The sequence below is a fragment of the Trichoplusia ni genome, chromosome 25, assembly GCF_003590095.1.
Source record: "Trichoplusia ni isolate ovarian cell line Hi5 chromosome 25, tn1, whole genome shotgun sequence".
In the NCBI taxonomy this organism is placed as follows: domain Eukaryota; kingdom Metazoa; phylum Arthropoda; class Insecta; order Lepidoptera; family Noctuidae; genus Trichoplusia; species Trichoplusia ni.
The window spans coordinates 3,722,340-4,010,697 of NC_039502.1; the positions used below are offsets into that span (position 1 = coordinate 3,722,340).

General features: G+C 34.0%; 5 protein-coding genes across 5 annotated transcripts; 2 read left to right on the plus strand and 3 right to left on the minus strand.

Annotated features, from left to right (window-relative positions):
* The first annotated feature begins 1,341 nt into the window (after positions 1-1,341).
* On the plus strand, positions 1,342-146,655 carry LOC113505414 (serine proteinase stubble). Its single transcript, XM_026888086.1, has 10 exons — positions 1,342-1,925; positions 21,552-21,630; positions 93,839-93,937; positions 137,989-138,153; positions 138,610-139,026; positions 139,809-140,066; positions 141,969-142,161; positions 143,883-144,180; positions 144,436-144,585; positions 145,629-146,655. Exons 2-10 carry the CDS (start codon positions 21,609-21,611, stop codon positions 145,764-145,766), a joined length of 1,740 nt encoding a protein of 579 aa, XP_026743887.1. The 5' UTR covers positions 1,342-1,925; positions 21,552-21,608; the 3' UTR covers positions 145,767-146,655.
* A 2,407-nt stretch (positions 146,656-149,062) lies between these two features.
* LOC113505348 lies at positions 149,063-150,616 on the minus strand. Its single transcript, XM_026887989.1, has 2 exons — positions 150,495-150,616; positions 149,063-150,201 (listed from the first exon to the last, which is right to left on the minus strand). Exon 2 carries the CDS (start codon positions 150,188-150,190, stop codon positions 149,162-149,164), a length of 1,029 nt encoding a protein of 342 aa, XP_026743790.1. The 5' UTR covers positions 150,191-150,201; positions 150,495-150,616; the 3' UTR covers positions 149,063-149,161.
* A 24,034-nt stretch (positions 150,617-174,650) lies between these two features.
* LOC113505391 lies at positions 174,651-179,515 on the minus strand. The gene is made up of 2 exons (XM_026888065.1): positions 179,388-179,515; positions 174,651-175,653 (listed from the first exon to the last, which is right to left on the minus strand). The coding sequence occupies exon 2, from the start codon at positions 175,644-175,646 to the stop codon at positions 174,738-174,740; it is 909 nt and encodes a 302-aa protein (XP_026743866.1). The 5' UTR covers positions 175,647-175,653; positions 179,388-179,515; the 3' UTR covers positions 174,651-174,737.
* A 36,313-nt stretch (positions 179,516-215,828) lies between these two features.
* Positions 215,829-224,451, minus strand: LOC113505415 (phosphoglycolate phosphatase 2-like). Its single transcript, XM_026888087.1, is given in 6 exon segments — positions 215,829-217,902; positions 218,410-218,554; positions 218,905-219,112; positions 219,403-219,537; positions 222,286-222,443; positions 224,251-224,451. Coding segments are annotated over 6 exon segments (897 nt in total). The 5' UTR covers positions 224,345-224,451; the 3' UTR covers positions 215,829-217,745.
* Positions 224,452-255,148: 30,697 nt separating this feature from the next.
* LOC113505416 lies at positions 255,149-256,010 on the plus strand. The gene is made up of 2 exons (XM_026888088.1): positions 255,149-255,256; positions 255,539-256,010. Exons 1-2 carry the CDS (start codon positions 255,205-255,207, stop codon positions 255,901-255,903), a joined length of 417 nt encoding a protein of 138 aa, XP_026743889.1. The 5' UTR covers positions 255,149-255,204; the 3' UTR covers positions 255,904-256,010.
* The last annotated feature ends 32,348 nt before the right edge of the window (positions 256,011-288,358 follow it).

A 288,358-nucleotide genomic window follows, 5' to 3' on the forward strand; every position in this document is an offset into this window, starting at 1 on the left:
ACATTTTATGTACGAAAGATGTTGTTTATAGCCGATAATCTGGTGAAGTTTTTTCAAATCAACTCTAGGGATATTGCATGCTGTATAACGACAGATCGCGTAGCCAAGTGGTAATGTCGTGAGTTCGATCCCCACCTAGGACAAGTGTTTTTGTGATTTACGAATGCCTATTTTGACCTGGCTGGTATGGTCTGTGAAATCCCCTCATACAATTAGTCGTTTTTAAAAGAAGTACGTCGTTCATTATTATTATTATTTTTATTTTTAACTCTGATTTATGATCCTTGAATTATTTCTTAAATGACCTTGCCCTTATTGTAGCCAAGAAACATTTTCCATTTTATTACCACACAATATCATAATATGGAGCAACAAAGACTATCTATTAGGGCAAATTTGTATTAACTACCTACTAAACGGACCTGGACCTTGGCAACACAGGTAACTAGTGGACTAGCTGAAACGTCGAATGTAGGTAAGATAGGTAAACTCGTTGTGTGGCCAGTGGTTAGTGGGTCAGCAGATGTAAGCCGTGATTGAATACTACCCAACCTAACTACTCCATGCAGACTTGCTTTATTTCCAATTCACGGACTTTCATTGTTAGAGTTTTTCTTTGGAATACTTTTTTAGTGAACGTTTCTTTTTGTACAACGACTGCTTTTTTTTGTTTCCATTTTAGTCGATAAACACCTTAAAACACCACACATAATAATATAAGCATTATAATTCCTCTCGAAATTTTAACATATTATTATTGTAAATACACGTCACAGTCAAAGACTTCTATAACAACTTTTAAGCATGAAAACATAGCTGTCTATCCTTAATTTCTTTAAAATTCGAAGCAATTAAAAAATATTAAATTTATATTTTGTAAAAACAAAAGTAAGTGTTGGATAAGATGCGCACGCGCATGATGCGCGCGTTGAAGTCTTTAATAGGAAAATTGAACTAAAGAAATAAAGTCGAGGATTTATGCTTTTTGTCAAGGTGTATGCTAGTTGCATATTAAATTAAGTAGCATAAACGGTTAAACAGTTCTGCAGTTTTACCGTAAAAGTGACAAACACATACATGAATGTACTTAAATACGTATTTACGTACATTTTACGACAGATGTACATAATGTCGTAGTGCCTTTTACTCGTTTGAAAGTTTTCACCATACAGAATAATTTGTTCCTTTGTAGGATTCATTAAAAGACATACAGCCAATTTTCCGCATCGTAAAAAATGGATATGCTGATTACGCACCATTTACGCACGAGCTTTACTGGTCAATAATTATATAGCGATGAGGTATAACGATGCAAATGCATTTTCGCTAAATGTAAATTTAAACTAACTTGATTAATGTTTGACCCATTATAATACCATCATGATTGGTATTTAAATATTAAGTAATAATAATTTTACTTCTTATTTATCTATGCACACTCATGAATTATATGCTCCCATTAACCAAAGTCAATAAAGACGGCTGGCGACGCAATGTCCAAGCGTGCGTCGTTTTAAAGATTTACGATATTAATTATATCAGCTATTCTTTAAAAATCCTTATTTATTATATTTAATCCGATGACTTAACTAGCCTTCCGTGCGATTTATTACGTCGCTCCGCATAATCCGTGCGGTGTAATTATTTACACACGATTAGTACCACTTTTACGTTTACAACAACCTGTCCTTAATAAAAGTGCAACAATTTTACTTATGCGATTTCGAGTCGGGCCCGCGTCTGATCATTTCTCCGGCGCTCAGTTGCGCCCGCGCATCCGTACCGCACGCACGCGCCACGCTCCCGCGCACCTCGCCGCGAACACGTCGCCGCTCGCGCATCAAGTGCTATCTCGACTAAACACATCTGTGACAGTGACATGGTTTTGTGCTTTAATTGGATTCTGTGACGGTGTCATTAGAACCGTAAGTTTCCCATTCAACTTTTACTTAAAATTATAAGATGCTGATCGATTCAATCGAGTTCGTGCAGCACACGTCATAAATAAAACTAAGCAACGAATTAGCACGCGACTCGGTACACACAAACCCAATTCATTGAATAGCAATTAATACGCGATCTGCGTTAGTGCGCTTCTGACTTCGTGCACGTATTTAAATTATTTAGAAATCCGAGTCATCACTTGCAAAAAAATGCACGAAATCGGCGGAGCGTCGCGTCGGCGCCGGCGACGGACACGATATGTGGCCGACGCCGATGCTCTGATCCGTATTTTAAGATACTGCGGCTATTTCTCAGTTATTTCTCCATTAAGAATTAAATTTTGCGAGAAATGTGAACGATACGGATTGTGCGGTTTCCTCTCCGCACTTATCGAGCGTGATTTCGTCTTGATTTAAAATCAGCTGTCAAATCGATTTTGCGGAATTGTGCTGGCGCACGTATGCGAGATAGTTTTGTAATTATCGAGACTTTAAATCAAATTTCAAAGATGCGGTTTGTTATCTTGTAACAAAGACAATTTATTGCTGTGTTGTGTTTCTAGGAAAAGATTTTTGTTACATTTCACCAGCAAAATGTGCAGTGAAAAATTTAAAGCGGAAGATATGCGAAGCTGCAGAATTAAGTGCTTTGAGATACTTTCGAAATTCATCGCTAAGATAAAACAAATCTTACACGAATTAAATAATTTAATACACCACAATAAGATCTTAAAATCCACATCCCGAATAACACATATTCCAATAAAAAATACAATTTGACAGCCAACTGAATAATTTGCATAAAATTACACACGCATTAAAATCTTCAACACTATGAAAAACTGGAAAATGTATTCATCTAAAAAGTGCAATACCATCCGATAGCATTGCATTTTGAATAACGAATACAAAATATTCAAATCTAGAGCAACGTTCTTTTTGCTTATGCAAATGTACAATAATGAAAAAGATTTTTTTTATTACATTCGTGGCAAAGTAATTACATTGTTATTCATATCTGCCGAATTTTCCTCTTCATTTAAGTGTTCGCGTGTTATGATTAATCGATTCATATTTTGCACATCCGATTGAATCGAGTTGATTAAATTCAAACAAACGCCGTTTTATCGTGAGCTTTACTGGAAAATTGGGCTTGTTACTTAACATGAAATATATTTGTGATATTTTAGTGACTCACGCGTGTTTATCGATCGTAATGTAAAATAATCAGTTAGTCGATTTGAAGTAAAAAAATATTTTGCTGACATCAAAGGTTTCAAAAAATGACAAGTAGATGATAAACACTGAAGACGAAGAGTAGGTAGTGCTTTGAAAGTTAGAAACTCAAATTTGAATAAGGTTATCAAGTTATTGTGATTTTGTAATATTTTGAAATAAACAATTCATGTCGCTCTTTATTCATAGCTCAGAAATCAACATATGCCATGTTGATTTCTGATTGTTGGGTTAAATAACTAAAGCGAAATACTTTATTCTTTAGAAAATCTCTCATTGATTATCTCAAACCATCACAGTAAAACGTCACCATACACCACGTAATTATCACGCTAATATGTATTATAAATCCGAAAGTTTGTGAGCTTTTTTTTACGTGTTTGTTTGTTGCCTCTTTACGCCTAAACGGCTGAACCGTAATCGATGAAATTTGTCAAGAAGGTAGCTCATAGCTTGTATTAATCAGGCTTCTTTTGGGATTGCATTGAAGGTGAGTAGTCATTTCGCAGCTATAACCGACATCTACGCATACGAAGCGAGCAAAAGCTAGTTGCACTAATAAACGTATTAAGCCCATTTTCGTTTAATTAAGATATCAGCAGAAGGCCAATAAATTATGGAGTCTAAAGGTCAGTGTACCGCTTGAACCTTGTGTTCAAGTAATGGTATCATTTGCTTGGGAGAATTCGCGGGTGCATTTACTTGGACCTATTTATGTAAACTGGCAATGTTAACTGTTATAAAGTGATGTTTTTGTCATTAATATGTGAGGTGTTTGGGTAGTAATGTTTGATTAAGTAGGTGGGGTATAATGTTAGTAGTCTAGAGGTATTGATGTTTTATTCAAAGAAAATAAGAGCAGTGAAAAAAATTGCAGTTTTTCATTGGCCACTCATTGATTTCTTCTTCTTTGTTTTTTTTGTAATGTTTTTATTGAATAAAATATTTCGATGTTATAAATAAAGGCACAAAATAACACGTTGTGTGTAGTTGGCCGTAATAAGATTAGTTAAGAATTATTTTAGCATGAATGACTATTTTGGAACAAACTTTTTCATTATACTGACTAATAGTTTTGAAAACCTTTTTCTATAATCGAATAGAATATTGTTTCACTATGATACCGTGAATAAAAATAATAGTGATTGTTGTCAATTTTTGCGATAACAATATGTGTTTTCAAATAACAATTACTTACATCGTTTATGTGAAATTTGAATACCACATTATCAATGGATACAAAACTACTTTCATACACAAAAAGTTTATATAACGCAAAAGTTATATTGATTTTGATTGTCAAACTGGTGATCCTAAGTCGAACTACATATCTAACCAACAAATTAGTATGGAAATCAGCCACTGACTAAGGGTTCTGTACAAATATGCTAAAGGAAAACCAATTTAAAAAATTAATGATACCAAATCAAACTTGTGATCCTAGTAGTTGTTGCTTAACTTCGTCATCACGGTTCTTGAGTCACAGCCTGGTGATAGACGGACGGACATACAGGCAGCGAATCCTCAGTATTAGAGTTCTAATGTACGTTTCGTCTGCAGAACCCCGACAAACATATTGGTATAGATTCAAAAGTTTAATCTCACCTGTCTAATTGCTAATTTGTTCCTTTTACCATCGATTAGTGCTTTCGGTTTGATCATTTTACGATTATGCCAAGACCATCCTTCTTTTAGTATGGCAATTAAAAGTGACTCATCTAACTTTCTATGTTCAAATATTTATATAACATGTACTTTCTTAATAATTCTGAGACGTCATTAGCGTTAGGGAAAAGAAATACGATCCCTGGTTTTTCCAAAAGTGTTACCGGTGTTAAGCTTGTGTGCTGGGTTTACTGCAACCGACCTTTAAAACGTTTTCTTTGAAAGGTTCTCAATTTGACTGCTTTTTTTTTCTGCTTGATTCTTCAAGCATGATTTTGTTATATAAATGAGAATTTCTGAGTTATTAGAAAAGAAAAGGACAAAAAAAGAAAATATTAGTGATCACTTAGGGGTATAAAAATATTTAATAACCAATTTTCAGACCATCTAAATAAGCACATGAAATTTTGTAAAATTTGGTGAAGCCGTTTCGGAAGAGGAGAAGAATAAGATTATATTTCCAAAGTTATAAATAACTAATCAGGCTTAATATTACGCTATTCCAATATGATATTGAACTGACATATAATTACATAAGTAACACGTTACATATCTTCTTACAAATTCACATTGACTAATAAAAATGAGACTCGTACCTACACTCCATATGCTGTATTCCTCTACTTTCATGTTTGTTTCCCAATGATTTTAGACAAGGGGGAAATTCGTAGCCTTTTTTACCAGACAATTTGTAGGAAGGTAAAGGTTATAGTGTAATTTGTTCTCTTTCAACGGGAAGTTAATAAAATAATTATCTTATTTTTATTCTTATCTTTTTGCATATCGTAAAACCGAACTTTCTGCAAATGTATTAAATGTCACGTTAACAAACACATTCATATTCTTGTCAATTCAAAAGTCAATATAAAGACTTTTTGAATAGATCAAGACATACAGTTACCTTTACATACAATCTGCAATACGAGAAACGTAACAAAAAAAATGCAAAAAACAACCTTACGTTATTGACATAAAGATGCTTTCAATATCAAAGACTGCAAAACATGTGTGGCATCCTGTACGCTATATTCACATATTCACCAATATGTGATAATTTTTGCACCGTTATACGCGGTTTACAAACTTTTTGCGAAGAAACTCAATTTTCTTTTGTTGCCTACGAGATGTTTCGTTTGTTTCAGAGTTCAGTCAACTCAGTTGAATGGTGACTGCATGTTTACTGCTAATGTTCCTTATTTGAGTTTTTAGTGGTGAAGTTTTTTTGAGGCTGTATAAGCGACTAAAAATGTTATATTAAAAAAAAAACATGATGTATTTTTCTTACGCAACAATATGCAATATTGATGTAAGTGTAAATTATTTTGGCGTTCACCGTTAATTGGAACAAGTAGCTAATTTTCACTAATTATTTAACGTTCGTAACTTTATTACAAATTGATTCAAAATTATGTACTTTCTTAAATACTAATAAATGTGAAAGTTTTATTTTCATTGCCAATATTTTTATGACTGTAAACATAACATGTGTAATAGGCATTACTAATATTCATATTACCATAAAATATTCAATTTAATTGATATTATATAGAGTTTTATTTTATTACGATCTAATAAATGAAAATTGTCTTCCTTCTTACTTCCGTTGCCGTACCTAATATAATATTTATTATCAAATTAAATTTCACATCCACTTATATAATTACGTATTATTAATAAAATATTCATTACCAAAATGATTAACTCGAGGTATAAACAAGGACACACAACTTATGTAAATAATAATAATATTTCAATCAACTAATTAATTTTTTGTATAGAACGACCATTTTATTATTAGATTATAACTCGACTGAAGCAAGCTGTTTATATCCAAGTACAGAAACAAGATAATTCAATACAATATCAAAGAATTGAAACATTGTATTAAAAAAAGGTTCTATTTCAATTCAGTACATCATAATCGTTTCAAACTATTTACCACATTAATTACCATAGATTTTCACTCATACGTCTCACTCGTGTGTAACTAGGCGGTCTGCGCGCGCGACTGTGTTAGTAGCTCGCTCAGTGAGAGTTAGTGCGACCCAGTGCGCGGGCGCAGACGTTAGGAAATCAAACGCTTCTTATAATGCGATGCTCGAATACAATGTTTGTGTCTGTTGTTCTATGGATTAAATATAATGGTGATAGATTTTTTGTAGTTTAAATCATGCCCTTGAAAACATTATCTAGTATTTCAGTTTCAGGTGATATATTCTTTTAGCGTTTTTAGCAATTGATAGTTATTTAATACGCAAATGAATTTAACAACATATTCGTGTGTGCCGGGACTAAATCTACAACTTTTTATTTCTCAGTCTAATTTATCATTAAAATATTTAACACTTTCCTCTTTATAAGACCTTTACCTTTGAATAGCAGGGCAACAATAATAAGGTGCTATTATTATTATCAACTATTTTATAATACTGAATTATGTCATGTCTATTATTTAAAGTTATTAAAATTAATGTTGATTTATTCAACTTGAATATGTGTAATACGTGTATGTTATTGACACTGAATTGTGAAGAAAAATATGGTGATACATATTTATTTTCTGATGAGGAATATTAAATGCCTTAAGCAGAGGAGTCTTCATTCCTTTATTAAAAAGTTTTTGCAAAGCCCTAGGTCGGACAAACTAATGTAATATTATTAGCCGTGTTAGCCGGGTGACGATCACTCACTATGTCATACTCATTTTGCGCAATGTGTCGCGAGTTCGATCTCTGCGTACGACAAGCATTTGTGTGATCCTTGCACGTGCCTAATTGAAGTTTGTGTCTTTACGTATTTGACTTGAATTTTTGGGAAACAAAAATAATTTTTTTCATGTGGGATAAGTTCATAAAAAATAACGTTTAGAGACCTCTTTTTGAAACCAACAAAATATTGGGTACAACAATAGACATTTTTATACAACCTAACACGGCAGTGCAAATTGCTAGAAAGTTCTCACAGTATTTTTGTTGATCAGATGAAACAATATTTATTATTATAAAAATAAATTGAGATAAGCATGGAAGCTGTATAAAAGTAGTAATAAATCTCAAATACTCAAAGATCTTATTTAAATGTTTATAACCTTTTAAATTTTATTATATTTAAGGATTATTTGAATGCATTAAAGAAAAATAGCCTTTAATAAAATATGAATACGAATTGCAAAACTGTTTGTTTCTAAAATGATAGATCCTTCTTATTTTTATTTAAGTAGGTACCCGGGGATAGTTGTTTCTTTTTCATTAGGAGGAAAATTTCGATGTATTTAATTAATGTTAAAGAAATGATGTCCCTACAAAATATTTTTCGAGTTTATTAAATTATACATCGTACCACTGACTCTCAACAGGTGACTACAAGCGTAACGCCATCAATAATAATTATAAATGTATCAAAAGACATTAAGTTATTTTTAAACAAACATACAATTACGACAAACACTTAATTCGAGCTTTCTCCATTCAAGACTAAAAACCAGAACAATTAAATAATTTCATTAAAATCTTCAGTTTTTATGACAGTGAAAAATGTTACGGATAAACTTTAAATGAAACTCTTTTATATTTTAAAGAAAGTTATTGTTAAGCCTTTCATAATTATTCATTGTTAATTTTATTTGGGAGCACAGAGATCTTAATGGCTATTAAAATTCATTGCCGAAACTTTGTTAAAAATGTTCTGCTAAATTACAGGTAAATTAAATTAGGTGGTGGCTGTCAACCTTATGTAAGAATTAAAGTAATTTTAGAGATAATTTCCCCAGCAAAGTTTTAACCTATGAAATGGGAACAGAATTGATCATCTCAAAAATTCATTAGCGAATTGGTGATTTCAAAATTTTCGGAATTTATATTTTTTAAGAGGTTTTTTCTTACAGATATTGAATTAGAAAGCAACAATAATAACTACAGTATATACTATTATTACTGACTTACCAAGCAACAGTTTGCTTACGCTTGTTTATCAGGATTACGGGACTAGTCGAAACCTCACGAAAACTACTATAAATTATAGGGTTTATTTACGATTCGGATGCGGAACCCTAAAAAAGATAGTACTTAAGTAGTAACTAGTTTGAGAAAAAATCATTCTGTCCAACGATCTTAAATTCCGCAGGAGCAAAGAAATGTTATGTATATCGAAAGTTGAAATACTTTCACTTATCCTACAGTCTGCTATATAAAGCCTAAATTAATATTTTATTTTTAAACCCGTTTGAGAAAACAAACAGGATCCCCGTTTATACGCATAATTTAATTTAATAAGCATATTATTATTAAGGTTTTTATCGGTCAACGCGAATTTGATTGCATAGACAATTTAACATAACATAACATAACATAACATAAAACAGAACGAAGTGCCATTCAGTTTGAGCAGCTCCTCTATAAAAGTTGGTCAATCTTTGTCATAATTATACCTATGTTATACACGAGCTTATTCTGAGTCTGGGTTGCTTGGTGCATATGACTTGAGCGTTTGTGAATCTCCCGTGACACAAGGATTAGAAAAAAAGAATAAGAGAGACACCAATAATTAAAATCCGACTGCAAGTAGTGGTTAAATCGCAAAAAAGAAGCAGTGACCTGGCTCTTTGTTAAAACCTCTAATTGAAACTGGGGAAATCCTAATCTAGAAATTTCTCAGAACACCTTAAGAGAACACATTCTCTTTGAGATTAGCATTGAAACAATAAAATCAAAAGAACATTTCAACAAACATTTTATACAGGAAATTGTTGCGTCGACCCGATTATCTCACATCTTAGAATGCATAAAATTAATTAACGAGTTCAACGACCTGCCAAGTTCAATGTTTTTTTGTTACATCACCAATTATTTATATCGATGCTGCCGGTATTGTATGTAATTCGTCAGTACGTGTTATTTCTAGGATAGTGTTTATATATTGGCACGATATTTTTATGCATTTATTGTTGGATAGGTTCGAGAGTAATTAAAAAAGACCCCTCTCCGTGCCGAATTTTATCATTCTATAAATATTCAAAATCGTCACTATGAAAAGAGCTCCAAGATTTCAGATTTTTGTGGAAGACGCAAGGATTGACCATGCGGTGCTTCGCCGCATCCTAATACCGCGGTAATCAGCATTCTGACCTATATAACAGCCTAATGTCCGCTATAACAATAACATACAAATTTTAATAATTAAAAGCTGATAAGCCATTTCTTCTTTCGCGGGTCTGCTGGTAGAGATTTCTTAATTAATAAGTTTCATACCTTCCGGCAACATCGAAACCATCACCAAAAAAAGTTATGAACATAATAGTAGACTTCGTAATTATCAATATTTTGCCAATTTATTATTACGTGGCTGTACGAAAGGCAGTCGTTGACTTTCGACTGTTTTCGACTTATTATGTGGAGATGAAAGTTAACAATCATTGTGGGCGTAACTTGGCTTAATTGAGTTCCTATAGTGAGCTGTGTTGGTGTTTTTGAGTGTTTATTTTCAGTAAGTTGCGTTTGTGATTATGTTGTTGCGAAAAATTAATTCTTATATAAACAAAACACTGATTATTTGTTATTTCTATTACGTTTCCATAAGATAATTTTGGCAGAACTGTATTTTTTTCATACATAGTACGGAGCAAATTGACTATGCAAAAGCAAATGTTTTGATTTAACATAGGCAAATCTTATTAAGCATATGGAAATTCCTTGTAATTTTAAAACTTTTTGAAGGGGACGACTAAGGAAACAATGGATGGATTGTGTGAAAGATGATATGGCTGCAAAGAATGTTTCTTGTGAGATGACGTCAGACAGAAAGGTATTGAAGGAGAAGACATGTTGCGCCGACCCCAAATAATAATTGGGATAAGGGCAGGGGAATGATGATGATGACGATGATGATGATCATGATTTAAATCTTTTAGCGTTAGCGACTTTAGAAGTCTTACTTATCCGCAACGTCTGCTTAACTTTAATATCGTTTAATTTATGACCTTAAAATGTAGGTGAGCTTAACAGAGTATTGTTACATTCTAATCTTTAATGTGCTATTTTTATCCCTGCATGAATATACCAAACTCGACCTAGAAAGGCACACACCGTTTCTACCACAAATTTCTACTCTATCCTCTTTACAATTAATTCAAATAGTATTGACAGATTAAAGGATTTTGTCGCGAAATTGATCTCAGAATCCCACACCAGGGCCGTTAATAGCCTTATTAAGGCAGTCGTTGCGTGTTCAATTGATGTATATCTTAATGTCATTTCGCAGGTTTGCGTTTGCTATATCAAGTGATTGGCATATAAATGTGTTTGCCTTTTGAATTATTGAATGGTGAAGTTAAGGTTAGGTTTGTTGTTTCTGTTCTTAATTATGTGTAATTTTGAGGCTGTGGGAGTGTGGAAAAGGTTGTGGGAAATCTGTTAGTTTATTTTCTCTAGGACATAATATACAGAGCCTGATTTAGTTGGTGAATTTATTTATGTGTGGTACTAGATAAGATTAGATGTACTATTTTCGTTTATACCAAAAGTAGATTGTTAAAATTTTAGTTTACCTTTAATACATGGATTTTTTTGTTGCAGAAAATAATGATTTTGATTTTGTACCTACTGCGATTTTTTATTGGAATTTGTAAATTTATTATTGACTTTAGAAGGGACCATTGCTTCTGGTTGTTAGTTAATCATATTTATATTAACAACAACTTGAGAATTTTAAGGGTTTCATAGTGGGTACAAAACAAACAAAGCCTGTAGATTGTGAGACAGGCTCGCGCTATTGAAGTCCTTATAAATAGATTATAGAAAACAAATTTGTAAAGAAGATTCTAATCCCCAAATGTAAACTAATCTAGATATAAAGTTTTATTATTGTTTTTAGAGGTCCATTCAGAGTGCGGAGTTATTGGGTTCCGTTTATAATACCTCTATGTTCCCCTAAAATTGAAAAAGTTCTCGAAATCATTTTGATAAAGTCTACAATAATTAAAGACCATTTGATGGCAAAAAAATCTCAGCCTATGGCGATTCACGGCTCTGGATCTTCCACATCCCAATTAAATATTAGTTCTCATAAACCGTATAGCAACTGACAATATGAGAAACTAAAACTAAAGCATTTATTTTATTACCGTTAGTTTATTGCAACCGACACAAGTTATCATTAGCCGGGTGTCAGCTCATATTGCGGTTATGCCCAAACAATGGTTTACGATCAACCGTATACGACTCATTGGCCATAAACTATTTCAAATTAACAGAGCAGCATAACACACATATCATAGTACGAAAGTTGTTAATATTGGGAGTGATAAAAAAGTACTTAGCAAAAATAACTTATAACACACAAAAGAAAATATATAAATTCTTCTTCTATAAATGGTCAAGTAGCATATGCTCCAAATGATGGCGCACTATTCAGCTATTGTTTTCTTTCTCTATTCGTTGCAAACTAGATGAATTAAGATGCGATAGTATTTACAAGCATTGCCAAATAGTCAAGTGACATTTTATCGATTTAAAAATCCTCAAATGTAAAGGAATGACTGGTTAAAGTCACGTGATGAGTTGAAATGTAATTTCCATACATTTTAGAGTCCCCTATAAACTTTTCAAGCAATTTCTCTTTTAAAACGCTTGTAAATATATCACTTGTTACTCGCCCGGGGTAATTTCAACCACCAGCTCAAACTTATTAGACAACTTAGCTTTATTTTGATTTAATATGCAAGACGATTGATTTAGTGTAAAGGCAGATTGGAGGAAACCTTAATTGCCATAGATAGCCAGAAAGGTGAAAGCCTCGGTAGGACGCTAAACGCTGGTATTCATAACGGATGGGAAGCAATTACAATAATTAAGGATACAAGTGCGTACCGCCTCCTCTTAAAGTGAGACTACAGCAGCTGTGTAAGCAAGACAGCACTATGTCACGTGGAGTGCTATCCCGCTTACACGACTGCAATAGTTTTATGTTATGAGGAAGTGGTAGGCTTTAAGGCGTACTGCTATATTTTAGTACCGATACGATCGAATCTACCTTTTATATGTTGCTGTACAACTAATTTCGACTTGCTACATTTCTTAATTAAGTGCGTTCATCACTTGTTTCTGAACACATTTTCTATCTTGCCGCAACTGAGTTCATTCTTCTATCAGCGAAGTGGAAATTTAAGGGAGGAAGTTCGGTGCTCGAGTTTTTACACCGGTAATGCTTCATAGCAAGAGTCTGAGCTTCAGATAAAGAGGGTAAACGTTAGTACGGTTATTTTTGTCGTTTCTTAATTGTTAAAGCCAAATTCCCAAACGCGACTTTTGGCTCGTAACCTCTTTTAACCAACTTTAGTTGTAATACTGACTTTGTTTTCTTGATTAGGATAAGTGAAATAAAGAAAAGGATGATCTAGATTAAAGTAAAATAAATGTTAAAATCGGTAATATGATATCGAAGTGCACTTAAAAGCTTTTCTCAACGATTTGAACGCTATCTACTGGTAACCAAATCCCCCGTAAGAGTCGATCGATCCTAATGGAACGTTTATTGTTACTCAAAAATCAAAGTGCTCGAAATTGGCGTTGAAACGTGATCAGAATAAACACTTCTTACGATTTACGAAACGTTCTAAACATTACGAACAGTCAACCACACATTAGACAACAATTTGTTGTTAGAATCACCCTTATTATTGTGTTAGTAAGGCCTTTATTTAGAAGACGATGTTACGAAAGTCCTATGGGGGATTGTACAAGGAATATTCCATGAGTAATTTCAAGAGATTTTAGTATCAATTGTGGAACATTCAACGCTCGCCTCACACCGTGATCTCTACACTTACAATATTAGCAAACATAGGTTTTATAATGTGAAGCACTATTCTGAACCGTACGAAATGTAGACCAGAAAATTTACGTCAATTTATTTCTATCACGAATTTATATTTTACTTTAGTCGACATTAATAATGATTTACAAAGAAAAAAATACTCAACCGTAAAATTATTGTAACGGTAAATTTGAATAATCAATAAATAAATCTTATTATTCCAATAAATTTGTCAGAGCGTCCTAAACGAAGCATAGATAAAGAAACGAATACATTTTCACATAATCATTTAACGTAACGACTGAAAATTAACATAAAATTTGAAATTCAAATTTCGAATCTGAAATCTGCGAAATAACCGTTACTTTTGCTATAGGCGTGCAGAGAGGGATGTGAATTAAGTGCGCAAGCGCCGAGCTGAACTAAATGGAAATTTTGAACAATTAATGATCGCAACGAAAGTTAATGTGAAAAGTTTAAATAGTGTTCACACGATAATGCTACAATTATGCTATGATTAAAAGGATCCCGCTGCATGCATTATAGAGTTATTGCCGACTTGCTTTGCACAATCGCAAAACTTCTGTTTTAAGAGTTGATGGCAAAGGCACTTTTAATGCAGTTTTTTTTTTAACAAATTTAGTAATAAGACCTACTTGGTATTACTCTTTTGCTGATGCATATAGCAATGACCTTTTTTCGGAATATGTTGTGAAGTCCACAAAACAACAAAAGCCCAATAAATATAAAACCAAAGATAGTATCTCATAAATACTCAGCCATTAACAGCAGCAATTTCAGAAATCCCAGTACAATTATCGCCACTGCTATTGTAATTTAATATTGCCGTTTGTTATAAATCAGAATAGTGTATCTGGCCGAGAGCGGGAGCAAGAATCCAACTAATGGTTGCACTGATGCGTTATTGATACACGACGCGACTCGCAACGGTACCGGCAGAGCGCATCACGCCGAGTGCATGCCGTGTTCAGGGCTGGCACGCGTTATTAAAATTATTTCTTTTAATTGTAATGGGATTTTGTTTTGTTTGCTAACTCATTAAGAAGGCTGTAAAGTCTATTTTTGTAATGGCATGGCTTACTTTACGTGTTAATATTGTTTTTTTAAACAACTCGAGCATAAAGGAATAAGGCATTTAATCCTTGTATCGCGGGGGTTTTCACAAACATTCAAGTCACATGCACAAAGACACCCAAACTTAGGACAAGCATTCGTCGATCACACAAATGTTTGTCCTACGCTCAGTGGGTTTGGCGTGGTGACCTCAACTACTTGGCAATTCGTTTATTAGAATAGAATATAATATTTTTTACTGTACCTCATAGAATTATATCAGTGATTCTTAGAACATATAGTGTAAGGGTACAATGGCGGTATGTTGATCAATCTTGTAGAAACGTGAGATGAGGCTGTATTCCACAGTTGGGCAAATCCTTTTGCCCAGTTGCTGGGATCCAAGAGTTCAGCACAAATAGACCCTTGAATCTTAAAACCATTTTAGCAACTGCTTTTAGTTTCATGAAACCTCGTTAATTCAATTACATCCTATCTTGTCAACAGTGCTTTGTGTTACTAAAGTCGTTGTAACGTAATTCGAAACGAAATTTGTTTGTTCTACGTCTAATAACTAAACCTAATACAATCTAATTCTATAAATACAACGGGGTGAAACAATAAGCTGTAAATCGAATTAACGTGAAACTAATTCTGTTGTTTTCAGATAAGGTTGCTTTTACGATAATTTTCTTTTTAAATAAGCAACAATATCTTAATTGATTTACTCGTAATTTGGAGATTTCGCCTTGTATTTGTAGGGTGAAAATCATTACGGATATTACTTGATCATCTGTCACCCACACACCACATGTCAAGTGCTGTCTTTGGTTTTGTGGTCAACCAATAACTGTTGGATCGGCAGATAAGGGGCTGTTGGTCTAGTGGTTAGTGACCCTGACTGCTATACCGGAGGTCGTGGGTTCGATTCCCGCCCAGGACAAATGTTGTGTGATGAGCATGATCATTTGTTCTGGTGTCTGGGTGTAATTTATCTATAATATGTATGTATTTAGAAATATTTAAGTAAGTTTATCAGTTGTCTGGTTACCATAACACAAGCTCTGCTTAGCTTGGGATCAGATAACCGTGTGTGAGTTGTCCCAGGATATATTATAAATAAATTATTATAAATAAGATTGAATTGAACAGCGTTTATATAATCTCCCACCATAAGTCGGTGTTAATACAATGGACAAATTTGAACTCTAGGTTAGTGACCTTGGTAGCTTAACTGGTAAAACGACTGGTGTGTTTAACTTGGAGTTGTATAAGTCCTTACTGGGATTCAAAAAATAATTATTATTTTATTGTAATCGCAAAATTTGTGGATAGTACCATAAGGTTGTTTAAATGTTGGTAAATGTAAAATAGTTTAAAAATGTAAGACAGCTGTATTTGTAATATATTTTATCAAAAGTTACAAAGGAATTCGAGCTAGATTTAAATTACACAAAAACAAAATTGTAACCACATATTGTCTGTATATCTGCAGGTGACAGCCCTACTCATATCAAAAGCTATTCGTAACCGGCATATTATTTCACTGCGCATATTCATCACTGCGTTTTACAGATACCGCGTTATGATCGATTGTAATAGCGAATTTTTGTTTGTTTTTCATGAACCGTTACTTCGATGAACCATTGAGCTTATTTCAATATATTCTGATAATAACAGGCCGAAAATAAATCACAAAAATAGTCTACTTTATATTCAACTAACTGTTGCCCGCGACGTTGTCCGCGTGGTTAGAAGATATTAGTTAGGAATTTTTGAACGGAAGCCCTCTAAGATGAATATTTTTCCTCGTTTTTGCCATATATTCCATTGTATCTTCGCGCCTATTAGTTGCAGCGTGATGTTATATAGCCTTAAACCTTCCTCGATTAATGGTCTATTGAAAACAAAAATAATTTTTCAATTTGAACCAGTAGTTACTGAGATTAGCGAGTTCTAACAAACAAACTCTTCAGCTTTATATATTAGTATAGATAGAGTATAGATTTAGATCGAATGAATGTTCTAATTTTAACAAAAGAAAAAAGTTTATACAGAATCAGACCTTATTATAAGACTGAATTTTTGAAATAAGAGCAAGTATTATTTTAACCTACTTTCGAAAACAGAAACTTGTTAGCTTTCAGAGCCGTCGTAGCTTTAACTTCGCAGTAAGTTTCAATGCATTCTATTCACATAATGATTAATTCAGAACTTATTTTAAAAACTTCTTAATAATACATGCTTTGTTCTTTTAAAATGCTATCGCTAAATTACGACGATGAAAACACGTCTCAGCGGACTTACTATAAAGAATTACAATCAGGTTTCCGTTTGTGGGAGCGAGACGACATTTAAACCTGCGTATAGCTTCGTCCTGCTTTGACAACAGCAAAACTTCTATTCAATGTATTTATAGTAAATATACGAAGTAACCACACCTGTTTAAAAATTAATACCCTTTTCTGCATCTACCATAAGTGCGTAGTATTAATGACACTTATTAACTTCAAAGTAAATCGCGTATTTATAAGCTTAAATTACAGTTCGATGGGTTGATAACATGCTGTCGAATCTACATACCGATGTAAAAGAACAGCTGTTTAAAAAGAATTACTGTGGGAATGTTTTTGTTAGAGTCTAGAATTCAAGTTGATACGATAATCGGTTGTCTATTTGTGTAATGAGATTGCTGTTTTTAAAAATGTGCGTGTATTTTTCTTGAGGCCTTGGATCGACAAAATAATTGTACAGAAATAAAATGTACCTTAAAATTAGTAAAAAAAATGTGTGATAAATGTCACATCGCAATATATATAAGTATGTATGTTGTTAGTATTTTATAATGAAACAGCTCCTGTTGATGGGACGCAGCTAGTTAACACTAAGGAAGTGGTGAAGGGTAGGCGATACGGTGTGCTTTATATTTGTGTCCTTCTAGACGTTAATAAGTACTACTTTGTAGACTAACTTCACAAATTTCAATTTCGTTTTAGTAAACGAAAGTTAGAAGACGCGCTGCGCAGCCCTATAACAATTTTCGCGAATGTCAAAATATCTAGCGACCAAATTCTGTCAGAAACTTCGAAATGCGAACATCTTAGTATTTCACTAACATACGCTAAGTCGTGACAACTCGTCTGATGGAGCAAAATTCAGCAAAATTTCAAGTCCGTAGGTAGAAGTAGTCTAAACTTATATTCAGATAAAAACTTCAAACTGACTGAATATATTATACTATACTGAAGAGGCTTCCCAAAAAACTCGCCGAAAAAAAAATCTGATACATTTGAAATGTTCTAATTGATTTGTTTCTCAACTTAACGCAACGTATAAAAGTCAAAACACATCAGATCTATAAAAAAAAACAGAACTATTTAAAATTCCACATTCAACATTTTGTTCTTCATAAACACTTTAAATTCTTTTTTCATTTAAAGTATTCAACCTCTACGGTTAATATCTTTATGAAGTCTGAACAGCCAGCATCTGTCGTGAAGCGCGAATGATCGTAATTTGCACACCGCAAGCGACTCGTTACTTCTAAGTGGGCGCACGTATTGTTATAGGACGCCAACGTACTTTTTCTTTCACATTATTCTTCCGTTCCTGAAAGAAAGAGATAGCGATATCTGTACTTATACACTATAGTATGTCTATCTCTCTCTAAAATTGGAAGAATTGCGGTTTTAAAATGAAATACGGCCACAGATTGTTTCTTACCGGATTGTCATCGATTATGCGTCATTTTCAGTTTTTTGTACATTTCTACTTTCTAATGTATGAAGATTGCTTGGGTGGGTATTTAATAGCTGTGGCGAAGATTCTTTTGTTGTTTTAATATTGAGTATACGTGGGTGTGGTTATTAAAAGTTGCATGACCGATTTCGCTTTATGAAAGTGCTTTTTTCAGAAGACAAACTAAAATTATACCTACGTTTTAAAACATAAAATTGCTTAATCCGGCACTCAAACATAATTGTTTAACAATTCTATTTTTATCCATGAATGATCGAAAAGAAAGTTATAATTAATTTCTCGGCTATTTATACACTTAAACTTTTACCTAGACACAAACAAATACGTCACACATAACATCTGAAATGCCCGAATACATCACTCGAGAGTACTCGAAACACGTTTCAATAATGACTAAATTTAAAAAAGCGAACTTTTCTCGAGTGTTACAATTTTTTTTTTAATATTTGACCGGCGTGAATAACTGTACGTGTTGCTCATTAGCCTGCCGTAGCGGTTACGCAGCGATTACGCCGCGATAGCAATCAGTATATTTGAAAATATTTATGTATAATAAAAAACGGAATGAATCAGCTGTTTGCTTGAAATTATTGTTACGGTTTGTATATTGTTGGTAAACTGGATTCGTTTGGTTTTGTTATGAGCTTTTGAATTTGTATTTGATGCTTGTTTTGATGATTTTATTGCGTGATGATTTAGGTATAATGTCATTATAACTACAATGTAATCAAAGTGTATAGGTGTCTTAACAAAGCTTAATCAGTCATTCAATTAACAACCTAGTCTCTTTAATAAACTTAATGTATAAATGTGACCTTTACGAATCCGGCCATTCTCTGTGCATACTATACAGCTAAGTGTTATATCCCACAGAATAAATATACGAAAAGAAAATAGCAATTCCCATTCCTTTGATAAAAACAGATTTTGTTATAATCCAGTATCAAAAAGAATATCGATAAACTAGAAAAAATAGGTTATGTGTGAGTGTGTCATACTTAATTTCTATTAGAATAACTTACAAAATAGCTAAATATTGATATAATAATAACACAAAATAAGTTACAACTTAGTTACTTTCGCGTTCAATTAAAGATCAGGTTTACACCTAAATTATAAAACTAGTTTAAGTAACGATCTCAATTCCCATATAAATTTACTTTCATTTCGTTTATAACTTTCCCGCTTTAATAACATATGTATTTTTAGACAACAAATCGTTTTATGTTCTCAATAATGTGTATTTGTAATGTTTTGTTATTTACGATGTTAAATTTGCATACCTATTAGTAAACTGGTGTTATATCTATACTAATAAATAAAGCTGAAGATTTTGTTTGTTTGTTTGAACGCGCTTATCACTGGAACTACTGGTTCAAATTTAAAAAATATTTTTGTGTTGAATAGACCATTCACCGAGGAAGGTTTTAGGCTATATACCATCACGCTGCGACCAATAGGAGCGTGGATACAATGGAAAATGTGGAAAAAACAGGGTAGAAATAAATTATAACTTATATCATCTAACCACGCGGACGAAGTCGCGGGCAACAGCTAGTTAATAGATAAGATTCCAGTTTTCATCCAATTTCTGCTTCTTTTAAAGTTTAGATCGACATTTAAGACTTGAGCTAGAACTCAATACTTAAGAACCACAACGTCTAGTGGATATAAAGAACTATAAAATTGTTATGTTATGTAATAACCCAGTTTACCGCAGTAAAAAAGAACGAATATTCATGCCGTTCATTATGAGCTAAGACGAGTCTTGACCATAAAAACTATACACATAACACATACCTATTTACTAATACCTATTAGGTTTACGGGCGTTCATATCATAGACCCTCATTGTTGAAGACTAAGATCAGTAACTAGCGTCACAGTATATAGGATGGTACTAGCAGCCTCTCGTGTGAGAACGGTCTTAGCTCACCAAGGCTTAATGAACGGTAATGTAAGATCATTTTCTTCGCCTTTAATAATCAAGTTTCGAGACATACATTTTGTGCATTATTGTTCTTATCAAATGGTAAAGAAAATAAAAGCAGAGTTAGGACAAAACTCAATGATAATTCCCTTTTGTTACTCGAAATCGGTATGCTTGCTATAGTATATTTTCTTGCTGGCTTATCTGGTCTCAGATATACTAATTAAATTGCGCTATTTCATTGTGATTTGATTTTGGGTAACTTATAATCTATGCTACAGAAAATCACACAAATTACTAACTTACGCTAGCGATTTCTTTAATTAATTATTAATTAATTAATTAACCCTTATGTGTTACATTTCAACAAAAATAAAATCATTTTCTACTAAATAAATAATTAATTCCTCATCTTCAGTTTCGATATGAGAATTTGTGCGGTTTCTAATTCAAGTAGATCGGGTTTAATTGAAGCTCGTTAGGCGAAGTTGAAATCTGACCGGTAACCGCATCGTGAGCGTCGCTAGGAATTTCATGGATATCACGTATAATGAACTATGTGAAATGTATTTGGGTATCTATGTAACTTTGGTAACGCCTGATGTTCGTCCAATGTGGTTAAAGTAAAAGGGTGACCGTAGATTTTGTCGCTTGATGCATTAAGTAATAGATTCTTTTCAGACGTCTTCAATTCAAATGCCGAATCTGAATCTATACAGTATTTTTCGACAGCGACTCCAATCGAACGTTCGTTTAGTTACAGAATGACTTTGGAACTGAGTTATGTATATCGAACTACTATCAGTGCGTTAGTGCTAGTGAATAATCAAAGCATAATCGATTGCTATGTTTTTATTAATGCAGAATTGGATAGAATAGCAATAGAGCAAAGCAGGCCATTAATTAGTCATACATTTCTTATATTTTACATCAATGGCAAAAGTATAACAACACTCCCAGGATCGTTTATTAATTCCGACTTCACGTCACTTTTAAGCTGATCAGAATCTTACTACGGATGGTCCCGGATGATCACCTTGTCGCAGGCAGACTACCTTGTTTTGCTTTCTGCCTATGTAATTAAATTATCCTTATATTAATTTGAATACTGATATCATTTATTGTTTGTTTCCAAGGTGTGTGTGCAGCAACTGCAGGTGCGGTGATGCGCCGCGAGCGCCGGCGAACGACACATGCATGCCGCCCGCGCACCCGGTAAGACTGACTAGCTATGACTATAGTGATTACTATACGTTTGCTCTTTGTTGTATGGTGATTAATTGGTGTGGAGTGATTGCGAATGAATAATAGAGGTTACTTGTGGCACTTGTCGTAGGTACTGCCCGCGTATTTCTGACTTTTTTATACTTTTTTTTATAAACGATATAAGTATGAAATCGGCAAAAAACAACAATTCGTACTACAATACTGGTAGAAACAGTAAATGTAGTACTTATTAACATAAAATACTTTTGTTTCCGTATTTCCTATTAACAAATATTTATTTATGACTTACGATAGAATTTATCTAATTTTCACGTATCAACGAAATATATCAAGTTTTCTTGATTGTATAACCTTACGTGTAAGGGCCATCGGTACATGATTGATTTCTACTAGGAAAAATGGAACTATCTGGTTGTATAACTCATCGTTTCGTGTTTGTCGGTATGCGTGTGACTACGATACTAAAGGAATTGCTAATAAACTATGGGGTAGTGATAAAAGCGGGAAATGAAATATGCAATTTATGTTTTGCATACAAAACTGTTGTAATTTGCTCACCCACTTTTTGTACGTCTTAGAAGAAATGTACAGAAATATAACAATACACTAGCTGGATCACCCAAGTGGAAAATTTTCTTAGGAGAACTTTTTTGGATATAAATAAGTCGAAAGCGTGTACAAACGCACCGACAGATGGAAAAAGACAAAACGTATTAAAAGAAAATGGCTTCCATATCATTTGTTGACCATGCAGCAAGTATACATATAGGTATATAATTAAATGGTTAATTATTTTTTTTAGTTTTTTCAGCTAATTATTCATAAATAGTTTAAGAAACCTATTATTAACTGGGTCACATTGAGGCCAAGTATAATTAAACATCTACCTAAAAGTATAAAAGGTAAAACTTGTTTACTTAAAATTACATATTTGTACCTTTTTGACTGTGACAATAAATAAGGGCCTTTATTAAGGTACAGATAAACCTAATTCCCTTATAACCATAATATCCATCTTATACGACGAATAATAAAATAATAAAAATATTACCTTGAGAGCAAGCCCTAATTAATTACACAAGTTTAATTATAACGAACATGGCTGTGTTGATACGTATTATCATAATGAGTGTGTTGCAATTATTTCTGTAACAGTTGTTCGAATTTACTCTCGTGAGCAATTGGATTGGGGTAAAGTAGGTTAGACACACAGTATTGTGGCCATGCGATCGTGATTTCTCGGAATTTAAGGAAAATTTTGTAAATTGGAAATTGTTTTATTTTTGGTTAATTTGTCGTGATTGTTAACGTCATTAAATTAACCTTTATGTTGATCACATCACTTTAACGTTGATATTTTGATTATTTAAGAATTAAAAATAATCAAAATTATTAATTACTCGTAAGGCATGATATATTATGTTTGTTTTTCATGGTTAGGCAAATTAATTGTACCCTAACACTGTATGTATTAAGAATCACTGCTGTAATTCCATGGTGTACAATAAAGAATATTCTAATCTAATCTAATCTAATAAATTGTTTTTGACTTTTAAAAAATGGTGGTAAATCAAGACAAGGTAAATCATTTATATACTTTAAGATCCTGCTTCGACAGTCTGTTTAGGCCTTGAAATTTCAAATGAAAGTGCTTACATAACACAAAGACGGACCAACATAAACACTGACACAAAACATATGCGTGACTAAAGACTGAACGAGGCACAAAATCCGGCATTTCGTAATGAGTTCACAGCACAGCGCACTGTCGTGGGAGCGCGTTTACCTTATATATCTTAGCGTTGGGGATCTTCGTCAGACATTTCATAACATCTAAAAAAATATAAAATTAAAAAATATCTTTGTTAAAACCTACCTGCTTACATATATATATGAATAACTATCTTTACAATTGAGTCACATTCAACATTGCATCTCGAAGGGTCGTAAAATTGACCTAAATGCTACAAAAAACATGTCAGTGATTGGATCTGAAGTTAAATTTGATACAGAAATCCAGACTAGGCCGAGTATGTACATTCTAAATCGAATCGGTGGTGTTCTTGGATCTGTGAAGGTAAAGAACAGTTACCTACGGTCACAAATTTGGTGGATAAGCGAATGTTGTTGCAAATATGTTTTATTTAAGCCCATTTGTACGCTACCTTTAGTCACCGGTTTTAATTTTTCCCTCATGTTACTTAGTGATAATATACCTAAACAAAACGATACCAATCATAGGCATTGTGGTACAGATACCGTCGATATTTTGACAGTTAGAAAATCTTTCGATTATTAAGTAAGTTACAAAAATCACCAATGTATCGCCTACAAAATGTGACAGGACCTGTCTATTTCATCTTTCCTCCGGGAAATTCAGAGTAACACGACACTCACGTACTTTTCCAGCAAATTATGTATGTAGGACTCCATTATAAATATAAATTGTTCCCAAGCATTATTTTGTTGATGTTGGTTAATAAAGTGGGCGCTTGGGAGACCTCGGATTATTTTTACACTGCCGTGACCTACTTGTTGATGAGCCTGTTGATTCGGTGACCTGGACGAGGGATAATAATGAAAAATGTTAGTGTTGAGAATTATGTTGACAGTCACAAGTGCCAGAGGTAAAAAGAGGGCGACACGTGTCACTTGAAAGAAAGCTCCTATTTTAAGATTTGTGACTGTTAATCAGAAATAAATTTTATTGTCATAGCGGTAACAGCAATATATTATCGGTGAAAAAATGAACTGCCTAGCAATAGCGATTCATGAGATTTAACCTGGTGAAGGACTGACACAGAGACAGCCAGCAGATACTTAGTTATAGGGTTCCGTTTTTACCCCTTGGGTACGAAACAACATCTTAAAAAAACATTGAAAACTCAAAAACTTATAATGACAGTATGTATTTGATTTATTTGTAAAGGTGTTGATATCCGCGGCAAAAACAACGTATGGTGACACCACAATTAAATGAATGCCAAAAGAAAACTGTACACCGATGGATGTATCTGTATGTACATTCGATTTAAAACCAATAACAACACTAGCAGGTTCCACATTTCATGTTTACATTGACTTTTTAAGGTTCCCTAACCAAAGGGTAAAAACCCCTTACAACTAAGGTTCCACCTATCCGTCCGTCAACAGGCTATATCTCATAAACTGTGTTAGTTAGACGGCAGTTGAAATTTCAAGACTAACTGTTGTCCGCGGGTCTATCTTCTACAAATTGAAAATGATCCCACGAGAACATAAAATCGGGATAAATACTATCCTATATGATAATCCTGGTTCTAAACTTCCTGTGTATCAAATTTCGTCTAAATCTGTTCGGTTTTTGCGTGAAAGAGGAACAAACATCCATACATCATTACCTACAAACTTTCGCATTTATAATATTAGTAAGATAGTAAGTTGATGTTCATAAATAAATTTGAGGGTACCTACATATTTGTCATCTAACAGATTTATTTGTCTTTAGCCTATTTGCAGAGAACCCTGTGTCGTTAATCTTTCTCGCTCTTGACCGGTTTTTTACACATTTCCACAGAGTAATGTGCTGCATGTATTACAATTTTATATTAAAGCAACATGAACATATTTAATCATAGAAATGTGAGCTTGATTTACTGGAGTTTTTGTAGCTTGTAATCGTTTTGTTTAAATGAATGTTAAATGTATTTACACATAGCGTTGGTAAGTGTTGTATAAATATTTGTATTTTCCGTAATATGCTGTCGAACAAATGTGTTTTTTTTAATACGCAAATGAAAGGTTAAGGTACGGGTTTTCTTCTGCTTATATGTCATATATGTATTACATTATAATTTATGGGATTAATTAAATGCATTATAGTCATATAAAAAGAGGTGTTTTAATAGAGCTGAAATTAATTACCGGTACTATTGACCGACGCCGGAGGTATTCAATAATTAATAAAATCTATTATCATTGTAACTCGTTAACCGTAATAGCTAAAGAGTTAAAATAAATTGCCGCAATAACAAAAAAAAACAAGTTTAAAATTTATTTTTATTTTTTCTTATATTCGTAGGATACGCCCGATGTCGCGTATTTGTCTCTTACTTCACCGGCCTCTTTTCGTATTTTGGGGTTCGTGGCTAAGCTATAACCGCATAATTGAATCGATCACAGGTTAAGCTATGCTTGACGCGGTTGGTCCGTAGATGGGTGACCATCTTTGTCATAACAAGTTCCTCCGTGTTAAATTGTGGGTCCAGGCTGTTATTCCTGCATCTTTGACAGTCGTTACAGGTAGTCAGAAGCTTGAAAAAGTCTGACTACCAGTGGGTTGAGGAGGTCAGATAGGCAGTCGCTCCTTGTAAAACACTGGTACTTAGCTGAAAACGGTTCGACTGGTAGCCGACCCCAACATAGTTGGGAAAAGGCTAGGCCAATAAAATGATGGGTAAAAACAAACCCTAATGAAATCTGTCTATAAATGAACACATCGTATGGACACACAACCGAAAGTTCAAAGGAAAAACGCGTCGCTGAGTGCAGAGTATTGCAGAGCACTGAATCGGAATCCAATACAGGAATTAATTGCTCCGCCAATCCGAAGGATATCGTTTTCGGTACAATTGTGTTTGTTTTACAAATTGCTTTGTTTTATCACGTGTACTGAACAAGATCAAAGGAGATCTGTGTTCTGGTTGTTTTTACATAATTATCTGTACTTTAGGCGATTCTTGTTTAGTGTGTGTGGGTCAGGATAGGTTGACTCTTTTTTGATATATTATTATTTTGTACATGTCAACCCACCCTGACGCGCAACTACTGGCCAATGTAGTTGTGCGCCAGGATGGGTAGACTGCTTTGTAATGCTTTATTATTCAAAATATATTTGGTTGATTTCAGGCTTTGGTACAATTTGTTGTTTGGCTGTTCTGTCTAAAAATGTATTTATAGGGACGTTCTTTGTAGGAATATGGTATATTGATGTTTATTATTAAATGAAAAAGTTGTGTTTTAGATGCCGCTGGCGTATAAATATATTGAGTCCCCCTTTTAAAAACCTTGTGCCCTCACAATACAAACTCAAAGTCTCATGTAACACATACTTCTCATATTAAACTAGAGCTTAACAGATTAAGATAATTAAATGCATACATCTGTTTACACGTGAGATTATTCAAATATTTAAACGATAAACAAAGCTAGAGCACAATCTGACACGCTCCACTTTAAAGCTCCCGATTATCGTGGAAAAGTAAAACATGACATTTTACTAGAGAACGAATCACTTGAACACAACGCTGATGAATTTGATACACACGGGATTTTTCTGCGGCCATTAATTTTACTCCCAGAACATAATACAGTAATAAAAGTTGCATTAAAAAGCTCGGCTATAAAGCAGTTATTACCTTAATTGCTCAAACAAAAAACACTTTCTCTATTCTGTATTAATGTTGGAGTTTTTATACAAATATTTTAATGTCTGACCCGCCATTGTTTTTTGGAATTGGGTAGGAAAGTGACAGTCTAGGTAATTGATGTGCACTTGTTTTTTTATCCGAGTGGCACACTTGTGCCTGGTCACCCTAATGCTTGGTGCGTTGTGTATGACAGTATTGTTAATGAAACTTTTTTGTAGTTTACGGTTTTAATAGAAATTGTGATGTATGGTTTTTTGGTGTATGAGATATTTTGAGACTAAAAAATGATATTTAAACTGGAATGTGTTGACTCCCGACTTTCCGCGACTTTTCGCGTCACGGCTAAAAAGTATAAAATAGTTAAGTTTTTGAATTTCAAAATTTGTTCCTTATTTTGTTGCTCCGAACGAAATAAAGATAAATCCCGAACGTATACTTTGATCTTACACTACAGTAGAAACCATTTATTTGAACAAACTAGGGTCTAATTAAATTTCGTATATAATACTTCAATATTATTCAAATTTCCCCGAAGTGTTAGTGTTCCCACGCCGCGCGCCGGTCCTAGTCGTAAAGGGTCACTGGGCTACTATAAACTAGAAATAATTAATAGTAATTAATAAATTATGCCCAATTGAGATTTATACGATACAGCGGCCATAACATCGACGTATCGATGACTTGTTTACGATATGTCATCGATATCGAATGAAATCGATTTAGTAATCGATTCGTCTCGAGGTTTATGGTTCTGTTCGGCCTATTTGTAAGTTGAAGCGCAACAGAAAATCTTTAATTAATCGGGTTTGTGTGTTGCATTGATTTGTGTCAAATCTTAGTGACGAAAACTTGCCAGATGAATTTATTATAAGTACTATGTCTATTTAAATAAAATATAAATAAATAAATAAATGCGGACAACATCACATACATTGTTCTGAACCCAAAGTAAGTTGCTAAAGCACTTGTGTTATGGAATTCAGATACAACGAAGGTACCACAAACACCCAGACCCGAGACAATGTAGAAATGTGAATTTTTACATTGACCCGACCGGGGATCGAACCCGGGACCTCAGAGATAGCGACACCTTGAAACCGGTGCGTACGCCACTCGACCACGGAGGTCGTCAAAGTCGTATTTTCTGTATTTGGATGAATAATTATTTATAAGTAAGATCTGCAATAATAATTGTTGTATAATCTTTTTTAAATTAATTTTAAATTGTAAATTATAATGGCACTTTTTTGGCGAATTTCGTAATTTTTTAACAATTGAACCTAAAAAGATAGCTGGCGAAGAATGGACCGAGTGTTGTGGCTTTTGACTTTTGGAAGACTTTTGCCGAACATTGGACCCCGATAGGGTGAACATATTCATTGATTAGGAAGATTTCAATTTCATCTACGTTTGACTTTACAGATCTCTAATAGGTATGGTGAAGCCACGCCGTCACACTTTTTACCCGCCTCACATTTTTTATCATTTCGAATTAAAATCCGCAACGAATAACCGTGTAACGCGTATTTAGATCAATAAAACATTGCTTTAGTTTCGGTTACGGTTCAATATTCATCTATTTGTTTGACTTTATAATATCTATGAAATTCGTTTCAAATAATTATAGTTCGAAAACTGGCTTTGAGTTCCCCGAAATTATGGAAACTGGTAAAACTATTACATTATCTCTTGTAAAGCCAATATTGGGATGAAATTAATATTCTGAGAGCCTATTATTTTATAAGCTTAATTATTATTAAAATTTGTTCTTTGAAAGGTTAATTGTGTGGGCATTGTGGGCAGGTAACCTTTATTACGTAAGTACTGAGTTTAACCTTAAAAAATAAATTACCATTTCGATGTAATATAATTTTAAGTAAATGATGCATTAAGGGCACTGTATGCCTGTAGCTTAAGGTTTAAAACAATAAACTTTTTAAATGGACCTTTATGTGTAGAGAAACTAGTCTATACCGAACGTAGAGTTATACTGTAACTTATTTAGGCTCTAACGTTGGACTAGTCAGAGTTTCTACGTTACTAGTTAAAACTTAATTTTATCCTGTAGTTAGAATGTCTTAAAAAATTTACGTAACGAAACTAACAGATGAGTCTAAAAACATCGAAGGTTCATCAGAAATCTCAATCTAAATATAATACTTGATACTTTATCTATCTGACATTAACTTCAATGATGATAAGTAACATGAGTAGCTTAGTTTATCAATACACAACTACAACACAAGCACCACACACCACAATACTTTTAAAAGCACTAACCCCTCACAATAAAACCCACTTTACCAGCTGAACGCATCGACACCCAGTAATTTATCACTCGCTTGTTAATTAAACGTTCAGTTCCATTATTAAAAGCCGCCATTTTGTATTCGATTTATTAAACTAGCTCTTTTATATGCAGACACCTTTCCACGTTTGGGTATCATGATTCTTAATGTATGGAGTGGAAGAGTTATGGTGTGTTTGGACCACCGAAGTGTTGATAGCAAAAATATTTATTCGAAGATAAACTGTTTGGAATTGATGACTAAGGACTACAAGTCGATGTAGGGAAGAGACAAAAAAGGATTGAAGAATGATGTTTTAGCATGGTGCATGATTTTTTTTGGGGTTGCATATTTCAAGGTTAAAAATAGACAACTATTGTTAAGGATCCGCTGTTTGTCCATACCTCCGACTGTCATCAGGCTGTCATCTGATGGATCCTGTTAAATTGATAGTTTGTTGTTAAAGTGCTGACATGATGTAGTTCTGTAGCCGATATGACAAAGGAATAAAACAAAAAAAGTCTAAGCAACGGTAGGCGCGGTCAATAATATCATTAGCGATCATGTCGAATCGTTTTTCTTTATACTATCAGCATGGATCTCTGAGTGTCGTGAAACCGACTTGCGAATTACGTTTGCTTTTTTACACAATGTTTATCCTCTTAATTCGTTTTATTGATAACCGATATTGTTGCACTGCTGAGCAAAGACCATCACGTAGACAATCCTTTTCAACTCCATTCGAACATTATACGACTCCATCATATTTATATTATTACCCTATTATATTCTATTTTACAATGATATACCTAGCCAAATCCTTTGAGAAAGGAAATCAAAAAGAGCGAAAATAAATCTTAAAATGTTGCGAAACCTCACAGACCATTAGTAGTCAACTCTTATCTTAATACAACCTTTTATTTGACAATTATAATAAATTTATTTGACTGATTACTCAAAAACTAGTTTTAAAGTCATTAAGCAGATTAGTATGCTTTCCACTGAAAGGTACCGGCGAGAACAAAATACTTATGTTAATAAGGCGTCAAATTGTTACTAAACTAAATAACTAACGTAAATGCTGATTGACAAAAATTCTCAGAAGAAAAACAACTTTATTTCGATTTTAGATTGTCATCCGTCTATTTATAAATAATTGAATCACGATACCATTTTAAAGCTAAAATAGTAAATGAGGATACTGGTTTAAAAATACCCGAAATTATTTTTATATATAAAGAAATAAATAATTTACATTGTTATTCGCAAATAATATAATTTAAAGAAATAAACAATGAAAAATGTAAATCGTTCGTGACTGTACTCATTAGTGCAGACTAAAAACTTTTTTGTCTAATAATACACGAATTCGGGTGACCTGGTTCGTGTTTATGATATTTGCACGTGCTAACTATAATATCTAGGTTGACTAAAACTAGTGCCTCTTCCGGCCTATGATGGATTTCTTGCTTGTTTAACACGCGACGGTCGGCGTGACAATGTTATGTCATGAATTAAATTTTCTGTTGTAAAATTATGATTGCTACACTTTATACGCTTTATTAGCTATTCTGTGCCATTTATATATCATTTCCAAATAATTTAAGTATTCGTATATAAATTCTTTGGAACATGAAATAATACACAGTCGGTATAAACGACATCGCAGTTTTTTTGTCTCGGTTATTAGTATTTTTTATGACCAACCGAATGCAATGAAACGAGCAAATACTTAGTGAATTTATTTATTTAATTATCACACTAATCTACCATTACAGGTTACTTAACCTAATGCGGTAGCTAGGACCAAACAAAGGTCTAAGTATTTATGTGAACACATAGTTAAGCACATAGTTGAGGTCTAAATAATACGTTAATACGTTACGTAAATATGTTCCCGAAAGTTTTAACTTTTGAAGAAAATAGTTTAGGAATCAACGTCGTAAAACATCTACGATAGCTATTCAACTTTAAAATACCTATCTACCAACCACCACAGAGTTTTAAGCTTAACCACAATTACATACTGAATATAAATGAACACCGTCACAATATGTACGAAAACAAAACGTACAACCACGCTCCATTACTCGCAATTAAAATTCATAACATTCATAACGAAGTCGACAATTATAAAAAACGTGTAACTCACTAAATACACATTAAATTGACCACGTGGGTACGTGCTCGACAGTTATTGAAAAGAGACGGCGTTATACATAATAGAGTAGTTTCTCGCTCACACATTGCAAGTCTTAGTTTATGAGGTGGGTAGTAGTACTCATGTTACATGCATTGACGACAGACAGCAACTGGATTAATTTACTTGTTTCACTTATTGTTGGATGTAGGCATGTTTCTAACTTTCTGTGGTTTAAGGTGTTATGATTTTTTATTTTTTTGCCTGAATGGAATTTTAGATGCCTTCATGGTACCTCCATGGTAATTTTAAGTTTCTGTTTAAAGTTTAAAACTGCATTGATAAATCGGACATTATGTGTGTGTATTGCCTACTTTTGTATAGCATAATGGTATCACTTTTATTTAATACGTTAAACGAATGGAAAAGTATATTTTATTAAAAGGAATATAAATATTTGCTTGGAAAATTTAAACGTTCTTAGCAGAAATCTGTTCGCAATTAACGCCTCTCAATTTTTATTATCTAAAATTAAATAAAACGTAGAGCCTCAAACAAGTGACGGCAATTAAGCTTAATATTGAGCGGAAAATCTGTCTTTGAGTCTTTAGAAACTTTCCTTATTATCCTAATTTCATGCTAACTAGGTTTGGGCAATTTAGAAAAGGCTAAGCGCTGTGTCTGAACGTAATTTATATTTAACTGTATTTCTTATCTGCTGAAAATGATGAAGTTATTAAAACTATAAATAATCTATACTTCTATACTAATATATAAAGCTGAAGAGTTTGTTTGTTTGTTAGAACGCGCTAATCTCAGGAACTACTGGTCCAAATTGAAAAATTCTTTTTGTGTTGAATAGACCATTCATCGAGGAAGGTTTTAGGCTATAAACCATCACGCTGCGACTAATAGGAGCGAAGATACAATGGAAAATGTGAAAAAAACAGGGCATAAATCATAACTTATATCTTCTACCCACGGGGACGACGTCGTGGGCAACAGCTAGTATAATGATAAAATGGTGATGATAAATCGCATTATAGGCCTTAAATTTCAAAACAATTATTTCATTATTTTCAGCAACGTGTCAATTGCAAATCTTTATATATGTTACTATTTTCCAAAGGTTTACCACTTACTGAAAGTAATTTTCTAAAAAATGCTGTAAAAAGTTTTCAAAGATTAGTTAAGCACTATTAAAGCCTAAGAAACTAGGTTAACATTAAAACACTAATGACTGGTTTTCAACCTTGACTGAACTTACTGCTTTTTCATTTAAACATTACTTTGTAAATTAAATAAATTACACCCAGTTTTTATAACAACTTTACGGTTGAAAAGTTGAAAGAAAAAGTAAAGACAATTAAGTTTGAAATACGGATATTTCTTTCACTTTTCAATTTGAATTTTTCTCTTTCCTCCACCATCTTTGAAATTGATATTGTGGAGAAAAATAGGTTCTGGATTTTAATGGTAGTGTGTTTTACTCTACTGGGTGACTGCACACATACATTAGTATTTACCGAATTTAATTAAAAAAAAAATCAGTCTACAAAGAGTAAAAATAAAAAATAAAAAGCGCCTTTATAATATTAGTCCGATATTCATTATCTATATAGTTTTTGGTTTCATTTTGAGTTTGATTTTAAAATATTTGTCAAAAAAACACTGTTTTACTTTGATAAAACGTACCGCTATGTAATCGACAGGTTTGGAAGGAAAAGTGGAAAGCCTCTGCCCAACTGTGGGATGTTTACAGACAGTATATAAAATATCGTTGCGGACCTCTACCTTCTACCTAAGGAAGACTTCAATAATAAATTAAACGGCAATATAATCTAAACTATTTATTCTGAACCCCGATACAGTTTATATTAGCAAACACGCTACCGTATATTCAATAACTCTGAATATATTTAGCTATATCGATAGCTATAAATTAAACATCGACACTTCATGAATATTGATGGAATCCCTTTGCTTTCAAAGCGAATACATTTCTGTAAGATACTCGCAAATTTATGAGCTTACGTTAAATCTTAGATTAGGCACATACATTTTTTAAAAATTAACTTCTAACTTTAAATTAAACACCTTTTAGTAGCTAATGTACTTTTCAATTGTAATTAATTATTTTTCAGTTTTAGTTCTGTAATGATTATTTATTATACTCGTACATCATTCTGACTTTCGTTAATTTACTGTGTGGCTCGTTTTTACGCCAAAAGTAACGAACCGATTATAATGAAATTTTGTACACAGATAGTCTACAGCTTACTATGGGGGGTTCGAGTTCCAAAGCTAAAAGACTTTTATATTTGAATACGTTTAACGAAGATTTGAAATAGATATTGTTTATCTATACTTAATATATAAAGCTGAAGGGTTTGTTTGTTTGTTTGTTTGTTTGTTTGTTTGAACGCGCTAATCTCAGGAACTACTGGTCCAAATTGAAAAATTATTTTTGTGTTGAATAGACCATTTATCGAGGAAAGCTTTAGGCTATAGACCATCACACTGCGACTAATAGGAGCGAAGATACAATGGAAAATGTGAAAAAAACAGGGCATAAATCATAACTTATATCTTCTACCCACGGGGACGAAGTCGTGGGCAACAGCTAGTATAATGATAAAACGGTGATGATAAATCGCATTATAGGCCTTAAATTTCAAAAGAATAATTTCATTATTTTCAGCAACGTGTCAATTGCAAATCTTTATATATGTTACTATTTTCCACTTACTGAAAGTAATTTTCTAAAATATGCTGTAAAAAGTTTTCAAATATTAGTTAAGGTCTATTAAAGCCTAAGAAACTAGGTTAACATTAAAACACTAATGACTGGTTTTCAACCTTGACTGAACTTACTGCCTTTTCATTTAAACATTACTTTGTAAATTAAATAAATTACACCCAGTTTTTATAACAACTTTACGGTTGAAAAGTTGAAAGAAAAAGTAAAGATAATTAATTTTGAAATACGGATATTTCTTTCACTTTTCAATTTGAATTTTTGTCTATCCTCCACCATCTTTGAAATTGATATTGTGGAGGCAAAAAGATTGCGGCTTTTAATGGTAGTGTGTTTTACTCAACTGGGTGACTGCACAAATACATTAGTATTTACCAAATTTAATTTAAAAAAATCAGTCTACAAAGCGTAAACATAAAACAAAAAAAAAGCGCCTTTACTAAAAATATTAGTCTGATATTTATTATCTATATAGTTTTTGGTTTCATTTTGAGTTTGATTTTAAAATATTTGTCAAAAAAACACTGTTTTATTTGATAATACGTACCGCTATGTAATCGGAAAAGGGGAAAGCCTCTGCCCAGCTGTGGGATGTACTACAGACAGTATATAAAATATCGTAGTGGACCTCTACCTTCTACCTAAGGAAGACTTCAATGATAAATTAAACGGCAATATAATCTAAACTATTTATTCTGAACCCCGATACAGTTTATATTAGCAAACACGCTACCGTATATTCAATAACTCTGAATATATTTAGCTATATCGATAGCTATAAATTAAACATCGACACTTCATGAATATTGATGGAATCCCTTTGCTTTCAAAGCGAATACATTTCTGTAAGATACTCGCAAATCTATGAGCTTACGTTAAATCTTAGATTAGGTACATACATTAAAAAAAACTAACTTTCAATTAAACACCTTTTAGTAGCTAATGTACTTTTAAATTGTAATTAATTATTTTTCAGTTTTAGTTCTGTAATGATTATTTATTATACATCATTCTGACTTTCGTTAATTTACTGTGTGGCTCGTTTTCACTCCAAAAGTAACGAACCGATTTTAATGAAATTTTGTACACAGATAGTCTACAGCTTACTATGGGGGGTTCGAGTTCCAAAGCCAAAAGACTTTTATATTTGAATACGTTTAACAAAGATTTGAAATTTGAAATAGATATTGTTTATCTATACTTAATATATAAAGCTGAAGGGTTTGTTTGTTTGTTTATTTGTTTGAACGCGCTAATCTCAGAAACTACTGGTCTGGTACTGGTAAATTCTTTTTGTGTTGAATAGACCATTTATCGAGGAAGGCTTTAGACTATAAAACATCATGCTGCGACTAATAAGAGTGAAGATACAATAGAAAATGTGAAAAAAAACATTGCAGGTATAAATCATAACTTATATCTTCTACCCATGGGGACGAAGTCGCGGGCAACAGCTAGTTTAAAATAAAGCGCCGCCGCACGCTGTAAACTGAAGTCCACGCGGACGGAGCCACAGGCAACAGCTAGTATTACAATAAATATCGTCTGCCTCCTTATCAGTTAGACTAGAATCAAGATAACTCTACATTAAACCACTCCTTGTTATAAAGTAACCACTCAGACTGAATCCTAAATCTGGATTGATATGAATAGCTAATATCTTGAGAATTGCCAGCTTTACGAGTGCAGATAAATTGGATATTTCTGAAATGGACTATTTAAATATTGATTTAAAATGGGATGAGAGTTTATTGCCTTTGTTATCTTGTACAGAAGATTTGTTGGTACTGTGGAAGCGAGACGGCGTTCTACATTGCATCTAACGGTGTCTCGCTTATACAAATACTGCAGGATCTATGTTATATCTCATATTAAAGGCACAGAAAGCAATTTACTAAATATTTTTGTTGCTATTGCAAGTAAAATTGATTAATCCTTAAACTTAAGAATTTGAATAAAATAAAAGGACACGTTACTAAAATCTCATCTATCACTTTACACATATCGGTCTCCATATACAACCTCATGACAACAATTATTTGACAACAAACATTGGCCAAACAATTTTGTAACACATTCACTGCAGTATTTTAATGTTATGCACACCCATCCCGCATACAAATTGTTCTCGAATACATTATGACAAATTTTGTTCGTGCGTTCATATATTTTGAAGTGAAAGTGAATGAAGCAGTAACTAGGCTTTTAAATTTGAATATGACATCCGAGTTATTACGATTGTACGACTCGATGTTACAATCGTTTTGTATTAAATGACTTGCAGCTATTGAATTTGAATTACGTAGAGTAAATAAATTACAGTATAGCTATACAATGTTGGATCGTAATAATGACAAAATTATTTTCGGATACTGCTTTTCAAAAATTGATTTAAGTATTTGTAGTAAATTATTATTTAAGTACTTTAGAAATAATGTATAAACAGACTAAATCTATTTTACCTCATTTTTTTAATATTTATAATGCATGCTGTAAGAACGGTCACCCATCCTCAGAACAACATTAGCGAGCGCTGCTTACCCTCCGTAATACATGAAAATTTAATTAAGATTAGTCTTCCATCTAGAGAACATGAACTAATTAATATCAATACCTAATAGTGGACTTACTGTCTTTTTCACCCTGTGGTTACAAGTAGATAACCGTTGATTTATATCCAAGGTATTACCGCTAAGGATTGTGAGATTAAAATGCCATTAAAATATGCAAGTTACAGTCTAGAGTTAAACGAAGTAAGTCCTTTTCAATTTGCAGTATACCAAGCGGGGATTAGTTTTATAACAAGAGTTGTAAACGTCTGTTAATTAGTGCATTCGTTGGTGCTTTTAAAACAGCTTTTGAAGAGGGTTTTTTTTTCTATCTAAATAAGGCATTCTTTTACCTAAGTCAAATATTACTACGGTAATTTGATTTTGTAAAAAAGTTGCCTACTAAAAATATTTAACAACAAAAAGTTCATGAACTACAGCCTAGTAACAGAGATACAGACAGGGACTTTTAGTAACAGGGTTTCCGATGCGTACGGATCCCTAAAAACTGTATAAATCTTTATTAAACTATGACTAGTGTCTGCATAATTATTTGCATAATATAGTATTTAATTCCACAGACCAGCTTCAGATTGCTGTTAAAGTATTCTTAATACCAAAAACCATTATTAATATCACCAAGATAGTGATATTCGCCTAATTATTGCTAAGAGATAAGACGGGCCATCCAATTTGCATGAGATTAACATTCTTAAGGGAATTTCTTTTCGAGGAATAATCGCCTCACTATTACCGCTCACTCAGGGCTTTTACTGAACCCAATTTAGCTATCTAATTTTCCGTTCTTTGAAATTTATTATATCTGAGAAAAGTTGACTTAGTAAAAAATATTTTTAAAGAAAATTGAGTAGATTTTTCTTGAAGTGGTCTTTGGAATTTAAAAGTACAATTTGGGAGTTTAGTAGCAGATAAACTATCATTCTAAGACTTATTTTTTTAAATAATTACTCTAAATGACCTAAACTTATCTTAATAACAAAGTTAAAGTCATCTCAATACAATTGAACAACGTGAAAGTTTTAGAAACAAGAAAATATAACCACCAATATAAAGACGGAAATATTTACTTTTAATTTCTCTAAATCTTATATTTATTTACAGTTCTAAAATACAGTACCTACCTAGTTTTAGACAAACGCCATATTTTTCCGTTGCTACATGGTCGAGTCGGACTAGTGAGATTTATTTCACTATCTCTACAAAAACAACTGCAAAAACAAGTTGTTTTAAAAAAGCTCGCAACACAACTAATACCAACCCTTTTGCAATGCAAATATAACTGGAAAGTACTGTATGTTTTGCAGCTGGCATACAACAACTTTACTAAGTAAGACATTGTGAAAGACAGAGATGGCGCTCCATGTCATGTAGAGCTCTGTCCCGTAAACTTTTAAAGGGATTGGTAGAACGAAGTATAAAACGAGTAATATGAATCATCATTTTAATGAGTCAACGAATTATAAAATTTACATAATCTCGCAACCAGTGGGTCAGATGCAAGTCCGTGAATGAAGCATACCAACAATGGGAAAACCATACATTTTTAGCATTTGGGTGAGTTAAGCAATGTTTGGTGTTTATATTGTTGTGGTGGACATTTTATTTGTTATTTTTGTTAAAGCTATCGTTGAGGCATGAGCTCCCGATAAAGGGTCGAGTTTAAAAGTTGTTGTGTACTTCTGATGATATCGCGTGAGTACATTTTGTCTTTACTTGTAAAGTAGCTCACTGTTCAAACCTATTAATATAGATTTAAACCAATCAATTTCAATTCTCTGCGCGTATGATGGTGGCAGTCTGTGGAAAGGAGACGAGACACTTTTCGGTGTTTCGCTAGCACATAATCTCACAACTAATTTCAAAAAAACTTCTTTCTTGTCTTGTTTCTACAGATTAGATAATATGCCTGCTTTATCGTGATCATGCTTATTGCTCATATTGCTATTAGTAATACACCATCATTTATTTTGCACCAACTAATCTTTTACTCGAATACCAAAACAATGCTGAATCTATATTCTGGTGAATAGTTTTGATGATAACACAATAAGTAGTCGAAACACAAAGCGACAGTCTCGCCAATCACGTACCCTGCATAATAGATGTTTAGTTATAACATGCTCTGCGACAGTTGCCAACTGCAATTGCAATTTATAATGATAAAATACTGGAAATTTACTCGGTACCTATGTACTGGCTGTTTGAAAGCACCTGAGTTATTTTTTTTCTTTTATGGTATTCGTTGTGCACTTACGTTTAAATGGACCTGTTCATAATTTAAATACAGTTTTTGAGCTGGCTAATTTAAAGTGTAAAAAAATGGGCCTAGCAATAACAATATGATTAAAAATGGTATTTCTACGGGAAAAAACTAGCCTTCAAAATAGTAAATTGCTTCCAATTTTTTTTCTGCTTCCTTGGAGAAAGTATTTTTTGGATATCATGTCTTGTCAAATTTGCACATTCGAAAGTCCCAACTTTTTGCAGTAATTCTTCGAATCCACTTAACCACTTATCCCAATTTTGTAACTTTTCACTTCCTACAATTTAGTTCAATTCTTGATATCATTAATTAAACCATTCTATTCGCTACCAACAAACCTTATTTCTTACTTATCGTTAAATTATCATTCCAAGTTCTCTATTCAAACGCCGAAAGCCTACCACCAACTTTTAAAGACATTTTTTAAAGTTGAGGAAGAGAGACCTCACTACACCATGCAGAGCTCTGATACTATTCTATAAATAAGCAAGGGCTTGTTGGTCTGGTGGTTGGTGACACTGACTGCTATGCCGAAGGTCGCGGGTTCGATTCCCACCCAGGACAATTTTTGTGCTATGAGCACGATCATTTGTTCCGTGTTTGGGAGCAATTTATTTATATTATGTGTGTATTTAGAAGTATATAAGTATGTTTATCAGTTGTCTAGTATTCGATACAAGCTTTGCTTAGTTTGAGACTCGGTGGCGCTGAGTAAAATTTGTGGAATATTTTATTATATTATCACTTTAAATCCTGGTTGAAGGCTCCTCGTGGCCTTGGTAGATTGGAGTCCAGCGATTTTATCTTCGTAATTACGAGACATTATGGACGCACAATTGTTGATATAAACGGGATACCACTCAGAAATTCAACGGGTTAATTTTAATACAAATGAAACGATTAAAATTAAAACGGTTTGCAAATTTATATTTATTGATGATACATTTTGTAAATAGGTTCTACGGGGTTGGTTAATTTTGTTGTTAGGATAAATTTTGCTTTACAATCTTAAATTCTCATCTTTTATCAGAATCTTTTCACCGAAAATTATTACATTCAGATTAATAAAGAAACAAATAAAACATGTAACTTAACGACATTGAAGTGTAATTTCGTCATTGTCATCTTATTTATAATAAACCGTAATATATAAATCTGAACCAGCAAAAAATAAATGTTTCTCCAAGAACACAACACACAAATCTAACCGTAAAATAAATTATTAAGATTCTACAAAAACGCTACCGAGGAAAACATATCAACAGAGCCCTGCTAAACACAGCTATATTTTAAATAACTTAATTGAGGCACATAACAGTAGAAACCAAAATGACACGCAGCTTCGCATGTCACCTTAACAACGTGAACCGTTATGTATCATGAAGCAATTCGCTTCTTGTTTATATAACTTTGTGGCCAAGACAAGCCAAAAACAGCGTCGGTAGTCCGACATAGTAAAGGTCGTGTCTGGATGAGGCTTGCACAGAACCGTAGAAATTGGTACGAGAAAGGGGAGGCCTGTGCCCAGCATTGCAAGGACCAAGGCTGTGGATGATAATGATGATGATAATTAGCTTTATAAAAATTATAAGGGGTGTTTACTGTTCTATGACGTTTCGTTTGGTGTTAAAAGAATACGCTTGAATGTATTGAAATAGGAATGAATGCACGCACTGGTGGCAGTTCAAATTCCCGAGAGTATCTATCAATCAATTAATCCAGACTATTGGGGTTCAGGCCTCCCAAACACCACAACACCCCGTCCTCCGCCTTTCGCATGACTAATCAAAACGAAATATTATTCCCATGATTTGACGCTAACGATTGTAAAAATGCCTCTTGTCTCGGGGGCTGATATAAATGAGTTGCAATGATAGACAAAGCAAGCTTGTCCCATTAAACAGGGCTACCGTTAGAGTGCTTTACTGCTTCAGTATTTAGTACCGAATGCCCCAACAATAGCCCAACAGTTATTATAAACATCTAGAAATTTTCCTTAAGAGGCCGGTGTAAGCAGCGCGCAACTGCAATTCGACGCGAGCCAAAAATCGGACGAAGCATTGCTATCTCTATCGGACTTCTCGCGGCGCAGCGCGTAGCTGTGTGCGTGCGTGTAGTACGTTTGTAGCGAGTCATTCATAATGACTGATAACCACTGCATTGTACTAATTTTGTTCAGTAAATGCTTTATTTTTGTTATTTAATTTTCGGAACCGTTAGTGAACACAAAAACCAGTAATGCTTTTTTTGGAAATTATTGTACGATGGCTATATCAGAAGATTTAATGATATTAGGTATCTTAAATCTAAAAATCTAATAAAATAAAACGTGAACGAAAACTTTTCAATACAAACGTAATACCAAAAGACGGTATTTAATTTCTCTAGGTTCCTATTAAACTTTTAGTTTAAAACTACTCACTGTTCACTATTACGAAATGCCAGCGAATTGCATTTCGTATATTTTAACACCGCTAACAGCATGTTTTCAACTTATTTTTTCTGTAATTTAATTCTTAATATTAATAATCTTAATATCATTTTAATAGGAACATAGATTATATAGTCTAGTTGCAGATTATCAAGAAATATTAGCGCTCTCGCATGTCTCACCAAAGAAAGATAGGTATACCAACATACCGTAACGCACGCATATCCACTTTATTCAAAACTAGCTGTCGCCCGCGACTTCGTCCGCGTGTTTAGAAGATATAAGTTATAATTTATACCCGCCCTATTTTTTCCACATTTTCCATCGTATCTTCGCTCATATTAGTCGCAGTGTGATGATAAAATAAATATTTTTCAATTTGGACCAGTAGTTTCTGAGATTAGCGCGTTCAAACAAACAAACAAACTCTTCAGCTTTATATATTAGTACCTATAGAAGTATAGATAACATCTATGAGCTTATATATGATTAAAAATACATATATTTTGCTAATATAAAGCGCCTTCTCGTTTATAACCACAACAATATCATAACGGGCCGTGCAGCAGAAATCGTAATATTTTAATTTCGCTATAACTTCAGATCCAAACGTCCAATTTTAATTATTCACAGACCAAATATTATCTACATTAACTGTACATAGTGATGAAATAATTAATTTTGATAAGGATTAACAGCATGAGTAAAATAAAAGCGTTTAAATGTAGTCCAAAAAAAATCAAGATTTTTCAATAAAAAAAATGGTTATTGTACCTCACTCGACATAGATAGGTATAGTGTGTCGCGGACTTTTTTGTAGATATTTATAAGATCTACAATTACTTAGAACATTTTATGGTTCTATCTTTAATGGTTTAGGCAGGGTACGCAAAATAAGTAACTTTTTTGGTTGATTTTTTATACCTTGTGTCCGAAAAACCCTAATATCTTACGGAACCCTATTTTTGTGCAAAATTAAATATAGCCTATATTACTCGTGGATAATGTAGCTTTCGAATGGTGAAATTATTTTTAAAATCGGTCCAGTAGTTTATGAGCTTATTCAATACAATGAAACAAACAAAGTTTTCCTCTTTATAATATTAGTGTAGATAAAAATTCGGTAAATTTAAAATGATCAAGAGTATGTTTTCGTTATGAAACTTATTTTTTGGTACCTAATAGGTAACAAATATTACGTAAGTAATCCAACCCAAGTTTCATTTTTTTTTTTGCAATAAGAAAGAGTTATTGTTGTTTTACAATTGTTTTAAATTATGCCATTTTTCCATTAAATCTTTTTCAGAATATTTCACTCCCACCACATCCATGTATTGGCTAGAGGCCTCCGTCGACTCCGTCGTAACTCGCCTATACCTACGCGATAATCACCTACAGCGAGCGACAACTGTTACCAAGTTCCGTTTAAAATTTTAAAGTAGGTATGCTAGAGGCGGTTTATTTAAAAATTATATTAAACAGTAGATACATTAAGGTTAGGTAATATTTCGTAAGTAAATAGTTAGTTAATAAAAAATATATTTATTACTAGCTCTTCGCCCGCGGCTTCGTCCGCGTCGATGTCGGTTATATCGCCCAAGAAAGAGAACTCTTCAAAAGTCCGGGATAAAAACTATCCTATGTTCTTTCTCAAGGTCAACTCTATCTCTATACAAAATTTCATTAAAATCAGTTCGGTGGTTTAGACGTGAAAGCGTAACAGACAGACAGACAGAGTTACTTTCGAATTTATAATATTAGGTATAGTAGGGAATATTAGTAGGGATTAAAACGTTTTTTTTAACACCTTGTTAAAATTTTACCTTGCTTGTAGGTACGTAATACGTAGTAGGTACTGTGCCAAATTTCATTAAAATCAGTTCTTCGTCTTCTTAAAGTGCTACAGATTTTTTTTCTTTCTTTTTTGATAAAAAGCTACTCCCGCACTAAGGAAAGGAATTTAATCCATGTGTTGCGGGGCTTTCACAAACATACAATTCACATGCACAAAGACACCTAGCCTCAGAACAAGCATTCGTGAATCACACAAACGCTTGTCCTACACGGGGATCGAACCCGCGACACGTCGCGCCTAGTGGTTTAGGCGGGATGACCTCAACCGCTCGGCTATCCGTGTAGTCAAATTGAATGAAAGTGTCAAAAAACCTTGACAAATATATTTTTTTGCTATTTAGTTTTGAAACCATAATTTCAAATTCAAATGCTACAACAAATACATTATAACACTCAAATTTAAAGTAAAGGAGAAATCCAATTAACATTGACAGAGTAGGTATTAATCTAGGCGCGTTATACCAGAGTAAAGCAGACAAAAAGTAAACAAAACCTATGTGCTCGCCCTCGCTCTACCCCGTCCAAATTATTAAATTTATTTAACTATTAATTTTGTCGTCGTCAAAAAGGAATACTTTATTTAACTATAAACAACAAAACAATCTTTTACATCGGTAAACTACCTAATAGTTATAATGTCGAACCCAACGCCAGCGCATGCCACAAGCAGTGCGTACACGCACACAAACATAGCGTGTTGGACGTTGGTGAGACATGCGACAGCGATAATATGGTTCCAGATTTGTGATAAATTTGGTTGTGTTCCGTAATACCAAAAATTATGAATGAAAACTTATTATATGTCCACTTTTTTTTTGATAAATTGCAACTAGACTATATAATCTGTGTTCCTATTAAAAGGATATTAAGAATATTAATGTTTTAAGTACAGAAATATTAAGTTCAAAACATGCTGTTAGCAGTGTTAAAATATACGAAATGCAATTCGCTCGCATTTCGTAAATAGTAAATGTTTTAAACTAAAAGTTTAATAGGAACCTAGATAAATACCGTCTGTATCCGAATAACATAACTTTAAGTCGGTGATATGTTCGTAGCGACAATGATTTTGGTATTACGTTTGTATGGAAAAGTTTTCGTTCACCGCACCCTTAAGTTATTAAGCTAACAATAGTAGGTTTAGATAATAAATCTTGTAAGGCACCGGTGGTAGGCACTAGCTATTCTATACAGGAGCTGTGACCTACATTCTGAACATTTTTGAACGGGCAACACCGCAGTATTCAGCCTAGTTCAGCTTAATTAACTGAGCACAATGCGTTATAGAAATATTTCAAATTAATTATGGATATTTCGTTCAGTGCCTTTGTGTGGGGTTCGGGAGGGTTAACTATTATGATTGGGACAAAAGCGTTATTGTTTTCTGAACGTATTTTAGGGTTAAATTTATTGTTTCGACGGGTTTCGTTGGCCGTATGTCTACTATTTTGCATATTTCATAAATTCATACATAATATATTATATATATTACATACATATACATTTTGCATATTGTATAAATCAACAAACCCTTAAGGCTCCTCATACATGGCGAATGTTATCCAGATTTTTTTTCTTATTTGGAGAATAAAGTTCTCAGACATTGGATTCTTCTACTGCTTTGTAACTGAAGAGTTTAAAAGGAAAAAAAATAATTACTACTTCTTTGTCTTTAAATTAATAAAAAAGTGCTTACGCTTTTGTATAACCATAAAATAATAAAATAAAGGCAAATATTCAATCTTCAGATTAATTCGTCTGAGTAAAATACGATCATTAAAGTCAGAAAAACATGAAATAATAATAATAATAATAATAAAAAATGTTTATTTTTCTCATTATCACATAATGTTACAGTACTTATTTTGTGTACTAAAATAGAGACTGGTGTCTGTGATAGGTAAGACCTGTGTTACAGATCACCAGGCTACCCTCCGAGGAGACAATGTCGTTTATTCCTACGTCTTATTAATAAAATTATTAAACAAAATGTGAAATAGCCTAATTTATAACTTATTATGAGATCAACAATTTAAACATAAAACTTAAAATTAAACTCTATATAAAGTAATAGTAGAATTATAATAAAATTAAAGTATAAAAGTAATTTATATGGACGAATAACTGGAAGTTTCAATTGGTTTGGGTGTGTGTGTGTGTGTGTGTGTGTGTATATGACTGTGTGAATGCGTGAGTTTCCGCGTGATTGTGAGTGTAATGTTGTGGGTGTTGGTACAAGTTGTTCCTTATTTTTATGATATATTTTTTCTTACTCTTAGTTAATAGGTTTTAACAATTGCTCAGTGGTATTATAGTCTAATTCATGCAGCCAAGAACTTACTCTTTCTTTACATTTCGCCCTTGTAAGTGGATAAATTTGTAAATCTTTATTTATTTTATTGTATAAGTACGGACCCAGAAACATGTAGAAGTTTTGTGAGAGACTATTGTTGCAACGCATTCTTTCACAAACCGTAGAGTTTATTCTTTTAGTTGACATTTGTTTTTTATCAAATTGAATTTCAGAATGTTGCTTGAGAATTGTGGCCAAAATAAATATTTGACGCACTGTTAGAATTTTTAGGTTTTGGTATAAGTCATGAGTTGGGTACCGAATAGGTAAAAATTGGCTTACCTTGAGGATGGCTCTTTGAGCCCGCTCAAGGTTAATCATAAAAGATTTTGCAGCACCACCCCAAGAAGTTATGCAATACGCCAATAGTGACTGGCATAGCGCAAGATAGACTGATTTAATGATCATCTGATCAGCTACATGGCGTAGTGCCTTAAAAATATATATGAGTTTACGCGTTCTACCAATTAACGCTTCTAAATGTGGTTGGAAAGAAAGTTTCTCATCTATAATGATACCTAGATATTTTATTGAACTTGTCTTCGTTAATTTAGGGCAGGTACATGAGGTAGTGGTAGATAGTAAGCGGCAAGAGTGCGCTATGATATGGAGATCAGGATGATTAAGGTTTTTATTGCTGTAAGTAATAAATTTTGTTTTATCAACGTTTAAAGTTAAAATGTTTTCTTTTAGCCAATGTGTCACTTGGTTGAATCCTATTTGGGCCAACTGACTGACCTCTTCCCATGTATTAGCATGGAAGAGCAGGGCAGTGTCATCAGCGAAAGAGATGAGTTTACCATTTTTGATGTTTATTTGACATAGTTCGTTTATGTAAACTAGAAATAGGGTAGGGCCGAGGATACTGCCCTGCGGTACGCCATATTCAACCGGTAGCTCGTCACTCGTCCAATCACCCACCCTAACAACCTGTCTTCTTCCCTGAAGGTAGTCCTTAAAAAGTTTCAGTGGAAGGCCTCTGACGCCGAGACTTTCGAGTTTACATAATAAATTAGGTACCAATACGGTGTCGAAGGCTTTAGCTAAATCTAAAAATATTGTAATGACTTTTTGTTTATTGTCTAAGTTTGTAGCAATAAAATCAGTTAGTTGATGTACAGCCTCCGACGTCGACCGACCTACGCGGAATCCAAATTGTGTCGATGATAACAAATTGTTTTTTTCTAAGAAGTCTACAAGTCTGGAGTTCATAATTCGTTCTAATACCTTTGATAATGTTGGAAGAATAGCTATAGGACGATAGTTATTTACACATGACCTATCTCCGTTTTTAAATACCGGCGTAATTCTGGCTTTTTTAAAAGCTTTCGGAAAGACTCCCGTAGAAAGAGACAGGTTGCAAATATAAGTTAGTGGTGGTGTGATTATCTCTATGTATTTTTTAAGAATGTAATCTGAAATGCTATCTAAACCTACAGCACATTTATTTTTTAAGTTTTGTATTAGTAGTTTAATTTCCTGTTCGGTTGCTGGCAGAAGTACTATTGATTTACTAAATGAGTTGATTGGTTTTGAGGTGTTAGGACGGCAATCGTGTTTCTCGGCCAATTTTTTTCCTATGCTTGCAAAGAACGTGTTTATATTGTTAACAGAGGTCTTGGGGTCATTTTTAGAAAGAAGCTGAGATGAATTATCGTTTGATTTTTTAGTATATGTTATTGTTTTGATAGCATCCCAAAGTTGTTTGTTATTTCGTCCTGCTGTCTTAATTAAATCGCGTTCATAATTTAATTTAACATTTTTAAGAACATTATTACAGAATAATTTGTAACGTCTATATGTAGTCTGCGCTACATCACAGTCCGGTGTTTTCTTAGCCTTAATATATAATTTATCTCGGTTTCGCATACATCTTAATAATCCGGGTGTAATCCATGGTTTTATTATTATTTTTCGTCTATTTGTAGTTATGGTTTTTGTGTTATGGGCTATGGCTTGGGAAATGGAATTTATAAATAAGTCTGTGGCTACGTTTACATCAGTAATATTAAATAATGGCTTAAAATCAATTTTCGATATACTGTCGTTTAGCCCGTCTATGTTGACTCGCTGTTGTGTCCTAATATTTTGAGTTTTTACTTTAGCTTCTAAGAACAATAGTACACAGTTATGATCTGTAATAGTTGTTTGAGCAACAAAACAATGAGCGGGTAATTTAGTCTTTAGCATTACGTGATCTAGGGAAGTCTTACTGTGAGTAGGGAGTATATGTGCTGGCAATAAACCGTGAGATGACATTAAATTAAGATATGAATGTGATCTCTGATCTTGTGTACCAAAAGCAATATCGATATTTATATCACCAGTTACAATTATATTTTTGACAGATGCGTTATTTTGAATGCATTCATCAAGCGTGTTTAAAAAATTGTCTATGTTTTTGTAACTGGGAGGACGATAAATAGCAATTATTAATGTATCTTGATTTAATTTAAGTAGCAGGCAATTTGCATCTAATACCTCTGGCTCTGATGTTATGAAGTTAAGATTATTTTTATAAAATATCACTACACCTTCATTTTGAGTCTTGTTTTTGGTCGTAGCAAAAGAATCATAACCTTGCATCGATGGAATGATAGAGTTATTGTTTAGCCAACATTCTGTAAGGATAATAATATCCCAGTGAGTTTTAGATCTCACTAATAATGTTTGAAAATTATCGAGATTACGGTTTATACTGCGTATGTTTTGTACGATAATCTTGAGGGGTTTTGACATTTTTCGGGCCAGTGAGGGGCAATCATCAATTTCACATAATCCGGAGCGCGCGACTGACACCGAGTCTAAGTCGTTATTCAAGTTAAGTGTAAAGTTATCCATATTTTTTTGCGATAATGACCAATATGCGCTTATTTTTGCAAATGTACCTTTTCAAATAGAGCTTCCTCACAATAAAATGTTTTGATGAGTAAGAAGTAGTGAATATTTGTGTTTTTATTATATATGTGTGTGTATATGTGTTTGTAAATGTGTTATAAAAGTGTTTAGTAGTAAGAATCAGTTGTGTATTAATTAAAAATAGATAGTCTAAAGTAATAATAAAAAATAATGCAAAATCAAAATTTAACGCAAGTAATATAAACATATTAAAAAGCAAACTTATGTATAGTCAAATTTGTGTTTTCAAACCATGAAAATCTTGTTCTTCACTAATACGGATAATTAAAGCTCCTTGTTTCTTGCGCATAAAAATCTTTCCGCCTGCTGTCCAACAATATTTATAGTCGTTAGTCTTCGCAAAGTCGCGTGCCAGGAAAAATAGTCTCCGACTTTTTGCAGTAAGGTTTTCTGACACATAAATATTCTTTGAAGGTCCAGTTATTCTTAAGTGCGAGGTGTTGAGCTTGTTATCTATGTGCTGATTGTTAAATTTTTTACAGTGTTCTAGAGTTTCCTCCTTCATAATAGTAGTAGTAAAATCAACAATAATGGGTTTGTTTTCGGGTGTCTTACTATTTATTCTAAATATGTCTTTTATGTCGTTTTTTTGTATAGGTAGGTTTATAGTATTCCCAATGTTTTGAATAAGTGTAATGAGGTCTTGTTTGGACTCCGAGGTTTTAGGCGGGATATTCTTTATTTCTATGCTGGTCTGTTTCTGACCCTTTTCTAAAGTGTCAATCTTTGTTTCCAGGGTTTTAATATACTCTATGCTATTTTTTCTATCATTCTCCAAACTCTCAAATTTCTTCTTGAGGTCAATGTACTCATTCGACAGGTGTTCTACGGTGTCAACAATTCCTTCATTTTGTCTCCGAATGTCATTTATAGAGTTTTGCAGGGCGTCGAGTTTATTATTTTGTTCAATTTTAAATTCAGTTACAATTTTTCTTAATTCTGCAAGTGAATTCATGAACTCCTCATCACTACCTCGCTTTCGCGATCGACTTCGGGTAGTTATCTTAGGTTCATTACCGGTTTCTGAATCATTCTTCATAGTAGAGGTCTTGTTGTTAGTTTTGGTGTTCGGGGAAGCAGGTGGCGTTCTATTAAGCGGCATGATATTATTATTCTCGAACAATAATTTCAATTTCAACAATTTTTTGGATTTTTTTGTGTATTTTTTGACTCAAAGTCCTTTAAATTCCAAATAACATTCAAAAAGAATTCGTGATCAATGCTGAATCCGAACTCGGGACCTCGAGGGAACGAAAATTTAATGCAAGCGTTATTGCCACTTAGCTGCGAGCTATATGAAAAAATTATCGAAATAGTACTTCAGGTTAATATTTTCTTGTTATAGCTTTTGAAAGAGCCAATAGCAGAGTTGACCTTGAGTGACACTCAACGCGGCTCTCGCGACACTCGCGACTCACTGCACAATTTTTTACAAAATGGCGATTTAAAGTTTTTGTTTTGTATCACTTTTTTTTATGAACTGGTTTGTATTTATATCACTGAGTTAAGTTATATATCACTAAAGTTGTTATCACTATGTATATTGTTATTTTACTATTTATTTATTTGTTTTATTTCATAAAACTATTTATTTTGTTTTTTTTACGCGGAGAGTTAAAAATAAATACTAAGTTAAGTAGATATCGAATAACTGCAATAACAATTTCAATAAATTATTCTAACACGAAAGTTATACGAATAATAAAATATTAAAGACTTGACGACAACATTTTATGTCACTTTAAATACGACCCGCAGGGTCAGAGGTCAAATATTCGGTCATTATGGATACTTAACCTATTATTTTGTGACGTATATTATTAAATGCGATGTAAGAAATGAACCGGTTGGTCTGATTCCCATGGGTACTGAGGCTAGATGGTCAGGTGCAGATGCTTGATAATCAGGTAGGTATAAAAACAAAATCTGTTTATTAAAATAGAGAAGGTTTTTAGTTGTTTTCCGAAATAAAAAATTAAGTAACGAAAGTATAAACTGATTACTGAATCTGAATATCAGTAAAATCTTTGTGCTAGACAACTACTCGTATTAGATAAAATAGGTGCCAACATAAAGGATTGTTAAAAATATTTATGATTGAAATTATTAATGAATTAAAAACAATATGTTTATGGTATTAAAATCCATTCGTTGACAAATGCACACGGTGCTAGAATAATTCAAGTAAAGCCGCGGGACTTAGCTAGTTTATACGTATTTATAAAAAGAAACTATGATGCCAGTTGTGTAACGAAAAATAGGTTATATAAAGTAAAAAAAAAAAAAAAACAAAATAGTAAGGAGATTAATTAAATTGAATAGTTCTGGAAAGGTTCTTGATGTCATGTTCTGACACAAAATGCAGAAAATAATTTACAGAACGTACGTGACTTTGAAATACACCGAACGACATAAATTTAATTTTATAAGTAATAACTATAAAATAAGCTCAAAGACATTTCCCATGATCACAATCGATTCTTAAAACCATTTCTAACAGTACCGATGCCGCGATGCTGAGAAACGATGAATCGATAACATTCAATTATATCGAGCGACAAAGGCTTTATCGATAATATCTATTAACACACCGTTGTGTAGTAATGAGTACGAAAAGAAACTACCAATTGTGAGTAACAATGAGGTTTTATTAATTTGGTCAATATCGGAGAATAACGTTTTTTTGGGTATTTAGCTGTGATGGCCAGGATGGAACATAGGACTACTGAATCAAAGCTCTTCAGTTTGATCCTATTAGAAATAGATGTCACAGTTTACGTAAACGTTTACAAAAGCAAAATGCAAAACTTATTCGAATCGGTCCAGCCGTTTAGAAGGAGCCCGCTGGCATACACACGTGCAGCACATATCCAACAACACATAATATAGATCAATAACACCCAGATTGAGAAAAAATAAGATTTTGTGAGAAATAAAATCTTAAATGACACAATACTTTTCCAGGGTAGTAATTGAACCCACCCTCCGCGTAAAGCAGTCAGTTCCACTAACCACTCGACCAAAAACCAGTCTTCGAAGAAGTAGTCTATAAAGCCGAAACAAAAACGCGATTGATTCTAATACTCGTAAACTGGTACTATGTCTTTCTTTTGTTGATAGTTCATTGAACAGGTCATTCAATACCATCAATGCCTCAAATAGCGTGAAGCTACTTATTTACTTAGAAAATAAAAAGACTATTAACTCCGGTACATTTAAGGGCAAATCAAATATTAAAAAAATAATAGACGATTTACTTGGCCCGTTTTTCTATAGACACGGTACAGTTGATAACTAAAGCGATTATAGACAAGAAGTTTAATGATTAACTAATTTTGGTACCAAATACAGGTTTGCAATTAATTTGAACCTGCTTAGATTTTTTTCTTCGAAACTCGACAAATAATGTAATTTGTGATGTTCGAAACTAGATCTCAAATCTAGTTATAAATCGTTTCCGATAAATATCTAAATTGCACAATATTGACATTTTACCTTCAGCCTTATACAAAATGCGGTAAGGGTTCGACCAATCTAATACACCCCGAAACATAACATAACTTCAGCACCAGAATCAAAATCACCTGCCGTTCGTAACACATTTAAATTGTAAATACTTGTGCGCCCGACTACACTCGCCCACAATACAGATGAAAGTGAAAATGACCTTAAAACGTGTACAAACATTCGTGGTACCGTCTGGTTTTAGTTGACAAAAAACAAACAACATCCAGGCACAATAAGACTATAGAAAGTGGTCTGACAAATAAAGAATAAACACTTTTTTCTCCACCATTCTTTCTTTCGTAATTTCGTTTATAGCTGAGCGGGAAAATTGGCTGATAATGGGCAAGCCACAGAAGAGAATGGGAAATGAGTTTGGTGCTAAGTAGCTCGATCGCTTCACTGCTTCCGCCCGGCCATGTCCATACAATTTTCAGTAGCCCCACGTTTTTTAGCGAGCGTATATCGCACCTGTTTTAAATTGGCATTTCGTTGTATCACATTTACGACGTCAGGTTGGCTGAACCGGCTCAAACGTTGGTGCCAACGTTTTGGCAAATGTTTGAGCGACGATTTTGTAGTTCATTTACACGTACTGCTGGAGTATGTGTTAAGCTGTGTCAATATAGCCGTGATAATTATAATGACATAGTTTATTCGGTCTTAAAAGTTATATTGTAACTCATAAGTAAAAGTAATTTGTAGTAAAAATTCATTTCATAAAGTGTATGCTATTTCCTTTCTTAGATTTCTAAATATAGTAATTATTGTGCTATTCACAATTTACAATGTCTGTTTTAGAATACCAATTTGCAAGATACTTTAATTAAATATTATTTGACAGCTGTGATGTATTGAAAACATTTCTTTCTCCGTTTGTAAATCAATTTACACGATAATATGATCAATTTTCTCAACAAAGAACCCAATTTATTTCTTTGTGTCAATAAAATTACTTTTTCATTTAAACTAGAAACCCATTTATAAGTTTTATTAAACCAATAAATCAGTTTTTGTATGAAATAAAATTTGATTGAGACAGTTCTAGCTTAATGTTGATACGAGTAGATTTCAATTTCAAAAATACTTTGATGTTCGCCGCCTTGTTACAACACTATTTAGACGCTTATAAGGCAGATGTGTTTGCTGCAGCTGTGCCTGTATTTCATTTTTTTTAAGTATCTATTCAGTGACTCTATTTTTGTTATAAATATCCGCTTAATAACATGGTTGCGCTGTTGTACGTAGATGTATATACACGCACGGAGCCTTTACGAAAATACAAAAATGTACCCTCTCATAATATCCAATCCACAAATACAGGCATCGCTATTATCAGATAATCATTCAACGAAAATCAATTTCCAGTATCCATACATTGTGATATCGGACAATATATTATTATTCTCCTAAAATTGACCCTTACACCGCATCGTCCCTATTTAATTGACGTTTCGATCGGCGACTTTCATTTACCGACAGACATCTTACCTAGGAACTGAAAGCCTACCACCATCTTAATAAGTAATACTATATTATATTATAGATGTTGCAAGAGAGATGCGCTATATATTGTATAGCGTGCTATCTCTTTCCCACAAATCCAAGTTTCTTAGTCTAAGACACGGTCGCAGGCCTCCTGTACTACGTATCGTAAAATCTACTGTTTGGTATTAATATAATGGTATAAGGCTAAGAAGCCTAGTTTCACCAGGGTCAAGGGGAGATAGGAATCGTAGTTTCCATGCCATGCGGTAAATTTACTTACCTAAAACAAACGTGTAAGTAAGAAATAATGTTGTATCTAATCTGTGAACAGATACATGCTTGCTTGTATGTATGGATTGGTGTGAAATGGAAACCGGTCAATTGAGAGTTGGACTCGTGACAATATGGTTAAAAATACAAATTAGAAAAATAATTGGATATCCGTAAAATTAATGATTGTGCCAACGACACTAAACCTCGATTTTTTAATCGTCATTATGATTTCATAATCGGTGTAAATTTTAACGTTTAGCTCGGTTCATGAGGTGCAACCTAGTGACAGACAAATGAACAGACGGTCTTACAGTCACGGTGGAGCCTTGTTTTTAAGAAGCGGTTTTTTCCTTAAGCTTAAGGAAAATGTAAAATAAAATAATTTTTTTTATCTAAAATAGCATTAAATCTATATCAGAGTAATAAAACAACTAACCTCATCCGACTTAATTTTAAAACTAACAGAAAGTATGACGATAACCTCGTAATAATAAAAATCGATCGTAATCGAAATTCGAGAAAACAATCGACGTGAGGACGTACCGGAATCGATACGAAACGAATCGAATCGATTCTTATCGATTTTTTATTACGATCATCTTTGGTGTTACCGTTTTGTAAGTTATATTATACAATGATCAGTAACGATTATGGTCTTACGCTGACATTTCCTCTTACGGGGTTTGCTCCTGCAGTTTATGTTCATGAATTTTAACCTTATTACAGTTGTAATTGAAGTGAATTTGATTTGATGAAAAATTATATTGATTAAAACTGTATCAACAAAACCCGGTCATTCACGAGTCGGACTCGCGTCACTGATTGCTCAGTAGCAGGAAGTGGTTAAGAAAAACAAAGAGGTTGGGTGACAATAAGTTGGTAAATTTAAGTACTATTTTAATATCAACACATCTGTGAAAATATCAACAGTGTAGCTAGCACGGTTCCTGATATACAGGCTGCAGACAGTCAGCAAGACAGATAGCGGAGCTTCAGTAAAGCGTGGGGTGCTTTTTAATATATTATCGAAATGATAATCACTCTACTCATATCTGTCAATAGATTATCTATATCCATTGACACCATGCACCCCACGCTTTTTTTTTATTTTTTTTTTTTTATTCACACTATTATTAATTTATATTCATTGAAATGTTTAACACTATTTTCTTAATTTAAATTTATTTTCTATTTTTTAGTTCAGTTTTCTATAAAAAGCGTGTTGTTTAGTTTTTTTAAACTATTATTTATTTATTTCAGTATCTACGTACGAGTAAAAGCAATATCCTTTGCAAATATTCGTTTTTAAATCCTCGTCACGCGATGGAGAAAAGTACAAGGAAAAATTTAAATATCTAAAACTTTTTTAAAAATCTAAAACAGATGAAAACTTTCCTAACATTACGTCAAACCTTTTTTGTGAAATCCCAACTAAAGAATCTGAATCATTAATTACATCTGTTCTCAAATGACCGTCATATTTTTTCTTTAATTGTTACCACGTTTTCACTTTCACTGGTCAATGTCTCAAACCGAGTTTTTATCAAATTACGTACTATAAAAAATTACGAGACAGAATTAACACTTTTCATTTCACTCGCAGACAAGTCACGTAGCTTTTAAAATTCACGTCTATCAGTATTCAAGGAGTGAGGAACATTAGGTATTCTACTTGCAACGCTTTACGTAACATCACTAAAACGCTACTTTGATATCCATCGCTGTAATAAAACATGACACTTTACTCAAATTGTACAGAAACCCGTCAATGTACAATAAACACAATGAAAACTTTTTACAGGCTTTAAATTTTTTATCGTTTTTATTTTGTTCTTGCCGACTTTGTTGTTCATTGCGCTCTTGGTAGTTGATACTTTGAAAGGCTTACGAGTGTAGGCGTCGATGTATTTTGAATGTTTAAATTTTACTGCTATTATGTTTTTTTTTAAACTCGTTGTTTAATACTTTCACTCGTTTTTAGATAATTGTTGGTTGTAATTACGGGATGGTACCTCCGGATTGCAAATATCTTAAGGTGTTTTTCTCTTGTTTTTACATGTTTACGTTAGTAATTTTTTTACTTGCGTTGTGGGCAGTGAAATTTAGTTTAGACTGAGTTATATAGAGTTTATAATTAGTTTTAAGTTGGGCTTTTGAGAACTTTTTAAAGCTGTAGTTTTAAGAAGTTTTATATTAGATACATAATAAATGTGTGAGGAATTGCATTTTAGGTAGGTAGGTACTAAGATTAAAAGTTGGGTAAGGAAATACGTCGGTCAGTTATTTTTTTTTTCTTTGGTTTTCGAACTAAAGCAATGACACAAATACACTACTACTAACTACACATCTTACTAAGAAAAAGAAACAGCTGCTACTCGTTGAATCACATAAATTGAATAAATAGTTCATTGAAGTATAACAAATACCATATGTTTTTCAATTCGTTAATTTGCATAAAACAAATTAAACACGTCTTCCCTCAGATATGTACCATTACGTTAACTTAACGCAACTTAAACAGACAATTTAATCCACAAACATTACTCTAAAGACAAAATCTAATCTCTCCAACACTTAGAGCATTGTTTAAACTACAATTGTCACCTTTATTTTATTTATCACTAGGCTTAATTCAATCGTGCGACATTCCATCTGATAGTGCGGTCTAAAAACGCGTTTGTGCTATAAACAAATCGTCGGTGTGTAGGCGGCCTAAGATCAATTCGGTGCAACTTATCGATTCGATTAAGCATTGAATTATCAGTGTCTCGATGTTTTAAATTACTTGTGATTATAGTAAGTGCTTACGACAGGTTTGGGTATGGTACTGGCCTTTGTTGTGTTCTACTTGAAGTGAGGTTTGTTTCTAACCCTGGATGTTTAAAGGGTCGAGCTATCGGTACTTCGTTTTTGTGTGTGTGTGTGTGTGGAACATAAGGAACCATGTGAAACTTAAGCTAGTGAATCGATTTGAATGTCGTTTTTTTATATGAAAGAGGGTTTTCCAGCGATGTGTCATAAACATGTTCCGCCGAAATCGGTCCGGCCACTTCAACAGCCTGAGTTCTTTTCCAGAATTTTATTTGTTGGGGGTTTCTTAAATTCTGAATTTTATCTTATTGATATTTAAGTATATTGTTTACTTTGTTTATATTTATTTGTGATAAGAAGTGAAGGGAAAGATCAGAACTTTTGCACAGCGATCAAAACACTAGTTCCATTTCTATACGGCAAGGAGTTTAAGCACAGGTTTTAGATTACTGTTATTCAGTATTATTGAGCTTTAGTGCAAGTTTTTTAAATGTTGCTTCGTTAAGACACTACTACAACTAGTAAGACAAAGGCTGCAAGGTCAGCAGAAGGTCCTGTTTCATATTAATTTACGAAATAATTTTAATTTCCGTTTAAAAAAGATTTTTTGGATTTTAAACGACATAATTTTTACTTTTGATCTCAAGTGTTTTATCGCTTGAAAACATTTACAAGCATATAACTTTTGAGTCTCATATGCATCACATCACATCACAATCAACAACGGACTTCGTGCTTTATTTACACACATAGTCTTTAACTAGAATATAATCGTGCCGAGTATAATCGCGTCGACCAGTCGCCTACGTGTACCCAACCTAAAAGTTAAGGCGTGTTCACCAAACACGCGTTCCATTGCGTTTTCACTTTTTATTAAGGCTATTTTACACTCGACGATTAAACTAAACGCTTGCGACCGGTCGACGGTCGCCGGTCGCACATAATTGCTAACACATTATTATTTATAGGTATTCATTACTAAGATTGGGTAGTATGAGAGTGAAATGGTGTTATAACTTTCGTAAGATGATTTTGTTAATGAGATGCGAGATTGTTTTCGTGTTAAAGGATTTTGAGGCTTTTTTGTAGGGTAGTAAGCTTTCTTTTTGTATACATTAGGATATTTTGTGTTGTTTAAATTTTATGTTGCATATACTAAAGTGAAGTGAAGTGGTTTTTCATTGTATTGAAGCTACAAGCAAATAAAGTACATGAGGTTAAAATTTAAGAAATATAACACGATGCAAAGAATTATGACGCTTTTGAGAAGAAAATAAAGTCGGTTTTTCTAACAATAAATGCTAACTCACTTTAGTTTTTCATTTGGTGTGAAATTTACTGGAGTGAAGAAAATTTTGTAAAAATTTAGGATACAGGTAACAAAAGTTGTAGACGCTAAACAAGTTAAAAGAAATATGAAAAAAATATTAAAAATCATAACTTTCATAGTTTATATTATCTACTTTAATCCGGAAATTACTTCTATAAGTAAATACCAACTGACATTGAGTACTAAAGGAAAGTAATAATAAGAAAGGGCTTACGATCGCTGAAATGGGTACAACATGAAACGAATCTTCTCTACCAGTAATAATTTGATTCATTTAATAAGATTATTGTTAAGCAGAGCCGCGGGCGTAAACCATTGCGGATTGAGGTCGTATAGCTTACTGAGAAATATTCAAGAAATATCCAATTCTATTATAATAAACTAAATTTACTACCTTACTGAGCTCAGCAGAAAGTATACTTTGCAGGACCTTTTCGTGCTACAGTAAGAAGCAATTAATATTTGCATTGTTGTAAATAACACTAATATAAGTTTGAACTATTATATAATCATTTACAAAAAATAAATAGACTTAAATACTAAGAATAGATATTTGAATTAATTATCATTTAATTTTACAACTGAAAACAGTTTCTATTTGCAATTAATTGAACGTTGTTTTTCTTAATAAAGTTAAGGTGTTTTTGTGTAGTAATGTTTAATTTTTATTTAATAATTACAAAACGCACATAAATTTAAAGAATCACCCGACTAGTTTAGCTTCTAATCTAATCCACCGCCGCGTCAGCTCATGATTAACACCGGTTGGGTCCTCAACTAGTAGAGCAATCCCGATAAAAGAGCTATGTTAACATTGACGTCCCTAAAAAAATAGAGTTATGTCATGATTAAGCACTCTCATTAAGCCTGAAACTAGTCGAACAATTTAAAAAAAGCACGTTATCAATTCCTTTCACACTACGTTTATACTCACATATTGTATTTTATTTAAACTCCTAAAACGAAGAAGTTTACCTCAATAAAGCTATAAATGGAGGGGAAACTGATATGTTAATCACGTATTTGACGCCTAACTGGCCTCCAGGTTAATTCGCCTGTTAAGTAGACTCAAACTAATTAGTTAGCATATCTTCATTTTAACCGCTTCAGTGAAAATCTTGCTTCAACTAAACAGGTTAAAATGAAGATTAATTTTGTGCCCGCTTTCAACACAACGTGCAGGGTTGGTAATTAACTGTGAAACATATATGATAGTTTTAAACATACCTTTTTAATCTGTGTTGGTTCAATTGTCAATTGACATTAGGCTCCCACTGAAGTATGTAAAACAGCTATTTATTTTTCTCAACGATTTTTCGTGTATTCTCGAAAATGCTTTAATATTTTTATAGCGTACCGTATCTACTTTAAAGGTAAAGCGAAACCCTGTTACAGATTGGTCGCTTCTCTTTGACTTTCGTATACCACAGCAATCTCTGGAGCCGAGATAACTAGATACATAGTTGAAATTTTCACAGATGATGTAAAAACAAATATCAAGGTAAAGAAACAGTTGTTGAGTATCATACATATATTAAAATGTTATTTAGTACCCAAAATTTCGACTAATTATTTTAACCTATTTGTATGGAACCCTCAATATCGCGAGTCCGACTCGTAATTGACCGGTTTTTAATTCCTTTTATAGCTTTAGAAAATTGCATTCCAGAGGCAGATACTAATCTGTGCGATCGATACTATTATACAAATATTTAAAGCAAGTATTGGAATTTATTGAAAACTAAAGAGATACTGAATTCTAGATACTATCGCAACACGAAAGAACGCAACTACCATTTGTATGACGCACGACAACCCGCCATTTCCAACATAACATTTTTTGATTAAAATCAATCCGTGACATACCGTTCCATTACTTTCACTATTTAATTTTGAAAGTGACAAACTATTGACAATTAATAGATGAGAAAACGGAATAGTAGACAATGATTGAAGCTTCATTTTACCAAACAATAGATAAAATAAACAAATAAGATTATCCGTCACGGTCCGAGAGAACGGGACAAAAAATCGTGTTGTAATGAGAGTGAGTGAAATGGACGATAGAAAAAAGCTTCGTTCGCCGGTAGCGGAAACGTTATTTTCACCTGATTTCAATAACATTTCTTTGTGTGGCCGTCATATCGGGCACGCTGTGTAATGTGTGATTTCTCTGTTTGCCAGTCACATTTCTAATGCGTGTGATTAAGGCCAATAGATCGGTGTCTTATTTTACTACATTGTAATAGTTTTTATGTTCGGATCAGATAAATGATGCTGGATGGTAAATGTGTGGATTGTCATCGATATCCGCTGGTAATACGTCGTTTCTTGCGTTTGTTCAAACAGGTCGGTAGATGTGTAATCTGGTATAATATTCGCTGTTTATGCTTTGTAATATACTTATTTAAAAAATAATTTAATCATCTCGTATTAAGTTTCGTAGACCATGGACTGTCACTATGTGTTGTTGGTTTTTAGTTAGTCACTTTGCTTTCTACGAAAAAAATCCATACGAAGCACCTTAGCTGTTTAAAATTCTTAACATGTAAAATAATAGAAATAGCCAAGGTAATGATTAAAAACCTGTTTAGCAGTGAGGCATTGTCTATTTAAAATGAATACCATTAATTAACAAAAATATTGTGATCAAAAATTTGACAAGACAATGCACAGGTGAAACCGACTCCTCCAAAAATAACCACTTGTAGCAACCCACTCAAAAAACGATTGTGAAACAAGAAAACCCGGATCAAACGGACCCATCTACTTTCTATTGTAATATTACCAGACGGTATGTCTGTGTGTCTGTGTATAGCGGCCATTATTCATTTTGCATGTGCTTGACATGAAGTGTTGCGATTGTGATCTATGAGGCTTGAAGATGCTGTTATCTGATTTGCGTTCGTCAGGAGTCGGGTGTCGCACAAGGCGGCTGTGGTTGGGGCAACAAGTTGGGTGGTTGCGTTCTTTCTTTTTCTATCAAGTCTTTGATTATATGTAAGTCGTTTGTTACAGCCATTTGTAGCCAATTTTGGTTAAGCTTAAAGGTTCCGATACTATAAATGTAAGTTTTAATTATGTTTTTATGTAATGAAAATATTGATTGCAGTATCAAAATTCGATTTCTTCTAGAGCCACCTCTCTTATCAGTAGCGTGGCCCAAAAGATCGTCTACGCTAGCTGTCCCAGTCCACTTTCTGATGCTTTTTAACCAAGACTAAAAACTTTGGTTAAGACCAAGAGTGTTGTTATACGTGAGTGTTGAAAAACCCATATATCAGTGAGTAAATTTTCATTTCGATTTGATGATCATCTTTTTCTTTATTTCAACGGAACTAAAAGTTAGGAGAATTTTCCTTTTGCTTTATCTATTTTCTTTTCTTTTCATAACTTATTGTTTTTGTTGAACATCCTTGTAAACCGTATGTGCGATTCACGTCGGTAGCAAGGTGCGCCCGCGTCGGCACATTTGCTTACTTACAGACCCCCACTGTGACAGCTAACAACAACACTGTGTAATGTAGCTTCTGGAATATTACTTTTATTTCAATACAAGTTTAGTAAGAAAAAGCCAGATATGTTTTGTAGTCTCAAAACTTTTAATCATATATTATGTAATTTACAAAAAAAAGACCTGGACTGAACTCTTCTGTATTATATGATACTTATTCTTTTTCACACGTCAATTTTTGGTCATGTTTGTCAGGGTCCCCAAACTATATGAAAATCTATAAATCAAAGTGAAAATTTTTTGAAACCTTTTAATTTTGATATCCCCAGATTTTCTGCCGGTCAAAAACGATAACAAATCCAAAGTAGATTATAATTATTCACTTAGATCTTAGTTAATGAGCTCTGAGTATAATAAAACAAATATCAGTCAATTTAATAAAGATTTATGACTATAAACTACAGTACACTTCACAGAAAATCGCACCTTTTACAGTAAAAGTTATAAATTCTGTGATGACGACTTTCTTTTGAAGATAAATCTTATTTTATGCAACCTCAGTCATTCTCACACGGGTCCCTAGTTATAATAACTATTATGATCAATGTTATCAACATAATAATTGGATTAGCCTCAATCGCCGATCATTATAACTGTCCGGCGACCATTCCGATCGTTGACTATTAAATGTCAAATGCTGGGAGAGCGTACGCTTTGAAGGTTGACTACATACTGGTGGGCTTTTTAAATTGGTTTTTCTTGTAGTAATATCTTCAATATCTATCTCATAATTAAAAATACCTGTTCTAGTAGACATTGAATTGTCGAAACTCCTGAGCTGGGGTTGTCTATCCTAAGCTTAGAAAGAATTAAGACAAAAAACGTCTTAAGGTGCTTGGTAAAAACAAATATTGAACAAGCATCGGATAGGTTATCTAGGAAGTAAATAGTATTGTGTCACTTTTTGGTGTTAATAGGAAACGAAAAATGGCCTTTTTTTATATGCTTTTATATGAGAAAATTCTTTTGTAATTAAAAATGTAGCATTTGCATATTCATCAATTTAAAGTTATTTCCTTATTCTTTCCTTAATGTATTCGTTCAGTGTAAAATCTTCTTCAAACGTGATAAAGTGAGTGACTGATCCAGAGATTGATAATATGCAAGTCTTAAGACTTACTGTCCCATCAATTTTATCTCGTGATTTCGTTTCGGATTTATCTTTTAAAATATGGCTCTTGTGAACGGGAAAGCGAAATTGTTTAAGCTTAAATTTGTTTTTCGTTTTTAGGTCAAATGGATAATAATTTTAGTTAGACTAGTTATTTGAAAGTAAGTTTGTCTGGAAGAAATTGTGTCTGGTTCATGATTAACAATAAATAGTGGTTTGCACACAAAAGCATACATAAACAAAAAGATAAAAAAGATCTAAAATGAGTAAAACATTTAACTCTACAAGAAGTGAAACATGAGTTTTGAAAACTGATATCAAAGTTATGATGGAAATTTAGCCGCTTTACGCATGCATTTAAATAAAATTTGGAGTGTCGGGAAGCCAACCTCAAGGTATCTTAGAGGTGGTAGAATATACCTACTAGTAGTGATCATTTGCGAATATTGCATTGGCCAAAACGTTCGAGACATAACACGGTGGTTCAGGCTTAGTCATGGTCAGGTCAGCAAGCCTACACCACCCACTTCTTCCCTTGAGCATACCGGTCCATAAAGATTTCCGCGTTTTACCAAAAAAGGGTAGAAAATATGTAATACCCTAAACTACAAAAGCTCCAATCGCCATTAAATTACAATCACAATTCCTTTTATTTCTTGAGGTAACATAATACATCTTTATATAAACGGCCTTGGTAACTATAAATCCAATCCTCCTAAGATAAACCAGTATGTATCCAATGAATCCCTATGTCATTGACTTCACACAATTTATCTTAATTAAGGAGATTTCTTTTCTCCATACATTTTTCTTTAGCTTTTGTATTAAGAAACGTATATTCCCATGATAGGGCGTTTGTAATTTATTTACTTCTTATCTTTAGGGTTCCTGACGACAAAGGAAAAAAACTGTTTTTAGGCAAAACAGTCACAGACCAATATACATTTCCATAAAAAGAAACAAAACCTCTTTTGGTTTAAAATAACTTATTAATTTTACAAGTCACATTCACAAAGACACCGAGACTCAACAAATAATCTTATGTCGGGATGGAACTCCACGTTAAGCGGGTTTGGCGAAATTCCACACAAGAACTGCAACAGAATCGAAAAGAAAATAATGAAACGTATGCATTCGAGATGTCTATAGGAAGCTCTAAAATGACCTTGGTTTTAAAAAAACTATTTTTTCTCTTTGCAAAAGTTTGAACTAGTAGGAGATATATCCAGTAAGGACCTAATGTTTGAGAAATAACACTAACACATCCATTCAAATAATATTGTAAGTTACAAACATTGAAAAGCAAAATGAACTGCAGAACCTATAATGAGTTCAATTCGCACTTGTCAAGTTTTTTCGATCTTATTACGTATAGAGAAAAGAAATCTCGTTGTATTTTACGTACCTATCTAATGAATGTCGTGTCTCCTAAATTAAATCGACCTGGTGTCTGCCGCACTCATGTAGACTTATTAGGTTTCTGCCTTTTCTATATAAAATGTAATTCTTTTTATGTTACTGATTCAAGTAGCGTATTTCGTTACTTTTTCTCAATGTAGTCTTGTCTTAAAAATCAGTTGAGGTGAAAAAGTTGACGTGATATACAATTGATGTAATATTTTAAGTGATATGAATTATACTTTTATACTTGTACGAGGAATTCTCCTTTGTATTCTTTCAATATATAAACATATAGATACCTGCCTGTTTGGCAGTTTACGTTTATAATCCTGTCCTGGGCCTTATATATGTGTGAGTTTCGTTAGCGTTTCAAAGTACTTGAGCAAAACCAAATACAATTTGCTATTTTCCGCATTTGTTGTTTTTTGTTTCATAAATTAAACACATTAAAAAGGATTTTTTGTTTTCGAAAAGCTTTGGCTATAAAACCGCAGCGTAATTTAACTTCAGACAGCAAAAACTGCAAGATAACAGAAAATAACCGCAATCTCAGTAATTAAACAGCAAAAAATGGCGGATTGTAAAAGAAAACTGATTTGTAATCGTCTTCGGGACTTTATGGGCCGTATGTACGAGAGCCCGAACATAAATTTCGCTTACCAAGCCTACTCACAACCACTACCACGATATCTCACAAGATAATCACCTCGCTAAACTCGACGTACATTTATTTCTCGATGCACGATTAATATAGCCCACTACAATGTAAACAGCAATGGATATGAAACGAGTAGAGGTTCACGAAGATTACAATATTGACAAATCGCCGTTCGAATATATGGAAAGTAAAATGAAAGTAGGAATTGTGATCTTGTTTGTGGAGATATAAGCCGTGACTGTCTGAAGACCTAGATGCAAGCAATTATTTATGTTCCGTGATAAATGTTTGGATATTCTTTTAGATCTAATTACTGTTATTTGCATTTGTAATAGACGTAAATATTTGAATTTTACAAGTTAGATATTGGCATTTGTGTATTGTTCATACTGTTAAAGCATTTTGGTTAGTTTTTGAATGGGTGGTAGCTGATGCATTGAACTGATGACATTAAATTCTGTTTGACAGTAGTTTTGACACTAACATCAATAATACTTGTGGTGCTGAATAGGCGGATGTTCCATGTAATATCGTCGTAATTTCGGTTACTTAATTTTGATTATGCCAGTTATTCATATAAGGCTACAAACCAATATAAATCCTTTTAAGTAAAGGCGAAAATATGAAACTACTCCGTCTTATGAAATGCTACCCAACTGCTACAAATTTTAAAAATCAGTCAATTTACGAAGTTAAAGCGAGTGGCTCTACGTTTATGACCGCATTTATTATCAGTAATACCGCAACTTGTGTACCAATCCCAAAGTCCATAAAATCTCGAATAAATATGCCACTGTAAATTCGAGTTCAAATAGTAGGGGGTTCCTACTAAATTGTAAAGAGATTTCGATTTACGACAGAAAGTTGTGGTTTCCAGAATTTCGGTGGGTAATAAAGAGGTTTCGCGGAAGCATTGGTTTTTGGGTTACGATGTTACAATCGCCTCATAAAAGTTCGGCCACCGATATATCTTCGAAAAGGACTGGGCTTAAGATGGCTCGCTCATAAAAGTCTGACGTAAAATGTCTTGGAATTTTGATTAAAATGCGTCTGGAGTTTTTTTTATTTTTTTGCTGAGCAACAGCATCAGATGGAGACACGCTGTCTAGCTAGCATTACACTCAACTACAATCTAAAATGAACCTTATAACTTACGATTAGATATTCTATTTGCTTCTGTAATCTAGTCTGATGGGTCCATAGTGACGCAAAATAGATTTAAGTCTGAATTCGGATTAATCCTTTGCTTTGAAATCTCGTTTAAAGGATTGGATTTAGTTAAGTTTCATTAGTCTGAAGTTTAGTGGAAAAGTAACTCTGGTTTTATTTCTTGTGTTTGAAGCTATTCATTAAAAAAATCTTTACGTTAGTATACGTGTGTATGTATGCCCTCAGTATAGTAGATTGAATTCTGTCAAATTATGGAAGCGTTTGAAATGTCCTTAGTCACATGTTACAAGTCTACCAGTATTTTTTTTGTACCCTATTTTGACTATACTAAGATGAAAGTTTCTCTCGTTCTCTTCAAGTATGTCTTTAACACGATATATTTAAACATTACATAAATTTTCTTTGTCTATATCATGTCAGAACATTGTAGTATTAGCAGGAATATTTCAACACATTGACCAATCTATCTAGACCTCTCTGCCCCTCCCCTGCATCCTTCCCCACCCCCTCTCTCGCCTATTTTATACCCTATTTCAGTATACAATGTCTCACCTTACTTGACAGGTCCATACATAAATGTGTATATTTTCTTAGCCTGGAATAAAGTAACGGCTTCCAGAGGCTATAAATACTGATTTTATTGAAAGTTTAACGATCATATGCCACCCGTTCAATACTGTAAAGTTTAGATTTTCTTTTGTGAACTAAGTTGCTTTAAATGGAAGAATATACTATAATACTTCTTCTTTTTTGCAATCGTTTTGAAATGAATGCTGAATTGAATGGAATACGTCACCATGCCAAACCCGATCGTTTGATACCGTGCATGTATTAAAGATTTACGTGTGATCCATGAATGCTTGTTCTGAGTCTGGGGGCCTTGGCTATGGTTTCAATATTTGTAAAAACCCCCTGCGACACTAGAATTAAAGTCTTTGGTACAGGAGTCTTTCAAAAACCCTTTTAAATGTTCTAGTGTGGGAGTCGATTTTATAATCATAAAAATGCAAAACTGTAAAACAAAGGAATGTCTGACAAAATCACAAAAAAACAAGATCAATTAAGATGTCAACTAGCTTGCCGGACTAAATAGAATACGGTAGTATGCAAATGTGCGTTCTGTTCGTGACGTCATCATTACGACTACGTAACACGTAATTGTATTCAACTGCATTGTTCGCGTTAACGATCAACGTCATATAGTGTTCTGGGTACATTTTAGGTATGGATATACATTTCTAATTTTGTAATACATAGGCATATAGGTCAGAATAACAACGGCATGGAGATACGATTCGGACAAAATCAAACGTGGAAAAAGGAGTTGAATAAGATTCCAACTTTAAAGTCATTTTTTTTTGCCGTGCTATCTTGCTTTAAGTATTCTTTAACATTCTTGATGTCTCAATCAAATATTCCTGTACTAGTCAGACAAAGCTTTATGGTACCGCGAATACCTATATTAAAAGTCCTATTTTCGAATACTCGTAACACCCGGTAAGTAAGACATTTCAGCATAAATAAATGATGTAAGAATGTGCTATAGTTTCAAAAAGCCAAGGAAGCTTTGACCTTTGTCTGCAAGCAATAGAGTTCACTTTGTAATGCATTGTCAACAGCACTTAATATTTATATTATTTTCAAGTGCTCCTGTCGCCAGGTATCCAACAAATAATATTAGATGTGAGCAATAAAACGTGAAACAACTGTGGGAGAGTTTAATGTTAAATATCGTATAATTTTATTGTTATTGTTTTGTATAATATTGTTTTAGCGTCAGGCCTTTGTGACGGCGAGAGGAGAAATAACTGCTGAAAAAGGGATTCGTTTCATATTAGACTTTTTTTTAAAATTATACAACCTTTTGCGGGAATTAAATGGTGTAATGCTCTTTTTAACAATATTTCATTCAATTATAATGTGAGTAAAGGTCCACTGTTTTGTGTGCCTACATAAACGTGCGACTTGAGCGCAAACTCGGGCCAAAAAATTAAATGTTTTTTTTTTACATTTTATCCCATTTCATATAATTTATATTTATTGCCTGTATTTTGAGCAAATAATTATATAATTCTATTTGTAATACATGTACGGACTAAGATAAAGAAATTCACAAAAAAAAAATCCAGACACGCTGCATTTGAGTTGACGAATATATTTAGGTAAACACAGAAGTTGATATATTTCTTATCAATAGTCAAGTTTATCAAGCTTTGTCATGTTGAAACAATCGCACGTGGCCATCGTCTAAATAATGCACGCCGCGCAATATAATATAGACATACCTTTACGTATCTGACGTGTTTCTAAAACATTTTTATATTTGACTACAATTTAGTTCTCACTCACAAATACTTTATACACATGTTTCTTACACAATATTATGTATGTCCCCATACAAACAACAAGTTAGAGCCATTCTTTAATTCCCGCTATCTTTGTGACCGAAACTTTTCGACCGATAATGCACACATTTATAGCCCTTTATTCGATTCATATGTTAATTTATTGAAGGTTTTCCGTGTTGAGAATTGTATTAGAACCATGGAAGCGCGCTTTTTGTATATTTAGATACGCGTAATGGGTAATCAATTGATACAGCTGTAGCCATCACGAATCGTAAATGTTTAAAATTCTTTGTTCGTTTTCAAAAGAGTTCTGGTTTATATGGTGTACACTTGGGAAAGCTTTGATTTATTAAAGTTCTAATTAGTTGCTTTGAATAAGTCTAACTAGTCGTTAATTAATCATTTATTTGGTGTAATACACTGTGAAGATTTTATGTGCAGACATTTAATTCATTATCTGTCATCTTAGTACTTTTGATGAACTATTTCCCTGCCCGATTAGTCATATGTGAACATTTCTATTGTTTAATTATTATGCCTCTTGGCTGGACAGCAAAGTCGAAAAAGTTAAGAAAATCAAGTAAAAAAATAAGTACTACATACTTAGATTTACATATATTTCTATAACTAAATCAAATTCACTAAAAAATGTTCGGTTAGACTAATCTAATTAACACATTGACTGCCAAGCAATAAAACATGTATTCTCGGTAACCGGACCGTGTCATTCAAATATTTAAACATTCCTAAGCCATTAAAAGCAATTTATTCAGCATCAGTCATAATTTCGAATCAAAGACACAATACCAGCAGCGATAAATTGAAAAATGCATAGTAGTCAGTAAACACAACTTGCAAAGCGTTCGGCAAATAAGTAGTATTGCCGGCTTTAACCCACGGCTACGAACATGCAATAACGTTCTTATTTGCATTCACTTGTTTATCACCCGAATACCATTTATATTGTGACTACTGTTTCTTTATGAAGGCTCTGTTTTTGGGTAGTGTTTTGTCATGGAAAGTAAGAGTATTTTTTTATATAACGCGTCTACAGAAATATGTTAATACATCACTTGTGATAATTGCTACTGTCTAGCTATTAAATGTCAATACCTAATAGGGTTGCGTTTTTACCCTCTGGGCAAAAAATACATTTTTAAACTCCGGTAACATTGCTATTTCCCTATGGTTCTTATAAGGGAGCGCAATACGTGGCAAATAAGTGGTTTTCAAACATAGGCTAACAAAATTATATACAAAGATAATAAAAAAAAGTTACTAAGAATATAGCATCATGGTTTTACTTTACAGTATAAATCCTAAAACAGTGTCAACATCAAATAAGGTTCATTACCCTGGCAACATTATAGTTTAGCTCCCCAGTGTTGCCAGCGCTGTCATAAAATTTCACGAGAGTTCACTAGACTAGAACTACTAACCCTATCTTAGAAATTATCTTCATAGTAACTGTCACGGAATGATAAATAGTGGGTTGGTGTTGGCAGTGGTTGCTCAGCTTTCTACGTTAGGGGTCGTTGATTCGATGTCCGCACGAAGTAAATTGGAAAACACTTTTTTTTAATCCATCAGAAAATTATTTAAATTAGTATTAAATTTAAAATTTCTTATTATGACTTTAATTTAACGGAATTCAGTACGTATCTTTGTAGCATGAATATTTTATCTGCCTTTCTTACTGGAGGCATAACTTGTAGAGTCGTAAGGTTTTTTTTTTAGAAAATTGAAAGAATTGGAACTCCATGGAAAAAGGGTGGTCCATTTAATTTGTTGATCAGTATAGGTGGGTTTCCTTGTTTCAAATCTTATTAAGCTACAAAAAAGATTGCTACACAAAAGTTTTTTATAAATAAAAGTATTAGTTTTTGTATTTGTGACCAAGACCCAGCAAATCTTAAGCTAAATCGTCTGCAGTCAGAACACGACCAATATTCGACGCCAAGCATTCTCTAGCGTATAAACTCACACAGCTATCGTTAATTAGGTCATAAAAATATTTTACTAGACCATCAAACTTTAGTATCTAATTAAGGTATTTGTTTTATTAGAAAAGCTGGGTTTAATGGCTACACACATTAATTAATATTATAAGCAACGAACGTACCGACTATAGGTATTTGGTAGCCAGTGTTCATATCACAATACTCTGGAGTAAGGCAGTTGTAGAAGGGAGACAACACTACATGATGTAGAGCACCGTCTCTTTTCCACACCTGCCTTACTTTTTACTTTAAGACATGGTGGTAGAACCCCAGAGCAGTGGTGTTGAAAGATTTTAATCTACTGCACAATCTCAAGAGTAAGTGCCAATTTATGCGAATCTTGACATGGTGAAGTTTATCACGTTAAACGTGGCGATTTTATGGTCATTTCTTGTTAGAAACAGTGTTATTTATAGCACCTATATATTTATGACGCGCTCATCTCTATTATCAAATTTAAGTTAGAAATTGACATCGTCGAGGAACATATTCAAGACAAACATTAAATGTGATAGATTAATTTTAAGATGTATTGCTACTAGAAGGTAATCGGAGTTTTTGGTCCTTTGTACAATGCGCCACTGTGGGGCTGAGAAGAGCTCCTTTAATTTTTCCCTTGATTACTTACAATACTTACCCCTATGAAATGTTTATAACTATTAAGACACAAGGATTAATTACATAATCCAGAGTAATTCTAAGTAAAAACGGTTTACTCACGTCGAACTGTCGACCAGTTCGGTTTGCGATCCCGCCGCGTCTGCTCATGATTAAGGTTGGGTCCGAAACTAGTCGGGCACCCCCGATAAATATGCGTTAGTAAACCGCTACATCATTTAATAATGAATCAGTCTCACGATAGCTATTATAAAAAAAATCCAGAGTCGTTTCTTTTTTTTTAAATAGCACTAAAATTATTGTCTTACTCAGGAATCTAACCCACGGTACGTCACTCAGTGGTTAAGAGATAGGTAAAAAAAGGAAAACAAATAAAAAATAAATTAAACTCCAGGAAAACCGTTATCCGAAGCTGCCTACCGTCTCTACCAAGATACATGTCCTTCGGGAAACACGCTTAATGTTATACCCTGTTAATGTCGGGCATAAAACTGTGCTCGTATAAGATATGTCAACGAAAAGACAGCCTGAGAGAAACGGGCCACCGTGTTGCGTTTTATTGGTCCCAGAACATCGCACATAAATTCCATGCTCTCCTTACGATAACCAACGTAATTCTACGTATTGGCACTTTATAAGTTCTGCTTCCTTATTCAAGTTTTTATGAGGATCTGACTGTTAATGCCATCTTGTAGTATAAACCGATAACAGCTTCTAAATTAAATACTTAGTTTAATGCCGGCGGTACGATTTGATACAGAAAGTGGTGACTTGGCTGATGTGGGAGAGAGACAGCGCTCTATGTCGTGTCGTTCGGTGTCACGCTTACACAATTTATCTTACTTTATGACGCAATGGAAGTTTGCGATAAATCAATTTTTAGTTTTCCTGGATGTAATAGAATAACTGCTTTTAATATAAGTATCCATCCAATCTCAACCAGACCAGCGTCCACATATCGTAAAAATTTTAAATGACTTTTACCATCGGAAGCAGATGCTCTTAGGTATTCAATAATATATAGATAAAATATTTGTCATCTCACAGTCTTTCACTCTAAGATGAACTGATATGAAAGAAAGGAGTTGCAATTTTATTGTTCTTAAAATTTGCTTTCTCTGATTATCTGATAAAAACTTGATTAGCGAAATGTCTAACATTACTGACCATTCTTTATTGTAACAATTTTTATCATTACTTACATTTTTCACATCTTGAATCTTCCGTTTGCCATTAAATTGTGAATTCGTGATATTCATTTTCGCTCTCGGTTTACGGTTTGCATTTCTGCATTCGATCATCTCCAAAATGGATTTGCAAATATTTCGATATGCGCTGAATATTTTTGGCTCGATACTGTTAAATCGTATTTCCTCAATTTCCAGTCAGTGACGGTATTCGGAGATCAAAACTTAATGCACTATTTGCTAAACTGTATGGTGAAAATAGATGTCTATGGCGTGCGATTGGAGAGGTCTATGTCCAGCTGTGGACGAATATGGGATGAAGATGATGATGATAGCAAAAATAACTTCTTATATACACAGTTCGGACTTTATTGTGGATGTATTTATATTGTTCTGATTTTGTCAAATACTCCACAAAATAAAATAAAATAGATACTATATTAATTTTTTTAATAGCTTTATCCTCAACAGAGATTTGTCCATCGAGACAAATAAACATCAGATCATAAAGCCGCAATATCTTAAATTATTATGTAATTTCAAAAACAACTAGCGGTATACCATTCTCTCTTACACAGACACATCTAAACACTAGGTAGTATGAAAGCGCCTTGATTTATAAGAACTGTAACCTCGACTCGTCGACTAGAAAATTCATGTAGCAATTACAAAGATCAAATGAAATTCCGCATGAACCACTAATTTAGCTCTACATACATACATTTTACGGTTGTTTTAGCATCCAGTTTAGTGCTTTGATTGGTAGCCGGTGCGTCCCACCTTACAGAGCTTGGGCGGGGTAAAAGATGAAATATTGGAAGCGATACTAGAAATTTATAACGCTCATAAGTTAAATGAATGTGCGTGATTCATCGGTAACTGTGTAAAGGAAATGTAATCTTTATGAGTCTCATTAGAGTGTGGTAGTAAAACTGCGTTCTCGGTTAAATGTGTTTCATGTTTGCTAGGAAACCAGCATTCAATCAAGGGTTTTTCATTAAGAGAATTAATTATAGTGTTTCGTGGTGGGTTCCTAACCCAATTTAAATAATGATTAGTATTACTTGCTGGTTTTCCATACCTTATGCTATATGCATACCTTACGGAGTGCTTTTTATTAAATAATTTTAAGAATGAAATGTTGTCAATGAAAATTGAAATGTTGACCCTTAACCTCATAATTTCATATTATAGTCACAACTCTTATTAAGTTATAGATAGCAATCAATCAATTAGCTTGATAATGCCAAATAGAAACGGTGTCTTAATGGACTCTGATAAAGATGAAAAAAGTTAAACTAACTACTGCAAATTAAAGACGTAAAAAGCAAGATAGCATTTGTTTTAGTCTCTCGACGCTCGAGGTCGCTAGTAAAATAAGAAAAGTTCTCTACAACTTGGTATTGGATGTTCAAGTTTTATTAGATCAATTAAAACTAAAAGATAAGAAAACAGTCACAGTTCAGAAGTAGTGTCTAATAATTGTTTCGAACGAGGAAAGTTACGAGAGGTTGTTAAAAAGTTCAACGGGAAAGACCCTTTTACTAAAAACTTTTGCTTAACCGAAGCCGTGGTACAAAGAAAATGTCTTTGATACCAGTTTTCAGGGAACCAAACAGAAAATGAAATTTGTTACGAAATTTTTGAACAGATCTCGATGTCATCTGTGACTGGAATTTTAAATTCGAATCACTTGAAAAGTTTTTTGATCAGAATTTTTGGTCGTTTTTTCGATTTCAGGAAATTAGAATTTCGGACGGAAGTTAGAGAAACGATGTTTCAAAGTTACAATAATCCTGATTAGGACGTGCACGACAACTGTAAATTAATGTTTTTATACCATAAAACAAATTTGGTATAGCCATCGAAAATGTGTAAATATAACAGCCGAGTTGCCAAGACCACTGAGCACGAGGAGCCCCGGGTTTGGTCCCCGCTCAGGACAAGCATTTCTGTGATCCACATATGCTTGTTCCGAGTCTGAGTTTCTTTGTATAACTTGAATAATTTGAAACCCCCGTGACAAAAGGATTGTTTTTTTTTTTTACGGTGGGAGTCATTGTTTGTAAAGAAAGAAATTACGTTATTCACATACAGTGGAATAATAAAAATAATAAAGGTAAAAGATATATAAAAGCCGAACACCACATTATCGACCATAACAATAAATAAAAACGAGACAAGAACCCGCTTAAAAGAGACATCACAATCAGACAAACACAAGTATTCGCAGCTCACAACCGCATACCGGTAGATCTTGGAAAAGTAGCGTCCACCGCGCATTGAACAATAATTCTTTACACGATTTCCAACGAGTATATACTAGTTGCGTTTTCACTCATCACGACAACCGGTAACACGTACTTGTGAGCCAGGAATTATACCACAAATGGTTCTCAAATGACCTATCTAGATCTCGTATTTTTTTCTAGTAGGGACGATGATTTTTTTAAATGTCCATTCCCTTTTTATAATGAATAGTTATAGATACGTATTTTTTCTTCTTCCGCAAACGCAAATTGATCAAATTACGGTGGTTGGTAGTCACGCGTGACGCCATTTTTGGTATGAATTTTGCGAAGTCTTTACGCCACAGGCCCAGTCTTAAACTTCTAAGCAGTATATATAAATTAATAATTATTATAAAATATATAATAATAATCAATATCATAATTTTTAATTATTTATCTGACGGATTAAAAAGATTTATTATTTATAACTAGTCGTCATCCCTATTAGGTGATGGGATGAATTTGTTTCTCACGTCTGTAATGTGATTTTTGAATTTTTGAGAGTTATATCTTGTTTCATGAGACAGGGTTTTGCGATATGTAACACGAGAAACCTTATGTATCCTTTTCAGATACAAAAGTCGCTTGGGAGTATGAATGCCAAGATATAGAAAGGAAGTTCTATGTTCATTTTATATATGTCGTTTCTCACCCCGTTTTCTGCCCAGACGTGATGATGAGTAAATGCAAAATAAAAGAAAATCTCTTAAATTTTCCTGTCACCAGATGAAAATAACAAATTGTTTCACATCAACATGGTGTTAACCTACTAGCGTAGGAAAAAAGTGTAAATGGTGTACTCTATGTGGGTCACTCGTGCCATTTGAGCTCTGTTTACATTCTTCGAGAAGGGTCAGAGTTTCAGGGGCTATACACATATTTGTGTTCTTATTTGCTGTGTAGTGAAAAGCGAATTGGAAATGCGAGTTTTTGTTTTCGTAACGAGGTGATTGGAAGAAGGCCAATATGTTTGATTAATAAGTGTAGAAATGGAAATGTTGAGTTTATATGTTTTAGAAGAAAATTCTCTTCGACTTAATTAAAATTGCGTTGGCAGTTACTAGGTAAGATTTTTTAGGGATGGGAGTAAAAATGAAAGGATTGCTTATTGGTACATATAAATCTTTTTACCTAATATTGAATGACATTATATTTAGATCCTTAATTGGAGAAGCTTGCAGTGGCAACCGAACTTTTTCTGTACAACTTTTTTTGTATTTCGCAGTAAATTTTTCATTATAATGCCTTTAAACAAACCAGTTTGTTTACCATCAATATAATTCCACCTAAAGACGTATGTTAACACTAAACACGCGTTCAGGGGTTCCCAATTCGTATAAATTTGGATAATGTCGACAGTTTTTCGCGTGTATTGGATCGGGAACATTTTTCCCGCTCTTTACGATTTCCATCCTTGGTATCGACGATAACTATCAAAGGGACCTTTTGTAGACCTTAAGAATAAAATGCTGGTAAGGAAAATTACATTTGGTTTGGGACTTGGTCTACATCAGAGGGAGTCTCTACCCTTAGTATTTTATTTTCGGTTTTCGTTTTTTTTAGAATATGTAGGAGTTAGTGATAGTAAGACGAGTGATAGGACAGAATAGAATGAAACAAGGGCGCAACGGCATCAACATGGAAGAAGTTTTCTTTAGAAGGTATTTATTACGATTCTGTCGATCATGTGTGATGGGTAAAAAGATTATTCGGAAAATATCGACTATCTTCTTATTGTGTTTTTTTTTATAGTTACTTTATTTCACCGAAAGCTAATTAAGTCTTTTGCAGAAGTTACTACTTCCATGACAAGGAAATCTAGAACTGGAATGATTAACATTTATTTTAGTTCTACTCAATCATTGACTCTGTGATTTCAGTTTAGACGTCATCGCATCTTCAAACTACCTATTTAGACTTGTATTAATAGAATTACTCCAATACTTAAAATTCCCTGTATCCCTATAGTCTACTCTTTTCATTTATACTACCTACCCTATGACACATAGTACCTATCTAGCAAATCCTTCGCCCTTCACAATCAATTTACTTGAGCCCTTATCTCCCCCTTTTTCGTGTTATTTTCGTTTTCGTTTGTGTCCTTATTCAATTATTTAGCCCTTCGACTCTTTTTTATCTTGTTGAGCTACTGTGGAATGCTTTATGTAGTTTATTTAGTTAAAGATCTACTGTTGTGCGGTCAATAATTAAGAATAGTCAACAGAAGTATTAAAAACATTACAATGAGGTTCCTTTTCATAAACTGAAACGATATTTTTAGACGTTATTCTTGATAAATTTACAACTGCAGAAATCCACCGAGTTTGCAAAAAATATAATTAATTTCATAATTCGTCATACATGTACCTACATAAAAAATACATACATTGATCTTTGCCAAATACTACAATTACAAAAGAAAAAGTGAAAACAATTGAATGCAATTTTCTAAATAACTCATAGCAATAGGCAAATTGAATAATAGTCTATTATTATCCGGTTAAAGGCTGTGTGTCGGTGTATCATTAAATAATCTTGTTCCTTTCAATTTAGTTGGAAAATCGTGCGTGGTGGATGCTAGGTCAAGTAACATATTTCACATAGAGTAAAATGTACTTAGTGTAGAGTGGCCACTCAACATATCTACTTGGTATACTGATTATTAAGCTCTGCAGCAGCATAGCACATTAATTATTAGTAACTGAAGAATATATGCTTGAAACACCAAGACACTGGCTCGAAAACCATATACATATTTCTATAGACTGTGACAGATGTCACAGTCTATAGAAATAGACTGAAGTGACTGAGTGAATAGTTTGAAGGTTTTAAATAATTCCAAAAATATCAGATTGATATTATATAGTGTAAAGGTCAGACAAGACATTGTTGACAGTCTGTCACATCAACCCCTTTTCATGAAACCCTAAAGAAATAAACCGATTTCTTGAGGTAAATATAATTCATATGAAAAAGACAAGAAACTATTTTTCAATGCGATTAACTAACAATCAACCCAAGTAAAAGTAAAACTCATTAAATCTAGATAATTCCAATTTAAACTATCTTAAATGAAATTCTCCAAACTTTGGGTATCATATTCTAGTACTTTTTTTTTGTTAGAAGTAATCAATACACAGCCAAATCCAATGAACATTCGATATTCAAAATCGACATTCTCAAATCACGAGACATGATGTTCTGACAAGCGATTTACTTTTCCATTCTCTCCAGCCAATAGCAGTTAAGACTTCAAAGAAACAAATTAAATAATCACCAATCACAACAGAGCGTCAATAATCGCAAATTAATTTAATATTGACGCTATTCAATACTCCCTTGTTACCGACTCGATATGAGCTGTCAATAATTAGGGTTGTCAACTGTTTTGCAAATAGATTATTGGACTTTGGAATAAGATTATTGTATCGTAACGTGATAAGTTTCTACATATGCACGAAGGTTTGATGATCACTAGAAAAAAACAAGAAGACTAACATGTTATTTCAGTTGAATCCAATATGTATCGTTAATTTGAACAGTCTAACACTATATTTATTTTCATACACTGTCTTTATTTTAATTTGATGCTTAGTTTCAGAATTAAAAATTGATCCTTTCTCATGAACTTTTATTTACACCGAAGCTAATTTCTAAAACCAAACCTTGCCAACCCTATCAATAACATCAGTACATCTGTATGTCTGTACGTCAAGCGAAAGTGACAGTTGTGAGCCATTGATACATAGCTGTCAATCAAACGAGAAAGCTCGGTTAAGTACGCCGGCAAATTTACTTGTCAAAACATTATAACGAATTTGAAGAAAGTGGTGTTGTGTGCCCTTAGGTCGCTCGTGACTAGGCAATTTTTGTTGCGATATGTGTAGTACCAGGTAAGCCATGTTGGGTAGTTTTGAGGATAATAATGATTAGTTTCAAGAGGTTAATAGGAGAGAATTGAGAGCAGAGGTTTAACTGCTGCTTATTGCTAACGATTTCTCTGCTTCATACGTTTACGAACATTTCTATTGTTAAACTGTAGACAAACGTGTCTAAGAAGCTAACTATAAACCTGAGATGATCCTTAGAAGCAAGCCTATATTATATTTATTTACTCTAGGTATTTGACATTAATTTTCCACATGCCGTCATCAATATTGCGAATGGCGATAGATGGTTCCTCTTAAAGAATTTATTTGAATTTGACAACATCATCTAACGCATATGTATTTACAATACAACGTTTACCGTACTATCCATACATTATTATAGCAGAGCTTGGAAAATAAATATCCCAGAGTATTTACATTCAAAGATGGATGCTCGCTCCTGCATGTTACCATTCTATCAATAAAGCGACCGTATAAACTAGAATATTTATCTATTCAAATATCAGCATTCTAAATTTAAATTCACCAACTGCATGGAAGTTTCAAAATGGCTTCGACGTTTCTATTCAGCTGGTACTTTCGTTGTTGTTTTGTTTTTTAAAAGGTGACAAATTATATATAGAAACTAAAATAGTTAGTTTCAGTTTTGACTTTTAATTTATTTGCAGTTTCAATAGTAAAATAATTTACAATCATAGACTCTGATTCTCACTCATGACATGTTTTTATTTGTCCAAATATGACAGTGACAGTGAAAGCAACATGAAAATAACGCAATTTATATTGCAAGCATTTTTATAAAAAAACGCAAATAATTAATATCTTTTTTCAGCACAGCACTTGAAAACAACAGTAGCGAGGTTTCATTTATCAACGTCCCGAAACGACGGTAAAAACCTCTTTTGTTGGACAAACTGGCAACACGGACCATAACATATCTTTTTAAAACAAAACCTTACATTGTACGTCAGAAAGCTCGTAAAATATGTCTGACCCACAAACATCGCGTGTATGTAGGGTGCAAAGATATTAAGGTAATGGATGTCTGTCTACAAACACAAGGATTGGTGACCAATATTTGTTGGTGTGTGCTATATTTGGTCCAAAGTAATTAGCCAATGCTTGTGTTGATTGCCAAGAAAGTTATGAAGAAGACGAGATAAAAAAAAAACTGAATTTAGTTTTAGGTATATTTCTGCTTATATAATATCAAGGAAAAATTCAAGTTGAAAAAAATACTTGGATCTTGTTCATCTTGTCTTATGAAAATCTGCAATGCAATGCAATTAAGGTACTTACAACTAATGCTCGTAACAATGCCGCATAGTATTACTTTCTGCCTTAACCGGCATTTGCCAATGTTGGCACAACATTTGCAGCCGGCTTTTCACAATAATATTTACACAGTGTGATCACTTGACCCCAACAACCCAATTAGGCGGCAATAGCTCATCGGTTAAGGTGTTTGACTGACAGGAGGTCTCGGGTTCAAACTTGCGCGTGGAACTGCTGACATGCGCTCATTCTTACCATAAACAGTGTTTATACAATTTACAATAAAAGCTGTAAGTGTTGTTTGGAACTCAACAATATTTGTTCATTAAAATACAACGGGTGTGAAGTTAAGTCTATTTAAACAAAAAGGTCTTTAAAATAGATTTGCAACTACCAAATCATTAATGAATAATTATATTATTTATCCCAAAAAGAATACAGTAGAAAAAGTTTCAATAAATGGGCAGGTACGACTGGTACATACTAAAAAACGTATTAAATCTCCACATACAAAACATTTTCGATATAATTATACGCGGTCACTTAAACTAATGCATGTTTCCTATCATTAAGCCACATAGGGAAATACAAGCACATTGATTAGGCATATAACTCAGTTTAAACTATCATATAAAAATAAATTTCGCCTTAGAAAGCTACGCGGAACGGGTAAACGAGTTTAGGTTCATTTAATTTAATTACACTGCAATGTTCCGTAGAAATTGTACTTCTGGGTACACTGAGTGATTCTCAAGGCAAGGTTAGCAGCAAAAGTATATGATTTCTATCAGATTGACGAAGACTCCTAAGCTTGTGGCTGGCAGCGACGCGAGTCGAACACGAGTAGTTTGACTCGCGACCCCGCTGCCTTGACGGCTCATGATTTAAGGACTTCGGTTGACTCTGAAACTAGTCGAACGATCCTGATAAACATGTGTAACCGATAAACCTATTTTATGGAGTAATTGTATATTTAACGAATAAAAATAAATAAGTATAAAAATTGAGGATGTAAATATAGGAAATATGACTCAAATAATAACACTAGACTTTTTGCGCTTATAGCGGTTTGGTTTTTATCAAATACAACAATCCCTTCTAGACTGATAACTCTTCCTCTGTTGAAGCGCTAGCAGAGTTCAAATCTCTCAAATGCGTTGAAACGACTGGTGACTTATCGATTTGATCCGCACTAAAAACTTCAAAACTGTCATCTGCGTATAGGCTCAAGATATCAGTTCATATGTTATATGTTATAATGTTTAAAAACAGTGTAATAATAGAATAGAAATAATCCTTAACCGATTTCGGCCACAACGCGACCTCTTTAACTCTGTATTCTTTCACCTGTCCTTGGTGTGCTCGTACATGGTTTAAACTTATCTTATCGCTAAATGTTTGCGCAAAAATTGGGCCAGATAAGCACAAAATTACATAAACTATAATTTGAGGCACAATTATGGTATAAATTAAAATAATAAAGAATTATACCACGGCATTACCTTAAACGCTTACGGAAATATTTTTTCCCATCGCTTAGCTAGCAGTATCGCTCTGCCGTAATTGAGTATAAGTATGGTCAATTTAGCATGCTAACGGTATATGTATGACATCTAATTTGTGTGTAAACGTCTGATACGCTTCCTATTTTCAACATTTTCTAATGGTACTTTCATTAGGGATTTCACTTGTTAATGTCTTCTATAATGTTATAATGATATGCCAGTAATTGATAGTTTTCTGATTTCATTTTTGTAATTTTGTCGTTGAGTGGATCTGTATTGTGGAGTATTATTGATTTCTTGCTTTCACCGTTTCGGTGGATGATGAAGTAAAAGCATATGCAATGTTTACATAGACCTGTTTATTGAGAACTGACAGTCTGGTAGTATGGTCGTCGGACTATTATTAATTCAAATGTTACGATTACGTAGGAATCCCGACCTTATCACTTGCTAAACGTTGAAGAAAATCAGCACACCTGAGAATTATCTATGATGAGGCCTGCGGACGGTTGCCGCAGGCTGTTTGACACGTCGTATCAAACAATACGAGAAGAAAAGACCCGATGTCGTTCACTATGAGCTTAATTACAAATCAGATGTCTTAATTTTTTTTTGTAAACATTGATTCAATATCATAACCAAAATTGTTTATTTTAAGAAATATCTTAAAATTGCTTAAATCCCTTTTTAACTTTTGTTTTATTAGTAATCCCTTATTTAATTGCTGACACAAAGGCTAATAAATCCTTTAATCAAAATTGCATAATCCAAACTTTATCACAACATTCTCGTTATTTAATCCAGAACTCAATTATAAACAAATAAAATGCATGGAATAAATATCCGTTAAATACTTAACGAATAGATTAAACGTGACATGTTCTAGTGGCTTTTATAATGGAAATGACCGCAACTGGAAATGGATTTTTGACGTAAACCGCTTAACCGAACTGAATTCTACGAATTTGTTGTGTGCCCAAAATAAAATAGGTGTTTTCCATTGGAATGTTTGTATAAATAAAATGTATGCAGTACTGCATAATGATTAGGCTAAAGGTGGAGGACTTGGTATTGTGGCGAAGCTTGAGGAAGGTCTTAGACCAGCAGTGTTCCGCGATAGACTTAGTTGATGAAATGAATAATAATACTCACTAGTAGTCAGAGTCACTAGTTAGACGCTAGACGTTTGACGCCTATATCGGTGAAGATCTATTGTTGTACTTTTAGTTATAAATAATTCGTAAACACCAGTATCTGCCGGAAAAAATATTTTATTGTGTTCGTAGTGAGAAATACAGTGACTTACATTGAATATATTAACAATAACAGTGTCTAAGTAATACAATTAAACAAAATAGTACTCTCAGTGACTCAGCGTAATTACTGGTTACCCTCAATTTTTCATAAAGTGAATGAACTATTAACGCTTGTTTGTGCTCCTACTGATATTCTCGCAATCATCAGTTGACAGGCCCACATTGACTTATGACACATTGGTGACAGCGGAGTGATATTCTCGACGTTATCTGTCAAAGTCTGATATCGAGTCAGCCGCGCCATCTAGCGACCCAACGCCGAAACACATAAATTTTTACTACAATTTTTACCTCTGCTTACCATTATGCCAGGTGTCAAGTGTGGAGGTTGCGGTCGCTTTACATCGACGCTAGAGAGCGCTAAGTGCGGTAAATGCCATGCGCAATATCACCGAGTTTGCGTGGGCGTTGCTCCCAAAGCAGTTGTTACCGCAAGCTGGCGCTGCCCAGAATGCAAAAAACACCTAGCCAGGGACAACAGGGCTGAAACCCCTGTAAGAGGTGCTGCGGGAAGTCCACTTACTGTAAGCCCTGTAGGGCAAACCAGTGAGGAGACTAGCACGCCCAACACCACGTCTAGCCGCTCCGATCTTGCTCCTATTTTCAACGAGCAGCAATCGCCATCTCCTACTCCTTCTATGCCATTAGATAAGGTTTCTGTCGACGACATCACGGCACGGGAGATGTCCCTAATTGCTGGCTCCAACATGAGCCTTCTCTTCGAAGAACTGAGGGCGATGCGTGCGGAAATCCAGGAGTTTCGCAAGGATATGGAGGTTGAAATGATGGAGATAAAAACCTCTATGCGCAACTGTAACGCGCGCATTGATGGCCTAGAAGCCAGAATCAGCGCGTTAGAGCAGAAGGCTTCTTCGGGTGGCTCATCGTCCGACGGGATCGTGGATGAGTTACGGCGGGAGTTAAATGACAGGGACCAGGAGCTTTTAGCGAATGATCTCGAGATATCCAACATACCGGAGGCAGCGGCTGACAACCCAACACACATCGCCGCGATCATAGGACTCAAGTTGGGGGTGAGTTTGGATGAACGCGATATTGTTAGCGCGGAACGGGTCGGCGGGAAGCAGCTCAACGCTACCAACTCTGCGGGTCCAACAGAAGCTCGGCCGCGCCCCATTGTTGTGCGCCTGGCGCGCCGCGACCTGCGCGACCAGCTGCTGGCGAGCGCGCGCGTGCGCCGTGGAGCGACGACGGCCGACTTGGATTTGCCCGGTCCGCCCCAGCGCTTCTTCCTAAATGAGCGCCTCACCAAAACAAATCGCAGGTTGTTTCGGAAGGCGCGAGATGCAGCTAGCCTCTTCAGCTGGAGATTTGTGTGGACCAAGCGGGGCCGCATCCTTGCTAGGAAGAGTCCAGGTGATACCACGCAGAGAATCCGCACTGACGAGGACATTTCGAGGATATTCGGACCTATTAATGAAACAATGTGATATCTCATTACTTTTATATTTGTTATTTTTTAAGTCTGCATTTTGTGTTGCTAAATCGGAAAATATGCGTTCTGACAACAGTTTGTTTAGGGCGTCTGGTAACACTCAACTGACACTATTTTGCTTACTACTTCTACATAATAATACACTGTATAAACTTTCCATCATAACTTTTTCCTTCCTTGATATTGCACAAAAAATATATACAAACAAGCCAACTATCACTACTTTACTATATTACAATCACAGTACATTTTTACACAAGCAATTATATACACGGCATAAAACATTACACATACTACACAAATATTTACTTTACTATATACAAATAAGCCAATTATTACTACTCTATTATATTATATTCACAGTACATTTACACAATCAATTATATACACGGCATATGACAATATACATACTCCACAAATATTTACTATACTATATACAGCACAAATGACTCCAAGTAAATGTGTTAAGTTAGGTCTACTGAATGCAGGCTCTCTAGGAACTAACCAGGATGAGTTTTTGATAGCAATGGCCAATTACTCAGTGGACTTAATGGCCATCAACGAGACTTGGTTGCGTAAGGGTGAAGAGGACCGCGCGCCTAGTGTGCCTGGGTACAAGCTCAAGCATATTCCGCGACCTACATCTGTGCGTGGGGGGCGTGGCGGGGGGGTCGCATTTTATATTAAGGATGGAATTAAAGCGCGTGTCAGAGCACATCCTGTACAACCCAATGTAGAACAGCTCTGGTTATCTCTCAACGTGAACAGGAATAAAATACTTATTGGCACTGCCTATCGTCCGCCCTGGTTGGACTTGGGGTCTTTCCTGGAGGGATTAACTTCTAGCATTGCTGGGTTGGCTCCCTATGATAATTTAATACTTATGGGGGATTTTAATGTTAATATGTTAGATGGCAACAGCAAGAAAACAAACGAGCTTGTGGATTTTTTTAGGTACCTTAATTTAACACAACTAGTCCAAACACCCACACACTTCGTAGGTAACAGTAGCTCGCTTATTGACTTAGTCTGCACTGATGCAGCGATTCGAAACGTCCAAGTGAATTGCATTAGGGAGCTCAGCCATCACGCGTTCATTACTTGTGAGACAGTTTTTAAAAAACCGAAGCCTAAACCAATTCATGTAGTTTTTCGTCCGCTTCGAGATATACTAGAAGACTACTTTCATAGGGATCTAAATTCCATTCCTTGGTCGCGTATTAGTGACATGATGGATGTCAACGCCATGGTGCAAACATTTAACTCTGCAATGATCCATCTGTTTGACCTCCACGCTCCCATCAAAACGAAGACTTTTAAAACCCGTCCCACTCCGTGGATAACTGACAATATCAGGCTTATTTCTAAACTAAGAGACGAGGCTAGGGATAGGTTTCACAAATCGAAATTGCCAGAACATAAAAAATATTACCTTGATTTAAAACATCAAGCAATTACGGCATTGGCTAGTGAGAAGAAAGCATACTTTGCTAAGAGCATTAATGACAACATCAAGGACCCAAAGCTTCTATGGCGCAATTTAAAAACAGATGTGTTGCCAGACCACAAACAAAGATTGCTACCAGGACATTTTGACAAACCTGACGAAATCAATGCAGCGTTTCTAGATGTGCCGGGTAATTGTCAACACAGCGACTCACAGCTGTCTTATTTTCAATCACACAGGTTTAGTGACACTTCCTTTACACTCACAGCGACCAAGGCCGAAGCAGTCCTCAAAATAATTAAAAGTCTAAAATCGAATGCACAGGGTATCGATGGCATTAGCCTCGAAATGTTATGCCTCACTCTACCAACCACTTTGCAAGTGATCACAGACATTATTAACCGGTCCATAAGCACGCATACTTTCCCTGAACTCTGGCGTTGTGCTATCGTGCGGCCTATACCTAAAACCAATAACCCAGTTAATACTAAGGATCTAAGACCAATCAGTATTCTGCCCTGCCTATCTAAGATCTTGGAGCGAGTAGTCTACTCTCAGGTTGTCGAATATCTTGAGGCCAATAACATTCTTCCTGACTTGCAATCGGGGTTCAGACAGGGTAGGGGTACTGCGACGGCTCTGGCCGACGTGGTGGGTAATATACTAGAGGCACGCGATAGAGGGGAGGGTACAATTCTGGTTTTGCTAGACTTTTCCCGCGCTTTTGATGCAATTAATACCACTCTTCTGCTGTCTAAGTTATCTTTTTATGGCTTTGATAGTGACACTGTGGAGTGGTTTAAAAGCTATCTTTCTGGTCGATCACAACTTGTAGAGCTGCACAGGGATAACGGGTCAACCTTGGCATCCCCCCCTCTCCATGTGTCTAGGGGCGTGCCTCAGGGATCGATTCTCGGGCCCCTGTTGTTCATCTTATATAGTGCGGACATCACTAAATCATTTTTTAACTGTCGTTACCATATGTACGCCGACGATATTCAACTGTACCTATCGCTCAAGGCTGATGAAGCATCTTCGGCGGTGCAAAAAATTAATGACGATCTGTACAGGGTGGTTGAATGGTCAGAGGCGAACTCTTTGGTTCTTAACCCCCTTAAATCCAAATTTATGGTTCTGGGTTCTAGGAAACAAGTACGAGCAATAGTGGCAGCCAATATTGAAATAGTAATCATGGGAGAGAAAATTGAGAGAGTGGAGCAAACATGCAATCTGGGGTTAGTCATGGATCCAGAGCTACGATTTGAGGACCATGTTACCAATGTTCTCCAGAATTGTTTTTATAGGTTGAAGGTCTTATATAGAATACGGAAATATCTGACAGTCCCATTGCGCAAACAGCTTGTTGATGGTCTTATTCTATCCAAATTAAACTACTGCGATACAGTGTATGGACCATGCCTTCTATCAAAAACGGAGCGTGTCATCCAACGTATTCAAAATGCCTGTGTTCGGTTTTGCGTTAATATTCCTCGTAGAAGTCATGTTACTCCATATATTAATGAACTTAAATTACTCAAGATGGCCGCCAGAAGGAAGCTTCATTTAGCCAATTTGCTGTTTGGCACAGTTCGGTTACAAAACCCAGAATATCTTTTTAAAAAATTAACCTGGAAAGATGTTAACTCAAAGCATGGTCTTCGCTCCATGGTGTGCCCGTTGCTGGTACCAATGCACAGAACTACAGCATTCAGAGGGTGTTTTAAGTTCGCAGCCACGCGCTGTTGGAATGATCTCCCACCACCATTGCGATGCCTGAAAACAAAACAATCATTCAAATGTCGACTTAAAAACATACTACTATCACAGCAAATTACACATCATCTTTAACAATGCTGTTTGTTATCTACCTCTGGGTCATGGCATACTGGTAATGGTTTGGAGATCTCCCGTGGCGCTGGTTGTTCTCAATCTCTCTGCTGGGCATTGGAACTGCTGCTGTCTGTATCATGACTCTTCCTCTGTTGCCACATCGTTCTGCAACTGCTATTTACTATTATTTATTTACTTCTTTAAATTGAATATAAAATTTAATGTAATACTTCCTTGTATGTAATACTTCCTTGCACTAATTGAATATTATTATGAAATTGTTATTGTTATTGTCAGTACCAATATTTGAATTTGTTAGGGTGTAGTTTTAATTGAATTTAAGCGTTTTATGTTTATATATTTAATTCATTGAATATCAGATTGTGTATTATGCCTTAGGATTTAATTTATAACTCTAAACTTACCACTTTATTTACAGTCACCAACATATGCACTTGTTCGGTCCTACATCGATCCCACACTGCCTTATACATATATCCACTTAAAACAAATCCACCCAATAACGCACCACATAAACACATACACTATCAAAGCTTTTTTATGGTATAATAATCGCTAATCCACATTACACAATAATTCATAATAACAAGCGCCGCCATCTTACTCATTTGATCACCAGACCATAAATTAAATTTGGCATGACAACTCATGTTATGACAGATAAGTGGTACAGATAAAAAAAAGAAAAAAAATTGATAATTTAGTAAATATTTTGGATTTAGAATGTCACCACTGTTTATTTATTTTTTATTTATTTTTTTTATTTTTTTACACTACAAACATTCTAATTTTATAATTAGTGTGTATATAACTATATTCCAGCTTTTTCTTATTTTTATTAATTAGTGATGTCACCGTTAGCCGGCTATAGCCGTTATACGTCAGCATCGGCTGGTGCTGAAAATCAGCGCTGGGGCTCTGACTTGTGTAGGGTCTCAGCATTATGCTGAGCATCGGCCGTTTTGTGTTAATATGACGCATATTTTCCCCCTTTTATTTTCTATTTTAATTTATTTGTTTTTGTGTGTATGCGTCACTTTTTTAGCACAAATAAATATATTTTCTTTCTTTCTTTCTTTCTTACACAGCCATCAAAAATCAAGGTGTTTCCAAAAATTATTTGAAACTGAAGCTTTCTTATAACATCTGTTTTTGTGACAGCAACTTTTGTACAGCAAATAATTAGGTAGTTACCTAAATTATAAGCAATTCTCAATTTAATATTCAGGATAGTCATGCTTTACATTACAACCAATTATTCGAAAAGGTACCATTACCTTATCCTGAAAAAATATTTTAAAGTTGAAGTTGACAAAAACATGTCCATTTCCAATTCTAAAACCACATAAACTGTCATAGAATTATTCTACATCTACTCGATAAACGTCATATTATTGCAGAATATTCTAACGAGAACATGATAGGAACAAAAAACATGATTAGCATCAGTTTACATCGAGTTCTCACAATGTACTGCAGCATCGAGATTAGTTCGCACGCCTGTCAACACTTCTTGTTCTACCTAGATGAAATGTACGGGGAATTATAGATGCTGGATGAGCTATCGATGTATCAAGTAAAATAGTTTTTTGATGAAAAATGCATGTTACTTTTACCTAGTCTTATGTGGGGATTTGAGCCTACAGTATAATAATGAAAACAATAAATAGTTTCTATCAATCATACAAAAAAGAAACAATATACATAGCTTTGAAAAAATTCAAGTAAAACTGAAAACTAAACTATGCATATTTTTAATTTATCTTAGTATTAAGATTATATTTTTTCTGACAACAAATAAAGGCTAATTTTCGTACAAAACCATACAACCGACTTCAATAAAAACTACTCAGAAAAATTTGATGATTTTTTTCTGAGAAAAATGACTGCTATTTCCCTTTAAATAAAGAAGAGAATCAACATAATCGATACATCCGATCTGAAGTTCTGACGGACGTAACAAAAAAAAAATACAAACGAATTTCGAACCTCTACCTTTTTTAGGTTGATTGAAAATAGAAAAAACAGTACTAGTTACATTTTAAGCCGATGGAAAATAGAAGGAAAATCACAAGTTCGATTATTTTTTCACCGGCCAGCAAGCCTCATTCAGTCGTATATACATCTTGTCATCCACTAGACTGTCAGCTTTTTACCGGAGCGCTTCTATTTAAAACTTCGAGGCTTATTAACTCGGGTGGCCCACATTAACGACAGTAGCTGACTGGTCGACCCAGCCCAGTTTTCTCCACTGATATTTTTATGGAGTACTTACTGGAAAATAATCTTTGATTTTTATGGGTTATGTGTTTTTCGTTTGTGACGTCGGATGGTAGAGTTTTTGGAAGAGTGCCAACTTTGGTGTAAGGGTTTATGTTTGATTTTCTAGAAGTTTTGAGTAATTTATTATTAGAGATGCTGATATATTGAAAGGAACGAAATTGCCACTGATGATGTATTTTTGTTGCTGCTGGGCAACAAAATAATGATCGAGGTAAACCAGAGATTAGCACAGTCAAAAATTTGTAAGGTGTCAAATCTTGCTGTGCATTTATTATTGAATCAATGCAACTGTTTACTGAAAATCCCCATTTTTTAAAAGAAAATTCAACACCGCTACTCAGAGAACGTAAACATTTCGATTCGTTTTGATTATAATCTACAAAATTCCCTTTTATCTGTACCATTTAGGCCATAAGGTATAAAACATCCATAAAGGAGCGTAACTCCAAGGTGATCGTAAGCTCTCATAATATTTCAACAAGCTCGTTTCAAAGGGTCGCTTTTTAATAAAAATTCCGAGGAACTTTATGTCTTTGAAGCGAAGAGGATATTTCTTCGACCCGTTCGACACTCTACCAATAAACGTCTCGTATTGACAGATCTTCGCCTGTGTAGGATTGTAGAGCTTTGAGAACAGCGGTAAATTTCATTTTAAAAAATATTACGAAAATAAATTTTGGAAGCCTTTGACTTTAATCTGTAGAGCTATAAAAGAAGTAGAGATTGTAAGTGACCAGTATTCTGAGTAAAAATAGGTTTTATATTCTTTTATTCTTCTGCTAATTGCTCATGTGTCTATTGCGTGATGAAAAAAACAATTGACGGCAAACAAGCCAACCAATTTCCCAAATGGATTTTATTTATTTAACTTCATTCTAAATTCGAAAAGTTGTTCGGCCATTAACAAAATTGCTTTTTACTTTTAATAATTTTAATGGTTGTTCTTATTCCGTGCCTCCATAAATCTAGTAAAAGTTATATAAGGAGAAAATGTTCTAAGAATCATACTTTTATTTTATATCTCATATTTTATTGCGTGTAAACTTTCACCTTTAAATAGCATTTGACAGGAACACACGACTTTCGCGTTATCTGTAATAGTTTAATAATCGTAAATGCTCTTTGCATCGACACTTTGAACGAGGGCAATATAATTTTATTGTATAGATTAATATTAATAAAATTATCATCTCAAAAATTATCATACTCATATACGTACATATATCGCAATAACGATGTAGTAAAGAACTCTTTTATTAATAAGCAGATGTAATGCAAACACAATAATTAGGAAAGTAGTAACATGTTTTTAAACTTACAATTAAGATAAGATAATTTCAGATATAACGCTATCGAAGAGTTTAGCCGAAAAAAACCACGACACTACATTTTTTAGGTGCGATATTTGAGAAGTCTTGATAATAAGTAGACGAGACAAATTACTGTTGTCAGAATTAAAGGAGAATATTTTATCGCAAATATTTTAACGACACTACCATTAGTGGGTCAGGTATGATAAACGATTCGGGGCACAAAGTTAAGGAGGGAACCTTGAAGGTGAAGGGACCTTCCACTAAGTGTCAATTGATTATTAAAACCTGTCAAGTGCCTGTGTTCAACTAGCGACACTACGTACGGTTTCGTATTTTTTTTTTCAAAATAAAATAGAATTTCGTTAAGATTAAGAGAAATACATCAACATAAAATTTAATGTCACTCAGAAAAAAAATCACCGTCTCGATAATGTGGATAATAGAAATAAAGAGACAGACGGGACTAACTGTAGACGTCTGTAGTATCGAATGTAAATATACGGCGGCAATTGATTTTATACTAAGCAAGAATTACAAAATTCATTAATTACTTAACCTAAATCCAATAAAACGAAATTACGCACAAAACCTTGAACAAAAGCAGGTAAACGAATTTATAAACCAAGCTGTAATTAAACCGAAACGTTTATTTAAATGTATCAAGCAAACCTTTCCGAAACAAACCGCAATCGCAGTAAGAGACTAGAACCCACTTGTTTGTAGAACGACAAAGTTATAATGTAAATTCTCGTTTCACTACATAGTTCTCGGGGTTTTTGAACAATGTCCGTGACAAGGGACAAAACGGCGGGACGTTATGAGATTTCAGAAGCAATTTTTGAAGTTACCTCGTGTCGAGTCGTGTCGCATACCAAACGATGTATTGTTGAGAATTTCTGAATTTCAGAATTCCGCCGGTGTCTTTCCTGGAACTGCGAAATTGAATTTTGGTAGCTCGGTCCTTTGTGACTTATGGGTGATTGCAATGTTAGGCTTATGTGTGAAGTTTAGTGGGGTGATGTTTGTGACAGTATTGTCTTTTTACATGTTGAAATGATCGGCATGATTCCCATTTGGGAATCAAATGCAACTTATTTTGGTTTTGTAGAATATAGAAAAAGGTAGCAGTAATAATGTCGATCTACTTTAAAAAAACTGAAATATAAATGCGGGAAAGAGACTGTACGTGACCAAAAGGTCACGGTCGGTATTTTGTTATTACTTAATTGTTTTTTTGAATTCATCTGTCATGATAGGCTAGTATAGCGATGCCAAAACTTGGAACCATCCCAAACATAATCCGAGTTAAATTCCTGTGATAAGTGCTAAATCACTTTTAAAACCTAAAATATATCGCAGCTTTACTAAAACCTCTTGTACCGCTTGGTAAAAATAGGCCACCTTCTTTCCATTTTCAGCTGCGAAAGTGTCTTGTGAAAAATACGAGTCTCGGAATTCATTGTGTGGGATAGCTCCTAGAAATGAATGCTGACGTAGGTTTTGAAGATAAAACACACGTATACGTTTTTATTTTTATTTTAAGAGACCCGTTTGTTTACTTTTTCTCAGACAAAAACTTGGTGACCTTATTTGCAGTATAATACAACCAGATTATATATATCCAAATATTAGGCATAGGCCTCCTTGCAAAAAGGAATATTTTGATCATTTATCTGCAATACTATTGGAATGATGAGTAACTTTTTTATCTATACATATATACTAATATATAATATATACTAATATATAAAGCTGAAGAGTTTGTTTGTTTGAACGCGCTAATCTCAGGAACTACTGGTCCAAATTGAAGAATTCTTTTTGTGTTGAATAGACCATTCATCGAGGAAGGCTTTAGGCTATAAACCATCACGCTGCGACAAATAGGAGCGAAGATACAATGGAAAATGTGAAAAAAACAGGGCAGGTCTAAATGGTAACTTATATCTTCTACCCACGGGGACGAAGTCGCGGGCAAAAGCTAGTTTGACAATAAAAATACATGGAAATATGTAAAAAATATAATAAATACTTTTTTCGTCAGCCTATATCTAACTAATATTAGTACATACATTTCATGAAGTTCCTTATTTTTTAAGCGTTATTAATGAAACGTCGTAATTCACAAATAGTATAATTTTATTATCCCTTATATACTATGAATGGCAAACGCCTGCTTTATCACGTTATCGCTGTTTTAATAGTCGTATTAAAAAGGTGCCAGAAAGCGACAGCTTTAAAAAAACGGTCGTTTTCCTTATTATTACACTGATAAGGAGAAAATTGCACGTTCTGCTATCTTTTGTTTTACGCAATGTGTTACAAGAATCGTTAGTGACTTGTTAATGTTAAATTTTTTATTGTTATTGTGCAACTGTAAAAATGGGTCGTGTTTTTAGAGTTTACGAATATCTATGCATGTCTGTTGCATAAGTCGACCATATGCTCTGTCTAAATTCGTTTTGCTATACGTCGTATCATTAGAATCCTCAACACAAAGATTTCTTCCGTCTTCTTTATCCTTAGATACATATATTATACTTAGCTTTAGAATACCTACAGACACTTAGGAAACCTACTTAATATTCAATTTACAGTTTATTGTATGAGACCTTTTTCCTTTCAAAAAATTGTCGAAGTATTTTTTTTAATTTTACATGAAATAATACCAGTTAGGATATTAATTATTTTTTTATTTGAGTTATTAATTCAGCGTTAACCGTTTCGTTTCTAACTCCAAATTGCTGTTAAATTATTCATTTTCGGTTTGGATTGTCTGAAAACGTGTTTTCAATTTATTTTGCTTCGCAGATATTTGAGTTTAATTTAATTTTCATTGTTATGTATTTTCTATTTCGATAACGCTGTTTTCATTATAGAAGTTGTTGATGATATTGAAATTATTTTTATATTAGATATGTATCATTAGTAAAATTTGTTTTCAAAGGTGGGGTTTTACTCAAATACTAAATTTAGATTTGTCTCATTCTGTTCACATGGTTGGTTCATTCTGATTTGTAAAGAATTTTGGTTTTTATTTTTATATTTTTATTTAATTGTATTTTATTCAAACCTTTTGATCGCCGCACAGGCTTTTCTACAAATAAATGTTTTAAGATAAATATGAAGATTTTGAGATATTTTCCTAACGTTTTGTTTTGTTTTTTGTCCCCAGGTGTGGTTGTGATGTCATGGTGGTGGGCGCTGGCGCTGCTAGCGCTGTCGGCGCCCGCCCGCCCCGCACCACGGGCGGGCAACGGTGAGCAAATTTACAGTAAGCATCACTTTGCACTATTTCCCGCTTGATTGCGCTCCTGCTGGCAACCGATAGTGTCCTTCAACAACTCTATGGCATCGGAGTCTAGTCGATAGGAAGGGGTGAAATTAAATTTGTTGGAAACTATAAGGAAATATGATTTATTGATGTAATAAATCATTATTTTTTACGTGTATTTGTTATGTAAGGAAATGTTTTCGAAACTGGGAAGCTAATTCATTCAATTTTAGTTTGTTGAGGTTCAAACATAAGTGTGCTGTTGTGGTTTGGCGTGGGAATCCATATGGACTCCCTCAGGTATTATAGTGTCAAAGTCTTACTGACTAAACCTAAACCGCCATGCTACGTCATCCCAGTTTTTGTGTCGGTGTATGGCAATGCGTTGCAATCCTTCATACACAAAACTAACCTCAGCCTAACGGTACATTATCGGTTGCACATGCAATGAGTAGTAAACGCGTAATCAAGCGACTGTTCACTCATTTATCATTTGTGACACCACGTCAGTAAGTACCTAACACTTACTTTCGATCTTCTTTGACATATTGTACTTGTTGTGTCAAATTTTATTTGTCTTGTTTTATGTATACTGTCACAGAACACTACATTTCTTACAGTTAAGTACAAGTTTTTTTTGTATGTTTTTATAAATGTGAATTATTATGTTTTTCATAGTAATGCAACAATTTTTAATCCAAAACTTAAATGATGAAAATTTTGTGTGATATTTTAACTAAGAAGATTGTTTATTTTATAACCAACCTGTAGGTTATTGACAACTTTGTACATTTATTTCATCTTTGTACATTGTAAATCATTAACAACATTACGGAAACACTCAAACAGCTTAGGTTCTATTCATATTTAATTTATTTCAATATATAATTTTCTATTAGCAGTTTACTCAAACTGAAAATATTTTAGGTACCATCTGCAGAACATAAAAATCTATTACTTCTGGCTTCCTACGGCGCCTTATTAAATATTCTTCAAAACTTCGATTATTTTCTTTTCAACCGTACAAAAGAAATGTCAGGAGTTTTAAATTGTTGAAACGAAAGCGAAATTACAGCGTCGATATTTCAATGCTTACCAAAGTTCCTTTTTTCCTTTTTCTTTGTGTAAAAAGAACTTAAGACACTTTGATTATTCGCAGATAAAAACACTTTTATCTAATTCGAGTTTTTGGTGACGATGCTTTTTTGTTTAAGATGTATATCGTTTTAAAAATCTTCTAATGTTGGCAATGTGGTACTCGCAAAGGTCTTAAGAGGTTTAATAGTTTTTTTTTGTGATACATATATTCTCCCTTTATTGAAAACGCAAAAAATCTAAAATATCAGCATTCGGAACGAAACTTTTCATAGGTTTACACATGAAGTCATTCTCAAACACAAGTATTATTATTTGACATCAAGCGTTTGCTGTTATAAGCCACATTCGCACGCCGCAGGGCTTGTTTGTAGGCAAGCATTATAGATAGTAAAAATAAGTTTTTTGTACAAAGGCAAAGGCATTTTTTAAAGTGACACCGCTGTCATGTTCTTTTCTCCCTACCGTTACTTCAAAAAAGTCTTAACACTTAAAAAATAATAAATTATAAAAAAAATATTAAAATACAAAACCTTACTACGGCCTTAAGGATCCCTCTATACGTCTCGTTTTACAACACAAAGTGATCCTACCTAGTACCTACATACGTTCAGTCTTTATATCTCATTAGAGCCTCCGTAAACCATCACAATTAGCTTATAAACTGCAGAAATTGAAAGCAACCTTATTAGTTTTACATACAAGTGCTGCAACTTTGTATTACACATTAACAGAACGCATTAGCGCCATGATTCCTTCTGCTGTTGTGTTTACGAGCGAAACCCATTTGAATATTCACACAAATCTTAGAGCGTATTATTTTAAAATTGTTAGACTGAAAAAGGAATGTAAATGATTTCAAGTTGTTGGAAGGAAGTCTTGTTGTAATTGTGCATTGGAATAGGTATCATAGTCTAGTAATTTATAGACTGACTGCACGGATAGTCGAGTAGTATAGACCACTGCACACTATTCGCGTCATGTCTCGGGTTCGCATTTGTGAGATCCACGAGTGTCATTGTGCTGGTGGTATGAATATTTTTGAAAATACCTGCGATACAAGGATTAAGATCATTACTGTGGACGTCGTTTAAAAAGAATTGAAGAACTACTACGTTATACATTGTAAACAATAAGTGTGTGATCATCATGATCATCAGCCTTTTAAAGCCCACTGCTAAACAGACATATTAATTCGTTGTTTGCTTTATACTGGTACCTTTTTTATATCATCCCATCACATACTTGACCTACTGGAATTTAGCCTTTCAATTTTGATTGATGTTATTTTTACTGTACTTTTATAAAAAAACTAGCTGTTGCCCGCGACTTCGTCCCCGTGGGTAGAAGATATAAGTTACCATTTAGACCTGCCCAGTTTTTTTTCACATTTTCTATTGTATCTTCGCTCCTATTAGTCGCAGCGTGATGGTTTATAGCCTAAAGCCTTCCTCGATAAATGGTCTATTCAACACAGAAATAATTTTTCAATTTGGACCAGTAGTTCCTGAGATTAGCGCGTTCAAACAAACAAAAAAACTCTTCAGCTTTATATATTAGTATAGATATGCTTACGACTATAAACAAAATACGTAATTTTTAAGTATTTTAAGACACAGTTATTGAAGAATGACCATTTTCTTCATAATTGTTGTTCATAAACTTAGCAAGGAAAAACAGAAAAATACCGTTTTTACAAATATAAAAACGTGTGATGAGCTCTAAGTGTTCAAGTTTTTTAACTGTTAACGTATAATTTTGTAGCATTGTTAGCCTATACGTCTTGTAACGTATAACTCTTGTTGGCACATAAAGATTGGGTTTGTATGTAAAATAATGAGTTTCGCCTCGCTTACATCCATAAATTTACGTATTTTTTGCGTAATAACGGTAAATTACGAATAACGGTTGAGAGGTTATGTGATTTACGGTTTTTTCGGTAACAATACGTAAGTATGCTGTAAAAAGATGGAATGGCTATGAATGGAGGTTGATTATAAATATAAAAGTTTTTTTTTTATTGAGACGTGTCGATTTGTCCGTATGATGTATCGTAGGAGCTAATAATAAAATGCCTAAAGATACCTATTCAACACCTTGCATTATCCGCGGTCAAAAAAAAATACTACAAAAATATATTTTCTTTTTAAAGAAACACAAATTAAGTATAACAGTTTAGGCGGTAGTATTTGTCCCCCATCAAATTTATCGCAACATCTGTTACAACATTATAAATTATGATAAAAAAATTCCAAGTCAACCCTAACACAAATTAACCTAAAAACCCAACGAAACAACATAATAAATTATTTCGAGTAATTATCCGTAAAGAAAATTATATATAATAGCGTGACCACAATTTAGTAGTATCCGGAAACACGTCGTTTCGTTTTCTGGGCCCAAACTACGGCGTGCCATGGAAAGTGAGTTGGTTTCACTTTCATTACATTATCGTATGATGGGTACACGCCTTTATTTGTTTGATGCGGCCCTTATTTTAGTGTAGCCATGGTTTTAGGAATTTGGAAGAAAAGTGTGAAGTTGTGATTCTTTGTGAAGTTTGTAGTTTTGTGTGCTTGGTTTTTTTATTTGAATGATAAAATGTTGAAATCGTATGTTACGTTTTTGGTGTGATCTTTATGTTAGTTGTGATAGGTTATTTAACATTGGGAATAACACATGCTCTAAATTATTTTTCGACTATTAATATCAAATCTGTATAAATTCGCGAAAAATACTATTTTTGCTCTTAACATAAATTAATAGCACTATTCTTGTCTCTTCTGTCATTTTTAGTAAAATATTTTTTTATCCAACATTTCCCCAATTTTTTATACCCCCTACAGTCACAGAGCAAAGCTTTCAAGTTGTTTATTTTGTAAACTCTTCACTTTCGATCGCGCTCTCGTCCACTTGACGTCCCGACTGTACCAATAATCTCTTGCCAGTACTTGACTACTCGTCAATATCGTCTTATACGGTCCAGAGCAAAATGATGTACAAGCGATAACAAAAGTTATTGTTGCTGTAACAGCTGACTATTTCCATCAACAAAACTTGCTGCTATTGTAATCTTGATAAAGTATTGAAAAAATCAGGATAAAAGATAATGGAAGTTACAAAAATGATCTTCGAATATATCGACTTTAAATGAAGCTAGACCAAATTCCTTCAAAACCGAATTCTTCAAAATAAGAACAACTACATTCATGTTATAAATCATAAAATAAACTATACAAGTACTAATCTTAAACATCCACAAGCCACATCTTACTTCAGCAACAACTTTTGCTCACAACTGCACACAAAACCAAGCACTTTTCTACTAACCAGTACCGATAATCCCGTTCAATAACACTTAACACATCGCGGCACGATAAGTACTCTCCGGATTGCAATTCGCTAAGTAAACGTATAGCTAAGCGTTATTAGTGTAATGGTCCAGTTAAACTCTTTTAAAGTTTAATAATACCTTCATAGACTTACATGTGAGGTAAAGTTATAAGCCTTTAAGAAGCGAAGTTAGTTTTTATCCCGGTTTATGTTTAAATTTTGCTTATATTTGTGAAAACTAATTCTACTTATTAAAGGATACAGCGGTTTACTCACGCGTATTTATCGGTAGTGCCCGAAATATCTTGAGGGTTATTATCGGTAATAACCTTCAAGTTCAATCTGGCAAGTACAAAAGTGTATTAAATCAAGATTTATTTTCAATAGTTAGAGATAAGATTTTGGTATCAATAAGTAACATGACCTAGATCTATCACCTCTACAAATTCGATTTCCTTCTATCAAAATCAAACATTGAAGAAATGTCGTGAAATTGAAGACGACTACGACAGACGTCGTCAAGGTTACTGACATTCGCGTACCTCCATGTATCTATTACACAAACAGAAAAAAATTAAATATTGGATATTAGAATACAAAATACACAAAAGATGCTGCTCATCCTCAGTCTGAAATTAAACACAAAAAAAGTAAACTCGTCACGAACATTTGTCGTAATCAAAGCAAAGAAAAGAAAGACAAAAAAAATATCTAAAGCTTCGATAAAGCATTCGTTTAACATCAAAGTAACTCCACAAGATACAAGAGTTTACCTACTTGTTTGTTCGTAAGGTTTCCATTAAAACTTCGCCGAGTATATCCTTGCGAATGACAAGACTGCTATGATTGATGGACCAAGGAGTTCTTATGTCGAACCTGTTTTTGTTTACCCCGTATTGAACGATGCTAACACCTTGTAAGCTCTTTAGTATTTACTGGAAAGGATGAAAATAGGTCGTAAGGGTTTGAGCTGTCATCGATTTTTTATAAGATTTTGTAAGTTTGACAGTTTTTATTTTACTATTAATGATGATTTTACCAATGTTTATTTATCTATTTAGGCACATCAACAACATAAAAATAAACATTATACGAATCTTAAAACTAGTGTTTACATCAATTATAGACGTACACAACAATTACAAAAAAAAGAAAGTCTTCACAGTATTCACAGGTAAAATATTGCTATATAAAAAGGAGTAAAATTAAACAACTTTGAAAAGTAGAAGATATTAAGTAGTAACAATAAAAAAAAAAGTACAGTAATAATAATAAAAATAAAATGTTGGTCTACTAATGGTGATTTTTTTTTTCATTCATAAGGTTTTACATAAATTTTGTCTTGTGAACCTGAAAAAAACTAATTGTAAACAAACTTTAAAAAACAAACAAACAAACTTTTTTTTCTTTCGCTTTTTTTTAACAGACTGTCTTAACCGACTTTAATTTTGAATCTATTTTGATCACCAACCGACATAAACAGATCTCTATTCCTGTACAAATAAAACAGTAATTAAGGAAGGAAATAATAGCTCAGAGTGTGAATGGGAGCGGATTGTAAGAAGCGCAACATATACGTCCACTGGACTGGATTGCGAGTGAAATCTACTCGCTTGGACACTTGTGTTGCGAGCCAAGGGAATGGACTAACGAAGATGTGGAATGTTTTATTGACCATTTAATTTATACAGCATGTATTAAAAACATGTCCGAAGAATTAGAGGGTTGTTGTGTGGTGTATAATGATTAAGTACTTGTGATTATTAATGGCAAGATTAAAAAGTGACAAGATTTTTTGCTAGATCAAGTTATCATTAGTAAATTTTGTCGTACAGATTACTTATACTGAAAACTTCTGAATTATCACTATTACATAACTACTTAAAATTAAGCTGTAAGTGTAGGGGTATTTGCTATTCCTTTAGAATATTATTTTATACTCAACACTCAATCATTTATTGCATATGTTGCATATGTTATGTTATATGAATACCTAGACATTTTAAATATTTTTTTAACACCTTTACCATGTCACTTGAAGGAGGATTGGACAGGGTTTTTTTATACATCCTATTAATAGATCATGAAAGTATTCGTTATGAAATAATAACCCATACCATACTATGTATAATATTGTAATCAATTTGTGCCAAAATTAATTAATATAGATCTTTTTGTTAAAGAACGGCCTACAACTAATGTAAATATCCATGCTAGATTGAAATTATTTTTCACAAATGAAAATACTAAAACCATTAGACATGTAACGGTGTTTAAACTCAACTACAAGTAAAGATAGTGTTATTTTTATAGTCGGCAATAATGTTAGAGAAACTGCGACTTATCTAGCTGATGAAAATGTGATTGTGGATGTAATTGCTGGAAGTCCGTGAGATTGGCAAACAGTTTTAGTTGTGGAAAGTGTCGGCAAGGGCCGTGGACAAAGTTTATGGCCCTTCGTTGGTGGTAAAAGTTCCTCTAAGTCAGTTTACCTCTTACGTAATAGGGAGTATATTAGGAAGTAGGTGAAATTGTTGTCTTTAGACTGTGTACCGGTAGTATTTGTTGACAATGAAACTGAATATGATTACGTTGATGAAAGTTGTTGTGTAGTCACAATATGAGGAAACATAGTTTAGGAGCTTAGGAGTTCAATAAGACTGATGGACGGGGAAAATCAGAAACTAATTTGATAAAATCTACCATTTAACAACTCAGTTTTAACAAAATTGTTGTGATCCACATCAGATCCGTACTCCCAATTTACACCACAATATTCGATCCTGTTACACACAAAGACTTGAAAACATATTGATCTAAATACAGGAACAAAATACGAAATAGTTCTAGACATAACTTGTTTTAACTCGAACCTTACTTGTCTTTGTTGATTGAATATTCAATTGATTTGTCCCAACACTCACCCAAGTATTCCTCGATGATTGAAACACCTGTCTGGCAGATCCTACAAAAAATATCAATCAATGCAGTATTGAAGTCGTCGGACGCCTCGGCTATTACCACTTCCATTGTAGGGCGTAATTGTAGGATTTCCGCAAGATGTGCAAACAGTTTCACCGGCACGAAAGTTCTTGTCGGCGAAATGACCGACTGACACCAACGAGGCCCATCAATCCCAGGTGTAAAAGACTTGTTTACTTTATATTTTGTAGTAAATCGAGTACGAAATATGACAGTTACTTACTAATTATATTTTATGGTCGTGAACCTCTCATGCTGTTGGAATTGACGAGCAAGTAATGGTTTTCTTCGTGTCAGCATGTGCATTTTGGATGAAAAAGTCATTACAATGGGAGAAAGAATATTAGATAGAAAGAGTTACTAAAGCGTGTGCTGATTAATATGATCTATTATTTTTTAAGAATCTGCTTCACTCATTGTTCAGTCACCCTTTATTGATCTAATTTGATACAGGCAACCCCAAAAGTCAAATCAATATTTGAAAATTTTCAACCATACTTTTTCATCTAGTATTTTCCTTTATGCTCAGGTTTGACCTGATTTCCTAAGTCAAGTTTCCAGGTTCGAAATCTCGCATACTAACATATTCTTACGATTTACGTGTCTTCACTCAAAGCACTCTCTCTAATGGAATGGTGAGCGTGAAGAAGTCTCACAAAATCTCGTGCCCCATTTGAATGCAGACTTGTCTATTCTGAGTATACTTCAAGACTATGTTTTCCATAATGTTAGTAACATGCTATATTTCAAATGTTTTCACTCCTTTGTGGGGATACAAAGTATTTACTTGAATAATGGACTTGTCTTACAGCTGTCGGTAACGTACGAGTTTCTGTGAAAAGTTGTTTGAAATTTTCCGATTTTCTTCTAGTTTTGGATTTGTTTTCTTTAGCTCTATATTATTGGGAATAGATTGTGATTTAGTGGTATTCTTTATGGATTTACGTCCTTATAAGAAAACTCTAATACTAAACTTGACTGTTTAGAATGTACCTGGAATTAATCAATTAATTCTACAGCGAGAATTGCTTCTTCTATTTATTCCACACTATGTTTAAAATTGCTTCACATCAAACCCGCATCGTTACTAAGATCAATTATTTGAAATACCTCATTACTACCACCTTTGCTACTTAATCTTTCTCTTATATTTACTTTAACTGCTGCAATCTTAATATTACTCAATTCTGCGTTCTGGTCTACGTTCAAACCATCAACGTACAAGCAATGGTTGATATTAAGTTATCGCACAAATGCGTGTCAAATATCGCTTTCGTTGGCTTCGCTGTACTTGTTAGGTCGCTATGGCAGGTGCTGGCATACTTGTATAATGTATAGCTCAAGGCTCTGTTGGTTTTCTTTGTTAACATCTGTTTATACCACGGGAATTGCGGAATTAAGTTTTTGCTTTTATCTTAGTTAGGTGTTATTTTAATTAAGCAGTTTTATGTGATTATAGTGAGGGGATAAATTGATTGCGTTTTCACGAAAAGCTAAGTATATAAGCTCACTTTTCGGTTACATTCGATTACCGCTAATATACCGTCTGTCCGTACATAATTCACAAGGCCGAATCTCAGGATCCCCGGTAACTATACCTATATACTATCTTTACAGATTTAGTCTGTTGCCAATTACAGTAAAGACTAAAAATGAAAGTCGAGGTCAAAAAACCTATTTTTACGGTCATCAATATGTATTTTAGCCTATATGTACAGGACCCTAGTGTCGCGAGTCCGACTCGTAGTTTACAGTTTCATTTTTTTGGCTTTTTATCTCTTTTGATTATTTTCTATTTTACAACCATTTGTGTAACTTAGCAACGTCACAATAAACAGAAGAAAAGATGCACCTCGTAGGTTCCATAAACATTCAAACCAAATTAAAATTTTACATCTAATTCATTAAAAAAGTATTTACATAGATTCATAGTCAGTGTCAGTGCTCTCCTATCGATCGATGTTATTTTGTTTATGAGTAGAAAGGCATATTATTATCGTCTTGAGTTTTCTGATCTTCGTCGAGTTTATCCGCATTGACCGAATTTCATATTTATATCTATTCACTAACGCAACTTGATTAGAATCATAGACGACTATATTTATGGCAGACCTCGTTTCATGAAGTGCCTGTCAATTATTTTAAGTCAGTGGTTGCAAACCTTCGATGATAATTTAAATATTCTTTTGTTTGCTAGCGAATTCTCAACAACGGGTTAAGCGATTTTGGTTACTTCATTTAATGGTAATTTTTATGTCGTCTAGTCTACTTCTTATCGATACTATTTCAAGTTTTACGAGACGACCTTAACGCTTACCATGCGGGCTGGTTCCATGACGGATAGAATAGAGAATCGTGTAAGGATTTGGGGGAGGCCTTTGCCAGTGCACAGTGGGCTAGATAAAAAAAATGTATTTAACAGACCTACAGCATATAATAATGAAACATAAAGGTATAAATCTACGAATAGACCGTTAACCCTGTCTCAATTCTCTACAATTCAAACTGTCGATTATATTCCAACGCAACAAAAGGTTGCGAACCTCTGTACCACCGCAATCAATTTGAAAAACGTTTGTATCCTTCATCTTGCTTATTTATTATCTTCATCAATAAACAGTCACAATTATAATAATACAATCTATTCTAGTTTCCCTATAATATTTGTTATCAAGTGATAACTCATCATGTTTTATGAAGTAATTTTCTTCAATCATTTCTGACGCTTCTGAATAGTATTGTATTTCGTGGAATTGATGTTGACGACTATCATTTGTTTTGTATTCGAATATTTCATTATTAGATGTTATATCTTCTTCCTTTGGTATTTCTTCATTATAAGTCTCCAATACTTGTGTGTAAATTAGCTCTTTCATACATTTATCTTTAATATCGTTTAATTAATTATGTTCCTGTTTTATAATTGGCTCAAAAACAAGCCTTCTGTTCTTTTCTTTCATCTAAAGTTAATTAATTACGTACATTTTAATAACAAACGGGTATAATTTGTCACTTACAGCATCTTTCATTTTAACACATCATTTGTCACACATTATCTGGGCTATATACTCTATGTTACCCGTTTAATCTTCTAGATCACGTCTGCTACAGGCTTCATTAAAAGTTTAACCGTGGAAATGGATCTCTAGTGAGTACATTAAACGCCATGTTCGAAAAGTTTTTCTACATTTAAATCTGGGAACGACAGCTTTCAAAATTTGTTTTATTTGTAAGAAGAGTTCTAATGCTGCGGGAATCAAGTGACTTTAAATATGCCAAAAGTACTTGTGTATGGATGATTAGACAACTGAATCAGATCATAGAGATATTTAAGGACTAAAATTGTATGCCTATATTACTGCTAATGACAATACCTCCCATATAACTAGGGATCATTATTGGAACATTAAAAATATGCTAAAAGTACAGTTTATTAATGTGCCAATTAGTAGCAGTATTAATATAAATTCGATCATCATAAATTCTGGTCCATAAATTTAATTTGCACTAAAACGGTCCTATTCAAATTGGATTTCGATTATAACGTTTCTGTCTTAATTGAGTTCATTTGTGAATATTATACTTACGTCAACGACGATGGTTTATCGGTAATATTGATGAGATCCATTCATCGTTCATTAAGATAAGGTAGTGTTTAAACTATTTATAAATTATTTGTCATTCACCTATATTATGGTCGAATCTTTAACTTTAATATTATTTCTGGGATTAATGTTGGTCTATTTCGAAATTGCCATATTGCATCTTTATAAGTTTTATGTTATTGGTTGGTGATTTCCATTGAAATCTGAAGTTTTTCAACCAACATTCGAAGAGTGACACCGATTTGAGAAATGCCATTTTTAGGCTTTTAATTTAAAAAGTAATCTTCTAGAATCTTAGCATTCATTTAATCGATTTTTTTGTCATATTTTGATGTACCAAAATCTTCAACTACGGTCCATTACACAACAACATCTTGTTCCTAATCATTCCCTAAATCCTCATAATCCAAACATTTTCCCAGTTCATTAAGGTGAAAACGAGAAAATGGGTGAGTTGAGTAGACAGTTCCACACACAGCCAGCTGGATCAGCCAATAACAAACTTTGCATAACGCTAACATAATTGTTTACTTACCAACTCAAACTACTCGGAGTAAGCAAAGTGATCGTTGGTTTAGATAAAACGGCCAATCGCTAGAAACATGAGCATTTAGAAGGAGAAATTGATAAGTTGATACAAACGGGCTTCTTATCTCCAATGGAGTGTTTATGAATTTATCTAAGTTTTCTCTTCTCGAATCGTGTAGTGCATTTGAAAGTCAATTTTGAAGTAAGTGCGAAATGTAACTTGTTTTTGTTTGTTAAGTGTTTGGGTAACTAAAAATGTATTCATCGTGGTTAAGTTCGTTGATTTAGAAATTGTATAAAATAAATAAGACTGAGTCAATAATAACAATCTTGAATGTGGAATCACTTTCGAAAGTACGGCTATATTTGCATTTGTCATCAGCCTTGCAAATATTATTTTTAATTGTTGTTTTATTTTGTAACAATAGATCAACTTACGTTCCAATATAAATTTAACCTAAACCAGCTTTGTTAAGCAACAAATAGTCCAATTGTTGACGGGCGAAAAAAATCTCCAAAATTCTCAATTGTTCCAAAATCCCTCCAGATTTTCAGTCAAAGAGCTCCAATTCTCGCTCTCCGAAACTATTTCGCACGTGAGTCCCTAAGCAATAGACGTACAATTGAAATAGTTCTATTGTACCAAATGAGATTAGATAAACCCCTGGGTTTGCCCGCTATCTGCCATTGTGGGCACCGTGTTTATTCATGGTTATTAAGTAGAATGCACTTATAAATCTGATAAGGGAAACAATTCAGTGTTGATTTTAGTATAAATAAACAAGTGGATTGGATAAATGATATTCGTTGCGAGCTTTCAACTGCTCTTGTTCGATACTTGGTATCTTGTACAAGGTTTATTGGGAAAATACATATTAGAATGGAATTTGTAGAAGCATAGGTATTTAGAAAGATTCTCTTATATGTGATTTGATCTATATGTAAAAATGATAGCTTGAAAGAAATTTTTGGTTTTTGGAACATCAACCTTAGTTCTTATATCCGAAAGCAAGAAGAAAGTGTCTTTTTTACATTTATCAAACATCAACTTTCCATAAATAAATATTAAAGCAATTAACAATACCAACCTGTAATTATCCCACTGCTGGGCTAACTGCTTTTCTGTCCATGCAAAGGAGGCTCATACGTCGTTAACAAAAACTATTATTGTTTTACCAATGACCTTCATATACGAAGAGCGTTTAGACTCCAAAAACAGCTGATGTATACTTAACAGAATTGCTTGCCCGACACATGTCAATCAGATGGCAAGGCAAACAGACACGTCAATGATAACATATATCAATCGACTTTCATGACATTTCTATATCATGGCAATTGCTGATTGCCATTCTGTATAAGGCGGCAGTTATGCGGAGGAAATCAATTTGTTGCCAATTGCTTGGAAAAGGGGTGGTTGTTGGCCAGTCATCGGCAGTTTTTGTTTTTAACTAGGTTGCTGCTAACTAAATTAAAATTTTTGACTTTTTTTTTAGAAAAATATATGTATATATTTACTTTTAAAATATATTAATTTAGAAGAGCATTGTTACTGTAAAAAACGAAATATTCAGTAAACAAAATGTAAACAAAGATTCTAACGATCAAATACTAAAACGGCAATCAGATTCAAACCGCCGTTCAGTCTCGTGCTACTTAAAGGTGTAAAGCAGCTAATTAATTTGTTGTAAACATAATTATAGATACATAACTAGTTTCTGATCACACAAGCAAATATATGTAGGTAAATTAGATTAATATATTATACAATATAGTGTCGTTTCCTAAAAAATAAACTACTTAATTAAAAAATTAATAAAAAACATACTTAAGATTAAAATCCTGACATTTCTTTATGGATATAAATTGAAGATTTTTAATTAAAATATTGAGTTTTAGTTTTGGCAATTAATTACATTCTTAAGCGCAGTTTATATAGGTATTTTGGTACGGTCAGAACCCGTATCCAGCTAAACAAATTTTGAATGTTGACTCAATGACTCAACAATGTTCAGTTTCTCTCGTGTTCAGAGATTCGTCATGGACATCCTTGAGGGAGGTAGGGGGTAGTCTAAGACTCTTACTGACTTAACCTGAACCGATGCATTTGGGTATGTGACAAAGCATAGCATCTCAACACGCATGGCATTTACAGGGTCTGTGATGCGTGACAGTGCTAGTAGTCCAGAAGAATACTTTTAGAAGCGGTTCCGTATCAAAATGTTTTTATTTCTAGAAGTCCTAAAACATGCGCTTAAGAAACGTTAGATTATACAACTAGTGACCTCAAGTGCAATGCTTAATTATAATATAAATACCATCCAATAAATGGATGACTTCTGGACAGAGCCTTCTTTCATTAATGCAAATCAACGAATATATAAGTATATTAATAGTACCTCATTGTATTTGATGGTGTTCAAGTTTTTTGCTGACGATACATCCGTCTTGGCAAGGCTTGCGTGTTAAAACTAAATAAGGATATAAAAAGCATAGATTTAGTGAGGTATTAATAATCTTAATGACTACATCACCTTTACATCAGTTCCTTTACGTTTTTAATAGTTTATCCCATTTTTGCTTTCTTCATATTAACTATAATTTATCAGCTGTTAAAAAGTTTTTTTTAAAGAAACTTAATATTCACCATAAAATAATTCATTCAAAATATGCCTTTACCTGCAATTTAAAATAATAAGCTTTCAATCCGAATCACCAAACCAACGATAAAAATATATTATTTGAAAAAATGTGAACCTACCAAACACAAAGTATACATCAAAACTCTGGTTAAATAATATATCGTAACAGATAAGACCGATTTACATAAGTTGTGTCATTTGGGAGGTCACCATCCATCATTCAGGCATGATCAATCACAACTCTTATCAGCGACAGCTTTGGAACTCCACGTACATTTTTGGATTGTATAATTATACCCATATTTCATTTCTCCTATACAGGTTGTTTTGGGGATACGTTGACAAATGGTAGGTTTGTAGTGGTACTTTTAGACGACGCTTAGAGTCCAATTTATATGTATTTATCTGTAAATCGAATGTTGTCATTGAAGAATGTCGACTGACAAAAATAGGTGTGTATTTAAAAATTGTTGTAGACAAACAATTGACTACAATACTACAACAATTAGAAGGTAAATTGCGTAAATTATCTGATATATTTTCTAGTTATAAAACTAGGTATTAATAAATTTCATTGACAAATGAAACAACAAAAATCATTTGAAAGATACGATAGTAGAGGAAAAAAACAGGAACTTATTTTCGCACAAATTTTCCCTTCAAAAGGGCTGATTGTGATGAATGAAAGTATAACGTGAAACAGAAAACAAATGGGACAGAAACAGGAGAATGATGATCATGATTTTTCACAGCCGAGCCATGGATTTGCATTAGATTTAGAAAGATTTTTTGAGATAAGAGAAGATTTATTGTTCATATTTTCCGTTGTATTTCTAAAGATAAATATATGAGTGGTTTTTTATTTACATTGACTTCCTAAGTACGAATTATCCTTCATCCTTTTCTAGACCATTTATCAAGTCGCGATGAAAAGGTAGGCTTTATATTGTACAAAGATTCCCGGACTAAAAACACGCAAATTTAAAACAATATTTTTCATTGTTTAAGCTATGCTAACCAAAAAATATAAGTAGCCACGTCACGTTTGCTCGATAAAAATGAAAGAATCTCAAACAAAAACTTAAAGCATCTCTAAAAATTAGTCCAAGACGATAACATCGATTGCAATCGCAGCAAACCACATCTAGCATTGGAAAGTACTACAAAAACCTACAATAGGAACCACCTACATAATTTCTAGGTTGTGTCCAGCCGTGATAACGAGTGTCGTGGGAATATCCGCGGCCATAAAACATAAGCATCTTGATCATCATGATATCCTGGTACTCTAGTATCATCGCTATTAAGACAGGACTTTTACTCGCGTGGGAGCAAGACGGCATTATACTGCGTGTCGTTATGTCTCGCTTTCACAACGGTAAATGTTCTGTTTAATAGGTAATACAGGTAGGACGCTTTCGCGACAGTATCTTAATGTTAGATGCTCAGGAAAAGAGATTAGAATAAGATAAATTTGTGAAACTTGTGAATGGACATAAGTTGTATTTATTTATTTAATTAAATTGCTCGTAGTTTCGGTATGCCAAGGTGTCATGAGATGAGGATTTGGTATTTTCAACGTGTTTAAACATTTAATTATAACATTATTTTTACAAAATTAAAAACATACAAACGACTTCAAATAAAAACCACTAAACCAAACTTGATGACATTTTTATGGGACGAAAAGACGAAAATATTGGTTCATCCAATCATCACACATAAAAACAAGACGAATTGAGATCTGTAGACTCTTAGGAGCCGTCTTTCTACTAGACAATATCATACACGTCAGGAAAAGGCGAAATTACAAAACAAAATACTTCTCAGTAGTTTTATTCGTATCTGGCAATGTCATAGTTAAGTATACAATGTTTTACGCAAAGATCTCAATTAACGATTTATAAAGTTCATAATAAATCATTACGAAACATAATTGCAAGTAAAATCCTAGCTCGGAACTACTGCAACCTATAAAACGATATCTCAGTTGCCCCACTTTTTGAAGTCACAATAATATGAGCGATAAACAGCGCGAAAATTGTTTATAAGTCCTTAGCACCATTCTTATGGGTGTTAAGGCTAGTTGCACATTGAATATTTGGTGTTGGATGTCCTTTTTGGAAGCTAAATTTGCTTTAATAATTGTCTGTATTATTTTTCGCTTTCCATTTCGGTCTGATCAGGTGAGCTTGATAAATACGTCGGTATGCCAAATAATTAGATAATGATAATAATAATTAACGATTGGAAGTCGAGAAAAATCCCTACCAACTATAGTTTCTATTCGTTCATATTCCTAACCTCATTGTGAACAATGAGGTTTAGTATTATAATTATTTATTCCTATTTGTAGTAGGTATACGTTCGTATATATGTTCTGTACGAACTTCAAAAGTTCGACCGATATCAATGTCCATATCCATTAAACACTCAAACGCGATGTAATTATTGAATACAGTAAGTGTGAATGTAGACAAGTTAATAACTGCACCTGCTTAGCACAACCTGTTTGGACGAAGTTCTTCATTCTTAAATTAACCGGAAAATTAATTGGTTGGTATATTGAAGAGGATTTAGTTGTTGTGTTCAGATAGTTCTAACAGTAGCTTTTGAGTAGTTTCATACATCTTGTTCTTTAGTTCATTAAAATTATTGTTTTATTAATTGGTATCTGCGGTGGTGAGGTAAGGTAGCATAAAACGGTGCTTACGTTTAAGCAAAGTCACATATTGAAAGTCGCTTGGATGTATGGAAAAGATTTATGTCTTTCTTTGGAAATGTCCTATCGAAACTATCACTTTATTGTCAACAATATATCATCAGATAGAACTGAAAAGCGCAACCCGGTATGTTTTAAAAGCCATCAATATTATTTGCAATATCTACATGAAACAACAGCAAACTCAATTAAAATACTGCATTTATTTCGAATTTTTCACTCGCTTTTCTAAGCGTAGGACTTATTTTCAGTCTAGTTTCTAGATCAAAGAAAAAAACACTTCCGCGGTTTCTGAATCCCGTCAACAAAACCGCAGGCACGTGGCGTGGTCACGGCTATACCTCGACTAATGAGCACTGAGCCTAAGGAACACTTTTCGCTAACATTAAGCTGAATTTGCATTACAAAGTATATTTCTCTGCTTAAGAGATTTGCTTTTAATTTATATCCAGTTCACGTGACGTTGAGAATTTTATTTAGAATAGAATTTTCATGAATAAACATATTTTTATGACCCTTTAAAGATACGCGTTTTTCTTGAATTAAAGTTAAGAACTTTGCTCTAACTTTGCAAACATAGTAGGGTCCTTTATTTTATATGATATATAATATAATAATATATATATATATATATATTATGTCGTGTGTAATTCGTCTCATTTGTCGGCGTTATGAGAAACAACTAATTTAATTCTTGCGCGGTGATTAAATAAAAAGTAGTATATCATTCTAATCTTTGAATCCGTAAGTGTTTATACGAAAACTTAAGTGGTGTTATAAATAATTCGTTGCAATAGTATTCCTAGACCATCCAGTGTTTCTAAAGCTCACGATTCATCACTGTCTATCTCTGGGACTTGAGTGATTTAAGGCTAAATGTTGTGTCTCTAAAATTTAAATTTCGTCGCTAATCTAAAGTTGGACCGGAATTTTAAACCACCAGGGATCGAAACTTGAATCAGAGAACAAAACGCTATCGCAAAAGTTTTCTCAGCTAAATTGTTATAATTTGTACGGAGAGCATTGTTTCTAATTGAAAAACTCTGTCTCTACCTAAGTCATGTTGTCGAAAATTGGGTGTAGTTTAAGACTGAAAATTACTTGAAATACAATGTCCAATTTGTTATACAAAAAGGAAGGAAGGGTTTACCTAGCTATATAACAACAGACGAAAGAAATCTTAGATTCATATAAGAAATAAATGTCACATTTTATGAGACGCCTTGTAAAATACAAGTCTTATAATATAACTATAATGCATTAAGCTTAATTTGGTGACAGATGCAATCAATACTAATGACACTCCAACATAAATTATCGTGATTGGCGTTTTAAAATAAGCATAATTTGTTTTTCTGTTGAACGGTGTGCAGTCAGCCTTATCCAAGTAACTGTTTACAAACGATAGTGAAAACGGACCGTCCGCATGTAAAGTTGTGCCGCTACTGCGTGTAAGGAATTTCTTTTAAATTACGGTTTTTTTACAAAAAATATTTAGGTGTTTATTTTTGTAATTAATTGTCGCAGTCTGTTTGTTATTTAGGTTTGGCATAGTGAAATAAATTATTTTTTAAATGGAATAAATATTTTTTTATTCATATTTTTAGTAGTAAGTTATTTTTATTAATTTATTTGCAAGGTAGGTTAGGTCAACTGACTTACAAAAAACAGTATTGATTAAATTAACTATGTCATTTCATCAAATTTTAGTATTGTTGAAGTACAAGAAGAGAAAAGGTCCAAGAATATGTTATTTGAAACAATTAATTCTCCCCGATTCGTGTTCTATGTTGACAGTTTTACGTAGATAACCACATAATAATCGTACAAATAGGTATACTAATTTTAATTACATGTGCAAAAAAAACTCAGTTTTTTTTCAATTGCAATGATTTTAATAAAAAAAATGACACGCAATTACTTTACTGACAACATTAACTAAACATCAACATTCCCAGTCACTGTACCTTCGCTGTGTTTGCAGCCCGCCTAATACGTCGTTGCCTCAGCCGGCACCAAGCTAACTGTACAGTGAACGATAGTGAAAACATCGGTCGTTTGCTTACTCCACTTCGCGGCTCACTCAGATGCAGTATAATTCAACGGTTATACCGTGCTCGCTGTTGGACGATACGATTTTATTGCTTTTTTTTATTTGTTTGAATAAATACAGGGAATAGTCGGAAGAGTAGGAGTCTCTTTGTGATCTTGGAGTTAATTAGTATCATAAAATAATTGAAAAGTTGTTTTGAAGTGTTTATTTCTGTAATTTAGTATTTGGGAATTTGTTTATTAGTATTTATTTTATTTATTCAATTATTACAGGTACATGTTATACTTATGTGATAGTACAGTGTCTCACAAAACACTACAGGAAATAATGTTAAAATGATATTATACTAATACGTAAATATACAATACCAGCCTATATAGTCCCCTACACTGAGTACAGGCGTGTCGCCATTTACATAAAGCCAAAAATTTACCTTTACTATTTGCATGTACCATAAATGCATTTTCTGGAGAAATTTTTATCAGGGTTTCAAGTTAGTCGGTGGCCCGGTTTAATTGCAGTGTGTGTTTTGTATCACATGTTTTTTTACATGTATATTAAAATAAAACAAGGTCAGTTAAAATATTGAAATTGAAATATTATATAAAAAATACTGAACTTTTGAAAAAACTGACTGAAAAAAAAAGTATAATGGCGAGATGCGCTTTTTAACAACAATGAAATAGTTTAAATCTAATCCTTGAAACAATATTGCGAACTAAGTTATTCGGTGCTAACCAAATAAAACAATGTATGCGTTAACTTTAAGTCAAGTTTTGAATACTATTCACGTCTATTCAGCGAAGAAAAGAAGTTAAAAAAAATATTAAAATCCGAAATTACTTCCCAATTAATATTCACAAAATTGTTTTTTGTAACACATCAACAGCCTAAATTGAACAGGTTTTTGTGTCCATGATCTAGATCAATATACCTCATTCCGACATTGTTGGGGCAACTGTTAACGGGCAACATGTCCAATCATGTTTCCCCAACAATGGGCACGCACGACCACCTCAAGTAGCGTAAAATTAAACGACGCTATTCATCGCGATCTCGATACTTTAACTAGAGTTACTGTAGTCTAGTAACTAATGTATTTATAGGTAGTTTAATAGCGGGCTATTTATAACCTGCTAGTATTAATTTCCAGATTTTTTTGATATCAGAATATTTTTTTTGGGAATATTTTCAAACCAGCAAATGTCCGGAGCACTGATTAAAATACTGCTCGTATCGGGAAACGAAATATTCGGAATGAACGAAACTTTTTGGTTAGAAAAGGGATGTGATTTGAGATTCCACTGTATAGTGAAGATTTTTGTTCATAAATAAAATTGCTACTAATTATTATCGCTGTCACTTTGTTCATTTAGCTATGTATTAGTATAGGTATTATTTTTTATTTGACCTAGGCTCCCGATATACTTACACTTAAAACACGACAAATTTACACGTGTCAATACAAATTTATATTAAGAAGAAGCCTATTCACATAAAATCTATTAAATTCAAGTTCAAACGTAAATAGATTTCAATTTGTAGTTATATGTTTCCTCAAAACATCGTATTTGAGTTCAAGCATGTATTTCAAACGAATACTTTGACTGAATCTATTTGCTATCGATCTTAAGAAAGGTTCAATCAAGGTTGATCGAGTTTCTAAGTAGGTAATCATATTGGTTTTCATCTCTTTGAGTCTGAAGGCTCTTTGCTCTACCTTTGAACTTACGCAACCATTGAAACATAAAAATATATTTTTGGCGGTATTGAAAAGATGTGATTGATACCAATACAAAATTGGAATCAGAGTTTTCATTTCGTTTCGTTTTATTTATAGATTTATTTTTTTCATTTAAGAATTATTACTGTACTTTCTTACTCTTGTCATGCCCGACAGAGTCCGAAATTTTTTTTTTTGCAACTTATCAGAGTACATATAAGTCATTCAGTATTGTCATTTTTTTCCAGCTACTTACTAAATTCTTCTTCCGTAAAAGCAATCGAATAGTTGTATCGAATCAAGATAAACTTCACTACAGGAAAACAACCATCAAAGCTAAAATTAAAAAACAAACCTCAAGTATGTTTAAATTAAATACACCCTGTATGTGTTCTAACTTGGAATCTGTTCAGCTGTTCGCGATGCATTAAGGCCGTGACGAATGACCTGATTCTGTATGAACGATTCTTGGGAACCGATGCGGTGTGGCGAGCGACTGCCACTTTTGGCATGGCCGCTGGGCGCTGGCACCGGCCAATATGGACAACACCACTTGTGGAGTATTTTATTACTTGGTCGAGTCAGTTGATCAATGGACGAATTTATGAGTTTGGCGGTACGGAGAGTAATTTAAAACACGTTCATTGGTCAGCCTTTGTTGATGGTATTGATTGGATTTGGTTTTTTGTTTGTTCATTTTGTGGTCAGTTAAGTTACTATATAAGGTTGTGTATTGCCAGATTTTATCAAAATCTTCTAAGACTCAAAAGCATCAAAAAGGACAATTGCAGATAGCCTATTGGCTTCACCTAGCATCATTTTGAAGGTGGCTTAAAGTTTCTCAAAATATTCTCTGAAAAATTAAAATCGAGCAATAATATCAAAATCAAAATCTAAAATAAAGATAGCCGATAACCCAAATAAAAAATGAAACAATCCATCCAAGGGTTTCAACAATACTTGCTTCATCCAAATGAAGTTACCATTTTAAAGTGCCTTTCAGGACTGCCCATTAAGCTGTCCAAAGGTTCAAGCTCATAATCCGAGCTCCAAATCAAATGTCTGCAGGGATCGAAGTCTGAATGGATTAATTTAATAGCAGACGAAGTTTAAATGGATTCCGCTTGAATCTAATGGACCATGAAAAGATCTTCGCCTAACATTGAATCTTATTCGAGTTGATTATTTTCGATTGGCTTCATGTATTTTGTAAGACTTGTGTCTACGTCTTTATGTTCTTTTTCTGATTATGCCCTTTTTTGGCATGTTTATTATAACAGTTATAAGAAATAACTTCATGCTCTAAAATACCAAAAATTTTTGGCCGTTTTACATTGCAGAAATATTTATTGTCACCAAAAAAGCTCAGAAACAGAATGTGGTGTACAGTTAAGGTGCTGATTAAATGGTTAACGTCGTCGGAATTTCTTTACGAGCGGATGACGAAATAATTGCCAGCATTAACGATCTCCTTAGCTCCAACCCTTTTCGAGTATTTTGTCCGAATTAATTTCCGAAACGTGAGTCCATGTACCGTTCACGGAGGCAAAAGGACTGTGTACATTGGTCGATTGGTTTTTGTTGCCCAATTGAGTAACTTGAAATTCGTTACGTTGTTCAGTCCAATGTGATTTATTTTCGTTGAGTTTTGATTTTTATAAAGGGCTATTTGGATTGGGAGTTTGTTAAGCTTGCCCAATATTTGTTTTACAATCGGATGGAGTTAATTTTGATGTATGATTAAATATAAACAAGGCCTTGATTTATGCTTCAATTTTGCTGCCTTATTAATGTTTAATAACCTCTGTACTGAACTTAATGCGTATTTCCGGCTTTAATTAAAACGGGACTAAATAATATTTTTCATTGAAATATGTATCGCTTATAAATACATGAATCTTTCTAAGTTAATCCTGTTCCAATTCAGTAAGATTTTATTTGTTTCAATATTTTATTATTTTATTATTTATGCCACCGATCATCTAAAAAATTATTCAGTAAATGCTTTATAGTCAGTAGTTCCTTATCTTCAATAATACTCAATGTAATTTTGGATTTATCCTTCAATTCAAGGAGCCAACGGCAAGCCAGTATATCCATAACTTGGTAATAAATTCCGATAGTGTGTTGTAAGCGATTGTTGATAGGAACAATAACATGTTAGGTTTTGCATAATCTTCCCACACAATTTAATACATTGAATGTTCAGAAATTTTCACAACCACTGTCAGTATTTGTGGAAAATCTTGAGAAATTTCGCAATATATTCGGTCTACTATTCTACCGAATAACGGTATCTTAATATTCAAGTAATAAACTTGAGTTCTGTGCTTCCTGCATTTTGTACTGCGTTAGGTACGAGAACATTTACATTCTGTGGAGTCACTTTACATATTCCTTATTTGTTTTAGCACTGTTTAATTTTCTTTGTATTTTCGCTTGTTACCTTATACACAATTATGCTGATTAGTCATTTGTTTTTGTACTATCTTAAACACGATCATTAGCACTATTACCTTATAGATTGACAACAGTTTTAGTTTATTTATTTAAACTTCTTTTTTACATTGGATATTTAATAACTTGCAGCTTTATTATTATACCTACGAAAATACTAAAAACAAAAATTCCCATTGTGTATTTTCCTTAATCCACTAAAACGCCGATAAAGTTTTATTTTATCTCTGTATTCCTCATATTCCCCGCTTTTTAGCGCACTTAAATTAAACTTGTTGAAGCGTTTAAGGCCTTATTTGGCTCGACTTGAGCGGCTAAAGCTTTTACGAGCTTAATACGTATTTATTTAACTGTGATATTTTGTTCCATTCAGCTTTATAGGTCAATTCAAAACGTGCTCCTAGTTTTCATATTACTGTAGGTAAGGTAATAAAATAGAAAATGTGATAATTGCACAACAAAACGCATTGAAGCTATTTACGTTTATGCGTCTTGAACAAAGAAATATATCTTAGGACTTTATCCAAGAATCAGTAACACAATCAAGTATTTTATTGTAAGTGTGTTTTTATTTTAAACCCATTATACATATTATGATTTTATAAATACTAATTCCTTAAAAAATATTGTTGACTCAATAATATAGTAATATTTAAATGTTTTTCTCATGGCATGAAATGCAAAAATATTCTTTTACTGTGCTTTGCAAGCATTTCTACTAAAAGTTAATACCTCATTTTCTTTTATAGCATCGTATACGTATTTTCTGTTATTCAGTTCTTGCAAAATAGGTACATTTATTTTATTATCTATAGTTTTATCTTTTATACAAACTGATCTCTATCTAAAATAAAAATATGTTTTAAGACGGGATGTCTTGATTTGATCTTTTTTGTTTTACAATTTTGCTGTTTTAGCCTGCTTTGGGACATGTTGTTTACAGAGGAGATGCCGCTTTAAGCCATTTACTGCTTGCATCATAATAAGAAGGACAATAGATTTTCTGTTAATTTAAAGGTGCTGGCCTACAGCAACAACATGATCGAATGTCTTCAATATCATCATTTTCCACTAGCCCATTTACATCACCACCCCTAAAAACATCTATCATTCAAAAATCTTCACCTATACTCAAATCTTCATCATACATCATCATTATGGAACCACCTACTTCAAAACTAAAACCCAGTTCATGTACAAACATACCGCTACCGTTTCAACGTAACTGTATTATGATATAATCATATTTTTTACCAATCATTCTCATGATGTCATCAGCCATTTCAATCCTAACGATTTGATGACCGTTACAGTAATTTTATACTAACCGTCAGTATGTTCGTGTCTTGTTATACTATTATTGAGGTACAATTCTGACAAATAAAGAAGTTAGTTTCTTTAATACTTGTTGGGAATGCGAATTATGTATGGACGAATTTACCTTATTAAACTAGTCAATTCATATCGTAGATTTAAGTAGATTACTACTCAAAGATAAGTTACAATCGCTTTTTGTTTAGAGCACTTGTATAAAATGTTATTTTGGTTATGTCGATTTACAACCGGCTGCAACTGTATTTTTTTTGGGTAAGACTGGTAATACTCATGGACACCATCTACCTCGGGGAAGGCAACGGGTCGCTGGCTAAACCTAAAGCGCCGTGGAAACATCATCCGAATCGCAGTCCTGTACCTATAACTAATTCGAGCTAAGCTTAGTTCATTTGCTTCGGTTTGCGGCTTTTATACGTAATGTAGACCTAATTTTGATTTGGTAATTTTTAATTGATTGAAATATGAACTTCACCTCACCTCGAATCGATAGTATAATAACAATATTGTATATTTTTCGGTTAGCGTGTCTTTGTGATTAATATAATTGGTTAGAAAAACGTCTGTATTTGTTATAATTATAACGTAGGCGTTCGATTGAATGATATGTGTTCGTCTGACACCTACATTGAAAATAACACTACTTATCTTTTTTCAACACAATTATGTTCAGTTTAGTATGATGACTTAATAAGTTAACTGTTACAAAATTGACTTAGTATTAAATCACGCTATAACGATTAGTAAGTGTTTCTCGGGGAACAGTTTTGGGGCCAGTATTATTTTAAATTATTTAGGATATCACATTTTAGTAAAGGTTCGCGTAATAAATATGAATTTATTTTTACTGTTGACAGTCATTAAGACGCTCTATTTTTCTAATTTTATTTTATTAATTATTGAATTAATTCTAACATCTTTACCTAACTTATTAGAGTTTTATAGATAAAATCTTTCTGGTATTTTTGAGAATTTGCAATTTATAGGCATGTTTTGAGTGCTTATGTTCATCTAGAAACACATAAACATAATTATATTCATTTCCAAATGATTATCGTTCCCTAATTGGCACTAAAGTATCAAATTTCTCCGAAGAAATTCATTACAATAATTTTAATAAAATTTATAATTATTTACCATTAACATACGAATTATCATTTTAAATTCGTTTAATGCGTTGTAGGTCTCATTCCGTGTCAAATATTTGATATTAATTAGTCTATTTTGTATACGAATCTAGGTAAATTCTTTTAATTAACTGTTTAGAGTATAAATGAAAAATTGTTTTCAATTTAGATATACGGTATTTTGTTCGCAATAAATGTTTGTTGACCGGTCAATATTTGTAAGTTGACAGCTTTTTTGAATAACATTATACATAATAATTAAGATGTTTTTTAAATCGCACGAAATTATCATAATGTCTTGTCTGTATTTTAAACGGCAATTTTAAACTAAATAAAGAAAGGAGGAGGTTAACAGGACTTCGGTATTAATAAACCATTTTTTTTTCATTTTAAGTGAATAACTGTCATTTGGTCTCATAATTTTTTTATAATGTTAGGCTCAGTCTTTTTATTTGAAGTTTGTTGTATGTTACAGTTGTTGAAAAGAATATGTACGTCGATTCAAATTAAAAAAAAACGGTCATGGGTACATCACCGAAAATTCAAAACGTGAGTTCTTTAAAACCTCATATACACAGTATCTGTATTTTATGCAGTATTTTTATACTTTCAAGCTAAATTAAAAATAAAATAGTTGCAGTCATTATGCAACGCCTTACGTAACTGCCAAAACCCATCCCCTCAGAAGGATGTACCCATCATTACTGACGAAATCTAAAAAAACGGTAACCGTATCGCATCCCATTGTTTGCCAAAACTAACAATAGAAATGTACAGATCATTTATTTCCTACTCCAAGTGCTATTGTTTAGTACTCCCGCGAACTAATGTTCATACAATTAAGCAAAAAACCACACACGAGATCCAATCTAAACTATATTTCAATAAGAGTTATTATTCTGTGTGGACTTTAAAGCAACGATCAGGTAACTGTGTGAGGGTGTTGTATTCTTAATTGATATGCCTTGTTTTTTGTGTCTGCTTCTTTTTTGTTTTTTTTTTTCGTAAGGAAAATTAATCGGTGCTCGAATATAAGATGCGTTCCGTTAGCCATTATGTTTAGATTTACGGTATCAATATGATTGTTTCTTTTTTAATTCGGTTTAGTTTTTGCGGGTGTTACAAAAATGTTAATTAAATTGTAGATTATAAGAATCATTTCATTCATCATTTATCATTTTACATTGAAATGTAACTGTTTGATGATATTACGTGTAAAGTTATTGATTTAATTAAAAAGAGTGTTAAAAATCGTTACGGTTATTTTAAAAAAAACCTGGTCCCTAGTTGGGCTTGCGTCGAAGACGGTGTGTAAAAAAGCTAAAGATTCTTTATTTGCCAACAACCAAAAAATGTATGACCGTAACATGTTTTAGTAGATTTGTATTTGCTTTTATAGTGATAAAAAAACATCATCTGTATAAATGTTAACTATCATGCTATCACGATTTTTGAGGTACAACCTTGTGTCGGACATACAGACAACGGTAATGTAATGGTTAAAAATAAGATTATTTAAGCATACTCGTATAGCTAACTGCACCTTCCTGATTTAGCCAAGAAAATAAAGAACGATCAAAAAAATACAATAACCCAAACCTGAATAATCCATCAAATTATTACCAGTTAACGGATCATCGAATATTAAAGTCTTTTATCTACTTAACGTAATGAAATAAACCGGTAAAAGCAACCACGATGTGGAAATTGGATCTATGGGGAAAACAAACGACGCTTAAAATTTCGAGTAAAACCCTTTTAACACACTCTGGCAACCAGGTAACTTAACCCCGTTATCACGTATAAGTAAATGTTGGAATATCGAGACTTCAAAGCAAATTGATTTGGCAGAAATGGGCTTGACAGAATTTACACTTTGATTAAAGAGGTTGGAATTGACTGCTAATTAACTTTTTTTTTAATGCGGACAACATCACATACATTGTTCTGAACCCAAAGTAAGTTGCTAAAGCACTTGTGTTATGGAATTCAGATACAACGAAGGTACCACAAACACCCAGACCCGAGACAATGTAGAAATGTGAAGTTTTACATTGACCCGACCGGGGATCGAACCCGGGACCTCAGAGCTAGCGACACCTTGAAACCGGTGCGTACGCCAGTCGACCACGGAGGACCTCGGACGATTTGGCAAATTGAATACCTATTATGTAACATCGTTTTTATCTAAACGTTGCTGAATCAGTTTTTGTTCCATCCTTGTGAATGTGCATGCTAGCAAAAATACCAAACTTTGCATGACTTCATGGCAAAACAAAGCTGATCTAATACAGTGCCGGTATCATCTGTTTTGTACCCATAATATATCTTTTTCTCTTTGTGTATCACAAGTCTGGCAAATCAAGGGTCTATAAAAAAGAACGATGAACGTAAACGATGGTGTATGGTGGCAACCCAGACCATCGACTTTAAATACTATCACTTATAGTCTATCTCACTAGTAATCTGGGTAGCCGACTATCCGTCAACCAAGCTCAGTATCTTTAACAGTTTACTAAATACAAACAATGAACGAACTCATTACGTTTTAAGAGACATTTCTTTTGTAAAAAGTAGGTCAAAGAGCTTTTATTTCAAATGAAAATGGCGTTTCGATTGCGTCTTTTGCTATCCATGCAAATCTTGGAATTAATGTTGATTGGTTTTGTTTGAAGCCTCGCTACTGAATGCTTTATTAAATTCCTTTGCGGTCAGCTGAAGATTACAAAGCTCAAAGAGAGTTCAAAGACGGAATGTATTAAAGCTGCTTATAATATGCACAGCAAAAAGAGTAAATTTAAAATATTAAAAGACGCCTCGTCAATGGTACACGTTTTGGAGCAGAAAACGAATCGAATGTATCAAATGAATCGGAATGTCATTCATTTTTGTCAACTGACAAGACTTAAACTTTTCGGATCATTGAAGCGATTCGTCATTGTTAGCGCTTGGAGAAATATATTAGTCAATTTCTTCTTTTCTGAATAAATATTTTTTGGAATCATATTATTCTTTTCTTCAAAGCTTTATTCCTTTAAAACCTCACAGGATACCAAGAGCAGATACAATCTGTGTTTCCCTGATCACCATGGCAACGCAATAAATAAACCCAGCTCATAGTCTTTAGAGGTTATTTATGCTGTCTACCCCACGCCTCCCCTTACCTGAATAATTGTTACCCCTAAGGGCATTTAATGCCTAGACCCGGCGAATCACATTGATTAAGAATACAGATGCAGTTCTGTCCTACAAGCTGTTTATTAAGCTTTAGGTTCCGCAAACTATTGGCCCTACTACTGGTGGCAAAGATACAAGTGAGACTTTAATTTTTTCACACGACATATTTTTTTTTCACTTCCGAGCTTGCGAATGGCTACTTGTGTTTGTCACCAGTAGCCAGTGACTTACTGAAGAAACATTTGGAATCGAATCCAAAGTCGATATGTCGAAAAATACGTTAAGAAAAAGTGACGTTTTATATTTCTAGACGACTTTTTTTTTTAACTTCCAGTTTGCTAATGCCTACCGCATTATTTGTTAATGATTCAGAGGACAAAATAAATATTTGGTATCGAATCCAAAGTCGTTAGGTATGTCGAAAAATACATGAGAAATAATTTTCCTTTGTCGTTGAGCAGCTTGTTCACTCTTAGTTTTTAACCTATTGAATAGAAATCTGAACGAACCTGACCTTTTCATCTGTATTATAGCAGCTCTAACAATGAGTAGCAGTCGTATTGTTTTATATGATCTAATAATTACCAAAGGTTACGTATCTTCAATTGATAGAAGTGACCTTCTTTTGTCTTTTTGTAATAATTAACGTTTTGAATAGAAGCCCTTATAAATTTAAATAGAATATCTTTAATAGCCTTTTTGGTCAGGTCTTGCGCAGTATATAATTTTTTTTTGTATTTTTTTGGCATCATGTGTCAGTTATGTTTTGCCTTCGTAGGGAAAATGAATGTATCACGTGGTTCAAACACGACATTAGCTGATTGAAGCACCAATATGAGGAATATTTGATTTAGATGATCGTTAATTATTTTCAATTCTTATTACTTAATTGAACGATTCAATAAAAACTCATGTTTCAGATCTTGTAAAAAACTTTGCATTCCATTCCTACTTATTTATTACACCTTAACTTATTCAGTCAGACCAGTTTTTGGTATGTAAATTTTTTGCCTTTAAATTTAAATAATGCGAGTTTTCCAATCGAAATATCGTGGTAGGAATCCGTAAGAATATGCTACGCGTCCTTGGTATTCAACGGTATCCAGGATCTTAATAGCTACTGGTTTTGACGCATTAAAATTATGAGCACGGTCAGCCAAGAAATAGCTGAAGCAGTCCATGTTATATTCAGGGTTACTACTTTAGCAGATGTAAGAAATTCTTTGAATTTTCGTAATTTTAAGACTTAGTTAGCATACGGGATAATGGCAAAATATTTTACGATTAAATTGTTAAATTGATCGTGAACATAGGGGTAAATAAAATTTATGAGACGATTGAAACCTGCTTTGTGGTATTCTGTAATGTTTTAATAGTTATTACAAAACTGTTATTTAAAAGGTAATTTTATTTATTCCGTTCTTCTTACAGTGATGACTTTGTAACATGCCAGTCTAGTATCAGTTAAGGTGTGTATAAGAAAAACGTACGATAATATGCTGATTAACCTACAAGCTACTTTTTTCATGTTTTCAATTCCTCTGAAGTAACATTTCCAAAAAGTATAATATCTGCACAATTGCTCACAACTGTAGGTTTCTGTCTAATCCACAAAAATGGATCCATCGATTTAACATTTTCGATTCTTCAAATTTGTATGATACTTTTATTTTTATCTAATGCTCCTAATTAAAATATATAAAGATAATTCTATACCGATCTTAGATGACCAAGTATTTATAGTCCTGACATAAGTACTCCAAAGAAAGTATAGAAGTTTTTTTCAAAAAAATTGCAAATTCGCCAACAGAGTTATCAACCCTAAAAGGCAAGCTTGCAAGGCGACGTCGCAAACAGTTATTTTAACTGTTATTATAACAATTAGCTATTTTATTGGTGGGACATGTATTTTGAAAATAATTATGCTAGATACAGTTACTTCCGTAATATTATGCTCATTTGCTAAGTGGTACGTGCCTTAAAAACATTAACATCCCGGTATTATGAGTAAGAATGTTGCTAGGATGCTCGCTAATGTTCTAGTTTTCTTTTATCTAGTAATAATATCAGTTGTTACAGGCCGACTGGGCAAAAGCCTCGACTTATAAAGAGATAGAAATAGTGTTTCGACGACTGCTCGTGTATCGACGATCGAATGCAAAAAAATAAACTTTGCTTGTTTCAAAGTAAAATTTACCTTATGCATGTAGCAACACGCTACATTTACCGTTTACGCTAAATAACCGTTAACGCTGATTATTATCGTTGCATTTTTATTTTTGGAGTGGGAAAATTCATATCCGAAATGAAACCTTTAAAATTGCCAACTTATTTTTAAGGCTACCGTTTTGGAAGAACTCCACAATCGAATGCAAATTATTTTTTCAATAACCTGAACCATATTTTTAAGTTAACATTTTGGAACTTGATCAGACTATCATTGAATTCGTGCTCCTCCAAAGACACGTTCTTTTGTATCAACATGCATGGTCAGATATTAAACATATTAATATATCTAAGCTCTTTTACAAATAGGACAAAATATCAGTCATTACTATTGACATTGGCTTGATTTCCATCAACTTTTTCTTCTAATATTTATCTTTATCATCCATCGTAACTTTTATAACAACTATCGTTAGCTACATATGGCTCTTTGCCAGTACAAGCTAGAGTAAATCAATGCATTACTATAACGTTTCGAACAAATATTTTGGCTCAGTCACAACAATACATTTAGTAAAACAATATTTCTTAGGTTACATTACTCCCGGTAATTATTTGCTTTGAAACAGTAATAACTTGTGGCTTTTGTGTTGGACAGAAATGCTATATTTCGTTCTTGATTACAAATATTTGGTTTCGTATTTATTTATTGTAGGAATTGTGTAATGAAGCTTATATTTGTCTGGTTTTTGCTTCAAAATATTTTTTCTTTCGGCTGTATAAAGATGAAATGTATCGATAAACTATTCGTAATGATGATTAGCTCTTTATTTAAATTACAGCGGAGATTTTGAATACTGTTTTCAAAAGTAAATATGGTTCAAGCTACAGGGCTTCTGTGTAGCTGTCAACTTAACCATACGTTCATAGCACTGAATCTTAATTTTTCATAAAACAAATTTGTCAGGGAAAATTCATAATTACTTCAGGGTAGTTCATATCTGCTAGATGACTGAAAGAAAATATTATTATTTTTTTGTTTCAAATAACTTTTCATTGTTTTACGAGTCCTTATTCTGCAAAACTACAAAAGTTTGTTTTGAATCATTTCTTTTCGATTTTCACCAAAACCAAGGTACCATCCACCATCCCTTGACATAGCTGTTGACTGTTGTGGAAGCGCGATGCCGCACTAAACCCTGTATAGCACTATCTCACTTACGATAACAAGCATTCCTTTTATAGGTTAATCAGTTTCTCTATTATTAGGAATTTCTCATTAGCTGAAAGCTGTTGGTCCCGTCCAATTACAGGTTCGATCGCAAGACCCTCTATATCTTTGGGGAAAACGATAAAATATGTAACGAAATCGCAAGTACAGTTAGTTAACTAACGCTGCGTATAATTCATTTCTGATCCATAAGACATAAAATTCCCAGATGTTTTGAAGGTCTGTGCTTAATCCTTCTTTATATGGAAACGAGTATATCGCCAGGAATGGGTTATTTCTAGTCAGATACTTATTTCTGCTATTAAGTTTTGCCAAATACATTTTTCTATCAATCACCACCACCAACCACTTATTAGAGGACTAAACCATTTTTTTTCAGTATGTAGGTTTTATCTCTGTAGCGTCAAAATTAAAACGATCTAATACCAAAACAAAGAAATAGTAGATACAATTATTTAAGAGTACCCGTAGCCCGCGGGCCTGCCCTCTACACATCGAAAATCATCTCACGGAAACATAAACTCAGGATAAAAACTATCATATGTGCTAATCCTGGTTTTAAACTATGTGTGTGTACCAAGTTTCGTCAAAATTTGTCTAGTGTATTTTGCGTGAAAGAAGAATAAAAATCCATACACACAAACTTTCAAGCTTACAACAGGATACAATCTCAAAAGCAAACAACACGTATTCAAACTCCTTACAAACATATCGCGTGATTACGAAATGTAACTTCATCCCCGGTAGCGAACGTATCACGCCTAATAACTGTTCTAACTAGATACCATCAGTTATATAAGAAGCAAGAAGTTTATACTCATTCGTAGAAACAATAGCGAAGGTAATGTTTGCACAACAATATGTGGAAGTCGTTCGTTGTTCCGATACTACGGTCGTAAGTTAGATTGTCTTTGTGCTTGTTACGACGGATGTACTTTGTGACTTATTTGAGAAGACCATTCTGCTAATATTGGATTATAGGTACTCGTTAGAGATACGATGAGTAATAGGCATGGCTTGTAACAGCTGAGCTTCTAGTGTCTTATCGGTAAACTAATGCTTTAAATAGTCGTTAATAATGATCGATATTAATTGTACTGGACGGCAACTGATTTCTAAAAGGTAATTACGCCAGATGCATGCCCGCGAAGCCTCGCTGATTCCGCGTAGGAGAGTTTCTGTGAGATCTTGGTGTCACTGTGTATGTGACTTGAATGTTTATTAACCCCCGCGATATAAGGATTAAATTCCTCAGCAAAGAAGTGTTTCCTTCCGAAAACCTTTGAAACAGCCTAAACGCATCCTGCACAAAAATCCTAAAACCTTATCCCAAAAAAGCACAAAAACAATACCAAATCCCAAACAAACAAAAAGCAATAAACATCCCATAAACAAGAAACATATTCTCCACAAAAACACGAAACAACCATAACCGAAAATGATTAAACACATACAAATTTCCCGACATATTAAAATGACAAAATGCCCTCAAAACATCGGAACCTCTCTCCATTGTCCCATATACCGCTTTTATAATAAATAAATGAACACAGCAAACTTACAAAAGGTTTTACATCACCTTCATTGTTTTAAAAACAAAAGGGAGTAAGAATACAAAATTCATGTTATTAAGGTCATCGTTTCATGCGCTCTAGTTGTCACAAATTTTGGACACGTCACAGTATTACGAAATTTTTGTTAAGATTTGTTCATCTTGTGTGTGTCTCTTTCACAAAGAGTTTTACAAGTACAATCTGAGGTATCATTCCAAATTTAATTGTTTTTTTTTTTATATAATTTATTGAATAAACAAGGTTTTCATGAGTTATGTGGTAATTTGCATTTTGGTTGCCTTTCATTTTTTTTCTTGAATTTTACTTTTATAATTCACTTTAAAAAATAATAGATTTAAAACACCTAAAAACCCACGTTTTTAAATGTCACACCATTTAAATTTTATCGAAATTGATCCAACCGGTTAAAGTTGTAAATGGCATTGTCATCAGGTTTGAAGCAAACCTGAAAATATCAGCCTGCTAGCTTATCGGGAAGAGCCTTAAAATTGAGTTGCAAAAATCAAACCGGGACGACAGACAAACAAACAAGAAAGTGAGTTTATAAAAACGTGGGAAAATAGTACTAAGGTTGAAATTATCAGACAGACGGACAGAAAATAAGATCACAGTTTTCGTGTGCGGAACCCCAAAAATGTTTCAAAGCAACATCGTTTGATTATGATGACGGACATTGTTCGTTTGATGTGGAAATAAATGGGAACACGAATAAAAGGAAATTACTGTCATTTTGTACGATTCTCATTTGATTTCCTTTGTTATGTTAAGTGAGATATCCACTTAAAATGTATGACATATTTTGGATAATATTTTTTTAAGGTGACCGGAACATATTATTTCTTTTGCTTTAAAGTTCCTACCCATATTTCAACCATCGAGCTGATACATTATAATGTATCAGCCATAAAAAATCACACTAAGTCATACATCATAACATACAGTAATACTGTTTTAGCGACAAAAATGTACAACCGACTTCAAATAAATACTACTGAACCTTACTTGGCGAAAATTTTACGCCACAAAATGACAGCTATTTCTTCGGTTACGGTCATCGGTTCATCCAGTCAGGAGTTTTGAGGAAAGACCCATAAAGAAAACATAATACAGACGAATTGAAAACCTCTTATTTGAAGAGTCGGTTGTAAATCGTCAGCAGTACAGTAAAAACTTATTATTGAAATTGTGTACGAATGTCTCGAGTTAAAACAAAATGGGTGCTTCTTTTAATCATCGCACTAGAAATAAAATGAACAGGATGATGCTACTTAACGTCCATTTAGCTACACAAAAGGGCAACTCAGACTTTCATCACCACTTATATGTTTTAAATACATAAAAAAATAGAAAACATCTAAATCCAGACCTTTGATTAGACACCGCCTAACGATCTCATTATTAAAACTTTCCTTAGAGAACGGTCTTCAAGGAAATGCAAATGATTACGTACTTTTCAACAGCATTCTTCCAGCTATCACCGCGATGGCTTGTAATTTAACTAACTTCTTCAATTAAGGACTGGTCTCGCCACTAATGGGCTAATTACCGCCCACCTACTTAGATTGCTTAGATTAAGGTGTCTTGATATGTTTTTGCGTGTATTACTTAGTTGGAGACTTTTAACTACTTTTAAATCCTTATTTAAAAGTAGTGACGAGTCAACACTCTACCTGCTGTGAGAAACTTTTATTGAAAATTTAAATATTTATATTGGTGTTTCATTCGTAATCGTAATTTGATCTTTAAATTAGTTTGATCGATTTTGATAATGCTTTTCATTCCGGTAGGTGAAAAAAACAGGGTATATAGATTAAGTGAAGTCAAAAAAGTAGCGTTTGGTCATATTTTTTTTTAAATATGAATAGAACAATTAGCCTTCTAAATTAAACCAAAGGGGCTTAGTTAGTGAAATATAACTAGGCAGTAAGCATACTGGTTACAAAATAATCTCACAAATCAATTCAATGTATGCTTGCGATCCTAATAAAACAATGAAACCAGTCATTTCATTACCCCAATTGTGAATACCCTTAAATTAAAAGGAAAGGTAAACTTGCTTTCCCACATTTCTATTCAAATACAACCAAAAAACCTTGTCCCCTGTGAATTAGCACAACCTTCACCCTACATTATTCAGGCTCCATTCACGCTGCCTCATGACTATTCAACAGACGTCCCTGGGCTATCGACTTTTCCACAACATTCCAAATTCATTGCTGCTAATCTTCTATGATGTAAGCCGACATTGATTTATTTGCTTCAATGGACGTGCGAATGTACCTGCGACACAAGTCACGTAGCCGTTTGAAAGGGAAAGTTCGAGTCCAAAGGGAATCAACGGTTATTCCTCTCGTGTTCATTCATAAATCAAGCGCGACAGGGGACGAGACTTGCCTTAATTGACAGGACACGCTTCACAAACATTTTGAACTTTAAATTCGAGCGGTAAAGTCCATTTTCGTAATTGAATTGTTTAGGATTTGAAAAGTTTACTAAAACAACGGTTTCGGAAAGGTTGGCGCTTATGAAAGTTGTCAGTGAAATTAGTTATTTAATATTTTAGCGTGTTTTTGAACTGCGCTCATGAAAAACAGGCATGACATGTATTCCCTTTGAAGGCTTTGTCAAAGTTTCATGTAGCTAATGGAGTCTTTCTCAAGTTTTACTTTAGGAAACGATAAGGGTTGTTTGGAACAATGTTTAAGCAACCTTTTTGTGCCTACATAATTGAAAAGGTGTACTTAGATTTTGTGTTAGAAAAACTACTCAAGTTTGACCTCATTTATTATCGAAGTATATACAAAACATTAGGTTCTCAGGAGGATTTATAACCCTTTCTTACATGAATCAGAAGTCCATGAATGAATATGTAAACCTCATAAATAATTATAATCACATTTGCATTGATTCACACATAAGCTTCCTCAACTGCTCACTTGAATAAATTGTTCTAATTTTAAACTTCTAATTCACAATCCTATATCTGTTTACATAAATGTAGTTATTTGACTTTTTGGTTCGACACAAAAAAAAAATGTTTAGTCAGGAAAATGGACTTAAGATATTTATATTAAATACCGCCTTGATCAAATCCTAAAGAAACTTAATTGTGTCAGCCGACAGTCACAATACTTTCAAAGCCGTACAAAGAGCTTAGATCCTGATTAAGACCTTGTCACGAGATGTCTTGGTCCATAAGTTTTCATACAAAAACAAAGTTGAAACAATCTTATTTTACGTAAAAAACTAAGAATATAGCCGCAGTTTTATTAAATAAAAGTTTTCTCATAAGTTTCCAGTCTTCTTGATATGATGTAAAAAAGATAGAAAATCAACGTAACAAAGAACAGAGGGTTAATAGGCATTGCAAACAAAATGAACGCATCCTGTTCACACTGGTTCTAAAAGTTAGAACTTAAATGATAGCGAAAATATAATAGCTTCTGGTATTGTAGCAATGTATTTCTGGTTAGACTAAATATAGCAGATACAAAATAAAATTCTTGATCATTAAATTATGCAAAGGTATACTCACGCGTATTTATCGGGAATTCCCGAATAGTTTCGAGATCCGACTTGGACTGAAACTAGTCGGGAAATCTATGTATGCGTCTATTCTCACGATAGTTATTATAAAAATAATTTTGATGAATGATTGGATTAGAAAGAAGATTTGAAAACATTTATACGTTTGACACACTGCTAGTAATTTTAAAAGATTGTGCATAAATTGAATTTAATATTATTTTATCAAATCAAAAAATACATATTTAACTTAAATTCTTAATGTAGCCATGTAAAACTTAATAAAAATCTAAACAATTCACCACTGGTTTAAAATAAAACTTTGAGAACCGCAGTCACAGACATAATCTTGGCGTGGAATGAGCTTCCGCCGGGGACCACTACAGGGAAATACTACAGGGAACGACATCCCCTGGCAAAGGATACTTAGGGAACTTGGAAACAATTTCACAGGGAAATAACATGGAAATCATAGCTGTTTTGAATTGTTTTGATAACTGTTTTGTTAACGATTTTAACGATCTTGCTATTATTAATATAAAACTGGGTTATATGGATTATTATTAACGTTTTTTTTTTTGTAAAGCAAAATATCGTCGATTTTGACATTGTCAAATTCGTAACATATACACGTGATGTTTGATGTCACAAATCACATCAAACACTCAACAAAACAACAGCAATCGAAACATTTCAAGTATAATACAATATATCAGTTAAATCCAACGTAAACATGAAATCTAAAATACTATCTGAACAGTAATCTTACACGTTACGCCCACAAAGTACGGATAGTAGTCGGTGTTACAAGCTTCAGTAGGACTCGACGCGATCGGCGCACGCGACGCCGGGGAAAGTGTGCAACTGTTCAGCTTATTTATACTTAACTTAAATGAAATAATCACAATAGATTGTGTTATTTTAGGCAGCTTGATAGCTAAGTGGTATATGTAAATATGATCTTTGGAATGCCATGTCAAAGTTCGTAGGTACGAATGTAAGAAATTTTCGTTCGTCGGTTCGAATCTATGTGCTTATTATCTAAAAAAAAAAAAACAAAAATTAAAGCTTTCATCCTCCAGAACTTTTAAAAGGCTCGACCGATTTTTATGAAACATCTAAAAATACTCGCACTTTTATAGAAATGAAACCAACGAACCGAAAACATCCCTCTCTTTGTGGCGCGGTTTAAAACGGCTAAAATAGTGAAGGAAAGCATCGGATGGAAACCATCGTACCTACGATTTTTAGCAATCGCGGTCTACTGCTGGACCAAGGCCTCCCAAGGCCCAGTCCTCTGTCTATAGATCCATGGGACTAAGGAAATATTCTAGTAAAGTAACATTAAATTAACGGATTAAAAAGAAAATCAGCCTGCTAGCTTATCGGGAAGTGCCTCAAATTGACTTGCAAAAATCCACGCGAACGACAAAACAAGAAAAGTGAGTGTGTATAAACGTGGAAAAATCTAATCGAGGTCTTTGCCCTGCAGTGGGTCATTAATGGTAAACAAAAAAATACATGCGAAACATACAAAAATTGTAGAAGGTATTGCCGAAGGGAATAAACACAAACATGGCGGCAAGAAACACAGGTGTTGCTTATCGTTACACTAATTAAGGCAAGGGAAACTGTGCCGACAGCCAACATCGATTAATTTACGTTAGATCTGTTCGGAAATAAGCTATCGCGTGCTGCGTTTATGTTTGATTATTATGTATTATTTATTACTATAAAGTAGTAAACGTAACTTGCCTATTTTAAAAAAGAAGTTATGTGTCTTTACATGGGTATTTTTTGATGTCTCAATCTTTACACAAATAATATTTTTCTCATATATTTTTTTTAATTAGAAAATTTTATTTCTTGTTATTCATAGGCCACAATTTATTTATTTTCTAATACGGACTTTTTTTCTACGACTCATACCAACAAACGTTACTTACTTATATATGTACACTTAAAAGGTTAATCCAACAATTTTATAAGAAACAGAAGAAACAAAGAAGAATCAAAATTATAAGAAACACAATATTTACGCTACTATTAGCTCATTGAATTTTCCGAATCCGTTCTCTTGTTCGTTGGCCACTCAATGAGTGTCTACCACCGCCTTTTAAACTAAGACTGATGCAATTGTGAAAGTGAGACAACGCACTACACGGAGTCGCGCTATCTCTTTCCAAACCTGCACTAATACCACTTTCAGGAGTGACGGTAGGCCTTAGAAACTAGTAGCCTGATGCAATTGTAAAAGTGAGACAACGCACTACACGGAGTCGCGCTATCTCTTTCCAAACCTGCACTAATACTACTTTCAGGGGTGACGGTAGGCCTTAGAAACTAGTAGCCATTTAACTCAAAATATATTGCTTACAATTTATCACCACCTCGGAAATTATTTCTCGATGAAACCCAATAACAAAATACGACTCCAAGACGTGCACAATTGAACACAAGTTCATATTTCATAGCTACAACGAATCACGAAAGTGGACCTTAATTTATCGATGTAAGGTTGTTATAAATGTTTAGTTTTGTGTCTAATGTGTGGTTTAATGTAACAGAGTTAGGTTTGGGCTAGATAGGTTTGTATGCCGACTTATTTATTGTTATTACGATGTAAAGTTACAGAAAATCTGATGTTAAAGACAGCTAAGTTTATTGGTTAATGATATCGATGAATTTTCAATATTGGAAAGTAAGATAAGAACACTGGTAAAAGTAATGAAATTAAAACGAATAAAAAACTACGTTTCCATTTTTAAATTTTGCAATATAAAAATATCTTTTACTGATGAAAAGAATTTAACACGATAATTTAATAAATACCAAACATTTATCCAAGTCTACTCTACTGCTTTCTACTCTTTTTGCTGGCAATAACTATATCGTTACAATTCTAGATCACATTATATGGAGTTCTACGATTTACTGCATAGGTCACAGTAACAGCTAAAGCGACGCGAATAAGTAGAGCTAAAAATCTCTTCTGTTGCGTAAAAATAAATCATTCAGCCGATTTACATAAACATTTCTATGGAATATCTTGAACAATAAAAAGCTAAAAATTAATTATTACCCGCCCCCCACCTTATCTCAAAATTTATGAAACAAGTTTAAATCATCCGCACATTATTTACCTTTAATACAAAACAGAATGCACTGAAATCGAATAAACCGGGAGCTATGATTCCACAGGCAAGCACGTCAAACTTATGACACCCCTTCATTTTGCGTCGAGATTTAACAAGGACTGCAGACCAGCAGGCTAGCTATAACCTATGAGATTTCTAACACACAGTTTTAAAGTTGCATCTGTATGGGGTAAACAATATAGCCCACGACGTATGAAACCTCAACCATAACTTTACCATCGGAAAAGTTAGCGTAGCTTTTAGTACAGTTTGCGCGTAACAAGAGCAGTATTAACTACATCTAAGCTATAAATTACTGGATAAGTACAAGTAGCGACACGGCGCTGCACCAGTACAAATAGACGTAATATTGCTGTTACAACGGAATTATCAGATGACGATCGGTTTCCTACAACAGTTCATAGTTAACAAGAGAATTCTTTGCGTAAGTTGTTGTGACGTTTGAAATTTTGACAATGATGTCACAATTTTTTTCGAGAATTCTTCATTTTAAACATTTTTTGTAAATAGATACTATGGAGATGTTATTTTAAATGTACTTAAATTTTTAAATAATAATCGCGGACCTAGTAATTTAAATAATGTGTAAGTACTGAAGTTAATAGTAAATAGTTATTTTACTAAGCACAGCCGAAGGAACATCACAAACCATTAGTTAGAGAACATAAAATACCTTTCGATGTCTAAAATTTGCAATTGGAAGAAACACATAAAACGCGTACATCCTAGTTTAAGTACATTACCTCAGTTAACCAGAACACGTTAAAATAATTGTAAATAAGTTCCGTGGTTAGAATATTGCATAGTGCAAGTCCTGAACCTTATAATTATGTGGAAAATCGTTTAGTTTTCAATACTTATGATGTAACAACGAAATCATGAGTATCACGCACAAGAGCCTGTTATTTCTCAGCTCTCTTTAGAGAAGTGAGCACTGTGGAAGAATTACAGTAAATCCACAAAAAACTTGACCTGTAAAATTAGGAAAATGAAGTAAAGAAATTGAACTGCGGAATAAAGACCTTGTGCCTTAGAGGACAGAAACTTACAGATTTCAAATTGAGATCTGAAATGACTTACATTAAAGTGACCAAGCTTGGGAGGTATATAGGTACCAATGTTCCTCTTGAATAAGAAAATGCACTCAACCCAGTGTACTTTCGGAAAAAAAGGCTGTGTTATTCAAAACATACCAGTAGACACAAAAATAAAATCAAATTAAAATGTATTAAATTATTCCAAAACACTTCAAGTTTGACAAAATGGTCACATAACAATCATCTCCCCATATGAGCAAGCTGATAATGGACAAAACATCATAATCATAATAATATCCATCAATTCCAACCCTGACTATTACTATAATACATCTGTTACTGACACCAGAGCTAAATGTGCTAATGGGTTCACATCAATATTGCATCGGTCTTGTCCGATACTCCATCGCTGAATCCATTAGCCAGGATATGTATCGGTATACGTAGATGTGCTGTTGTTTATGCATTCGATCTATCTATGTATAGTTGAAGGTTTGAAATCCAGCTGGAAAGGCCACCAACTAAAAAACTAAAATTATTTGACCATCTATAAATTTAATTTACTTTAAAATTACTGTCGAAGATCATCATTTACATCACACTATAGCAATGAGATTATTTGTATCATCATTATCGTATAAATTCGATTATGTTAAGGTAACAACAAAGTGTAACAAAGATTCATCCCCATAACTTAGACCGCATTTTAAATTTTTATGAGCACATTACTCCTCGTAAAGTATCCTTATAAAACAGCTTCTCCCATAATTTATCCTCCGTACATTTTTTGCCGCGCTTGAACTCGAGGCAAAATAATAAATTGAGGGTTTGTCGTGTACCTCACTTTCCTTTCTTAGCATGTTGATTTAGGCATAAAAGACAACAAAGCAATCATGCCAACTGTTTGTTATTCCGACCCAGTTCTCCCTGAGTCCCATAAGTCAGGAAGGATTATTGCGGTGTTCTAAGGCGAGAAGCATACAATATGCCATTTCTTATTCAGTCTTGTGTGTTCTGGATATGTAGCTGGAGTTATGCTTTTGTGTTTTAGATATGAGATGGTATGTAGGGGATTCTTTTGGGTTTTCTTGGCATTTTTAAAATTATAATTTTGTAGGCATATTTTGCATAGAAAACTGGGGACTGGGAAGAATGTCTTAAAGGTACTCGTATAATTTTGTCCGGCTAACGTTAAAAGTAGGAAAAAATTGTGAAGTGAATATAAATAATAATTATTACTAATTCAATCCTTCAAAAAACTTAAGAACACAACAATTTCAGAGACCCACCGAAACTGTTTTTCTGCTGAAATACCTCCACGTTTACGGTACATAGATGGATCAAGAACCGCCTTGAGCGATCCGTTTGTAGACCACCACGTGTAAATTTATTGGCACTACCCCCCCTCCCCTCTATATGATTTATAACAATGGGTGGAACAGAAACGTGCTAGCGACTCGAAGATTAGATTGTCCGCAGTACTTCAGCGAGCAATAAATAGAATCTTTCGCGAAATGGAAAATAGACAATGCATTTAGTTCAGAGGTTTTAACGGTAAGCGAATTAAGATGTAATACTTAGTGGAAGGTTAGAGTGAGGTATTGTTCTTAATTCTGTAAATTATATTTGAAATATTGTGGAGAGATGAGGCATATATAAGTAAGAAGAAAATAAAAAGGTATAAGTGACGGTTTTTAAAGGAATAATTTTAGTACCTTGTGTCGTGAACCAGTTGTAGTAAGATTTACTTGAACTGAGAAAAAATATTTCCCGTGCACAATTTTTAACTACTTTATTAGGAGTCGTAGATTATATTTTTGACTTCTTACTTAATTCTACTCACCTTTTAAAAGTGCATTCTGTAAAACGCGTAAATAAAAGCCTAAACATGAAGCTATACCGTAACCTCTCCGCCTTTTACTTAATTACGGTCTTTAGGAGTATTACCAAAGCCGTAGGTTGTTGCCTTCTCATCTAATTTATAAGTGGTACGGTTCAATACAGTCTATCCGAATCAATACCGTGTTTCCGTGAATTCTCACACGTTTCGCGTGAATTCACTTTCAATATAACTTTGTGTTTGGGGTCTGTCCTTCTAACCATGTTTTCCGGGTCAATTACTCGGGGATTATTTGATGACACGTGTTGTTCCTGAAGTATGTACGATTGACCCTTGTTATGTGTTATTGGGATTATAAGGAAGTTTCGTAAAAGGGTTTTTGATTTTCAATTGATTTATTGAGTGGTCAGTTAGTGGGTAGATAGTAGTCTTTTGTTCAGTAATTTGGTCGTATCAGTAACCATAGTATCTTTTGGAAATTGATAAAGTGAAGAACATTTATTGTCTTCATAATAACAATTTACCTTTCTAGCACTTTTGTTCACGCTACGTCTTAACCTACTGGGGTTTTGCAATTTTCTTCAGCATGTTCCTATTATTACCTATATTCCTATTATCTTTGCTTTCAAGAACAAAGCAGGAATGTTTTCTACAAACTCACCTACGAAAATCACTATATTTCTTAAATCTAAAAATGTATTTCTTGTCTTATCTTGAAACTAAAAATGTATTTTCCTTCTCCAGGTTACCAAATGTCGCGGAAGTCGTGCGTTGCGGGCGGCGCGCGCGGCGCTTGCATGTGGGTGCAGGAGTGCAACAGAGTGGGGGGCATCCACGCGGGGGTCTGCGTCGACGGCTTCATGTTTGGATCCTGTTGCAGGCTGCCCGACAAGCCCGTGGTTGTGGAAGGTAGGTTCATGGAGTTTTTGAACTGGTCGATGTTGAAAGCTATTTATTTTATTAAATGCTTAGGGAATGAATAATAAAGAAATTGTTTGGGATTTTGATGATTATTATCATTTATGGTAGGGAATTTGAGATATGTGAATTCCATTTTTCCCTTTTTTAGCTCTCCATCTTCTATTCAACGGGATACGGACCTTAAAATTATCTTTCTATAGATCTTTAGTGTTTTAAAGAATTTACGCCTATATTTACACTGTTTGCCTTTTTTCGTTAAAATGATTGTGTATAACTGGAATGAATTATAATTTAGAAGAAATTTATAGCTACTACTAACAGCATCTAGGGACAAGTTGATGAATTATCGTATTCCGTTTATACCTTGCCTGTCAAATTTTCAAATTGATCTAACATGCAATTTTGATAATTACGCCACCTAACGTAACTGTTATACATTTTCAGAAACCCTGCCCCCAGTTACGGTCACGGAGAAAACGTACACAACGCCATCTAGTACGGTCTACACAACAACTCAAGCGCCAGAGACTTCGACACAAACCATCGCGCGGCCAAACTGGCAAACGCAACGGCCGTCGTTCATGACAAAACCAATAGATGGCGCTCCCACGTCCTACAGCTACCGGCCGCCAGAAATAAACTTACCTTCATTAGGAAATTTAGATTCAAGTAGCGAACAAAATAGTGATATAGTTAATAAAATACCTTATAACAGTGTAAATAAATACCAAAATGTAAATAGGCCGAACAGTGAAGCGGAAACTAGTCCCCACAATAAGATTTCGTCTAGTCTTAGCATATTGTCTGGTGCGCGACCGATGGCCGTATCGGAGCAGCACTCTGATAACAGCATAAGCTCAGGTAAGCTGTATTTATTATGTTTGTCAATTTAAAATAATATACAAACCCACTACGGGAAGGCACAGGAACTACGTGTGAACCTCTACATTCGTTTCAACAACTATACATAGATGGCGCTATAAATTAAGTGAGACAGGTTTTCGAATACGGTTCTAATAAATAGCGAAAGTTCCATATTCTGAATGGCGTACTCTAAGAAAATAAAACAATAATTATTTATACTGAACAAGAAGAAAATTGGTGGTCCAGTGGTTAAGAGAACAGCTAAACAACATATCTTTAAGGGTTCGGGTTTAGTCTGGCAAGTATCATTGTCACTTAATAAGTTTCAATGTTATTTGTTTTAATTGATTGGGTGAAGGGAACTTAAATCATTAAATATATTAATACATTTAAGATCGTACACACTAAAGTTTTCTACAAATCTTGTCTTTTCAACCGACTTCAAAAAGGAAGAGCTTCTCAATTTCTCTCGTTTTTTTTTCATGTTTGTTACCTTAGAACTTCGGTCTTGATGATCTGATTTTGTTGATTCTTTTAATTCGCCGTGAAGAAGCTGTCATTTGGTCGCTTCAAAATAATCAAGTTCGGCTGAGTAGTTTTCTTTTGAAGTCATTTGTATGATGTTCACGTATGAATCTGATGTTAAAAAATAATATTTAAATCTCTTTTTACTAACATATCATATAATCTACCTATCAGCATCTAATAACTTTTATGTATGAACTAAAACAACGATACTCATTGACACTCAATTCAAATATTTCCCATCAAAATTCCAGGCCAATACATATCAAGGCCAAGCAATCTCAACACGATACACTGGCAAGCCACAACAGAGCCAACATTCATCACGAAGCCTCGTCCGTCATGGGAGAAGCCGGCGGGCAAGCCGAAGCCGACAAAGAAGTTCACGACGACGACGAGCAAGCCGCACAAGAACTACATCAAGCCTAAAGATCCGGCGACAAATATGATCAATAGGACAGAAGCGTCTACTTCACCGCCGATACAGACTACGGCTGCTTCTAATACTGTTGGTAAGTGGTCTTAATTCTCTCCTTCATCTATGCGCCAAAAATTCAATTTCTTACTCAGCACGGTTTGAAAACATCCATTCTTGTGTCGAGTGCTTGATGCATTGCTAAGCGTTGCCGTACCCGACTAACTGCGGGAAACGTTGAACGGTGGTTCAGGTTTATATAGAAACGAGTCTGACGCTATCTGCTTCGTCCCCTGAGCGTTAACCCTTCCTCCCCGTCTTATAAAAAAGGGGTGTTTAATAAGCATTCAAGACATTTACGAAGACACCCAAACACAAAACACATAAATGATTGTAAGACTTGGGGATCGACACCATGATGCATTTAGGTACCTATTCACAGGTACGTACTGTGTATTTGGTAGGCCAGATACTGTATATCATTTCCATAATGTTATCTGCTTAAACTGGTACTACATAAAAGCTCCACATATTACAGAAGACATCTTCACAAAACGACATGTAAAACAGTCTCATTGCCTTCCAGAACGTCCATTCTAATCCAAACTAATGGAAAATGATTCCATAACTTGAGTCGTTTTAAAACGAGTATTTCCACTTAAAATTACTGTCGCCTTACTCGCCTTAAACTCGGCTCCATAAAAACTAAGTTTGTGCTTGTCGTAAAATAGTGGAAGTGGCGGTCACATCTAACTGTTTCTAGTTAGAGTAATAACTAAGATTATTTTAGAACGATTGCATCTCTAGATAAGGTATTTGCATTATGAATTCTGCTATGACCAGATAGCTAGACGAAAACTGCCCGTAGAGATGTAGTCTGTTTAATGTCTGCACAGATAGCCGAGTGGTTGTAGTCACTACGCCAAATCTTCGCAAAGGACAAGCGATTGTGTGATCCATAAATACCTGTCCTGTGTCTGGGTATCTTTGAGTAAGTGACTTAAACGTTTGTGAAACCTCTGCGATACCTTGATGCGAAAGTATTTTTAATGATTAATGATAGCAGCCTAAATACACAGAAATGATATTGAAATAACAAATATAGTGATAATAAGTTTAAAAATTCAGTCATTCCAATAAAATACTAGTATTTATACATCCCGTCCGTAAAATCTATTCCAAGAGGAACAAAACAAATAATGATGTTCTCCAAAAAAATAAAATCTATTATACCTACTTCAAAAGTTCAAAGATAACTTTCCAATGCCGATTTAATTCTAAAATAACTTTCTATTTACCTTAAAACTTACGGCACCCACGGGATGAAATAACATAGCCACCGCTTATAGGGTTAAAAGCCCGTTAAATCTCTAGAGAATTAAAATTGCCGAATGCAAATTACATAGACTCGACCCAAATAGACTTCCGACTCACAAATCTTCGTGGCCGTTACGAGCCCTTACATTAAATGCATTATATTCTAAAAGCCATTATACTCAAGTTGAAACTTTTTATGGTTTCCACAGTTTCCCCGTATAATTTACGTTTTTACCATTCCGGGATGCATTACATGGATTTTATCTTCATTTGTGGTACGTTTTAGTGTCGGCACCTATGTGGACTTAAGCAGCGTTAATGCGTGTCTTTTGCATGATTTTTTACCCTATCTGCATTTTCCTAATTATTTATTGTTTGGAGATAGTTTGATAGTTATTGATAAAGCTCATTAAATTACCTTAATACCTACTTGGTTGGGTAGGACTTGGACCTTTTTTTGGGCAGCTTTGGATAGGCACTTTTCATGTTCACGATGTAAAAAAATATACTTGATAAACAATTAGGAGAAACGTTAAGGTAAAAGGTCAGTTCAATCTGTAAATGAAGTTAATAAAACTCATAATTTTTTATCACACAAATAACATTGACAACCAACAAGCATGATACAGCATGGAGATTTCCAAAGTTCGCAAAATCCTGATCTTTCAAATCAATGTTTCAGAATGTGGCTTAACAGCGATGTGGCCTCGTCCAGAGTCGAGGATTATGGGCGGCAAGGACTCCAGCTTCGGTCGGTGGCCCTGGCAGGTGTCCGTTAGACGGACGTCCTACTTTGGCTTCTCATCGACTCACAGATGTGGGGGAGCCATCATCAATGAAGGCTGGATTGCGACGGCAGGACATTGTGTTGATGAGTAAGTTGCTTTGGCAATTGGTTAAACCTTAGAAAACATAAAAGTAAACACTATAATTAATCCTATTCGTTCCCATTGGATGTTCAATCCCACTATAAAGCATCCAAATGATAAAACGCATTCTTCGAGCCAATAGATAGTTTACACCGCTTAGATTTATTGATTGATATTCAATTACTGCGATATAGGATTGATGTTATATTTTGCAGTGTCTCCTTAAAAATCAATTCATATACATTATGTATGATATTATTTTGTACAATATTACCAAAAGTGACCATTTGTTGCGCTGTGCAGTCGTTGTGCCTTTTTTTCTTCACGGCCAGGACACTTAAGACACGATACGTGTCGTCCAAACGGGTTTCGGTCTATATAATATGATTCCTTGACGTTAAAAAAGGCCAGTTTGTAGTCTAAGTCTTCACTTCATTTCATTTCTCCATCGTCTGCGTTTATTCAGCTATGTATGCCAAAATAGTAAAAGAATATTTCCACTCGTTCATTGTGAACGAATAGTTTCATTATTTTGACAGTGTGCACCGATTCCTGTTTTGATAAGCAGACGCGTCTAAATGGGCCCGTATGAAAATTGAACTGGCAATACTCCAGCTTTTGGACATGATAATTTTGTTCGTGAATTACTTTATTTAAAATATCATGAAACTTTTAAAACTGCTCTAGGATTCTAAATATTTATAAAACTAGGATTTTGAAATACGATATGCACATATTTCTCATGTGACGTTTAATGATTGTCGTCTGAATACTTAAGTTAAGGAAACTTATGTTAATCTTGATACAAAGAATATACTTATGCAAGTTTCGACTTTGACACTACAAAAAATTTAAACTATTATAGTATACTAAAATAAAAGGCTCTTAGTTCATGTGTACCAACAAACACAACGCAGAGATTTTCATCATTCAAAGTAAATTACCCCATAAACGTCAACTGCTTAACATAGAGCAAGTTCAACGTAAGCGTTAATAATCCACAAAACTGCCTGACTTACAAAGGCTAACCTTGAAACAAACTGGCCACAATTCCGCAATTCACATTCCGGCTTCCGTTTTATCGCGAAAAAAGTCTTAAACATCTTAAGACTCCCTGAGATTTTTTTTTATCAAACCCATTAACTAATCCTTGGGATTAACGCATTCATACAGATGGACGGCTCCTTTTTCATTTATTTTTTTATATTTCTCGTCTTTTGGCTTGCTGTAAGTAGATTACTGTAAAAACAAAGTAAAGGGAATAGTCAAAACACCGTAAAAGAGGAATTAAAATGAAGCATCTTTAATGGAGTCTGTCTTACACAGGATAACCTGGATCCGCAAAAAATGTTTTAGAGACTTCTTTATGTTTCACAAAATAAATTGAGTTTTTTACGACGACGATAAGTGAACCTACTTTTATTACTTGTTTGAGGTCGGTAAAATAAAGAGCGGGGCTCTGGAAAGACAGCGTTTTGTTAAATTGCCTCTAATTTTGTTCGTATCTAGATTTTGGATGCTATTTACAAAGACGTGATGTTTTTTGTTAAACACCAGCAAACCAAACAAGAAAACCATGTGCTTTTATTTTCGCGTAAACATTTCTAAGCTTAAAAGAAATTGGCATGTTTACTGTTCGTGTCTTGGCAACATAGCAACGTACAACTAACAAGTCGTTCTAACTGATATCAATCTTCAAAACCGCTTACTCGAAATTTTCTTTCCAGTCTGTTGACATCGCAAATAAGGATACGAGTCGGGGAATATGATTTTTCGTCTGTATCTGAAGAGTACCCGTTTGTGGAGCGCGGAGTTGCCAGGAAAGCAGTACATCCGAAATACAATTACTATACGTATGAGTATGACTTGGCGCTGGTGAAGTTGGAATCTCCAGTACAATTTGCTCCTCATATATCGCCAATTTGTTTGCCGGCAACTGATGACCTTCTCGTGGGGGAGAATGCCACGGTGACTGGCTGGGGAAGGCTTTCTGAAGGTGGTGTGTTACCGTCGATTCTTCAAGAGGTGAGTCTAATGCCGTTTAGATGCCCATTTATTTCGTCATTTTAAAATATGTTAACTGGCTCTACGGGGTACATGGTATAAAGAAGTCTGAAGAAAACATAGATTTTATTGTCATTATAAAAAATAAAATGGGTTCGTTAAACGGTCTTATCGCTCTTGTCCAGTCAAAGGCTTGTCTTGTTCTCAGTGGTTAGGAAAAACAATAAAGTTAAGCACTGTGAAAAAAGTAATAAACATTTATTGTTGACTTTTCAGGTCCAAGTACCAATTGTATCGAACGAGCGATGTAAGTCGATGTTCCTGAGGGCTGGGAGACAGGAGTTCATCCCGGACATCTTCTTGTGCGCCGGTCACGAAAGAGGCGGCCATGACAGCTGTCAAGGTGACTCAGGGGGACCCTTACAGGTACTGACTTTGGTAACTTCAGACTAGACTGGATTAAGTTAGAACAAGCGCCTGAGTGTGGTCTCATTTATGAATAAATGGAGATTGGAGATATTGTTTCACACTTTTAATTAAGGAATATTTCTAAGCAATAATTTAATTGAACTTCTACTTTACAGTTGGCCAATACCTGGCACCTTTTTAATAAAATTAACCGAACCTGATTTTCATCAAATTTATAAGGTAGTTAAATAGAGCGTAACTTAAACAAAGTTAAGTTACTCAAGGTTATTCTCCGTCTTTACGAAAGCGATTAGCAGGATTAGCAGATGTTAGAACTGAAACTGACCAAGTTACCGACGAAATTCGCCAGAAACAGCGGGACTTGCTTTAAAGCTTAAACGGCACTTACATTCCATAGGTCCCATGAAAACTTTTGGGCTTCCATTAACCCATAGGAACTCCATACAACAATCTGCAAAGCAATTGAATACCCCCAAAACTACTTGTTAAGTGTTGATTAACCAACTGTTCTACCTAAATTTAAACCACTTAAATATTTTCTGGCAAACTGTCTTTGTTTAAAATGCAAACAATTTTAGTAGCGAGTTAAGCCTTGGAAGTAACCAAACTGGGACTAACAAACTTTCATGAATAACATTACAGGTTTCATGAAATAGTTTTATTTGAGTTTTGGTAATTTGGCCAAATCTTAAATGGAACTTAATTTGATCTTGAATACTGGGTCTACTGATTCCATGTTTATGCTTTGTTTTTATTTTTATTTATTATTAGTATGTCCATAAGAACACTTATTAGTCACATTGAATTGAAATGAACGATCCTAATAGGAGAACCCCTCTATAAAACTCAATTTGTAAGCCAATTAGCTAAATTATACATTGAAATGCGCCCAAAGAATATATAAGCTTTATCCTGGCCTAGGCCAACGTTGCATTGCGTCAGAATAGAAAACTTCTATGAAGCTTCTGAGAAATCTTATATATTTTAAGGTTACAAAACTATTTTTGCCATATGGTAACTTAATGCTTGTTTATTTTCAGGTCAAAGGCAGAGACCAGAAGTATTTCTTGGCTGGCATCATCAGTTGGGGCATCGGTTGCGGCGAAGCCAATCTTCCCGGTGTTTGTACCAGGATATCGAAATTCGTCCCCTGGATCCTACAAACAGTGAACTCCTAATCCATGGAGAGTGTATGAAGCTAACGGTGCTAAGTGACAGTGACAATTGATGAACAGTGAACAAGAGACACGAAACGAATTCGTTCCAAGTGCAGTGTTAGTTACCTTCAAAAATGTTGATTGAATCAACGTTTTCTGAGGCGTTTTATAAATATCTTGCCAGAAGCTTGCTGAACTCGTTATTGCGAGATTCTGCATCAACCGTTACCGGAGCTTCTATTTGGTGATATTTTTAAGCTTCGACAATAAACGCCCTGATAACTGCTTTAGGCTGTAGGTCCTTGGGTACGTGCAACTGTGATCATACTGTTTTGATATTTTCTTTCTTAATGTTATTTTTGCCTTTGTTAATTTTGCTGTCTTCTTTGAAGTCTTTTGCGGCTCTATTAGGTCAACAAATATTCTCTGAAAATTTTGGGGTTTCTGTGATAGCTGTAAATGAAATAGTATGATGACATTGCCCTTGGGATCCACCACCATCGCTTGAGGAAAGACTGTTGCTATTGTTGAAGCGAGAGCTACATATAACGGTATCTCTCTCTACAACCTTGATTTTCTTTCTTAGTGATGTTGGTAGATTCCATCGTACAACTACTTCGCCTTATGCACTTGAAACAATTCTTTGTAAATACAATCTATTTTAAGACCATTTTTTATCCTTACTAGTTTTAATAAATTCATGGAATTAATACCCTATGCTCAAATTTATTGTAAATATTGTCTACGTATGTATCTTGCCGTTTAATTAAGATTGTACTAATAATACAGTATTATTTACTTGATTCGATATGTAACTGGAATCGCATATTTTGTAAATATCCGAATATTTTTGTTGTTTATTAGGAAATCAATGTTTTGCAATCAGATAAAGAACATTTGTGATTGAAATACTCTAATTAAAACAAATTGAAAATAGATGTTTAAAAGTTGTTTTGAAATAGTAAACTATTTATATATTTTTTATTTCCTATATTTGAATATAATTCATACTTTTCCTAAGAGTATTTCGAAGAGAATATTTAATTTATTTCCTCTCATGGTCACATTATATTTAATTAATTAAAAATCTATGTCTGATTGTACCATACTTCCGAATTTAATACTTATACGTATAATAGTTATTATAATTAATATATTTTTTGTAAATTGATATTAATTAACTTGTTATATACAAAGATGATGAATGTGAATTACCAAATCGCACATTATTATACTCCATTTAGTAAAATACCGACGCTCTAAGTGATTTTTGTTTGATTTAGTTTAACTATTTGCGATTTTATTAAATGATAGTTTATGATGACGTTGATTGTTTCACAATAATATTATTGTTAATAATTATTAAAATATTGAGATATTTTTTTTACTTGTTTTGTTTCATTATTTTAAAAATTGTGGGATCTTACATAAGCTTATTCAAAATTTGTTTTATCTTATGTAAGTATAGCAGCTAAGCCCAAATATTTTTTTGGAAGCTACTTATAATGTTTCTGGAATTCCTCGTATCCTACACGACCATCAGGACAAAAGTAATCTTTACATTTTGATGTTAATGTTTTAAGGTAGAAAAATAATAGATAAATCTATATTTTTTAATATTTACTACGTCAATTGTAAATGACAAGCGATTAAATCAAACCAGTCCCATTTCTATGCGATTCAGTCAAACTGTCGCGAAAAGAACTATTCAAAATCTCTGTGAATTGTTCAGCCTTAAATTAATCTTTAAACCACACATCCAATGCAGATTTTTAAACGAAAACTACATTCTACAAAGCATTTATCGCGGCACAAAGTAAAAACAAAAAATTCAAAGCAACATTCGTTTTACAGACCGCTGAATTCATTTTAATTCGGATTCGAGTCCATCCGTCTCGAGCCATGAATATATTCATCAAATACGATCCATTTCTCTTATCATTAATTGCCGACAATATTACTTTGTTTAATTTTTTTTCCGTTTTATTAAGTGTAGGTAGAAAAAATATGGAAAGTGTGACTCTGATGACACACTGTTATTGTGTATTATTTTAATACGGACATATTCAATATTAAATATTCTTATTTAAATCTCCTCCTTGATTGTAATCCATGTACAATTCAGTCCTTCCCTAGTACACTGGACAAAGTCGCATAAACAATCCAAACAATCCGATTTTAGTAACAAAACTCAGTAAACTGTCTCCATGAATTAACATCATGATTACAGTCCAACCTTTATTCAGTTGATTACTTAAAAGAATCTACAAACTTAGGCCAGGTCAATAAATAAAGAGCGGGCGTGAATTGAATTCCCGGGCGGTGGACCCACAAATTTCTAGGGTCATTAGAGACCTTAAATTTGGGTCAGATTTTGATGAGAGAATGCGGTTTGAACATCGTACAATCAACTGTGGACGACAGAAGATGGAATGAAGCTGGCTTTAAATTAAAACCTTCGGGGTTAGTTACATTGAGGGATTAAACGTACTAACTGTCGGAAATGAAAGGAAGTGTTTCTAATGTTAAGCCGGTAACGATGAACTAGAGATGACAGCGTTCGGTGTGAGTAGTGAAATTAAAATATGTCGAAAAATACTGTTACAAAAATCTGTCTGCGAGGTAACAATTTGTTTTATAGTTTGTCTGCTCTAGTGATAACTGAACTGGCTTCAATTAAGAGGTTCACGATTCGTCGGTAGTCTTTATTTTTTGGTTATGTATTTCTTACCACAGAACTATATGGAGTGGATGAGATGATTTTGTTGATTGTTTATCCATATAACATAAAATAGGTGTCACTCACACCCTTATAATTTTGTTCTAAAAAAAAATATTATTTCAAAGATTGTGAATGTCAAACTATTATTCCATTCAGATACTCATAACTTTATTCATTTAGCCTTGAAAATGTAATCAGTGTGGACATAAATAAATTCGATTTTAGTAACTACTTTGTAACATTACATATGGACTAATTTCTGCCATATAAAATGAATTATGGATATGTATTTAGGTAGGAAGGTAATAGCCGCAGATAAAAGTCCAACCCGGCTATATTTTATAGACTCATATCTCGTTACTTAGGGCCGAACTACCTCAGCATAGGTTGTTTTAAGTGTTATTCACTTTAATTGCCATTAAGCAAGAGTTATCGTAACATTCTGAGTGTAATTTGAAGTTATTTTAGACATTAAAGGTGTTAGTTGCTTGTGGAGAAAATATTATGGAATTAGGTAGATAATCCTGTAATAGCAGTTTGTTTGTACCAGACTGCCTCTTAAGCGCTTACACAAACTTCCTTTAGGTATAAAAAGAAGGATACTATAAAGCATTAAAATTTTATTCAAAGCAAAAACTCATAAGATTATCATTAATAAAAAATATTACACAATTAGTTTCGCATGCAGCAAGCGTTAAGGCCAGCACATTCCTAATACCCGCATCGCATTTAACAGCCACGTCTGAAAGTTCTCGACCGATCGATCACTATTTGCAATAACGTATCCTCTATACCAAGCAGACACAATAAAGTCGTAATAAAACAATAGAACCTTCTTGAAATCAGGATCACACATTTCGAAACCCGGATGGATGGCATTCGGAGTATTCTTGCAATGTATGCTATTAAATTTGACATTATAGATCGGGATTGGCCGAGTCACCGGAGATTTGGGAATACCAAACTCCAAATCCAATAGCCAAGGTGTGTGCTGTAACATGTTGGGCATTTTACAAAATTCGTTTATTATCGGGTTCGGGTCTAGGGCAAGCATTCGAGCAGTGGGAAATAATTGTCTCGGTAATGATAGGTACTGATCTAAAGGATCACTTTGACTTGCTTGATTTTCTATAGAACTTGCATCAGTTTCTTTGCCATCTTTAAAGGTTGTATCAAGTTCTTGTATATAATAACCCGGTTTAGTTGCTTCTGTGTTAACTCTGCTAGGGTCTAACATACAATACATGTTCATAAAATCGGAGACATTGAAATTCATCATGTCTTCTTGCACAAACGTCGTCGGTATCACAGGCATTACCGGATGTATTACATAGGGTGGGAATTGTGAAATTTGAGGGAATATTGGCGGTGGGTTCACTATTGGGATTTCAGGTAAGCAGAATGGGGTTGGTATTGGGAAGCATTCGTTTAGGGTTAAAGGGTAGTTGTATTCTAGTGGAGCATAGCTTGAGATGACTGTTGAAGTATTGACAGCTGGTGTGACAGTTCGTCTTCCACGCAACTTCTGCCCTTCCGTAGTGTTTATGGGAAACATTGTTTTCTTCTCCAATTCTAAATATGCGTGGCCTTCGATAAGATTATTGTTTGCTTCTATATTTTCAGCTTCACTAAGACAACATAAGTTTTCGAGGTAAGTGCTTGAATTTAATAAATATTCGTAATTCGAGTTTGAAATTCTTTCGGATGTTGAGTCGACACCCATCCTGATTTATCCTGAAAAGTCAAATTCAAAAGGTTTTATTATTTCCATAGCAATGTTTGAAGTATGGACAATCTTAATTCCATGTAAACATTATACTAATGGGTTATAGCCTAATTACTACATTTCATACATAATATTTTTTTTTGGCTGGAACTCCAAAAATAGAAGCTATTAGCTAATTTTCAAATGATTTTATATTGACTTCTGTAATAACCCCAAACTTCAGTACAACGAACTTTCACACAGTCATCCTATAAAATGATTCTGAAACAACCTTTAGAAATAAATTGACTGTTTTACTTACTTCTTAGAAGCATTTAAGGCTGTTCATAATCACTGAGGGTTTCCATAACACACCAATAACCACTAGATTATATCACCTGGTATCATGACATTTTGTTTTGCAAGAATGTAGCTATTTTGTATCTGTTTAACTATTTTCTATATTATTATGTGGGTAGTTTTAAAATGTCAATTTGAAGTTACCATACCGAATTCCAGATAAGCTATAGACAACCTTTAATAAAATTTTATCTGATATGACGCAGGTAATGTTTAAAAGTATCATAAATGACAATTTGTACCGTTTCGCCCATCAAAAAAACATAATTATGTAGACCTATTAATAAAAACGAATTTGAGAAATAATTAATCCTTGGGAATTTTCTCCATGACTTTAAATACGAGTATTAGAGATTTATGTCTACAAAGCAAAATGCGTACGGTAAAACGGGGTGAATAGTTTCGAGGGGTGAATAGAGAATAGTGTTTTTTAGGGGGTTACATGAATATTTTCTTACATTAAAATGCTTGGACACAGTTACTTTATGAAATACTTGTGAGTTTGCGTATAATCTTTATGCTTTGTCTAGTTAAACGTCCAAATTTTAATAAAAACTCTGTTTCTATCCACCCCAAAAAACCCCCTATTCACCCCGTTTTACGGGGTACCTAACTTATATTTGTATCACCAAAACGACGGATTATTTAAATTTTCTTTTCTTAGCAGATCACGCAGTTCAGTACTTTTCTATTCGAATGCCCTTTATATTGCAACACTATACCAAAACACTTCACCCCTTTGACATAATAACGTCAGCATTATAACTCTTAAAGTTGCTTTAGACGATGCGAGTAACAGCATGCAAGTTGCGGTACATTGACGTCAATGTTCAGTCACTTCAAATAAAATCCCTTATCACCCCGCAATGTATAACAATTTGTACGGCATTTCTCGCATCGTCTGAATATGTCTTTATGTGAGCATCGTGTTCAAGTACATTCATGTGTGTATAATTATTTACAGAATATTTTATCAGAGGCTTTTTATTTAGAATCCCGGGTGTAATCAGAGTAATGCATTCATTTAATATGCTTACGTGTTCTACGAAGTTTGTAGTTGCGAGATATTATTTGAAACGGTCGGATGCATTGATTTGATAGCATCCAGTTCTATAGGATTTTATGTTTGAATATTATGTTCTGTTCACCTGAAATGCATTCGAGATGTTTTTTTTAATGAATTCTATACTCAGGAATTAAATACTTGTGGCTCGAGGGTTTTACGAACATTCACGTCACATACAAAAACACTATAACTAGGAACAAGCATTTGTTGTTAGGTAATATAATTTTTGTACTACGCGGGTATCGAACTCACGACGCGTTGTGCCCAGTGTGTTTGGGGTAGCATGGTAACCTACACCAATAGGCTAGCCATGCAGTCAATCAGTCAGTAGGTAAGATTATTTTAAATAATAATCTGGACAAAGTACATTACTTTAAATAAATATTTATAAAATTACGTAAGTTAAATTTTTAGGGTGCAGGTTCGTACGTCGGCCAAGCACCTACCCATGTTAACTTTTTAAACAAAAAAAATATTTTGCTTTATTATTCTGCAAAAGGGGTTAGTGATTATATCGTGAAACAACCTCTATTCCAAATATTAGAATTTGAAATTGTCAACCCACGGTGAGCTGTGTGGTGATCAATGCTCAATTATTTCCTTACACGGGAAGAACGTTTCTCCAGCTCTACGAGAGTCATATTCTAGTGTTAGGTAATTATAACACACTAGCTGTTGCCCGCGACTTCGTCCCCGTGGGTATAAAATATAAGTTATGATTTATACCCGCCCTGTTTTTTTTCACATTTTCCATTGTATCTTCGCTCCTATTAGTCGCAGCGTGATGGTTTATATCCTAAAGCCTTCCTCAATGAATGGTATATTCAACACAAAAAGAATTTTTCAATTTCGACCAGTAGTTCCTGAGATTAGCGCGTTCAAACAAACAAACAAACTCTTCAGCTTTATATATTAGTATATAGATACACAAACAAAATGTATAGAAACAGTATTTACAGCCAATATTTCCGATACATATTTCGACAGGAATACAAGTCATACATACTGTGTACTTTTATTTCAGAATCGAATCGTGTCCCCAAGGCATCCCCCGGGAGAACCCCGACACATTTCTCACTGACCAACAGAATTTTCTTTTTCAAAATTATTTGTGCCGCAACGGTATATCTCATTTCTGATCATACTTTTGGGAGGATAGTAAAATGTATCGTTTTATACGCTTTCTGGCCTAAATGCTGATTGAATGGGAGATGGTGACCAAAGAAGCCACTCAAACTTTGAGACAATTTGACTTTGAAATTCATGTATAGTCGAGGTGGTGTTTTGTGTCATAAGTTACAACAGGTCAAGTATGTTCCGTACAAATAGACAAGAAAAAAATAATTGGCCACCCTTAAAATTGATGACCGTAACAACGTTGCTTAATTTTGATTTTGCATTATCTTATTTGTTGTTATACATGCATTGATAATAAACATTTCAATTGTAAGTATTTATCACGTTTCAAGAGATATTGCGTGGTGGAAGAAGGATACACCGCATAGTCATACATTCCATAAACTCAAATTTATAACCTTGGATTAAAAGATATCATTTCCAATGAGAAGAATCGGTAAGAAAACACCTTTATTTTTTTTTCATAGTAACGACAAAAAGAAACAATAATATTTTCGGTTTTTGCCAAAAGAACATTTAAGAAACCTACAATGCAGGAGCAAATTATGTCACTATATTTGAAAAAGATTTGAAAGTGCTACAAATATCAGTCAGGTTTCACTAACGTTTTTGGCACAGTGTTACAAATTATTATAGCTCGTTAAAAGGCCGTTAAGCTTAAAAGCCAGCCTAGATCTTTTAACCAGGATTTAGCAACATCCTGTGAATATTCAAGTCCACTTTTTCCATATTCTTACTTTGTGATTGTGAACGACAAATACAAGCAAGATTATCATGCATGAAAACGTTACAGGTAACGGCGACATATCCATATTTTTTCTGTAATGTGACGAAGCTTTTAAAGCAATTCGTAATAATCATAAACCAGGATGCTCTTATACAGAAACCTCTATACGAATATAGAATAAGGTTGTCTGAATTATAAATACGTCGTCTACAGTCTTAGAGGGGATTATGAAAGATTTCTAAATGAGAAACAGAATATTTTTAAGTTTAGAAAGGCTGTGATGGGTTGTTTTCATCCATGTACAGAATTAGCTAAGCCTAATGATGCTGTTTTAAGCTTTATTTCAATTTCAGTACCACATTGAGTGTTCATTAGATTTTTTTAAGCTTACGCTGGAAGGCTTTTAATTCTTGTATCGCAATGGTATCACAAACATTCAAATCACTTACACAGACACAGAACAAGCATATATACGTGGATCACATAAATTGTCCTACACGGAGATTGGAACCATGAAACGTTATCGTGTTATCTTTCAATGCTTATTTTAAGAGCATGTTTGGAAATAAAAAAAAACAGGTCTGCACTATCATTAAAATTTGATGTGTTAACAAATCTACCATCGCATTAAGCAAAATAAACTGGGTATGAATGTTTTGCAGAAAATCTAATAAAACAAAAGCACTACGTTGATATTATTCCATTACGTCTACAGTAATAAAACAAACTACTATCCAGCATTAAACATTCAGCTATTATCATAACAAAACAATTCTCCAGACACTAAACTCCTTCAGAATTTCATTTTGAGTCTTCACTGTGTATTTTCAATGGCGCTTCTGTTAAAAGAATCCGTTTTAGCTGCAAATTGTCGTGCCGGCGACTTCTAACGACCAACCATTGTGGACTACCTCACCTGGACTTGTTACGAATCTATTCTAGTTATTTTTATGTAGAGGATTTAATGGGTGCTAGTTGTTTTAGATCTTTTGGTTTCAGTTATATAACGTGAATATAGGAAGGCTTACAAGTATCCTCAGCAGTGGGTTTTTCAAGGCTGATGATGATGATGATGTGTCAAAACTGTGCGAGCGTTTTGTTCTGTATATGAAAATTAATCTCTTAAAAAGACATTTCGACTTTTAACATAGTAACATAGATAAAAATATATTCAGACTGTCCGGTGTGTGTCGACTAGACCGTAAAGTTTTCGGGTTTTGAGATTTAGATAAGTATGGGTCAAAAAAATCTCTTGTAGCTTGCAGCCAATCGGAATTACTGAACATCCGACACTAGTCATTGGTCAATCAGCTGTCAAACCTTCAGTCGCGCCGATTGTCCATCAACTGACAGGTTTGATTGAGAGACGCCTGACAAAAAGTTACGAGCAACAAAATGCGTAGCTACAAATCACTCGTCGTAATTTTATAGGAGAAAAAGCGTATTCAGTTATGCGAAGTATAGCTTTTGTTGAGAAGCTGAGCTTTAATTTAGACAAAGCCCATTGAAAACAGAGCCTATTGTTTAATTATGAATTTCATTGCAGTTTCTGCAGACCTTTATTTCATACAATTCTTGGTATTTATGCTAAGTATACCTTTACCTACTTAAGAAATACTGTTAAGCCGTTCTTGTAAATCCTAGAATAATTTATATTAATCTGGGCAATTGTGTACTGTAGGAATGTGACTGATAGTATAATTTAAATAGAACAAAATTAAATTATAATTAAGACAATTTAATAAACGCCAAAAACAATTGGTCTGTTCTCATTCTAATAAAAGTATTGACAACGAATGACGAAAGATGCCCACTAATCTACATTCGAATTACCAAAGGCATTCTTGAAAATCCGATATGTAATCCTCCAGGCCAAAACAATATAAGAAATCAATTACATTATTCCGCACGAACGTAACAATATAATTCACACTAACTTACAAAATGTTTCCTCCCTAATATTTACACAAAAATTGTATCTGCGCAAAAACGGAACACATTTTAGGAGACATATTTAATATGACATTACGTCAGAGACGTAGACCTGTGGAGGGACAAATAAAAAAATCAAAGAGACGAGGGTCGGCCCCGGGGGAGGTCACGTGTCCTTATGTTATGGACATACCCTTGAACGAAATAAGGGTAGTAATAAAAATGTAGACAACATGCTGAAATTACGAATATCATATCTGCGTTCGATGGGAATCTTTGATTTGACGTTTAGGTATAGTTCCTACGTTATGCTGTGATGTTTTGTTGTTTTTTTCTGGCATGCACTATGAAATCTTGATTTATAACGTCTGAAGCACAGGCAACTTTTTATTTGACTGTAGATTGAGGATAGTGAATTAATTGTAGCTAAAGGCATAAAAAGCATCCGGACGATGCCATGACTGTCAATTAAATACCTTATTACTAGACCACTAGAAGTTACACTTTGAATACAATAATTGTCGTCGATAACCTTGGTTTACAATTTTGTCGTTAAATTGAATGCCTAGGAAAATTAGGACGTTATCTTTAAGCTTACCGCAAAAGTAAGGCTGCTTCAGGGGTCCTTAAGGGGTCCTTAAAAGGATATGTGAACTTTTTATCCAGTTTAAGAGAGTACAATACATTTGTACAAAATTTTAAACACCACAAGGTAGAAAGTAGAATACACTATCCCTGTCTCGAGATACGTCTTGCATACTGTATTAAGACAAAGCTTAATTCTAATCTCACGTAAGAATAAGATCTTAGTAGGGTATATATAAACTCCAAATAACCTTTATTTCCTGAGAAAATATTAAGAAGCGCTCCGAGTTGCAGTCTCCTTTGACCGTCGGGGGCGTGGGGCGTTAGATTCACGTACTGTTTAACTGTGGTCTAAGTTGTAAGCGAAAGCGATTTTTATCTCGCTTTCATAAGGTACCAGTAAGTGAACATGATAGGTCTATGTTTCGCCACGACGATGTATTGCATAATGTAATAAACAAACAGGGGAATAAAGTAAATAATAAAAATAATAATTTCTGACTTGTGTGCGTGAGATTGCACAAACATTAAAGTCACTTGCACAACGCCACCCAGACTCATGACAAGCATTCGTGGATCACACAAATGCTTTTGAACGCACAAATTATGACCTCAAGCACTCGGCTGTCCGTGCAATCAAAACCAACCGTTTGGTCGGTTGTTTTGGTCTTGGTACATGTCAATCCTTCATGCAATCCACTGGAAAATCCTCATGGACAACCACATCCTCGGTGGAGGAAGCAGATAGTGTCAGCCTCTTACTGATTAAACCTGAAACGCCGTACAGGGTCCCCGCATTTAGTCGGTGCGAGGCAATGCATAGCAATTCAACTCTCATCGAAACCTCTACAATCCCTACCTTGCACCAAACCAATTCAGTTTGAGAGCAATTGCTCGTGGTCCTTTGTCTTCCGTACGTCGTAGTTTACACGTCGGGACCAAACACGTGACCATCATCAGAACTATTGCTGAGAAGGAGTTGCACTTCTCAGCTCTATAGAAAATTACAACGAATTAACTAGTCTATGTCCTAGAAACTTTGTGTTTGTAGCTTTGGATGTTTGCTTGGCAACAGTACTAAAACACGTGTAGTATGTTTTGAGGTCAGTTTCAGATATTGTCATTCGAATTTCAGGTATTTGCGAACGAATTTGGACACAATAGGCTTTTTGTGACTGTCTTACTTAGTAATAGTAAATTATGAGACATTGAAAGAAAAACCACAGAAAAAGTGTCTAATTACTTGCGCACAGTGATTTCAGGATTCTACTGATACCATAATTATATGAATATCGGTTTAGGCTTTTGGAATTTGTGTCTGAATTAGAAAATCACATTACACACATCCTTAAAAACACTTATTTTCATCAGCCAAGTACTAATTACACTGGGTTCTTTTTTTGTATTTTTCTAAAAGAGATTCAATTTTAGTGGTATTTTATAGAGTTTCGCTCCCAAAGGGTAAAAATCCACTAAGTTTTCGTTGTTTCTCCGTTTGTTCCTCACCAGGTTGTATCTAGAATCGTAACAGCTAGATAGTTGAGAACTTAACAGATGATATATTATCTACGTATCGTTATAACAACAAATTAAAAAAGAGATTATCTATCGATCAATAAGGTCGTAAATTTTATGAGTGACCATATAATACCGCAGTTTTTTTTGCGTATTCCTACCGAACCCTTAACATCGCGACTTCGATTCGCACATGACCGGATTTTCCATCTGAATGTAATATAAAGATACATCTACATTTCTACGTATACATTGTTACAATTACAGCCTTTGTAGTCGAACAGTGAAAGCAATCGTCCTTTCTGGAATCTTCGTTACAAGCACGTTTCAGCTTACGTACCTCTGAAACTGGGGACGTGTACTATTCGTGTAACACCAGACATTTATTAGAAAAGTTTTATACATAGGTAGGTATGGAAATATTTTTTAAAGGTATTTTCCTAAGTTACATTTCATAATAATTAGTTTTCATTTAGGAAAATTTGAAAAAAAAACCCTTTAATTTCACTATGAAATTGGTAGACATTAAAATTTGTCAATTCTGTATTTGCACACTTTTTTTAATTTTCTTGAGTTTAATAATTAAATAGTAAATTTGTAATTTCCTCGTCCTTTCATACATTTAAAAATTATTTTCCAACCTATAGCCAAATAAAAACCACTTCCCTCTCTCCTCGTTTAAGGAATGGGATGTGAGTATATTATAGCAATATTTACAGAGCGGAAGGGAGCAGAACTTGTATCTCAAAACATGTTTCAACTAACAATTCAGGCGACACTTGTGTATCAGAATATCCGTGATGCGACACTGCGTACTGCAGGTTACAAGCTGAAACGAAGCGTTAGCAAAAACGGAAAGTATTTTAATATAATAATAAGTTAAATTATGCTAATTGTATATTATATACCATTAAAATGGCAAACAATATGGCCCAATTATTTCAATTTATACTAAAATATTAAATAAACGACAAATAGCTCTTTAGCTACTGGTTTAGTGAAGTAGCCTCGAAAACATATTGTGTTCGCGTTGACACTGCTCCGTCAAAGGTAAAAACCAGATCAGGATGTTTTTGTCAGACATTGAAGAGTAAACTTGACAACCCACCCTGAAATGAAAGCCATTAAGAACACTGATGAATTAGTTAAAATAATTGAAATATATTTTTGATAAGAAGGTCATCATTGGCCTAGCCTTTTCCCAACTATGTTGGGGTCGGCTACCAGTCTAACCGGTTTCAGCTGAGTACCAGTGTTTTACAAGGAGCGACTGCCTATCTGACCTCCTCAACCCAGTTACCTGGGCAACACGATACCCCTTGGTTAGACTGGTTGTCAGACTTTACAAGCTTCTGACTACCTGTAACGACTATCAAAGATGTAGGATTAACAGCCGGGACCCACAATTTAACGTGCCTTCCAAAACACGGAGGAACTCGCTATGACACAAATGGTCACCCATCTACGGACCAACCTCGTCAAGCATAGCTTAACCTGTGAGCACTTATGCGGTTATAGCTTAGCCACGAGCTCCTCATTTTTGATAAGAAGGTATATGTTTTGAGGTCAGTTTCAGATATTATCATTCGAATTTCAGGTACTTGCGAACGAATTTGGACACAATAGGCTTTTTGTGACTTTCTTGATCTTTCTTAGTAATAATAAATTATGAGCCATTGAAAGAAAAACGATTAAGGGATTAAGTGATTTAAGGATTCTACTGTTATCATACATCAATACGGGTTTAGGCTTTTAGAAGTAAGTAATGTCTGAATTAGAAAATCATTTATAGTACACACATCCTTAAAAAAACTCATTGCACTCGGCAGCCAAGTTTTAATTACACCGGGTTCTTTTTGTATTTCTTAAAAAGAGACTCAATTTATATTACCTTTATGTGCCCACCGTACTTTCTAGATATCAGCATACATCGGTTCAAAAGTTTAGCATCGCGTACGGGTCCAACTTCGGCGCCTTGTCGCCTCCAGAGCTACAGACTATTGGCGCTCGCGAACAAGATATTGTTTGACATAGTTTTAGTTGTAGGAAACCAGCATTAGCTAAGTGTGTTTTGTACTTATGTAAGAATAGCTTGGAAAAGTGCAGCCTTGTAGCAGTTTCTTAGTTCATTGTTTGCTTTTGCAGATGTCAAACCATTTATTCCTTTTGGGTCAAATGCTTATTAATTCACTCTGAATGTTACACACACCATTTACTAAAATGGCTCCAAGAAGGCTTTTCTCCATTACGTACTTCCCTCTTTTCTGCAGTCTTAGCAAAATCGTTAGCCCTTGTTGTAACCTAAGAATACTCATAAGTCCGTTGCAGCTGTGAAAACAATGGTGGCTTAGACCAGAGTTTCTTTACAACAGCTATAATCTCTGTTTTAAAAGTGGTAGACTCCTGTCTACGAAGCTACCACATAGTCAGATCCTAATGATATTTAACCTAAAAATATATAACCTAAACTTAGAGGAATCCGTGTAAAGAATGGCTAATTTGTTTTTTATGTAACTGATTCCGCCATGGTATAAGTAACAGGAGCCAATGGGGTTTTAATAGCGGATGACCATCGTAAATCTGAAGTAAGGTCTCCATTACTCAATGATTGAATTGTCAAAGATAGGATTATGGACTATGGATCAACTATACATGGTCGTAAGAGTTATCCGATGCGGAAGTAAATAACTGTGTATGTGGGGTACAAAAGGTGAAACCTCTAAGTTTAGGTGAACAATTATAAACCTCTATAGGTAATTGCCGCTAAGTAAAGCTTAGTTTTAGTTTGAACACAGTCATGTAACCTGAAACAATTTTTAGGATGTGTATATTATGCCCTATCTCGTATACAAAAAACCATAATGTAGCCTGTTAATCAATTGAAGGAAAGTATTTCTGGTCTTCCAATAAGAGTTCCTGATTGTATATAATTTCCTCTTCCAATTTCCATCTGTTTTCTTCCCCAATATCTATTCAAACAACAAATCCACAAGAGACACATTCCAAAAACAAGATATTTAAACGAATAATGTCGTCGTCTTAAGGACACCTAAGGGAAAGGGCACATTAATAAGGCCCTGTTTTACTACCTTTTACTTTAAAGGGAATCGTCGAGAATGTGTGTTCACGTTGAGATTGTTTTTTTGAACGTAAAACTCGGATTGTTATTGTTGTTTTCTGTAATTTCAGGGCTAACTTGGGAGATGTTTAAGTTTTTACTGAGTTACAGTTTTCTTGAATTGTCTGGACCCGCTCATTTTATCCGTTTAATGTCTGTTTGCATTACGTAAGTGAAATCCCACCAAAAACATTAAATGTAAAAAAATGCCAAGTCTCTCGATGCAGTCTTTCCATCGTAAAAAGTTTTGAGATCTCATAGAAGCCAAGTCCTATTCAAAATATTTTGTAGTTATAAATCAACATTTAGTAATTGTATCAATAGTTTTCTTTATATTATAATTATAGTGACTTGGCAATGAGCACAAGAAGAAACAAATAAAACGGCATATTTTTAGGAGTTGAAAGTTACACACACCGCATGCGTAAACATTAATATCACAAAATTAATTTTCTTTTGGTTTATCCGTGTCGTCCCAACCGAATTTCGGCAACGGCAGTCAGTCTTAGTGTACTCTCGATTCATTTACTTTCATAAAGCGATGGCCCGTAAGGTATTCTTAATTATTGTATTGGAGCATGTAGTCGGTAGTGACCATCATTCACACATAACAAATAATCTGATCACTGGTCTCGTCAGTAACATTTGCACATAATTCCAGGCATCAAGCAGCTTTTAATTTGTGCTCATTGCCAAGTCACTATAATTATAATATAAAGAAAACTATTGATACAATTACTAAATGTTGATTTATAACTACAAAATATTTTGAATAGGACTTGGCTTCTATGAGATCTCAAAACTTTTTACGATGGAAAGACTGCATCGAGAGACTTGGCATTTTTTTACATTTAATGTTTTTGGTGGGATCTCATTTATTTTTTGTAAGTGTATTTCTTTCTTTTTTTTTAGGTGTCATAATTTCTAGGACTTCAGCTACTGCTTTGCTTAGAACCCATTCTCTATCTCTATCTCTTTTGTTTCTTCTCTGAGACTTCGTTACTTCTAATGTAAACAAGCTTAAACTTATATATATATGCATATATATATCTACTAGATGAGATGGCGCTGTCGTCACGAGTACAATTAGCTCCGTTAAAAAATATAATTAAAAATAGTTAAACAGTTTAATTTTACATTACGTAGTGTTTTAAGGATATATTTAATAGCAGTCCACAAGTGCAAATGTAGTGAAAAACAATTATTCATAGTTTCTATAATAAAAACCAGACTTTAAAAAGCTTCTGCAGTAAGTGTGTCAAGATAGTGAATACCTGAAAAATCCCGCCGAAACATTTAACCAGTAATAAAAAGTGTCAGAATAACATAAATATAAACTAAATAGTGCTACATAAACTTAACAAAATAACAAGATTAGTGTTTAAAGTGAATTTCAAACTATTACAGAAGCTTACAGGTCATTGACATTATTTTTTAAATTCAAATTTACCGCAACAACAACGGCGCCAAACTGAGTGCACGGAACTCGCACGGTTATGCACTTGCATTAAGTGCGATATCAGCGTGCAACAAAGTGACGTTGACGTTGTCAACTACAAACAACTTATACGTTAAAATACTTTTATAATTTTCTACAGACGATTTAATATTATGATAAAAAAGTGAAATATAAACAATAAAAGTGAATAAGTAAGATATCTCTGTAAACAAATTTCTCATCAGTGTTGTGATTAAACTACAAACAATAACCTTAAGCAATTTATAAATTAACAACAGTGAGAACCATAAAAGTGCAAGAAACAAAAATTTTCGTTTTTGTTTACATAATTTTTAGTCAACCGTAAAATTCAAATTACCGTCGAGCGCAACAACAAATTAAAAAAAAAAAAATACAATTTGGATACTCTTTCCTTATTTCGTTCACAATGTTATGCACTTCATAGCCCATTATTCAACAACGTCGCCTTGAACGAAGAATGCTCTGAGTTCAAATCACCTCATCGAAGTTGTCTTTTTCAAAGTTTTAAATTCCAAATAAACATTATAAGCCAAAATGAATCTAAACTTCTTCGAAAATATAACATTTCGTAAATCGAAAAACAAATCCCTGACAGAGACTCATAATATTAGTTCTGATGGATCAGAACTAGATGGCAGCACTAACAGTCTACCAAACATATCTTGTGAAGAAAATACTATAATACAAGAACTTAAGAATGAAATTGAACAGCTTAGCTCGCAATTAATTTCGGCTCAAGAAAAAATTAGTACTCTGTCTACAGAAAACCAAGAATTGAAAACAAATGTTTTAGAGTTAAAATCAGAACTTAGCTTATGTCAACCACTAAATAAAGTTACGGAGGAGACAGTTTCACGCAAAAAGAAAAATAAAGTAACAAATTCCTCACGCATCAAGAGTCCGCAAACGAAGACAAACCAAACACCTAATACTCAGCAAGACAGCTCGGAACTAAAGACAACACAAAGGACTAGAAAACCAGATACAAATGATGACATCAATAAACAATCACCGAAGAAAAAAATATGCATAATAAGCTCAAATTCCACCAACAAAGTACTTTCCATCGCACAAGACACTTTTAAAAACACAGAGATTTGCCACTACGTCTATCCAGAATGCGGAGTACTTCAGCTGATTAACAACTTAAACTCAAAAATTAGAAACTTCTCTAAAAACGATTACTGTGATATATTAATAGGTGAAAATGACTTCTCTAGTACCAAAAATTATTTAAATCTTGTAATGGAAATAAGAAACTCGCTATTAGAGATACAATACACTAATTTAATACTCTGTTCACCAACCTACAAACTAAGCAATTACTCCTCTGTATTTAACTGGAGAGTTGAAATTTTTGCTAATTTACTGTACTTAGATATTAATACACATAACTATGCAATGTTGCTCGATTCTAATCTAGAATTAACTTATGATTACAGCATGTTCTCAAGATTCAATGGAAGGCTAAAAAATTTTGGAATGAAAAATATTATGTGTAACCTACAAAATTTAATAAATGACAATATTACAAAAATAAATCTAAATGCATATGATACTAAATTGTCTACAAACCAAGATTTTTTTTCTTTAATAACTTATGTATAATGCACCAAAACATTGCTGGTCTTCTTAACAAAATTGATGAGATGACTGTCCATATTCAAGAATTATTGTTGAACAATAATATTGATATAGATATATTGTGTATCACAGAACATTTTATAATGTCTGGGCATGAGAAAGTATTACATATCCCTAATTTTAATTTAGCAACAAGTTTCTCTAGAAAAAACAGTAAACGTGGAGGCGCTTTAATATTGGTTAAGAGAGGACATGAATACAAAGAACTCCCAGACATTCTGAAATTATCTATACCAGGAGTCATTGAATGCTGTGCCATACAATTGATTAAACATAATATTGTTATAATTTGCATATATAGACCACCTATTATAACGAACATTAATAATTTCTACGAAAACATGGAGCTAATATTGAGAAAAACATGCAAAAGTAATAAAAATAAAGTTATAATATGTGGTGATTTTAATATAGATATATTGAAAAAAACTAATATGTCAAAGGAATTTGAATGCTTTCTATTGAATTATAATTTAAAGCTTGTAATTAATCAACCGACGAGGCTTGTCAGTAACACTTGCCTGGACAATTTCGCTCACAACCTAAAACAAAAATGTAAATTTGACGTAATAGATTTAGCCCTCTCGGACCACACTGCCCAGCTAATTAACATTAAAGTAAACAAAACTACTCATCTTAAATTCTGGCGTAAAATTATAAGAGACACATCACAATACAATTTAAAAAAATTCTATAAACATCTTCAAAATTTATCTTTCGCGGACACTTTTAGCAGCGAAGATCCTAATCAAGCTTATGATAACTTCATTGATACATTTCAACTTATATTTAACTTATGCTTCCCTCAGAAATCAGTCATTGTCCGCTCGGATAATCCTATAAAATGGGTATCTAAAGGTATTCGAATTTGTAGTAAACGACAACGTCAACTTTTATGGCAAAGACGAAAAAGACCTACAGACGAAAATAAATTAACTCTAAAAATATATACAAAGAAATTTAGAAAAATCATTAAGTTAACCCAAAGGGTTCAAAATAACTATCTTATAAACAATTCTAAAAATAAATCTAAAACCTCTTGGCAAATAATTAATAATCACAAAAAAATTCCAGAACCTATTTCACAAATAACAAACCACAACGTAACAATAACTAATCCTAAACAAATTGCAGAAAATTTTAATAATTTCTTTATTGACCAAGTATCAGAAATTCCTAGAACTTCAAATGAGTATAAACCTATGATACAAAATAATCCACACTCTATGTTCATGCCCCCAGTAACACCTCAGGATGTAATAAGCGTTATAAAATCCCTTAAAAACACAAAAAGTACTGGTTATGATGGTATTCCAACACAAACCATAAAATTTGTTTCAAATGTAATTGCTGAACCTCTTAGCCATATTATTAATAGCAGTAAAAAGCCTGGCAACACCGGCCTAGTGACATCTCAGCGCATAATTTAAAACTCGCAAAAATAATAATAAACATCATAACTTTATAAACAGTGGTGTAACATAGTGCAGTACTCAAAATATACGAGTGATATCATTTGTGACACTTTATGACAAGTGCGGAAGTGAATAAAACAATAGTCCACTTAAACACCAATTCTTAGTGTTTAACGATATTATAAACAGCCAAAGTGTGTTAGTGACAATACAATAACAATATTACTTTCAAACAGAGACGACAGCAATATTTTTAGTGAATATTTACCAGCATTAACGGATTACTTTAAAGTCAAAGACAGTTAGGAAAATTATTTTGAAATTTGGACTTTGATCCTCTTGCTATATTGTACAACTAGCGCCACAATCTCCTCTAGCGGTGAATAGACGAAATAAAAGTGGTACTACTAGTGCCATTACAGCCTCTAGCGGCAAGTAGAAGTACTAAAGTATTACCATCTGTAAAAAAGAAAAGTACTACTAGCGCCATTACAAACTCAAGTGTCAAGTAGAAAAACTAAAAGTGATACCACTTAATAAATACTCTTAAATGTGGTAGAAATTTGTCTAACTTGCTGGAGTTGTAGCACTTTCTATTATTTTTTGGACTGTTATTTAAGTCCTTTTGGGATTTTTAATTGATCTTACCACTGAAATTATTGCCCAATATATTGAAGAAGAATCAGACTTGAGTTGCTCTGTAGTCTAGCTATACCACAAAAATGGATGAGGACAACATAACGTACAGAAAACCTAGACGAATGTCAATATCGTTAAGCGAATCCAATTCATCATTGTTTGATACTACAATGTTGAGTCTGCCAAATACGTCCTTACCAAGTAATAATGAAACTGAGATTATGTTAAATGAACAAATTAGTAAATTAACAGCTAAGTTACAAAGTGCAAATGACGAAATTGAAAATCTACTGTGCGAAAATTCAAGACTTAAGTCAGACCTAGAAAAATCAAATAAAGTGATAGACTTGTACAAGAAAATAGGAATTTTTGATTCAACAAAATGCCCCACCCCACAATCCAGCAGAAAAAATAAGAACCAATTCAAGCGAGCACTAAGTAACGTGTCCACCCCACAGTCCATCAAGAAAAAGAAGAACGAATTCAAGCAAACACTAAGTAATATGTCCACACCGATAAAATCTACACTGGTAACCAAAGCATCACCGAAAATCTCTCTGGAAAACTTGAAAGACAAAGTTTCTTCTGACATTAGTTATCCTGTTGTAGTCTACAAGAGTCCTACTAAAAACTCTGACAAAGAACTATCAAGCTCCGCAGAAGAACTTAAAACATCAAATGACAACTTATCCACGAGCATTAAAGTTAAAGTAAATAAAGGAGTAGTAAAAAAGCAAGTAATAGTAATTGCAGATCAACAGGGAAAAGGACTACAAAAAGTACTACAAGAGTTAATTGGCCCAGAATACGTCGTGATTTGTTACTACAAACCTGGAGCTCAAATGGCAGATGTGTTGGCTTCCATAAACACTAAATTCTACCAGAATTTGACTAACAATGACTTTATAGTTATATTAGGGGGCATTAACGATACAAATCCATATAAATTACAAACTAACCTACATACTTTTCTTGAGTTACATACCGATACAAATATCCTAATAAGTGAAGTTCCTTTTAATAAATCATTAAACGAACGCAAACTAAATTACGAAATGCGATTTGCTTGTAGCCCCTTTAACAATGTAACATTTGTAGATATGAACTATAGTGTATTTCGGCCTCATAAATATAATCGTACAGAGTATAAATGTCGTCATCTATTAAAAGAAATATTAAAAGTAGACTATACCTTAAAAATCAATAAATACAATGCTGATTTGAAGAGTAAATTTTCTCAGAACGCTAGTCCTACAACGCTCGATAAGAGTTGTCAGACTACTGAAGCCTTTAGTGATTTTTCAAGTTCCAATCGTAATTTTTGTAATACAGATTCTAGCTTGTCTGGCATAGTAACACCACCCAGATTTTTTCGTGTTTAGCCACATCTATGTCCTTCACCAAAATATAAACGGTCTCTTGAATAAACAGGATATCTTTATGGTTTCGTTGAACGATCTGGGTAACAATGGCAAAAACGCTGATGTAATCTGCTTTTCCGAACACAATATGATTAATTCGGATCTTCATCTTTTACGTATGCATAATTACACTTTGGCTGCTTGCTTCACTCGTAAAACTAGACACGGTGGCACATGCATCTTAATAAGAAATGGCTTAAAATTCAACACTATTGATGAAGTTGCTAACCACAGTATTTCAAACATAATCGAATGTTGCGCCGTAGAGCTGACCGAACATAACATTATAATAATATGCGTTTATAGAATTCCAAGTAGCACAGAAGTAAGAAATAGGTTTGATATTTTTATTAGTAATTTAAATAATATACTCCAACTATATTCATTTAACTGTAACAAAAAAATCATAATGTGTGGAGATTATAACATAGATCTTCTAAAAAATACAAAGAAATCTGAACAATTTAAGCAACTACTAACGGGATTTAATCTAAAAACTCAATTTAAAGTTCCTACGCGCCTAAGTAGCGGTACCTGTATCGATAATATCATACACAATGTAAGGGGATGTCATGGTGAAATAGTAGAATTTGCAGTATCAGACCACACAGCACAGTTGCTGAAATGCCCTGTCAAAAGAACGTGCTTGTCTAGTTACTGGTTTTGCATAAGACGTGATTATTCCAAAGAAAATGTAATTAAATTCGTCAATTGCCTCAAAAATATGTGTTTCTCAGAAGTTTATGAAGAAAATGACCCCATAGTCGCTTTTAATAAATTTTATGATGATTTTAAGCTATTCTACGATTTATGCTTCCCGGATATAAAACTAAAAATATCGACTAAAAAACGACCTAAGTGGATGAGCCGTGGAATACAGGTATGCAGCAAAAGAAAAAGGGAATTGTTGTGGAAATATAGGTTAATACCAACAAAGCACAATAAAGATAATTTTAAAATGTTTTCCACTAGATTTAAGAAAATCGTCCAGCTTACACAGAAATCACAAAACAATAATTTCATACATTTGGCAAAAAATAAGTCCAAAGCGACATGGCAAGTTATAAACAAAAGTAAAGACAGGGTACCAACTGAAAATATAATGCGAATAAATACAGGTAACAAAATACTGACAGATCCGTTTGAGATAGCCGAAGCTTTCAATAATTTTTATGCTGACCAGGTTAAACCTACTGACACTAGCTATAGATCAACGTTGCCTAATGAATGCTCATCCATGTTCATCTGTCCAACTACTCCTCAAGACATACATAATATCATTATGAATTTAAAAAATACGTCTAGTACTGGTTACGATAACATCTGTACAAAAATATTGAAACGCGTTTCTGTTTACATTGCACCAGTACTAAGTCATCTAATAAACTCATGTATATTAAACGGTACGTTTCCAGACCAATTAAAAATAACGGTTATTAAGCCCTTATTTAAGAAAGATGACGTAGAAAATATGACTTGCTACAGACCTATAGCCCTAGTTCCGGTATTATCTAAAGTTTTTGAAAAGGTGGTCTATAATGCCATAAACCAATACTTTGAAAAAAACAATTTATTTACTGATAAACAAAAAGGTTTTAGGAAAGACAAATCTATTAACATGGCTATTTACGAATTTTTGAATATAATTACATCAAGAGTTGACAAAAGATTGCCAGTATATGCTATATACATGGACATGTCCAAGGCATTTGACTATGTGGACCACAATATTCTACTCCAAAAATTGTACTTGTATGGCATTAGAGGTAACATCTATAACTTGCTTAAATCATACCTTATAAATAGAAAACAATTTACCGTTATTAATAGAGTATGTGGGAAAACTAAAAATGAAATTTATTATAAATCCAATATTAGAAATGTAACATATGGAGTACCCCAAGGGAGTGTCCTGGGACCTCTACTATTCCTCATTTACATTAATGACCTGCCCACAGCAACTAATTACCCCATGACTATGTTTGCAGATGACAGTACCATAATCTTTGACAGCAATGATATTGATAATCTTGAATCTGACATAAATAATAATATTATATCCGTAATAAATTGGTTAGAGAGTAATAATTTAAAAATTAACTTAAGTAAGACTGTAATTATGAAATTTGGACAAAGAACTAATAATAAATTAAATCTTGACATTAATTACAATGGTGTGAGTATCAGTGAAACAAACACCACGAAATTTTTAGGAATACATATTCAGAACACGTTGTCATGGGACGTACAAATTGAAAAAGTATGCAGTAAATTGAACCAATACTCATATGCATTGAACATGTTAAAGAAAACTGTGGGTAAACAAACATTACTAACCGCATATCACGGACTAGTCGCGTCATGTTTAAGATATGGGATTATATTTTGGGGAAACGCGACTGGAAAAGAAACTGCATTTATCGCACAAAAACGGTGTATCCGAGCTATCTGTAATCTACAAAGAACGGACAGTTGTAAACCACATTTTAAAAACCTAAAAATATTAACCCTACCCTCCATGTACATCTACGAAATTGGCCTTTTTGTTAGACGCAATCTGTCTAAGTTTGCGCAAGTAAGCAGCCTACGCAGAGCCGATAAATTACATTTGGTTCCAAACAAAACCGCTCTGTTTCAGAAAAGCACATTTGCAATGGCTCCAAAATTATACAATAAAATCCCAAAATGTGTCAAATCAGCAGATAATATTAATATTTTTAAAAAAAGGTTGTTTATATTTCTGATAGATAAGGCATATTACTCTATTCAAGAATTCCTAAATGATAAAAATATAAATTGATAATAATGTATGTATTTAATTAATTCTTTTAAATGACTGTATTATAACTATGTATTATGTTTTGACTGACTGCAATGGTATAATGTAATGTAATGTAAACTTATTTAATTATCTGATAACAATATCTATGTTATAACTACTTTAATTTTATGATATTAATTGAATTTATATTTATGATCAAATTAACTATTTGTACACCATCAAGTGGTAGGACATGGAGATCAAAATGTATTTTTTCTGTAACATCTATTGTAACCTATGTTCACAAATAAATAAATTGAATTGAATTGAATTGAAGTATTACAGCTGGTATCTTCCCAAAAAAATTGAAATCAGTTATAGTTAAACCAATATACAAATCTGGCTGTAGAAAAGACATGACTAATTATAGACCAATAACACTTATTCCTATCTTCTCTAAAGTTATTGAAAAAATAATATATAGAGCTATTTATAATTTTCTAACAAAATACAATTTACTCTGTGAAGAGCAACACGGTTTTAGAAAAAACACAAGTATTAATATGGCCATTTTTAATTTAATAAAACGAGTAATGATAAATGTAGATAAAAAAATCCCTATATGTTCAATATATACGGATATGTCTAAAGCCTTTGATCGGGTGAGCCATGATTTACTATTGAAAAAACTTAACGCCTATGGTATCAGAGGCAACGTCCTTAGTTTAATCCAGTCATATCTTTGTGGTCGTCAACAATATACTGAAATTTTAAATGTTTGTAGCAATTCCAAATTTGAAAAAAAATACGAATCGTCTTCCAGAGTAATTAAATACGGTGTACCTCAGGGAAGTGTATTAGGACCTCTTTTATTTTTGGTGTACATCAACGACCTCCCACGTCACGTCAACCATCCAATGATCCTATTTGCAGACGATAGCACAGCTCTAATAAAATGTATAAAGAAAGAATCATATGAAGATGATGTCAATAATACACTAAAAACTATAATCAACTGGTTAAATAATAACAACCTTTTGATAAATATAAATAAGACCAAAATAATGCACTTTCATCAAAGATTACTCCCTGATACCCTAAATATTAATTTTAAAGGAACATCTATTGAAATGGTAAATAAAACAAAATTTTTAGGTATTCATATAGACAGCCAACTGACATGGAAGACACATGCTGATCACATATGTCAGAAATTAAGTTCATCTGCCTATGTACTATTTAACCTGTCTAAAAAAGTAAATGTGAAAACTGTTTTGATTGCCTACCATGGGTTAGTAGCTTCTGTACTAAGATTTGCTGTAATATTCTGGGGCAACTGCAGCGAAAGGGACGCAGTCTTCAAAGCCCAAAAACGCTGTATAAGATCCATCTTCAACATTAAAATATCGGACAGTTGTCTACCTTTTTTCAGATTGTATAACTTAATGACTTTCCCATGCATATATATTTTCGAAGTATGTTTATTTGTTAAAATTAACTCTCATTTATTTCCTACATTAAACGAAACCAGGAAAAGATCAGTCAGCTTAAGATCGCAATATAAATATCTGCTTCATACAGGTACATATAAAACCGCATTATTAAATAAAAATTTTATTGGTATAGCACCTGTAATTTATAACAAATTGCCAAATAATATAAAAGAAGAGCCTGTAAGATTATTTAAAAAATATTTAACAAATTTCCTGATACAGAAATCCTACTACTCCGTATCAGATTTTCTGCAAGATAACTGTGTAACATAAATATTTGTGTACTTTTGCAAGCGTACTTCACCAGTTTATATAATGTTTTTAATATTATTTAGTTAGTAAGTTTATTATTAAGTTTTTGTTATATTAAGATATAGCCACTGTTCTCAACACTTGCTCTAAAATGTTTTTGCATGCCATGCACTAATGGCCGAATGTACATGGATCCTACACACTTGTAACCAACTTATTGTAAACCTACATTCAAGCAAATAAATAAATATTATTATTATTATTACTAACTTACAAACTATAGCTAAACTAAACTAAATAACACGTAAAGTTCTCCGAATATCAATTATCACTACAATATTTTTTAGTTTCGAAATGGTTTTTCATAGACAGGTGGCGCTATCAAATGAAAATTATCGAATTATTCTGAAGTACTACTTAGACTGCGCTTTGTAACGAAACCATAGCGCGATTCAGACACGTACAACGCCATCTATCGAGCGCGCATACAATATTTATCGCAATACAATGGAGTTTTAGCTTTATTAATTTAATGAATTATGAATTTTATGTATTAATTTGTATTAATGATAGTCTGTGTATTACATTTATATTATTCTTTTCTATTCTATGTATGTATTCATCCAATTGAATAGGTACTTAAACAACGAACAAAGTTAACAATGCAGTCAAAATCCATACATAATGTTCTTGCCAAACCGCAAATATAAAATTGTTTTCTATGGCATATTATTTTTTAATGTTTTTATAATTTTTCCTTTATATGTGGCTAAGGACCTATCTTGGTGCAAAATTTGAAGTTTCTAAGTCTGCTAGAAGTACCTTAGATTTTTGATGATCTGTCAGTGAGTCAGTGAGTCAGTGAGTCAGTGAGTGACAAAATGGTGTAACTTTGATCGACCGTAACTCCTAAACCATTAATTCAATTGGCATGTAATTTCGAACTTAAGCTTGTTCTAATGCCTACTATTATTCCCCGAAAAGCTAAACTCCTAGCTTTGTCCACGTCGAAGATACAGGGGGGGCGAAACAGCCGCGAATCGCTTCGAGAAAAGATGGTGCGGCCGTGCCCGTTTTGCTCGAGACTTGGCAGGGGCACTGCCGTGCCCTCAGATGGTGCTTTACATACCCGTAGACGTCTTGTAGTGTCTTACTTAAACACCAGTAATAGAAATGAGAGCTATAGACCTTTATCGGCATTTTATTAGGTATTAATTTTTGCCTGCGGGCCCTCATTATGCAAATCTAAAATAATCCCACCAGAACATAAAATCGGGATAAACCTATCCTATGTATTGTAATCGAGGATATAAACTAAACGTGTACTAATTTCCGTCGAAACCCGTTTAGTAGTTTTTGCGTGAAAGAGTAACAAGCATCCATATGTCCATAGATACAAACTTTTGCCTTTATAATATTGGTAATATTAGTAGGATAAATGATATCCTACTAATCCTACCATACCAGACCTCAAAAACTATCAACCAATTTTCGCCTATAAAATTACCAGGAGCAAAGTCGCATATCCTGACCCATAAAGATGAAATTGCCACTTACAAAATACTTAGTTCAACATTGCCGTAGACAGTGTTAAGTAACAATTTAACTTTGTTGGTTAAAATAGTTTTACTGCTGTTGTTTCATGTAGATTGTTATTGCCGGATAAGTTGACTATGTCCAGTGTATAACTCGATCTTTGTTATGAGATATTTCTGAGGGTTTCGTTCGTATCTCCACGTACCAAGTTTAAGGAGGTTGATATTCAATTGTATAAACCTTATGATCTGGTTCAGCTTGGTAACTGAAACCATGTTTTGGTAGATAGTAACTGTGTAGTTCAGGTTTTTAGATTACCTGCTTTCGAGGTTTTGGTGTTTTATTAGGCTCCTATGTAAGCTATAAAAGTGTGTTTCCGAGCTATATTTAATACTGTATTTCCTTATGTAAACTACGATTTACAATGTGTTACGATGTGCGTACATGGTAGCGAGCAACTGCCTTGGAACCTTGGTTAAAATTCAACGCAAGTAGTCAGTAATGATGAATTTACTTGCCTTTTTCTTCTGGGTGTAATAAAAACATATTATGTTATAGGCTAAGCTGAAGTATGAGATTTGTAAACAGATAAGGTTCCGTTGCAACAAAAAATTGTAAGGATAGGTCCAAAATGCCAATCAGAAACTTGTCTAGATTTAGTGTGTTTTATAGTTCATAGGGATGTATCTAATAGTTCAGTAGACAATATTACTAACAATATTCAGGTCCTATTCCCAGTTTTCTTCCAAAAAATAGCTTGCATTGATCTTTACTAATTAGTAAAAGCAGTTGTCTGTAAAATATTAATTTCCTGTACCTTAATTAACCGGTAGTTCGTATCTTGTGTTGATTTATGATACCAAAGGCGAAGGTAATATAAAGATCAAAAGGGAAAAGATATAAATAATTGGCAGAACCTAATTTATGTTGCTTGATAAGGTATAGGCATGTAGGTGTATATGTATTTGGTCATTTTTGTGTGTTTATAAAATGTTAAACAAAAAAAAGTGAATCACTGAGAATCTTAGACGATTCTGCACTTTTATCAATTAGAAATAGTTTCTAGTACAGTATCAAGCTTGTTAAGTATTAATCTATCAAGCTATCGCAAGATGTAGTTTTATTAAATATATCAATTTATGTGTGTCATGTGTTTTTATCTAATAGAAAATGATTTATGGTGTTTGGAATATTTCATAAAAAAATAATATCTAGCGAACTTACAAACAGTTATTGTCCAGTATAATCTCAAACATTGTGATTTCATAATGTGAACAGCAAAAGAGACATAAAACTACAAAGTATTTAACAAGATCGTTACGGTTTACAACTCTCATGTAATAAAACAAAAATGCTACTAAATACTTTTATGAGGAATTTTATAATTAAAAACGCCGTTAGATAAAACAGACTTTAATAATTTCATACGGTTACATCGGGATTGCACATGTTCTATAATATAAAAATTGTATAAATTCAAATTCTCAATCTACTATATTAACTTTGACCTGTTCTAAAAGTTTCGATTTACTTCTATTTATTTTCTTGTATTTCGGGTTTGCTTTTACGGATCGCCGGATGCTGCTTCTGGTCATGACTCTGTCGAAGATTTCTTCACTGGTGTCCTCGCTTCCATCGTCAGAGAAGTGGTTATTCATACTATCATTAACTTTATTCGGTCTGATGACTAGAGGCTCAATACCACTGTCTGAGAAAATGGAATCATCAGTGACATGTCTTTCGTCATCACTCGGAGATTTGTCATTACTTATCTGGCGATCGAATACCCTTTTATCCGTAGAAGGTACTTGTAGTTTGTTCTTCTTATCATCCTTCTTTTTAGCACCCTCCCTATTTGATGGTTTGTATTTAATGGGAGAAAAGTCCACCCTACGAAGAAAACTTATTGTATCTCCGAACCTTCTGCTGCATTTTCTTGTAGTTTTAACCTCTGGCTTCGTTTCCTCAGTTTTACTGTCTTCATGTTCCAACGCAACGCCAGAATCAGAATTGGAATCGACCATTATGTTTATTTCTGGTACGCTAGCATTTAATTCGTGCAGTTTCAATTGTTTGCTCATTTCTTCAATTTTTTCTGCTTGTTTCTGTATAACAATATCCTTCTGCGCGAGTTGTTTCGAGACCGCTTCTGTCCTTAAAGCCAAATTTACTTCGTATTTTTGCAATTCACCCGATAGGAATTCCAATTCCTTTTTCCTGTTCGATTCCAATTTCTTTATAACTTCAGCTTGTTTCGTATATGCTTCCTTCAGCCTTACAACTTCTTGTTTATGTGTCGTGTTCAGGAATTTAATAATGTTTATTGCCTCTTGAAGTGTCGTTGGTTGCATTATATTTTCTTTTGTAGCGCCCTCTGACATTATTGCCTCCATTCTGGATCTGTAACGATAAAATGACGACATTAATTGTATTGAACAACAGTACTTTCGTTTATAGGGTAATGGCCTACTATTATTTTTCCATTAGGAATTACATTATCATCCTATTAGTGATGTAATTATTGCATAAAACGAAAAAGTTCGTTAATTTAAATGACAGCCGACTCATTATCAATGTTGGCGATTCTAATTAATTAAATTACACTTTGTGGTATCTAATTTGATTTTTAATTTAACGGAAATTACAAAGTTTGATTTTAATGACTTGTTTACTTTTGCTAGTAATTCTTCAAATAAAATTAGATAGTCCATTATTTACTAGTACGTTTATTTTTCATAAAGAGAATACGTAAATATGAGTAGGTACCTGAAACTAGCGGTTTTTGCGCTTAAGCTAACCAACTAGGAACCATGATAAGGATAAGTGCTTTTATGATTTACTCAATTTGTGGAAGTTTGCGAATCTACCAAACGCTTTGAGCATTATTAATACAAAAGTCAGGTGTGATGGCTTTAAGAACGATTAATGGATAACAACGTAACGCTGTTTATAATATCCACCTTATAGATATACATAGGTACATCGTTACCGTTGGGTAAGGAACCGTCCCTGTTATTATTCCATAACTAAGACAGCTCACATTCCTCAATACAATTGTAATTTTTTTTTATAATTGTTTTATCAACTATTCATAGAAAAATCAACACGTGTTGGACAATGATCTCATTCCGAACATCCATGGTCCGTTTAGTTTACATACCCATTAATAACAGTACATTGATATAATAACATGTAATTGTTCGCACTTATGACCTTTTTAACAAAAACAGGTAGCTGTTTGACATACTTTGATAGTTGATTGGTTTTGGATTCATGTTCGAGAAGTTTCTGTAAGGGTAGGGCCGTCTTGCTGATGTTTGATGATTTGCCAATGTATGCAGAAAATGATTGTGACACTACACAATTCAAATAGAACTTGCGTTCTAGAATTTCTGATTTTTACTTTCAGAAGTTAGGAAGATAAGAATGTGATAAAAAGGGTATCGTATTTGAAAATGATTGTTTAGTATTTACTGGGATTTCATTACCAGTAGTTGATGTAAAACCTCGTGTCAGAGAATTTTTTTTTTTAGTTTAAACACACCGATAAAAATCTCAGGTGTGCTGGTTTCTACACGATGTTTTCCTTCACCTTATTATGCAGAGATAATAACATTATAATACGCACATGAATTGAAAAGGTAGTGAGATTGTGTCTAAAGGTTTTGTCCTTGAAAAAAAATGACTTGGCTTTCCAATTGCTGCATGGGTGGCTACTTTTGCTACTATAGTACTTAAAAAGGTAGACTAGGAAACAAAAAGACACGCGAAATTACACATTTAAACACTTGTCCTTATCCTAAGCGGGGATCGAACCCGCGACGAATTGCACACAGGTTTCGCGTGATTACCTCAACCACTCGGCTATCTTACTTTATTTTTCCTTTTTTTTCTATTATATACTCTCCTATTATCTCATGAAATATCAAATACTCTATTTTATCTGCGAACTATTGCCCTAAATCAGTTTCACAAAACAAACGGATGTTAATGAAAAAATTACATAATAACAAACTTTTGTTTTAGTTAACACGAAGAAAACAAAACAATGTACTAAATGTAACGAACTATTACCGTAACGGTTTATAAATATTGCTTTTATGAACGTAAACATACGTGAAGTGTAAAAACTATCAAAACTAGTCAAGTGCTTGGTACTTGAAGAAGGTAAAAATCGATCTCAGTAACTTAAAAAAGGCGAAAAAACTGAGTTCTCAATTCAGTGAATTTGTATTTTTTGGGAGTGTTGTGTGGTCCAAAAAGTACATTTAAAAATAAAAAGGCAAGAAAAGCCAATACGAAACAGTAAAAAAGATTACCAAATAAAATATACGACTGGATTATAAGTTGTCTTTTGTTTATGTGACAAGTAATTAAATAGACTATAAATAGCATCGAAATTGGCGTACGAAGCCCTAAATAAATTGCCTTGTTTGTCTGTGATGCTATCACTCTCAAAAAATTAAGAATAGCTACATCTATCACATTTTATTATTGCAATATTGACTTTGGCTTTGTCATGGTTTTATATTGCGGTGGAATTTTACTCAAAAAGAAGAAGCACGAAGTTGCTTATTATAAGGTAATTATTACTGGCTAAAACGTGGACCCGAAAAAGTCGTGACGAAACTATTGCAAATGAGAATATTCCTCGGATGACATTATACACATCAAAAGCCTACGAATTCTTAAAACTCTGACACTAGTTTGTACATCAACCATGTGACAAGAAGAAGAAGACTTGATCACATCATATTGGTACTTTAAAAAGGGAAACTGAAACAATGGAATATTATAACATTTATAATTTACTAGTTTACCTTGTACAAAATCTGCTAATTACAATATTAAAACTATTCATACCTTTAAATATAAAATCGTTGAAAAATACAACACCACAACTTTATAACAGTCGGGTAAAACCCCCAAAGTGCCCAGCCATACTGCAATAATCTGGTAAAAAAAAAAAACTAGTCACTAATTCCCTACCCACAGCTTGAAACAATCCAAAATATAGCAAAAAACATGAAAGAAACATTCGTTAAACCTTACCCATACAATTTTACGTAGAACTTTACAAAGCCTTCCTTATCTCAAACCAATTTTTTATAGAAGCAAATCTTCGACAGCTGCGTAATTTATGACTGGGAAAACTCTCTTTTAAATCCTTTCAATTGTTCTTAAGATTAGACAAGTGTAGATACTTTTGTTCCGGTACTGGGTTTAATATAGAACGGATTATTAATAGGATTGGTTTAGTATTATATTATGAGATTAGTTTGTAATCTTGTTAAAGAAGTATCGTGGTACGGGGGGGGGGGGTTAGAACGTTTGGAAATAGGATTATGATTTTATAGGTATAAGGAGAGCTAGAAATTTATATAGGGTACTAACAAGACGATTTTTATGTCTTATGAGGGACACTAATTTGGAAACTCTAGAAAATTGAATTGAAATATTTTGTTTTTCGTATTATAAATATCTATTTGTTCTACAAAAAATCACTGTGAGATACGGTTAAGTGGTGCAAATAGACTACGTAAAACAAATTTTAACTAAAATTTGATGATGTAAAAATACAGGTTGCTATCGGTTTCTAAAAGTGAAAAGCAGAAAATTGATCGAAATAAAAGTAATTACTGAGTATACCTATCCCTGTCCAAGTATTGATGATAACAATATGTAAAAGTCTTGCACAATTCCTAATACAAGGAAATTGAAGCAGCAGTAGTTACGTGGATATGCTAAAACATTTCAATTAAAAAAAAATAGAAAATAGAAAAAGTATGAAAATATTAGACGAAATTTTTCTACTTTCAGATTCCTATTTCTTCAGAGGCGTGATAGAGTAATGAATTTAAATCACCCTGACAATAAACTAGTACTGTGTTTACAAACGTTTGCGTAAATATTGCGCGTGCGCATCCCCTGGCTATACGGAAACTTTATCCTAAAACTCATTCTATTAAATAATATACTTCACAATTACTATATTAAAATTCCTATAAACGAACTCAGATACGTTAAATATTTGCAGTCTATTCGAACTCGTGTGAATCATACCAAATCAACAATGTACCTATATTCAAGAAACAATCTGATAACGGAAATATTATGTTAAAATAAACACTAACCTGACACAAAAGATCCCAAGGCGATCACAATGGTTCCAAATCCAATAACACTCACTCGCTTATGAACACAACTTGACCGACTCGCTGCTCTCCACTGACTGAACCGTCTGAACGCTCCATACCCATCACGGCAGGTGTTATACCATCATTTACACCAATAAGCTAATCACTTGCCAATAACCGACAATGAACCTTAATTCCAGGTAATGAGGTTTAATTTCAAACAATAGGTCGACAACAAAGGATGGGATTATCATTTGACAAGTCCGAATTCTGGAAAGCGTATGGTTTCGGGGATTTTGGGCGGGATCTTTTGATGTGTAGTGTATTGTTGGTAGAAAGGTGCGAAGCTGTTACAGGTAGTTGGGTAAATAGTGTGCAATAATTACACAAATGTGTCAAGTTTGGACTTGTTAAACATTTTAATGATGTATACTTAACGATCTATTGACGGAATTCATTTGATAGTAACACAAAGAAGTGAGAACTCGTCGAAGAAGGGATTTTTTTTAATAATAAAAATTTACCTTAAATTGAAGTTAATCAAAAATATTGAGTTAAATATTGAGAAAAGTTTTTTTTATGTACATTCACGCGTGCTCGTTATCAATAGCATTTTTTACCATGACACAAGCATACTTATAAAACACATTTTTTTTTAATGATGGATACACCAAAAAAATTTTGGGACCAATCCTAACAGGTGACTTCACAATACAACCTCCCAAACCATGAACAGCTGTTACGCAGGTGTTTATTTTTGTCTGTTTGCGATCACACAGGTTATAACACATCCCATCTGTTTAAACCCAGAACAACGGTCAAAACGATCAGGCAGCTGCGTAATGAACAGGTGATGAATATTTTTGGATGACGGATGACATATTTGTGACGTCATCTTCGGAGTAAATAAATGGCTTTATTTAGTTGACTATCAAAATTTCTATCTTCCCTTTTTACGAGTTTTCTTTTAAGAAAATACCGGTCCAATAAATATCTATTCGTAAATGGTTTACATTTTTTTTAATAAATAAGCATAATCCCTGTACATCTTCTTTTGTGACGTGTTTTTTGCCTATTTTGTGTGTACATAACAGGACTTGATGCACGTTTGTTCTTGTATATTAGTCATCGAACAGAAGACAGTATAAATTATATTTAGCAACAATTAAATAACAGCTCTTTAATACCTGTTAAATTGCGTTATATTGTTTTTATTAACTTGTGTATTAAGTAGTCCTTTACCAACGGTTTACTCACTCGCATTTAACGGGACGAATAGTTTCTGAGCCAACCGGAGCCTTACCCGTCCGTCGCGATCCGAATTTAGTCGAGCAATCCAGATAAAAACGCGTGGGAAACCGTTGCATCTTTAAAGTATGAATCATTCAGAAAGTCACTATAACAACCAGTTTGGGTATACCATCGTTAATGTTGAATGAGTGACCGGAGGAATTAAATTAAAAAATGGAACAGAGGCACTTTGATGTTATTACGCGCATTTAAATTAACGCTATTGCAATTAATTATTAATACTTATGAATTGGGTGCAGGTAAAAATTTTTTTATGTATCTTACGAAATGCTTTATTTGTTTTTGTGCTTATTTTTATACATCTAAAACCACATAAATCTTACTAACATACAGCCGTAATTTCTGGATTTCCATATTCATTATTATTTTGATTTTCTTTCCATTCCATGATTGGAATGAATCTATTTCTTATTAAAAGTGTTTCAGAAATTCTGTTTTTTAACAAGGCAGCTTATGCAGTTCCTGTCCAGTCCTTCACAATAATTATGACCTTTGGGAACATTATTGGCCTAGCCTTTTCCCAACTATGTTGGGGTCGGCTACCAGTCCAACCGGTGTCAGCTAAGTACCAGTGTTTTACAAGGAGCGACTGCCTATCTGACCTCCTCAACCCAGTTACCTGGGCAACACGATACCCCTTGGTTAGACTGGCTGTCAGACGTTTACTGCCTACCTGTAAGGACTGTCAAAGATGTAGGAATAACAGCCGGGACCCACAATTTAACGTGCCTTCCGAAACACGGAGGAACTCGTTATGACAAAGATGGTCACCCATCTACAGACCAACCGCGTCAAGCATAGCTTAACCTGTGATTGTATCACTTATGCGGTTATAGCTTAGCCACGAGCTCCTCACCGACCTCACCTTTGAGAACGTCCCCACGTAAACATTTGAAAAGAGCCTGAACAAAGACCTATTTTAAGTATATTTTTGATTTTCATTTAATTTTGTTAGAGCTCTTCTCGTTGTGATACAAAAAGTTTCAGAACTAAAATAGTATTTCTATAAAAATGTAGCTTAAAGCTTAAAGTTTCTTTAAGAAACAAACACTACAGCTTTATTACATTTTTATGAAAGTTACCTTTGCCACTAAAATGAAAAGACTATTTTTGTAATTCTACAAAGAATTTAAATTAAAACTCGGGTTTAGAAAAGAATCTCAAATGCAACTGTTTTAAAAAGCTCGAGAATGTCACGTATATTAAAAGTTAAATCTACAGAGCATGGGTAAGGAGAAAAGTCTTCATGTAGAAAATACAAGGTGTTACGAAAATGCGTGGTTCATATAATTAGTGTCTGATAATTAACACCTACTTATCTGTTGTAAACGAATAGTATTTTTATGGGACCAAACGGCAGTGTTTTATTTCTCTTCTTCCTTTGTATGGCCCAATTGAGAACCTCCTAAGTCAATTCAACGAAAAAATTTACCATCAGCTGATTAGAATGAATAGAAAATTCCAAAACTTTTCAGCAATAATTAAAGGTCTTGGATTCAAGGGCTGTCTTCACAATCATCTTATTGATTTGAACTTAAATTCTTATATGAACAGCTGAAATACGCACGCATTAGAGGAGCACTCTGTATATTACCCCAAGTTTCTTCTACATTACAATTTCATATAATATAATGGATCCAGCCTTTATTGTTACTTAATACCTCACCGCACATTCAAGTTATAAAAGTTGGCCAATTATAAGTTTCATGACTTATGCAATAATAATAATAATATCATGGGACAACTCACACACGGTTATCTGATCCCAAGCTAAGCAGAGCTTGTGTTATGGTAACCAGACAACTGATAAACTTACTTATATATTTCAAAATACATACATATTATAGATAAATAACACCCAGACACCAGAACAAATGATCATGCTCATCACACAACATTTGTCCTGGGCGGGAATCGAACCCACGACCTCCGGTATAGCAGTCAGGGTAACTAACCACTAGACCAACAGGCCCGACAAAATTGCAATATTGCAAAATTTGAATGAAATATTTCAAATTTTGTGTGCGAGCATTATTTTCTTTGTACATGTATTGTGCAATGTTCGGTAAGCATGGATTCAACTTTTCTGGTTATTTTGTTTTAGCATATTTATTATACCTACTTATTATTATACATATTTAATTTTGGTTGGTAGTTAAAATTGGCTTAGGTTATTCTTTTGGATATTTTCAACACCCTTATGATTTTCAGGATATTTCTTTTTTATTAATAAAAATATCAAATATATTTCATACTTACCTAACAAAAAAAAACTGTAAGTTTTATTGAAACAGAAACACCCGCAATGTAGTAGAAGTAAACATTATATGCTCACCATAGCGTTGCATTGCAGCTAGTTTTTTAGAGTTCCGTACACAAAATGTAAAAACGGTCGCGATTACTGAGGCTCCGCCGTGTCTCCTTCTTTCTGTGTATTGTGAATCTCTTTAAAACGTTGAACAGTGATTGCTAGACTGTAATATAAAGATGATGTTAAGCAACGATTGTTAAGCTCATAAATTTGTCAGTGGCAAAAAAAAAATAGGGCAATACTAATTTGGTTTCCTTTATCCTATTCGCACAGCACTCTCAGGGTCGGGAGTCCGACTCGTACTTGACCAGTTTTATCAATAAAATTCCAGTGATATTCTCAGCATTTAATACAGCAACAAGGAATTAAATCTGTTATTGTTGCTGGAAACAAACAACAGCATTCGCATCGCCTGGGACAGTGCCGCACGATCTGTTCCGAGTATCAACAAATGTAACTGGTATTTGTAACAGGTAAATATTATTATACTAATATTGTAAACGCGAAAGTTTATATGTATGGATGTTTGTTCCTCGTTCATGCAAAAACTACGGAACGGATTTAGACGAAAAAAGAAATGATAGACACATTTCTGTGACACATGGGTCACAGAAATGACAATTATTTTTATTTCTTTCTTTTTATAATTATGCCGGCAATAGGAATTCAGTTATTTTATTCAGTATTTCATTAATCGTGGAAATGGATGCTAAGTACTTCTACAAGTTGGATACGGAACCACAAAAACTGGTGTGAAAATACGATATAATAAAATAAATAATACCATATTACAATGTTCTACTCCTATTTCTATTTACAATATTCCCAACGGATCAAACTTAGCCAATTTCATTCGCATACAAAGTAGTTAGAACATTGCTTAATTACATTTAGATTTTATTTTTCTTCCATATGTATGTAAATGAATAAAAATAGTAGTTTCAATCTGTTGGGATTTGGAAATATATTAAAAAATGTGGGCTTCGTATTGCGTAATTGCTACTTTTTGGCTCTAGCTTTACCAGTTCCGATACCATAGACTTCTATGTTGTCATAAATGAATACAGTGGCAATATGAAATTAGAAAAACTTTAGATGATAGATGATGATGATGAGAAGTTGAAAATGGAAAGTACTTTTTTCTTTTCTGGTGAAAAATATTATCTATACTCCATTTGTACATCATTGGTGTATGTTTTTTTGTTCTGTTTAAAACAAAATATTAAATAATAATAAAGGTTACAAAGTTAAATGGAACCCCCTGAAAGCTATTACGTAATTTACTGAGAACGCATTTGTACATTAATAAGTACATAAAATAATTGTTTACCTTTTTGAGAAACTAAAGTTCCAAAACAAATGTCGTAAAAGAAAAAAATCCAGTATTCCATTACATAAATACTTAAAATTCTATACTATGCCTTAAAACCTAGACAAACTAACTTAAGTACCATCTACCTAGACCTAACTCACTATCTAAGCCATAGTTTCGTATGAAACAGGTTTTCCAGTAAATTTCAGTAAATAGATTTGCTGACGTTTCGACATCCGTACCCTCGTCACAGTTGCCCACAATAGATGAAAACATTTCTCACAAGTCTAAATTATTTGTACGCGTCATGGTACAAGGTTTCCACCTGGCTGAAGTAGATACATATTTAGGTTACATGTATTGTACACTGCTTTGGGCTATAATTTCTTGTTAACATGCCATTCTACTACTTATTTTAGTATTTCTAATTCTTCTCTTCTATCTCCTGATAGGTTCTTTTTCAATGCAACTAGAAATTGACAAATTATACTAAAGATTTAATGGTTTACTTACGTGTATTTATCAGGTTTTCCCGACTAGCATTAGCTCACTGTTAAGGACTCCGTAACTAGCCTACAATTAAGATAAATACGTGTGAATAAACCGTTGCATCTTTTAAGTATGAATGGACCTCGTGAAAGTTACAGTTAGTAGTAGCAATCAATTCATTCATAGACAACTATCTGATTCAACAACTTATTACTGATCGCTCTTGCTATCCAAGAGGTCATTCAAAACTCTTTTTTTTACACTGAGAAATCAGCCTGATCAATAAAACCGCCAACGCATCACATCAAGCTGGTCTAAGCAACATAGTTGCATGAACATATATATAGAGTTTAAATGTAATGCATGTCTGAAATTCCTCAAAACATGTTTGTGGTTTAGCGCCGGGCGTTGTAATCTGACATACTGCGGTGGTGATCAGAACATGATATGTCAGAGGCCACTCACCCATCAATATTGTTATGTATCCTTACTTGGTTTATCTATGTATACCTATGTAAATATTCAGGTCATTTTTTTTCTGTTGCGTGCTCGAAGATGCTTTCAATTTAAGATTTTATTTATAAATGAAAATGAAAGAGCAAGATAATTGCACGTATTTTAATTTAGAAAAATACCTTAATAATCAATAGGATATTTGTAGAACATTATTACCTAGTTTAATGTTAAGGATTATAAGCAGTTTATTCTTTTACAAAAATCAATAGTCAAAAATCATCTACAAACATTATCAAAAAATACTTTTAACTTAACATCCTAAACGGCGTAACTTTTAAAACAAATGCAAACGAGAGATAATGATAAATGGTTGATACGTTTCATAAAGAACTTTATCATTTACAACATTAAATAAAAAGTTGTAATGACACTTTGTTTGGCGATTGTAGTAATAATTTTAAATGAAATTAAAGTGGATAAAGAGTCTTTTAAACTGCCTTTACTCATAATAATTATGAGTTGCTTTATTTATTTCATGTTTGGGTGCTGGCTGCGATATTTCTAATTGCAGAAAAATTAAAATGAGATACATGCCGCAAAGGCACATACGAAAATGTGTTTTATAAAGTGCTTACTTTGGTTTTTAGGTGTCTGATTTCTTGCAACTCAGGTATGTACATAATTAAGTACCTATAATTACGAAAGAGCATTTTGTGACTCAGGCCTTAAAGCAATAAATTACCCGTTCATATTAAAATTGATGACTGTTTTTAGATCTGTACTAGCTGTTGCCCGCGACTTTGTCTGCGTGATTTTCAAGATGTGAACAACTATGAAGTTTAATAATAACGATCATCGCAAAAATGTAATGCAATATTGAAAATGAAACACTTCTTTTTACATTTTAAGCTTGCTTTTTTTTCTAAATTATAATGAATCTGGAGCGGCCCAAAGACTATCAAATGTTTGAATCAAACCTATCCTGGTGTCAAATATTTCACAGCTGTTTTAATGACTTTTTCTTATTTAATCCCAAAAAGAGGGGCTTATAACTTTGACATATCTGCCTGCCTGTCTGTCGGTGACATCATAGCTTCCGAACGAATTGTACAATTTTAATTTAAACGTAAATTATGTGCGAGTGATCGTTAAGACATGTTTGACAAATCGAGCCGTTTAAAAATGGGGGATGCAAGTAGGAAAAAATAACAGAAGGTATAACTCAGTCTTAGCACTTCTGCTAAAAATGTTTTACTTTCGAGGGTTTCCATTTTCTAATTGGGTGGGTTATGATTTTCGAGCACGTCTGTTCTTTGGCCGGCCTACACCTGAAATTGTTAGACGGATTATGATAGTGATTATGAGGTATCATAAAATTATTATTGTACTGTAACCAAAGAGGTAAACCAGAACCATATTACTGAGGCCCCGGTGTCCGTTTGTCTGTCTGTCACCTGGCTGTTTCTCAGGAACAGTGATAGCCAGACAGTTGTTATTTTCACACACGATGTTTTCTGACGATATAAATAAGACGTCAAATTATTTTTGTGGACGGAGCTGGTGAAGTGAGAGTCGGGCTCGGTAACTGTGGATGTTACATAGTGTCATAAGATATAAGATTTTGCAAAATTGCGCCCAGATAAACGCTTTCCTGAAACACGTTATGTTTGATTGTCCTCTTAATATTAAAACTGATCTTCCTCACAAACATTTGGAATATTTCCAAAATAAAAAAGTTGGTAAACCTGGTGTTTTGATCATGATTTGCCTTTAAATTGCTGATAAATAAATAGCGTGAAAAAATATATAAGACACCCCTTTTTTAAATTGACAATGACAAAAATCTAAAGTATAGGATATGTCTAATTTGTGATGTTACGACAAAGCAAAATATGAACATAAAAGTTACTTCATGCGCATGAGTTCTATTTACTGTACCAATTTACAAAGAAAAATACGTATTTTATTCGTTAACCTACCTGACGATCTTTGAAGTAAAATACCGTCATCCCTACTGCATAAATGGAACTTAAATAAAGAGTACATGAGGTTGGTTATGAGGTTACGCTGTCGATACCGACAGCCAAAATGAATTTTCCAGACATTGTATGACGGATGTAAGTGCTGATAGCTACACGCTATTATCAGCCTTATTGGAGAAATTTCCAAAAATATGTTTCTAATCCTCGTCGGTTTAGCTTTGGGATCTCAGAAACTCATTCAGTCTCGTTCCTTCCCCTGTTTTTACCAGGCTACGAAAGAAGAAAATTTTAAATAAGTAGAGATTACAATAAATTGTTAAAGGAATCTTTGGAAGGGCCACGTGTGCTGTCTCTCTTATGGCGGATGTAGACCGATCAAATCGTTAAAATATTGAAAAATCCCAGGTATCAGTAGACATTGTTCTATCAATAGACACATAATGTCAAAAACTGTATAGCGTATGCTCTTATTCATTGATAGCTTTGGTCGTACAGATCTTTCACATTGCATACCTATTATGAAGTTTTCTGGGCTTTTCTATCCGAAATACTTTTGGCCTATCTAATGTAAAACGCAAATTTAAGAAAACATTATTTCATTGTTTGAAAGGCTTTTTTTTTGTTTGAAAGTTTATATTTTTGTTGCTAGTTGTTATAGATGAACCAAGGTAATATAATTAACTGTGTCGTTCAGTAATTTATTGTTATGCATAATTATAGATAAGATCAATGTGAACTACATGCAACTTTGAGTTGAGTGTCACTACGAATTCTTTTATCTTTAAGTAGCACCGCCAACATTACCGAGCTAAAAACATAGGTAGATACACCTATCGTAAATAAACACAAAATCATATTACGGCATTCCACACTTGAACTTGAGTAATTTTAGTACACCAATAAAAATAGAAATAATTTAAGTTCCTTTGTTTCAAGAATGTACCGATTACGAAGTAACATTTGCATCAAAATAATAATAATAAAAGTATTAATAGTTTATTTTTCTTTTATTTTAATTATTGTCGCGCTAGGTCTACATTAGACTTGAAAGAGAATAAAATGACTGATTTTGTGAAAATGATTTACTTTCGAAAAAATATATTATTGCTCTGCCAAAAGTCTTAAGATAAATAGCGTGATGTTTTTTGAGTAAATTGATGACCGTGCTGCCTACTACTCAATGGGGTGAAAATACACCTCATAATTGTATTACACGATGTTACGGGTGAGTCCAAAAATTTAAAACTTTACTGCTCATGCCCCCTGCATAGTAGCGTTATGGTTTTTATATATTTGTTGTATCATGTGTACGATAAGGTTCATGCAAAATTTGAACGAAATATATTCAGTAGTTTATGAGATAATTTGATATTTGTGTATAGATATAAAAGGCTCCTGCTCACCCCCTGTAATGAAAAGCGAGATAATAAGTAAAAAGTATGTTGACCGGACCTCTTGTTGATATTCTCTGAAAATATGAATCAAATCTATCCAGTACTTTCCGAGATCTTTCCGGACATACATACAGACAAACAGACAAACAGACAAAAATTCTAAAAATCATATTTTCGGCATCGGAATCGTTCGTAGACCACCCTCCAATTATTATTTTTTTTAAAATATTCAATGTACAGTTTTCACTTTTCTACAATTTTATTATATGTATAGATTATAAGTTACATTAATACCCATTACGTCCCGTTCATTTAAATACTACAACTTAAACTTGTAGATTAAAGTCCCTAAGTCTCTGATTTTATTTACGACCACACTCAACCCTAATAGAAAAAGGTTGAAACATAAATCCCCGAAATATGCGATACTCGTCCTCACACAATACAAATATTTGGTTACATAACGTAACCGCACATAAAAATGACGTATAACTTTTATGCGGATCCCAAATCGCAGTGGTACTACGTAACTAGTATCAAAAAAGTCATAGCAATCAATAGCAATCAACAGCAATAATTTTGGATATACATTCCATAATTATTGCTGTTAAAAATGTCGTTGCGGGTCCTTTGACAGTCAATTGTTTTTCAAAAAGTCAAAGTTCATTTATTCAAATTAGGCTACTAAGTAGCCCTTTTTGAAGGTGCTAGATTACATTGGACAGCACCCAGTTTCGCTCATCCTTCACTAGAACACCTTTAGCCTTTGGTGGTATTTTTAAGTTTCGTTGTGGATCCTGCCTTATTGGCCTTCAATGAAAGCGTTAAATGTACGTAAATTATTTCGTCTTCATCTTAATATTATGCAAGTTGGGACACGGTTATAGCCAGCAAAATTGGTTGATGGATTTTCAGGATCTATCAATTCAGGAAGCATTACCAATACTATATATAGTTCAGTAGGCAAAAAACTCCGTTGAAATAGACATTCAGTTCATACGAGATGATTCAAAACTGATCAAAAGTACCAGTAATTTTATAATTTTTGCTGTACAGCTGTCGCTGTTGTCAAGATATGTAATACTACCACCACTGGATTGGGTAATTTTTCCAAAATTTAATTTCCACTTCGAACTTATGTGGAGTTGGGAATTACCCTTCGTTACGTTTGATGGCAGCGAGGAGATTTTATGTGATTTTCATTCTGATTTTGAGCGTAACGCGTTATATCTTTACCTGGTTTTATTTTACAATGCCAGAAGGTACTACAGTGTAATGTTTGCGGCTGTTATCTGACGTAACTGTCATAATTAAAGGCTGGTGTAAAGCAAAATGAAATCGTTTGATGTTCATGAGTTGTGTTGACGCGTTTATTATGGAGTGAATTCAACTGTAATTTTAAGCCTGAATGTTCGAATTGGAATAGCATTTTTAACCATTTTCCGCTGGCATAATCTATAGTCAACTTAATATGAGATTAACAGCTGAAATATATTTAAACTTAAGCGATATGACTAAGAATGACAAAGAAATAATAAAGATAAAGATATATTTATTTGTATAAACATGTGTACCATAACATAGAAATGCAAATGTGGATGGAAACAAAATTGGGAGTGACAGACATAACCCTTAAGTCCAGACATGTTTTGCCACAATTTAGCATACAAAAATTTAACAAAAATAACTTTTTAGAAATAAAATAACAAATTAGAACGGTATTAATTGAACATACATATTTTAAAATATGTGGAGCTCGTGGCTAAGCTATGACCACATAAGTGATTCGATCACAGGTTAAGCTATGCTTGACGCGGTTGGTCCGTGGATGGGTGAACATCTTTGTCATAACGAGTTCCTCCGTGTTTCGGAAGACTCGTTAAATTGTGGGTCCCGGCTGTTATTCCTACATCTTTGACAGTCGTTACAGATAGTCAGAAGCTGAAAAAGTCTGACAGCCAGTCTAACCAAGGGGAATCGTGTTGCCCAGGTAACTGGGTTGAGGTGGTCAGATAGGCAGTCGCTCCTTGTAAAACACTGGTACTTAGCTGAAACCGGTTGGACTGGTAGCCGACCCTAACATAGTTGGGAAAAGGCTAGGCAGATCATGACATTTTTTAAAATACTATTATATAACTACTTACTACTACTTATGTACTACATTAAAAAATCTCTAACACTATACAAACATTTTTTAATCAGGAACTTTTTAAGTTCTTTTTTAAATAGCTTAATTTGATAGATTTCTTTATTATATTCTGGAATTTTATCATATATTGCGGGTGCCATACATATCGCACTTTTATGTAGTAGTGCAGTTTTTGCTGGGTGCAACTGTAGGTAAATATTTTTTATATTTATTTTGCCTACTTCTATAAACACTGTCAGATAAAAGTGGAAACCAATTGGTGTTGTTTCTTACAAATAAGGCTATCTCTAGGATTTAGAGGGACGGAAGTGTCAAAATATGGTAATTCTTAAAAAAAGGTTGACAGCTCTCGGTAATTTTAATTTTAAACATAACAACGATTCAATAAGTCCGTAGTATGCCGTCAATAAAGCTTCGCTACTTACTGTAGCGAACTTATTGTAGACGAACAATGGCACAGGCCTATTCCCTTATAGAGATGGTTTGAGCAGTGGTCACCAAGCTGGCGCACTGCGGTTTGGCGATTTTAGATTGGAATACTTGAAATCCAAGTTTCCCCACATTTTTTTCCTTCACCATTAGTCAGTGATGTCTTAGATTATATAATGAGTATGAGCTGTAATGATATAATTTCCAATTGAAACATGGCAAGGCCCGCCTAAATTACAGTAGACTTGAAAGAAATGAGAATAAATCATCCTTCACAGTAATGTACTTAAATATCTCCAACTTTAATATACTTTTAGATTCAAATGTCTAACAATTCTCATAAGGCTTTCAGAACTTCAGTAAAAACATATACCGGCGCTCGGCGTGACCGTTACAAGCTTCGCTCAATGGAGCATCGGATTTACACAAGAAAGTTTTATTAGCCCGCGAGTATATCTAGAAATATAGATAATATAGATATAGATATATAGAGTAAATGTTTATATATTCCGCAAAGTCTGTGAATATGTGAATGATTTGTCTCTTCACTTTATTCCAATTTATATTTGGAGTCAGCGCAGCATGTCTTCTTTCATACTTTACGTATTTTTTAGTAAGTATATTCACTTTCAACGAAATACTCTCAACACACTAAAATTAGGAACTAAGTAGCTTGAATTTACTTTATGTATCTAATAATAAAGAATGTAGTTGAGTTTACATTTTCAATTCCCTAAGATCTATCTCCTCAATACTAAGAAACATGACAGTTGTCTCGAACTACTGACTGTCACATTTCACTACAGGCTTTGGCTCATAAAACATGAAATATGACGTCATTACACGAAAAGACCATATATGAATGTTTTTACACAAGTAAAATGTTACTATGCAATTTTCATAAACTGCTATACTGGTGTTATGGGCAGCTATGCATTGGAGATTTGGAACATTGTCCCTTGTGCTTGTAACTTGTGTTTTGTTTTATAGAAAGGTAAAAAGGTAGGGGATCCCTTGTTTCCCAAGGGAGAGAGAAATGTTCATGGTGTAGTGTGATCCTCTGTGTTTGATGCTGTTTTGTTATGTTGAAAGTGCTTTTACTGTAGTTGTGCTTTGTTGCATGATTATGTTTATGTGTAGAGTTTTAGATTTTTGTGAGACCTTTAAAGGCTTTGAAAATTTTTAAACTAGTCCTAGGTAAATTCTTTTTCATGGTCTTTAATAGTATATTTGACGAAATAAAATCTGTCTGGTCAAAATAACGTCTGTCTGGTTTTCCTAATTGAAAAAGTATATTGTATTTTATCACATCCATAACAGTTGGTAAGATGAAAAGCTCTAAAGGTGATGAATTGTATGGTAATGGGGGCTAGTAAAATTGTACTATATCCACTTCAGTTTTTAATAAGTATACAAAAACACGTATCCAATATTTTTATTGTTTTTAAACACTTTTTTTGTCATATCAATATTTCATGGTATGCACGGAATTAAAACGAATGATTGATTATTCACCGTGTTGATTTGTTGTATCATAGGAATACAAAAACATGGTATGTTTTGCTCCATTTTACCGATACAACGACATTTCCTCAGATTCTTACTACATTACAATAGTTCACATACCCCAAGTGAGATCTATACATCAGCTCTTCCACTTGAACACAAAAGCTCACAGAATATATTCTCCGTATGTAACTCAACTTAGGTTATAGAAGATACTTTACGTCCATGAAGAATCTATTTGGAGGGCGGCCAGTCTGGCAACTTCAGATAAGCAATTGGTTAGACCGAGTGTTTCAAGACAATTGCTTTCTTATATATTTCACAGAAATGAAATTGCTAAATGGGAACCATTTTGTAATATAGTTAAAGAGCTATTTCAGTGTTGCATTATAGTCGTAGAATTTACTAGCTCTGGCACAATGTATGGTTTGTAATACTGTTTTATTTTTTAAATTAAATTTCTTTATTAAGATGAAATGTGAGTATCTTCTTGCTACGTTTCTTTCATAAATTATTTTCTTGTATCTTTATTCATTTTTTTTTCTTTATCAAAAACAATATCAGTCATAAAAGTGTCGTCATCCTTATCCTTATCTAGGATAAGGATAAGAGGACCTACATCTGACTGCATGAGCACATCCCTAATGACGGGCCTATTATCTAAGATCTTATTACCTGCATTGTTATCGAGTGCATCAATTAGCAAGTTCATCTCATGTTAGTAACAGCTGATTAAATGCGCATGTTATGTCAAATTATTAGGTCACATTGTTACTTAACCAGATAATATCATTCGTAGCACAAATCAATTTGAAATTCCATCTGGATTCACTCCAAATGGCTGGTAATTGGGTATTCTCTTGTTTGTGTTTGCGCTTGCCACTAATATTGTTTTGTGTATTCCAAGTTATTATGTAGCCATTTAAGTGCGTTGTTGGATAATTTTCGGTTGGATAGTTTTTGTTGTATTTTAGGCGTTATAGTCTGGAGGATAAAAAAACAATTTTAAATTGATAAAATATGATATCGTGATAACCAAATTAGAAGTCAGTCTGTAGGTAAAAGTCAGTAGACTAAAAGTTACATAAAATCTGCCAAGTTCAAGTTAGATCTTCGACGCTGAGGGTCCCCTAGAACTGGTCAAAAAAATAATTGTTCAAGCCACAGTTAATGATCGTACCGACTGTTTTTAAGCTCAATTTTTATTCCTATTATTTGTTGTTATAAGGAGGAATACAAACTCTGATAAAATGTCATCGGTTCACCTGTTCCGAAGTTTTGAGATTACCTACAAACGTAAAACAAACAAAAAAATAAGAATTGAAAACCTCCTCTTTTTGAAGTCGGTTAAAAAGAAAAGCCGTGTCGCTTTTAAGGCTTTCATTCGTGCAAATTGTTCACTCAATCAAAAAACCTACGTGCTATATATCACTTCACTGCTTAATAAATTTGATGTATTTTTCCGGAAAATTCGTCATAACCCAATGTCATTATTAGATGGTTGTTAAACCACGAAAGAAAATGTAATGGGAAAATATCGCACACAAAACAAGCGAACAAAGCTGGCTCGTCCTAAGGGCTCCAATAAAGGTTTATCACAATTTTGTTTTAGAATATTCAGGTACTATAAAAATGGGCGGTTGTTACACCGTAGTGTAACATTGTGTTGAAAATAAAAAAATAGGATAGGTGTTTTGGAAGTATCGTTAATACTAAACAATGGAAATTGTTTTTAATCGAAAGTCAATGTATGATTTAATTATATTTGAGATATTAATTACATTTTCATAATCTCTTTAAGTTCCTCGTGTAGGTGTTTTATTTTTTTGTTCAAATTGCTAAACTTATTTATAATAAAATGATTTTTGTCTCATTTGCCATTACTCATCATTATTAATTTAAGAACTGCGTACCCACGCAATTCCCAAAAGTATCCGGTAAGTGCCTGAAAACTGGTGTCTTTTTTCATTCTGTTAGCCATGCGTGAAAAATGTTACGATATTTAATATGGCACAGTAATTCACATGACAATTAGATATGTTACACTTCTATATAAATTAGGCCAGACTGCTCACGAGATGTCCCTATTGTTCTTCGGGTACAATTCACAAACAGGCTCTGACAAAAAGGGCACCGATTTGATGGGAAAACTCTGCAATAAGAAGATGCGAGCGTCCTCCTGAGACTAGCTTTTGTAAGGTGCCAGTGTTGGAGGATAAAAGTTTTATTAGTAACTGACACCTGTGTGTAAAAAAAGCTTTAATAATTAAGCATCTATAAATAATAAATGCTTCACGCAGATGCAGATAATACCATCAAAAGACTTAACTTTTGTAACGCAGAATTTAGTTAAGCTCTTTGAATATGGAACGCCGTTGGCTAGACCTACATACTAAGTAGAATTTACTGCGTCACTTTGTCATAAATACATTTCCTTAACATAATTTCGAACCGATTCCTGAATAAACTTACCCTTATAGAAAAGTTACAGATACTCTAACAGTACTTGTTTCAGTCGACAATGTTGGATACATTATCGAGTGAAATTAGGATACTCGCTTAGTAGCTGACTAATCACCCTTTTTTGGTTATGAGTAGAAATTATAATGAACACTCCTCAGACATTTACTAAATTAACCTGAACTGCCATGCTACTCCCGCATTCGGTCAGAGTGCGACATTATGTCACATTACACAAAAACATCATACGCCGCTAAGCAACTACCCTACGCACCGGCTTACTTCATAGTCCTGTTCAAATAAAAATCGAACTCTCGAATCGCTGATACTGGCACCGCACCCTAAACCCACCTTGATCTTAACGAGGCCAGGCCAGCCTTCGGTATCGAGGCCACAGATACAGGCCTATTTTAGGGCCCGTGTTCCCTTCACTATATGTTATGTTCCGGTTTTATGTATTCGCTAGTTTTCCTCAACCGTGTAAGGTTGCTATTATGGTTTTGTTATTGGGGAGTTGTTTTGATATTACAAATGTCTGTTTGTTTTCTTTTTAAATTATGTTTTTAATATTTTTTAAAACAATTGTAACATATTTTATCTTTTTTATTCATCTCTAACTTTGTCTCTTCTTTTAGTGATTTTTTCAGTGATATACTTAACTAGCTGTTGCCCGCGACTTCGTCCCCGTGGGTAGAAGATATAAGTTATGATTTATACCTGCCCTGTTTTTTTTTCACATTTTCCATTGTATCTTTGCTCCTATTAGTCGCAGCGTGATGGTTTATAGCCTAAAGCCTTCCTCGATGAATGGTCTATTCAACACAAAAAGAATTTTTCAATTTGAACCAGAAGTTTCTGAGATTAGCGCGTTCAAACAAACAAACAAACAAACAAACTCTTCAGCTTTATATATTAGTATAGATAAATCCCAGCCAGTATATTGATGCGTATTTAACTATACGTACGTAGTGATTGCTGTATATTTACAAAGTGTTATAAGAGTCTTGAGGGACATAATATTGGCGAAAGAGAAAGAGCACGTCGTTGAAGTTTCTCTACTTATAAAAATTATCTAGACAAAAATGTAACGAAGAACGGAAGAACTCACATGTATTTATCGGAATGGCCTGACTAGTTAGACCCAACCAGAGTCCTTAATAATGAGCTGTCGAGAAGCTGGTGCCGCTTGTCAAAGTGAATGAAACCAGTCAGGCCATCTCGATGAATACGTGTGTGTAAACCATTTTTAAAGATTTTTTATTGCGCCTCACAAAATTGATAAAAAATATTGTAATTCAAAAGCTAAAACATTTAAAAAAATATAAATAACTTACTAATTGAAGTAGCACTCTTTGTGAAAATCAATTCAATTAACAATATTAACAAGTAATTTCACAGAAAGCTTCTAAGTTTTGATTATATAAAGACTCTTAAAACTTTTCAAGTCCGAGAATACATCAAAATAATGGGAGACGGACAAAACGAAATTCCTTTTGTCAATTTCGTGATGGATTGAGATTTTCTTGAGAAAGACTAATGAAAAGTATTTGGCAGAAAATCACTGGTAGTAACTTCTTAAGATGCTTCAAAATAAAAATAATTAATTAAGAAAACCTGTTATTCGACTTAACGTTTGACCGTTTCGAAAACAATTTAGAATAAGATAAGTATTTGCGCAATTTTTTTTGTATTGTATAGGTATTTATGTTTTTTTTTTAAACAGTCTTAGCAAAATATTCTTTATAAGGGACCTATAGTCCAATTCTTGAGGTACCATATTTAAAACAAGGCAAACAATCTTATTTTGGGATATCGAAGTTTTGGTGTGTTCTTATAAATAAAAGTACATTAATTCAGTATCATATATTTCAGTAGTTTTTGAGATTGAGTAACCTTTATTTCTGTTTTTAATTTGTTTTGAGACGCATTTAATACTAAACGGAAAATTTAACCTATCAGACACGATAAGATTATATTTTTTTTAAACACCTAGACAAATTATATGGAGTATAGGTCTATAATGTACAAGCAATCTGTACTGGCAATGTGCTCTCTAAAAACAACACCTTATTAAACCAATAAATTAAACTGTACTAAATGTACTAAGACATACTATATACTCGAGGAAGTTATAAAGAGAAATTGTTCGACACCGCGTTTTGGCTTGGAAAAAAAACAATCATTTTAAAATTCCATTGCTTAGTTTTGAACCTAACACCAACGACTTAAGGTACTAATTAATTTGAATTCACTTCTGCAGTATCGATCCCAAAGTTTCCAAACCATTATAACTTGAGACCACATTTTGCATACTGCCTTACCATCTCAAAGAGCATCCACAATACGAAGCTGAACTTTTGTTCTGTTACTTGAAGCAAGTTTATCAAAGTGATATTCAAATTAAAGTTGATAACGATCTAAGTTACGGATACTTGTTTAGATTTGACCGAATTGCTTCAGGATAGATCTTGTATTGTTAAAGTCTATAATATCTTCTGCGTGGTACTGGTTCAAGCTATTTTTGGATCGGATTTCATTTTGCTTAGTTTTGATGACCACCACATTTTACAAGGAGCAACTGACCATTTTTAGGTGGGGGAATAATGATTAACACCTAACAAGTGTGAGTAAGTGGTTTCTGTCAGATTCTTACTGACTGATCCACTGCACAACGTCTCTCGCACTTAGTGTGCAGCAATTCATAGCAAGTCAACTGGCCCGGCCACGGGGTACCGCCAATGGGTTACGGAGGCATCGGCTTTTCTATCTGATACTGGGACCACGTCCTGAACACAAAATGTGGAAAGAGTTGGAATTGCCAAAACTGACCTGCCTAGCCCATTTTGTTAATTAACACTGGACCAACTAACTATACTTATTGCTAGTCCAAAACATTGGTTTATGTTAATTTTATCATCCCATACTCCATTTATTCTTCCGTGAAGGCATTTAACGGTTCCCAATATTGTCACATCTCCGTTATCCTATTGTTGAATGGTAGAAAATACATCTGGTATCAAGGGCATTGCATTGTCCTATAATAGTTTCTTCATATACCCACCTAAGTATAAGTATACAATATTTCAATAACCACTGCAGACCTCATAGGAAAAAGATACATTTTAAATTACCAACACGATGAGAACAAAGAAAATAAACACGCTATCTTCTTACAGTTATCCGTCACTAGAACTAATAGTAATCTTTAGGGAGCCATACAGTAGCGATGAGAAAAGTTTCTGTATTGATCCCCTTATCGGGCTGTTTACGTAGTTTCGTGATGGTATTGATAAGGCCTATTGTGATCGAGTGCTTTGCTTCAGTAGCCTGTGAAGAGTGATAAGGGATTCTTTTTTTGTTAATAGTTGTTGTACCGCAGATTTATTGAAATTATATTATTTTTCTCACGTTGCTCTCTTTGAAGATATTTATATGAAGAAAGTCTGCGTTTAGCTTACCTCAGATATTGATGAGCGCGTACAAGCGCACCGAAAAAGTAATAAATAGCTAAATTCCTCAATTATATTTGGCACTATTTCACCGCTTCTCATTTTTTTAATAAAAACTTAGTGCTGATTAGGCTTTTCTTAGCTTTAACTTAATGTTTTGTTGGATTTTTCTTTGGAGTGATTCTGTCAAAATTGAATTTGTCCTAAGATTATTTTAGGTAAAGTTATCTAGGATGCCTGCCACCATCCCTTAAAGTACGTAAGGTTGTTGCAGGTGAGGAAGTAAGAATGCGATGCAAAAAGAATTAAGTGGTACTTTCTGATATATCGCATTTCCGATTATTATCATTATTGAGTAGTATCAATCAAATATACGTGCCCTGCGTTTGTAAACTAATTGGGTTTACCCGTAGCTGTGATCTGCATTTCAAAGGCAAATCCATCAAATAATTTGGAGAGGTAGAGACAAAAAAAAAAACTTATTTTCCCAAAACCGGAAAATGACCACAACAATTTGTTTTTATTTCACGCTTATCTGCTTATTGGCCTCTTCCTCGGAAATATAAATAAGCAAGACAAAGGAACCTTAACGATATTGCAATAGTACTTTATTTAGATTAAGTGGTAAGAAAACAGTTAAATTTAAAAGACAGTATCGTGGCTCATTTTATAGTCCAAATACAAATTTGTTTGTGGATAATCGAAAACATTTTATTATTATCTCGTGAAGTTATGAGAAGTATAGATATTAGTTTCAAATTCTGAATTTTAAATGTACGTACGAAATGGTAATAACTGCAGATTACTCGAAAATGCCTTTATAATTGTTTATTTTAAATGATTATTTATTAATTGCTCGGATTTTATTAGAATTATCAGGCGGAATATTGAAGGTAGTTAAATATTTTTACGAATTTTAGGGTTGGCAAAATTATGAAAGTTAAAAATATAAATTGTTTCTCTTATTAAAATTTAATTTCATAATAATCTTCAAACATTTAACTGCTCATATTATAATTCAAAGTAGAGCTTTCAGTCGAAATGTAACAATAATATTACGGTATTTTAGGTTTCTGTGAACACTATATTACAGCCTATTTCTACGAAATCAAACGGAAGTTGTGTGGCCTAGACCTCGTAAGTTCATTTGAGTGAAGCTGTAATGCTAGAATAGTTTTTTGGACTGAAAATTGCAATCTGTTACTGGGTTTTAAACTATTATTTTAAGCTATGCATGAAGTAATACTTTTTTTTCCTGGATTTTATAATAATCAGTAATTTTGAACAGGGCACCCCGTCTTTCGAAAGAAGGAACGGGTAGAGTCGGACTCTTACTGACTTAAACTAACAGTCCGGTGACGTCAGCCTCGTCTTGAAGCACGTGTTGCAATGCTATACCTGCCGAATGCCGATTTTGAACACCCTCCGAACATTATAATAATTACCTACATTTTGTATAAATAAATTAATAACTAAACTCCGTAAATATTTAACTCATTTCAACATTGCACAGCCCTAGAATTTTAGGAAAACCGGATTCATTTGCTTGCCGGCTATTTAGAGGTTTTTTTAGTTTTCATAGCTATTAAAAACACGAGGGTCTGTTTAGCCTTTCAGGTGAATAAATGCGAATGAAAGCTGAGTTTACTTCAACAGTTTTAATATTAATTCTACGTGAGTCACTCTAGTGAATATTATTAGGACGAAATTAAAATTTATTAGAAAGAAAATGCTCTTGTTAACGGGAAATATTTGGAAAATATAATTGCAGGATTGATGAGTTCATTATTTAAAGTGAACTGTATCGTTTTATCAAATGCGAATACATGTATTGTAGGTAATGTATTTTAGGTATTACCTGACTAGTTTCAGTCCTAACCGTTTGGAGGTAGCGTGATTAAGGAGTCCAGTTGGGTCCGAAACTAGTCGGGCTTTCGCGATGAATGACTCATTGTGCAGAGTTGATAGTTCACTTTGGTCGTGAGTTTGAAGCACCGTTTCATCATCACATAAACCATCACTAATTAAGAAAAGTAAAAGATATTTGAAACAACGAGTTTACTTTGTTCATATTAAATAACTTCAACATGAAAAACCGCATTTAATCTTCTCGTAAAATTGCTTACAATACTAATTAATACTTCAGCCTATTTATTACCTGAAACGTCAATGTTGTCGCGTAATTTTAACTTTTTTACTGCTTTTCGACGAAATACGGAACATTTATGAAAAAGTCCGTAAACTCGTAAAAAGCCAAGACGTGTTAGTTGGGCCGTAAAGGGCGCGTAATTTTTTTTTAATATTTCGCACTTATTCTGAGGTCAGTGATCAATCTTGAGAGGCAAATATGAAAATATTAAGGCTTTTAATAATATAAAGTAATACTTATAATTTTAGTAGTACTAATATATGTTTTGATTATTTTTTTAAGCTGTTGAAAATATCTCAATAGAGAGAGTTTCGCTTGGATATCAAGATATTGTGTGCTACCCAAACACTTTACAGTGACGCATTATTTCACATTGTTTCCCACTAACAAATATGGACTAAAAATATTCCTTTTAATAATTTTGTGATTATTTCCGGTAAATTCATAAGTTTACGAGTATGCCTGTTTTCTGGGATGTAATGCTAGTTAGGTCATTTAACCAAAACTTTGTAATGATATAAAATTTAACTAAGCCACCATCAAATAGAGCTTAAAATGACATTCACTATGTAGGGGCTAGTTTTAAATTCTGTTTTTTTTTTTTTACTTTTAATGAGTAGACAAAAGCAAATTTCTGTTAGTTAAATTAGATACTCATCGGCCTAGCCTTTTCCCATCTATGTTGGGGTCGGCTACCAGTCAAACCGGTTTTAGCTAAGTACCAGTGTTTTACAAGGAGCGACTGCCTATCTGACCTCTTCAACCCAGTTACCTGGGCAACACGATACCCCTTGGTAAGACTGGCCGTCAGGCTTTTCAAGCTTCTGACTACCTGTAACGACTGTCAAAGATGAAGGAATAACAGCCGGGACCCACAATTTAACGTGCCTTCCGAAACACGGAGGAACTCCTTATGACAAAGATGGTCACCCATCTACGGACCAACCGCGTCAAGCATAGCTTAACCTGTGATCTAATCACTTATGCGGTTATAGCTTAGCCACGAGCTCCTCAAATTAAATTAGATACTATGTTATGTTATACCTATAATGATTCTTCTATACGTTTATATGACCCTGTTTTCCTCATAAACGGTTGGACGGACTTAAAAGATTTTGAGTTAGTTTAGATCGCGCCCTGGATGGGTTGGATTTCGATGCTTGCTTGGCAGTACGAAGTTTTTCTTTAGCTAGTAATTATATTATTTTCTTAGAAAAATACTCTTGAAACAATTAAAAAACTATAAGTGTGATTGTTAATTACACGTTACGTTAAGTGATGTAATTAACTAACTGTTCCCTGATACTTACGTAATCATAATTAAGTATACATATAAAACTAGCTGTTGAAATCGGCTTCGCTCGCTGCAAATCGAAAAAAATCCCACGGAAACATAAAATTGGGATAAAAGAGATACAAGGGAGTGTATCTAGGTCATAAACTATCGGTGTACCACATTTCGTCCAAACACGTTCATTGGTTTTTGTGTAATAAAATATACTTACAGACTTTCAGGTTTATAATTTATAATTTAATTTATTTATTAAGATAACATAATCCACTTGTTAGTAATACATGAATAATATGGTTAGTAAGTCACAATCACAATATAAACATATAAAAATACAGCAACATACAGAATAGATTAGACATGAAGTCTTATAACATTATTCATGTACGGGGAATCTACCCTATAAGCTATCATGTTCAGGATGCTGTTGGTGCTGGCGCGTACTCTGCTGACCATTGAAGCGATGCGTTTTCGCATTATCGCGCTAAAACCGTCAACATGCGCGTCCGCGAACATGCCGGAGGCACTACAATAACGCGGCAACCCCAACAGCATCCTGAACGCATTATTATACTGGATCCGAAGGGATTCGTACGATCTTCGAGTATATGTAATCCATAGGCTGCACGTGTAGAATGTTGTGCAATACGCTCTAAACAAGGTTGTTTTAGCACCAGTGGAGCAACGTACAAACCTACGAGATACCATATTAGCTCTTACCGATAAAGCCCTTCGTTCCCGTTCCATGTCCATGTCGTCACGTAAATCTGAGGCAACCACATGACCTAGGTATTTAAAACTATCTACTCTTTCTAAGGAGGTTCCATTTATTTTTAGCGGGGGAATATTGGTGGGATATTTAGTTCCGGATTTAAAGACCATAACCTGGCTCTTTTTTTCATTATATTTAAGTCCATGGGTTTGTGCATACCCCTCACATAAACAAAGCAGCCTCCTTAGACCACAGACTGAGGCGCTCAACAGCACCATATCGTCAGCATAGCTGAGATTATTGACGCATACGTCATCAATATGGCATCCGACATGTTCGTTGCTGAGCGTGACAATCAGTGCATTAATATATAAATTAAAGAGTACAGGAGAGGTCAACCCTCCCTGCCTCACACCACACTCCATTTTATACGAATCAGACAGTTGCCCTGCCCACCTTACATTGTTGACCTGGTTTCCATACCAATACCTAAAGATATTTATGACTTCTGGAGGCGTATTCTCCTCTTTTAACTTTTTCCAGAGTATGTCGTAGGAAACCAGGTCAAAAGCCTTAGAAAGGTCTAAAAAACACGCATATATTGGCGTTCCCCGATCTGTATAATATCTGACAGTTTGCTTGAGACACATAATTGCACATTCGGTTGAGAGTTTGGGCCTAAACCCAAACTGATTGTCATGTATTTGAAGATGTTTATTTAACTGTATCTCAAGCAATCTATCAAGTACTTTAGCTATAATGGTGGCCAAGGATATCGGCCTATAGTTGCCCAGATCCGACATGTCCCCAGATTTATTTTTAACAACTGGTATCACTATGGTTTTTATTAAATCGGGTGGTAAATAACTATGACTCATACATAGGTTACAGAATAGTGATAACACTCGCGAAATATGAGCACCACCGTACTGAAGGTGCTCAATGCTCAGACCATCATGGCCAGGGGACTTACCTCGCGACATGTGTCTGATCACGTTCTCCACGTCCTTGGCCCTAAAACGTAAGCCCACCTTTCCTTCAGGTTTCTCAGCATTGAGCATCTCCCCCGATGGTCCCAACTGTGAACGCACATAGAAGTGATCCTTGAATAAATTAGCAATATCTCTCGTATCACTGCAGCCATTGACACTCACAGGCAGACCAGGCCCACTATTCAATTTACTTGTGGATTTCCAGAAGCCACGAAAATCTTTCGATGCATGTTTATCGGCAATGATATCCATTTTTATTTGGTGCTGATTATTTTGGCACCATTTTAAACGGGATTTGAATATCTTCCTACTAGCACACATTTTTTCATATTCACGACCACAATACGGTTTTCCACTTAAGACCCAGCACTGAAAGTTTAACCTGGCCTCCCTGTGAGCATCTCTGACATGCCTATTCCACCCTATTAATACACATTTTTTTTGTTTCCTACTTTGTTTACTTAATATTGCCGCATCTGTGAGGGCCGTTACAATATTACGATATAATCGGTCAATGACCGGTTTATGAGAAATATTGTTACAAAAACTATCACAACAATGTCTAAACTCCGATGGAAAATCAATTAAACGCAAGTTTTCATGACAGACACTGCGATAGGAATCAATCTGCTCCGGACTTCTCTCTCCCCATACTGCATTATTTACTGTTACTGACTTATGACATACCTTTGGTGTTAAAAGGTTAAAATTACATTCTAGTATGAGGGGAAAGTGGTCAGACCATAACACATCATATTTCACGTATACATTATTAATAGTCGGCACAGTAGCCTGTGTAATCAAACAATGATCCAACCATCTCCTGGATCCATGCGCCTCACTCACAAATGTATAAGTATCACTATTTATACCCAACCTTTCAACATCAATACATAACAAATTTTGTTCACTAGTAAAAGCAGAGAGTTCTCTAAAAAACAATTCATTAGGGTGGGCATTAAAATCACCCATCACATATACAGATTCTATCATACAGTCATCCGTTAAAGCACTCACCGTACCCAGACAGTCCGTAAAGTCCGACAGGTTATCCGGCGAGTCTGTGGGCATGTAGACACTAATTACCACAATAGGTCTGTCGTTTGTAACGATTTTAATGGCACACACGCGCGGATTATTACACTGTATAACAGATACGTTTTGAAACACGTCACTGCGCCATAACAGCGCAACACCTCCGTACGGGCGGCCACGCAGCAAGCCAGCTGCTGTGTCAACGGCAGAAGTACCAGTTGAACTAAATTTTCTGTCAATAGTGCTCAGGTACTGGATCTCATCCGGTAACAGCCACGTCTCCTGAAGCGCAATGATATCAGAAAAACGGCACATTTCTCGTATGTTATCGACGGAACGTTTAACGTTTTTACAGTTAAAACTAGTTAACGTAAAGGTGCTATGCATTATATGTTTGATTTGTGGCCGTTTTTGTTGACATATCTCTTACATATTTGCTTTTAAAATGCACGAAACGCCTAAATATAATGCCTTCAGGCCATATATTTTCATCTAAGAATAAAGATAATTTACTTTCTGATACAAAGAACTTGTATGCGTTGTGTTCTTTTTGTTTCTTAGTGTTTATCTTTTCTAATGATACAACATCCTGTGTTTTACTTTGTATGTAAGACACTATGTCCTTAGCCATCGTATCTTTATGGACATTAGAAATGAAAATAGGAACTTTCCTTTCAGCCGCCTTGAAACTTCCTTGAACGTCACGCGCAGTTCCCGCTTTGCCTGCATACCTATAATTCGATCTTTTCTTGTAAGATATAGTTCTCCACTCAGTATTATTTCGCGACTCGCATTCCGATTCCGCTGCATTAGGTGATACGGGCGCACTCGTTATCAACACAGTCAGCTGATCGTCCTTTTGTTGTTTAGTTTTGTTCTCAGTTACCGGCGCGAGCGGCGGCGGCGTCCGAGGCGATTTTTGCATATCACGATGAGTCACTACGACACTCGGCTCCTCGTTAACGCAGTTCACGATTTCTTTGTCGCTTATTTTCGGATACCTACAATTGGAATTATTCTGCAACTTACTGTTTGCAACAAGTTCCTCTTTTTGTAATTTATCACACACACTATTTACTTCTATCGTTGAGTCATTAATAGCATTAGCTTCATTATTATCAATCCATGCGCCACTTTTGTTATTAATGTATTGTGCTGGGGTATACATTATTCTGTCGTTTTTTAATCCGATAACTTCGTTTCTTAGGTCTTCAAGCTGCTTGACCGAAGCATATGTCGTCTTAACTTGCTCAATTTCCTCTTTTACGAGCAGCAAATCAACCCGTCTAGTTTCGGATCCGAAGTTAGAGTCGACTTCGACTCGCAACCCCGCCGCGTCAGCTCATGATTACGGACTCCGGTTGCATCATTTAATAATGAATCAGTTATTTTTAAATGCTTGTTTTATACGTAGTTAAAAAAAAAACATTTGAATAATTAGTACATAAAAAACCTGATGTAATAATGCAATTAAATGCATAACTACTAAAATAAAGTTTAATAAAGTACAAAAATCGGAAAAACAAATATCTCAGCGCATTTAACAGATTTCAGAGCAGCGTTCAATTTATTTAAACTCAACATTAAACAACAAAGCAATATCGCAGAAGTACCAAACAAATCATTCTGGATAATTCACTCCAGCCATTTAAATTTATTTAGATTGGGTCTATTCGACCCACGGCCAGCGAGCGGCGGTTGCCGATACTATAATCGTTTTATTGCTGCCCTAATACCACTCTATCGTTAAATGATCGGAATCTAGATATAAGTTAAAATAATGCTTTAACCAATAAGGTTTTATGCAAGTTGGGACCTAGTTTTTGTTTTAAATTAAGAGTAATGTTCGTTTGGTAAGCTTGTTTGTTTTGTTTTTACTTTGAGTGAATCTGTTTTATTTTTGCAATGTGTATTTGGTTTTTAAACAAAAAGGTTTATGATATTTGATTGTTAAAAGGAAAATTATGAAATTGTTTTTAGACGTGTTATTTATCCATAAACGTTTCAACCGAATTGGTTTAAAAATTGTCTTCATGTGTTTGACAGTTTTTTTAATTGCGTATCATGAATAACATATTTGCCTGTTACTACTATTCTCGTTTACATCCAATTATTATGCTCAGTAATAAAATATAAAGCTTATATATCCCTAGTATAGTCCTTCATGGTAGTTTTACCATTCTACTAACCTTATACTAACCTAATACTAACCTTAACGTAAACACGTAAAGGTTTAGAAATAACGAAGATTTAGAATTAATTAAACTTGTCTAACGCTCACAACTTTGAACTTTGTTAAGTTATAAACGAACTAATTATTTAACAATAAACAAGTGACCACCAGTTAAATTAAATATCTTTTTTTTTTATGAAATAAGCTTACAAATATCTAATATTACTAACACTGGAAAAGCATTTACCAGTGGAAACGGATATTTTCTACATGAGGTCCTGAACTATTTTAGATTAAATTGCATTTTTCCACATCTTCTTCATGACACCCTAATATCAGTGTAGTAAAACGTGTGCTAAATAATAGAAGTGAAAGATAAAAAAATATCTAGAAATTTCTTATTCGACGACTAAGTAACTATCCCTCACAGCTTACGAAGTTCCACACTTTCTTCTAAATAATCTCTCAGTACTATTACATATGATGGGCTTTAAAGCGCTGTTATATCCAAGACTTACGTAGCTCATAGCACTAGACGTGTTGAGATCACATTCTTAGAAACTTAAGCTTAAAAAGCCTTTGTACCAAATAAAAGTATACGAAAATATTTTTTTATGATAGGCTGTTGAATGGTTTTTTTTTAAGTGCTAAAAGTTAGAATTGGTTTTAGCCCATCAGTATTATAATAGAAAAAAATATTGGCCAAAAAAGTTTTGGCATTTTGACTTAAAAAAACTTTATTAAAAATAATTGAAGTGCAGGAGGTTTGATACTTTAAATAATAGTTTTTTATGTAGTTTAAAGCACAAACACAATTGTCATCGCCAATATCTGCAAATGATAATAGAAGCCATGTCCGAATGATGCCAAAGTTAAAAAAGAACGTGTTTAGTAAATTATTTATATTAGTAACTTCAAAAAGACTTTAGATACATACAACCCTACTCTATTCAAAGGCTTCATTTCATCATCCTAAACAATTTTAGTACCAACACTTATATACAAGAAAACTACTAAAGAAAATAAAATAACCCTTTCAAATTAAATAGCAGTATATTTCGTTATAGTTTTCAGAGCAAAGTGCAGTTTTAACTCGGTCGTATTTTACTGGAGTTGTCAAAGGTCTTTTATCGAGTGGCTATTCCGCGAAACTTGCACCTGAGTTTTACGATAATGAATATTACGGATAGCCCCGGGCAAGGTTATCCCTTGAGTCATATTTTGTATTCGTAGAGGTGTAAGAGAATTTCTTTGTGTGAATTTTGGTGGTTATTTGTGTGCCAAAGTGCAAAAAAAGCTTTGTATTTGTTATTTTTGGGTGGTTGGTTTTATTTGGGTTTTAAATCGTCGATATGTGCCAATGAGCACTCAGTTCTTTGCGGTCTTGCCATTTCCAAAGCTACATTCGGGTCAGCATATTTAATGCAGGGTGCCTATCGAACCCGTATAACCCATCGAAGCGATATTTGCATCTTTACATGAACAAATACAGCGGTTTTGTATTTAATGTTTACTGAATACCATTCAAAGAAATTTCGCGTCTAGTCTAATCCTAGAAGCTGAGATAATACTAAACTTGTCCAAGCAAACAGACACAATTAAAACGAAAAACATCTATTTGCATAAACAATGCAATATAATCTCAAATACACAAGGAAACGTGAAACAAAATGTCGTATAAAACGGTTTATTTACTGGCCATCAACTCTAAGATTTAATATAGCGCCACTTGGCTAGCGCTGTAGGAATTTAAAACATAAAGGGAGCGCTACACAAGAGAACGGTACCGCAGCATAATGATTTTGCCATAATGAGAACCGCACGAACACAGCCCCGCGTTCCTTTTTCCAACACAAAAGAAATGCAGCGACAGCAACATGTCATGTAGCGCAGCCTTAAAAAGCCTTGTTTACATACAGCAACATACTGACTTTATCTGAGGCAAGTGAACGTTACGCAATATTGACTTAAATATCCCCAATACTCAAGTCAATGTTTCGCTAGCAGCTTCGTCCAGTCACTGACGCCAGTAACTATCCCAATGTAAATCAGCCTTAACAATGCACTATGGAGGATGCAACTCCCTATTTACATTTACCATGTAGGTCGAGGGGTAACGAGAATAAAATGTTTCTATAAAGTGGTTTCGCTAGTATTATGTTTAAACTTTGAGCTTAAATTTCAAAGCAGCTGGTTTTACAGATGATATCCTGTATTTTCAGTTACACTGCTCTTTCCTTTGTTACGTAGTGTTGAGTAACATTTTCCGCTGCTCGCGTGCAAACAGTTTATGCGGTTGTATTGAAATTGGTTTGTCAACTAGAAAAGTAACAAGTTTTTCCCGACGTGTTACGCTGGACTAACTTGTACCCGTTTACTCTTTTTATTATTTTAAAAAGTGACTCTCGCAGTAAGTAATTGAATCCTTGTGTCACAGGGAGTTTTATACCTAAACAAGTCAATTGCACAAAGATCGAAATGCTATAATAGAAATGCTAGTCCTATGCAGGGATTGAACCCGTGACACGTAGCGCTCAGTAGGTTTGGCGTGGCGACCTCAACGATTCGGCTATCCTTGCCGACTGCCTGTATTTATTCAAATTAGTAGTAAAACATTTGCTAAAAATCTCAACTTCATAAATGACGTTCACCCGCCCCTCACCTGGTCGAAAAATACGGAGGATATTAATGAAATACATTTTGCCTGAAATGTAAGCCCAGGACAGATTAGCTTGGCGCAAAAGTGTGAGAAGACCCAATAATACTCCATTACCCCAAATAATGGGAAAAAGGTAGGATAAAGTAGAAGTAGCCTCTATGGTCCAAAATAAAAGTCTCGCTTTATCAGTCATAGCGAGTTGTATACAAAATGTATCTTAAAAAACGAAAGAAAAAGTGAAATGTGTTTTTAGTTCAACTTGCTAAAAATGAAGGCAAACTACCATCACTTACAAAACCAACATCCAAAGGAAAACAGAACACATTCCCTCGAGTAAACATTCAGTATCCATTTACAAAATTAATCAAATAAAAAAGGACGGACGGTAAACAGTGGCAAATGAGGGGAAAAAACAGCTGTCAAAGACAAAGCGGTAACAACATTGAAATCGCCAACGCATTCATCCTTGACTGGTAAACGACATGTTTGCCGATCGTCCAGCGCTAAAACAGAACATTGGAAAATAGTGGGAAGAGCCACTTCCTTTTGTTTTAAGGAGTTAACGGCACGGACCTAGAAAATACACCTTTTTTACTATGAAAGCTAAACCATCGTTCTACGTTTTGGAGATGGTGCAATAAAATTCTCAAGTATTTAGACTAAATAAAACCTGTTTTTTTTGCAACGCTTTTAACCTTAAGACGTACGTACGAAACCAGCGTCTTTCTCTACTCTTCACTATCTCAAAAACGTAAAATGTTTATCGAGTAGCCTCTCGATTTTTCATCATGACATGCAATACTACAAAAGAATAAAAAATTACTTAATTTTTATGCGGAAAGGTAGATCGCCGGCTCCTAATAATGCCACATTCGTTGCCTTTACACCTTTCCTCTACTCTTCCATGTTCTACGTCAGTGACATAAACCGGGACCAATCGCGGCTGCCCTGTTGAACCCTAATAAATCTAGCTATGTCCCCTATTTTGGATTTTTGTTTACATCGTCATTACGTGTTGCGAATACCTGTCCTTCAGTAGCTGCTCGTATGTAGCTAAGTGATTTAGGCCGTCCGTCGCTGTTCGATATTTTTATCATCGTTTAAGATTTTTTGTTAGAGTGTAACTCATAATATGATAAGTACGAGATAGGTGTAGAAAAAAGGAGCTTCAACAATATCGTAATGTGACATAACAGCCCAATTATTTGCAAATAATTTACATTTATTAACTGGTTATGTGTATTAGTCCGAAATCATAAAGGGCCTTCGAAGGGCCCTACCGAGCACCTGTGGATGGTGAGTGATGGAACCAACCCAAAGCGGTAGGAGTCAAAAGGGGTCTTACTAGAAACTTATTTGTTAGGGAACCTTATAACCACATATCTAATGTTACTCTGCTGTTTCTCGAGTGTTAAATACAAAATTTCTTTCTGCGAAAAGAGAATAATTTCTGGGTATACATTTTACCTGCTCAGTCAAAACAGTCTGCGGTCAAGTATATGTACACATTCGTATTGAAATATTGGAATCAGGTGCTTGAAATTTGTATGTTTTCCGAGAAGGGGTGATCCTCCCATCAAAATGAATTATTGTTTCCAAACTGCGTCCGGAATGGGCGATTCTGCAATTTGTAAACATTCATGAAAAATCAAACTACCATAAATAAATGAAATTGTAGAATTGATTGAAAATACTACCTGTTTTGTATTGTTATCGAAGATTTAACTTCAAAATCTCAAAACATTTATATGACTTACAAAAATTTAATTTTAAATCGTTTCATGTAATAATAAAGAAACAAGGAAAATCAAATAAAGGATTTGTTACCCTGAACTCCAAAAAGTATTAATTTTTAGGTTTCACTTCCAGATTCAAGTGAATCTTACTTATATGACAAGCTGGTAAATACCAAATAATTTCGTATATCCATGTACCAACTACAAAACTCCAGCACACTAAATACACAAAATAAAGCAGTTTCATTTAAACTCACTTCCATTTCTCATTCCCCAAAACAGAATAAAATATTAAACCTCTAAATATAATTTACGAACCTAGACCAATTGCTCAACAGCATCTAAAAAAAGGCTAAAACATCTTTACTTTTTTCGTGAACCTATTCCGCAAGGATTTGTAACGTAAAACAAACGCTAATTGGGTTTCGTCGGATGATTGCGTTCATCAAAAGTTCAGTGGGCAAGCGTGTTGCGGTGTTCAGTACGAAACGGTCGATAGTGCTGCAATTAGCTATGTTGATCACGCGCCCAGACGTGCCGGCAATTACGAAATGTTTAGTAGAGGTGTGAAGTTTAGCGGTGAATTGAGAGTCTTTGGGATGTTCAGAAGTGGTGATATGAGGCTAGAAGGTTTTCGTAGGTAGAAAACCCATCCTAAATTATTGTTTTAACTGAATGTAAATAATTATGAGTTAAAGCTATGGTTCTGATAATAAATTGAGCAATGGTTGAGGACATGAGATTTCGTTTCCTAAAATTTGTTTGCAACAGGTTATTGAAGACGTGTATATTGTTTTTAACTCTATTTACTCCAGTAAGTTACTACCTATATTTTGTTTAAAGTTTCAAAAGTTTTTAAACATGTCAACTTTCAGCAAATACTTAAAAATCCGTTTTAAAAACATGACTCTCGTTAATTTCGCCACCAGCACTGAATAGAGAGTCCCGCATTAAAAATCTGTTCAAAAACCACACGATTACGGAAACATCGGACGAACACCGCTCTAACGCTCGTATTTGAAAGTGTAAACACACGAAACCACGTTCCCGAAACGTGGAAAACTCTGAAAATGTATGCAAAAAAGTTGAATGACACCAGCCCGCAATAAAACCGCCCGCAAACGTTTTACACTTACATACCGAATAAAAAAATGTGGGGACTAGTTAGAATCGTTGTATAATCTGGGTTCTGTAATAGAATTTCTTTTTTAACCCTCGACGCAAAAACCTTTTAAAAGTTTGATATATCTGTCTGTGACATTATAGCTTCCGAATTGATTAAGCGATTTCAATTTAATTTATTTGTAATACCTAAAGGTGAATGTGCGATCGTTTTCAAACATGTTTGATGTAAATCTCTCGAGCCTTTAAAAGTCATTGTGATGAGTGTTTTCTTTAACCTTCGATCTGAAAAAGTCTTTGCCAGAGACAGAAGAGCAGACTAAGGGAGGTCTACATAATATATGTCCATATAATATAAACATAATAATAAAGCCGCATTGACTATTGTAAGGCTGTGTTACACTTAAATGGCTCAACACTACTATACTCACCCGTAGAGATCACCGTAAGGATCCCCGTCTAGGTTCGAAATCCACCTTAATCACGAGGTCGCAACGCCGATACCCCGCGTTGGCGGAAAATGTAGCGGACGGGTTTCAGATCCAATCAATTCAGAATACAGATATCCTTAATATCCACTTTTTTAACAAAAGAAAATATCTCGTTTTCCTACTGATTATATTTAAGAAATCTGCTATAACCCTTAAATAACCTACATTTTATATAATATTGTTGACTAAAAATGTTTCCAGGTTTAATCCAGTGTTTGCTGTGAGCAAAATTATTCATTCGCATTAACTCGTCAATGATTTAAATGAAGTGCGATTAATTAATACTGTCCACTCAGTCATAATCATTGATTAACGAATCAAATTTTAAAACGTAATATAATATTTTTGATCGGAAGCACTTATTTGATTATCCGCTCCATAAATTACATTGAGAACACTGATTCTGATCAATGCGTTGATAAAATTTCAACATTGTTTTTTTTACGATTTGTATTTGTTTTTTTACTGTCGCATAAATTGTGTGCCAAGCCAAGTACACGCACAGCCGGATCTCAATATCCACGTATTCACAGCTCCACGGTAAAACATTTCGCAATGTCTAAGGAATCCTAAAAACGGGAAAACTTGTGGTATTTCCCACTTTTTATTCTGAACCAATACAAATTCCGGACGGAAGCATTGGTAACATTCGCCGGCTAGAATTTATATTGAACAAAAAAAAAAGAAAGAACAATAAATAAAAATGCTTTTTGGATAGCGTAATCAATTCACCCTTTTTGCGGCCCGATGGACACAATTTGAGGACGAAAAGACCTTTCCAACTAGAAAATAGGATACACAATTGCAGGTATTGATTTTAATTTCCTACCGTTGATCTGTGATATGAAATATTAATGCTCTTCACAAAAAGGGTTGCTTGCAAACTACATTATGTTCCGTTCAATGTGTTGGAAATTTCAATTTCCAGGTATTTTACATAGTTTGTTGTCGGTGAAATAAATTGTAATATTAATGGCTTCACAAAAAACAGTGTATCTGATTTTATAGTTACTTAGTTGAAAGACCATCATAGACTGTTTTACATCCTAACCTTCTGCAGATGGTACGGTTGGTAAGGTCGGTATGATGGGTGAACAAATTTGTTTTTCTTTAACCTATTAAGTAAGGTACTCTTAAAGTCGTCGTTTTTTTATCAGAACTAGCTGTTGCTCGCGGCTTCACCAGCCTGGATGTCGGGATTATCCTCAATAAGCAAAGTAGGCTAAAAGTAGCCTATATGTTAATACTAGGTAATAGCTTACTCCGTACTTCGGTTTTTACATCAAGAGGTAACAAACAAACTGACATCCGTATGATAAAAACATAATTGATAACGTTTATTATAAAGAGCATATAATAGACATATGTTTACGTTTCTAAACACTACAAATTAATTGTTTAACGCTTCTCTATGGCTATCTAATCATCATTGCCAAGGCCGAACAAATAGAACAGTCTTGTTATATCTATTACCATCAGCTCAATATTCAAAATCTTTCCACTGAAAATTCTGGCATAAAATGGTGTAATTTTTCTCCAAACGAAAGTGGAACCGGAGAGGGTTCTGTTTAGGCATGTTTAATTTCTCCAAGAAGTTTCCTATTACTTCTTGGGAATATATAATGCAACCGTAAGTAAGTCCTAGGATATACATGAGGGAATGATATACTTTTTCTACAAGTGACGTCACTTTATCTAGTCAGTTCAATATAGATAGATAGGTAGATAGAGGCGATTGTTGAATGCAGCGTGTCCATACTTCCATAGGCCTTGATAGGTCCAAAATAGTGAGTGAGATCCTAAAGCAGAAACTCGCAAACTTGATAAGCCGAGATGAAGGTAGTGGGATGAAAATGGTTTTTGTATAGTAAAAATGATAGAACCTCTGCCGTCAGCTGGAGATATTAAAAATTTGTTTACAGTAAAAGGCATGATTTCGAAAAAAATGAAGGGTGCTGGGATTCAAACCAACGTCTTTGACTTGACCGTGACAACTGAAATAGTGTCAGTTGTTATTTAATATTATGTATTTATGATGACATTAGAACAATCAAGTCGAAGTAACTTTAATTAACTAAGTACGTGTCTCCCACGTGTTAAATCTACTATTCAGTTAATATTATTAATTTATAACTTTCATCAAATTAATCCGAACGAAATTGGTTTAGAACAAATATTTCCAACGTCTATACGTTAATTAAATTTTAGTTGTAATTCTTGTTATAGTTCAGCTTTGAATCTATCAGTTTTGGTTCAAATCTTATGGTTTTCTATAGTAAAAATGTTCCAATGTATTGAGATATGAAACTTTTAATACAGGTGTTAGGTGCTGATGAATTTTTGACGCTATTTTTATGACATTAAAGTGTATTTTTGAATGTGGTTTTAATCAGATTCTCATATAAAAAAAGAAGGGGTTAAGCTCAGTAAAAAGTTTTTGGGGACGCCTAAGCCTGCAGCCCCGATAGGCTGAGTTGATTGATTACCTGATTAAAATAGTTTTAGGACAGGCATTATGCAATATTGATTTTTCTTGTTACTCATTCCCAGTTGGTTTTAGAAATTTATCTGCCGAAATAATTAAAAAATTGTTAGTCAAATAATGTTTGTGCCTAATTTTTGGAAATGGTTGGTAATTTGAATTTCGCAGAATGTTGCATGTGTTAATTAACAATCGTAAATCAGAGGTTTTAGTGTTTTGTAAATGCTTTACAAGAAGTTATCTACAAATCTACCCACTGCCTGCAATAATTTGTTCTATTGCAGAAAAATAAGATAACTTTTCGATTTACAATATCGTAAAATAATACAAGAAATAAAAAGACAACTTAGTATTTAACACATCAGTTTAATTTTATGAAGAGGTACATAATTAATTGTGGAAGCTTGTATATCACAAATACGATCACATAGTTAAATTGTTTCTAAGTATTTAGAAGTATCAGTCCCTCTAGCCAAGTCACATTATACAATCGTTAACGTTAAACCAAATCTTCCCATCTATGGGAATAATAATAATAATATAATAATAATAAATTTTATTGACACAAAAAACTAAGTATTACAATGTTTAAATGCTAAGGCTAAGGCAAATAACATGAATGACAGGTCTAATGACTCAATGACATTTTAATAAATTTGAACATTTAAATAGATTTCTTTATGGACGTTAACGGTAGTAGAAATGTCATTTGGCCGGAGAGATAGCTTTGTGACGAGTTGTAATTATTCGGAAGCGCATCGTTTGTTCTACTCATTTGTATAAAAAAAGTCAATTAAAATTACGTGGAAAATATTCATAAATTACGTTTTAAGTACAGTAAAAAATAAATAAATAGTGTATCTACTATTTTGCAATAGCAAAAGATTTCGTAATTTTTTGCCCAGTCTGAAAGTTAAATCATAATTGAACAACTAACAAAACTAATAAAATATGTTTTTTTTCATGTACTCACTGAAATTATTATCACCTATGGATGGTTTTCTCTAAAATTAGAGATCGAATTATTTAATTACGGTACAACATATCTATCACTAATAGAACCATTTGTTAGAAACAAATAATATAACGTCATTTTAAACAGTGTTCTTATCCTAAAAAGCGTTACTACAACAATCACTCCCGTATTCAAAAATGACACTTTGATGTCATGCTACATTTGTAACTGAAATGACCAGGACAGCATGTTTTCAAAGTATAACTTTTTATAGGTTTGATAAGGATGGCATCATTGCATAAGTTCATTTTTAAATATTGGCGATAGAATTCTGGCAGACTACAGACGTATCGGCTACTTGTAAAATCGGTCTCATTACGAGTATCGCGATTTGGTTTTGATGAAATTTATGATTGTTTTACTCGATTGTCAATAAAAAGTTTTTAGCTTGCAGTGACTCTAAAGGCTCTACTGCTGTCTCTAATTAATATTATAGCGGGAATGTAAAAGAGATGCTGCTCTACACCGTGTATAGCGCTGTCACTCTTCCATCACCATAATAATTTTACTTTAAGACTTTTTGGTAGCCCGTCAGAAACTATTTACGCGTCATTTTTTCTTACATATAACACTATGAAAGCTAACTTAACATAATCACAGCTTTGAAGCTCACTGTACTACTTATTCTTAAGCCTGGTTTGTAAATCTTGCAAAGTTCAAAGGAAACACTATCGAAAAAGTATGCATGACGTAAACATTATAATCAGTATGGAAATTTTGAGTGAGGAGTCAATCAACCCATGTAGATAAATGATTTTTGTACAAGTGCCAACACTAATCATATCACTCAAATATGTTGAAATGACAAGTATGCTACTGTCACGTGACTTGTAGACTATCATCATCGCATACATTTTAGGAATTTGATCTGTGTTAGTGATTAAACGAATGCCGGTTGCCTCCTAATTGATGGCGCATAGAATACAACTTATGAGTGCCAATCATAGGTATTTGCACTATAAAATACTGAATATATATTTACGAAAGGTATTACTTGTAATGTGCCCTTAGACCAAGCAATTATTTAACAATTAGTTGTTATCCGCGCTACCCGTGTTTTCCTCAACATACATCGCGAATTATTAGAGGGGTTTCTTAAGAGTTCTGTCTATAACGTCTTATAAAAAATACGTCAATTTTCAACAAAAACTTATTCGATAGTATTTACGGTAGCTCAGATCTCTCCTGTAATCCTTAACACTCTCATTCTTTACAATTCCATTAAAATAAATAACACTACATTTAAACATTTATTTTTCTAATAAAGGCACAATACTCCCAAGTGATTCAGCGTAAAAGTCTGGTCGAATTGTTTTGTGAGCTAACATTGTATCTACTGAAGCGTTAGTTAGTATAAGTAAAGTTTTGAAGCCGCATGCTCTTCCAAGACCTATGTCTTGTTCTATCCTGAAAGTTAGAAAAGAGAACAGTGAAAAACAAAAGAAAGAAAAAAAAGTAGACGAATTCAAGTAGATAAAAACGCCAATGAACACTGTGATGTGCAGCGGTTTCGATTCCTGCTACGGACAGTTTTTTTTTCTTATATATGTTCGAATTATGTCAAAAAAAACAGTCCAACGCAAAAGCAATTTTTAATAATAATTGTACTGGGCAACTCTCCTATTTAAATGGCCGATGAATGTATAAAAATTGGATTAAAATTGCACTACTCGTATTATTCTAAATATTTATCCGGAATTATTATAAAATAAATAGAGGGTGGAACACTCACGGTTAATACAATAAGTTTCCAATTATTGAGTCGGCAAAATGCTTTAGAGAATTGGAATAGTTACCAATTTAATCCCATTGCTTGATTAAAATTCACGATTAACCATCTCATAATACACAAAAATGTTGCTAATTAAAAAATACAACTTTTACAAATATCAGAATGATAAAAATTATACTTACATATCACCAATAAATAAAACTCGACTAGGATCTGTAACGCCAGCTCTCTTCATGACACATTCTCCAAAACCTTTTCCAGGTTTCCCTAACACGATGGGTTTACGATTTGATTCTTCAGCTGCTAGATCTGTAAATACTCCGGTACCTAAAAATATCACAAATCTTAATCAGAAGTTACTTTTAAAGCTAGTAGAAAGGACCATTGAAACTGGGCAGATTGAGACAATGATAATTATAAAAGAAATGAAATATAAACGAGATAATGGAATATATGCAATTTACTTGATGGTTAAATTAATAGGCAGTGTGAAAACACTGGAATAATATCATCACTACAACTAGCTTTGCTGTAAGAGAACTGAACTTTGGGTTAAGCTCGCTTTTGTACATGAACTTTCCAGGAACATATTCTCCAAGTGTGTATTTATGTGCCATAAAGTATAAATGAATAAAAAATTAAAATAAAGGTGAAATAATATAACATGTTGACTATACCTATATTTTTAACTCCAGAACTATAGTATACATGTCTGTCCGTAGCTCCACAGAGGAAGAGTACTTCTGGACGGTTCAGATAAGTAATTGCTTTGGTCAGTTTCGGTAGGTTCACGGCGAAATCACAGTCGAATACAACAGCACCTATCTCTGGATCATCATTCAAAAACTGGACGTAGTCTTCGTAGTAGTCCGGGCCGAGGTCTGGCTATAAAAGAAGTTCTAATTCTAAATAAGGTTCAACATTATTTTTCATGCAACTTAAGTGCATAATTTTTAAAAGAGTTTTCAGTTGGCTAGCATTCAATGATCCTTTTTTGACAATTATTCAACCAAGAAATGAAAAAAAGAGAGTAACAGTGAGAAAGTCTATAGCTCTCTTATTTTGCTATTTGATTAAAGCATAACAGTGCATTAAAATCCGACTATTTTCAACTAAAATGGTGCTTCATATCTAGCGTTATGATATTATTTTTAAATGATGTAGAAAGATCTTACCCCCTCTTTACATTCAAATCCGTATTACTTGATCGTTTTGACAGTTTCTGCACAGGAAACACTGAACACTTTTTTATTGAAATTCACTGATTTCAAGTATTCAGCTATTGCTATGGAGGGTATAGTGAGGTTCTCCTGAAAATAAAAAATATGTTTTACACAAAGCACTTTATAATACTTCGTATTCAGTTTTTTTTCTGTAGCTGGCAGTACTATATATGTATGTACAGATTGGCGTTTGTATTACATTCTTACTGTTTTGTTTTTGTAAGCATTTTAACATATCAAATTCTGATTACGCGCGAGCAGCTTTAACCCTCCTCAAATTTTATAATGAGATGAGAGACGAAAGACTCTAAAAACAATAATTCCCAATTACGTAAAATAGACACTCTATATATCAATAGAAACCTCATATTTACTTGTAACACTACGGGGATTAAAATGATAGTGTTTTGTCTTTATTATCGCACAATATCTGTTGTTAAGAGGTAATTATTGTATCTACTAAACATTTTCATTTATCAACCGCAGCTAATGTAATAAAACTAATCTTATCCAGGATACCATTCAGTTGTAAACTGTTTAAAATGACGACACATATGCACCTCTATTTATCATTAAACATTATGCAATAATATATAAGAGGTTTTCCTTATAACCCGATTGCGTCAGAGACAGGGTAATGATATATCACACAAATAATCATTCGATGAAAACAGAATTTAGATATTACTAGCTGACCCAGAAATTATTACTTGTTGTATTTTTGTAATGCGACATTATATAAAAATAAAAACCGTTCAAAAAATAAAATAATTTTTTTAGTGTGAGCAATCCTTATCACTTAGGGGTATGAAAAATATATGTTGTTCTATTCTCAGACCTACCCAATATGTATACAAAATTTCATAAAAATCGGTCGAACCGTTTCGGAGGAGTACGGTACCTAATATCGTGACACGGGAATTTTATATATTAGAAGAAGAAGATGAAGTATGAATCACTCAGATTTTAACTTTAAATGTCATCATCACTCCAAATTAGCATTAAGTGATACTAACTCTTGTATTGTGTACAAAATTATCATGTTACTTCGGAACGATAATTATACTTATTACATTTTATCTATTAGCATATCTGACTTGAGTTATGTAAACAAATATTTTTAAAACGGTAGAGATTTTTGTCGACTCATGATGAACTTCTTATTCTAAAATCTTCCTATACATATTTCTTCAGAGGATGTTAAGTAAGTACTTTTTTCCTCATTCAAATACTAAAGACAAATTAGAAGGAGAATGGAAAAAATATTTAATTTCTTCAACATGAGTTCTTTGGCGAAGACTTAGAATAAGCTTTTTAGGTCACAAAAATATCTGAGGGTCTAACACTATGTCTTTAAAAAGTTCTTCGCTATAAAGCGAGACGCACAATGCACGGTACCAATACTTCTTCTATACCCGCAATATTATTTTAAGACGTGACATTAGGCCATTTACAAAAATCAAACCCGCAGTTACCCCTTAAACGAATAAGGTGCGATGAGACTTCTTACGGAAGGTTGTTAATTTGCTTCCTCAAGAAAATTATATAAAGCGGTAAAGCAGAAAGGAGAACAGACAAATCTTAGGAATTATACGTTTATTAGCTGCCCCAGTGTTTACGGGACGGGCAGAACTCCAAGTGGTTATGGATTGGCGAGACGCCATAGTTCAGTGCGGTATTAAGTTTATGGTTTAGCATTCTACGTAACGAGTCCAGTTATGTAGATGCGTCTTGAGACAAATGTCTTGACTGAGATTACTGAAGGAACTGTTATTCTGCTAGCTATAGTGGCTTCTCTAAATTTGATATGAACTTGAAGGATAGGTTTAGTTAGTTTTTGAGGATACTGGATGGTCCTGCCACTACCTTTTATATAAATGTTGTTGCATTTGTTTAAACAAGACAACCCGTTATATCATGAAGCGATCTGTCTAGCTTCCTAACCTGCTACGTTATTTCTATAAGAATTGTTGAAAAGTATACCAACCACAACCGTCGAGTGGTTGAGGTCACCATACCAAAACCAATGAGCGCGACGTGTCGCAAATTGATCCGCGAATGCTTGTCCTAAGTCCTAGTCTTTGTCCAAGTGGTTTGTAATTTTTTCAACATTTGACACATGGATTATAATTATTGTTGCAGGAGTGTTTTTTTAAACGATAACAAAATGCTTAAGATCTGAAATAAGGTCTTACAAAAAACCCTCCCACTTTTATTTAAAATACAAGTCAAGATCTATTTCGATTCTAAGATTTTTGATAAATTTATGAAATATTTCGAGTCTCTTGGCAGAACCGCATGCATTCTAAGGAAAACACTTCCTAGTCATCCACGTTCGAGAGGTGGGCAGAAGTCCAAGTGGTAACAGTACTATGGATTGGCGACAGCCCAGATGTTATGATGTATGACTGTCTTCATTTTCCAACATAACCAAATAGGGAGTCACCAAATTTTATGACGCAACGAATATGTTAGTCGTACATACTTTGGTAGTTATAAAATCAAAAAAGAATAAAAAGAGTTTTTGATGATGATTTTAATAAATCTAGTGGAATTAAAGTTGAAGTCATTCATAGGATTAAAAGTGACAAACCTACGTAAGCTGATCGCATTGTCACGTTATGGGGATAACGTGGCATAAAATTTGGAAAGAATGACTTTATGCATCAAATTTTCTACAAAACATTTTTCTTGCATTCAGACTGACATTGTGTAAAATTAAATATAGTTTAAAATATAATAGGAGTTTCCAATACAGATCACTCTTGGCTTCTGGCATTTATCCAAACATTTATTAGCTTCATTAACATATTTATTGTATTATTTAGTACTTACATATCCATTCTCGATTTCAGCTTCTTTAAAGCGTTCTTCGTAATTTTCTTTGCTACGAAGACTGTTGTTTGAAGCAAAGTTGACTGTCTTTCCATGTTTTTTCATAAGACTGAAGAATTTGCCAACGTTCGGGTATGCTTTCTTGGCCCATATCACTCCTAGGAAACAGAAGACATTTTGTTTTCATTTTTAATAATGCTAATTATAATAATATGACGTGCTGGTATTTTGAAAAAAAAACTTGTCTCAATTCACACTTTTTATTTCTTTAAAGACATAATACGTATAATATATTAGACTTTGATTAGATTACAATATTCTTTAGAATACACCATAGAATCATAGGAACTGAGCAGAATGGAAATGAAGAAAAATTAACATTTCTATTTCATCTTATAAGGAATTCGATCAAATCAGAATCAAAACTAAAGAGAGGATTTTAAAATGGGAATTGTTTAACGAATAATTGAATAGTTAACAATGCTATAAAGACAAAAGGATTTATGTACCAGATCGTTTTACGTACTAGAGTCCCATAGAGATAGAGTGATAAATTAGCGCATGACTCTTGCACCACACATGATGCAATAATGGCAACGACGCATTTAAATATAGAACATACACGTGCTCTAGAGTCTCGTGATAACATGATTTTATAGAATGATCAGTAACGTGCGTCAAATGTCAGTCGCGGTTGCCATAGCAACGCGTGTCACCAAACATAACTTGTGCTATAAAAATATTGACGTGCAATATTCAATATGGTGAACTAATCAATGATTTTAAATGGTTTGATACACCAATATATTTTGAATGTTTACACTAATTTGTAGTTACGCAATAAATAATAATTGTACTAACGAAATTCAATATTGTAACAAGCTTATATAATTTATAATGAGAAAATTATTGAAAATAGGTAATTGCTTTCATTCGTGTATATGATTAACCAATAATCATGTTCCTACATTTTACTGAATGAGTAGTTTGTTATGTGGTTAACTTCAAAGGATATTTTAAAAGTCTCCATATTTTTACACTCCGTAAATGTATTGTAGATGACAGGTTACAATCACGTGACTTAACGAAACGAATAGTCATTTTCATTTATAAAGATTTAAAAATTAACGATTACATAGTCAACTAAACAAAGACTTTATAAAAACATTTTAGTGGCTTTGAAGAGCCACTTTAGTAGATATAAAATTGAAAAAAAAAAACACAAAAGACTTATCCAATTTCAGGAGCAAGGCTGTGTTCAATGCTTAAAATCATCTATGGTATAAGGAAAAAAAAAAACACTAGAAAAGCAATTCAAAAAAATTGGCCCATACAATTATGAACGGAAAATTTTAATGGCTAACTAAATTCAAAACAATAACATACATGTTTGAATCCTTAAAATTAAAAATTTAAATTTCATACATCCTACTACTCATTAGATATTAAAAATATTTTAGATACTGTGTAAAATTGCATAAGATATGAGTGATAGACATGTTTATTTTAAACCCCAGATTATTCGTGTAATGATAATCCATTGTTTCTCAAGCATTTTGAGGTTATGCTAAGCGATACAATCTTGCATACAAAACAAACTAAAACTAATAAACTAAATTCGTGACATAAAAGTCAGGTACATATTAAGGGCATAAGGGTAATTTTAGTATCTACTGTATGTTCACCTTTAGTGTTTGTTAAATTTCACATAAATTTGAACTCTGATCTCATTAGACATTAGGTGTATAATCAATATCGCGATACTACAAATCTTTGCTGTTGCTATGAGAATGGGACTCACAATGGAGTTTGCTGCCATAAACCGGTCTTAGTATAAAAAAAATACAATTACATTTACAAACAGCCAAATAGCAATTACTCTAATATTAAATTAATAACTAAATTAGGGATTTAAAAATCGAACACAAAAACAAAACAATTAAAATGATTGAAATAGTTACGTACCATCGCAATCCGAGAACACATGATCGAAAGAATCAAGAAACGCCTTAAATCCTTCCGCATTTAACTCCAATAGGTTCACAGGTGTTGAATTCATATTGATAAACGATTTTATTATCGATAAGTGGTTGTGAGTGTTTATCGATGTTTCGTACACGTGCGTTCATAACCTCGCCGCGGATGGTACTGCGCTTGCGTCAGGCGTTCCGAATATGTTTGACGTTTCGCTGTGTGCGTTTCCGTTGGCAAGTCTGGGATGTGTGGTTCAATGTTGGCGATCATAAAATACAGTTGTTCGAGTTTAATTTTATATTCTTAATATTTTTACACATATCTATAAAGTAATACGTTAATTTTTATTATGATCCTAAATGTAGGTTTTTATTGGTAGTAAAACAGCAATGGCCTCTAATTTAACATTTACATTATACAGTAAAAGCAAATTAAAATCAAAAGCCAAGAAAACCCAAAAAAGAATAGTTAAAGAACTACATATTACAAACATAAAACACTAAAAAGAAACAAACTCAAAACCACTCCACTAAACAAGCAACAAAACTAAATATTTAAATTATAGTACCTTACGGGTTAATTCCGATACCTAGGTGAGAAACGAATAAATTTCCTAGGCTAGTCGGCTGCCTTAACACTCCCAGGGGTGCGACTAAAGTTTCACGGGTTATAAATCTACTCGCCCCTGCTTGAAAGGTTGTTCACCCCTGGAACGATTGATCGGTAAAGTATTTGAGTTTGTGATTCGGCTCTCTGATTGGCTAATTAAGTGTCAAGGGAATATCTTGTAGGTTATGTTTTGGTAATTACGCAAGGATTCCATTAAGTTCTTATTTTCTTTATGCGGTTTAGTAACAACATTTTTTGAGATACATTTGGTCAGGTTTTCTTAATAATATCAAATATTCTTATATATTGTTCAGCAATACAACATAATTCAACTTAAAATGATATTTTTTGTCACACTCTACCGACAATTTACTTTGTACATCATTACACAATTTTGATTAAAGGAAACAAAAAAGTTCCATAAAAATCATAGCTAACTTCATTGAGTAAATTAAAAAGAAGTAATATATTCTTGACGATAAACTATTGAATTATAATCTGACGTTTGACATAACAATACAATGGAAACGCGCCCATCGTTATCGATCAGATGTCCATGACGCGAATCCGACCTTGGTTTTAATTTTTAAAACAACTCACTGGTGTTCTAATTAATTCCGTTATTTTGATTATAGTTTTCTACGTGCTGTAATTTACTTTCAAGTTGTGAAATTACTTTGCATTATTCGTTTCAAAGTAGTATTGATTGGTATAGTAGTAGATATTATTTATTTATTAGATAACGATTTTATTTATATTTTTTGAATTATTGGAATTTTAAAATTTATATATCTTCCATCGTACGATTTTTTTTTTTAATTAAGACATTAATATTATTCAAAGCTAACCAATTTTACATAACATAACAATGAAGTAGCATTCACTTAAAAAAATCTGTATCAACTAACAATAAAAGAAACAAAGGTTTTAAGCAATTGAGATCAACCAAAGAAGAATCCTTGATATACAAAGCAATTGGTTCAGAAATAATTATAACTAGCTGACCCGGCAAACGTTGTTTTTCTTATCAATAACTTTTAGGGAATTAATATTCATTCATATGCAAATAAAAAATTTAGTGGTCACTTAAGGTATGAAAAATAAATAATGATCGATTTCAGGACTACTAAATATGCATTAAAAACTCATAAAAATCTGTCGAGCCGTTATTGTTCCATATAAAGTGTCTAGGAATTGACTTTTCAGAAGAATTTCATAGATATTTTAAGGTACTTAAGCTGGGTAATCGAAATAGACCTACAAACTGGGTATGAAATAAAACTGGATACATTTTGCAGATATTAATAAAAATATAGAGGGTTGTGCAGGCTTATTATTTGAGGTTCAATCAATTTTGACATGCTTAGGAATATTAGCGACTAATCGTCTAATAAATTAGTTACGATAGCTAAAGGTCCAAACATTATCAAAACAAATAAATATTCAAAGAGTAGTATTCAATTGAGATGTATCAGGCAATCAGCATTTCGTCCACGTGGCTCAGGTAACATAACGGCTAATGAAATTGAGTAAATTCTCAATCGTTTCAGACCTGTACTATGATGTATAAAACATGACAGTTAGTATCGCGGAAGGGAGACAGCGCACTAAAATGGGCGTATCGGCGTTTCGCTTCCACAACTTCAAGAGTCTTACACAAAGCAGTCGTGGTAGGGGGTGTTGGTATCCAGTACTGGAGACATTCACGATGGGTAAAGACGGTTTCTCGCACTAATTAGAACGCCACTCTATTCAGGCAATGGAACTCGAATTAAATTGTCACTTAACGATCGATTTATTACTTAATGTGAAGGAAACTCACTTGGTAGATAATGTGGTCCTTCTATTAGTAAATTGTTGCAGTAATATTTTCTGTGGGTAAGCTTGTATTTACATTAAATAACATCAAAACATAGTACATGACATGTATTGGTGATACTGGTGATGGGCTCCCTTTCCCGCACGTAGGGTCCAAGTCGGCTGATTGTGCGTCGAGAGTACATGTGAGTAGTATACCAAGTATGAAGAAAAAAGGATTTTTTAGGAGTCATAAGTCAAAGGCCTTTTTTGCTTTTGCGAGAAATCTTCATTGACAGCCACTTGCTCGGGGCAAAATCCGGGTAGACTCAGACTGTTAGTACTTAAACGGCTCCCGCATTTGGTCAGTGTATGGCAATGAAAAGCTATTAATTATGCACCAACCGCGGCGTACAGTCGGCCAAAGGGGCAAGGAAGTCTTCATACTGCAGGACTGATACTATATACCACACAGTAGTTTAACTGTAATCAGTATTAACACCGACAGATTGTTAGTTTCACAGACACAAGTCAGTTTATCTGTCGATCGACAAACACGGTCTCATAACAAATTGTGACTTATCGTAGATACCGTGTGTTATTAAACTTACTGTTTGATTCTGATCAAGGTTTTATAAGTTAGCAACAATGGTAATAACATAGATTTTTGGGCAGTCTTATGTTGGTCTTTCTATTTTTCTTGCTAGTCATCCAATTCAGTTTTGAATATTGAAACGGTTATTTTGACTGACCTGTTGGTCTAATAGTTACTGACCCTGGCTGCTATACCAGAAGTTGTGGGTTGAATTCCATCTGGACAAATTGTTGTGTGATAGTCACGATGACGATCATCTAGTGATGGCGAGTTGTGGAATATAGGTATTCATAATGTAAATTATATCTAGTTATTTCTTTTTAATTTTCATTCGCGAAAAGTCTTAATGTATAGCCTTATGAAGGAATCAAAGCCTGAAAGACAAAAAAAGTACTACAATTTATGTGTACTGCCAGAAAATTCCAAAACAAAAATACCAGCTTATGGAAAATTACACCTACATTTTTTGCTTGAAACAAATTGATTAGTTCCAACATTGACATTCGAAGGGGATTAGATGGCAAGCCGCACTTTTCCTACCGTGAACGATTCCGATAATTAGCATAATTGCGAGAATGGCGATTGTTTTAGTTGAAATTAGGTCGGTTTTATGTTAAAAAACAAAAGTCAAGGCAAAGTTCTGAATTATCTAAGCGGTAATGACTTTTATATTCTAAAATTAAGTTGGATAAGATATTCATGTACTAGGTAGACTTTTATGACTAGCTAAAGATAAATTTGGGATTTTAGGACATAATATGAATAAAAAGACAATTTTTTTATGTATTTTATATAATTATACAATGAAAAAATGAAACTTTAAGTATGTTGAGAATATTAAAGGTTTATTTTGCACACAGTATCAACTTGAAATGCGAGTATATTTTCCACTCTTTATCGTTCAAACCTTTTTGTTTAAAACTCTTTGATCTTACTATCTCACCCATCCTCTTCCATCGAGATAAAGTGCACCAAAAGTTTAACAAGAAAAACTTTCTTAAGATGTTCACATCCAAAATCGTGAAAGTCCGTTGAACCCTCTAAAGTATGTATTTCAAAATTTTACTTGGACGAGAGCACAGCAATTAAGGGTCTACGAAGTCCTCTCTGAAGCCGAGGAGATAATAGAACATTTTGCGGAATCCACTAAAGGGTATCCAGATAAGAATTTTTCGTCCGAAAACTTTCTTTACAATATTTTCTTAAAGTTGCCAAGTTTATATAGAGTTGGCAGAAATTGTCTCTTCGTGGTGGCCAAGATATTTACATGCAGGATTTTGTGAAATTTAAAGTGGGATTTTGACGTCAAAAATTTTATCTGTCCAAGTTATTTTAATGAAAAGGGTTAATTTGTCATTTACATCTCATTTGGTTAATCAACATGTCTGAACATTCCTAGGTACCTTACCTGAAGTAGATTAATAAAGATTTTTTTTCGCGTTTGACCACGTATGTTTAGCAAACAGTCAGGCTTATTTCTTCTCTTGTCATACCGGCGAAATTTTTGAAAATATCAAGTGCTTTATGATTTATGAGATACAGGCTTGGTGATAGACCGGCGTATAGAATAGAGCCTGAGGAACTCATTAAAATAAAAGTAGGTCATCTAAGTTAACCTTCCAACAAAATATTAGGAGAGTTTAGACCTTAAAGCAATAGTTGAAAACCAATTCTACAGGTTGCGTGTTTTGTCTCATTATTGCCATTAAGATGAGTTTCGTCGACAACCCTATTATGAGGTTAGACTCGGCAGTTTCTCAAACTACTGGCCAAGCGATATCGTTGATTTATGTCCTTTGTTTAGGCAGTCCTTTTCGTTTTTACCAGCTAGAACATTCTCCAGATTTAATGACTTAGCTACCACGAATTTATTAGAACAAAACTATTTTATGACATTATTCTTGTAAAATAAGTCAGAAGCTTAATATTGCATTCAGCTATTTTAGTAAAACTAAATAAGACGAAGCTTCACATATTAAAAAGTTGAAGGCAAAATAATTTCGTCCACCCTTTCTTAGGGAAGAATTTTTAAAATTTTCATCTTGTTAATTGTGTTTTGTCGTCTCAAGGTTGTGGGATCTCATTAATCTCGCCTCGGAGGACGTTGCTTATTTTTACTTGGAAAAGCAGCATAAGTCAAGATTTAATTAATAAAATAATAAGACGAGTCCAACCTTGCTAGAGGATAACAAAGGAATACTTAAGAAAACTAAAATAAAGAAATGAAGAAAAAAAAGTAGGCAAATATGAGCCAGACCTAGGTGAAAAAAAAAAGGAAGACTTATCTAGTTCCTGTGATAGGAAAAAGTAGCATGCGTTTCAATTTTATTCCCTTCTTTCTATGAAACTATTAGACCTTCCAAATAGTTTTTTCTTAATTTTGGTACCCGCCCTCCAAGAACACACAAAATACAAGGTGTTCTAAAAATTCAGAGAAAACCTCCTTTGAAAACAAAAAGGGTCTCTTTTTATTCCAAGGAGAAAAAACCTATACTGCTTATCATAATGCAAGAACCTTGATTTCCGTTACAAATTAAACCAATTTTCCCAACAAAAAATCGACTTACCTCAAGTGGCCTTCTTCAATACATCAACCCAGACTTATTGTTGTCACTTTTTTAAGTTGTTCACTTAAAAGGGTACATAATATTATCCCAAAATCAGTGCGCCAAAAATTCCCCCATTCATATCTGCCATAGAAACCAATTCCATTTATTTCTTTCTTCTACTTTCCTTCGTCACGTTTGGAGTCATAGCCCGTGACTCGACATTGGGTTCAGGTAACAACATACAAAGCGAACCCTTCCCAACCTTTTATTATGAACTGCCGATGCCTATTTTTACAAGCGTTTGTTATGGTGATATTTAAAAGATTGTGTTTTTCACACCGTTGTGTAAATGTTATGCTTTAGTTTGGTTGTATCGTTTGATTTATCATTTATCATTAATTTGTTCGTAATATTAATTAAGTCTTTCTCTTTTGATCAGTGTCATTTTGATGATTTTAAAATTTAATAATGTTAAATTATCTTAATTGATCAATTTAGTATTTTTGTATTATATGTTGTTTTTTGCCACAATATTTTCGTGATTTGCACTTTCTTTATCAGTGTTACTGTGATGACTATAATTTATATAGCTGTTTGTAAAGTGTGATACTATTGTTACGTATAGTTCATTTTCTTATATACACAATTGCTCTCGTAGAAGATTATTTATACTGCTACGTTAAACAATTCTGATAATATAAGAAAACAAAATGACAAGTCGGATTATAAGGTATCGTCTCTCTTTTAGATTTGAGGATTTTCTGTCGGCCAGGGGGCCGTAAGTACATGCAAGAGTTGGTCTGACTATTTATCCTGTTAGCTTTATATACCTGGCAACGTTGCATTATGCTATTGACGCACAATGAATCAACTAAGACACGATCCCTAGTGTTGGGAAACGTAAAGAAGAAGAGTGCTACTGTATCTCGACTTTCTCGATTTCCACACACGAAATTTCCATGCTAACGTTACGCAACGCGACGGTGTGAATAAAGCCATTTTCACCAAAAGAGGAAATTGCCTTCGGTGAGTGGTTTCATTCGAGAAATGTCAAATGGCTTTTAGATATTTTTTTAGCTAGAAAGCCACCGTTATGTGGAAACGTACTATTCTTATAAATAGTTTCGGTTCGGGCCCATAACAGTTATTCACATCCTATCGATGCCAAAATAGTTTTAGTATTTACATATTTTGAATGAATATCACAAAATGCTTTAAAGGCCATCCGAATCAATTTACCGAAATAGTAAATACGTTATTCAATTTAAAACAGATTTGAACTAAAACGTTTTAGCAGAATTTGTTTATTATAATTGATTTCTATACAATTGTATTATTGAAATTAAGTTTATGAAGGTCAGCTGTCAAATATTAAATGAATTCATTTGAAGTTTGATTTCGAATGAAAATATTTCATAAATTGAATACAATTTTCGAAACGAATTTTAATCCAAATGCTCTGCATTTGAAGCCATTATTTTTGGGCTCTCAGTAGTTTCTGTGCGAATAAAATTGTCAGATACAGCATAACACTAAACGATTTCAATGATCAATAAATAGTAATTTTAAACGCCTGTACCGCGATACTAGCAAATATTTTTTTTACGTAAATGCTCTAAGAAGAATTAGAAATTGTATACCATTTTTTAGCAAGGCTGTCTTAATACAGTAATAATATTGGACAACATTCACAGAACGCCAAGCAGCTACTCTCAAATTAAGCAGAGCGTGTATTATGAGTACTAGACAACTGATAAACATACTTATATAGTTCTAAATACATACATATTATAGATAAATTACACCCAGACACAGAACAAATGATCGTCCTCATCACACAAACATTTGTCCTGGGTGGGAATCGAACCCACGACCTCCAGCATAGCAGTCAGGGTCACTAACCACTAGACCAACAGGTCAGTCGAACAGTAAACATTAATGATTTAAATTGGAATAAAATGTTGTATGTGAAGTCGAAAAAAAAAATTAAACTAACTCCAAAAGAAGTTTTGAAAATTATTTTATGTAACTATAGCAGTTACCAATAAAAATGGAAAACAGCCTTTTTAGGCTTTTTTTACTTTTTTAGGCTCTGCATTCAAAAAATGGTGTATAGTACCAGTAAAACTATAGTAGTTCCAAAACTAAGCCCCCTTTAAAAACATCAATTACACCTAAAACAGCGAACTTAATTGAAACACTCACACAATTAACAATAGTTTGTACAAAGCAAGCAACGGGTATCACTAGCTAGCTCACGTCGACATGGCAACGTGTTGTGACGTCATCAGGTGATGCTTGACGTCAAAGGACAAGCTTAGGACTTGGTTTGATAGCAGGATTGTTCGTGAGACATATTTTATGTATTCCCTGAGTAATGTGCGTTTGTTTAATGTAAATAGTGCTTCTTAGTTTGATTACTACCTACTGATGATGAAGACACTTTATATAATATTAGACAGATAATTTATTTAAAAGTATTGGATACGTGTTTCTTCTTACGAGAGAAAAACAGAAAATAGTACAATATTTTGGGATAAGTTTAATTTACCAAAAAAAAATATACGCTACAATAAAGAATATACCGTAATAAATTATCTGTTAATAAATCACCTTAGTTTATTTGCACTCCACACGAGTAAAATCATCAAAGAAAAGCAAGGTGACTCTCGCTTTTCACTTCAAATTTCCTTAAGATTAACAAATCGTTTTCAATCTAAAATCTACGGGAAATAAGCACAAAAACTCGAATGACTTACTGAGAATGCCCCTGATATTATCACTTGAACTAAGACAAAGTTATGACCACCAACGCTTTCGAGTTAGCGATAAAGATCTGCAAGATAATTTTCGGAGCTTCCACCAACTGTTATAAGATTGAGGTCTTAAAAGCGACGTAATTGCAGAAGGTTTACAAAGAGAGAAGCGATTTCAGACTTTGATTAAGTTTAGGGGAATTCTGCTTTCAAATTGAATCACTGGCAACTGCTAAAGGCAACTGCAAAAAAACATGCCGGCAGCGACTCACGCGCCGGTGAGGGATGTGACACCAACCAGTGAACATCCCTCCAACAACCTCCAACAGCAACAAAAACGGCAGCCTGCTGCGCTCCTGTGCGCGCAGGCGAACAATGACCCGTTGGATCTGTCCAACCTCAGAGCTGCCATGCCGCCCTGCAACCGTCCTGCGGAAGCACTGTGGCAGGTGGTCGAGAGGAAGAGCAGATCTAAGAAGGACACGCTGGCCAGGCAGACCACACAGGCGCCGAGTACCTCCAGAAGGGAAGACCTCGAGAAACTCTCGAGAGGCCAGCGCAGACGAAGAGCGCGCGCTGAGCGGCTGCGCCGGCTTGAGGAGGCGGTCGCGGGGAAGGCACAGCCAGTGGTCCCCCGACCAATGGCCCCGGCGAGGTCAGCGATGGCCAAAGCCGCCCCGGCGTCTGAGGCGACCAAGGCGCGGGACCCAGTTCCGCTGCCAGCGCGGGATTAAATTCTGCTGCAGGTGACGCGAAAGGCGTGGGGGCTTCTTGCGGCCGCCCCGGAGAGCCTGGCGTAGCAAGAACAACCCCGCGTGGAAAACGCGGGGGCAGACCAAGATGGGTGAGACGGGAGGAGGCCGCGCTGGAATCTCGACCGGCGAACGGGGGTAAGAGGGCTAGGCCCGACGACTCCCTGACGCCGCGAGAGAAAGATAAGCGCGCCAAATTCAACCGATCGTCCATAGGACCAGGGGCGGTCAACTACGCCGACGCGCTGAGGTCTAACGACCTCTGCGTGGCCGTGCGGTATGACCCCCATCGCGCTATCACAGAGGAGCAGTACCAGCTCATCCAGGAGAAAATCATGGAGGAGTATGACGCGACTGTCTTCTCTAGCGACCCCACGGTGCGGACACCAGCGTTCAGAGGAAGAACCTTCCTCAGCGACGGCGTCATTAAGATGTGGTGCGAGGATGAGTTCGCCCTGGACTGGTTGCGCCGCACCGCAAGCAGGATGTCTTCGCCGCTGCCCGGCACCAAGCTGGTAGTATGCCGGCAGAAAGATATCCCCCAACGCATCAGGGGGGCGATCTACGTCCCCGACTTCACGGACGGCGACGTAGACCGCCTCCGCATCCGTCTGCATAAGACGAACGCCGACACCTACGACATCAACAGCTGGTGTCTATATAGCGCGCAGCGTACGCCCGGATGCGACGGTATCAGACTACTGCTGGGGATACCCACGCAGGAGGCCGAGATCCTGAAGCAAAAGGAGCGGCGCCTGCGCTACAAGCTGGGGTCAGTCTATGTGAAGTTCATAGACGACCGGGACACGGATGACGCCAAGGGGGAGAAGGCGCCCGTCACCAACGCGACGAGCAACGAGCCCCTTAACCTCGCCTCCAGCGAGGCCACAGGAGCTCCAGAAAAAGCGGCCACCAGCGTCTTGCGACATCCGGGTCCATCCGTGGATCGGGAGATGTCCGCAGACCCGCCAGCCCGACCCCGGGAATCCACCCCGGAGGCCGTCGACTGGTGGAGACGCATAGAAAACGAGGCGAGGGAGGAGATGCTGCTGGGTAGCGATGGACCCGACAGCTCCCCGACCAACCCCCGTTAAAGCCATCCAGGCCAACCTCCAGCACAGCCGGACTGCATCGGCCATGTTGTGCAGGCAGCTGGAGGGCTCTACGGAGACCATAGCCCTAATCCAAGAGCCGTGGATTAGGAAGGGCAGGATCTGTGGTCTCACTAACACAGGACACAAACTGATCGTCAACAGCACCGTAAGTAATCCACGTACGTGCCTACTTGTACCAAAACACTACAATGCAATAATCATGACTGAGTTCTGTTCCAGGGATCTCACGGCTGTGAGGCTCCTAGTAGACCCTTCCAATAGCCTACCGAGTGTCGTAATAGCATCTGCCTACCTGCCGGGCGACGAGGACACACCGACGGCTTCGATGGTCGCACTAATCACCCGGTGCGAAGAGGAAGGTTTGGAACTCATCATCTCAGCGGACTGCAACGCGCACCACGTCATCTGGGGCATGGATAAGTCGAACGCGAGAGGTGAGGAACTCATGAACTATCTTTTTTCCACTAACCTTAATATCCTCAACAGGGGCTCAAAGGGGACCTTTGTAACCTCAAGAGCACAAACAATAATCGACATCACCCTAGCCACTGAACGGATATCTCAGCACGTGTCAAACTGGCACGTGTCTGATGATTTAACCTGTTCGGACCACAGGTGGATTCGATACCAGCTAGAAATGGCCATCGCTCCTGCAAAACCAAGACGAAACCCCCGGAAGACAAACCGCAACAAGTTCAGAAGCCTAACGGCGGAAGGTCTGAGGGAGGTAGACGCCAAAATCCACCACGGCACCACTGCAGATATCGAGAAACATGTGGAACAAGTGACGCATCTCTTGAATAACTGCTTTGAGAAAGCCTGTCCTTCAACACTACCCCAGGTCAAACCGAGAGGTGCGAACCAATGGTGGGGACCTGAGCTAGACAAACTCCGTCACAGGACAAGACAACTGTTCAATAGAGCAATGAACACCAGATACCAAGAGGACTGGGAGCTCTACAAGGAAGCCCAGCGACTTCTAAAGAGGCGAATCCGACTCAGGAAGGCAGAAGCCTGGAGACGTTTCTGCGAAGATATATCAAGCAACAACCAAGCAGTCAAGGTCAAAAAGATCCTGTCATGCGAACCTGAGCGTAACATAGGGTCCCTTAAAAAACCTGACGGGGAATACACCAGAACCGACGATGAAACATGCGAACTGTTACTCCAAACCCACTTCCCGGGATGTATAATCACCACGGAAAAAGGATGGCTGGGAACGGAGACACACGTGCCGCAGGCGTCGGACTGGAGCACCGCCCAGAGAATCGTAGACGAGGACAAAGTCAGATGGGCCATCAACACCTTCCTCCCCTTCAAAACAGCGGGCCTAGATGGGATATTCCCGGGCCTGCTTAAATGGTGCGACGAGGGGCTGATAGAACATCTAGTAGGTATCTACAGAGCCTGTCTGGCCTTCCGGTACACCCCGCAAAAGTGGAGAGAAGTGAAAGTAGTATTCATACCGAAACCCGGCAAGAGTGACTACACGCAACCGAAGTCCTATAGACCAATAAGCCTGACGTCCTTCCTTTTGAAGACGATGGAAAGGCTCTGCGATAGGAACATTAGGTCAAATGCGCTACTACAACGTGCGCTTCATCCCAACCAACACGCCTACAGCGCGGGCAAATCAACAGAATCTGCACTACACAGTGTGGTCAGCACAATCGAAAGGGATTTATCAGCAAAGCAGTCGACCCTAGGAGTTTTCATAGACATAGAGGGAGCCTTTGACAAAACTAATTTCACGAGCATTGCAATGGCTCTAGTACGACATGGCGTTGATCCAACGGTAGCCGGATGGATAGATGACATGCTCAGGAACAGGGCCATACAACTCACCGTAAACGGTGCAACCAGAGCCATGGTGGCGAGGGGCTGCCCTCAAGGGGGGGTCCTTTCGCCGCTTCTGTGGAACCTGGTTGTTGATGAGCTCATCACAAGGCTCAACACACAACGGTATTTTACGGTGGGATATGCAGACGACATCACTATTCTAATCAGCGGACCCTGTGAGAGCACTTTGTGCAATCTTATGAGCTCTGCTCTAAGGACGGTCGAAAAATGGTGCGTAGACCACGAGCTTTCCGTGAATCCGACTAAGACGGAGCTCATACTATTCACAAACAAACGCAAAATACCAAGACTAAAACTACCAAAACTATTTAACACCGAACTTTGTTTAACCAGTGACGTCAAATATCTGGGAGTGACCCTGGACAACAAACTGTTATGGAACAAACATGTAGAACAAAAACTCAACAAAGCCTGTATCACCTTCTGGCAATGTAAAAGACTAATGGGAAAAAAATGGGGCCTCTCACCCAAGATTACCCTATGGTTGTACACAGCCGTAATCAGGCCAATCATCACATATGGAGCGGTAGTATGGTGGCCCAGAACCAAACTAAGTACCGCCATTGACAAACTACAAAGCTTCCAGAGACTAGCATGCTGCGCCGTCACGGGATGTATGAGAACAACACCAACGGCGGCTCTGGAGGTGCTGCTTGGACTGCCGCCGCTGGACCTCTTCATACAACAAGAGGCAGCGGTAGCTGCTACAAGACTAAAACACTCGGGACTATGGCGCGCACAATCGAGAGGTCATGGTGACATATGGCACAAAAGCCTTGAGTCCATACCAATGCTGAATGCACCATGTGACCGAATACCTAGGGTGTATGTCTTCAACAAAGCATACACAATACAAACGACAGAAAACGAACAAGATTCCTCGGGAACACACGAGGTACGCGTCTACACAGATGGCTCAAAGACGGACTCAAGCACAGGCGCAGGAGTATTCTCAATGGACCTGAACATCAACATATCAATACCTCTGGGTGCAGACAACTCGATCTTCCAATGCGAGTGTGTAGCCATCACCCAGGCGGCCAGAGCTATAGAAAGGAGAGGGGTCCAGGACCAAGCCATCAGGATTCTCTCCGACAGCATGGCGGTTCTTAAGGCACTGGACAACTACATCATCACGTCGTCGCTGATACAAGAGTGCCACCAAGCTCTCGAGCGCATTGCTGTGGGCAACACGGTGACCCTGCAATGGATAAAAGGCCACAGCGGATCTCTAGGAAACGACGCTGCTGATCAGCTGGCGAGGAGGGGATCGGACACGCGGATTTTTGGCACCCGGCCATATCTGCCTGTCCCCTTTGGCCAGTGCAGGTCATGGTTAAGGCGACAGACTACTAACAACCACAACGACCGCTGGGCCACGGTAAACGGCTGCAGACAGTTAAGGGAAGCGGTCGCTATCCGCTCACCAAGACTGTCTCGCAGCCTGATTGGGCTAAAGCGAGTCGACTTACGAATAGTGGTGGGCTCGCTGACCGGGCACATTCCACTAAATAAACACCTTTTCACCATCAATGTTACAGATAGTCCACTATGTAGAGGCTGTCTTCAACATGAAGAATCAGCGGCACACGTGCTCCTGGAGTGCACGGGGGTCGCGGAATGCCGGGCAGGGATCCTCGGTTCACCGAGCTCCGTCACAGAAGCCTGCGAACGTCCCAGGAGACTTCTGCGCTTCTGGAGGGAGTTGGGATGGCTGGACTGACAGCCTCCCAAAGCCACCTGACGCACAATGGGCCGACTTGGAGCCTACGTGCGGAAAAAGGAGCCCACCACCAGTAACTGCTAAAGGAGACCATGGTTAGGGAACACTGGGGTGGAAGCGAAATATCTCGTTACTCACCTTTCTTTAATTCGTAGAACCTTGAGAGGTTTTCTCAGTTAGTGATGTCTTTCAAAAACTCTTAGGGGTATTTACTAATCTACCTTCGAACTAACAGCTTCGAGCAAATTTTTTCTCTGTGATCGTTTGTGGCATGTCATCACGACACTTTTTAGGTAAAAGCGCAACCCTATTACTTATCATATACCTTTTTCTTATGCATGAATAATGTAAAACAATGAATAGTCTGAGGCATTCTCTACCAGTCAATCTGTTACTAAGATAAGTTCATTAGTCTGTATCTCATGAACCGTCTATTTCTGCGCCTGATATAGCAACAAATAATGCTAATAAAAATTGAGGCTAAACAGCAGTTGTTACATTCGATGAATCGATGCCAATTCACATTTCTTTAGATTAATTGTCCGGAAACTTCAGTAACTTGCCCAGTTGAGTTATTATGCGTTCGTATTTAAAATGTAAACCAGGTGGAAACGAAAAAAAGCATTGTCATGAACCTTCTACGAAATTTTACCACTTAATAAAATAACTTTTTTCATCAAGCCTAGGAGAAAGGGCGTTTAGAGTAAGATGTCGAAAAATGAATACTCACAAAAGGGCTGTTAATGCCCGCATTTGCATATTTTTGTTTGGGACGAAAACTCGTGGGGTGAAAATTGTTTTGTGTGATTAATGCCTTCGCCGTCGATGTCACAGTTGTTCCTTTTGGGCCAAGTAAAGATGGGATTATACACCGTGATTTTTAGTCGTCTTACAAAAGCAGCCCAGTTCATGTATCGTTCAATCAATTCGTAGTTTTTTAGAAACACAGCTCTGTTGCGAGCGCGGTCCGAGCCTTGTAACAATGGTGAGGGGCGCGGACGGCGGCAATTTTATAATTTTTAAGAGTATATTTCAGATTTCTCTTGTTTAATTTTCTTCTATTAACTTAGAAGATGATAAAAAAAAAATCGCGCCTAGGGGTATTTTACGTCGGATACATGAACTGGGCTGCTTTTGTAAGACGACTAAAAAATCACCGTGTATTACAGGCAGGAGAGGGTTAATGATTAAGGTACTTCTATGATTTAAGCATGATAAAAGTGAGCAGAGGTGAAAATTTTATGAAAAAAAGAAAAAAAAGCAAACCTCAACTACAACACCTTTTTAAAAAAAACCTTGCAAGTAGGATTTGCGACACTGATGATGCAATACAAATAGGACAAAGCGAGCTGTCAAAATAAATTGATGAACCTAAAACAGCTGGTGTTTATTTTACTAAACTATATTTACCTTGAAAATACAAAATAAACAATCTACATAACTTAAAAAGCTTCAAAAAAGACATCTTCATGCCTGTCCAAGTCATTTTTTATATATATAAACTTTATCATCGTATCGTCATTAATCCTAAACATTGTATTAATTGGCATATACACGTATGTGTTTATTAGTATCAATGTCAGTAGTTCCTAATTAATTCGATCAATTACTAATTGAGTATCGTATCTGATTGAAGCGGTCGCCTTCCATTAATTTGCAAACTTCTTGCTATAAAGACAATTACAATGTATTAATGAATTAACCAAAATTGTCTAAGAAATTAGAAATTATAGTTGGTTCTTTAAAAGAACATTATAGTTAAGTAAGTAAAATAACGACTATCAATTGAATAATATATCGTTATCTAGCTTAAATAAATAATAATAAATAAATGCGGACAACATCACATACATTGTTCTGAACCCAAAGTAAGTGCTAAAGCACTTGTGTTATGGAATTCAGATACAACGAAGGTACCACAAACACCCAGACCCGAGATAATGTAGAAATGTGAATTTTTACATTGACTCAACCGGGGATCACCCGGGACCTCAGAGCTAGCGACACTAAAGACTAATAATAATAATTAAATATATGAATTTATGCTTAATTAAAGGTTGTGTTTATAAAGAACTTTATCTGAACGTACTTAATAATAAAACTAAATCTCTATTCTTTACTTCGCCACTGCCTGAAAATACCACAATGTTTTAACAACAACAAACTCTACAACTGATTTTACACCGCTAATTCCTCAGTAAATGATCAAATACTTTAACCAATCTAACCAATAGTAAATTCAAATTTACTAAGGGCATAAGAACCTTTCTGTAAATAGGACAACCAAATCACGAACGCACAATCACGTATCAATCACAAAAAGTTTGTGTGGCAGTCACATAATAAATTATTTATCACTTTCATCGCATCGTGCTTGATATTCTACCTCAGGACCTGTATTATAATCATTTAGAGCAGAACAATTGCTATAGCGTAAGCGGGACAACTCTACGCGCTCTGTAGAGCACCATCTCGCTTCCGCAGTCAAAAGTCCTGCGTTGTAGAGTTCGTAGAACGAGTGCGAGAGAGAGAATACGAGAATACATTTATAAAAGCAATATTCCATTCCGTTTTCATGTAACTCAATCAATGCTGGGCTTGTTTCGGTGTCAACAAAGTAGAAAGTTAATGTTTGTCCCTAATCAGTGGCAAAAAGTTTAAGTTTCGGCACGCCAAATGAATACAGAGGATTCGATTTGAAAAAGGATTTTTTTTATTTGGTGGTGAATTCAAACTATGCTTCCTTTTTAGTAGAAACAAAAAATATTAACATTTATTAGGATATTCTTTGGTGTCAGAATATTTACTCCGTCATATTAGGTATATTATAAGCCACTGACATAACTTGACCCACCCTTGAAAATTATCAAGTCTGCTAGTTTCCTCCCTCTTACTGTTTTAGCAAGTAATAATTAATTTGTAATACACAATTGAATTTGAAAAGTAAAGTATGTCATTACATAGTAGACAGTATAAAGGCCAAAAAAATATTTTTTATTCGAAAAATGACGGTACATTAAAGTGTTTTACGTCCATTGTTTCAAAGCAGAAAGAAAACTAAAGACCAAAAGCGTGAAATAATTATCCCCATAACGTGGGTACGTTGAAATAACGGAACCTTTCTTTTGTTTGAAATTATACGTCATTAACACGGCCGTAATTTGAACCCGAAATAAATGATTGCTTTTTTTTAAGTTTCACCGTCACGACTCGCTGACACAGCACTTACTAAGAGTTTAGGTTTTTAGAGTTCCGTGTTAAGTAAGAACTGTATTCTCAGAGTTGGCTACCCAAGTGTAAAAACAATTCAGTGTAACTAAGGCTCAGCTGTCTGAATTTTTGTATCTCACGAATCATAATGAGTAAAACCTTGAAATTTTCAGATTGTGTGATACATACCAATAATGAGGTTAATCAACTTTTCTAGGGTCACAAATTGTTAATAATTATTTAGCAAATACATTCGCAATAAACTGGATTTATTTATTGAAGTATGCTACAAACTGAATATTAGGCTATGGTTCATCAGGTTTTGAATACCTGTCTTATTTATTATGATGGATACACTTGTTAAAAAAAAATCAGATATAACAAAGAAAAATCCACCATATGAAAAACAAACTCATTTTAAAAAGGAACACCATCAGATATTTTCGCATAAATCTCAAAACTGACAGCACGTCACTTCAAACAAAAAAGAATCGCTAAAACGAAAACAATACTTCCTACTTCGCATAAAAGTTGGCTAAACATTCTCTAAACGGGGATTTGTCAAAATACAACTTTGTGAAATGACGGTATGCGTCATAGAAAATGAGAAAACTTTGATTAGAGTAAGCCTTCAGAAATTCATTAGCTCAAACGAAATTACCGTGCGTAAAAACTTGGAATACTTCGTATCCGCCCATATTAGTTCGAAGAATATGATTTACTTATACATTTCAAACATTTAATGATGATAAAAAAAGACTAATAAACTTATGTTCTTAATCCATTGCTCACTATGATTTAATGATCAAAGCGCTATGACAAAATCATCAAGCCAATTGCAAAAACAGGAATGTCCTTACTGGATACCGCCGGCTCATTAAAATATGTTACATTGACATCAAATTATTTTATGCCATGGCCTACTTATGCCATCTTTATGACGTTCATTGTATTGCTCCGCTTTCAGAAACCGGATAATAAACTACCATACTTCAGATATGAAGAATGGGATTTTTTACCTACACAAAATATCCAATACAAAACTACTATATAATAGTTTATATTATAAACTTGAAATAAGAGAGACCCAGCAACAAAATTAGTAAAAAAACGTTCTCCATCTCCATGACATTTTTTTGTCACGCATTTGTGCCCGATTAGGTAAAAATCCTTTTGACTCTAAATTGCATCCAACATATATTTTAGTTTCATCGGATCCAGATCAAAATTTAACACAGATCAACAGATAACACATAGTATAAATTCAACTAAGTCCTACTCCAATGAATTTTTAAACTGCTCTTAGAACGGATAAGCCAACAAAATAATGTCCGGCTTAGTAATTACAAACGTACGAGGAACTATACCCCTAATTACAGAGGATAGATACGTGGCTCTACAATAAAGGGTTAGTTAATTTGGTATAAATTGTACCGGCTTGCGGTTTGTTTTATAATGAAGTTTAAGGCTTAATTGGTTCGGGTAAAGGTATTTTGCTCTTCAAGCTGAGTGAAATTTATTTTGGAGATTTTTGGATTTAGTTTGTTTTGCGACTTCATTTAGCAGAAAATATGTAAAAGAAATTCTGCGCCTCGAAATACCTGGAGATAATGATGATTCAGCTGGCAGGGATATAATTGTAAGTTTTGTGTAGGTTATCCTAATAGTAATATTATAATTATCAAAGGATTTTTTGTTACCACTATGAAGACATTCTAATTTTCTTCATCTACACGACACCGGTCTACACTGTGTAGTATCCCATCACGCCTATACACTCACTCCTCACTCATATTTCCTGAGACGATGCCGGACCCAAAACAAAAAAACGGAGCCTTATTATTAAAAGCCTCCTCTATCTGTCCGCCTGTCCATCCGGCTATTAAAAGGCTGTATCTCATGAGCCTTTATAACTAGGCAGTTTTACACGACATCGTGGTTATAATTTCATTAAACAAAATAAACACGTCTGGTAGTAAAAGGATTGATTCAATCTCATAAAAAATGTTTGCCCAAAATTCCATCACATTTCTACGTGAATATCGTTGCACGAATCGAAACCGGAGTTTTCGATGACAACATTAATTTTCCGGTCCAAGTGCCACATCTTCATGCAAACATGGATGCAATTATGACCGTTATTTGTATGGCACTATTAATCAGAATTGTGTACAGGTAAGTGAGGGGCCGCGAATAAAATATTGCCGGCAGTTCTCGCGTCGTAATTCTGTGTGAGAAATGTTAAGAATATGTGTCGACATGTGAACATTTGTGTAGAAATAAGTATTTGTATCTTCGTGTTACAGTCTCATTAAAGGGTACCCTCTGGAACTTTTGTTTGATGACGCCTCTAGATAGTAATTAGGAGAACTGTTTGTATAAGATATTTTCTTCTGGTGTTTGAGGTAAAAACTGCGGAAATTCTGATGTTCGAGGAAGTTCTTTGTGTCTAATTTGTCTTAATTGGGATTCCTGGGAATCATTTTACTGTTCTTCATGACATAATTAATCTTTTGAGGTTACGTCACTTATCAGCTAGCAAAAACTTCACAAAATTTATGATCTGTTGCTACTTGAAAAGTAATTCGAATTCTTATAAATGAAACGATAAATCGCACTATTAATGTAAAATTAAATTCACACTTCAATTTATACGTACGACAAAAGACAACAACACAGCTAAATTCTTTCTCGTTCGACATAAAAGTATTCCACAAACATTCCAAGCTTGTATTCAAATACAGTGTCAACAAAAATAAGTTTCGAAACTCAATGTTGCCAAACTAAAAAAAAAATACGGACCGTCGCCCAACCAGGAAAGCAAAAACCAACCAGTACACGGAACGAATTTTTACAATTCCATTTAAATTCAGAAACCACTTGGCTGAAGAGTTGAGATGTTGAATTTTTGACAGTTGTAAGCGTTAAGCCCGCATGCATGCAAGTAAAATAAACGAACGCTTCCCAACATAAACTCTGTTTCGGCAATTCATGTTTTGTCAAAACATTTTTCCTCTTTATTATTTGTTGGTTTTATTAAAAATGTGTTTTAATGTCGCCGCTGTGTGACTTCGTGCGGTATTCAGTAGTTTTTTGTTACGTGGAAATGAATAAAGGCCTTAGGAAAAACGAATTCCATTTTTCTTCTGTTTAATATTATTTTGGTGGAGCATTGTGAATAAGTTGTTGTGAAAAATGGGAACATTTTGTAGTTGCAGCGAGTCTCGTTTGATTTCAGGTGTTTTCTTTGTAACTAGTACTTTTTATCTAAAATTGAAGTTTTCATTTGTAGTAGTAGCCGTTTTTCTGGTCGTCACTTTTTGAAGTTCCTTTAATCATTAGGTACACCTAATAATAAGTAACATATATAACGGATGCTTTTTCAAATTTTAAGTTAGACTCAAATTTGAAACAAAACTGTCTTCTCACGTTGGTCCATCTGTCTCTAGGCTGTATCTCCAGAACTCGAAATTATCACAGTATTGTGTTTCTGTTGGCGCTATAATGAAATATACTAACAAACAAAGCAACAATTTGTGGCATTTATTTTTGGTATTCTTCAAATTAATTTTACTAAACCTTTAGATTTTCAATTCCATTTTTGGCTATAAAGTCAGCCAAATGATTGATAGTCAATGGCCATTACAGCAAATGGGCATTTGCCGGATAACCACAGTATTTTAAGCAGTTTTTTGATCTAGTTCTACTATTATACAGTCCTTAGAGTTTACTATACTTTACAGCAAAGCGTAATAAACACTGAATATGTTACAAACATAGTCGGTAGCTTGTAGCAAGCTTACGTGCACGAACGAACGTTGGCGGGAAAACGTGTTGATAGACGTTTTAATATGAATACTGCATCCTTTGAGGTTGTTTTAAATTTTCAGTCCTTCAAAATTATCGAATATTTGTATTATTTCATTTAGAGTTCTAAATTGATCGATATGTACTTGCTGTTTTCTTTTAAAAAGTATCTAGTTAAACTCTGTTAACTGTAACTGTTTTTAATAACAGAAGCTTGAAAAGTTTGACAACCAGTCTAACCAAGGGGTACCGTGTTGCCCAGGTAACCGGTTTGAGGAGGTCAGATAGTCAGTCGCTCCTTGTGAAACACTGGTAATCTGAATCCAGTTAGACTGGAAGACGACCCCAACATAAATATTGAGTATTGAGTATTGAGTATTGACATAAAAGGGAAAAGGCTAGGCCGATGATACACATACTGTATGATTTACTAAGTAACATATATTATACAAATACACATACCCACTTAATTTAAGTGGGTATGTGTATTGTATATTCTAAGCATCTATTAACATCAGAATCAAATTGTCATTTCAAATCACACCGTCAACGATTTACAAACAATTAATAATTGATTCAGCAATCTTATACGTGGAAGTTAATGGCAAACAACCCTTGCCTCATAATATGCGCTCAACAGACGCCATGTTGTAGCATTTATTATGTATTAGGTTAAGTGTTACGGCAGCGAGAGTAACTATGATGGAAGTAATTTGAGATGTACTCAATGTTGTGTGTTTAATTCCTGTGAAATGTAGTATGTTTTGCTGTTAATTATTCTGGTTTGATCATTTTCATTGGCCTGGCCTCTTCCCAACAATGTTACCAGTGTTTTACAAGAAGCGACTGCCTGTCTGACCTCCTCAACCCAGTTACCTGGGCAACACGATACCCCTTGGTTAGACTGGTTGTCAGACTTTTCAAGCTTCTGACTACCTGTAACGACTGTTAAAGATGTAGGAATAACAGCCGGGACCCACAATTTAACGTGCCTTCCGAAACACGGAGGAACTCGTTATGACAAAGATGGTCACCCACCTACGGACCAACCGCGTCAAGCGTAGATTAACCTGTGGTCGATTCACTTATGCGGTTATAGCTGAGCCACGAGCTCCTCTTTTAATTATTCTGGTTTGATCTTCAATATCGATTGTATTTTTAACTCTGGCGCAAAAAAGGAGCATCCGCATTTCACTTGAATTGAAATGAAGCACTAATATCCAGTCTCATTTACTACCTCGAAAGCATTTTTAAAACAAACAATCATGATGTTTCTTTCAACAAACACACACATATAAACAAGTAATTTCAAAACCGCGTCTTAAAATTTCAAATTTCGACCTACATCGACGCACACCGCCGAGTAATCACACCGCATTTCTACCGCGTTTTAAGCAACAACAGTTTCAACTCAACATCGGTCCAACCTAAGTTGAGTCGCAAGTAATAGCATTACAGAAATGACGTCATTATGGCGAGTGGGACGCGGCTCGGTTGCACTGAAAAGGACCGGTGCAATTAAATTTAATGCGATACTCTATTTTCAGTGCATTTATGTAGGCTTAGCAGGTATGAATATTATTAACGAAATGGATTTTATTTTCGATTCGTTTGATGTTTCTGGTTTGGCGAGTCCTGTTTTATTTTTGCATTTCATCTTGCTTTGCAAAAGGACTTTTAAATAAGGCTGCTTTAAAGAAAACTTTATTGCATTTTATGACAGGAAATTCGCTGTCGACTTTATTGTAATTGGAAAGAATTTCTTTGCCGTCTCTACCGCTGACCACAAAACCGATTAAAATTTTAACCAATGGTTAGCTACTTTATCAACGAGTAACAGTTATTTCTGATAGATAATATTGTTAGGTAGGACAAGGTATGATACATGAAATTAATTTGTTAATTTTTAAACCCCACCCCTCCCTGTCTTAAACTTATCAAATGACAAAGCAGCTAAGTATATTTTAAGAACTTAAAACTGAGAACATGCAATACCCATACCAACCAATCAAATAGTTTTTCCCTGAATCATAATGAGCTCATTACCAAAAAGAAACAAGTAATTAGTAAAGTTAATGATATTCTCACCATCATTGACCTACTCGTAAAATGTACCGACCAATCACAGACCGGCGTAACGCTCAACGAAGCGAATAATTCCGTAACAGTTTCACCGCAGACCACTGGTAATCAAATTAAAAGGTTATGGCGAACAACAAAATGGAAATTAATTAAACGACATCCACGGATTTCGTATTTACATTTATATTGCACTTATTGTCACAAGGAGTTTTGATTACTCGTTTAGGGATTCGGGGTTGGTTTGTGTGTTTTATAAATACTTTACTGTTCCATTAACAAATTTTAATAATACCATGATTATTAAAATTACGAGTGACTTTATTTTTCGTAATTTTTTCGTGTCTCTTGAAATATGGTTGGTATTCGCCAACCTAAGTTTATTTATCAGATTTCTTTTTGTGGATGTTACAATTTTAAAGTCACTTTCTCAATTTTAAATTATAGTCAACAGACCAAATATCGTTCCTTACAGTACAAGAACAAACTGTTTTAGAAAAATAATTTCCTTCAGTATCTCAAGAAACATTAAAATCTCTCCCAAGGAATCGGTCGATAGCTTTAACAATTCAAAACGCGTTCAAAGAGAACAGTCTCGTTCGTTACATAATGTGACACGTAAAACAATTTCCAAGACCCTTATCCGAGACTACGTTGGGAATACAATACACGTTGGAAAGGACCAATTTAACCAGAACCCTGAACATGAAGGCAAACATACAATCGCGGGCCAAGTAATACTGGAGTGGCCATGATATCATTGAGTTGTGATGTAGGGCACAAGTACGTTGTATACTCAAGTTTGATGGAGTGGCTTAATAGCTAAATGATTCCGTTACAAGGCAAAGTAGCAAAGGGAATTTAAATTTGGCTCAGTGTAACGAAATATTTAACTTAGATTTCATTTTTTTCTTAAAAGCTCTATCATTACATCCAAATGCAAAAACTAAGTTTTTTTTTTACAAAAGAAGAATTTATTCAAAAAGTAGCAAAGTATTTGGGTCACCAATGTATGGTGATGATTACTTTTTTAAATATCTTCTTCTTAAAAACCTTTCACGAAACACTAACGTTCAAGTTAAAAATCAGAATCAAAATCCTCATCAGCAAAAATCTCTGTACAACCAATCCAGAAACGCGTAAACCAACTCGTATCAATTTAACTCCAGCAAATACAAATCCAAATCCAAACACTTAAAGAGAAAATCAATTTATAACATCCATTGAAGATATTTACGCGACTTGTGCAACACAAATAAATGTACAGCGATCGATGGACGGCGAATTCGTTCGTGTTTCACTAAACTGCCTAACTTTGTACATTTTGTACACCCCCGTTCTATTTACAGCTTCTTGTTAACGTTTTCGCCTTATTTTTTTATGTTTCGTACAAGTTGTGAAGTGGTTTTGGTTTCCAGTCGGACTTTTGATAGGAAATGGTTTGGGATTATTTGTTCACATCTGTTCGGGATTAAAATTGAAGCTTCTGAATTTTGAGCAAGTGATCTTTATCCATAATTTGATCGTGTTTGACCAGATGATGCAAAATTTTGATTAATTGCTGTTCATTATTAGGTAGGGGCACAATAACGCTACTGCTATACGTTTTGAAACATAACAGTTCCTCAGATAATTTTAGGCCACATTAAATTTATTTGTGATCTTGGCAACTGGGGTTGATTCCGTTGCTGATGTGTTTTGTCTGTACACTTCTTTTTTTTGTCTCTCGCTTGCAGTAAAGGGAATGGACCAAACATAATATATATTCTACTAATCCTATTTACAATTGTTTTCTGGCTTCCAAATTATAGTCAACCGCTTTTTCACTGAGACATACCAAACTTTAGTACAAAAAAAAAACAAAAAGGGATAGGCCCATCACAAGTTAAATTTTCTGGTACACCCGATTTATTCATAAGTTAGTATTGCATCTACTACGCATTTAAGAGACGTTTAAATTGTGTGCGTGACAGGTTTAAGCTCCGTAAAATAAGAAACATATTCGGCAAATATGGTAAGCGAAAATTACATTAAATATTTATACAATTCTCCTTATTTCAGGAAAACTTGGGCCCTAAGTGTTAGCTGATCCAAATTATAATTTTGTTTAAACATTTTATTCGCATTAAATATTAATTAGGTACCGTAATTTCGGATGTATTGACTTATGTGGTAGATTACTGCAAATTAGCAGACTTGCAAAAATTGTTACTACATAAAATGGAAAACCAAAAATTTGAATTCCGTTACTAACTCGTACTAGATGACATCACCTTAACCAAAACCCTGATACTAATTCGCGTTCTCATCCAAAACAACGATCTTTACACACTCAAACAGCTGAAGCAACATCAATACCAGGTCTCATTAAAGTGTACCAAGTTTCGGACAGACCTAAGACAATTGCGGACGAGTTAAGCCAACGCGACAATGATGGATGAACACTAACGTGCCAACAATACCTAATCAGTGTGAGAGGGTGCTTCGCTTTTTGCAGTCCCCATATGGATTTAGGATGGCAAATAGATTTTCTACCAAGTGCTCCCCGTTTGGACGTTGATTGAAATTTGAAATTCTGCGGTTCAGCTGAATAGTCTCGTATTTTGGATGGTTTTAGATAGTTCGGTTCGTAGCTTTTAAACAGTATTAATTGGTGTGCTAGTTTAAGAATATAAGGTGTTTGAAACCAATGAATAGATCTTCCTATGTCATAACTTGCTGGAATTCTCAACTGTATCCAAGTTGTGTGAATCAACAATTTGTTTCTTGTCCTATCAAATTTTGTTCTGTGACTCCTGAATGTAAGAACGGAACAATAATAATCCCACCAAAAACATTAAATGTAAAAAAATGCCAAGTCTCTCGATGCAGTCTTTCCATCGTAAAAAGTTTTGAGATCTCATAGAAGCCAAGTCCTATTCAAAATATTTTGTAGTTATAAATCAACATTTAGTAATTGTATCAATAGTTTTCTTTATATTATAATTATAGTGACTTGGCAATGAGCACAAGAAGAAACAAATAAAACGGCATATTTGTAGGAGTTGAAAGTTACACACACCGCATGCGTAAACATTAATATCACAAAATTAATTTTCTTTTGGTTTATCCGTGTCGTCCCAACCGAATTTCGGCAACGGCAGTCAGTCTTAGTGTACTCTCGATTCATTTACTTTCATAAAGCGATGGCCCGTAAGGTATTCTTAATTATTGTATTGGAGCATGTAGTCGGTAGTGACCATCATGATTCACACATAACAAATAATCTGATCACTGGTCTCGTCAGTAACATTTGCACATAATTCCAGGCATCAAGCAGCTTTTAATTTGTGCTCATTGCCAAGTCACTATAATTATAATATAAAGAAAACTATTGATACAATTACTAAATGTTGATTTATAACTACAAAATATTTTGAATAGGACTTGGCTTCTATGAGATCTCAAAACTTTTTACGATGGAAAGACTGCATCGAGAGACTTGGCATTTTTTTACATTTAATGTTTTTGGTGGGATCTCATTTATTTTTTGTAAGTGTATTTCTTTCTTTTTTTTTAGGTGTCATAATTTCTAGGACTTCAGCTACTGCTTTGCTTAGAACCCATTCTCTATCTCTATCTCTTTTGTTTCTTCTCTGAGACTTCGTTACTTCTAATGTAAACAAGCTTAAACTTATATATATATGCATATATATATCTACTAACTTACAAACTATAGCTAAACTAAACTAAATAACACGTAAAGTTCTCCGAATATCAATTATCACTACAATATTTTTTAGTTTCGAAATGGTTTTTCATAGACAGGTGGCGCTATCAAATGAAAATTATCGAATTATTCTGAAGTACTACTTAGACTGCGCTTTGTAACGAAACCATAGCGCGATTCAGACACGTACAACGCCATCTATCGAGCGCGCATACAATATTTATCGCAATACAATGGAGTTTTAGCTTTATTAATTTAATGAATTATGAATTTTATGTATTAATTTGTATTAATGATAGTCTGTGTATTACATTTATATTATTCTTTTCTATTCTATGTATGTATTCATCCAATTCAATAGGTACTTAAACAACGAACAAAGTTAACAATGCAGTCAAAATCCATACATAATGTTCTTGCCAAACCGCAAATATAAAATTGTTTTCTATGGCATATTATTTTTTAATGTTTTTATAATTTTTCCTTTATATGTGGCTAAGGACCTATCTTGGTGCAAAATTTGAAGTTTCTAAGTCTGCTAGAAGTACCTTAGATTTTTGATGATCTGTCAGTGAGTCAGTGAGTCAGTGAGTCAGTGAGTGACAAAATGGTGTAACTTTGATCGACCGTAACTCCTAAACCATTAATTCAATTGGCATGTAATTTCGAACTTAAGCTTGTTCTAATGCCTACTATTATTCCCCGAAAAGCTAAACTCCTAGCTTTGTCCACGTCGAAGATACAGGGGGGGCGAAACAGCCGCGAATCGCTTCGAGAAAAGATGGTACGGCCGTGCCCGTTTTGCTCGAGACTTGGCAGGGGCACTGCCGTGCCCTCAGATATCCTCCGTCGTTTGTCTCACCGAGCTGCATCTTACTAACCGTGATAGCTCGGCAGCGTTGACATTTTGTCAGGTTACACAGTTAACCACTAATAAAACTATGAATTAGGATTTAATAACAGTTTTAAGGTAATTCAATTAATGGGTGATCCTTTATCAAATTATGTCTTTTCAGCCGATTGTACAGATGCCTCTGTGTCGGCGAACCTTTTTTCTAAATAACGATATCACAAGATTCAAAATTCTATGGAAATATTGTGCCATCATTATAATATTGTTATGTTTATTTGTGTTCTATTTCGGAATAAATTTCAGGTATCGAGAAGCTCATTAGATTAATTAAAATTTAGCAGAATACGTACCTAGTTAGTATTTGTGGTTTTACTTTGAAGTACTACTAGGCATTTAGTATACATATTTAGTAGTCAAAGATTATGAGGGACTACGTCGGATAAAGGTGTAAATATTATTACATTAAAATTTAGAATTAAAAATAATAATTTTGAAAAATCTAAAAAAAATCTAGATAAATATTTGACTAACTGATCAAAACCAGCTTTATGCACCTTAACCTTACAACAAGAAAAGAAAATTAGGTGGCTTGTAACTGCCACCGACTTTAACAAAATGACAATTATTTAACACACCGACTTCATTTTTATACGACCTATTAGTTAGTAGGCTTGACGTGCGACTGGGTGGCAAAGACCTTAGATAAAATACCAAAATAGTTCCTTCATAAATATTGTACATTTTCTCCCTTTCTTCTACAAACCGTGACCATTTCCACAATAGTCAAAGCAGGGAACTGTATAGCGTATTTTACAAACCCACCAACAACAGTGAAGTTTCCATTACTTCCTTTTTTTCTGAAGTCGAAATGGAATACTTAAAGAATTGGATTTACGTCTATCCATGTGTCACAGCCCTTTATCGCAAAGACCATTTGACGTGCGCTTATTGGCTGGATAAAAGTAGGTGTCTAAATACAGATAAGTCACGTGAGATGCAAAATAAATTCGATTTTTAAATCTCTCAATGACCGTTGAACCAAATGGTGCTATCTGTAGTTGGTAGCTGCAATGCATTTGTATTTGGAAAGGCAATTATACATAAACATGAACGTATTTATTGAAAAAAAGGAAAAGAGAGGAAATAAAAATATAAAGACTTAATTATAACACTATTCGTCGAATTAATTTATCGTTTTAATTGAGTCTGAAAATAAATAAAAGTTGTATTACAGGTTTAATTTTTTTTTAACCGATCTTCATTTGACCAAACCTGTTTTTTTTAGCTGCTCATTTGATTGCGTTGGAATATCATTTGATGGATATGTCCAAAATAAATATTGTCCAAAGAAGTCTCTTTTCAATTAATTATATAAATTGGGAAACAAAATGTTCTTTCGACTAAGTGATAACTTCGGTGATGTAGGTAACGAAAAAGATCGAATTGATATTCGGTCAAATAAGCCTGGCAAGACGTTTCTTCAATAAAGGAAAAAATAGTCAAAGGTTTTAGAGAAAATTAAAAGTTATCCATTGAATATAAGACTCGGAATGCAAAAATCCTCCAAGCAAAATTTAAATAAAGCCATCATTTAAAAATTTTGCTAAGCACCTATTTATTATCATCATGGTCATCGCTACCGCAAATATACGAGTATACTTTCATTTTGTTTCATGACACAGATTGGTCATTTAAGCCATTATGGAACTGTAATTAAAACGATTTCACCACTCACTTGTTTTATATCAGCTCGGAGGTTAATTTGAGTTCAATTAAATTTTATACAAACGAACTGACGGTATAAACATACATACATATATATACATGTTTGTAAAATGTATAAGCTTTTACAATAAATTGCGATCGCAGGTGTGTCGGGGTTCCTGCCTGGCCACAAATTTCATAGTCCAGTTTCCGGCAGATATGCATTGCCAATTTATTTATTTTTATTTACATTATGGTATATTTAATCATATAAAATTCTAGTGCAACGAATTTTACTTGCTGTATTTTCTTTCAAAATGTTCCACTTTTATTTTGGATGTACATATAGACATATATACACACATACACATACAGACATATAATTATGTATCTACTGTAAAAGTCTAAACTGTGTAATCAATAATTATTGTATAACCGAATAAATAATAAAAAAATCTGATCAATAAAAGAGGTAAATTTTCACCGATACTGCACTAAATTTTCATTTATGTATTAAAAAAATACGTTTATAAAAAATAATAAAAAAAAACAAAATTTTTACCTACTTGTAAATTGTAAATTTTAAATCTTACATATCTAAAAGCTTATTTCATAAGCTAAAATTAAAAAATAATCATTAAAAGATTATTTTACGATTTGATTGATTCCCAATGTTATATCATTATTTAATCTTAAATCAAGATCTGTTAATCGTCACGTATATAGATTATAAAGGACTATCGTATTGTTTAAATGCTTGATTATGAGATAATGCCTACTGATTTTAATCTATTGAAAGAGTAATTTAAATGAATGAGAACAAAATGTATTTTTTTTTTGAAATCACACGTCTGAAAGAAGTTTATTATTTTTTATATATTTCAAAATATACATAAATAAAAACAAAACCATGATTAAAAATGTTTTCTGACAAGATTTTCGAGGTGCAGGTTCGATCCCGAATAATGCGAAGTACCAATTTGTTTTGTAAAGTGTTCTTATTTTGCAATGGTTCTTAGACAAACAACGTCCAACGATGAACAAGAACGTCGATTGATTCTCCTCGAGAATAGAGGCCTATAGTGCAAAACTAAGCATAAGCATAAGAATATATTTTAGATTGTTTTTTATTTAATTTTAGTAGTAAACCTATAAAACTATATCACCTATAAACTATATCATCATTCGCCTAGCCTTTTCCCAACTATGTTGGGGTTGGCTACCAGTCCAACCGGTTTCAGCTAAGTACCAGTGTTTTACAAGGAGCGACTGCCTATCTGACCTCCTCAACCCAGTTACCTGGGCAACACGATACCCCTTGGTTAGACTGGTTGTCAGACTTTTTCAAGCTTCTGGCTACCTTGTAACGACTGTTAAAGATGTAGGAATAACAGCCGGGACCCACAATTTAACGTGCCTCCCGAAACACGGAGGAACTCGTTATGACAAAGATGGTCACCCATCTACGGACCAACCGCGTCAAGCATAGCTTAACCTGTGATCGAATAACTTATGCGGTTATAGCTTAGCCACAAGCTCCTCAAATTTATAACTATATGAAGCTCTCAATAAAATGTTGGATAGTTATAGATGGTACGACTCCTAAAAAAATATTTTTGAAATGTTAGTAATATTGGTACTAAAAAAATATACTTTCTACTCTATAAATCTCTTACTACTCTATTAGATCAAATCAAGATAATTAATCAATTGCAATCATAATTATATTGTCTCTTATCTTGATACGACAACTTATATATAGTGGTCAATACTTGATAAGTAGAAATTGCCAATTGAGAGTAAGTGCTGCTTGTGTTGAATTTCAAAATGGCTGCTAAATTCCTGGTTCTATTCGTGATTGCTGCAGCGTTTACTCAAGGTATTTTTCATTCGTTCTCTCCCGTTCTTTTATATGTTTTTCGCTAAAGCAATGGTGATGACCGTTCACCTACAATACATCCTCGTCGCTAAATTAAAAATCTGATTGTTTTTTACTCTGAAATTGATCGCACATAAAATTTACTTTTTGGTGTGGTGGAGTGAAAAATATGCAGTGACTGCTCCTGACTGACTGTGACCTGTATGTTATAATTAACTCATAAACATTTTTATGAGAAGGCACATGATTATTTTCTTCTAAAGATATTTTTTTATTTTACAGGTCATGCCTTAACGCAAATCTTCCTCCCAGACGAATCCTACACCTTCATGACCAATGAACTCATTGGCAAGAGTCTGACTATTCGCAAGTCTCCGTTTGACACTCTTTTACTCTGCGAGGTCGTCTATCCCGATGGAAAGTCCTACGAAGCTTACCCTAACAACAACATGCCCAAAGGTCCCATCTCCTTCTTGTTCGCCGTTCAGCCTTTCACCAGCTGCAGCATCGGTTTCTTAGGAGCTAGCGTGTCTCACAGTGGATCATATGAACTCAGTTCTATCGTACGACACAGAGCCGACGACAGCTTGAGCCTCACAGTCCAGAGATTCCATTTGACACTCTTTGAAAGCAGCTGGACGAATTAAGTGGCTGAAGAATCTCTTAGAGGCACACAAAAAAATATTCCAATTGAGAACAAAAGAGCAAAACGTGTGTAACGAATGAAACAATAAAAGTCACTTCGATATTTCAATAACGTTTTTTGTTATTCGTTATCCTTTCACACCCAAAAACCATTTCAGTTCAAATCAATACAAACTCCATCGAAATCGGTAGTCAAAAGGTACCTAAATCATTCGTAGCTACCTGCCAACAGCATTGTTTGGAACAGGCGCTTGACAGATCGAATTAATAACAGGAGTTCGGCTATTCCCAAGGACCTGTCACAGTTCACAAAGTGGCTCGGAGAAGTCAGACCAATGTTTAATGCAGTTAAGTAACTACGCTTCACTTGTTAGCTATATTCATTTATATGTATTCTGATGTGGATAACTTTTGGGTCAGGGATAAAGCCAGTGTGGAATAAGTGATGGATTAATTAAATTATTTAAAGGCTCGACATCGTGTACTTATAGAGAGTGTGGGTGTTTACTTATCTTTGGGCACGGGATTCAAATTTACTGATGATATTATTTTACAACAAAATGAGATCAAACGAAATTTTACATTGGTTACTTATAAGAATAAAATAAAATTTATAAGGTAACAATTACACAAATGTGTTGAGTCCAACAATTTCCTAGGCTTGCAACCAGGTACAATTTTCGAGCACTAACACTGATTAAAGCGCTAGAATGTATTAAACTGACTAGTCAAAGTCATGTAACTTTCGAAAAGAATTATAATGTAAGCGTACATTTGAAGTTTCTAATTCGCCTTCCAATGCATTTAAATATTAATTGTAGAAGCCAATGTTGCAAAAACCAAAAAAGCATTTTCAATTAAATAAACAAAATAGTATCGAATAATCTAGTATTCAAAAACAAACTGCTTTATCTCGCCTTATTTAAAACTAAAACATTCCCAATTTAAAATTTCATCTGTCGCGCTCACAGTTTATTTTTCTCCGCCATTTTTATTCACTTGATTAAGTTTTCTGCTTCAAATTAAGAATAGTGCTTTCAGAAACTCCTATTTTTAATGTAGATACCCTTTTGTTGTTTAAAGTGGCAAGTTTGTGATGCAATTCGATGTAAATAGCTTACAGTTTCCTCTCGACGCATTAAGGCCAAGTTATGTTAAAGGAAATGGTTTAAGCTAAGTTTTGAATTGCTTTTAGTTACTTGTATAAGTTTCTTTTTATTGTTGTTACGTTCGTGTTTATTTTATGTTATCATGATTATAGTTAGTCATGGTACTTAACTGCAGAACAGATATTAGTGTAGCGTTGTATGTTTAATGACACATCCACGAATAGCCGAATGGTTTAAGGTCACCAAGCCAATATAAGTACCTTTATACTTCAATATTACCTAAGTTATCCAATATAATTAACCGAGGACTCTTTCTTTTCTTTTTGTAAATGTTATACAAAAACTGATTCCATCTACATGTTAATTAGAATTAAAAACTCCTTTTAAATAAAACAAGCACACAAATTTAAAACATACCCTTATAGTCAAACATAAATAGAAAAATAATGATTTGTCGACTATTTGTTTACAGACTTATTTTTACATAACAGTTTGCCCCACAAACCACGTCGCCTTTGTGAAACGGATTGTTAAATATAGTTAAAACCATCCGGTGAAACTAGCCGGTTGAGTTGAAGCCGGATTTAGTTGGACCTACAGCGGTAACAAGTCATAAGAGATTAGATACTATTTTATATATTGTTCAAAGATAATACCAATTAGATTATTTGCTCACTCTTTTTATTTCAAGTTGATAAGATGTAATAGAGCGATGAATAAATGTACGGGGTTTACACCTGTTGAAAGTTTAGCCACGGTTAGAATGCTGCTTTTAAGAGCAAAATATCAAACTTTCTTTACGGACAAAAAAACTAACATGTCGATGTTCACAATGTGGCCTAATTTTGTAACTTTAAAAGAAATTACTTTTCGCTACATAAAAAAAATATAAGAAAAACAACATGTTTTATTGATAAAGTTCGTTATATACATATTATTATACATTTTACGTTATAAATAGTAGGTGGCCTACGACTACTTTTTAAAGTCAGCTGTTGCAATTTTTGTACACGGTCTTGCTTCCACTTCTAGAGCAATATAATTTCTGTGTATTCTTTCTTTCTAATGTGTGCGTTATAAAAATAAAAACTATTATTCTTATTAAACGATCAGCATAAAAATTCTTAGTAAAGGCAAAAGCTGAAAATACCAGCGGCAACAAGTTATAACTACCAAAATGAAGACGTGTCCGCTTCGTGTGAGCTATAAGAAACTCTAAGGAGCATTCCACACAGAAGTAAAGTAATCACTATGCCGACATCTTCTAGTAAGTCATCATTATCAAGAAAAATAGATATTTAGACCGCTATCGCTACACACTTGGACAGCATTTGTAATATTTTTTGCATACAAATATACACGTTCAAACTACTCGTCGACAAGTGGTTTCACGACTCTGTGTCGGAGACTCCTTTGTGATGTATTTATTTTAATTATTTCATTTTTAAAATGTTACTCTCTTTATAACAAACAGAGTTTATAAGTACTCTATAGAGGATTTAGATTTGACGTAGTATTACATTACTGTCTTTTTGTAGTTTATAATTTTCAGGATGTTTTGATTACCTACACAGTCAGTGTTTCAAACACAAAACATGTTTTTGATGTAAAACTTTATTGAAATGAGAATGGGCAGTGGATTAAAAAAATATAGATAAAGAGTTCGAAAACATGAAGAGATTCTTCTTAAGTGGGAAGTGGCTGTGTTAATCAAACAGTAATTTAGACTGCAAACGTATGATTACGAATCATCTCTGGATCATCCGAAAATCGGTCAAAGACGATCACCCAGAAAAGGACATCGTCATCAAGTTCGTACCTGGCTCTGGTGGTGTTGCTGTGTGTCCAGATATGAGGGGTGCACGTGGACAGAAAGCGCGAATAACAGGTAGGAAAAATGGGATCTTATATAAGCTTCAAAAAAGAAGTTTTCTCCTGGTCTAGTCTTTTTCTTAACAAGATACGTATTTACAAGGATAAAGACCATGAATACAAGCAGGCACAAGCTATTCGTCAACAAAAACTGACCTAGTTAATCAAATGAAAACCAAAACATTTAATAAAACAATAAGGCCTATTACACCAAACATAACTCAAACCAATTCACGCCAACCGCACTTATCGAATAACCCTATTAAACCACAGCCCATAATTTAAACTGGAATCTTAGGAACTTAACATTTGACATTATCCCTTATAATCCTTAAACAATTAACTCTAGTATTTGATCTCGACGTAATCCTATACAAAATATGGTCATATGTCCCAATAGTGAGGAGGGTACATCGTATATCGTTGCCAAAGACGGTCACAGACCACAAGTACCCAAACACCGCACTGATGTTTCCTCTCTTTATTTAAATTGTTAGTTATGGAGGCTCGCCTTCATTGTGGACCTGTTTGTTATCTTAATACTTTGGTTTAACGAAAATACGATGAAATATAAAATATTAAAAGATTTGTTGGTTTTAATTTATTTATCTGCTCGTTTTATAGATATTTCATGTAATATTTTACATTCAAGAAGTACATTTGTTATAATAATGATATGATTATACGAGTCCCATACATTTACAGTTACTGACTATTGTGATAAATAATTCGTTAATCAATTAACGGTTCGGAGTTTTTTGGACAAGATTAGTTTAAACCATCTCGAATAAAAATACTTGTATCAGGGAGTTTAAATATTTCACTAAAAGTTATTTTAACTTGATTGTATTTGTGATTGTTGTGGTACAAATACATACTTTTAAAATAAATATAAAAATATTTTTTCAATAGTAAACATTTCTGATGAAACTGTAATCTGTTATTTAAGAGAAACGTATTTATTTCAGACAGATTAGCCGCTGGTTCAATTATTTTGATCTGAGAAAGATTTAGACATCAAAGATTAAATTGGTTGGTCTATTTTATCAAATTTTAATTTAAAAATTGTAAGCAATATCATGTTGCGTTAAAATTTTATTTCAATTTAAGTGTAATATGATCTGCTAATATTTCAATTTGTTTTTTATGGCACTTTATGGAACGATTCTTTATTATAAAATATAAGAAAAAATTTCCTGCCTCATCATCGGCCTAGCCTTTTCCCAACTATGTTGGGGTCGGCTACCAGTCCAACCGGTTTCAGCTAAGTACCAGGAGAAGGACACAAAAACTTACTAAATCAATATAATCTAAGCAAACTGTTTCGAAGCGCCATAATTCTTGAAATAAAATCACATAGGTTACTATGATAAAGCACAAAAATGTGTCATATCTAACAACTCCACTATTGTTACTAAGACGAATTTAATCTGACAATCTCGATAGGACAAATTATATCCATTGCGTGTTATCAAAAATATACATACATAATAATGAAGATATTGTATCCCTTTTTATTCCGTATGGAAAATCATGAAATTACTCCTCCCACTTTGGGTGAAAGCGGCAGATAGTGTCCGACATTCATCATCATCAGCCCATATTCGTCCACTGCTGGACAAAGGCCTCCCCTGCACGCCATCGAGATCTATCTTTGGCTGCTCGCATCCAGCTCCTGCCAGCCATCTTGCACAGATCATCACTCCTCCGTGTCCGATATTAGCTGACTAAAACCCACCCATGTTTCTTCTTTTGGCCTTTTTGTACCGCATTAACACTTGAAGACAATCGAGCTATTTTATCAGGCATCAGCCCCAATGAGACCCCCGAGCTTGATGGCATCTCTTTGAGGCGCACGTGGAACACGAACGTACTGAACAGCACGGGCCTGGTCCTATTTGGGCGATAAGCAAGATATCATATACGATATTCGAGCAATAAACCACATGTAATCAATCGATAATATATTATTATCTCGATGTTCAAATACACCAAATTTCTATCTATTTCTGTAACGAGACCTCACATCAGGTAAGTAAACATATCAAATCGATTCGATATCACAACATAAATTTATCGATACCATCTAATCACTCTGTGGATACGTACGTTGGTGATAAAACCTCAAATTTGCAAGTTCCATTTGAGGTAGGCGAGTACAAAATGTATCGATTCGGTATCGGTAATGCCTCGATCAAAGTTAGTTACTGCTAGTGTTGACGTCCACTCTGCAATGCGGTATTAGATGCTAACGAATGCTTTTTCGATGTTCGGCTTGATGTTGAAATACTGAACTACTGTTATTGATGGCTTGGTAGGAGTTTGTTAAAAAATGTTGTTGTTTTAGTACTGTTTAGCATTAGTAAAAAAGTCTTAATATTAAAATGAAAGATTAATAATATCGTGTTGTTTGCAGAGATCAAGATAAAGCAGTAAGGACTATTGCAAACAGTGTTTAGTCATGTTACACAAAAAATATGCTTAAGTAAAAAAAGAGCTTAAGATTATATTAAGTTTAAAAAAAAAATAAAGAAAAATACCTTTGTATATTATTATAGTAAAGTGAAAATATTGATAACAATTTATTTATTTAGATTGCTCGTTAATAATTTATATTCATGTAATAGAACCGATCAGCATCAAACAAAGAAGTGTCAACACAATTCGTGTAACTGCAATTTCGTTACAACACAACACGACCAATTCGTAAATCCCAAAACGTATTTTATGCTTAAATTGTAAAACAAGTCTCGCCGAACAATATTTCCAGCGTTAACACTTTCTGAAAACTGTCATATTACACAATCAACATAAAAGGAAAAATGAAACTGTATGCAATCATCATTCGGTCGGGCTGGATAGCAATTTTTTGAGGCATTAATTTGGCAACGAATTTTTGGAAATACACAAATTGACAGTAAGCAATTACAGTGCGCTGTCCTTTATATCAGTAACTTCATTTTACATGAAGTATAAAAAGTTTTCAATTAACTTAAGATTATTGGTAGTCTAAATTGAATTGAATGACTACTTTGTTAAGTTCCCAAATCATAAACGGCTAGGATTGCTTTCTTTAATTTTCGAAAATATTTTAAGCCATTTTCATTTGAAAAAAGTCACAAAAGTTCAGTGTTCCACCTCATTCATTCAAATTAAAAATGAATTCATAGCGCATAAATTCTGCTTTAAAAGAACAATATGTTCATAAATAGTTAATAGCAGAGTTCAAAATGCAGATTTCGAATAGAGAAAAAAGGCTACGCTATTCATAATATGAAAGAGAGAGATTCCTTTTCAAATCCGCTAACACACCTAATTTAGAAAATTTCTCTACTAATGAACTATTTTCATACATACTGCTTATTTTTTTCAAGAGGTGACGTGAAATGTCGAGTTTGGATACACAATGGGGGCTGACGAGCGCTATTAGCATATCAGTTGCATCGTTAGACCGGTTTTCAAGTCTTTCTATACGAATAAAACAAGCCTTGGAAGGAAAAGTTTCTTGCGACATTAAAAAATAAATAAATCAGAGCTTATGGAACGTTTGGGAGAATTTGTTCGTTGAATTTTATTTGGATTATTTTCAGGTCTTAAATATTATTCTAAGGAAATTGTGTCTTGAAATACGTAGTTGGTTAAGCCTTTAAAAATATTTTCACGTTTATGGTTATGAGCCTTCATTTAGCAAAAATCTTTTCAGTAATGTTTTTATAAATTTCAAGTGATTTTTTTCTAAATAACTTTTTATTTTGTGAAGATGACTTTTACATTAGGTTGTGTATCTGTGTGCCCTAAAGTTTAACCAGATAAACAATCTAATAAATTTTATAGCACATCTCTGAAGATATTTAGATATTAAAATATATATAAAAATCGAGTAGGTTTCAAACAAAAACATATTTTGAGGAAATTTCCCCTTTACAATATCGTGGTCTACTAAATTATTGTTCTGAAATAAATTCCCAACAGTCAGTAGTTCAAATGTTATTTTTTTCAGCGGTTTTTTCGACAGCGGTCCTTATCGAGTACGCGTGAAACCAAATGCCGTTAACATTTCAGCCTGAAAATTCAATGACAATATTGTGAAAAAGTAAATAAATACTACATCCAGAATTCATTAATTACTTAAAGTGAAATTTAATATTTTTGTTGAGAACTGAAAAATGTCTGCATATTTCGAGGTATAAAATCTATTGATATTTATGATGGCGCAAAGTTTTGGTTAAATTAAAACTTGCTATCATGGAATATTATAGACTTCATAATTTAAATGTATGAATGTTATTTTAGAAAGATGATAAATTACAGTGATATTTGTGAGTCTAGGGACTGATTAAAAAGTGTTTGTGCCTTGTCAATTATTGAGCTCATAACGTCTTTATTTGTACGTTTTCTCATTAAATGTAAAAGAAGATTTAATCAACTCCTAGTAACATAAATGCTTTGTAACTTACAGTTACAGTGAGGTAACTAATACGTATAACTGAGGTACAAATGTCACCAAGCTGTATCTGACAAACTGTGATATTTAGGTATATCTCGACAGTTCATTTTTTTATTACTTACTTATTTTTTATTACTGCTGCAACAACAAGTAAATAAATAAAAAAGCAACAGTTGAAAGGATCATACATTTGATGGGTGACAAACAAATTTGCACCTTATCGTAATTTTTTTTGTCACCACTTTTAGTTTTCTTATTTTTTTTATGAAATTATGAAACCATCAATGTCTCCACTCGCACTTGACCAGTTATTTTCTTATTTGAGATACAAAGTAATATTACGAAACTTATATTTTTCACAAAAGTCGAAAGACGAAATTGAATAAAAAAAAATGCTGATAACCGCATTGAATTTTTGAATTACACTTTGCTACATTGTATCTATGTAACAATATTTCAGGTTTGAATACATTTTTGGCCATGAACAGGTCGAGTTGACAGGCGGAACCCACATCACGATTACCTTTTCCCGTGGCTGTGTCCTTGTGATATAACATGTTAGGAAGTTGAGTTGTTTATTTGTTTTTAGTTAGGGACTTGTTGTGGTGTGTTATTTTTTGTATCATTTTTTTTGGTGATATGTATATTTTTGTTGATGAATGGTCTTGACGATATAAAAAGACGATGATGATGCTCACAGAAATTCATAATTCAGAAATAATTGCCATATTTTACCATCTATTCTAAAATACCAAAAAAAGGAACATTAATTACCCAATTAGTGCAAATTTGTTTCTAAAACGCTGAATTTTGTCATCATTGAGATTATTACAATTCATATTTTTTCAATACTCCATACTCAATGATAATATGCATGACGGTCTTAAAAATATAATTATACAGAACCATTATGGACCCATTATTTTTAAAATAACTATCGTTGGAATAATTCATTACTAAATGATGCAACGGTTTACCCAAGCATTTATTTATTAGGATTGCAAGACTAGTTTTGGACCCAAGGAGTCCTTAATCATCGGCTTCAGTCCATAAATACACGTGAGTAAAGCATTGATTAATTTAATTATAATTATTCTGAGAAATACCTTAATTTATTTTCTAGTACTTCCACTTCTACAGTAGGCGTTACCTAAGTTATTGTTGTATTAATTAATTGATCGCTTACTTAAGATTCCATATCATTAACAACTTCAGCCGTAGATATTATTTACTGCAGAACTTTATCAACACACTAAGTCCCTCGGTGGAATTAATAAGTATGAAACTCCACGCATATTATCTTCAAGTTTCAAAGCTAGTGTTAGCTTTACATAAATACATAATAATTACCTTGTTGCCTACTTGGAAGATTGTCCAAATATTTTTACATACATCACGTATCTCAAAGCCTACAAGATATTTTTGTTTAAAATGAACAGAAACAGTTATAATAGTCGTTTGTCTACAGAAAGAAATTTTACACATCATTATCAAAACAGTACACTGTTTTTGTCAAAAATACAGATGTTTTTTTGAAAAAATCATCATTTGTTGAAGGCTTTTTAAGTCTCACCAATAAGTCCAGTAAAGCAGTCAAAGCTCGCGCTTGGGCTGACTACTGAGATTACGATAAAAAAGGAAAATAAAGGTGAATATCAAAAACACTTTCAAAAATAAATCTACATTCAATAAAGTTGTTCATGTTACGTCAGATGTTGGCACAGGAAAACCTAAATAATCACCATCAAAACTCCTCTCATTGGAATACTCACGACCGTTTTCACTGGACATTTATCCCGTTGTCCTATTACATTTATTATCGTCCAAATTGCCTATCCAATTTAAAACTGAAACCGTTTTATAGGATCAAGTTTTATTGGTCAATACGAGCTCTAATAAAATATACGATAAACAAGTTAACATGGCGGCACAAATTATGAGAGCGATCGAGTTCATGTTGTGTCGATTTTTATAGTCTACGTTACTGTTGGTATATATTCAGCGGTGCGATGGGTGGACTTATTTTAATGGAATATAGTAATGATTATGAAAAGTCAATGATATTAAATAATTATAAAAATGAATTATTAGTAGGAATTAATGAAATTGTAATTTGGGAATAAAGTAAGGAGATACGGGAAGGATTTTTGAATGTCTGAACTGTTATTCGATTCTGATCAATTTGGTTTTTAGTATAGTTTGGAAAAACCGATACGCTAACAAATACTACAATATTGCTGCCGAGTTCACCACCTCATTGACTTCCAAAATATCAAGAATTTCCCGTTGATTATACAACAAAATCTTTTGTCCTTAACTCATTTGAGACGTCATCAAAGTTTCCACTTCCTTAGCTTGATCAATATCAAACATCTTTTCAATTTCATTGAAATATAAAGTCAATCAATCGAAGTTCCCGTCAGCCTCGTCTCAAATTGATTATCCTATTCCTCGAGAAATTCCAACGGTTGAGTATCAGCTATGTCGACGTATGGATTTATTGGGCAATATGTTATGTTGTATATCTATAAGCAAAGGAATTCTCCACCTAAATTAATAATTTAGTTGAGAACGTAGAAGTGATAGTAGGACAATATTTCAGACAGCGAATAGAAATTTATTCGGAATATAAAAGTTATTTTTTTCTTTTAAGCTTGTTTTAAAAAATGACTCTTAAGTTCGTGAAATAATGGTATTAATTAGATGGTCAAAGTCCCATTAAAAGAGATCTGAGAATCGTTTGCCCTATAGCTGAAGCTGTGCTGACGATATCGCATAGGCTATAAGCTGAGTTAAATTTTGTGAGATGGTGAAGTTAAAAATATGGCAGTCAATAGACCAAAGGAAGCCATTTCGGAAATTCTTAAATTGATAGAAATTTCAATATTATCACTGGTTATATAAAAAAAAATACATCCAATGAAGAGGGCACAGCTCAGCTATCCCCGTACAAAAATGAACTTTTAATTTCTTTTAAATTAACACATATTAATTTCGAGGCTTGATTCCTAACTGCTTCTAACATAATTTGGGAGGCGTGAAACTTTTTTGTGGCCGACCGACGAATGAAGCATTTTGTGACACAATTACGTTGCGTTAAAAATTCAGATAAATGGGCCGGTGTTAATGAAATAAAAGGTTAACTTGTGCGTTAATTATATTTTGAGTGTGTAATTCGGGTTTCATGTAAAAAGTTCATTTGATCCTTAGGTGTAATTATGACGAACTTTTATGTTCAAGGACCTAGGCGTAAGTACCTCTTAAGTTATGAAGAAAATTGTAATGACGGTAAAATAAGAGGTTAATGTTATATTCCAGATTATTGAAATGGATAATAGCGATTTTTTGCAATTATATGTACTCTGATTTTACGATCTTTCGGGTGAAAACAGAGCTTAATTACCAAAAGAACATTTTTACAGGTGTTAGAAAAAATTTAATTCAAGGCTTTTTTAACGAATTCATTTTTGTACTTAAAATAAAGAACGTGTCTACTTTATCATAATATTTCAATATAGCAATGTATTTGCAAAAATACTTTTTACACCAGGAAATTACATTACAACTCCAGAACTACCAAAATCCATTGAAATCAGAATTGACATTCTAATTTAATATCAAAGGTCCATTTTAAACTGTTTGAGTCCTTATCGTGATCTTGTTTCACAACCACAAAGAGATTTGCTCGCTCTTGACGTTGACAATGCCTGTGGCTTGGAGGGATGTCGTTTTTAATTTAAATATCGAAGTCTGTTTCGTTTGGACAAAGGAATATTAGATCTCAGATCTGAAGATGCTGGATAATTTTAGCGGTAATGAGAGAAGTTTTAACCGTCTTTGACATTGATTTAAAGCTTCCTTGAAACAGTTTTGTTTCTACGGTTAGCTGTTGTGAGAGAGATAGCGCTTCAAACGGTATAGAGCGGCGTCTCTCTTTAACAATTGTAACGGCTTTGCATTTAGGGGCTGTGATAGGGCCGATGTTTTTGTAAACTTTTAAATCGTGTTTAAGGTTAAGTGATTGATTTATTTTAATTTGTGAGAACAGAGTGTTTCTCACGAAACTAATTGGAGGTTGGTGTATTGATTGTATTAATAATGCCATTAGTTTTGCAGATAGTAATAACATTTATCTCTACATTATCTAAAATTATTTATTAAAACCCTTTAATAAACTAATAATGTATCTTGTTCTTGAAATAAAAATTCCGACGTGAACACAAAAGACAAAATGTTATTGAGACAAAAACCCCTTCACAAAACTCTTTCAAAAGTCGAGGAAAAAAAGTGACGAAATACAAAAGTTTAACATTTTTAAAATATTTTTATACGAAAGAGGGTTAATTTGACTTGACAAGATTCAAACAAAGTGGGTCTTTGAATGTGACTTGTGCTTGAGTGTTGACGAGTGTTCTAGACTAGTTTTAATTAAAGCGGTGCAATCCGAGAAAGTATTTTAATTTAATACAAGTCTGTAGAGATGTTATGCCAGTGAAAAGATTTGAGAAAATAAACACCGCGTTTTTATTCACTTATTATGTGCGAAAGATAGCCATTTTATGTCTACATTACGTAATTTCTAACAACTTAATTAGATAGAAAGGTAGCAAATGTTTTCGTATTGTGTACTTAGACGATTCGTTAGCAACCTACTAAAGGTTTTGGCTTAATAAAATAAAATATTTTAATTAAAATCGTTTACTCTTCCATGGTTTGAAAATTAAAATATTTATTATTCAAAATATGAAAAGTTTTAGGGTTTTAAATTAATATTTAAATAAACTCTTGTTTAATTAGTTTGGATGAATACACAAAGCACTGAAAACAATCGATTTAAATAAATTTGTATTTTCTTATTGTTTGTAGCAATTATTTAGATAAAACTAAACCATCTGAAATGTTACACAGATATTGTTTTTATTAAAACATTATCAAAAAAAAATCTATAAATTTATGCACCATAGAAAAGAGATGTAGGAGGAAATTATACTTGTTATTATTTGACGATTATTGTTGCTAGTTATTTGTCAAATACGTAAGATATAAAAAACGACGTTAAAAAAGCTGTTGATGAATTGTAATACTGTTTTCTCTTCTAAACGGCTCCCCACTCAGGAATTTAATTAATGTGTTGCGGTGATTTCACAAATATTAAAGTCACATGCATAAGCACAAGCATTCATGGATCACAAAAACGATGACGTACCACGAATCACGTCGCAAACAATGGGTTAGGCATGGTGACCTATTATACCACTCTGCTATCCATGCAGTCGAACTAGTTTCAAATTTGACAAATGTGAACTGACATACTGTATAATATGTAATACATACATATATACATATATACATATATCCAGGGACAACTCACACACGGTTATCTGATCCCAAGCTAAGCAGAGCTTGTGTTATGGTAACCAGACAACTGATAAACTTACTTATATATTTATAAATACATACATATTTTAGATAAACTACACCCAGACACCAGAACAAATGATCATGCTCATCACACAACATTTATCCTGGGCGGGAATCGAACCCACGACCTCCGGTATAGCAGTCAGGGTCACTAACCACTAGACCAACAGGCCCGTCGAATAATAATATGTAGTTTAACCACACTGGTCTAGAATTGTGTAGAGGCCCTTCCTTTGTCTTCGTATTCCATGTTACACTAACAGACTTGGTCATAACCAACTACATTATGCCAACCGCTCGTAATATTTTATGCAAAGACCAAATATGCCAGCTTCCAGTCTTGACAGGCGTCTTTTGTTTGCGCAGGAGAGATCAAAAAGGGAATTGCCTCTAAATCTCCCTGTCTCCTGAATAACAAACTAATTTATTGTACATTCGACGTAAAATTTAATACAAATTTTTTGTCTCTACAATTTTAGGGGAACTGTATTTTTTTGCCGGCTTACGTAATTTTTTTCGTTGTTTGCTCAGTAAAGACTGGTTTTATTTGGTAGCGTTTTATCATTTAATGAAATGAGGAAAGTTTTTGATGTGAAGGTAGGAAGGTACATAGTAGGTTTTATTCGTTAATATTTAAAGCGAAGGCACACGAAATGAAAAATAAGGTTCTTTTTATATCATGTCGACAGTTTTGTTGTAGTGTATTTTAACATTTTTGGGTGGATTTATAAATCTACAAAGAGTATTTAGTAAGAAATTTGAAACTTAAAGTAAAACGTCGATTCAATCAATATATAGATCCTATTTGAACCATCTTGTTTGTAATAATTTGTTATCTACACAACTAAATTATATCTATATCCTTTTATACTGTAAGGAAATTAACCCATTTGCTTACTTAATTAAAAAAATGTAGCAATTTTCATTAAAATAATAAATACATAGTGGTTTCTTAGGTTTACGCGAATGTTAGACATTGAAATGAAACTACTTTTACGGATTTTATCGCGGTTTAATTTTAGATTTAGTTCCCGACTTCCCGTTTCGAAACGTCGGGAACTAAAATCTAAAATTAAAGAGCGATCAAATCCGTAAAAGTAGTTTCATTTCAATAATAAATACATTTTGTATACGTGATGAAATACAATTGTAAAGTTTCTATACATTCTCATATTATATGTTTTTACTAACAACGTAGTACATAGTAACAGTAGTGAGGTAACCGCTAAACGCGGTGGCCAACCACTGCCTTGCGGTTCACTCTGAATTATAAACAAGCAAATTAAAACATAAAATCTTGTACGATATTTAGTACTATATTTCAAGGATTTTTTAAAACATTACTTGATTCACAGTCAATGTTCAAACATAATATACACAAGTAATTGTGGCTCGAGTTATTTCTGTAAGCTAAAATGTCAAACTTCAATACATTTCTTTTATAATTGCGCTTTGCAAACTATGCCAGAGTTCGTCAAAAAAAAAAATGCCTTTTTTAGCGAAAATAATTATGTTGAGTGATTTTCATCAAAGGCTCATGTGGAAATGAGTTCACGTAATAAAAATTACTATTTAAATAATTTTACTTCCGCTGACCTTAATAACATTGCAGAATTTAAGTATAATCCCGAGATAGCCTCCAGAATAAAAGCAAAAATATTTATAAGGAAACAAAAGAATAATGAATTAATCCACTCAATTTTAATTCCCAATCTTTATCCTTTTAATTTTAGTCAATTTTATGACACAATGGGTTCTAGAGCAGATTATATGCACATTTAATTACTATTTCATTATAACCGGCTTTGATCGAATCCAATGAGTTTCTGGGTGATTGGAATCCAATCTTTGGATACGTGTGATTAAGGCATGGCGTATGGCGCTTATCATTTGAAGTTTTCAATAATTCAGTCTAGCTCTGAATTTGATGAATGGTTTAAGCACAGATCAAGATCCAGAGAATGAATGTCATGAAGCTGTTGAACAAATTTTTAGTAGTCGTTTGCAAAAGATGATTTATATTGCAAGCTAATATGGTGGTAGAGAATCTTGTACAGTATCTTTATGTGATTTGTTTTTGAAAGCAAGTCAGTTAATTAGAACACGATATCAAAAATAACTATGAAAACCGCCAACAGAAATATACTTTAATATTAAAACAACATCGTTGAGCTCTCACGTCTAAGAATTAATTCAACAACAAAACGCCAAGGTACGCCCCTCAACTGCCCCATATAAATCTACTTGCCATCGGCTTTATTTGACAACGGATAAATTTATTGGGTGCTAAATGTAGCTCGCGACCTGAGAATAAATTATTGGCGAAACATTTGACTGATCATCAAGATAGTGCTTGTTTTGAAAAAAGGCTCGAATCGAAATTGGAAAATCAAATGGACATACTGTGAAATGGTTCATTTCAATACAACACGCTTTTGGCAATAGCAAAGTCACAGTCAGTCAAAGAAAGTTTCCCCTATATTTTTCAACAAATTCATCATTATTTGAATATCGATGGATATACACCGGTGGAGGCATATCATCCACCCCAGATGCAACGACCACAATCCTTAAACATGAGGTACCGACCCTACAGAATTTCTTCCCTCTGATGTAATGTTACATCATCTAGGTCCTTAGTACGCTTCGAGATAAGGAAACACAAATATTTCACCAAACTGCTTTCAAAATTTTTGGTACTTATGCTAGAGAAACAAGTAACAGCTGAAATTAAGTTCAGTTGGACAGTACACGTCAACTACGTGAATTTAAATAGGTCGTCTGAAATACGATGTTGGAAGCTTATAAGCTATGCATGACCCAAAAGAGATGAAGTGAAATGCTTCCAGCTCTAAATAAAGAACTCCCTATGATACACAAAAATCACGTCAAATGCAAGTGATACTTGACAAAAGAAATTTAATAAATCATTGGTGAAAAATTCATCTATCTAACTATCGCAGTTACTAAGATACAGAGTAGTGACAGACAAACGGACAGAGAGCGGAGCCTTAGTAACAGAATTTTGTCTAGACCGTTTCTGCATGGAACCCTACATTACATATTTACCATGCGGTTATCAAACTAAAAACTATATTTTTTTTAAAAACGCGATATTCTCTTTGGAATTATTTCAGTGACAACTGCTGCTCTACAATCATCTAGATCATACCCAAAACAAAACTCAGAATATCAGTTGACTATTCATATAATCCTTACAGAAAACCTCAAATATTTCCTCAAACGTAATCACTCTAAACACCACACTAAATGCACGTGCTAAAAGGTTCTAATTGTCCCACACATAAGTTCCGTGAATTGAGTCTTGATGTAAATTCAATTTAATTATGCAGATGGTACCGGTGCGCCTTGTTCGACAGAGCACGAGTACGTCAGATGCTGTGTCGTGTCAAATTGTGTCAAAGTATGTTCATTCGGGTTAATGGAGATTTTCGGATGTTAATTCCGTAATGTGGGATGGAAAACGAATTTTGGAGGATATATTATGCTTTTGTTGGTTAAAGATAGTTTTTCTATCGGTTTTGCTCGTTTTTTTAAGACCTTCTGTTATTTGGCTCTCTATTTTTTAAAGTATCTATATTATTTTAGTTACCACTCGTCTTTTTATAAGTTGATAGGTGCTTCTAGTGATTTGATGATATTGTTTCAATAGCTGTGCAAGCTTTAATATTTTTAAAAAAATATTAAAAAAAAAGAGTCACATAACGAATTTGAGGATTTAAAAAATAAAGGAGAGCAAGATCACGTACTTATATTCTAACGAGAAATTTCCTTAAAACGAATTAAAACAAAAATCTAAAACTAATACCTTTAGGTATTCTCTACAAAATGCAAGTTGTTAAAAATAAAAATCAACGTGAGGACGTCGTGTCGGCCCGGTACGCCGTACGCTGGTTCCCTAAGAATGGCATTGCGCCAAAGAATGTCTTTATTGCTCCCAGGAATTTCCTTTGAAGGAATTCAATAACGCTAGATCGAATTAAAATATAATATTGTGTTAGCTCCTTGCTTATCTAGCTAAATGAGAGGTATGCAGGCGAAAAGATTGGATTTTGGAGAATAAGGTAGAAGGATATGAAAAGGAAAATCATATTAGTGTGGCAGTTTAATTAAATAAAACCGGTCAAGCGTGAGGGGAGTTTCGTACATACTATAGACCAAAAAAAAAATTGTCGCATAATATAATCGTTGCTTACTTAGATATTTATTTTTAACAAGCCAAGCTTTAGTAATCTGAATGTAATTAATGAAAAAAATCTATACATATAATAAAATTGTAGAAAAGTGAAAACTGTACATTGAATATTTTTAAAAAAGAATAATTGCAGCGTTGTCTACGAACGATTCCGATGCCGAAAATATGATTTTTAGAATTTTTGTCTGTTTGTCTGTATGTATGTCCGGAAAGATCTCGGAAAGTACTGGATAGATTTGATTCAAATTTTCAGAGAATATAAACAAGAGGTCCGGTCAACATACTTTTTACTTATTATCCCGCTTTTCGTTACAGGGGGTGAGCAGGAGCCTTTTATATCTATAAACAAATATCAAATTATCTTATAAACTACTGAATATATTTCGTTCAAATTTTGCATGAGCCTTATCGTTCACATGATACAACAAATATACAAAAACCATAACGCTACTATGCAGGGGCATGAGCAGTAAAGTTTTAAATTTTTGGACTCACCCGTAACATCGTGTAATATAATTATGAGGTGTATTTTCACCCCATTGAGTAGTAGGCAGCATGGTTATCAATTTACACAAAAAAGCATCACGCTATTTAACTTAAGACTTTTGGCAGAGCAATAATAGGATCACAAGTAAAATAAAAGAAACATAAACTAATACGTTTTTTTATGCAATTGTTACCGTAATCAGTACATTCTTGAAAGAGAGGAACTTAAATTCTTTTTATTTTTATTGATGTACTCAAGTTCAAATGTGGAATGCCGTAATATGATTTTGTATTTATTTACGATATAAGTATATACCTAAGTTTTTAGCTCGGTAATGTTGGCGATGCTGTTTCAAGATCAAAACATTCGTAGTGACACTCAACCCAAAGTTGCATGTAGTTCACATTGATCTCATCTATAATTATGCTTTACAAAAATTACTGAACGACACAGTTAATTATTACCTTGGTTCATCTGTAACAACTAGCAAAATTTTTTTTTTTAAATTTGCAACATTACATAGGCCAAAAGTATTTCGGATAAAAAAGCCCAGAAAACTTGCATAAAAACTGCATAGTAGGTATGCAATGTGAAAGATCTAAAAGACCGAAGCTATCAATGAATATACATACATTATGTATCTATTGATAGAATAATGTCTACTGATACCTGGGATTTTTCAATATTTTAACGATTTGATCGGTCTACATCCGCCATTATAGAGACCGCACACGTGGTCCTTCCAAAAATTCCTTTAACAATTTATTGTATTCTCTACTTATTTAAAATTTTCTTCTTTCGTAGCCTGGTAAAAATAGGGGAAGGAACGAGACTGAATAAGTCTCTGAGATCCCTAAGCCGACGAGGATTAGGATCATATTTTTGAAAATTTCCCCAATAAGGCTGATAATAGCGTGTAGCTATCAGCACTTACATCCGTCATACAATGTCTGGAAAATTCATTTTGGCTGTCGGTATCGACAGCGTAACCTCATAACCAACCTCATGTAGTCTTTATTTAAGTTACATTTATGCAGTAGGGATGACGTTATTTTACTTCAATGATCTTCAGGTAGGTTAACGAATAAAATACGTAATTTTTCTTTGTAAATTGATACAGTAAATAGAACTCATGCACATGAAGTCACTTTTATGTTCATATTTTTGCTTTGTCGTAACATCACAAATTACACACATCCTATAGTTTAGATGTTTGTCATTGTCAATTTTGAAAAAAGGGGTGTTTGATTTTTTTTTTATTATCACGCCATTTATTTATCAGCAATTTAAAGGCAAATCGTGATCAAAACACCAGGGGGGCAAGATAACACGTTTACCAACTTTTCTATTTTGGAAATATTCCAAATGTTTGTGGGGATGATCAGTTTTAATATTAAGCGGACAATCAAACATAACGTGTTTCAGGAAACCGTTTATTTGAGCGCAATTTTGCAAAATCTTATATCTTATGACACTATGTAAAATCCACAGTTACCGAGCCCGACTCTCATTTCACCAGTTCCGTCCACAAAAATAATTTGACATCTTCTTTATATCGTCAGAAAACATCGCGTGTGAAAATAACAACTGTCTGGTTATCACTGTTCCTGAGAAACAGCCAGATGACAGACAGACAAACGGACACCGGGGCCTCAGTAATATGGTGCTGGTTTATCTCTTTGATTACAGTACAATAATAATTTTATGATACCTCATAATCACTGTCATAATCCGTCTAGCAATTTCAGGTGTAGGCCGGCCCAAGAACAGACGTGCTCGAAAATCATAACCCACCCAATTAGAAAATGGAAAACCCTCGAAAGTAAATAATTTTTAGCAGAAGTGCTAAGACTAAGTGTATAACTCAGTCTTAGCACTTCTGTTATTTTTTCCTACTTGCACCCCCCCCCCCATTTTTAAACGGCTCGATTTGTAAAACATGTCTAAACGAACACTCGCACATAATTCACGTTTAAATTAAAATAGTTCAATTCGTTCGAAAGCTATGATGTCACAGACGGACAGGCAGGCAGATATGTCAAAGTTATAAACCCCTCTTTTTGAGATTAAATAAAGTGGGTCAAAATCAAACATACAAGTAAAGCTAATAAAAAGCGTGTAATAAGAAAAAGTCATTAAAACAGCTGTGAAATATTTGACACCAGGATAGTATCGTAAACGATGAAATGTGTTTGATTCAAAATTGTTGATTGATTGTTAGAAATAAAAAAGCAAGCTTAAAATATAAAAAAAGTGTTTCATTTTCAATATTGCATTACATTTTTACTATGATCGTTATTATTAAACTTCATAGTTTTTCACATCTTGAGAATCACGCAGACAAAGTCGCGGGCAACAGCTAGTGTTAAATAAAGCAATTTCAATCTGGGAGTCGGACGTGTTGCATCATACTATTGCAAATTAATGTAGGAGGGAATTTTTAAATGAGTGAACTACAAATCAAAGAACAACAATTATAATACCATTTTGAAGTACTTAAAATGTCTATCTCTAGACTTAAAGTTAAAAAGCCTGAATGATTACTCAAAACAGATCTCCGAAAAGTATTGTTGAAAGTCCCCAAAACAATTTTAATCAAAACTTTTAAAACCACTAGTAGGTGTTTCATTAGAACTTTTTGATTAAAATTGTTTCTAATTTTTTCAGGTTTTTAAGCAGATGGAAATTAGCCAAGGGACGTTTTTGTGACAGACAGACGGAATATGACGGAGTTTTGATGGATTTATTATTAATTCCGCAAAGGAAAAAGTTTTAACTAAAGAGTTTTTATGTAATTTATTTCCAACAGTTATATGAACAAGCTTTTCTATGATCACAATTTCAAGCTACATTTAATTCGAATCTATTTTTACAACCTAAACCTAATTTAGTACCTTCAGAGTTTTCAAATAACCATGAATCGTGCAAAGCTCGCGTGCCGTAAGTTGCATGACCGCGGTATCAAACGCGAAAAGCGTAGTAACTTAGTTTTTCAGAATGAAAAATACGTCGGGTGCTAATTCAGAATAGGTTTTGTTGGCGAAGTAATTTTGTTAAGGTTAAGTCATCTAAAAACTCGCTTAGCTGACTCACGAAAGTTTTGCAAGAGGTGGCTTAATGCAATAAAGATTCTGCACCTTATTGTAAAAGCAAGTCTTACACAAATATTGGAGTTCAGTTTTTTAAATATTTGTAACATGGCCGACTCGTTTTTCTTATTTGATTTGGTTAATAATCACACTTTACACATTAATAATAATAAATGTTTGTGATCGTTAACCATCACGTTTGAACTTTATTGAGACGTATTAATTAAGCTACATCAGAGACCATCACGATCACCTAACTACTGAAGGCGGCTTTAAATACTGCCCAGTATATGACAAAAAGAACATTATCGTCAATCTCCATAGTAAACTTTTGTTTCTATCAATACCCCGCAATTTCACTCTTTCGTTCCTCCTTCTCTCTGTCCATCAAAGCAATCGTATCAGAATCCACGGCTTCTGCAATAACAGTAAACATATTTTATTTTATATCGACCTATTCGTGGTAGAGGCACGTACAAAACTTCTTAAACTTTCCACGTGATATAATAGCAATGTTATCGTATTAAAGTAGAATTTTCTGCGATTTTAAAAGCCAATGAAACGACAGCAAAATTGTAACGTAAGAACTTTGTTTTGAGTGTATCGGTTTTGTGCTCATTTTCCATTGATCTACGTAATTGAGATTATTTAATGAGTATACATTAATATTATTGAAAAATTTAAAAACATGACTGTATTATTGCCGCTACCCTATTTTTTTGCAATCAATTGCAAGGAATACAGTGAAAAAAATTCAACCTCAGCTGGGACTCAAACATTCGACTCCTAATTATTTATACGCGCAGAGCGCTTTTGCCAAATATGCTAAAGTGGTTTCTAACCAAGAGTTTAAATTGTTTCATTGCATCGTGACACGTTTTTTTGCCGATATTTCATTGTTTTATTTTTGTACTTAATCTGCGTATTGAAAATAATATAAGTAGATATGCATTAAACTCACAGGATACACCTAGAAATACACTTGTCAAAACAAACATTTGTGACTGATTTTAAAATTACGTGTTTCTTGTTAATATTCTCCTCTGCTACCGTTGCAAACAAACATTTCCATATTTATTAGCTCTCCTTAAGCGTCCGGCCAGTGACCTAACTTCAAGACAAAAATATCCATCTTCAAATTAAGCCCAAAAGAAAACACTTTTTCTTGATCATTCGCTTCTTTTGTATAACGTAAATAAATCAAGCCGTAGATACAAAGAGACTGCAAGTTAAGCTGACTTCGCTAAGTACACTGGGAAAATTAATGAAACGTAGGAAATTTTAACACGGATATCTTGAACTTTATTAACTTAAAGATATTCCGTACTGCCGTTTCAGAGTTTTGAAATATGTACACGGTAATGTTTGTTTGGAAAGACAAGCAAGGGAGTAATTATTTTTAATATTTTATTTAATTGATACGTGTTGCGGAGGTTGAGTTTCCCGGATTTGGTTTGAGTTGTGAACATTGCGAGGAGATTGTGTTGAATTTTGAGACGAGGGAATATCGTGCATATAAGTACATAAGATTGTACCGTAATTGTTGGAATGTCCTGGTCTGCTGTCACGAATGTACGAAATTAGTCAATTATCTCACAGAGGTCATCAAAACCGCTGACATGTCTGTAATAAATATTATAACGTCCTTTAATTCCTTATACTCATACTTTTATATAAGGAAAATTTATTTAGAGATTAGTTTATTTTGCACTTACTTCTCACATCTACAGGCAGTTAGGCGACCGGTTTAACGACGAAGAAAATCCTAAATTCATTAGAATCAACTCCAACTCTTGAAGAATAACATTAAAACTCTACGCTAAATTACTCCAAACAAAAACAACGACAAAAACTGTACCAGTCGCTCTTCGTTTAAAAACAGAAAAACGAACGACACGTTAAAACGAAAAACAATTTTAAAAGTGTTCTCCTAATTTTTCAAGATGTTCTCAGCTTCCCGAAGAGCTAAGAAACTACGAGACGAGCTCTAAAAACTCTTAAACCGTTTACGACCATTGACGAGACGAAGAGCTACTATAATTGCAATAAAAGCACTTTAGCAGTTCCACTGCTTGTAAAGTGTCACAATACGTAAAGATCCCATTAAACTTTAGCAATTTCTAACTTTTCCTATTAGGCTTACTGCACACATATCGTCCTCATACGTTACAAATACTTGTGTATGCTCGTTTATTGAAACTTCGTGTGTATGTTTCATAAGATGAGAATTGATGTTATCGGATTTAGAGTTCCGGATGGATGGATTTGAAAGTGTTAGGTATTTAGTTGGCTTGGGGATTGTTTTATTTTAGAATTGATGACATTTGAGAGTATGTGTTAATGGTATACTTTATAACAAAACTAAATATACATATTTAAATAAAAAATATCTAAGGGGTTATGCTATTCCGTATCAAAATTTAGAAATTTGTCGTTTTCTGGAATATTCTAATATTTTCTTTGAAGCCAGTTCATAAAAATATTAAGACTATCAAAACATGTAAAAACAAAAGCTAAGTCCTTTATCCAAGTAAACAGACTACTTTCATCAAAACAAGCTTTTCTTAGAATTTGGCTAGATTTTCAGGTAGGGCAGCAGTTCTATTCAGCCAGACTTGCTCCCATTGAGAGGCGGTGCATGACGGCGATGCTGGCTCAGGTGTTCTCTAAGCCAAACTGGTTCTTATAATGTACTACATACGTTATTTTGGTCCATTTAGGAGTCTAGCTTTTGTTCATAAGTACTTAGTTTGTAACTTAGGTAGCTTAAGATATGTGGTCATTTTGTATGATGTTTCAAGACTTCATTAAATGATGAGGTTTTGAAAGGCTGAGAAACATGTTTACTCTTAGCAACGTTATACAATCCATAGTTTGTTTGCCTGCCTACAATAATTATTAGCTGGTACTTAATTTAAAAGAAACCCAATTTTTTTTTAATAAATTCCTCAAAGACATCCCTCTTAACATATCCACGCTTGCTCACTGCGGGTTGGCGATTATGTTATTCCAACATTTAGATTCCATATTTTCTCAACTACATCGTTTGCCAGTTGTTCCTTAGAATAATCAAAAAAGTGCCTGCGTTATAATCCAACCTGCTCATCATGTATACCGATCCAAGCAGAACCGCATGGCAACCGAGATTCGACAAATAATATTGTTTTAATAGAAAATGTTTCTTTAAGTACATAAATATAGAACAAAACTACCTTACAATGTAGTTGAAATGGACCGCGATACGTAACAGACCACTTAGACAGTAATAAATCACTAGAAAAACTATAATGTTGGCCTATTACAAGCCACCTGCTACATCCAAGTTTGGGCAATTACATGTCTTTTTCTGTACAATGTTATATCTAAGTTAGACCATTATGGAAGATATTAGGTATAATGCCGTATTATTCTTGGCAAACTTAAGTGGGGGCTAAAATTACAGGGTTTTATGATTTGTTTGTAGTTTTATTGTATATTTTGCTTTTTAGGGGTATTGCTGAATTAGGTCCTCAATTGGTAAGTTATAACGTACTAGCTTTTGCTCGCGGGCAAAAATGACTTAATCCGTTTACTGCTTTTTGCGTGAAAAAGGAAACATCCATTCATCGATACAAACATTCGCGTATAGTATTACTCAAAAATAGTAAGATACAATACAGTCAAGTAAATATCAACATCAGTTGTAATGATTTTATTATTTTATGTGAGGGCAAAAAAAAATTGGCTTTGGCTGATTTTAATTCTTTATTGTTTTTTCCGAAGAAAGCTTATGTCCATCGTTCTACTTTTGGTGTTTTTACTTATTAATCCAACAAGATGTTAAGCGGCTTAAAAACGAACATTAAAATTTAATATAATAACCGTAAAAGCAGCATTAAATTTTGCATCTTCTGTATTATTTTTTTTGGCTTTTGCGAATCCACCACAAGTACACCATAACTTAAAATCAAACTTTAAACATTCGTGTATGAATATTTTTTATCTAAAGAAGAAATAAATGTTAGAATATCCAAATAACCAAATATCAGAATCACCAAAACTTTATATTACAAATACATTTATTTACCCACGCCTACACCTCATCTGATACGAAGCAAGATAAAAGTTTCTTCAGCCTTTGAAGTATTGAAAGGGATAAATTAGATTTTAAATATCGAGGAAGTGAGGGTAACAGGAAATTATGCGTTAAAAGCACACTGACCTTATTCAGGATACGTTTAGAAAAGGTCAGACACGTGTTCCTTGCCACGTGCTTGCAAGACAACATGTTTTGCAAGAACGAAGGTCACAATATGTTATGGGTTTGTATTCACATGACACATCGTATTTGGTATAGGTATTTTATGCTGGGTACAACATTTTTGTATCGGGACTATCGAATTTTTGTTGTATGCTTTTTTATGAAAATAGGTCTGATATGTGCATACATATCAGACCTATTTTGCAGGCCTACATGACATTGTATTATGAGAATGTAAAGGAAATTTTGTGGTTTTCATAAAGTAACCATTAATAGCATTTTTTTAAATAAAACCATCTGCATTAAATCTTACCCAATACCTCTCCCTCCAAAATATGCAGCAATAAACAAAGTAATATAAAAGCACAATACATCCTGTATCAAGCAAATAAAATACTTTAACAAAACAACTGAACATAAACAGCTCGAAGAATATTTTACTTCGAGAATTAAAACGCTGACAAGACCGAAAAACCTGAGAAAATTCATGGAGAGTAAGAATTTATATAGTCTTACCTGAACTGTAGGAAAACACGAAGAAACTTCGAGGTAGCATCATGAACAAAAGTTTATTATACTATCTGGATGCAAACCTTACCTACCATTTATCTTTGTCGACGGAACTTAAACGTAACTCCGTTTAAGTATTTAGTAGAGGAAATTAAAGACAAATTCAGTGAGAACCTTTTTTATCGGGAACTAATTGTGTTTTGGTGTAAGATCGTTAGTTTCCAGTAAAAGTGATCTTTATCAATGTACTTGCTTTTCGAATAAGTGGCATCGACATGGAATAATTTTTGTCTTAAAAATATTATTAAAAAGTCATAAACCCAGAATGTACAGGATGTGACACACAATTCGTCATCTTAGTTTTTGATTTTGACATCATCAAGACTTTACTTGACTACACAAAATGTTTAAGCTGCAATGCGCCGTAAAAGTGGTGGCGAGATAATCTAAAATCAAATTTTTTTATTTCAAATAGGCCGTTTTCCAGGCACTTTTAAAACGTTACAATAATAAATCCAGTTGCACGGTTCTAAAGTGTCATTCTAATGAAAAAGAACCGGCAAGAAACTCCATAATCACATAACGTGTGGCCTTGTTCCATGAGAAATGATTTGGGGTCGGCCTTTGTCCAACCATGGGTCACAACTACAAAAAAAAACGGGAATCGCATTCAAAATGGTTGATCAGATTATTAATAACATCACTCAATCACTGTTTATTTCACAGTTCACAGTTCCCAATATTCAAAAGGTTCTGTTGAAACACTAGTTGCATGGTATTACAATACACAATAGAACTATGAATTTTAAATGTATCCGTTTAATCCATAACATAATTGAGTAACGTGTATTTGAAATATGGATGGAGGATTAATACGTTGTATGTGAATATTTAGGGATGATAATATTGGTTTAAGAGGAGGAAAAATTCGCCGAATTGATTCATTTAATTTAGTAATAATCGTATGTTTAATATCCATAGTATGCTTTGCATTAGAAATTGAATGTATACACAATTATCTATATTAGTTAAAACATTACAGGTAATTCGTTCAGATTACTATGAATTTAATAATCAATAAATTATTTTTCTTATTAGAATACTGTAACGCATTTGAAACGCGTCACATTGTTATCCGATCAGTAAATCATAAAATTCTTCTATACAAATCCTAATAACATACATTAAAAACTAACCGAAATATAATTCCTAAATAAATATTCCGAATTTTAATAATGCATTCATATTTATTTTCATTCGTGTAGAGTTACCATGTAAAATGTATATGGTATGCCTCAAGGAGCGCTTTTAGGTCCACTTTGAAGCTGCCATGCCAAGCGTGTGACGATCGTTGCACACATTCGGTGCAAGTTACGTTTACGTGACCTCCGTTTTAGTTTACCTTGTGAGGCGTTCTATGTTGCGTATTATAGGTTCATGTTGGTAAAATAAAAATTGTGTTGCCGTAGTAGTGTTTTTGGATAAAGCAACATAGTTGACTAGCAAAAGAAAGTCGCTTTTGGGGTTATATGTAAGGTTTATTTTTTGTATGATTTATATTATATAACAATGAAAACATCGTGAGGAAACCTGGAAACCAATTATTGGAATCTGAAATCATAGCATGGTAATAAATGCTCAAACCTTCCCTATACGGGATAAAACGTGTACAAACAAGAATTCTCATAAGCATCTCAAAACGCCTTTATCCTATATTGCTGCTGTTTATACAAAGCTACATCCCACAAATTTCTCTCGCATGCTTTACTGTGAAGTGTATACAAGGCGTTAAGTGATCCTAACATACATTGGTAACAGACAGCGGTGTTGTGGTTACATGTTGCGCCCTGACAACCTCACCACAGCCATTCACTAACGTGTCAGCTCAACAATTTTGTTGCACCAAAACATCGGGCTTCACAAAATTATCGTTCTTGTTTATCTTCGCATATGTTTAATTCTCCTGTGTCTGAAATCCTTATAAACGGTTGAACAGATTCGAATCTTTGCGGTTTTGTTTGCGTTTAGGTGGAGCCCTGGAGTGATTCGTTTTATAAATTATTCCTTCAGAATGAATTTCGTCAAAATAGCTATTTATTAATCTAGGTTTTTAAAGGGAGAAGCTGACTGACTGAAGCCACTGTAAGAAACAATAAAGATTAGAAACTGAAAAAAATGGGTATGAGGTGTCCCCGAATAATTGAGGCGCCGCATTTAACTTCGGAAAATTAATATTAGTAGGTATAAGTCTGCGTTAAGACTTGCTCGTTCTTATCAACCCATAAAACCCATACATAGAACGGGAAAGTCGATTTGTTTTCATTAAAGTATTCATTAAATTATTAAATTTATGTCCACCAGCAGTGCGAGATAATTAAAGGTTATAGTTACATGTTTTGTCCATATTTATTATAATACAAACAAAATCAGAATCTGTCAATAACAAAATTGGTATTTCCACAACGGGATACCGCGAATTTCACCTCAATTTTAATGGACTCGTAATTCCAGTACTGATATACAGAGCGTGAAGATCCTTGCATATATTTGCAACTTTGCGGTCAACGCGCCACGAACTACCTCGGTCTCCTGTCCTGTTCCGTTGAATTTGTGATGACATTGTACTGAAGTGTACGGTGCGGAAAATTGAACCCTAAATTGACGTTACATGAGCTTTATTTTTGAATAACAGCAAGGTAAAAGAATTAATAATTGATTTTGATGCTTGCGGAAAAACAATTAAAAATGTTCGGATCGTCATACTGTTGTCGGTCACTCAATCGCTTGGAAATATGTTACTTTGCGCTTCTTTCAATTTGTAACCCATTCCATCATATTAAATACATTCGAGAGTAGTTATTACAGCATTGTAGTCAGTAATGAATTCCAAGGTGTAATTAGAAGACAGACTAAGATATTTTTAGAAAGAAAAACTGTATAAATAACTGCTAAAGATGAGACTGAATTGCAATGTATGGAAGACGTGACTTGTAGATGAAAATTACAATAGCATTTGGCAGAACGTTGAATTTAATCCGTTTAACTTTCAAATGAGGTGTCATTTGAATTCGCGACATATATACCAAATGACGGTTCGTGTTTCAGTACAATTTGGTACGTACGGCGAGCGATACGGAGGGACTTTCCGACTTTATATCGCCCTATTAGACTCGCTTCGCACTTTAGGGTTGGTGAAATTTCTGGTATCGATATTTTCAGTGAAATTTCTCCTTAAGTGAGGTAGAATGATGGAACGAATGGATAGAAAGAAAAATGACGATATTACACTAAATTGATAACTATACATATCGTATGAATATTATTTGTTTCATCTACCTATGTGCAATGAGTCTTTACTTTAATCTGATTTGCGTAATTGTTATAGAACGTTAACATAATATTATCTGTTCTATAGCTCAAAAACCCCCAGTATAATTAAAAATCCAACATCATTATTTTTTTCAGTTGTCAAACGCAATAGAAACACATCAGCAGTGAAAATTTCCACTATTTAACTATCGCGGTTCAGAAGACATAGCCTGGTAACAAACGAACGGACGGAGAAAAAAAAAGCGAAGCCTCAGCAATAGAATTCCGTTTTTATCTTTTGGGTACCTGGGGACTTTAAAAAATAGGAAAAATGAAATCATTTTTCCATCTCCCGTAAGATTTTTTTTTGTTACATTTATTTTTGTGTTAAAGAACATTGAAAGTAAAAGCAACAGAACACGAACAACACTATTGTTTTTGTGTTGTAAATATGCAGCGAAACAAAACAGTTCGCACTGATTCCTATTATTAGCATAATCCACTATTTTGTTGGAATTATTCATCGGAAGTGCACTTGCAGCATAAACATCTGCCTCTAGTTTCCAGACTGTTTGGATTTTAGATTTGACCAATACATTATGGATTTTGTTAAAGTTGTCTTGCTTTTGGTCTGATTTTGCAAGGGACGGTAACTAGAAATAGTTTGTTTTATTCTAAATCTAGACTTGCATTTGCATTTATCATTGTGTATTGGTACACGGTTGTTTGAAGGAGACTTGAATCACACTAATAGATTGTGTTTCTTTTGTTGAGTTTTTATGTCAGACGAGACACCAAATATCAAAATGTTTCTGTTCTTTTCTTTTTGAAACGACTCCTGTATTAATGAATTTAATCCTGGATTCATAATTATTAATTTAATCACATCGACAGGCGACGTCTTTACTCCTGTTGAGTTCGAAACCAGTCGGTCAATTCCGATAAATAAGCTTCAGTAAACCGTTGTTAAATAAATAAAAAAAGAGAGAAAAGAAGAAAATGTAAGAAAACAATATTGATTTCGTAGTAGGTCTGTACCAATTTCACCCATTCCGAACACAAACTATAAATTAAATCTTCTTCCCACTACTAAATTGATTCGAACACTTACAGATCGATACTACGTCTCCTTTAATCTGCGCCATATTTTCAGCTTCGACACATTAGTGCTGTACCAATTAGTGTTGTGTCGTTAGCGTGTAATTTACTGTCACAATCAGACACCGAAGTCTGATGGGGTCGTGTTTCGTATTCATAGAGATTCCTTGATAGGAATTGGTAGATTTAGATATTTCTATTCGTATGTGTCAAAATCTGTATTGCATATTAGTTGAAATTGTGCCTTACGAATTAAATCAAATCAAATCAAAATCATTTTTTGCTTTCTATAATGTATAATCACAGGTGGTAAAGATAAAATAAAATTTAGAAACAATTATGGATCCTGTCGGGCACAGCATTGTTTGAGTAATTTAAGAGAGGAAGAGCGATTTATTGATTTCTAATTATTTCCATTTATTTAATGTTTGCAATATACTCTTCTATTCATTTCTTATATATTTATATACTTTTTATTTATTTATTATATTTATATTATTATCAGATAATTGTTTCCTTAAATGGGTATTTTAAGATTTGATCTAAATTAAGATCATTTGACTGAGTTCAGTCGTGAGTTATCAATTAATTCCGACAAAATATGGTGTACAGGACCCAAATAGAAACCATAATTATTATCATAGGAGTCCTTAGTCGAATTGGTCAAGATCGACTTGCAACTCCTCTGACGCGTCAGTTCATGATGCAGGACTTGGATCCCGCCCGAAACTAGTCGGGCAATCCCGTTTAAATCCGCGTTTTTCTTGAGTTTATACAATTTGTGCCTTTCAGTTATAGCTTAGATAGCTCTTCAACTTTGCTGGATATTTCGAGACTAGTACTTGAAATTTTTCGCGTTTAAGACGATTCGAATATGAAAACAAGAAAAAAAAACGTGTATTAAAGTTAACAATAAGAAAACACTTTCATTAAATCCATTCAGATTCTATGTCACGTAATCGAACCCCAAGTAGTGTTAAGACTCGAGAGCCAGTGATTAAAGATTTTACTTCCCTCCGTTGTTACGATAAATGTGGTCTGGTTAGTTACCAACGCGAGTGTTACACCGATATTATGTAATAAATATCTATAGAATTATGTCGTGGTTTTTGAAACTTGTATGCGGAAATTAGATGTAATGATTGTTGTTTGAGCCAAATTTTAATATGTTTTATGCTCAATTCTCACATTAAGTTATCAGTATTAAACATTACTTATATGTTTTTTAAAAATACATATGATGGTTCCCTTCATTTAAATATTAATCCTGGGTGGGCATCGAAGACAAGAATTTCGCTACAGCAGGTACTGCCGCGGCCACTATTAGACCATCAGGTTAGCCAGTTTAAAGAACAAAGAAAAATTACATATTGCAATTAAGTTATACCTATTTTTCACTACCTCTTTTATTTGAGAAACATCTAAATCCTGAGCACCTTTTAAAAGTATCAACGCTACACTTTAATATCAATAAAATCTTTAATAGAATCCTTAAAATAAATATTCCAAGCCGTCGCGTCAGCTCGAAATAGTTTCATTAACTTCGTACTCGCACGTAAATCCATAACTTTATACATGTAAACAAAGTCAGAAAACATGTTATGTGGAGATAACAAAAGAGTTACGTTGCGAAGATATCTTAATTAAAATCAGTAAGACACTTTACACAGCCGTTTTATTAAATCTTTGCTTATGCTTAACTGAATAATTACGAGTAAAAAGATATATTTATTTCAGTTAAGTGAAAACTTTTTTGTGTTCGGGAAATATTATGGTGACTGACCTTTTGGTCTTATGGATAGCGACCCTGACTGCTATACCGGACTATATATAGTTGGTACAGTATACGTATAAACTGGGTTCGATGCCCAAACAGAACAAATGTTTGTGTGATGAGCACTATTGAAGTACCTAGTCAGAAACAAATTTGGAGAATATTAAGGACTCCGAAACTGAGTGTAAAAATATAGCGCTATAAATTAGACAATGTCTTGCAGGCCTTGAAGTATATTTCCAGTGGAGTATTAACAGCGGTAATAGGAAGCAATGCTCTACATGATATTGTGCTGCTTATCATAATTCCTATTATATACGCACATCTGAAGGAGCACAAGTTTAGTGTTCAGCAAAAGATATCGTTATACCAGTTCTTGATGCATAAATCTTTAAGGGCTTATTCACAACTAGTATTGAACTTTTATCATAGAAACCAAACGCCTCTTGGATTCAATTTATATTTTTTTTATTTAAACAATTTTTGAAATGGAATGATTGATTTTCTTTAATAATCAAACCTTAAAGAAAGTTATTCTCGGCCTATAACCACATCTTTAAGAAATATTTTTGCAAATGTTAAAACAAGATCGTACATTAGATGGCGTAGAGCGAATCTCTTATTCACACCCGCAGTAAACAATTGAAGAGGCGATTGTATGTCGTATTTTCTTGCTTATAAGTCAGTAAACTCAATAGCTATCAAGTTTTCAATAACATGTAGATACCTGCGGCAATACCATTTATGGGACATTTGGAGATAACTAAACATTTACCGAAATAAAACAAAAGAAGTATTTGCAAATACTGCCAAAACATAGGATATAAGAATTTCATTTCTGCCCGTATTCTGATTCGGAGAACACGACGATAGATGGCTACGTAG

Excerpts from the sequence above, each read along its gene's own strand:
- LOC113505414 (XM_026888086.1), top strand. The coding sequence starts at position 21,609 with ATGCATGCCGCCCGCGCACCCG. Across the intron at positions 138,154-138,609 it reads CAAGCCCGTGGTTGTGGAAG|AAACCCTGCCCCCAGTTACG; the intron begins GTAGGTTCATGG and ends ATACATTTTCAG. Across the intron at positions 144,586-145,628 it reads ACTCAGGGGGACCCTTACAG|GTCAAAGGCAGAGACCAGAA; the intron begins GTACTGACTTTG and ends GTTTATTTTCAG.
- LOC113505348 (XM_026887989.1), bottom strand. The coding sequence starts at position 150,190 with ATGGGTGTCGACTCAACATCCGAAAGAATTTCAAACTCGAATTACGAA.
- LOC113505391 (XM_026888065.1), bottom strand. The coding sequence starts at position 175,646 with ATGGAGGCAATAATGTCAGAGGGCGCTACAAAAGAAAATATAATGCAA.
- LOC113505416 (XM_026888088.1), top strand. The coding sequence starts at position 255,205 with ATGGCTGCTAAATTCCTGGTTCTATTCGTGATTGCTGCAGCGTTTACT. Across the intron at positions 255,257-255,538 it reads TGCTGCAGCGTTTACTCAAG|GTCATGCCTTAACGCAAATC; the intron begins GTATTTTTCATT and ends TTTATTTTACAG.